We start from the raw sequence: 288,358 nt of genomic DNA on the forward strand, positions 1-288,358 counted from the left end.
CTGCAGGGATGTGAAACTGCAAAGAAGACATTTCCATGTCAGTTTCCAAGCAGTCACTCTTCAAATTAACATAAAACTTTACTGTTGGGTAAATACTGATCTTTGGTTACAATCAGACCAGTGCTACGCCTGCTGTTGCACTGCTCAAATGAACAGACAACCTCTCTCCTGCAGCTGAGATGTGTTCAGTGGGATGTGCCTGTGCTCCTGATGTCTTAAAAAGGAAAAGTGCTCTGTATACACAAATGCATTTTCCTCTGCATTGCAGCAGAAAAAGCCTTAATGCTTCTCTGACTTATGTGGATAACTTTACACTCCTTGCCTGCTTGTGTCTCTCAGTCCATGTGGCCCATGACGCATGCTGGTGAGATGCAAACAGTCTGGGCTTCCTGGTGATCTTGGGCAAGTCACCTCACTGCCATGTGTCACTATGCTATCCCTCTGAGAGAGTGGGTGGGGTGGTGGGTAGTGAACTACCCCAAAAAGCTTCTGCAGCTATCTTGGCAACTGAGGAATGAAGCTCCATGGGCAAAAATTTTGTTTCCATGATTTACTCTAGTTTGTGGATGTTAGTGGATGCTATTTTTAATTATTATTTTGCTGTTAAGGCATATTGGCAAGAGGATGTCAAGTGCTTGTGGGAAGCCAAGACTGCACTCATTGCTGGAACACCTTTTCTTCGTGCTGCCAATTAGGAATTTGGCTTACATATAAACAGTTGGGGTGGTAGTATTCTCATTTATAATAACACACCTCTGACTTGGAGGCAAATCTGAGCCTAACACAGAGTAAGCACATGGTACACTCTTGGTGTTCTCACGGAACTCCAAAGTGACAGCTTATTGAAAAAAGGTTGTGCCAGGTACCACGAGTTCAGTGGCCCCACGGCTCCTGCACGTCAAGAGCGCAGTTTTTGATAGTCCCTCGGCATGCCCTGTGCCCTGAGGGTCCCCTCATCCAGAGCATCCCTGGGCTTAGGAGCATCAGCACTGCTACGGGTCACCCAGATCCCGTCCCTCTGTTGCCTTTCCTCGCTGGGTTCATTCTCCTCTTCCTCTCTCTTTGTCCTAGGGGAGTCTAGTCCAGCTTGTGGTGATGCTGGGTGAAGCCACCGGAGCTGTATGCCCACCACAGCGGGGACCGGGGTAGGAATAGCAGGAGGGGGGCTGCCGGCCTGGCAATTGACGAATTACAGGTAGAATTGTCCCCGGGCTGACGGGTCGTGTTGTTCCGTACCCTCGCGGCTTGTGGGAGCAGGGAAAACCCCGGGGACCGGTGGCTCCGGCACAAAGGAGGGGGGACGGGAGGGGGGAACGGCAGCCGTGCCCGGGGGAGACCCCGATCCCTCCCCTCCGCCCGCCCCTGACCCCTCCCTCCGCACGGCAGCCGGGCTGGGGGCTGAGAGCCGTCTCTGGCGTACGGGGAGGCAGAGGAGAAGAGGCGGGCGATGGGGAAGGATTTGCGCCGGCTGTCCTCCGGGCATCGTTAGGGGGGCGGGAGGCGGGGGGGACAAGGCAGCGGGAAGGGGCGAAAAGGAAGAAGGAGGAAAAGGGAGGGCGTCCCCGGCCCCCGCCCCTCTCCGCTGCGCTGAGGAGGGAGGGCGAACCACGATGCCCGCCCGGCATGGAGACCGCGGCACCGCGGGGTGAGCCGGCTGCGGGGCTGCGGGTAGGGGGCTGAGGGTGCGGGTCTGCCTGCGGGGGGACCACGCTGCCGGAGGTGCTTCCGTGCGGTACCGTGGCTCCGGGAGGAGGGAGGAAAGGAGGCACGGGGTGGCGGCAGGATCCCGGCACAGCTCTAGGGGCTGCGGGGGTCCAGGAGGCGCGGAAGCTATCCCCCTCCACTCCCTCATCCTCCCCCTCCCGTCCTTTATCTGCGGAACGAGACGGGCTGGGTTGCGGGAGCTCATGGGCTTGTCTTCTGCACCCTCAGTATCCCTGGGGAGTGAGGCAGAGCCTCGGGAGCCGGCGCCAAGGAGCCGGGGCTCGCCGGTCGCCACATGGCGAGGGGTGGCCCGCTGGGGCGAGGAGCATGCAGTCAGGCACGTTTGTGAGCGCTCTTCCCGTACGGAGAATCACTTTGTCCACGGGAGAGTGCCGGGATGACCCGCTGCCGTTTCCCCACGGGCTCAACTCCCCCCAAACGCACACAAAGGGGGTGGTTGTCCCGCTCACCGCCGCCCCGGTGGGCTGGGCAGGCCGATTTACGGGTATCTCACCGATTTACGGGTCCGGGTCTCTGGGAGGGGGCAAACACCGTCCCTCGCCCCGCCCCAGGAGCGCGTACGGAGTGGGGATGCCCTCGGCCAGGCAGCTGTCGGTGGGGCGGACACCATCTTCCTCTGCTCCCCTGTTCCCCGATCTCCTCCGCTCTCCCGGCCCCTGGCACGGCTGCGGAGTTGGTTGGTAGTTTGAGAGCAGGGTGCTGCCTGCTGCATCAGGGCGTGATGGAGACATGGCCTGCAGGCAGAAGGTGTTTGGGAGCGAAAATAGTTCTGTAGGAGATGTCCCTGTCGGGTTTGGACGTCTTAGGAGACCTGAGCCTGAGGTTTTTTTGCATCACTGGAAAGCCTAGATGGTACCAAGAGGAGTGAATGCTGGCGCTCTGATCAGCTGTCATTTAAAGCTCGCAGGTAGTGAGATGAGATTTCCTAGCTGACATTGAGGTTGTACAGTAGTTCTCGTGATCCCTCTGAGTGAATACTTAGGAAATAAATGGGTATAAGTAACAGAACTGGTCTTGCATGGGATGTGGCCTTTGTGGGGGCATGAAGATACCTGGGACAGCAGAGGCTTCTTGACATCCTGCCTACTGCAAATGAGATGGGTACAATGAGGAAAAGCAGAGGTCATAGCTCAGTGCTTAGATTTCTGACTGTTTCTGCTCAGGCACAAGGAAGAACATTTTTTAAAAACTGATCAGTTTTGTACAATGGGCTCTTGTGCTTGACTCGGGAAGGACAATTTCTGGAGGAAATTAACCTACTGCAGAGGGGCTACTACAGAGGCAGAGGCTGCTCACATTGCCCACAGCCTCTCAATTTCAAGATTAGTTCAATCTAAGGACATTGCTGTGGATCTCCCTCTTTTTCAAGTTGTCTCACTGCTCTTCGGTGTGATTTTTTTAAGGGGCTAATTTAAAAAGCAATAGCTTGGTAAGGAGAAGTTTGCATGTACTGTACATGAAGAGAACCTGCTTGGCACAAGGGAGGAAAAAAGAACAGCATATGCATCAGCTGAAGATCTGTCAAGTACTGGGAGCTATGACAACAGCTCCTTACTACCTCCTTGTATTTATTTGTATTCCTTCCTCTCCTCCTCAACTTTCATTGCTAGCTCTCACATGGCATATTTCAATGTTGGGTAATGCTCACTCTGGGTAGAAAACCAATGATGGTGAAAAAAATGCTAAACTTGCACATAACAACAGGGATTATATTAATTGGTATTCCTCCTTTGATAGTAGATGTGAATTGTTTTAGAATATGTAGATTTACTGGGTAAGACTCTGCTGGTTGATGGGGAAAGACCTTTGTGTTTTTTGCCCCCCCCCTTTTTTTTTTCTTAAGACCATACTTTTTTTTTTTTCCACTTTTTTTTTTCTTTGATTGATGAAACATCAGAGGGAAGAGCTGATGTGCAACCGTATCTTTTAATTCCTCAGCCATGCAGCACATCTGCTCAGTTACAGAACCTGGGTATGTAATTGGAGATATAGTTTGACTGACTTGAGAGACTTCAGTACCAGAAGAAGAAGATTTTTGAATTTACAATTGCATCGTAGCTGTCTTTTTTTTTTTTTTAATATTGTACCTTCATTTTCTTTGACAGCTTTGATCATCACGAAAAACTTGCCATTTTTTTCCTTAGCTCACTCTTTCCTGCCTCTTTGTTCAGTGATAGGATTTTAGATGCACACAGTTGTTCTGGGGGATTTTTTTTAAATCGGGAAACATCCATAATTGTTACTTCATCAGATAGTATGTTGAGCTGATTAGCCTACTTTCTAGTGCTCTAATTTTTCTTCTTAATAGTTTCTGCAGCCACAAAATATCTTACAGTTCTGCAGATAATACAACAGTGTGGAGGAAACTCTTTTTTCCAGTTGTGTTCAGGAGGACCTACTGTGACTATCACTGGGATTTAAGTGTGAAATTGTCACAGTGGAACTGGTCCACCAAGATATATAAGCCGATAATGCAAAACAGATACCTTTTCATCCACTAATGTTGACCTGCTTATACTGCTTGAGGCTATAGCAAAAGACTAACCTTTTAACTTGTTGAGTAACATCTGTCTTTAAGATGATTTTTCTCTGTCAGTATTTCCAGAAAGAAATTTGAATTTCCCAACTCTGGAGAAATTCCACTCTCTTGAGATAGCCTGGCTTGTTTTGTTTTGTTTTGTTTTATCTGACCACAGACAGAAAAGACTGGGTGCAGGCCCATCATATCTGCAAACCCAGTTCTCTGTACAGCCAGAGCTCTTGGGGATTTTAACAAATAGGTGGTTGGATAGGGCATAAACACAAAACTAACAACCAGCATGTTTATTACTACTAGTGTGCAAAATTGGTGCTGCAGCTTTCTCACGTATTCCCTTTTGCTTGTGTAGGCATTGTTTCTGGGTTTGCACATTCAGGGTGAAACTTGCTTTTCAGTGGTGCTTTTCAGAAATGCTTGCTGAGAGAGCAGTTTTGAGTGGCTTTGTTCTTCACCATCTATGTTCTGATTCAGAAAGTCTCGTGCTTGTGTTAAAATCATGCTATCATCAAAGTCCACCGGATGGCTTGAACAAGGGCTGAAAAAGGGAGGGTACAGAATCAGATGCTCTGAAAAATCATTAGCTGGGCTGTTCTATATGGGGTCAACCTTCACTTGTTACTCCCTTTTTGAAAAATGTGCTTTGTTGGTAGCCTGTACCCTGTGCACTGCCGAAGCTGTGCTGGACAGCTGGTCTGTGTTCTCAGCAGTCAGACCTCATTACTGTTCAGCCTGAGTCACCTGTAATGGTGTGGGGCCACTTCTTTGCATTGGCAGGGAATAGAGAATAGTGTCATTCATGTGGTGGTCTTTGTTGTGCTAGGTGACTTTTTTTTATAATAAGCAAGCAGGTCACAGTCTGTCGATCCTCATGAAATGCAAGGTGATTTCCTATCCCAAGTGGGTTTCAGGTTTTTGTTGTTGTGTTTGTTTGTTTTTATTTTTATTTTTATTTTTGTTGTTTTGTTTTGTTCTCAAAGGGGTTGAACTTTGCTAGTGCCCTGTGCAGGACATCCCACTGCAGTGTTTGTGTCTTGTGCTGCTGCCATCCATGTGGTTATAGTGAACATTATACAGGAGTGATTGAGGACATAATTAGGGGTGTCCACAGGCAGGGAGCAGGGACAGAATAGTCTTATATATCTAAGAGAGTGTTTAGATCAATTTTTCTGAAGGTTCCATTCTCATATCCTAACCAGAATGAGATTTAGTTTCAAGGCAGATCCGTGTGCACAGATACAGTCATCATTGATTTACTGTGTCCTCTAGGGATCTGGGGACCAGTGTAAATGTAAAGGCATGCCATTCTTTGCCAACTGATTTGTATCTGCCAGATAGAGGTGTAAAGTTACCCGTGGGCTTGGATATCCTTTGCATTTGGGTTAAGTTTTCTGCTTTTCTTGTAGTAAAGATGTCACTTTCATTCATGAAAATATGGGGTGGTTATTAGCCACTCATCCTCTATTCCTTTAAGCCATTTGTTTAAGTAGCCTTGACAATGCATCTTTCCTTAGATTTTTATTTTCTTTTTGGTGTGTTCTAGAAGGGGAGGGCTGATTCTTAGCTCAGCAAACTTACCCCATGGAGAAATAACATTCAGAGTCAATAGCTTTTCTTATTGATGACAAAGAGGGTTTGCAGAATTCATGGCGTATGTCTGTGAGGTACTGAATCTGTTAATGCCTTTTAATTCCACTATTAACAATCTCTGAAGCCAGAACTGATTTTAAAATAGAAATTGAACTCTCTAAAATTGCAAAATTGAGCTTCATTCCTAGGCTTCTCTGAGGACAGATGCTCTGTAACTGTGAAAAAACTGAATCTGAATCTCAGGCCTGGTGCCCTAGCACAGCCTCATCTGAGTGGTCCTCAATGCCTGCTCAAAGTTTGTCAAATCTCATGAGTTTCTAGGGAAGCTGAGGGTGGGACCCTCTTAGAAGAGCTGACCTGTTCAGTAACTCAGTGGAGCATGAGACTTCAGCATGAATTTTCATGGATGCTTCTTGTGCTGTTTTTTACTGCTTTGCTGAGGCACCAGTGAATTCAGAATCCTCCTTCGACATCCATCAGTTTAAATCAATCAAAAGGAGAGCAGGAGGAGAAAAAAATTCCAACTTTGATGGAAACACACATAGTGCAGAAGGCAGTTGTATCACATTTATATTCTGCTGCATGCTTGTCACCCACGCTTGTAAAATACTGACAACAAAATGAAGGATGTTTAATTTCCACATATACAATAACTTATTGTATTTGCTGAGTAATTGCTGGTAGCTTTTTTAACTTAGTTTTCTACTTATTCCAGCCCTTATTTCATTCCTTGTGCACAAAAGGATATGTTTAACAATACATGAACTGAAAATTAACTCAGCTTGTATGAGCTATTTGTTTTTAAGTTAAGTGAGGTATTCAGCAATAATCTTGAAAAGCATAATTTAGTAAAATGCAGTTGGGATTTTTGGAGCATTCCATGAGAACCATCTATGGAAGAAAGAAAAAGTATTGGAAGAATGAAGAATCATTGTAAAGGCCCTTTCTTTCCTAAAGAACCTAAAACATTCTTCTTTGTGCTCAAAGTTTGCTTTTACTCCCAATGAAACATGATTAGTAACCTGTCAGAATAACTGAGATCTTATGGCAGTGTTGCCTTTCATAAAATCTTACTATCCTAGAGTGGTTTGGTCTGAAAAGGACCTTAAAGCTCATCCAGTTCCAGTTCCCCTACTATGGGCAGGGACACCTTCCACTCGATCAGGTTGCTCAAGGCCCGATCCAACCTGGCCTTGAAGACCATATGTCCATCTCTTTGGAGAGATGAATCCAGAAGAACTGTTTACACAGTCTCATGCAGGGATCTTTCCATCCTGGAGAGTAAACCTGGTGTACAAACTTGCACTCTACCATACTAGAACTCTTTCCAGCCCCCATCCTGACCTTTGCCTTGCTCGTGCAGTGCTGCATGAGGTTATCCATCAGACCTGGTGACAAGCACAGCAGCACAGCCCGCAGAACACAGGTCTGGGATGATGACAGTGCCCCAAAATGCCATTTGTTTCGTTGTAAGGATGGTGCCTGCTGGCTGCTCCTGGTAGTCACAGCCGTCACCATGCTGGGAACAGCCTCTGCCAAAGAGGATAGAATACACAGGTGTGTTGCACAGGAATGTTTGCACAGCTTTTTGGTATGGCATAAGAGATACGTTGTGTAGCTCAAAACCTTTGCTATGTTGCAGAATCACTGGCTGTAAGCTACCCTGCTGGATGTGGAATAGATTTTAAAGAACTGGGTGTAATTCACAGTGAATCATGTTTGTAATTGGGGTTTTTCAGGATTTTTTCAGGATTTGAGTTCCTGGTAGAAAGTGGTTTACTTTAAGAAACATGTGGTGATAGTTCCTTCAGAGCAGGACCAGGTTGGTCAGAAGACACCAGTCCCTAGTGTTAGGCTCCTAAAACTGGACTGAGTCAAGGGAATTTCAGTTCTCCCTAGTGCAAATGTACACCACACACTAATGAAGGTTTCATATCCTTGCATCAGACAAGTTAGTCTTGGTTATCTTGAGGATACAGAGAACATTGTTTGGAAAGACATGAAAAGGTGGAACACAGTTTGTCAGTCATGAAAGCCATTAGGCTGAGCTAATGTGTTTCAGCAAATAAAATATCAGAAAAATAAAATACTGTTCAAGAAATAGCCAGCTTCTTGAGGTTTCATTGAGACCCTACTACTTGCTGGTTGTGCTCCCATTGCAGAGACAGTATGCAGGCATGAAGTGGTGTCCTGGCAATGCAGTTTCAGGTTGGTTTTCTGTGCCAATGAGCAGCAGACCAAGGGCAGCCCGTTACAGAAGCCAGTGCTGTTGGGAAAATGAGAGGTAGATCATGAGGTAGATGCTGCAACCACATCACTACTGTGAGGCTGCCAAAAACAACAGAAAAATCCCTGGTACATTATAATTTCAGGGCAGGGTTGTCACAAACAGTACAGCTGGTTCTGCTCTTGTGCATGCCCTGTGCATGAAGCCAGTGACCCAGACGTCTGAGAAACAACTTGGAAATCTTCAGGTATCTTAGTTTAGATGAGAAGAGGCTGCTGCAAATAAAGAAAACAAGAGGTTTGATGATGCTCAGCTTGAGCTTTCTGCTGAAGATGTAATAGCAATGAAGAGATAGTGGAAGGTGACATTAGCCTGTCCTGCCACCCATCCTAGAGGAGATGCAATTCACATAAGCAAAACAGCACCTGGCCCACCCACAGGAGGTGTCTGGGTTCAGCTTGCTTAGGAGATATTGGAGATAATGAAGCTGGGCTGTGTACCACTGGCATCATCTGGCAGGTTACACAAGGCAGTTGCAGAATATAACTAATTCACAGGGGTTCAGCAAGAAAAGCAGTGTCTGTGTTACAACGAATATATTTAAAGAGAAGCTGTTGAAGGACATCATTCACATGCATGATCTGTATGAAAGGGGAGGAAATTTTGACTAGAACTGGCTGGTCTATGAATTTGTTTATCTTATGCAGGCAGTTTCCATAGCAAAATAAAATTCTAGAACATTGAGATTTCTGCCATGTTTTGGTCCCAAAAAATGAGCAGAAATACTATGCACACAATTTGAGTTTTTTCTGTAGAGCTGTTTTTTGGAGGAGTTGGTTTATGTTGACTTAAATTTGCAAACATAAAATGACCCACCCTTTTGAGTTGCATTAGGGTTTTTACTTTCACTTTTTATTTCCAGTTGAGAGTGTCAGGGTTCATCTGGTTTTCTAGTTGCATAAATGTCTTGAGTTTAGCAGTGAAGATTTGACTTACGACTTCGGTATCTAAAGTAAAGGAAGGGATCTACTAATTTTGTTTGTGTATATATCTGGGGTTTATTAACTGGATTCTTAGAGAGATTTTGTTGTTTGTGGTTCCATGACAGAAATAAGAGGTGAAGCAGGAGAGCTGCTAACTGGGAAGGAAATGGTTTTGGTTTGACTAAAGCCATAAGCTGATTTTTCTTGCTAAAAGGAAGAAACCTCAGACAGAAATATCTTCTTTTCTTTGTATCACTGTTAAATCTCTTTACGATTAGCTGCTTCTTTCTGTAAAAACTTACTTTTATTTATCCAGAGTTCAATTTTGAAACTACCTGCTGGAGTTGCTGGCCAAAAGCAGGTCCCCAGGCCCTCTGCTGCTCTTCCCTGTGGATTCAGGAAGAATCAGTTCCCTTAAGGAAGTGAAATTCACAGCTGGTGTTCCAACAGAGTAGCAGTGGTGTGAACTGGGTTGACTGCATTTTATTAGTGCCTGTGATTCTCCAGGAGGGGACTGTACTTGTCCGTGCAGAAAAGGGAACACCCAGGGCAGATTTTCCTGCATTCTTGAACAGCTTTTGGAGGAAAAGATTGAGACACTCTTTTAAAAAGCTGTAACAATCTTGTAGTCTAAGCATGATACCAGACCTCATTTCTGATCACCACAAGAGCCATGGATAAGTTATTTGTGTGAAGAAATATTAATGTCAAGCTAAACAAAGAGTAACAGAAAGGGGCCCTAGCTGGAATGGCAAAAAATGAGTAAATGTCATTGCTCTTGTTCTCCTCCTGCTGGCTTTGTTCTCTAAATAGGAATATATAGGTCAGGAAAACGATAAATAAACTTGGTGACATTTTTCAACACTAATAGCTCTGCATTTCCTGGCATCAAAGTCTGTATTTTCCCGTACATAGTGATCTGCAAGTATTCTGGAGTCATTTATCCAGTCAAATTCTCATGTCTTTGGAATCAACACCACTAGGATGCTGAGAGGAAAAACAAATCTGTAATAAGATCAACTAATCCATTTCAAGGAGCTCAGCATTTAATGTGTTTCAGTATACATATAAAGCATAAAACTGTAAATAGTATAAAATATAAATATATAAGTATAAAACTTATTTTAATGCTCAAAACTAATTTTATTATTATCAGATGATGTTATTTGAAAACAATATTGGTAATATTATTAGTATTATAAACTTAATTCTGTCTCAGGTTAGTAATTTATTTTAGGGATGGATGTTAGTACATCTGGTGATCTGGAGTTTGGACAAAATTAGGAATATGTTGTTACTTAAGCACGTGAGTTTGAAATTTGTATTACCCATCTGTGTCCAGGATACCATCAACCAGTAGCTGAAAACTCTAGTCATGATGTCAGTGCCCTTTTGGGAGAACTCTTTCTCTTTGGTCTCTGGCTTATACAACATTACAAAGAGAGACTGACAGCCAAAGGAGGAATGTGCTGCTTTCTGCAGGAGAATGTGAGAGCGATGATACATAGCCAGTTACTGAAGTTTTCCACCATGGATTTCTGTTCAGCATTATCAGGAAGGAAATTTTTGTCCAAATTTGCAAATATTTTTTTAAAACAATATTGAGAAGTTATTTTCTTTAATAAGAATAGATAGCTACTTGACTCTTGCTTTAAGACTGACTGTTTCCTTTAAGTCTTCATTTGCTTAGCAGAACTCACCTTGCCTAGCATACAGCCCTGCTTTCCTTAGTCATTTCTTCTTGGGAAACTAACATCTTCATAACACTGCCTTAAATTATTAATTTTGCCATCCTTTTATAACAGCAAGGCTTCATTATCTCGAGAATTCCACCCCTGGCTTAATTTATTCAGTAGAGACAGTTTCTGCAGCTGTCAGAGACTTGTCTGATGGATGTATCTCACAGTCCTTAAAGATGACTTAATCTGGTTCAAAGTTATTCGTGGGGTTCTTGGCTGAATAACTTGGTGAAATGGCTTCACAGATCTAGAAATGCATGTGCCAGAGAACAGATGTTTTGTTGTATTACCCCTTTGATGGGGCAGGAAAATATGCTTGTGTGAGCAACATGAGTTCCAAAGACAGGAAAACTGAAAAAATGGTAATTGTTGAAAGAACAGAGTGATTTGCTGAGTAGAGGCTACTTTTCATTATTCTTTTGATATATATTTCTCTGGCTCCTGAACTCCTGCTGAGATCATGCTGATTCCTGATTCCAAGATGTTTTCCCTCCTATAGAGGGATAGCAAAACAGCTGTTCAGTTTTAAATCCCATTACAGAGGTCTCATACTGAATTTTACCATGGAGTGCATGGAGAGAGCACTTGCTACTTGCAGTGATGTGATGTGGAATGATTTTTTTAAAATCTTATTGTATTGTGGAACAACATAAAACAGTAACTTTAAAACTGCCATTCTTATTCCTTGTTATTCAAGGTAGGGATAAATAGCCATGGCAAAATACTGAGTATTACTGCTGGTAGAATTTCATTTAGTTCTGTGATCTTGGGCAGGAGCCAGTCAATGATGCAGAAGAAAAAATTAAAAAGGGTATTTATCTCTATTACGAAGCATTCAACAAGGGAAATAGAAAGGCAGGAATGAAATCTATACTGTTCTGTGAGGAGAGGTGAATGAGTCAGACAGTAAATGATATGTTAATCAGAACAGAGGGAGCACAGTGAGCATTTCAAGTAAACCTCATATCAAACCACAGGACAGAAAAGCACATTTTGAGATTTTTGTATTCTGTGCCTCAGTGAAGAGCTGGTCTCAATACCCAAGTGGTTTCGATTGCCATTGAATAGCTCTGTGGGCAGAAAGAGAGATGACAGGAGGTTAGGATACCTGAGTCCTGCTGGACCTCATGTGAGTGAATTTTCTTTATGTGGTGTTTTGTCCTTTGTTGCCTCCTCTATCCTCTTTTAATAGAAAAAGCCTTTTTCTTCTCCTCGGTGCCTTTTGCCCCAAAGCTAGATTTTTCTTGAAGTGTCCATCTAAGGACTCAAACCAATCACGTTCATCTCCTTCATGGTCCTCATCAGCATTTTATGTACCTTAACTGCATGCTTTTTCTACTTTGTATGCCTGCTTTGGCGTGAGTCCGTGAGTCACACAACTTTCCTGAGGTTTGTTTACTTCTATGTATTTGATGGCAAAGCCTTCAACATCCTGGCTGGCAAGAGTCAGGTTTGTTCCCAGCTTGGCTAATGTAACAGTCTGGTGTTCTCTAACCTTGTTTGGTTGGCCAGCTTTGGCTTTCTTTAATATACTGGTCTTGTCAGTCCCTATTTATTTTTGTCTCTTACAGTTTTTATTTTATCTACCTGTGATGATGACAGAAGGACACAGAAACTTCTTCAGTAATTGCATTATCTCAGGAAAGTAAACTCAAATCACTTACAACTATTCTTTAAGACATTATTGGTAGGTTTGAGTTTGTTTTAAGCCTTAACAGCCTTAGCGAGAGACTTAAAAGTTTTGGTGAAATGATCCATGATGCAGGATTGGTACTTTTTAAAATTACTTGCTTTCAAGCCTTCAAACAGTTATTCTGATGAAAGACTTTGGTGGAGGTGTTGTGCAGCTCAGGCAGGAAGGGAAATGGTTCAGGTGAGTGGCAAATGGGTGTTAGAAACTAATTTTCAGAACTCTTCTTCTGATGTAGTGCAGCAGAAACAGTTTGTGCCCTCTTTAGTCAGTTTGCAGTAAACAGTAGCTGATCAGTGGAGCAGTGACAGCTTGCAAACAAATGCTTAGGTGCTGTCATGCTGGAAGTCCTGCAAAGCTCCACATTGAATGGGAAGGGCAGGAGGCAGGTGATGGGATGTAAAGTGGAGGTGGAGAAGGAAGGGGGGGAAAATGGTGTAAATGGTAGTGATGGTAGTGGTTCTGTCATCATGGATTGCTGTTGACAAATGTTGCAAAGATGAGACCTGGTCTCTGTTGCTATCCTGTTTTCTTTACCCCTTCCAGGCATGGGGTCCCCCAACTTGGCTGGGATCTGTACTCCTGTGTATATTAACAGATAATGGCATAGCTCTAAACCAGACCCATACTGCAGAGCTATTTTATTAGGATTAAGGCCAGGTAGCTTCTTAGAGGTATGTCTACGGTACTGTTGGCTTTTGTCTGCTTCTGCACTTGGAACAACCTTAGGTTGACATCCTGAGATTCACAGGTATCCTCCAGAGAACCGTACTTTTCTTTCTCCTCTTTTTCTGTCTGCGGATGGAGGTACAGTTCATGGTACTGATCTGTTGTCAATAGCCTAGTTTGTTGCAGCTAATGGAATAACACAGGTTTTCAGCAGAGGGTGGTCTGTGTCAAGTGAAAGGTGAAATAAAACCCTGTGCATATAGCATGAGTCTTATGTTTGTTTCTTTTTTGGTTTTGGGTTTTTTTGGTTTTGTTTTTTTCTTGGCCGGTTTGGGTTTGGTTTGTTTTGTCTTGTTTTGGTTTTTTTTTTGTTGTGTGGTAGTTTTTTTGTCTGATTGGGGTTTTTTTGGTTGGCTGTGTTTTTTTGGTACCATACAGCATTAGGTGCATTGAGTGAGATGAAATTCAGCCAAATAGAAAATGGTATTTCTCTCATTTCTGGCTTATTCACGTTAAGCAGTGATTAATGCAGGCACTCAAACTCTTTTTAATGGCTGTATTTCTTACAAATTCTTCATTTTTAAGAAACCTTGTTCTGCTAATGAAGTCTCAACACCCATCCTGACTTTGGAAATGAAACAAAAAAACCAAACGTGCAAACATAAATCTGTGGGCATTTACATTTCAAGTTAAATGCTGGACCTTTTGATGTCAATTCATCCACATTTACAGGAGTTATTCTATTTCTCAGAGTACTTTTCCCCTTACTGATGTGGTGTTTTTAATAGAATTTGATAGCTCTTTTATTCTCTTGAACGTAATGGCAAAGCTTCTACTGATTCAGTGGGATCAAGGTTTGACCCAGTACTTTCAAGTGCTGTTACATAAATTTTATGTTCCTTAGTAGAAGAATGTCTAAAGCCTAACATAATTAATTAAATAAATTTACTCTCTTTCCTATGCTTCAGATGTTTACTAGGGAACAGTTTCACAGTACAGTTTTGGGGGTTTTTTTTATCAGCACTTTGACTGTGCATGCTGACATGTGATGAAGACCAATTTGTTATAGCATTTCTCCTCCAGCCAACTGTGTGTGTGGGTGTTCATAGTCAGCCTTCAGTGTATGCTCATCTTTTTCTTTTTTTCTGTCAGTGTCCACTCGTGTTCTCCCAGTCTCAGAACATAGCAAAAAGACAATCAAAAAACAAATCAAATCAAATCAAATCAGCTTCTCTTACACCAGAAAAGACCTGGCGCTTGCTCTGATGTGTATTCTTACACTGTGGATAGCTACCACTGAGAGACTTCTTCAGGAAGTTTCACTTCTTGGTGATTTGGCCAGAAAGTAAATGTTGGGATATAAACCAGCTTGACAGATGTGGGAAGGATGAGAACTCTAATGTATTTAGGGCATGAGTCTTTACTGTCCAGGAATTGGGAAGCAATTGTAGGTAAGTTTATTACCTTACAGTCTACTTACAGACTGCTGAGCACCTGGAGGCTGCTGCTGTCAGGTGGAACATTAAGTGTGAGACATGAGTGCTCTGATGCCTTTGTGCCAGTCCCAGTGTCTGTGGTTGGAAGTGCAGCTTGTCTGATGCTGACTGGATGCAGATTGGGCATCCAAGCAACTCATGTTTCCAGTAACTACCTGCCTAATAAGCATTATCCTAAGTCAGGTACCTGGGAAGCTCAGTAATAATACAGTTTTCCCAGGCCTGAAGAAGCCAGGGCCTTGAGATGGGTTGCTACAAGTTTTGGCAAGACACAGATGAAAAGGGGGAGATTGAGGGAAAATAGCTAAAATGTTATCAGCAAAAGCTGTGGATATGTAACTGACAGAGATTTAGCTGAGGAGTGGTGGTTTTAGCATGCCTTTGACCATAGGACTGGCATCTGTAACCCTCAAAGGTTCAAAAATATAAAGAAAATTAGCCTAGAAATGAAAAGGGCTTAATTAAAATGTTAGTCTGTTAGTCTCACATCACTACCCACTTATTACTGAAATAGCATAGCTAGGTTTGATAATGAGATATGCCAATTATAGATGTTTTCTTTCTCAAAACTGTAGGGAAAAAAGATTTTTAAGGTCAATTGCTTTGTCTTTTTTTTTTTTTTTTTTTTTTTTTTAAGCTCTACTTCTTAGAATAGTTTTGGAAAAAGGATTTTGAGGAAAGGACAATTACCATGGTAAAAAATGAAAAAGAAAACCAACTAATATTATTTTAATGCACATGCTTTAAAACCCCATACATTAAGATGAGATATAGTTCCCTTCTGTGCATGTTGAATAGGCAGAAATGGTAGGAATTTGAAATTCAGAAAAAAACTATGTGAAATTTGATCCTGTGCCATGAAGCTTTTATCTTAAAGATTTTCTCTCACACAAGAGCATGTCCCCAAGTAGTAGATTTCCTTCTTTATTGTTAGGCTGTTGCAATAGTAGACATGGTCATTGTACCACTCTTCCCATGAACATACACTTGGCATCAGTATTAACCAGTGGCAGATCCGTTGCTTCTCCTCTCAAAGGCCAGTGGTCTTTGGCTAAAAGGTGGGAGAACATCTCGACACTCAAGTTTTTTTCATCATCTCAGTTGCTCCTTGTGAGGATGTTTTTCTTTTTGGTCAGAAAGTCTGCTTTTTGACTTTTCTTTGCAGTCCCATAAGGGCTAGCTCCTTGAATGTTGTCTTCTGCCAGTCTACCTTCTATAACTTCATCTGCCTCCAAGCCCAGCCTGACATGCTCTGCAGGTATTTGCAGCTGTATAATGTATATGAAGGCTTGTAAAAAAAGATCAGAGTTTAGCCCTTTGCATTCTCTAATGTATTTTGCCTACCTATGCCATGGGATTTATTTTGTTCTTGGTTCCTGATGCTCACACCTTCTACCCTCTTACTTTGACTCTCTGTAATAACATCAAAGTAAACCTCTTCTATCCCTAGTGCTTCACAATATAAAATTATTTGCATAGGTCTTCTTTTAGAAGGCTAGTAACGCAAATGACTGGAACATATCTCTGTCAAGTGGTGAAACATTTCTCTCCCCCCACAGTCACAGTGGGGTGGTCTACAGGAGGCAGGCAAAGAAATGCCTGGGTGCCTTTGGCTTCCCTAAACCCAAAAGAGGGAAGGTAGCACTAGTGGCAACTGCTCTGGTGATGCACAGCTGTCTCTATGTAAAGAGCAGAAATGCTTCCTTATCCTTTTCATCATCCCTAACATGTCACAGGAAATATTCCTGCATCTGTCCAGACGATTAAAGTTGAGCTTCTTTGGTTAAGAAATACAGTTTTTAAGAGACTTCAGGTTACTCAGTTTCTATTAATTTCTGTGTGGTCGGCTCTAACAGGTCTGTGAAGAAGAAGAAAGTGGATGTGGTAATATTTTGGTGACAGGGAATGAGGGTTTGCAAGGAAGGCTGATGGCATAGAGAAAATTACTTACTATCCACTTTATCATCAGTCTCCAAGTAATAACTGCTTGATTTGAAAAGTTATTCTTTAAATATCTTATTTCTTACATGAGGTTGTTCCTTTGGCTGATTATTTTGGAAGATTCTATGTTGCATGAGCAAGACAGATACACAGCGTGGCACTCAATTCTAATTAAACAGACAAAAAAAAATCTCACATCTGAAAACAGCCTCAACTTAAAGGGTTGATAAGAAGTGTCGTCAGAAATTCAACAGCTGTAGCTTTGAAAAGGAGCCAGGCTGTTATCTAGTGTAGAGCATGTGAATTTTCAAAGTAGTTGCAAGACAGGTGGCAGAAGGTGAGGTTAAAAGTGTCATCGGCCCCGAGTACCACTAGTGTGTGCTTGCACAGACTGGAAGCATCTATTGGAAGCTGCATTTTCTGTTGCCTGATTGTTTTCTTCTGTCCTACCAAGTAGATGTCAAGCCTCCCACAAAACGTGCAGATAAAATGTGACTGCTTCTGCTGGATGATGATTTTGCTTTTGTTGGTGCTTCTGCTCTGTCTTACTCTTCCTCTATGTCCATCTGCTTCTTGCTTCCAAGAAACCACAACACCAAACTCTGCTGTTGAGTGCTGTGTGCAAGGTTTTTGTTTTTTTTTTTTTAAATGAGTACTAATGAGTATCCTAGATGATGCAAAAATGCAAACTTTAGCTGTAACTTTATGATATGCCTTTATGATGTAAAAACTATTTTTGCATAATAGCTTTTTGGAAGAGAAATGTTTTGCTTTCTTTAGGAAGCATTCTGTTGGTTTAAAAACTGACTGTATGAAGAAGAGTCTCCACCTCAATCTGCACTCATATTCTTTGGTGGTCCAGGGTTCTTAGCCAGACAACATCCATGTAACCCAGTAAGGCATCCAGGAAGGGGTACCAGGATGCCTTGGAATGGCACATATACGGTACTTCTTTATAACATTCTTCTAACTCCAGCCATTTCAGTCCAAAGACTTCCCAAGCTGGATGTGATTTTTGTGTACAGAGGAGAAAAACAAGCATATTTTTACTAGGATTTAATCCATTAGAGAGAGCCATGTGAGTGGGGAGAGACAGGGAAATAGCTGAAGCAAATTTATTTTCAAATTGGAGGTGACATCCATGAAAAATGTTTTGTGCTTTTTTTGCTTGCCCACGCTTTGCCTACCAATGTCTTCACAGCATTAATCACAGCTAAAAGGTTCTGCAGGAAACCTTTGCTGTGCTAAGAAATACTAATGAGGATAGGGACTTAATGTTTTGTCCTTCTTCAGAGGGTTTGCTTGTTGCAGACGGAAGGAAGGCTGACAGCAGACGGAATGCTGAAAAGGAAGCAAACACCTCTTGCTCACAAGATGTTTATATTAGCTTGCTGATAAGGAGCAGTAACCATGAGTATGGGAAGCCAGATTTCCAGTGGCACAAGAAGCAAACAGCATGTTAGGTGTTTGCAGGACTTGCAGAAGAGGGATCCATCTGCTCTCAGCTGGGATCTAGGTTAAGGAGAGCAACCTCGTGTGCCAATTCAATGATGAGAGAGAAGTGTGGTTTCCTGTGGTGATGACACAGCAGGACTAGCACTAATGGGACACCTTGGGTCTTGTGTCAGAGTGAGTTCCCTCCCTGGCAGGGTAGGAAGGAGGATGGTGCTGTCCAGGGAGGGAGGGGAGATAATGTCCATTATAGGGTTATGAGGTTGCCTGCCTGAGCTGGCTCCTCTCAGGGGCAGTGAGAAATAAGGTTAATATGTTTACACATATGAAAGTGTTTTCTGGTTTTTGTGTTTATGCCTGAAGCTTGAGCACAATGCAGATCGAATTGACCTTCTCACCTTGCTCTTATCACAAAAGGCCCGTGCTTATAATCCACAACTGGGAGTATGTAATTACCTCTGATGTGACCTCCTCATAAACAAATCTCAAGTGGTTTGGGGCCATCCTGATTTACAGCCAAAGGCCAAACCCCCAGAACAGAGCACTGCCTGTTTTATTTTCATCTACAACCAGTGTCTGGTTTGCATTTGCAACAGTAACAGACTGACAAAAAGGTTTTCTTGTCTCTTATTCAAACATCATTATTTCCAGAAGAACCTGCACATCGGATGTGTTTTAAAAGGCAGGTTTTTCAGAACAAACAAGTAGAGCTGAAATCTATATTGAAATGCTGTTTGTTGCAGACTCACAGCCATTCCAGTGTGCAGAAGCCTTGTCAATGGTCTTATTTCACCTGAACAATGGCAAAGAGTGCTTTGGGGTATGCGTTTCTACTCCTGGGGCTCTCACTTGAGCATGCGTGGGAGCTCTGTGGGGAAGGTTTTTATGAAGCATCCAGCCTTGGCCTGACCTTCCTCGCATAGCAACTGATGGTGCAATTTGTATGGATGCTATTGAAAGGAGAGCTTAAGCCCAGTGCTCTGGAAAATCTTGTATACAGAAGTATTGTCACAATAGGGAAGCATTGTTACTGTCATGTTAAGAGTGTCTGATTCTTAACCAGTTGTAAGGAAACACTAAACAAAGCACTCAGACATAACAGCAATGAGTGGAGAGAGAGATCTGAAAACCCTGCACAGTAAATGCAGCAGCCAGCACTGTGTTGCCAAAAGAAAAACCTCAGACAGAAGGCATTCACTGTCAAGTAATAGCATAAAATACTGTGTGCTTGTAGTATGGCACACGGAGAGTATAATGAGATATTAAGTTTAACAAAGTACTTAAACACAGCCTAACTTTAAACTTTGTGGCATGTCATCAGACTTAAAAGGCTTTGTTTCTTGAATTAATGGCTTTTGTAGATGGCAGAGCTAGCAAAACCAAGGAGAGTGCTATCATCATCTATTAGTTTTAACTGCTTTTTCTTTGAATGTTAATACTGAGAGACATTTTATTAATCATCCCTGGCTAGTCTGAATGAAGAATTCTTCAGGTCAACCCAAACTCATTCATCGTGCAGCCTGGGTCTTACTACTGGGATCAGTTCAGGTGCTCCATGTACTTGTGCTGCAAATCATCTTGCCTGTAATACCACACAAGAGTCTTCTGTGAATAAATGTTCAGTGTTAATCAATTCCTTGACTTTTCAAGTAAGTGCTTGTTAGGGAGGGAAGAAGGCAGACTATTGCAGTGTGAATCCTGAACAGGAAAGCTCATTTCCCTTGAAGTCAATGAATGAGCTCAAAAGCAAGAATTCCAGGCTTCTCTGCAGTCTTTGTGAGGGCAGCCCAGGTATCAGCAACTTCCCTGGGTGCAGGTCAGGTACAGCAGCTGCCTCAGTGTCTTTATTTTGGCCAGTTTACCAAATCTGCAACTCCTGTTTACCTGCCTGTTCACGCTGGCATCATTTTTGTCAAATTCAGCCATGGTGCAGTGACCTGAGGAAATAGTTCTTCTTTAACAAGAGAGGTGCAACTTTTCAGTTGTCTTTTTTTGTTTTTTGTTTTTTTTTGTTTTTTGGGTTTTTTTGTGTGTTTGTTTTTTTCCTTTCTTGTTGAATATAGCTGAAACTCAGCATATTTAGTCTTCAGTGTCAACAAAAAGCAAACAATGATTATCTCTGTGCCTTGCAGATATGTTGTGTGTTTCTCCTTATTAAAGGGTAATGTGATTTCTTCCATCTGACCCAGCTGAAGAAGAGCAAGGAGGCTGTTGCACCTCCAGCTTTGGGAAAGGCTTCCTGGGACTGGGTTAGAAGGGTGAGAGGGCTGGGGTGGCAGTGAGGCAGTCTGCCTGCACTTCCCTCCCCAGGAGCCTCTGCAGGGAGGATGTACATGAATCAGTGCCCTGGAAATTAAGGGCCAGGGAGTGAGTAGGTCAGGAACTGGTAATTCTTCCCTTCCTTATGGGGATCTGACCTGACCTCAAATAGCTATGTGGTTTAGCAGACAATAACACACTAATACCCCATGCAAGCAAGTCTTCCTACAGTCAGCTTGATTTTTTTTCCCCTCTCTCTTTCTGTCACATCCTGTTTAATTCTAAATAAATACCAGGGAAGATCCTTTTCTTTTTTTCTCATTACCTGAGTTTGCTTTACCTACCAAATTAATTTGCTCAAGTGTTCTGCCCACCACAGTAAGCAGTCTCCTTGTCTTTGCTCCCCAGTGTTTCTCACCTGTTTCCTCCCCCTTCTCTGCTGAGGAGGGGGAGTGATGAGAGACTTGGATGGGAATGTGGGCTTTGGCCACCACAAAACTCTGCCCAGAATGCACCTTTCAACTCACTAAATAAATAGCTTTTTCATTCCTAGGGGTTCTGGTAGGACAATACAAAAATTGAATTTCAAATTTTCACAAGTAATAGGAAAAAAATAATATCTCAACCAGACAGAAACCTTCTGAATCCTCTGCAAGACCCAGAGGATATGGTTCTCTCCTCAGTTGTGTGAGGAACATCAGAGGAGCTGATCTCAGTCATCTGCCCTGGCCTTTGAAACCTGAACTTCCGACCAGTGGCTGACCTGGAAAACATGCATGAAGGCTGCCTGGGTCTTCAGGGGAAAAAGTTTGTTACTGATTTATGTGGAACTCTTCTTCAGAAGTGCTTTAGGATTCTGAAAATGCTGGAACTAGAGGGGCAAAATACAGTCCCTTTTCACAGTTTGTGATTATGGGAGTAGGTTCCCAGGTTATTCTGGTTCACGAGGCCACTCTCAGGAATAGGCTGTTCATGTTCACCAGATGTATCTCCCTCTGTGAAATTTCCTAACATCTGGGGAATTACCCTTCTGTAGCTGATTTATGTTATAAATGCTACTGATTTTTTTTAATTATGATTTGCTTTCTTTCATTTTTAAATGCAACTCTAGGTGTTCTTGTAAGAATCTGACTAAAAGGAAAAAAATACCCTGAAATCAGAAGAGACTTTAATACTGAGCTTGGCTTTTTATAACGCAGAGTTAGAGACAAAGCAGTGATTTTTTCAGAGCAATTTATTTTTGCTCCCTTAGTTAGAGGGAGCTCTGTACTTACCTGTGCTGGAGAACACCAGACAGGCACTGTAGGGATGGTGTCACTGTGCCCACAGGAGGTCTGTAAGTAGACTGGGATCCAGGCAGTGATGCATGGCTAAGCCTGGGACCTTGCTGTGTGTCCTTCTGCAGTCTCCATTCCCAAGGGTCATTCAGAGAAGGGAGGGGAGGCGAAGCAGTCCCATCACAGATAGAGGTGTATGTTTTCTGCCAGTCTGCACAGTCACTTACGAGCCTGATCTTATACTCCGTACTCCTATCCTGTAGCCCTTCAAAATATACACGCATCCACTCACAGACTCTCCTGAAGTGTGAAATTTCCAGGAGAGGTACAAAGTTTCTTGATATCTGATGGCAATAATATACTACTTCAATTGAGAAAGTACAAATGGGACTGATAGATGTTTCTCAGCACACCCCCTTTTCACTGAGAGACCAAAAAGGACAGAACTGCTGTAAATTGCAGTGATGTTGAGAAGAATAGCAATAGGACATCACTGTCTTCTTAAGCTGCTAGAAAATAGTAATGTATTCTGGTCTCAATCACAGCTCAGGTCGCTAATCCCTTTCATCTCATTACCCTTGCTGAGCAAAAGATAAAGCAATTGCAAATTTCAAACAGATCCCCTGCCTCTCAGACTGGGGTAATGCCTTCTCAGATCTAAAGTGGAACGTGCTTTAAGTGGGTCACTCTTTATCTTCAGACTGCTTGCCTTCAAATGCCAAGTCAGGCACCTGTCCCTACCCCTCTGTTGCTGAAAGAAAGCTCAGCTGCATGTGGAGGAGCTTTTGCATCTCTCTGAGAAGGTGAAATCAGAGTGGGATTTCAAGATTTCAAAACTTCATTTTATTTTTTTTTCATTTATAGTTCTATTTGGAGACCAGCACAGCACATGAAAAAAGTCTCTTAATGTTCATATTCCAGCCCTTTCAACAACACTGTAATAGAGCTGAGAATTTCTATTAAAGTACCATAAAGATGTCTTTTAAAACTAGTGTGATTGCTGGGTGACAGCAGGACATAGTGTTAGTCAACTGCCATTATGGTTAGAGACTCAGTCTTGTGTTGGGGTTTTTTTTATGTCCGGAAGGAGTAATGCATAGTGCAAGGTTAGAAAGAAGCATTATTGTGTTTTCAAGGTACTAGAAAAATAACTATTTTTATTCTTGTCATTAGTAGTAATTCATCGTGTTCTCAATTAGAGTATTAGCAGAAGAGACATTTTTGTCTTTGCAAACTGGAAGTCCATATACATAGTGTATAAAAGCATAGTGCTCCTGTTGCTTTGCTTTTGTTCAACAGAAAAGAAACCACAGCATACTTTCAAATCCTTCATAAAAGGACTTTTATAGAAAACTGATTTAAGATAAGTCTGCTCTTACCAAAAAGATTTTAAAAGTTCTGTGTTATCTTTAATGATTTTTTTTAATTTTTTTTTTTCAGTGTGCACTAGCACCTATTGGAGATTGTTGTAAACTGAACCCAAAAAGAGTCTCAGCCTTCAGTATGTGCATGAAAAGATACAGGTGTAACTTCAGATTTTTTTTAAGATGTCATCTATTTCAATGTCTGTTTTGTGCAGTAACTGAAAGTTATATTGTGACCTGGAAATAGGGGGTTACAGCCTTGCTAGATGTAGACAGCTGCCTGTAAAAAGCCCAGCACCAGACTTCTTCATCTTGTCTCATGTCAGAACAGTAACTGACTTTATTGGTTTGGCTTCAAATTCAGGTGCCACCAAAAGTAAAGAAAAATACTGCAAGTATGCATTTAATAATTCTGAGGTTCTGTGCTTGTGCCTGCATTGGCTTCCAGAGCCTTTGGTCATAGAATTTTCAGGAATGTTTATGTTCAAAATGAGCAATTGCACTAAAAATGTCCTTGACTATCAGTAAGAAGCAAGGGAAAAGACCACATGCTTCATGGACCCCCTGCAGAAGAAATTGCTTGTGGTCAAGAAAAAGGCAGGCTGGGTTTATGGTATGAGGCTGAAATACATTTTTCCATTTTTCTTTTGGAAATGAAACAGCTGAGCAACAGATTACCTCAGAGGTAACCAGGCCTCAGAGAAGAAATCTCTGCAAGGTCTACTAAGGAGTGAATAATTTCTAGATGTGAGATTTGTCCTCCCATCTCCCATGGGAAATCCCAGTTCATGGCTTTCTCCAGTCCTTGATTCCAGCCCCAGCCACCCGGTGTTGCCCCTGTCAGCTTGGTGGCACTGCTTTGCCTCAAGTACCACATGGGGAAAGTACATCTCAGATACACTCCTCTGTCTTGACCCTGTCCTCCAGTGCAACCCCTTATCCTCCTGCCAGCTCCTTGTTGGCTTTGGGCTCAGGTGGGATAGCCAGCACTTGGGACTCTTTTCCTGGATAGAGTATAGGTTAGAAGTATGAGATGTATTATGAAATACTTCTGTAGTTGCTGAAGATGTGCAGTGGATAGCTAAGGAGGCAGACTTGGGGCACCATCCCTTGGAGTGGGTTGACAAAGGAAGTTACATATGGACAGACTGGTTACATGAGGATGAGGATGATAAGACAATGGATGGACTGAGCATGCATAAAGACTGAGTTCAGTTAGCAGACATAGTGATGAAGACTACCAAAGACCACCAAAAGGCTCCCAACAACCCGAGGGATCAAGAACACATGTGCTAAAGACATTTGCAAATGCTAATGTGTTCCTGGAAAACTAATGAATATTCATAGAATCATAGAATCATAGAATCATAGAATTGGCTGGGTTGGAAGGGACCTCAGAGATCATCGAGTCCAACCCTTGAACCACTGTTGCGGTTGCTAGACCATGGCACTGAGTACCACATCCAGTCTTTTTTTAAATATCTCCAGGGACGGAGAATCCACTACTTCCCTGGGCAGCCCATTCCAATGACGGATCACTCTTTCCGTAAAGAAATTCTTTCTAATATCTAACCTAAACTTCCCCTGGCACAACTTAAGTCCATGCCCTCTTGTCTTGTTGAAAGTTGTTTGGTAAAAGAGCCCAACCCCCACCTGGCTACACCCACCTTTCAGGTAGTTGTAGAGAGCGATGAGGTCTCCCCTGAGCCGCCTCTTCTTTAGGCTGAACAACCCCAGTTCTCTCAGCCTCTCCTCGTAGGGTCTATGCTCGAGTCCCTTCACCAGCCTGGTTGCCCTCCTTTGGACCTGCTCCAGAACCTCGATATCCTTCCTGAACTGGGGGCCCAGAACTGGACACAGTACTCAAGGTGTGGCCTCACGAGGGCTGAGTACAGGGGCAGAATCACTTCCTTGGACCTGCTGGCAATGCTGTTCCGGATACAGGCCAGGATGCCATTGGCTTTCTTGGCCACCTGGGCACACTGCTGGCTCATGTTCAGCTTCTTGTCGATCCAGACTCCCAGGTCCTTTTCTGCCTGGCTGCTCTCCAGCCACTCTGTCCCCAGCCTGTATCTCTGCATGGGGTTGTTGTGACCAAAGTGCAGGACCCGGCACTTGGCCGTGTTAAACCTCATCCCATTGGAATCAGCCCAACTCTCCAGTCTGTCCAGGTCCCTCTGCAGAGCCCTCCTGCCTTCTAGTTGATCAACACTCCCCCCCAGCTTAGTGTCGTCTGCGAATTTGCTGATGATGGACTCAATCCCCTCATCTAAATCATCAATGAAGATGTTGAACAGAACTGGGCCCAACACTGATCCCTGGGGGACACCACTAGTGACCGGCCGCCAACTGGATGCAGCCCCGTTCAGCACCACTCTCTGGGCCCGGCCCTCCAGCCAGTTCCTAACCCAGCACAGGGTGCTCCTGTCCAAGCTGCGGGCTGACAGTTTTTTCAGGAGGATGCTGTGGGAGACGGTGTCAAAGGCTTTGCTGAAGTCTAGGTAGACCACATCCACAGCCCTCCCCTCATCCACCAGTCGGGTCACCTGATCATAAAAGGAGATCAGGTTGGTCAGGCATGACCTGCCCTTCCTAAAACCGTGCTGGCTGGGTCTGATCCCTTGCCCATCCTGCAGGTGCTGTGTGATTGCACTGAGGATGATCTGTTCCATGACCCTGCTAGGCACTGAGGTCAGGCTGACGGGCCTGTAGTTTCCTGGGTCCTCTTTCCGGCCCTTTTTGTGGATTGGCATGACATTCGCCAATTTCCAATCATCTGGGATGTCCCCAGTGAGCCAGGACTGTTGGTAGATGATAGCGAGAGGCTTGGTGAGCTCTTCTGCCAGCTCCTTCATTACCCTTGGGTGGATCCCATCTGGTCCCATAGACTTGTGGGGATCCAAGCATCGCAGTAGGTCACAGACTGTGTCCTTCAGGATTACAGGGGGGCTGTTTAGATCCATGTCACTTTCTATGAGCTCCAGAAGCCATCCGTCTTCAGGGTAACCTGTCTTTCCGCTGAAAACTGAGGTAAAGAAGGTGTTAAATACCTCAGCCTTTTCTTCATCTTTAACAACTGTATTCCCACTCGTGTCCAGTAAAGAATGGATATTTTCCCTGCCCCTTCTTTTGCTGCTAATGTATCTGTAGAAGGACTTTTTGTTATCCTTCACAGAGGTGGCGAGATTCCGTTCGCATTGTGCTTTTGTGTCTCTGATTTTCTTTCGACATGACTTAACAATATTCCTAAATTCTTCCTCAGTAGTTATCCCTTTTTTCCATAATTGGTAGGCCCTCCTCTTAACTCTAATTTCTTTCAGAGTCTCCCAATTCAGCCAGGCCGGTCGTCTTCCCCGCCGGCTCGCTTTTCGGCATACTGGGACAGCCTGCTCCTGTGCTTTCAGAACTTGTTCCTTGAAGTACGACCAACCCTCCTGTACCCCTCTGTTTTCAAGGTCTGTTTCCCAGGGTATACTCCGAACAAGTCTTCTGAAGAGGTCAAAATCTGCCCTTCGGAAGTCCAGCGTAGAGGTCTTATTGACGACCCTCCTTGTATCCCTGAATATTGAAAACTTTATTATTTCATGGTCACTAAGTCCCAGGCGACCACCGACCACCACATCTCCCACCAGCTCCTCTCTGTTTGTGAAAAGAAGGTCAAGCGAGGCTCCATTCCTGGTGGGCTCATTTACTAGCTGGAGCAGGAAATTATCCTCTATACACTCCAGGAATCTTCTAGACTGCTTCGTCTCTGTGCTGTGGAGTTCCCAGCAGATGTCTGGTAGGTTAAAGTCGCCCACGAGAACAAGGGATGACGATTTGGAGACATCCACCAGTTGCCTGTAGAATACTTCATCATCCTCATCATCTTGATTGGGTGGTCTGTAACAGACTCCCATCACAATATCAGCCTTGTTGACCTTCCCCTTGATTCTGATCCACAGGCACTCCACCTTATTATTACAGACTTCAATTTCTACAGTGTCAAGGGACTCCCTAACATATAGGGCTACCCCTCCGCCTCTCCTACCCTGCCTGTCCCTTCTGAAAAGCCTGTAGCCACCTATAGTAGCACTCCAGTCATGGGAGTCATCCCACCACGTTTCCGTTATAGCGATTACATCATAGCTTTCCTGATGCATGATGGCTTCCAGCTCCTCTTGTTTGTTGCCCATGCTGCGTGCATTGGTGTACATGCACTTTAGCTGGGCTGCTGGTTTGTCTCGTACCTTGGGCAGACCACCCTTAGGCTCCTTTCTGGAGAGCCCAGTTTCAACCCCATCCCCCTTCAAACCTAGTTTAAAGCCCTCCTTATGAGCCCTCTCCAACTTATACGCTAGAGTCCTTTTCCCCTTGTTAGTTAGGTGAAGTCCATCTGTTTTGAGTACACTAGGTAGTACGGAAGTTGTCCCGTGGTCAAAAAACCCAAAGTTCCGCCGGTGGCACCAATCCCTCAGCCACCTATTGATCAGATTAGTTTTCCTAGTTCTCTCCTCATTTAAATCTTCTATTGCTGGAACCGAGGCGAACACCACCTGTGCTCCTGACCCATCAACTAAACGGCCCAGTGCCTTGAAGTCTTTTTTAATCACCTTTGTACTTCGTCCAGCAATGTCATCACTGCCAGCCTGGACTACCAACAGTGGATAATAGTCTGATGGCTGAATTAGTTGAGGGAGTCTCCTACTAATATCCCTCACTCGGGCACCGGGAAGGCAGCAGACCTCTCTGTGGGATGGGTCAGGTCGACATATAGGGCCCTCAGTTCCTCTCAGAAGGGAGTCACCCTTCATATCTAACCTTATATATAAACTCTACACAGACAGCTAGGCATGAACCTTAGGTTGTATAAGGATTTAACAGTGACAAAGTGCTGTTGAGGTGATTTTATTTGTTTCAGGTGCAGGTTTGTGCCAGGCAGTGCAATACTTGGTGATTACCTGCACTAATACCATGCATATGTTTCAGTCCCGCTGCCTTGGATGGGGAAGGGATTTTGACTTGGGGTTGCTTTTCATGCTCAGGTCTAAGCGGTGTAATTCTGACCCAGGGCTGTTGAAATGGGAAAGGGGAGAAAATAGATCTTTTTATAGCTATGTCTGGTTAACTTAGTCTTTCAGGTTTCTTTAATGTGAAAAACTTCAATATGAAAAAAAAAATCCATTACATTACCTTCATTTTAAGACATGAAGAATCTTACCTCACTTATTTGGTTAGAAGCATATTCCAGTGCAAAATTATAAATTCTCTAAGTATCATTTGGACATAGTACTCCGTATCTTGTGAACAGTACTTCCATCAGAATAACCTGAAATTTGGGTAATATAACATTGATGGGGTGGATTAATTATATGGCAAGAGGATAACATGCAGCAGAATGATTGTTCTGAGAAAACAAAAAAATACTCATTTTTAAAATTACAAATTTTACTTCATATCCTCTTTGGCAACTTTGCAGGGCAAGGAAATGCAGCCAATAGTGGCATCTGCCACAGGGCTGACAATGCAGCTCACACAACCGGGAGCTGAATTCCTTTCTTCCATGATGAGTGGATTAGGTGCCTGGTGCTTTTTAATTTTTTATTAATCAGGTAGGCTGTAGAATGTTGGAAATGCTTCTTGCAGACCAGAACAAAGCAGTTTAGACAGTGCCAGAAGTATAGCATATTTCTGAAGCAAAACCCCATCAGAACGCAGAGGTAAATTCTTTTTAAGCTGCACAGATGGCCCAAGCCTCACAGCAGCAGCAGCAGCAGGATGGGAACAGGGTTGTGTTTCCTTACAGTGCAAACAATGATGGCAGCCTTCTCCAGTCCCTAAAGCAGGATGAGGAGCCCTGAAGGTGAACCCAGTGCAAGCTGGGACGTGTGTAAGGAATGCAATCAGTGCAGTGTAAACACTTGCACAACACAAGTGTAATTAACAGGCTTTTTTGCTTTTTGTTTGTTTGTTTGTTTATTGACCTTGTTAATGAACTGTTAGTGGTGAATTGCAGTTTCAACAAATTTCCAGGAACCTAAAATGCAGCAGTAGTAAGCAAATCGGCAAGACTTCTGATCTGTCAAGAGTTGTCAAGCCTTTGTCTGAGGAAGGTAGACTTCAGCTGTGTGCTGCACTCTCTTCAGGATGAATATGCTTTGGGCACTGTGCCAGGATGTAATTATTCAATATGATGAAGCAGTATCCTATCTATTTATCCTGTTTCTGCTTCAAAACTCATCCTTTCACTTTATTTTCCCACATGCCAAATGAAATTTAATATGAGTTGTTATTTGACTATAGTACCACAGTTCATTATATTAAATTGTACAAGAACATTTGTAGATGATAAGCTCACTATGGACTATCTTTGAAATGCCTTAATGGAAAAAAAAAAAAGAGGGCTGTTATGACTAATTGATCCCTGTAGAAAGAAAAAAACCCATGTCTTACACCAGTGAATTAAGAGGTAGTTTAATAGGGCTATGATCTGAAACAAGACAGACTAGAATGCATTGATTAAAAATACTTGGTCATTACTGTAGTTAGGGGCAATATGGTTTGTTACTGTTTTTAACTAGCATGGGGCTTTACATTCTTTACCAGTTAAAAGATTGCTTTTTTTTAGAATATGGAAAGTTGCTGACATTTGAAAGCAAGCATAGAGCATGATTTGAGTGCACTTTGTGAGAAGCTGCATTCTTTAGATTCAGTGCAGCAATTACCAGTCACAGTTAATGTGAACTCTTTTGTCTGGTTGCAGAATCACTGTTAATATGAGTGGGCAGTGCCCTTTTCTAGTGCACCCTTTGCAAAGATTTCTTTTCCTTTGTTTGATGCAGAGTACAGCATATATTCATATATCCATATATATATATAAACACGTAACAATATGATTTTCAGAAGGCATGAGGGAAACTTGGTTTTGTTCAAATACATGGGAAGGCATCTGTGAGAAAACTAATCCTAACTGATTTAACAAATGAGTTTATACTATGTTTCCTTGTCACTTTTGGCAAAGCCTTACAAAGTAAGTGCTAAGATTTCCCACTTTCAATCAGGATGCCACTGGCCATTAACTGCTTAGACTGGAGTATTTACAATACTTCAGGAATACAGTGAAATTATCATTTTATACCTGGATGCCAGTGTAACCTGTCCTGCACTGTCACTTGTATTTAGTTCATCAGTTTGGACAAAGGCAAGGTGAGTTCTGATTGTGTAACTGAGGAGAAACATGCAGGAAATGGTGCTGTTCTGTGAGATGGACAAACAAGTTACTGATCAAGTAAAGAGGTGGGTTTAAGAGACCAGAGGGGAGGGTGTAGCTGTGTAGGGTGTAGGTTTTTTGGGGTTTAGTTGTTTTTTTGGGTGTGGGGTGGCTTTTTTTCCCCATAAGTTTTTTTCAGACATTTTGGAAAGAAAGAGGTTTGGGTAGGTAAAAAATAAATTCCATCTGCAATTTAAAGGCTGATGCAGCACACAATTTATGCTCTCTATCTGTGTTTCTTCCCAGCATGGTATGATTTTTTTTTTCAGTTTGAGTGAGAGGTACTTTTAATGCATTCACATCTTACCTTTTTAATTTTGGTGGCCAACTCCACTGTGTCAGACAAGACAGGAGCAGTCACATAATCAAGGCAGCAAAGAACTTGCTTCCTCTGTCATTATTTTTTTCAGCAATGTAACCCCAGTTATGGGTCACAAGAAGCCTTGTGCTGCAATAATGTTTTTGAATACTGTGAATTTTCTTCTAAAATATCTTGGGAGGAAGAAAAAGCATCTTGTTATTCTTTAAGAGGTCTGCAGTGAAGAAAAAGTATTTGATTGTTTTTGGCTTACCAAAATGCACACAACCACTTGGCTGCACTTCAGTAGCCATAGACTGTTGTAATGTGCTTTTCCTTTTCATCTGAGGACACTTCATAAGTAGTGCAGTATGTAGCTCATAGATTTTTTTGGGCAAGTTTCTTTAGAATTACAGATGCTGATGTATGGAAAATAAAAGTGTCATGAAGCTGAGCCATAAGTCTATCACCTTCCTGCCAATGCTGAGGAAGGAACAGGCACCATCTTGAGAGAATCCCAGTCGGGTGTCTGACCTGCCTGGAAGAGCAGCCCTTTTAGGAGAAAAAGTGCAGAGCACCGATGTGGAGAGCACTGGCCTCCAACTGCAAAGGTGAGAGCCTTGTAAAGGAATTTGCTTCCTGATCAACAGGAAGTATCCAGCAGTTGCACAGACAGGAGGGCTCGAGGACAGCAGGAGCCCACAGGACGTAGCTGGTGTTGGGTAAAGAGCATAAACAAGTGTGAGCCTTGAGAGACTTGGTTATGCTCTTTGCTAGTTAAGTTGCTTTTTTTTTTTATTATTTGGATGCATTACAGGATATGTGCCTATGAGCCTGTTAAGCTGTTCCCATGGAATGCCACACAAAAGACAGACCTTGTAGTGAATAAATGTGTTCAAGAGCTTCTTCATCACGTGTCAGATATGCAGAGCTGATGGATGCTTCGTTTTCCTTTGTCAAATGTGGAGATGTTTTTATAAATAAATATCCACTTATTTGTATTGTAACTGAACATGGAAATTTGAACACCATGATACTTAAGAAATTTCACTGGCTTTTTGTCCATGCATGGAGAAGACATCTCTCTCCTCAGGAAAGCTGAGGCAGGCTGTTCTCTCTGCCTGTGGAAACAAAAGTGCTTCCAGAGGAGCTGTTAAGAACCCTGTTCCATTAAAACAAAAATGTTTCATGAGATAACACTGGCATCAGTTAAGCTTTTATCATGATATATTTTACAGTTAGTAACCTCTGGCAAGGGATCAAGGGAGAAAAAAGTCTCTGTGAGTAAAAACATGACCTCAAAATGAGCTATTTTAAGAAAACTGCGTCTAGAAAAGATAGGCAATTTCCAATGGAGAATGAAAACACAAGTTTACTGGTTTGCCAGAGCGCGGGATATTCTTTCTATTCAGTTCTGCTTCTTGATCTAGTATATGGATCTTGAGGGTCCTAGCCATCTTACCTGGTGTGGTGTTGAGAGGGAAGGGGAATCCTGATTTGAGAGAGAATCTTCTAGTATACAAAAGATGACAAATCTCAGTGTGGAGCAAAGCTATTACACAAACATTGTGTTCAAATTCCATAATGTGAAGAAACATCTTTGAGTAATTCAGACATGAATATAAGCAGAACAAAAATACATAGAGATTTCAGGCTGACAGCTCTTTGTAGAATTACTAATATAAAAAGCTCACTGCTGATTTAGGTAATATTATCAATCTTTCTGATTTTCAGCGTAACTTAAAATTCCAGAAATGTCATCCTTCCTAGCATCCCTCATGATGAGAAAATTCCATAGTCAGTCATAAGAATTAACAGCCAAATTTGCTTGGGGTACACATTTTCATGCAGGATTCCATCTTTTTGTTTTGGTCCTGTGTTACCCAAGTGAGGAGTGCAGGGGGCTTTGAGTTAATTCTAAGTCATCCCAACACCAGAGTTTGAGCCTTGCAGTGAAGCTGGAAGGTATGGGTTCTGACTGTAGAGTATCTAAAATTATTAATTTCTTGTGTTCAAAGCTATTAACTACAGCATTTTCCTGTTTATTCCTGATCTTGTTGCCTTGTTAGCAAGTAGTGTTTCTGGGAAGCTTATGCTGGCAGAACCAGCTCTTTGTGGACGCATCATACTTAGGATTTCACTGGATGTGGTTGATACCTTGATTATAGTGTCATCAGCTGGCAGGCATTTTCTACAGAGGAAGCAGCATTGTGGTAGTGAATATAGTCCTGTTGTGATAGCTCTTTTTCCAACTGATTTCAGCAGGCTCAGGAAATGTCTGGGGTGCAATGACCTGTACAATCAATGGCATCCTTTTCAAAATGTCAGCGGTTGTTTCAGACCTGAAAAAAAAAGTATTCTAATCTCAGTTGCATAGCTAACAGAAAATAATAGATTTGTTGTTTAGAAATTCCACTTGGATACACTGATATGACTTTTCAAACAAGTGGCTTATAAAAGCAAAGAGCATGGCATATGTATGAATGTAATTATGCAACTGCCCTGATTTTTATAGAAAACATTAATAAAGATTGATGAATTCACTGCATCTATAATTCTTTATTCAGTGGTTCCTAAGATGGTGAGCTGACTGAAAGCATAGGTGCCAGAAGTAAAAATTTCTTTTTCTCTTTTCCATTCTTAAGTTCTTACTGGCAAGTGAAGGACATTTGTCACAAAATTGTTTACTAAAAATTGCCCAAAACATAAATATTTTTTCCACACCAGAAAAAAAGTGTAAGCCTTCCAAATTTCAGATTAAAAATGAGGAAAATTTCATGAAAGTCTGTTCCAAATACTTTCTTCCCCTTTTTCTGCATTTGGAAAACTTTCTGGAGAATACTCAAGCTATATAAACTGTTAGAAAGTAAAGATTAACTAGAACTTTGTACCATGACAGGCAGAGGCATAGAGGAGCACTGAGTTCATCAACCCAACATATGAGCATGTGATGATCGTGTTTGTTGCAAATAAGAATTACAAAACTCTGGAAGATCTGACAGAAGAGAAAGGCTGTATTTATTTACAAGACCTCTGAGTAAGTTAATTTTTTTTCTCATTGTTTCACTCTTTGTTTTCATTTACTCACATTATCACGCCCTCACATCTGTGGGCTCCAGACCATTGTCTGTCCAGCATTGCTTGTGTGCTGGTGTCTGACACTGTATTATGTCCCTGGGATCCTTCTGGACTGCAGACAGCACAGGAGGTTTGGGACAGGTCTTTCATAACCTTTAGGAGGCTGCACTTACTATGGCAGTGTCCATCAGGATTTTGCTTTCTGTGGTTTTATTCATCTCAAATATGTTTGCTGCTTCTTGTCTGTTCTCCCTTGTTTGTTTGGAATATTTGGTTGTTTCTTTGGCAAGGTGCTGGAAGGAAGTTTTCTGATTATTGGAGAAATGTCATAGGCATAACTGTTCAGTCCTGTTGCTGCCCTCCTGACTTGGGAATGGATTTCATTGGTGCAGTAGTTGTGTCTTCTGGGCTTGTGTTGTTTAATGCTGGGCTGGTAATTTACCACTGGACAGATTCTCTCTATTAATCCCCATCCCCTTCCTGATAAAGAAAGGAGAGAGCATAAGGAGAGAAACCTATGCATTGGAAACTAAGCTTTAATGAAACAGGAATGATAAAAAAGGAAAAATTATTAAATATATGCCAATATACAGAAAAACAATACCACATTCTTCCCCCTTTCCTCCCAGTAACTCTCACGTCACCACCAAGACTGCAGGGCATCCCTGGGAAAGTCCAGGCTGGACTCCTGGAGTCAGCAGTAGTTGGGAGCTGGAGGCAGGAACACACAGGACCACAGGCAGATGAACGGATGGAATCCTCCCACGATGCTGAAGCAAACAGGGACAGGTGAAGAAGGGCTGAAGGGAAGGGTGATGAAGGGTGAAGGCGACTGGGGTTGACCCTTGTGGTCCCTCAAATTTTTACTGAGTATGACGCATACAGGGTGGAATACTCTGGTCAATTTTTGCCATTTGTCTTGTCCACTCCTCCCTAATGGAGGGTTTCAGGTGGGACCCCTTTAGCCCCTTTTTCTTTCCAGAGCATGTGATGCTTTTCAGAACCAAGCAGTCTACTTGGTTCTGCAGACCATTCTCCAGCTGTAACTATAAACGTCCAGTGTTACCGGTCCCAGAAGCAGACACAGACTGAGAAACTTGCTGCTAATGTCAGCAGGTGCAGCTACTTATGAGAGACTTAGCAGAAATCAAAATTACAAGACAGAAAATTAGCTCTATCTTGGTCCAAACCAGGACAGGATACTTTTACGTGCATGTATATGAGCACTGTGATAAAATAATATAGGATTAGAAGACAAGACAGAAAATTTGCCCAAATCAGGAAAGCTTGGCAGAAGCAGTTTGTTCCCATGTGTGCTTTGGAACTCATGTCTGTTCTTACCAGTACACGGTCTCCTGTTTATTTCCTAAACATCTACACATGCATATAGCCCTGGGTTAAGTCACAAAAGAACCACATTTCCTTCTTGTAATTTTACTTTTATCTAAGTCTCTCTAAGTTGGTAGAGAGCGTCTGTCATTTGTTTATTTGCTGGCCCAGCATTAAACTCTGCCATACGTTTAATTTCTTTGTCATTTATACCAACCTTAGTGCTTCTGCTTCACATGCAGATAAGTTCAATCCAGCTGGCCATCCTACAGCTCCATCAGTGCAGCAATTACTGCACTGTTTCTTAAACTTTTCTGATTCAGAGCATTAACTAGGTTGTTCCCTCCCTCCCTCCCTCTCTTTATTTCTCACGGTATAATAGTTTTTCAGGAAGACCTTTGCAGAATGTGGCAATTTAACAGAGTGCTATGCCTCCAGCTCTGAAAGCATTTTACAGCTCTCATTTTTGAAGTATCCACATCTTAATTTACATGAGTGTGTGCTGCACTTTCAGCTATGTCAGCTGATCACAAAAAAAGGTGAATACATTTAGAAATAGGCATTTTTTTTCTTGTTCAATTTTCATGCTGGTACAGTGGTGAGGTGCTGGACTGGGGTGTGGGAGGCATGACTCCAACTCCCCAATTTGCTCATCTCCTACTGGGAACTGTTAAAGAAAAAAAATGTACTTGTTACCTTTGTGATTTGGTGTGTTAATGAAAGGTCTTTGAGTCTGTAAAATCAGGAGAGAAGCACTTCATCTGAAACACTTTAACTACTCTAGCACTTCTTTGTTTGCTATTTAGTTATGAAGTGGCTTCTTAATGATGGCCCTTGAAAGTTTCTAGTCATATGGTGAGGCGGAGTGGTTTTGCATATTGACCCTCTTGGAGGTGTACATTATTTCTTCTTTGGGTCTTAACTTGTTTCAGAGGTTTTTATTTTTCCATTTTAGAAACAAGATTTTTATGGATTGGTTTTCTCATTTCCATAATAAATTGAATGCTTATACAAATCAAATTGAATGCTTATGATCAAATCATAAGGCTGAATTCCAGAATTTTTGGGTTGGATAATTTTTTTAAAGTTTATTGTAGCCTAAGTGCTCAGACCATATGGGTAAGAGCTGACCTTAGTGAACATTTACATTTACTCCCATCAGCATACATAACTCCCATGCTGGATTTTGTTTTGAAATAACAGAGTGATGAAACACCTGTTTTAAATGAGCTTGTATGTCTTGCATGAGGAGGCTAATATTACTTTAGGATGTCTTAAGATGTCTTAAGACTTAAGATGTCTTAAAGGCATCTCCCATATATACAGATCTTTTTCTGTTCAAAGATTGATCTGACACCTGAAATCAGCTTCACCAAATCTTTGAGAGTGTCAGAGATCAGAAATGCATCATGCAGTATTAAGCACTCCCAGCAAAAAAACAGGGGAAAGACTACGAATACTTGCTCAGTGACACTCAGAATTACTTTGTCCCATTAAACTCTTGTAGCCACGCTGTAAAACTTGGGGTAGTAGCTCCTGATTAAAGAAGTCTCATGTTGCTTTCACTTGTATATGTAAAAGTCTACTTTACCCCAGAGAGCATGTAATCTCTGATTATGATTTGTGGCATTACAGGTGAATTTGCTCATGAACAGTCATGTCCTGTTCCTTCAGCACATTGCTGTAAACACTGAATAACTGGAGAAGGCACCTCACACATTCTGCAGTTGTGTAATGCAGTTCAGAGTTACATCCACAGAGGCTGCAATGACACTGCATTGTTGTGCTTTTTGTCTTCAGCAAACAATGTGATGGATAAGTGTTAACATAAATTCAGAGCAAGTTTTGTACTTTGCAGGATTAGACTTTGCCTCAATTTAAAGCAGAAAGGGCTGTGGAGACTGATGGAGCTCAGTCTATGCATTCAATGGTAGCTCCTGGGCTTCTTCCTTCTTCAGGAAGATCCTTTTGTACTGTCTGAATGCATTAGATGCAAAAAATAATTTGTACCAATAGAGCGAAGTTTTTAAAATGATTACATGTTAATAAAAAGAAAGTAGTAGGGAAAAAATGCCATTGCTGATGACAGGTGAGTGAGTAACATTTGGAAATGACACTCCAGCAGAACCCTGTATTACTTCAACTCATCATTGTGATGACAAACATTTAAAAAGAGCATTCTGTGTTTTTATAGTCAGGACTTTCTTGTGTTAGAAGGACTTCTAAATTCAGAAGTATGCACAGAAACTTGGAGAAAAAGAAAGTAAATGCTGTATAAGTTATCCAAAGAACTTACGGGAGTTTGTCTGTATGCAGCAAAACTGAAGCCTTATGAGTCCATTAAGAGTTTCTTTCTTCTCATTTCCACTGATCAGTAGTATCTGATGTTACATATTTCTATAAACAAGTGAGCCTCCATACTGATTTTCTCAGGTCTTCTATAAAACACTAATATTCTAGTTCCTTTGTTTCTAAATGCTTTTTTGCCCTTTCAGTTACTACTGAGGTTGAGCAAATATTATTAACCTCTAGTAACTTTGTCTTAAATTAGAAAGTATTCCATTTATTCCTGCTAAAATGGATCATTGTTAGTATTGTTAGTAATTCATTAAAATGATACTATGCCTCTGAGACCAGGTCAGGTAAGTTTTAAGTCCAGTGAGTGCAAAGAATCCATCCTGCCTGTGTAATTGCTTTTTGGGGCGTGGAACTCTAAAGAGAAGAAAAATCCGAGAAAGACTAGTAGGTTCCAGTTTCATTTTCCTGAAAATTTTGCTGTTTCTCTGTTACAGAGAGTACTCTATTTTTAAAATTATTCTTTGATTACAGGTCTGGCAGTAAAGGTTCATCCTTAGTTTGTAAGAGGCTGTATTTCATATTTAAGGATCAGAGCTGAAGTGATACTGAGCTCCTGCAGGTTCTCCTGGCATTACCTCAGTGTCCGTCTGTTCACACCACATGGCCCAGCATTTGTTTTATGCTGGCTTGGCTAAATTAACTCCTGGGAGTTACAGTGTGGCTTCAGAAAACAATAATCATATGTGAAATATTGGTTCTCAGATTTGTTTTTCAAAATACTAAGCTTGAGGATGTATTTGCTTACTGCCAAGTTCAATTTCATTTCAGTGTTCTGGGAGGGGGAGGTTCAGTGTATGCACAACATCCCTAAATAGTGACTCTTTAAAAAAGGTCTTCAGTTCTCTTTTACTGATAGTATGGATTGTAGTAGGCATTACAGTGGTTTTTATCAGTTGCAGTGAAACTGTGGCAGTGTGGGTTCCATGCAGGGTGGAATAAGTCAGTATCACCACCACAGGAACTGTGCCCTCATGGTGATAGACTCAGGAGTGTGTGCAGTAGAAAAATGCACAATGCAAAATAAGGGATATGTCTAACACAAAGGTCATTTGTTCATATGAGAAATGTATTTAAGTGTGTTTTACCTTGCTGCAAAACCTTAAGCTGGAAAAGAGATGGGAGGCTTGGCTGTTAGCAAATTTGATGGTAATTTGGCTTTGAGTGTAAATATGGTAGAATTAGGACTAATACAGCTTTTAGCCCCAAACAGAACCAGAATTCTAGAATAGCTATGCTCTCAAACATAGAGGTGTGTCTCCTTATAGTTTTTCATCAGAAACAGGCAGCAACCCTTTTTAAGTGGCTACTGGTTTCCAGTGTTGGAGACCATTTTCCAAAACATGAACGTAACAGTTGTACCAGGCTCCTTGATGCAAAAATCTGAAATCAGGATGCTCGTAACTGCAGGACTGGAAAATAAGGAAAACAACCTGATCTCCATCTCCTCGGGACTGATTTGGGTTTTGATTCATCTGAGACCATTTCTGGGGGGCAGGAGGGGTAGGGATGGCAGTCACCTGAGGACATGTCTCTGTCAGAGGGAATGGACAAAGGGCACATTGTTTCCTGCTGTCCATGCAAAATCGAGGGGCTGCCTTGATGTGGGGCAGGCTGGTGCCTTGCTTGTTCAGTCTGAATTAAAAAGGAAAGATAGAAGGGTGTGAGGAAGAGAGACAGGGAGGGAGGAAAAGCCAGAAGATAAGAAGTATGTTTTCAAGTGAGACAGGAATAATGTTAGTAGGAAGAAATATCTGATCTTTGTATCAGTGCAAAGATTATTCAGAAAGACCAGGATATGTGGACGTATGACTTTTTTTTAGGTTTTTTTTTTTTATTATTTCTTTGTTGCTGTTGAAGCATTTCACATTCTAGCAGTTAGAAGTTGAATTCTCCAAGGAGAACTCAAACAGGAGTAGAACAAGCAGAAAATTAAAACCTTTTCCCAGAGGTATACAGCCTCTCTTTCACTCACCAGAGAATAGCATGGGGCAATATCCTATGCTTGGGGAAGAGTGAGTTGTTTTCCTTGTGTGCCATGATGCACAATAGCTAAAAGAATTACCCTTTTCCACTGACTTTAGAGGCAAGGCTCAAAATAGCAGCCAGAAAGAACCTCTCCATTAGTCAAAACTGCCTGTGCAGAACAGCTTATCCTTTAAGAAAGCTATCCTAGAGTTTATTTGTATTTCTTTTAATAGTCCTCCCTCTGCTTCCTAGAACTGAAGTGAAAAGGAATCATAAAATATTCATGCTAAATAGAGACAGAAGGCACATTCACCAGCCCAACTAAAGGTTTACTTATAATTGAGAACCTGTGAACTCCTAAATATTTAAACCAAAGGATATTAAGGGAAATGTGAAAAAATTGCTATTTGACATTCTCACAAAGTGTTGTTGATCCACAAAGAACATGTTTAAAGCCTCACGAGAAAAGTGGGAGAAAAGGGGGAAGAGAGAGAAATGTTTATGTGTTCATATGTTTAATTTTGAAAGTTAGAGCTTGATCAGTCTTTCAGGGGGTTTTGTTGTGTTTCATTGTTGGTGGTGTTTTTGCGGATTAAAAAGGCTTGTACCCATAGTAAATTTACAAAATATTCAAGCTAAAAACTAAAATTACTGATTTGAAAACAAATATTTTCAGGGGCTTGAATTCTTTCTGCCTCTGACTTGTTTCTTTCTTCTCTAACAAGCACACACAAAGCATACTCTCTGACAGCTCAGGATAGTAAACAGGGGTTTAAAAGTCAAAATAATTTTTGTTTAAAAGTTCTGGTTCTGGAAAAGTTGCTTATACAGAGTTAGACTTTTCCTGATTTTAATAGTCCTATTTAATTGCAGTGTTCTCTGCTATTTTAGCTGATCTAATAATTTTAGGTGAGGTTTCCTCTTGCCCCTTGGGAGGGTGTTTAAAAGTCTGCAGTGTGCAAACCTATGCTTACACATGTTCTGTTATTGCATGCAAAGTAAATCAAAATATAAGCAAAGGAAATGTAGAAGCTTTGGGGCTAAGATCGACAACCAGTGGTTTCTGCCACCTTTTGTTTTTTTACTGTCAGTGTGGGAGGCAAGGAATTATTTGAACAACACCATGTAGCTCCTTACCTCAAGGATCAGAGATCCATGTCTTCAGATTGGGAAGTCTCTTTGGTACAGACCAGTGAAGGGTATGATGGTGACATACTCATTTCTGCATGCTTTTTGTTTCCTTTGGCTTAGAAAATAGCGCTTTAAAAAACATATTAACCTACAGACATCTGTTCCCTAAAGTTTGTGCTGATTTATTGAAATACTTCCCCTTCACACCATAGTTTGTTGGTCTGTGTCTAACCAAAGATGATTTTATAAGATCGTTTGGGTAATGGGACTTGTCATCTTTCGTTCTACTTCAGTATTGTACCAGCAAGTGACACCCACTCCCCCGCCTTTCCTCCCTTTGTGATTATCATGATAATCACAAAGGTCAGATACTGACTTGGTATAAATTTGGAAGAAAGAATGAAGGCATTTTGATGTGTATGGAGATAAACAGCATAATGCTCATGTTTCACTCCAGTGGCTTTAAGTCATCGAGTCAGCCTGTTCTTGGCAGCTCATGTCATGTGTTCTCAAAGCCAAATGGTGTTTCTGAAAGTGGTGCTAAACAGCCATTCTTCTCTGCATTCACCAGCACTGGACTTGTAAGAAGGGCTGGTCAAAACATCTGAAATGCAACAAAAACAATTCTGATTGCGCTTCTAAGCCTAAGATACAGAAAGCCTTTTTGCATTGCATCCAAAGACAGGCAAAGATCTATTACCATCTGGAAGAAAACACAAGCATTTCCATTCTTCTTCTAGCCTCCAAGGACCCTATATGTGACATCTTCTGTTGATAAGGTTGTGCAAAATGGGTTTGCAGCATTATACTTGATGCTTGTCTTACAGCCTTTGCTCCCAGAGGCCAGTGGCTACACAGTCTCTTCTCTCTTGCTTTCAGAAAGCTCAGAAACCAGATCAATCAGAGCATGTTATATTAAAAATAATATTTTTCAAGTAACTATTGTAAATTAGGAGCATCTTTCTCATCATTTTAGATAGACTGTATATAGTTTGCCATCTCTTACCTAAAGGTGAATCCAGTTCAAAGTTTTTAAATGTTTTGATTTATGGATAACCATAATGTTGCATGACTTAGGAACAAAATCAGTAACAACAGCAACTAATGCAAAAAATTGGTGTGGAAGATGCATTGGAGAAGATAGGATATTTAAATCAAAGGCAAAAATTACTGAGGTAAGAGCATGTTAAAATATCATGGGAAAGGGATGTAGGGTCCTGGGTCATACCAAACCCTATAACACCACTTAGTGAAATATTCAGTGACTAGTAACTGCAGAAAGAATGAAAAAAAATTAAGAAGGAAGAACCATTTCAGACTGAGAGGATTATTTTTTAATTCATCAGATAGTGGGTTCTTTCATTTTGTTACTCTACAGCTTGTGTAGGGTACAGGAATATACCTTCTTGCATACCCTTCTTTTCTAATTGGTATTGTAACAGTTTAGTCACCGTGCACCAGTTGATATGACTCTGGTTGAAAAATTACACTATCAGTCTAATTGACCTTTTTTTTTCGTAATTCCCTTTCGTAATTCAAATGAAACTGTTACATATACTCTTTCTGCCCCTTCCCGTGTGCTATATCGGCCCTTCTAATGCCTCTGGGTCCTTTGGTCAGTGGCTTCAGTCTTTATCAAGAAGAGACAATGTTGGTAAGCTGTCAGCATTTCAGATATTGTCTGGAAGGATAAAACTGATGAAGATGGTTTTATCTTGGGCTTGCTTGGGATTTTTTTCATACCTCTGCAAACACAAATACTTGTCCTTTCTTTATTGGTCTGCAGTTTCAAATTACACCTGAATTTATTGTGTGTATCATGTTTTTCCTTTGTTCTCTTGTGATGCTGATAAACTGGACTGCCTTGCTTTAAAGGTCCAGGAGTGTTTCTGGGTTGTGTAGAGCCCTGAAACCTGCAGTGTCGCCCTCTGTATGCGATTTCAAAGTCTCTGCTGCCATTCTGCACCTGTTCTCCTCTATGTGCTGTAAATTGATTCTAAATTCAAAAATAGTTTGCTCTGCACGAACAGTTTCATGTTAAGACTTTTATTTGCAGAGATGCATCAAAAGCATCATAGTAACAGGCACTGCACTACACACAGCTCTGAGCTGTGTGTGAAGGGGAACAGTGGATCAGTTATTTGGGTGTCACCTGCTGAGACAGCCATGCAAGATAAATCCAAGCTCCAGGCTGGCCAACAAAGCCAGACATGGCTGGAAGCCTTGCCAAGTCCATACAAATCCTATAGCCTGTCCCTAGTTTTTTGTGGTATCACACTTACTAGCCTACACTCAAATCACTTCAGTTCTGTGATTCTGGCTCTTTGAATTTGTTTTCATCTCCCTGTTATCTTTATCACTCCAGAATTCACTCATGGTTTAGCTACAAGACACTTCTGACTCCAGTAAAAATACACAGCTGGTTCCTGTGCTGCCCTGATTGCCCTTGATTTAATTTAGTGACAGGGAAGAGGGCTGAAAGTCAGCAGTCACAGGAATTGTAGAAAACTTCTAGAACTAAATTTCATTTTGAATTATTTTGATGGATTACCTGAACTGACAACAAATAATCTAGATTATTCCTGGGAAAACAAAGTATGCAGAGAAGCCCAAACTTCTATGATTCTATGGTTCTGTTGGTTGGAATTGTTTCCAGTCTCCCATGTGCATACTTGTCCTTGACAAGCAAATTCAACTGTCCTGGCAGAAGCAAAGCTGTGGTGATATTGTTCAAGATAGAGGATTTTATTCTTATACTCTGTGACCTTCCAGGCATGCTTGTATCAGATCACATAGATGTGTATGTATATTTAGATTTCATAGAGAATGCCACAAAGGCATAAGAGCACCTTTGTTGCCTGGCTGGTTCATGCTGCAAACTTCAAAACCTGAGATTTTGTTCAACATAACACGTCCTGCTGATGTTACTTGTGTTGCTTTTTAGTGATGTTTGCATGTAAGAATTATAAGCTAAAATTGTCCAATGTCTGTGAAGAGCCCTTTTAAAACAATGCTATGTATGTAAATGTTTTATTCTTGTCTCTTGCTCTCTCGACTGCACAGGGGAAGATTTCCTCCAAGAGTCCTGGACAGAGATATAAAAATCAAGTTCCCTTTTCCAGTCTTTTATAAAACCTTGCCAGATGATAGGCACCATGCTAGTTTAACAGTGGTCTTAATTTTATTCTTCTGATAGCGATGACTTGAGAAAAAGTGAAATCTCAACCAACAGAAGTCACTGAAGTCACTGACAGCCACTGGCAGCATTCAGACATTATTTGCTTATTCATTTATATCTCCACTGAGAGCTGAAGAGATGTCACACTCCGTGTTCAATCACCCAAGTTAAGAGAGAGGGAAAAAGCCTCTTGTTTCAGGCATTTTAGCAGACATTGGTTTGGTGCTGTGTGTTTGGTATGATGCATACTGAAATCTTGCCTAAGTTTCCTGTACTACAAATATTTGGTGTATTTAATTCAGTTCCTTTGTTAGAGGAGACACATTTCTGTTTTGCATCTTAGGGCTCAAATTCCTCTTTGCAAACAGGTTCTGAAATGAAAAGATCCATCTGAAAGTAACTCTCAAGAGTACAAAGCTGTAAAGTAATTTATGCTTCCAAAATGCTTGAAAAGCACTATCCTGTGTTCTTCATTGTTTAGGAAGTTAGCTATGTTTAGCTGTCACAGTCATTCTCTTATGAGCAAATACCTCCTGTTGTGATAATTGTTATATTGCTTATCTTGGGACTCTTTTATGCCAATCATTATTATTGTGAGCTTTGCTCCACAGGACCAGACTCATTAAAGTAGATCTCCTCCTCCCCACTGTCATCCATCTTTCTGTCAGTCTCCTGCTGATTTTTTTCCTTTGTGTCAGGATGTGCGGGGAGGGGTGGGGGGTTGGAGACATTCCAGTTTTGTCAGTAGGAGCAGGTAAAAATATTCAGCTACAAAGAGAAGTCCTCTGTGTCCAGTTTATATTTGTCAGCACTGAGAAAGTGCAGACTCGTTAATACCAGATCAGCATACTGTGGATTGCCAAACAGTGGTAAATTCATCTGAGTAAGACACTGGGCCTGTGGATGTGATTTTGCTGAATTTGCTGAATGCACAACCCATCTTTTCTATGGATTTTTGGCAGTTGTAAGAGGACAGGCAATATTTGATTGACAACACAGCCTGTAAATGTAGTTAAGCTGCGATCTTCCTTTTAATAATTGTCAATTACAGGTATGCTTAGTACCTGAGCAATGAATGGAGAAACACAGCTCTGGTACCTTTCATCCAAGTACTGAGAGACTGGAAGCTGATTTTTTTTTTTTTTTAAATGCACACAAAGTCTTAGCTGTTGCTGAATTCTGTTATTTACAGAGTTCTATCCTTGCCTTCAGTGATTGTATATTTAGCTCAGCAATGCTTTGAAAAATTCAGCCCTAGCAATTTTTATGGCAGCTGTGCTCTCTGCAGAGATCCTTAATGTACCCAACTGCCAGGGTAGCAGAAGATTCTTCCTGTGGATGTACCTGTCACTGGCTGTGGGGGGCCACAATTTGGTCTGTGTTAGGCCACTTTTGAATTATGAGAAGCTGAGACCAACTGGGGAAAAAATATCTTGTCTGTCTGACTGCAGAGCTTGGATGACTTTCAGAACATGTCCTGTGGAAAAGTGGAAGCAGGCTAAAGCAGCTTTTTATTTAGGAGAAATGAGGGTCAGTCCCTGTGTCTGTTGGACAGGATGCCAGCCAAGACACAGAAGCTGGTTGTTTCTTTCTTCACATATATGGCAAAGTAGATGCATAATAATGGCCTTTAAGCTCAGCTGTGGTCATGGTGTATGTCTGATGCCTAACTTTATGGATGGGATGTAATAACATCACACGGCTCTACTGGAAGCTCCAAGAAGAAATTTGCAGATGTCGTGATCCCATCTATTGAATAGTCATAATAATGATGGACTTAGAAATGGATAATTGACATAATACATTGACAGCTAAAAATGTTAGCCTGCATTTACGAAACACTGTCTTAAATTTATGAAGAGATAGTGAAGGGGACCTACTAAAGACCTTAATGTGGCCTTTGTCACTCCTGCTGGTAGCGATAACAGAGACATGGTGGGATAGGTCACATGACTGGAATGTGGCCATGGATGGTTATGTGCTTTTTCGGAAAGATAGGGCGGGGAAGCAAGGTGGTGGAGTTGCTCTTTATGTGAGAGAGCAACTAGAATGTGTTGAGTTTTGTGCAGGGGCTGATGAGGGGCAAGTTGAAAGTTTGTAGGTAAGAATTAAGGGGAAGGCTGGTGTGGGTGATACAGTTGTGGGGGTCTACTACAGACCTCCTGATCAAGGCGAGGAGGTTGATGAGGCCTTCTACAGGCAGCTGAAAGCAGCCTCACAACTTCAGTCCCTAGTCCTCATGGGGGATTTTAACTACCCCGATATCTGCTGGTTGACTCACACAGCCAGCCTTTCACAGTCTAGGAGGTTCCTCCAGTGCACTGATGATAACTTCTTAATGCAAATGGTGGACAAGCCGACTAGAAGAGGAGCGCTGCTGGATCTTGTACTAACCAACAAGGAGGGCCTTGTTGAAGCAGTGGTGGTCAATGGCAACCTTGGCTGCAGTGATCATGAGATGGTAGAGTTCAGGATCCTGCGTGGAAGGAACAGAATACCCAGTAGGACCAGAACCCTGGACTTCCACAGGGCAAACTTTGGCCTCCTCAATCAACTGTTAAGAGAAATCCCATGGGACAGGGCGTTAAGAGATAAAGGGGCTCAAGATAGCTGGTCAGTATTCAAGGACCACTATTTGCAAGCACAGGATCAGAGCGTCCCTATGGTTAGGAAATCTAGTAAGGGAGCTAGGAGACCAGCATGGTTAAAAAAGGAACTGCTGGGAAAACTTAAGTGGAAAAGGAAAATCTACAGATCATGCAAGGGGGGGCTGGTCACTTGGGAGGAATATAGGACTGTTGTCAGAGGATGTAGGGAGGCAATTAGGAAAGCTAAGGCCTCCTTGGAACTTAACCTTGCAAGTCAGGTTAAGGATAATAGAAAGGGCTTTTTCAAATACATAGCTAGCAAAACTAACACTAGAGGCAATATTGGCCCACTAAGGAATGAGCTGGGAGCCCTGGTGACAGAGGATATAAAGAAGGCAGAGGTGCTGAACGCCTTCTTTGCCTCTGTCTTTACTCCTGCAGGGTTTCCGCATGAGCCCCAGATTCATTTAGCCCCAGAAGTAGTCAAGATAGATGAGGAGTTTGACATGGTAGATGAGGATTGGGTTAGGGATCAGCTGAGTAATCTGGACATCCATAAGTCGATGGGTCCAGATGGAATGCATCCAAGGGTGCTGAGGGAGCTGGCGGACGTCATTGCTAGGCCACTCTCCATCATCTTCAGTAAGTCATGGGTAACAGGAGAGGTGCCTGAGGACTAGAGGATAGCAAATGTCACTCCAGTCTACAAGAAGGGCAAGAAGGAAGACCCGGGTAACTATAGACCGGTCAGCCTCACCTCCATCCCTGGAAAGGTGATGGAACAACTTGTTCTTGTCACTATCTCCAGGCATATCAAGGACATGGGGGTCATCAAGGGCAGTCAGCATGGTTTTCTCAAGGGTAAATCATGTTTGACTAACCTCATAGCCTTCTATGAGGAAATTACTAGGTGGATAGATGATGGAAGAGCGGTAGATGTGGTTTATCTTGATTTCAGTAAAGCATTTGACACCGTCTCTCACAGCATCCTTGTAGATAAGTTGATCAAGTATGGGTTTGGTGATCAGGTAGTGAGGTGGATCAGGAACTGGTTGAAAGGAAGGAGTCAGAGAGTTGTAGTCAATGGGGCTGAATCTGGTTGGAGGTGTGTGACTAGTGGAGTCCCTCAGGGGTCGGTACTGGGACCGGTGTTGTTCAATATCTTCATCAACGACTTGGATGAGGGTATAGAATGTACCCTCAGCAAGTTTGCTGATGACACTAAGCTGGGAGGAGTGGCTGACACACCAGAAGGCTGTGCTGCCATTCAGAGAGACTTAGACAGGCTGGAGAATTGGGCAGAGAGAAACATGATGAAATTCAACAAGGGGAAGTGTAGAGTTTTGCATTTGGGGAAGAACAACACGATGTCCCAGTATAGGTTGGGGGCTGACCTGCTGGAGAGCAGTGTAGGTGAAAGAGACCTGGGGGTCCTGGTTGACAAGAAGATGACCATGAGCCAGCAATGTGCCCTTGTGGCCAAGAAGGCCAATGGCATCCTGGGGTGCATTAGAAAGGGTGTGGTTAGTAGGTCAAGAGAGGTTCTCCTCCCCCTCTATTCTGCATTGGTGAGGCCGCACCTGGAGTATTGTGTCCAGTTCTGGGCCCCTCAGTACAAGAAGGACAGGGAAGTGCTTGAAAGAGTCCAGCGCAGAGCTACTAAGATGATTAAGGGAGTGGAACATCTCCCTTATGAGGAAAGGCTGAGGGAGCTGGGTCTCTTTAGTTTGGAGAAAAGGAGACTGAGGGGTGACCTCATCAATGTTTTCAAATATGTAAGGGGTGAGTGTCAGGGAGATGGAGTTAGGCTTTTCTCAGTGGTGACCAGTGATAGGACAAGGGGTAATGGGTGTAAATTGAAGCATAGGAGGTTCAAGTTGAATATTCGAAAAAATTTTTTTACTGTAAGGGTGACAGAGCCCTGGAACAGGCTGCCCAGGGGGGTCGTGGAGTCTCCTTCACTGGAGACATTCAAAACCCGCCTGGACACGTTCCTATGCGAAGTGCTCTAGGTGGCCCTGCTCTGGCAGGGGGGGTTGGACTAGATGATCTTTCGAGGTCCCTTCCAACCCCAAGGATTCTATGATTCTATGATTCTATGGTGGCAAGCCCCAGACTGAAGTAATTTTCTTAGATTTAGGATTTCAGTTAGGCCAACAATATATTCCTGATTCTTGTTGTAAGGTGTATTTTCATGGCACACATAGATGGCATGAGTTTATCAAGTTGGTGGAGAAAGCAGGCAAACCTTTCTGGGAACCTTCATGGCATTCTAGGGCACCAGCCCCAGATAATGTATGTCCTTGCAGACCTGACAAGTGCATCAATTAAAATGCAGTAACTCTTTTTTGGACAAGGGGGGGTTGGACTAGATGATCTTTCGAGGTCCCTTCCAACCCCTAGGATTCTATGATTCTATGATTCTATGAACTTAGATGATAAAGGATCACAGGAAGAACACAGAGGGATAAGGTGGTCCCTGTCTTAATCTGGCTGGAACTCAACCTAGGTAAAGTGTCAGACTTGAACAGTGTGACCTGACAGAGTCTGATAAAAACAGGTGGGAGTCTGAGCAAGGTTGAGCCAGGCAGAAGCCTTAGCTGATACTGATTTAAAATGTTCTCATCATATCCCTGGATAAACAGAGGTCTTTGTCTCTGCATTTCTCCTTCAGTGTAGGTGGGTTGCAAATTTAATTTTTATTTTTACTTGAGGCAGGATTTTCTGCAAAAGTAGCTAAAAAAAGTCAGGAATACCTGTCAGAGAAAGGCAAGAACATCTTTACATCTTTTTTACTGTTACGACAGTTGAAGAGTGGGAGTGGAAGCTTGTTCATGCAACCCCCTGAATTTTCACAGGAAAAAATGACCCACAATTGGGATGTAGGTTTTGCAGTATGTACCAGCTCTTGGAATCCAGATTGTTGCAGGACTGTCCTGAATGATGACCCAAAGTTTGCCAAACTGGAAGAAAAATCGCGTGAAGTACCAGGTGTATCAGTGGTGGTGAAGAGATAGCTGAATGTGAAGAATGAAACATGAGATGGAGTGTGTAAATTGGGAGAAAGTAAAGCTTAGGAATTGTTTTGCAGCAAAACAGTAAATTAGAAGTCCTATGCAGTACCACAAATACTGAGGAAGCAAATACTAGAAGAGAATGGGGTGTTAAACGCTGCCTGTGAAAGGGACACTAATTTCTTCTCAGCCTAGTTGTCAGTCAGAGCATCCCATGGACATTTCATTCATCTCTGTCAGTTGGATTGGTTGTGCCCTCGGGAAGAGGCAGAGAGCAGCTGTGTGGCCATGCAGGGCAGCAGCAGAAGGGTGACTGGGTGCCAGGGATGGCTGTGCTCGAGCTGCAGCCTGAGATGCTCATGGCATCAAGGAGATGCCTGGTGAACAACTGAAGCAAGACTGCAACTGCTCAGCTCCTTCTGCAAGTGAAAAAAGAATAACTCAAGAAGTGCAAGGAAATGGGTGCATCAGGGCTTGCTTGTGTGTTGGCTCAACAGGGGTGGCATACAAACAGGCTGTGCAGCATTTATTTTTGAAATATGCTTTTAATATTAGGGATCCCAAAGTTCTTCAGTGCATAGCTTTGAAACTCTTATTATGAATAAGGAATGATTACTTTTATTTCTTGCTGATACACAAGCAAGTAATTGTTTTTTTAGTAGCTCAATATATTTCAGTAGGACTTTTGACTAAGGATGTTTTCAAGAGAGGAAAAAACAAAACACTAAATTTTCTGCAGTAAAGTACAAATTTTCAATCAGAATGAGAAAAATTCATTTGGACAATTTTTATATTTTATATTTTTCTGCAAAAATCTTGAGAAATTCGGTAGGTGAAGAAAGTATTTGTATTGAAGCTATTGTATTGATATCCCTTTATTTTAGATAGAATTTTCAGTCTTTTGGTTTTCCAACAAAGGCAAAACCTGTGGTCCTCCATCCCACAGCAGTTTTTCCTCAGCTCATCCAGTTTTCCTTTCCTCTGCACTTTACCATTGTTACCCTTGTATTCCACCACCTGGTTTTACAAAACTTGAGGTTTCCTCTTGTTTTCTTCCTTCTCTTCAATGTCTTCCTCCTTTTCCACCAGTTAACTGTGATACAAGCCTGGTTAGATGGCTTGTTTTGATTTTTTTCTTGTTGAAATTGTCCAGTTTTTTCAGTGTCTTTTGGTGCTTTATGTGGAGAGAAACAAAACACAATGCAATTGCCTTCGAAGTTGGTCGCAAGCTCTTCATGTTAGCATCACAAATATCAGGGAGGTCATCATACCTTAAAATTTGGTTTCCAGCCTGAGCCTTGCAAAACTTGTCAGCTGCAAATAGAAAGGGGTCTTGGCCATTTTGTTTGTAGGTTGTGCAAATAAGACAGTGAAATTAGTACTCTATGGGGTATTTTAAGACTGGTGATTTAATGTAGAGCTAAATAGAGTACCTGTGTTTCAAGTCTGTGATTAATTAATTCAATCAGAGCACTCTGTTTTCATTAGAGTAATCATATTACTAATCTCTGGAATTCGAAGTCCCTTGTGTTTATGAACTCTTACTTTATCACTGTCCAGTTTATTGCCATAAATATCCTTAGAAATACATGGAGTTTTAGCCACTTAGAAGTAAAAGAAATGACAAATTGCTTTTTGTATTTGTACAGAGAAGCTCACAAGGCAAATTAATTAGTCAAAATCAAGATAGTGTGCCTTCAGGTTGATGAATAAAGGCCAGAAGAAATTTTGCTTTTACAGAACAAAGATAATGCACAATTATTTAGTTTGGATTCACTTTAAGGTTTGAAAGGAGGAAAGAAGATTTAAAAGCTTTCTTAATTTACATGAAATTTAGGAACAGGATCATTCTTGTCAATTACACATACACATTCAGTGGTTTGGTGTTCGGATTTTTTTCAGACCATACTGTTACTTTTTTAAGAATTTCCTAATCAATCTCATTGTCATATTCCTTCTTCGTTTATCGTGTGCTTCTAAACCTTTTGCTAGAAGGAGAAACACTGTCAGGTACAGCAGGTTAAACATCTTACTCATATGGTTTTACTGGTGGAAAGTCAAGGAATTAAGTCTCTTGCCAAATGAAACACATCAGCCATGATGACACATTCAGACTTGCAGGATAAGGTCTGAAAGGTGTTAAATAATTCAAATTAAGGCTTCTTGCCCTTTTATTTGCCTTCCTAGGTGTTAGCGTGCATATACGTGCTATTTACATGGGTTTGCTTTAGATTCTACTGGGACAACATCTGTAGAATTCTGACCAGGTGGCATCACTGTAAACTTTATCACTAGCAGCTGTGCAATTGGGTTTGTGAGAAGCTGTTCTGAGGCCTGTGCTATCCTGGCATAACCCTTGAACTCTCCTGAAGATAATAGTGGTGCAGATCCCGTATCAGTCTGCCTGTCTGTATATAGAGTTTGTACTCTAATACTGCTTATCACTCAGAGCCAGAGGGATTTTCCACATGAAGCTTCTAGCAAGGGAAAAGATCCCTAATAGAATTCGTAAAATCTCTGGCCTTAATTTCTTCTGTGGTTCAAACTCTGTGCTGCCACCAGAGTTTGGTAGTTTAGGAGTCCAGATAGCTATTCATGTAGCTTTTTTCATAAAAAGATGTGTTTTTCACCAAGGAACATAGTTTCAGATATGCTGTGAACTGTATTACTTAGATATCATTGTTTGCCATAAAATGGTTTGCTAGTATGAAAACAGAAATATTAACACATGACCTCTGCTAGCAGAAAAAGGTCATAACTCTCATCAGAGAAAGTGTTTTTCTGGCTTAATACTTAAATGCTGCAAAATCATTTATTGTTATGGTATGTGTGGGTATATTTTGTATAGTGGTGGTGGGTTTTTGTACTTGTTATCATTAGCATTTCTTGTCACTGAGACATGAGTAGCACATGTGAAACAGTTTCACTGGTACGCCAATTTTTTTTGAATGGCTGAGGCTTATGCAGAAACAGGCATGTATGCTGTTAAGAAAGCTTATAATAAATTTTATACAAGGGTGAGATCTAGATCTGGTATCTAAAACTCCTGCTTCATCTGTCAAGCTCCTCTTTAAAGAGTTCTTTCCAAGCAGGATGTCACGCTTCTGATACAAGAGTGCTCTGGGACAGTGTCACCAGCCAAGTCTTGGAACTGAGAACACCCATTTGTTCTTAAACAGCTACTAGGCAATTTCTCAGTTAAATTTCAGCTGTGACCAAAATGTGTTGGGATTTGGGCGTACAATGTTATCAGCCTGATACCATGCTTCTGCTCTGGTGGCCTTAGTGTTGGTGGGTTTTTGCCTCTCAGGTTGTGAGGGATGGGCTAAAAGGTTCTTTGATGATGGAAACCCAGAGCTAAATGAATGTTCTCCGTCTTGTCCAAGCTCCATTGTGTGAATGCATCTTTCCGTAGAGCAAGGGCAGCCTTATCCAAGGAATAGGTCAAACCCAGTGTGTTCCAGTGAGTGCCAGTTGTCTGGTACCTTCTAATTGTTGCAGAAGTGGTGCTATTTTTGTAGTTTTACTATCTTTATACAGTAACAGTGTCATGTTTGGATGCAAGATGCAGTGCCATGTTTATGCTACAATGTGATTTGTACTTTTCCTCGCACAACTTGGGTTTTGGAATGATTCATGCTACTGTTCAACATTTCTGGTGTCTCTGAAGGCACTGAAAATGTGTGTACTTCAGCCAGGAGAATTTTAAATAGCAATGACTGCCTTTTGTAGGAAAATCTTTGATCCCTCAGGTGCTTTGTGTGCATTGGTAAGGTTTCTAAGAGCTTTGGAAAACACATTTTAATCCTCTGTTGTCCTGTCTCAACCGATTCAAAACAGCATGCATGTTCATGCCAGGGCTGCAGTAGTGGTGAGGTGCCTTTGGACATAGCAGGGGTGAAGCTGCAGAGGCAGGATGTGAGGCTGTCACATGTAGAGTGTGTTTGATCAGTGATTGTGCAGTGCTGTGATGTGCATTCTGTTGTGGTTTCAGTAGGAAAACTCAGTTTGGTTTCAGTAACAAGCTAAGGGAAACCTGTATTTAACTATACAATGAAAACTGCAGTAGTTCTTGTGCAAGAATTAGCAAGTGCATTTCAAGTGTAGAGAGTGCATAGTTCAAGTGGATGAAGCACTTGACAGAAGTCTAAGAACAATATGTCTTTCTTCAGCCTAGACATTGACTCATTGTGTGATGCCTGACAAATTGCTTCAGCTCCTTTTGGCTGTTTCCCCCACAGGAAAGTACTACTCGCTTTTGAATGAGACCTGTAAGGGCTGATGTAATGAAGAATGGTTATAATGATACAGTTCTCTGCAAAAGCATGGCTAATCATCCTCAGCAGTGACATTAGTTTGACTTTGTTTTCTTAATTGGATGAAGGCTTGACACATGCAATTTCATTTTTCAGTTGGGGAAATGGATCCTTGATGGACTGATGCAGAAGTTTTATTTTTTTATGTGCTCATGAACCAAATTCCTACTTTAATGGGGATAAAGATTTTTATAACTTAAAGCCAACTGCCAACGGAGAACTGCAAATTGTTATGCTAGGTTAAACTTATTTACAAATAGATAAATGCTTTTATTTTAATAATCTTTTATATTGGTACAGAAATAGCAGATTTGTGTGAAAATATAATATTAAAATTTTATTTCTAAACAGAGTGTTAGCCACTGCTGAAAAAGTCATGAGCCTGCCTAGATGCAGAGAAACAGGAAATCCAGTCCATTTTTTTTGTGTGTTTACATCACATCCTGGTACCAAAAAATCAGTGGTTGCCCTCCCAATCTCTGGTTTGAGGCACTTGAAGACTCAGCAGTGAAGCCACAACCACTTTTGCCCGTGGCCATGCTGCTGTCTCAGTCTGTGTAGCAGATCCTGCATTCCAGACTGACAATCTCTGAGCTACTGGCAAAGGAAACATGCATTGGTATTGATCAGATGAAGCATAGGTTGAAAACTAGGATGAGCAATGCCTTGTTAGCTTGTCTGGTTTGTTGATTTTTAGCATTTTCCTCAGCTGCCCACATACCGTAGCAATTTATAAAGCCATAATGTTCCTTCTCTCACCTGTGCAGGACATATCTTAAAAAACATCAGGGTGACCACTGATTCCTGAGGAACAGATCAGCAGCAATTAATTGGTTTGAGGACTGATTACACAGAACAACCATCAGCTATACTGTGTTTGCTGCAGGAGCTTAAACTATAAAGGCCCAGCAAATGCTAGCTTGTCCTAGATATGTCCTTTTTGCTGTCAGCCACGTGCTCATATAAAAAGCCTTAGAACATAACTGAATGGGGCTTTCAGAAATACTTCTTCTGTTTAGTAACCTTTTTTTAGGACATTTTTTTTCCTTCATTCTTTGACTCTCATTCTTTTTTTTTCCCCTGGATGGATCCCTGCGGCAAGAAATAAAAAATCTCTTCAGCTTGAATGCTTTATTCTTTGCTGTCCTTTTCAGTTAATTTTCAATTCACTTATGTATATTCTATGTCTCCATTTGTTCTCCCAGGGGATATCAGATAATAAACTCCTACACTGTAGAACAGGGGCTCTCTGAAGATGCACATGGGATAAACTGAGCAAGATGAGAACTAACTAATGCTAATTAATTCACAGTTGTTGTATTATACAATTATATATAGTGTTTAAAGAGTAGAAGTACCTTATAATACCAGAGCTCTAGATTATTAATATCCTGTCTACAGTGTTCCCTAATTAGTTGGAATAGGTTTGACCAATTTCACTGTCACACGGGGCTCACATACCAGACCTTAAAGGGTCACAGCTAGTGGGATCTAAAAAGCTTTTCATGGTTTTTGCTAACATTAGTTCCTTAACAGTTGAGTCAAATTGTCAAAACTGAAAATAAAAAGTGGAGAAGACAATACAGGATGTTGATATTATAGCATAGTATTATAGGATAGCGATTTCTCATCGCTTTGGTCAGAGGCATTGTGCTGTGAAAAATTGATCAATGTCATAGATTATAAAACAGGACTATCACTGAGCACTTCTTTTACATCTTCTTATGATTCCCCAGATCTTTGGGCAAAAGTGGGTTATCTCTGACTGATGTGCAGACTGTAGCATCTAGGGATTGCTGTAATCCCTGTTTTGCTGTCTGGGTCCCTAGAGGACTCATTGCCAGCTGGAGAGAGACAAATGATGGTTCTCTCACCAAGATCACTCTGTTCCTCCTCTTTCCTCTTCTGCTGATGGAGCTGATGAAAAGACCTGCTATGACAGGCACAGGCTAGCTGTGAGTTTTCCCACAGTCTGGGAATTAGCTGGTGTGATCAGGCAACTATTTGGTCTGTGCTTATGTCCAACACATAGGAGAGAAGCTGACATGAAAAGATCTTTCCCACAAGAAATGCAGTTTTTTAAACCAGTGGTGCACAATCAGCTCGAAAGAACAGACATAGTGATACATATTTATGACATCAGTGGTCCCCCAGCATCAAATTAGGCAGCTTATATGCCTGCTAAGAACCCTCAGATTCCTTTCTAGTCTGTGTTGTTTCTTTCAGTCATCTCTTGAGGACTCTCCTTAAATTCTTGGTTTGCCTTGCAGCCCTCTGCTTTGGTTAGGGACAAACAGAAGTCATAACAGTTGGAACTGAAGGCACAGCTTGAAATTAGGGGAGAGTGTCATGGAGAATGTTTATGATTTCTAAGCTTCATCTGGTAATGGAAATAATTCAAGAATTTGAAGGTGCTGAGCTATTAACATCTGTCCTGGTTTGGGCCAGGATAAAGGTGATTTTCTGTCTTTTACTTTTAGTTAAGTCTCTTTAAGTAGTTGCACTTGCTGAAATTAACAGCAAGTTTCTCAGACAGTGTGTGCTTCTAGGATTGATAACACTTGATGTTTATAGTTACTGCTAGAGACTGGTATGCAGAGCCAAGGACACTGCTCAGCTCTGAGGAAAACATTTTACTGTCCAGGAGGATAAAGATGTCCCACCTGAGCCCTCCTTTGGGGAGGAACAGACAAGATAGATGCCAGAATTGACCAAACAGAGTATTCTATCCCATATACGTCACACTCAGTATAAATTTGAGGCATCACGAGGGCCGAGCCAGATTTCCAGACTTCTGGATTTCCTGATTTCCCTTCTTCCCTTCCTTCACCTGGCATCCTGGAAGGATCCCGTCCGTTCGTCTGCCTGTGGTCCTGATCCGTGCCAGCCCATATCTGTGTGTTCCTGCCTCCGGTTCCCGACTGCTGCCGACTCCAGGAGTCCAGCCTGGACTTTCCCAGGGCTGCCCTGCAGCCTCGGTGGTGACGTGAGAGTTATTGGGGGAAAGGAGGAGGAATGTGGTTTCCATTTTCCTGTATATTTGTATATATTTAGTAATTTTTCCTATTTATCATTACTGTTCATTAAAGTTGTGTAGTTTAGTTTCCAACCCATAAGTCTCTCTCCCTTATTCTCTCTCCTTTCTTTATCAAGGAGGAGAGAGAGATTAATAGGGAGCGTCTGTTATTCAGTTTAATTGCCGGGCCAGTGTTAAACCGTGACAACATCTTTGCACTAAGCCATTTGAAGAACAAAATTTGCAAAAAAAAGGTGCTGACAGTGTATCTCCAGGATACAAAAAGAGTTTAGTGGATTAATTCTCTGTAAGCTGTTCTAACGCTTTGACCTGCTATGTGTTTGCCAAGCTAAAGGGAGAACAACATGGCACAAGAGCTGGCGGTATGAAAAGTGTTGTTATAAAATAAATTATTAGAAATTTTTTCCACAGTCCAAATGGGGTTAGATTACACTGCACTTTTTTTAAACAGTGACACTAACCCCTGAAATCCATTTTATCTCTCAATTAAAGCTGAAGAATATTTGGGAAAACAAGCATTTTGAAAATCCAGAATATATGTATTTCAGAACTGGGGTACTGTGTAGGGTGGGAGTGCCTGAAGTGTGATATAAGCAACATTTCCTGAGTATTTTGTTTGACCTGGAACTGCATTTTTCAGTGGCTGGTAGTTCAGAAGCCACTCGGACACAGCATGTGGCTTCACTGAAGTCACTGTAACTGTGATATGCCTAAAACAGTATTATCAAAACTATCCTATACATTGTGTATTTTACAGCTCTGGGGTGAATTATGAAGAGCTGCAGTAAGAAATATATTGAGTAGTTCACAGGTGGCAAGACAAGAGCCTGCATCATTGTGCAGGTGGCAAGCCCTGGGAGCTGATCCAGCTCCTCAGTCAGACTTAGTAACCTCTGCTGAACCCAGCACTCTGATAATAGTATTTCTTCCAGGAATCCTGCTGTGAGCTGGTGAGAAAGCACTTTGTGGCTCCATATGCCAGTGCCTAAATTGCCACCCAGGTGCTGGTGAGGTCAAAGAGCTGGGGGTAGATGACAACATCCTCTGGAAAACACTGCTGTTTTCACCTTCTTCCTCCCCTCTCCTTGGACTGACGAAATACTTATGCCTAGGGCAGGGTTTGTGTGTGGATGATGGAGATGAGGTTGGGGCCACCTAAATCTCTGCTCTTGCTTGATGTGCCCACATTCAAATTGATAGCAAAGGGTTCTCATTCTCTTCTGTGTCTGATACTCCATGCAAGTGTGCTCCTGGCAGCTCTGAGCTTCATGCTCCATTTCCAGCCCCCTTCCCTGCTAGCCTGGATCCTCTCTCTAAAGTCATCTAAGTAATGTGTTACCTCAGGCATGCAGAAAAGCACATTCATTCCTAGAAAAAAAAAAAAAAAAAGGCATGTTAATCTTCTCTCCTTCCCCCTTTTTGCACTGTAAAGAGGCAAAGTGTCTTAGCACAGAGTATTCTAAGGTTATGTTAATTAGAACAGTCATTAGCCTGAAGCAATGCTGAGTAGGTAGGGTTTTGTGAGTTAATGCATTAACTTACTGGCAACTAGAAAGGCTCTTCGATAAGGGCTTGGTCCCTTTTTTTGTTGTAGGATGCTTTTTTGTTGTATTTTGTTTGTTAGGAGTTTTTTGGGGTGTGTGACCTGCTGATACAAGTAGTGTACTGTAGGTATGTCCTTTAAAGTACAAATTCACAAGTCAGTTACGAAAACCGGTTGATCTAGAGCAGACCGTAGGCAGGACAGTAGGCTAAAAATGTGACTTTTAAGTCGTCAGGAAGAAGCCTTTACTTGGGAGCCATTGCTTGTTCTTTTATTTGTAGATTATGTATCTGGTAGTCTGTGTCTATCTCTTGCTTTTGTTCTCCAAAGGGAGTGCCTTCTCAGGTTATTTCCTCTGACCTCATGTTAGACCTTAGTTTCTTTTAAATCTGTATACCTGGCCCAGTATGTCAGTACTCCATGTTATGAACCTCATTGTGTTAAATGTGTTTGCAAAAATGTGAAACATACTGAAATACCATCTTTTTTTTCAGGATAATAAAATTCTGAACAGTGCCTGCCCAAGAAGTGTGATGAGAAATGGCTTTAGGAAACAATACCCAGAGAAGTTACTCCATCATCCCCTGCTTCATCTTTGTTGAGGTGAGTGCAGCATTCAGTTGACAAGTTGACATAGAAGGCATCTCTACCCTGCAGATATTGTCACTTGATGGTCATGCTGTTTGTCCATAATGCTTTCTTACTTGATACTTCCTTTTTACTTACTTGATAACTTCAATATACATCTTCATGCTCAGTGTCACCAAGCCACCCTGAAAATAGTCCTGCATGAGTTAGCCAGATCTTAGGTAAGGAAGCAAGAACAAGTAGAAGCTTTGCTCTAAAGCTTTCCCTCTGCCCCATTTGCTGATGGTCCTATGGTATTTGGTAGACAGTGGGCAGTAGCTGCAGGTGTAGGTCTACCATCTTACCATTTTTCCTCAGACCTGTAGCTCTGTTGCTGATGCACTTTGTTTACAGAAATGTCTGATCTCTCTCACAGTGTAGTGTTTAACAGGCTTAGGAAACAAGGCTAAGCTCTGATTTCAGTTCAGATGGAACATAAAATTGGGGTGCTGGTCAGCAGCTCAATATGAGCAAGCAGTGTGTGTGCCCAGATGGCCAAGAATTCCAACAGCATCCTGGTTTATATCAGGATTAGTATGGCCAGCAGGACAAAGGAAGAGATTGTGCCCCTGTACTTGGCATTGGTGAGACCATATCTCAAGTACTGAGATCAGCTCTGTGCCCCTCACTAAAAGAAGTGCATTGAGCTCCTGGAGGGAGTTCAAAGAGGAGCAACCAAGCTGGTAAAGGGTCTGGAGAACAAGCCCTTTGTGGACATGCTGAGGTAATTAGAAATGTTTAGTTTGGAGAAGAGTAGGCTGAGAGGAGACCTTATTGATCTCTCCAGCTACCTGAAAGGAGGTTGTAGGCAGTGAACAATGATAGGACTAGAGAAAATGGACTGGAGGCCAAATCCCCAGGAAGTGCTAAGGCTTGGGGAAGACTGGCTGGAAAGCTCCTCATCAGAAAAGTAGCTGGGGGTGCTGATGGAATGCTGGCTCAACATAAGCCAGCAGTGTGCCCAAGTGACCAGGAATGCCAACAGCATATTGGCTTGTATCAGGAATAGTGTGGCCAGCATGACGAGGGCAGTGATTGTGCCACAATGATTGTGCTCAGTTCTGGGCCCCTCACTACTTCTGGACACCTCACTAGAGGAAAGACACTGAGGTGCTGGAACATTACCCGAAGACATCTACCAAGATGGTGAGCAGCAAAGAGAGGTAGTCATATGAGGAGCAGCTGAGGGATCTGGCAATATTTAGTTTAAAGAAAAGTAACATGAGGAGAGAATTAATTGCCCTATACAACTACCTAAGATGAGGTTGTAGGGGGATGAGTGTCAGATTTGTTCTCGAGTCAATGATGACAGGACATGAGGAAATGGTCTGAAGTTGCAGAAGGGGAGGTTTAAATTAGGTATTAGGAAGAACTTCTTTCCTAAAAGACTGGTCAGGTACTGGAATAGGCTGCTCAGGGAGATGGCTGAGTAAGTATAGCAGGAAGTATTTAAGAATGTTGTAAAGGAGGCACTTCAGGGAATGCTCTATGGCTGATTTTGAAGAGAGGTTTTTTTTGTGGCTTTGTGAAACGTTCTGTTATTTTTCTTTTTTTTTTTTCTTTTTTTTTTTTTTTTTTTTTTTCTGTTTACCTTTAGTTTATTTTGTATTCTATTTTTTTGATTCTTGAGTGTATCCATGATTGGACTCAGTGATCTCAGAGGTCTTTTCCAACCGTGACTATTCTGTGACTCTGTGAAGTTGCACCAGGGGAGGTTTTAGAGCCCTCCTTGTGGCCTCCCTGGCTGGGGTGCTGCCTGGGTTGGGGCCTGTGTGCTTGTCATCACCCCTCCCACCCCCTCGCGCCCCCCCCCATGTGTGTCTCCAAGGCTTCCTGTCTTGCTATCAGAGGGCCACAGCCCTCCAACAGGTAACTCAGAGCATAGTCTTTTGCTCTGAATTGCCCTCGGGAGACGCTGATTTCTCTCTGTTAACAAGTGCAGGGGTCAGCAGACACCGAGATGGGGTGGGGAGGTGTCAACGGCAGGGAAAAGATGGCTGGCTGTTGACTTTGCTGTGCCAGATCAGCTAAGAGCATCATGTCTAACTGATTGACAGGGCAGCGTGGTCTGCACAGGGAGAGGGTGTGTGCACAAACCCTCCTTTTCTTGAAGTCCGGCAGAGACCAGGGGTGATGCCCAGTTGGGTTGCGATTGGACCTCCAGGAGCAAAATCCACTTCCCCTGTGCTCGCTGTGCCCTCGGCGTCTCCTGCACTGCGTGGTTCTCCACGGCAGGCTGGTGCCACGCGTGGTGGGCATGGTGGAGAGGGAAAGGCACAAGGAAAAGGGGCAGAAAGCATGGTGCAGAGACAGTGTGAGGAGAGGAGGAATTTATTTGGCTTTGTTAGAAGAAATCGGTGGTTCCTCCCTGCTGGTGTCAGTGACAGCGCAGCCTCTTGCAGGGCTGTTGACAGCCCAGGGGGGGCTCCGGCCTTGCGCACTGTGGGGTGCCGGGGTCCCCCAGGCAAGAAGTCCCTGCCACGTCCAGGAGAGGGACGGTCGGCACTACCACCCGAGATCTGCAGAGGAGCTGGAGAGGAGCCGGGGTGGTAGTGGCGGTTACCCCTGGGAGGTGCTGGGGCAGGGGCTAGGGCTGGAGCAGGGGCTCGGGCTGGGGCAGGGGCTGGGGCTGGGGCTAGATCTGGGGCAGGGGCTGGGACTTGCTGCAAGGTGTGGATGCTTGCAGGGCCATGGAGTCCCCGGGTGTCTGGAAGCCCTCCTCTTTCTGGTGGGCCTGGGAATCTCCATGGGGCTGGAAGGCGTCCTGTCTGGGGAGGGCTGGGGAGTCCCCAGGCGCCTGGCAGCCCTCCTCTTTCTAGTGGGCCTCGGAGTCCTCAGGAGTCTGGAAGCCATCCTGACTCTGGTGGGCCTGGGAGTGGCCAAGTGTCTTGAAGGTGTCCCCTTTTTGGCGGGCTGGGGACTGCCCACGGGGCTGGAAGCCCTCGTGTCCAGGGTGGCCCTGAGAGTCCGCATGGGGCTGGAAGCTCTGCTCTCCAGGGTGGTCCTGGGAGTCCCCATGGGGCTGGAAGCCCTCCTCTTTCTGGTGGGCCTCGGAGTCCCCAGGAGTCTGGAAGCCATCCTGACTCTGGTGGGCCTGGGAGTGCCCATGGGTCTTGAAGGTGTCCCCTTTTTGGCGGGCTGGGGACTGCCCACGGGGCTGGAAGCCCTCGTGTCCAGGGTGACCCTGGGAGTCTGCAGGGGTCTGGAGGCCCTGCTCTCCGGGGTGGTCCTGGGAGTCCCCATGGGGCTGGAAGCCCTCCTCTTTGAGGTGGGCCAGGGAGTCCCCCTGGGCAAGCAGTCCCTGCCCCATCGAGTAGGGAGAGGTGTCAACACTGCGAGCTGGGAGCGCGCAGAGCTGCTGGAGGAGGCCGGGTGAGGGGCGCTGGGGCCGGTTGCAGCGCTGTCGTCCTGCGCCCCGGCAGTGCGGGCACCCTCCAGGCCCAGGTGCTGGCGGATGTCCGTGCCACACAGGAGCACGGCGGCAGTGATGATCCGCAGGACGAATGGCTGCGCGTGTTCCTGCAGGCTGGGCTGCAGCTTCTGCGTCAGCACCTTCGCATGGAGCCCGTAGGTGCGCAGGTAGATGGCAAGCGCGTGCTCCCACGCCATCACCTTCTGCCACTCTCCCTCAAAGATCTCCATGAGGTCCTGTCGCAGGCACAGCAGCAGGGGCCGGATGTGATTTGGGTGGCTCCTGAAGAAGTCTGCCCAGACCTCAGGGAGGAAGCCGTCCACCAGAGGCCTGGGCCCCTGCCCCGCAGCCCCCTGGTCTCCCCCCTGGTCTTCATCTGCGACGTCAAGCATGATGAAATCGTCATCCGCCCGCGCAGAGAGCAAGAGGGACATTGTCTGTGTGCTGCACAGGGGGCAGGCAGCATCCCGCAGGACGTGGCGCACTGCGCAGCCAAAGCAAGCTTGGTGCAGGCATGGTAACAGGTGGGCAGCGCCGGCGTCTTCGTATGTGTCCTGGCAGATGGGGCAGCTCCTGTTGGTGTCGGCTGCCCCAGTCTCCGCGCCCTGCACTGCGCGTGGGGACACAGAGGAAGAGAAGATGTTCCCCATGGCTGACGCTGCAGTGACGAGTGTTGTGTGCTGCAGAAGGGAGAGGCCACGGTCACGGAATGTCCCAAGGAAGGAAGGAATGAAGGAAGGAATGAAGGAAGGAAGGAAGGAATGAAGGAAGGAAGGAAGGAAGGAAGGAAGGATAGAAGGAAGACAGCATAGAAGGATGGAAGGAAGGAAGGAAGGAAGGAAGGAAGGAAGGAAGGAGGAAGGAAGGAAGGAAAGGAAGGAAGGAAGGAAGGAAGGAAGGAAGGAAGGAAGGAAGGAAGGAAGGAAGGAAGGAAGGAAGGAAGGAAGGAAGGAAGGAAGGAAGGAAGGAAGGAAGGAAGGAAGGAAGCATAGAAGGAAGAAAGCATAGAAGGATGGAAGGAAGAAAGGATAGAAGGAAGGAAGGGTAGCCCAGGCCCCTCACCCCTCAGGACAGACACCCTCCCAGCTCCCCAGGCCCCACGTCTGCCCCAGGAGGACGTTTCCCCACACAGCTCACCTCTGCTGCTGCAAGCACACCCCGCAGTGCCCGGCTGGCTAAACCAGGCAGGGCCAAGAAAACACAGTGATTGGCTCCGGGACAGGCACTCAGAGCTGCCACTGGCAGCCTCCAAAGCACCACCCAGCACCAGGAGAAGCCTCGCTCAAGCCTCCAGACCGCGCGGCGACGCTCGGTGGGAGTCCAGGCACGAGGCAGACTGAGCCAGGTTCTGCTGGTGCCCTAATATAAGCAGGCAGGGTCATGAGGTCACAGACAGTTGCTCAATGATGTCACAGTCCAGCCCTTGGCGATCACACTCCACGGCTACCTGAAAGGAGGTTGTAGCGTGAGGGGCGTGTTCACAGAATCATAGAATGTTAGGGGGTTGTTAAGGATCTCTGGAGATCATCTAGCCCCACCCCCCCGCCAAAGCAGGATCACCTTGGGCAGCCACACAGGCATGCATCCCTGTGTGTTTGGAAGTCTCCAGAGAAAGAGACTCCACAGCCTCCCTCTTCTCCCAAGTAAATAACGACAGGACTAGAGGAAAAGGCCTGATGTTGCCCTAGGGAGGTGTAGACGGGAGATTGGGAAGAATGTGCTGAGCGAGTAACTGGGTGTTGGAACGGGCTACCTAGGGAGGTGGTAGAATCACCATCCCTGGGAGTATTTAAAACCCGTGTAGATGAGACACGGATGAGAGGACATGCTCCAGTGGGTGACACAGATATTGCTATATATTTTTTATTAGAGGGGGGACACTGACTGTTGGATACGATGGTCTTAGCCATCTTCTCCAGCTGTGACAATTCTGTGATTCTGTGAAAACTTGGGAGAGGCAAACCTATCCTGTAAGTGTAAGGAAGGAGCTTGGCCAGCACAAGTGCTGTGAATTAACTAGCAGTGAGGTTACAGGAGTGGCCGTTCACACAAGGGAGTTAGGCGCCACATCTTTGTTAGGGGTAGCATTTTTTTTAAGTCGGCTTACTATTTTGGTCTGTACAAATCACTCTTTTGTTTTATTGGGGTTTTGTTTGGTTGGTTTTGGGGGGGGTTTTTGTCTTTTTTTCTTGGAGTGGTTCCTTTACTTACAGTAACACTGGTAGACTGACCAAAATCATAATCCAAATAAAGGAATGTTCAACTGGTATGTGTAAGGCTGGGGTGGTTTTCATGGCAAGAGGGTCAACTCTGGGTTTCTGACGAGGATGAAAGCATCTCTCAAATTTGAAAGGGGAAAAGGAGATAACTGCTTGTGACCAATCATCTCCAGAGCCACCTGTGTGTGGGGGCTTGGATGCAATAACCAGTCTTTGGCCAAAATAATGAGGCAACTGGTGTTCTTCCACAAGAGAAACACGAAGAACAGTCAAAAGACTAATTGTAATGCTGAGTATTTCCTTTTCCATTGAAATCTTGGGAAGGTGGGGGAGTGCTGCAGCAGCAGGTGTAGTGGACACTGGGAATGGTTGCTTTCCAGAGCTCCTGAGCAGTGAGCTTGGCCCAGGTACATGGGAAAAGCATTCCCTGGCATTGAGGACATCTCTAACTCTTACACACCTGAAGTGATTTTTGGAACAGGCTGCTAAGGGAGGAGGCTAAGTCACCATGCCTGAAGGTATTTAAGAGTGGTGTAGGTGTGGCACTTCAGGGAATGCTGTAGTGGCAGAGATTGTAGGGGGATTGTTGTGTGCCTTTGTGGGGCTTTTTGTTGTTATTGTTTTGGCTTGGTACATATTTTGTTTGTCTGTCTCTCTTGGTTTGTTTGTTTTTTGTTTTCTCTTTCTGATTGTTGAGTGTATGCATGGTTGGACTCAGTGATCTCAGAGGTCTTTTCCAACCGTGACTATTCCGTGACTCTGTGAAGTTGCACCAGGGGAGGTTTTCGAGCCCTCCTTGTGGCCTCCCTGGCTGGGGTGCTGCCTGGGTTGGGGCCTGTGTGCTTGTCATCACCCCTCCCACCCCCTCGCGCCCCCCCCATGTGCTGCTGGTGTTCCTGCATGGGGTTTTCTCACAGAAGAAGAACGTCGTTCATCAGGAGAGGGGGTCTTCTCCTGCCTGCCTTAGTAGGACTGATTTGAGTGCTCCAGAGCTGTTGTGGACTGTCAGGGGGACCCTGGCCTAGAGCTCCCCATCTGCTGTCAAGGAGTTAAATGGAAATTGCCCCAAGGGAAATGAAGGAGTCAGTGCTGCTGTGGGTGCATTGCTGCAGACGCACAGAGGCCAACTTGAGCACGCTAGTGTGTGTCTCCAAGGCTTCCTGTCTTGCTATCAGAGGGCCACAGCCCTCCAACAGGTAACTCAGAGCATAGTCTTTTGCTCTGAATTGCCCTCAGGAGACACTGATTTCTCTCTGTTAACAAGTGCAGGGGTCAGCAGACACCGAGATGGGGTGGGGAGGTGTCAACGGCAGGGAAAAGATGGCTGGCTGTTGACTTTGCTGTGCCAGATCAGCTAAGAGCATCATGTCTAACTGATGACAGGGCAGCGTGGTCTGCACAGGGAGAGGGTGTGTGCACAAACCCCTCCTTTTCTTGAAGTCCAGCAGAGACCAGGGGTGATGCCCAGTTGGGTTGCGATTGGACCTCCAGGAGCAAAATCCACTTCCCCTGTGCTCGCTGTGCCCTCGGCGTCTCCTGCACTGCGTGGTTCTCCACGGCAGGCTGGTGCCACGCGTGGTGGGGCATGGTGGAGAGGGAAAGGCACAAGGAAAAGGGGCAGAAAGCATGGTGCAGAGACAGTGTGAGGAGAGGAGGAATTTATTTGGCTTTGTTAGAAGAAATCGGTGGTTCCTCCCTGCTGGTGTCAGTGACAGCGCAGCCTCTTGCAGGGCTGTTGACAGCCCAGGGGGGGCTCCGGCCTTGCGCACTGTGGGGTGCCGGGGTCCCCCAGGCAAGAAGTCCCTGCCACGTCCAGGAGAGGGACGGTCGGCACTACCACCCGAGATCTGCAGAGGAGCTGGAGAGGAGCCGGGGTGGTGGTGGCGGTTACCCCTGGGAGGTGCTGGGGCAGGGGCTAGGGCTGGAGCAGGGGCTCGGGCTGGGGCAGGGGCTGGGGCTGGGGCTAGATCTGGGGCAGGGGCTGGGGCTTGCTGCAAGGTGTGGATGCTTGCAGGGCCATGGAGTCCCCGGGTGTCTGGAAGCCCTCCTCTTTCTGGTGGGCCTGGGAATCTCCATGGGGCTGGAAGGCGTCCTGTCTGGGGAGGGCTGGGGAGTCCCCAGGCGCCTGGCAGCCCTCCTCTTTCTAGTGGGCCTCGGAGTCCTCAGGAGTCTGGAAGCCATCCTGACTCTGGTGGGCCTGGGAGTGGCCAAGTGTCTTGAAGGTGTCCCCTTTTTGGCGGGCTGGGGACTGCCCACGGGGCTGGAAGCCCTCGTGTCCAGGGTGGCCCTGAGAGTCCGCATGGGGCTGGAAGCTCTGCTCTCCAGGGTGGTCCTGGGAGTCCCCATGGGGCTGGAAGCCCTCCTCTTTCTGGTGGGCCTCGGAGTCCCCAGGAGTCTGGAAGCCATCCTGACTCTGGTGGGCCTGGGAGTGCCCATGGGTCTTGAAGGTGTCCCCTTTTTGGCGGGCTGGGGACTGCCCACGGGGCTGGAAGCCCTCGTGTCCAGGGTGACCCTGGGAGTCTGCAGGGGTCTGGAGGCCCTGCTCTCCGGGGTGGTCCTGGGAGTCCCCATGGGGCTGGAAGCCCTCCTCTTTGAGGTGGGCCAGGGAGTCCCCCTGGGCAAGCAGTCCCTGCCCCATCGAGTAGGGAGAGGTGTCAACACTGCGAGCTGGGAGCGCGCAGAGCTGCTGGAGGAGGCCGGGTGAGGGGCGCTGGGGCCGGTTGCAGCGCTGTCGTCCTGCGCCCCGGCAGTGCGGGCACCCTCCAGGCCCAGGTGCTGGCGGATGTCCGTGCCACACAGGAGCACGGCGGCAGTGATGATCCGCAGGACGAATGGCTGCGCGTGTTCCTGCAGGCTGGGCTGCAGCTTCTGCGTCAGCACCTTCGCATGGAGCCCGTAGGTGCGCAGGTAGATGGCAAGCGCGTGCTCCCACGCCATCACCTTCTGCCACTCTCCCTCAAAGATCTCCATGAGGTCCTGTCGCAGGCACAGCAGCAGGGGCCGGATGTGATTTGGGTGGCTCCTGAAGAAGTCTGCCCAGACCTCAGGGAGGAAGCCGTCCACCAGAGGCCTGGGCCCCTGCCCCGCAGCCCCCTGGTCTCCCCCCTGGTCTTCATCTGCGACGTCAAGCATGATGAAATCGTCATCCGCCCGCGCAGAGAGCAAGAGGGACATTGTCTGTGTGCTGCACAGGGGGCAGGCAGCATCCCGCAGGACGTGGCGCACTGCGCAGCCAAAGCAAGCTTGGTGCAGGCATGGTAACAGGTGGGCAGCGCCGGCGTCTTCGTATGTGTCCTGGCAGATGGGGCAGCTCCTGTTGGTGTCGGCTGCCCCAGTCTCCGCGCCCTGCACTGCGCGTGGGGACACAGAGGAAGAGAAGATGTTCCCCATGGCTGACGCTGCAGTGACGAGTGTTGTGTGCTGCAGAAGGGAGAGGCCACGGTCACGGAATGTCCCAAGGAAGGAAGGAATGAAGGAAGGAAGGAAGGAAGGAAGGAAGCAAGCAAGCAAGCAAGCAAGCATAGAAGGAAGGAAGGAAGCATAGAAGGAAGAAAGCATAGAAGGATGGAAGGAAGAAAGGATAGAAGGAAGGAAGGGTAGCCCAGGCCCCTCACCCCTCAGGACAGACACCCTCCCAGCTCCCCAGGCCCCACGTCTGCCCCAGGAGGACGTTTCCCCACACAGCTCACCTCTGCTGCTGCAAGCACACCCCGCAGTGCCCGGCTGGCTAAACCAGGCAGGGCCAAGAAAACACAGTGATTGGCTCCGGGACAGGCACTCAGAGCTGCCACTGGCAGCCTCCAAAGCACCACCCAGCACCAGGAGAAGCCTCGCTCAAGCCTCCAGACCGCGCGGCGACGCTCGGTGGGAGTCCAGGCACGAGGCAGACTGAGCCAGGTTCTGCTGGTGCCCTAATATAAGCAGGCAGGGTCATGAGGTCACAGACAGTTGCTCAATGATGTCACAGTCCAGCCCTTGGCGATCACACTCCACGGCTACCTGAAAGGAGGTTGTAGCGTGAGGGGCGTGTTCATAGAATCATAGAATGTTAGGGGGTTGTTAAGGATCTCTGGAGATCATCTAGCCCCACCCCCCCGCCAAAGCAGGATCACCTTGGGCAGCCACACAGGCGTGCATCCCTGTGTGTTTGAAAGTCTCCAGAGAAAGAGACTCCACAGCCTCCCTCTTCTCCCAAGTAAATAACGACAGGACTAGAGGAAAAGGCCTGATGTTGCCCTAGGGAGGTGTAGACGGGAGATTGGGAAGAATGTGCTGAGCGAGTAGCTGGGTGTTGGAACGGGCTACCTAGGGAGGTGGTAGAATCACCATCCCTGGGAGTATTTAAAACCCGTGTAGATGAGACACGGATGAGAGGACATGCTCCAGTGGGTGACACAGATATTGCTATATATTTTTTATTAGAGGGGGGACACTGACTGCTGGATACGATGATCTTAGCCATCTTCTCCAGCTGTGACAATTCTGTGATTCTGTGAAAACTTGGGAGAGGCAAACCTATCCTGTAAGTGTAAGGAAGGAGCTTGGCCAGCACAAGTGCTGTGAATTAACTAGCAGTGAGGTTACAGGAGTGGCCGTTCACACAAGGGAGTTAGGCGCCACATCTTTGTTAGGGGTAGCATTTTTTTTAAGTCGGCTTACTATTTTGGTCTGTACAAATCACTCTTTTGTTTTATTGGGGTTTTGTTTGGTTGGTTTTGGGGGGGTTTTTTGTCTTTTTTTCTTGGAGTGGTTCTTTTACTTACAGTAACACTGGTAGACTGACCAAAATCATAATCCAAATAAAGGAATGTTCAACTGGTATGTGTAAGGCTGGGGTGGTTTTCATGGCAAGAGGGTCAACTCTGGGTTTCTGACGAGGATGAAAGCATCTCTCAAATTTGAAAGGGGAAAAGGAGATAACTGCTTGTGACCAATCATCTCCAGAGCCACCTGTGTGTGGGGGCTTGGATGCAATAACCAGTCTTTGGCCAAAATAATGAGGCAACTGGTGTTCTTCCACAAGAGAAACACGAAGAACAGTCAAAAGACTAATTGTAATGCTGAGTATTTCCTTTTCCATTGAAATCTTGGGAAGGTGGGGGAGTGCTGCAGCAGCAGGTGTAGTGGACACTGGGAATGGTTGCTTTCCAGAGCTCCTGAGCAGTGAGCTTGGCCCAGGTACATGGGAAAAGCATTCCCTGGCATTGAGGACATCTCTAACTCTTACACACCTGAAGTGATTTTTGGAACAGGCTGCTAAGGGAGGAGGCTAAGTCACCATGCCTGAAGGTATTTAAGAGTGGTGTAGGTGTGGCACTTCAGGGAATGCTGTAGTGGCAGAGATTGTAGGGGGATTGTTGTGTGCCTTTGTGGGGCTTTTTGTTGTTATTGTTTTGGCTTGGTACATATTTTGTTTGTCTGTCTCTCTTGGTTTGTTTGTTTTTTGTTTTCTCTTTCTGATTGTTGAGTGTATGCATGGTTGGACTCAGTGATCTCAGAGGTCTTTTCCAACCGTGACTATTCCGTGACTCTGTGAAGTTGCACCAGGGGAGGTTTTCGAGCCCTCCTTGTGGCCTCCCTGGCTGGGGTGCTGCCTGGGTTGGGGCCTGTGTGCTTGTCATCACCCCTCCCACCCCCTCGCGCCCCCCCCATGTGCTGCTGGTGTTCCTGCATGGGGTTTTCTCACAGAAGAAGAACGTCGTTCATCAGGAGAGGGGGTCTTCTCCTGCCTGCCTTAGTAGGACTGATTTGAGTGCTCCAGAGCTGTTGTGGACTGTCAGGGGGACCCTGGCCTAGAGCTCCCCATCTGCTGTCAAGGAGTTAAATGGAAATTGCCCCAAGGGAAATGAAGGAGTCAGTGCTGCTGTGGGTGCATTGCTGCAGACGCACAGAGGCCAACTTGAGCACGCTAGTGTGTGTCTCCAAGGCTTCCTGTCTTGCTATCAGAGGGCCACAGCCCTCCAACAGGTAACTCAGAGCATAGCCTCTTGCTCTGAATTGCCCTCAGGAGACACTGATTTCTCTCTGTTAACAAGTGCAGGGGTCAGCAGACACCGAGATGGGGTGGGGAGGTGTCAACGGCAGGGAAAAGATGGCTGCCTGTTGACTTTGCTGTGCCAGATCAGCTAAGAGCATCATGTCTAACTGATGACAGGGCAGCGTGGTCTGCACAGGGAGAGGGTGTGTGCACAAACCCCTCCTTTTCTTGAAGTCCAGCAGAGACCAGGGGTGATGCCCAGTTGGGTTGCGATTGGACCTCCAGGAGCAAAATCCACTTCCCCTGTGCTCGCTGTGCCCTCGGCGTCTCCTGCACTGCGTGGTTCTCCACGGCAGGCTGGTGCCACGCGTGGTGGGGCATGGTGGAGAGGGAAAGGCACAAGGAAAAGGGGCAGAAAGCATGGTGCAGAGACAGTGTGAGGAGAGGAGGAATTTATTTGGCTTTGTTAGAAGAAATCGGTGGTTCCTCCCTGCTGGTGTCAGTGACAGCGCAGCCTCTTGCAGGGCTGTTGACAGCCCAGGGGGGGCTCCGGCCTTGCGCACTGTGGGGTGCCGGGGTCCCCCAGGCAAGAAGTCCCTGCCACGTCCAGGAGAGGGACGGTCGACACTACCACCTGAGATCTGCAGAGGAGCTGGAGAGGAGCCGGGGTGGTGGTGGCGGTTACCCCTGGGAGGTGCTGGGGCAGGGGCTAGGGCTGGAGCAGGGGCTCGGGCTGGGGCAGGGGCTGGGGCTGGGGCTAGATCTGGGGCAGGGGCTGGGGCTTGCTGCAAGGTGTGGATGCTTGCAGGGCCATGGAGTCCCCGGGTGTCTGGAAGCCCTCCTCTTTCTGGTGGGCCTGGGAATCTCCATGGGGCTGGAAGGCGTCCTGTCTGGGGAGGGCTGGGGAGTCCCCAGGTGCCTGGCAGCCCTCCTCTTTCTAGTGGGCCTCGGAGTCCTCAGGAGTCTGGAAGCCATCCTGACTCTGGTGGGCCTGGGAGTGGCCAAGTGTCTTGAAGGTGTCCCCTTTTTGGCGGGCTGGGGACTGCCCACGGGGCTGGAAGCCCTCGTGTCCAGGGTGGCCCTGAGAGTCCGCATGGGGCTGGAAGCTCTGCTCTCCAGGGTGGTCCTGGGAGTCCCCATGGGGCTGGAAGCCCTCCTCTTTCTGGTGGGCCTCGGAGTCCCCAGGAGTCTGGAAGCCATCCTGACTCTGGTGGGCCTGGGAGTGCCCATGGGTCTTGAAGGTGTCCCCTTTTTGGCGGGCTGGGGACTGCCCACGGGGCTGGAAGCCCTCGTGTCCAGGGTGACCCTGGGAGTCTGCAGGGGTCTGGAGGCCCTGCTCTCCGGGGTGGTCCTGGGAGTCCCCATGGGGCTGGAAGCCCTCCTCTTTGAGGTGGGCCAGGGAGTCCCCCTGGGCAAGCAGTCCCTGCCCCATCGAGTAGGGAGAGGTGTCAACACTGCGAGCTGGGAGCGCGCAGAGCTGCTGGAGGAGGCCGGGTGAGGGGCGCTGGGGCCGGTTGCAGCGCTGTCGTCCTGCGCCCCGGCAGTGCGGGCACCCTCCAGGCCCAGGTGCTGGCGGATGTCCGTGCCACACAGGAGCACGGCGGCAGTGATGATCCGCAGGACGAATGGCTGCGCGTGTTCCTGCAGGCTGGGCTGCAGCTTCTGCGTCAGCACCTTCGCATGGAGCCCGTAGGTGCGCAGGTAGATGGCAAGCGCGTGCTCCCACGCCATCACCTTCTGCCACTCTCCCTCAAAGATCTCCATGAGGTCCTGTCGCAGGCACAGCAGCAGGGGCCGGATGTGATTTGGGTGGCTCCTGAAGAAGTCTGCCCAGACCTCAGGGAGGAAGCCGTCCACCAGAGGCCTGGGCCCCTGCCCCGCAGCCCCCTGGTCTCCCCCCTGGTCTTCATCTGCGACGTCAAGCATGATGAAATCGTCATCCGCCCGCGCAGAGAGCAAGAGGGACATTGTCTGTGTGCTGCACAGGGGGCAGGCAGCATCCCGCAGGACGTGGCGCACTGCGCAGCCAAAGCAAGCTTGGTGCAGGCATGGTAACAGGTGGGCAGCGCCGGCGTCTTCGTATGTGTCCTGGCAGATGGGGCAGCTCCTGTTGGTGTCGGCTGCCCCAGTCTCCGCGCCCTGCACTGCGCGTGGGGACACAGAGGAAGAGAAGATGTTCCCCATGGCTGACGCTGCAGTGACGAGTGTTGTGTGCTGCAGAAGGGAGAGGCCACGGTCACGGAATGTCCCAAGGAAGGAAGGAATGAAGGAAGGAAGGAAGGAAGGAATGAAGGAAGGAAGGAAGGAAGGAAGGAAGGAAGGAAGGAAGGAAGGAAGGAAGGAAGGAAGCATAGAAGGATGGAAGGAAGGAAGGATAGAAGGAAGGAAGGGTAGCCCAGGCCCCTCACCCCTCAGGACAGACACCCTCCCAGCTCCCCAGGCCCCACGTCTGCCCCAGGAGGACGTTTCCCCACACAGCTCACCTCTGCTGCTGCAAGCACACCCCGCAGTGCCCGGCTGGCTAAACCAGGCAGGGCCAAGAAAACACAGTGATTGGCTCCGGGACAGGCACTCAGAGCTGCCACTGGCAGCCTCCAAAGCACCACCCAGCACCAGGAGAAGCCTCGCTCAAGCCTCCAGACCGCGCGGCGACGCTCGGTGGGAGTCCAGGCACGAGGCAGACTGAGCCAGGTTCTGCTGGTGCCCTAATATAAGCAGGCAGGGTCATGAGGTCACAGACAGTTGCTCAATGATGTCACAGTCCAGCCCTTGGCGATCACAATCCACGACTACCTGAAAGGAGGTTGTAGCGTGAGGGGCGTGTTCATAGAATCATAGAATGTTAGGGGGTTGTTAAGGATCTCTGGAGATCATCTAGCCCCACCCCCCCGCCAAAGCAGGATCACCTTGGGCAGCCACACAGGCGTGCATCCCTGTGTGTTTGAAAGTCTCCAGAGAAAGAGACTCCACAGCCTCCCTCTTCTCCCAAGTAAATAACGACAGGACTAGAGGAAAAGGCCTGATGTTGCCCTAGGGAGGTGTAGACGGGAGATTGGGAAGAATGTGCTGAGCGAGTAGCTGGGTGTTGGAACAGGCTACCTAGGGAGGTGGTAGAATCACCATCCCTGGGAGTATTTAAAACCCATGTAGATGAGACACGGATGAGAGGACATGCTCCAGTGGGTGACACAGATATTGCTATATATTTTTTATTAGAGGGGGGACACTGACTGTTGGATACGATGGTCTTAGCCATCTTCTCCAGCTGTGACAATTCTGTGATTCTGTGAAAACTTGGGTGAGGCAAACACAGGACAGGCATTTCTTAAACGTAGTAATGGAATCCATGATAATGGATTCCAAGGAATGGAATCTAATGAGACAATCAACTGTGGTTTGACTCAGTGACATCAGAGGTCCTTTGCAGCCATGACCATTTTTTAATTTTTTGATTTCTGTGTGTTTAATCTGATTGTAACTGGACTTTTTTACTAGCCTGGTCATTCCTTGCTGGAGTAATCTAGCTTGATGGGGGTAGAAGACATTCGCAATAAAACCAGAAGTAAAGCTTCGCACAGGGCATAGTATGAGGCTTTCGGTGCTCCGCTGGATTATGTCTAGCTTCCCCAAGGAATCTGGCTGTGCTCTCTTGGCAACTGTTGAGCTATTCTGCCTTAGAAAACGGGTCACAACTATATCCCATTAGCTAGAGAAAGAAAGGTAAATAGTGGATGAAAACTGTCAGTAATCCCTGAAGAAACCAAATTATCACCATTTAGATTGAGATGTCTCATTTTTAAAAAGCAGTTCTGAAGATTTTTAGTCCTCTAATTGTATGAATGAGTAGCCTGGTTGGCAGCCTGTGACAGAGGTATAAATTTTCCTACCTGGAGACTAGAGTGACATGCATATAAGAATGTATCTTTTAACAGGAGGAAGAGGAAAGAACTTTTTGCCCCATACTTTCTTTGTGTTTTCATGTCAGCCTTTCTGACTAAAATGCAATTTAAAATTAACAATTAGTCAAAAGCAGGTAGAATCAGAAAAGATGTTCTCTCTGCTACATTTGATGAAAACATGTATTTCTTCCCCCTTTTTCCACAGTATAGGTTTTGAATATAGCACCACTGGAACTGGAAATTCATGGACTTATGTTAATCATTGTAGCATTAAGCAATAGGAAATCTGATTTCCTGCTGGGAACACAAAGATCATTGATATCAGTCATTTAGTTTGAAAAGTCCGTGAATCTCAAGGCACAGTAAACGTGTTTTTCTTTTAGTACTGCTATGCTTCTGAGGCTAAAGGAGATGCTTTTTAGCTCCCCAGACACCAAGCACTTTTCTGGATTGCCTGGATTAGGATGGGCCCTATTTTTGAAGCAACCCTGAGAAGTGATTAGCTGTGTTATGCTATGCTGCAGTTGCTAAATGTGCAGACAGGGCAGTCAGAAGTAATGTTTCCTGCTTTTCTGGTAACATTTTTGTATGTGAAAGCAATTTAGCAGCAGACATGTTAGGTGATAATGTGTGGAAAGAGATGGTCAGCAAATATTATCATAGGCATGTTTCCATAATGTGGCTCCTCCCCATTGTCTTCCATAGAATGCGGTCCTGTGAGTAAAAGTGTTGAGATATATGCTCTAAAAAAAAAAAATTTCTGAGCTTTGACTGTGTGTCAGATGCCCTGCCAGGGTATGTTTTCTCACTGCACAGTGTGCAGTGTGCCTTCAGAGAAGTTGTGATGGCAGTGGTGGAAAAAGGGTGTCACAAACAGTTGTGACTTTTAAAATACTATTATGTTTTGTTCTGCAGAAGTGTGACACTTATAATTTCAGCAGTTATTCACATTTCCCTGTTTTTTCATTTCTTTTTCCTCACACTTGGCTAACTGGTAGTAGACTAGATTATGAAACCTGACCTGGAGATGAATGGCTCATTATAAAAACTTCGACTCTGTGCCTGACTTTACAGATTCCTTTTTATGTTCAGAATATAAACTTTTAATAATAGTGAGATAGCTGCAATGTCTAATCTGAAATGACAGAAATGTTCAATCAACATTTTGAGCCCCTAATTAGAAACACAGTGTCACATTATGAGTAGATTTAAAGGCTAACAATGGAATCATTATACTAATTTTTAGCCCTGGCTCTATCCCAGCAAATGCAAGTGGTGTGGCAGTCTGTGTGAGAATTTGTTGGTGGCCATGACTGATCACTAACATGGTCTTATGGATTGTAGGTAAGCGTGAAAGTAGGAGAAGCAGCATCTGGGATGGCAGGAAAAAATTTTCACGTACTCTTCCTTTTTCACATACTTTTGACTTACGGTGGCATTTGTTGCCAAAAGTCTTTGTGGAGCATCTCCTTCCTGCTTCACCTGCTGAGACATGTGACAGAGTTCAGTCCAAAACATTTGTAATGATGCCTCAGCACAGCGTGTTCATTATTTTGCACCCCTGCTTTCAGGGGTTTGTCCCAAGGAGTGCTGTGTTACATTTTTCCACTTGACATCCATGTGAGTAGTGGCTGAAGGTGAGGAAAGGTAAAATCACAGCTGGTAGGTGTTATGTATGCAGTGGCCCTGTTTTCTGCAGGCAGGGAATAAATTGTCAGAACAGTTATGTTCCCTCAGATCTAGGCAACATCAGGTGTAGAAGTGGGAGCAGTGTAATGCCTGGTGAATCCCAGCTCTCTCCACATGGACTGGTGAGCTATCTTTAGGTCTCAATCTAGCAGTGCTTTCCATGCACTGTGGTCTTTTTGCATCTCATTTCCCTATTAACTTTCTAGACAAAACTCATATTAGGGGGCTGCATGGGAATACAGTTTGGCTTTGAATTTAGTAGGTCAAAGTGATTTTATGTGCTTTTGCAGCGTATTTGATGCTTATTATTAGTGATAGGAAGTGTAATATGGTGTGATGAATGCACTTAATAGATCTTGTAAGGATAGTTCAGTGTTATGACAGCCGCATCCCACTGCTAAATGTGAGTTCAGGAGGATAGAATGGCAATGACTTCTGAGCCATTGTGTTTGAGTGGTAGTTTTTGAAGAAGCAAACAGCAAGAAACACTTCTTTTTGTTCCAGAGAAAATCCTCTAGTCTCATCTGAGTCAACAGCAGTTATGGCATCAAGCAGTGCTTTAGTGTGAGGGAAGTAAGACACTGGTCCATGTTACCAACAGAAGCTGTGGCTGCCCCCTCCCTGGCAGTGTCCAAGGCCAGGTTGGATGGGGCCTTGAGCAACCTGGTCTGGTGGGAGGTGTCCCTGCCCATTCAGGGGGGTTGGAACAAGGTGATCTTTAAAGTCCCTTCCAACCTAAACCATTCTGTGATGTTATGACTATAGCAGTTGTATAGAAAATAACAAGAGACAGTTACTCTGGCATTTCTGTTGATGGGGTGCTTTTTAATTAACTTTTTCTTCTCATGCTACAAGTCCTGGTTTGAGGCCTTGAATTGTTTCAGTGTGTGCATTATCAGAGGATTTATTTTCAAGTACAGTTACTTCTACAGGAGCCAGACACATCTTAGGCATGTCTTTGCACATGGAAACACTGAAATTTTCTGGCAGATTTAATTAAATTGTCTTAAACTGATCAAAGACATACTGAATACCAGGTGACTTTGTTATGTCTGCTGTATGAGCCACATTGTACTTTATTGTAGATTATCACAGTCCTGACATTCACAAGGAAGTAGGGGCAGATTCAAATAAACTACATCATTAAAACTTAAAACATCAGACATCTTTCATTCTGTAATCTGAAGATCCTAGTTTTTCATGCTAAATCCATTATTCTGCCCTCAGGAAAGCTTTTCTAGGCAGAGTGGAAACTGTTTCTTCTTGACAGATTGATGCATTTTGTGTTGCAAAAAACCTGAAGATTTTGTAAGAAAAATTTATTTCCTCCCATGAATAAAATGAAAAATTATAGAAAATATGAAGCTGCAGTCTTAACATCTATTCTGGTTTGAAGTATTGGTATGTGACAATGCCATTGGATTTCTGTTTCTAAAATTAGTGGGGTGAATTTTTGTTTACTTTTTGCTATTCAGTTTTGGACAGGTTGAGTGATCTTCCAGTATCAGTTAAAACATAATTTTTAAAAGTTTCAACTTACTGAAGCATGGAAGGGAAGCTTTCTTCCATTTTCTGCCTGTGTACATTTTCCTACCACTATTTCATATAGACAAGCAAACAGTTGAACTACGCTTTAGCAGGAGAATTACTGCAGTACTGAAATCAATTGTGTGATTGAGCCTTTTGAACTTCTGTTTGTCATCAGCATCACAGCAGGATTTAGAGGCCATGAAAAATAACTGAACTGATAACAGTCATGACATGTGACTTTTTAATTCTAATTTTTTGTTCAGATGTGCTGAAAACTCAAAATATTTGCACATTTGGGTGTACTGACTGGTGGTCTCTAATTTTGAGCAGTGTTTAGGGAGAAAAATGTCTTTTTCTGTGTGCTGTGTTCCTCAAGGAAACATTTTTAAGAGACAGAGAATATATTTGGAGTGACTTTATATTTGTTTTTTAAAAAGTAACTTCTCTCAGAAGAAAAATTGGCTGATTTTATTAGGTCTGTAATGATATGATTAAAATTGTATAGAGTACATACGATCATAGGATCACAGGTTTTGATATTCAAAATACAGGTTTTAATTTGGGAAGGTAATGTTGAGTTCTCCTAGGAAATGACGTTACGTTTTGGGCAGATTTTAATAGAAGTGCTTAAAAAGACATCTCAAGCTGAACTAACTTTCAAATATTTGCAATGATCAGTGACTCTTTTTCTGCAGCAGTATCCAGCATCCACCATGTGGAGCTTTTTGATTTTGTTTCCTGATGAGGCAGAAAAGAAGGATTTTCCAGCAGGTCATTTGTGCCAGCTCAGTCCTTTCCCTTGCTATGAGTGTCTTGCACATAGATATTTAGAGCCCTGTGCCTTGTTTTCCCCCATCTGTGTCATCAGAGCAGCAGTGCTCTCTGCTCCCCTAGGATGCTGTGAGGACAAAATGCCCTGAGGGACATGTCATGTGCTGGTGTTGTATACACTGCTTGTCGCTAGATCCTCTAGTTAGACCCACTATGTGAATTGGTGGTGACAGATGCTGTGCACATTGAAGGAGCTCCCCTTGTTGCAGGGTGATGTTTCTGCATAATTCCCATGCTCCAGTCATTTCTGTGGTTTGGGATTCATTGTTTTTTATTTTATTCACTAAGCATATGTATCTGTTTCTCTTCGCTGCTCTTTCCAAATGTCTCCATGTTCCCCATTCACCAGTCATTCCCTATTGTCTGGTTTCTTTGTCTCTCAGCCACAGACCTCCTTTATTCTAGATGACTAACTCCATATTGTAAAATTGCCTTAATCTCAGTGAATCAGTGTGTCCTGAATGTTGGATTAGGTTTGTGCATTGTTAGGCAGCTCTCATATTTCCTGACTGGAAGCTAAAACTTAGCTTTATAACACAATAATCCTAGTTCTTCACAATTAGGCAAAAAGCAGAGAAAACTCATGACAAAAATGGCATTTTTGGCATTCTGGAAAATACAGGTTATTATTCGATTCTCCTTATCTTATTGAGGAAATTTCAAAATTAACATGAAGAAACTGCCCAAGAGAGATTAGCTGTTTTAATGTATTTTTATTTAAAACATAAACGAAGAATTGTATTGTTGCTTGCAGAGACGGAAAGCCTATTTTGTATCCTCCCTCTTTATCCTGAAAATTTCCCATTTTAAATAATCCCTTTGATAGCCTGAAAAACATCTTAGTGTCTGCACCAATGAATTCTGTGCAGTTTTCAAGGAACAGATTAAAGGTGTGAAAATTCTTTCTCTTTGGGAATAACAAAAAAATGCATTTGGTATCTGAGAAAAATGTTGTGAACATCCTGCTTTATCTGTTTAACCTTGCCCTGAGAGAGCCAACGCTTCTGAGAACTGCTTCAATTTATAATAGCTCGGTCTCTGTGACCAGGTTTTTAAACAAAGGTATTGCATTTTTAAAATTATGCAGCACTCAGGGAGATTTCATTTGCTTTGTTTCTTATGTAGAAATGCATTTTGCTGATTTGTAAATTAAAAAAACCCACAGCGTAGCTTTAGTAGATTACTGCTAGAAAAACTCATAATCACAATTGATTGTGTAGAGGTTTTAAGAAAATTGGATATGCAACTGGGCACCATTCACTTGAGCTTTCTGTATTATATGTTTGAAACCTAGGGTGGAAGGTATTTGCAGCAATGACTAGGCAATTTCAGGTAGGCTTAAAATGGATAGCAATGTGAAAATTCATGTGACACAATATGTAACATGGGTCACCATGTCCCTATGGTGCTATTACCTTTGAAAAACACTGCTGAAATTTTCTCCTTTCTTTTCAGAAGTATACTTAGATTTTTATGTTTCTTGCAGATTGTATTGGAGCAGTTGATGTATTACTTGGTGTTTTTTGTTTGCTTGTCTTCTTCAGAGACTTGATGTTTTTTCATATTTTTTCACCCAATTACACAATGTTGAGCTATTTATTTGCTCAGATACATTAAAACTTGGAAATCATTGCAGGTGCAGTGCATTATCATATTGTTGACTTCTCTGTGACCCAGCTGCTTCATTTTCTCTGATCTGCATCTGTGAGCATACACTTTTTCCTGTGGTCTGTAGGAATATACTTGTGTGTATTTAGCATGATACCTAATTTGCATATGTTAAATGAAGTTTTTAAAAGGGTGGAAAGGAATTAATAGTGACTCACAGATCAGTACTGAGTAGTCTTAAATCAAGCCTTATCAGAACAGCAGGATGCTTAAAACATATTTTGCAATATCATACCCATTCAAACTTTTTGACAAGGGTTTTCAAATTAGGACAATTTCCAGAAGTAAAATAGATCTCTGTAAGCATCATGTCCAATTTCATCAGGCTGCCAGAGGACTAAATTTCTTGCTCCTCACCAGATATCCCAGACATTGAAAAAAAAGGGCTTTGTTTTGGCTGTGTTACAAGGGTGAAGTCATCAAACATTCATATAAGCAATTTAGTTTTTAAGAATATTGGCATTCTCTGCTCTCTAAGAATTCCAAAAGAGTTTAAAGACCAGCTTTAGGAATCTGCCAAGTCTTGAGCTTCCTTTGTTGCACCAAACTGGAACTTCCCCAAGCTTCTGATGGAACATTCTAGTGCCTTTTTGTGGGAAGGAAGTAGCTTCTAAAGTGTGATATTTTCTCCCTCCAAGGCACAAATAGGTAACCCAGTTACTAGAACCTGAGTATCACACACACACACTTGCACACATATATACATGCACACACACACAAGCTATTATGAGTGCATCACAACTAGCTCCCTACTGTACTTCAGGTTTCTTAATTTATTTTGTGACTTGTGGGTCAGCCTGAAGGGAAGCCTGCTACTTCCCCCAAGTCCATCCCCCATCCCAGCCTTTTGGTTGTGAATATTTTTTTTTCCCCTGATATATTTTCTTATACTGCCATTAAGTGGTGGATTTCACCAAGAATTGATGTGAAGTGTTGGATGTATTATAAGTAATTCACAGCTCAGATTCCCAAAGTCTGAATGTGCACTCTTTCCTACAGGTAATTTTGTATGTGTCATATTTGTTCATAGCTGTGAGTCCAGTGGGGCTGTGGAAGAAACTTATGGAAACTGACCATATCTAATATGTTTGCAGGAAGTAATGAGAGTATTGCTGGCAGAAGATATTTTGATAGTTGTCAGGTCTTGAGCAAATTATGCTAAATGAGCTCTCAAGTCTTAACACCGATGAAATCATTACTGGTGATGATGATTGCATGCAATAATGAGTAGAGATTGCCCCTCAGTTTGAGAGTTCATGAGTTGTCACAGATTATCTTTCATCTCAAAGCTCTGCCTAAAAAAAGTCCTTCTAATACAAAAGTTCAGACTTGGTATCTGTGACTTCGTTATAAATATACAATGATAAATTGTATTAGCTCTTCCTGGAACACTCCAGTTTTAAGTTAAAGAGTCAGGAATAAAGATGCATCTTCATCTTGAAACAGAGTGATTTAATTATAAAGATTTCTATTGCAGATAGATTTTTAGAAGTGGTTGTTAGATGGATGATTAATCAATATTTTACTAAGTACAGAGTCGATTTTTAAACAATTGTTACACAGTTCAAGAAACCAAATGGCTGTTAGTAAAGGTCTGTAACTCTTACTTTTGAGTGATGTGTTTATAGTGCTTAGTGGGACTAAGGTCTGCATCAGACAAGACATACCTAGAGTCCAGTGGCCTTTCAGTTAATTGCAGTGTTTGCAGAGACACTGCAAAAAGCCAGGCTTGTTTTGCTCAAAAGCTCTAAGCATACCCCAAAACCCTGCTATGTGCTTCTTTCTCATGTCACTTCCTTTGCAACCTTATCACCTGAGAAGACAAATGAGAGAATCCATGTAATAGGACATGTGAGGGAGAAGATGTTACTAATTTAAAAAAAGTTTGAATAATTTATTAACTTTTCATAATTCTACAGCATTGTTAACTTTTTATTATTCTACAGTAATAATTAATGGGATCTACCAAAAATACGCTGCAGTAAGATTAAAGTATCTTGGAAGTAATGATGCAATTATTACTGGACCAATTTAAGGACAATTATTTTGTACCAACTTAAGTAGAGTGAATTCTATAATTTCAATGATGGCTTCATTTGGATATGTAACAGGTGAATTTCCTTCCTCCAGCTATTAAATGTTGCATGTCTGTCCTCAAAATCAATAAATTAGTGTTCCCCATGACTTAATGGCTTATTTCTGAGGTGTAGACTTTCCATACCTGGAAGAAGCTCTAATAATAATACATTGATACTTGTTATGCACTTTATTAAAACACAGACTTTCAGTTTGTGGTTATTTTGTGCAGATGTAGAGCATTATTGAATTAATACCACTTTTATTTAGATTAAACCACATATAACAGTCTGCTTGATTTTTCAAGAGTCATTGTGAGTTTTGCATGCTTTATGGAGAGGATGAGGTTTGGCCTTTAAATTTCATCAAAAATAGTTTGTGATATTATGTTTTAAAAGTGGATCTCTTGATCAAATTGCTCTATTTATTGTAATATATAATCAATAGTGCATTTTTAATAAAATTATAGCAAAAATGTGTAAAGGTACCTCATAATATAATCGAGTTTCTTATTAGTGCCTGACCAATATTATATTCCATTTACAAGGGAGTGAATTAACCTTTCAAATGGATGGAATAGCAGATTTCTTTTTTATTAATTTTATAGTCATCACTGTGCAGCTCTGTTATAATAGTAGGAAACATACTGAAACTCTCAAAGTGATGAAATGGTATGAACAGAGTTCTTTATATGGTGTTGGTTTCATATGAGTACTTACCACCTTTTGTTTATCAATGCTGAGTTTCAGGCTTATCACTCTTATTGCAAGGGTCTTTTTGTGGAGAGAAAGGAGAAAGACAGGTTGAGACTTGGAAAAAACACAGTGGTGTGATTTGAACAAGAAAGGCAGTTAGGTACCTACGTCAGTACTTACTTGAGTTAGAAGAAGGATTATAGACTCAGAGAATAATTTAAGTGGGAAAGGATCTTGGGAGATCTCCAGGCACAGCACGAGTCAGAACAGCAGCAGCTGGATTAAGTGTTCCGTTCTGTTTCCAGTTCAGTTTTATTACTACCTTACTAGACAACCTGCTTAGTTTTTGTGTATTCTTATCAGAAAAACACCTGACATTATATTCTTTCTGTTAAAGTGATGTAACCTGATGTGAAGAAGAAAATACTTAGGCCTGATGTCTATGAGAAGAGAATGTAGGATGCTACAAAACAAAACAACAAAACTAACAAACAAACAAGCAAAAAGAAAGAAAAAAAAAAGGGGGGGTGTGTAAAGGAAAGGTTAAAAGGATGAAAGAATGAATAATGTGAAAATATCCTGAATATAGGAGCTATGTGCAGTTGGAATCTTAAGACCGGTTTTGTTTTCCCAACCCTTTCAGTTAGGTATCCTTTCCTTTTCACCTAGGTACTTGCATGCCCAGTATGAAACTGTGTGTTGGTTAACAATAGTCAGTGTGCTGATTTCATTGCCCACATGCCCTGTGGTAGATCTCAACATTGTTAGGTACATTCCTATTCCAAGCCTTGACAGCTCAGTCTGCTATCTAAATCAATAATCTGCATTGCTGTGATGCTTTTTCTTAACATCTACATACTGAATTACTTTCCATTACACTCTTCTCAAAACTGTCCACTGTTAAGCTTCTTACAAAAAGCACGTGTGCATCTTAATACCTCCTACTTCTGCACTTTGGAGTAGTAGTAAGAGCCTGGAGCAGATAAAACTGTCCTCTGTGCATGTGGAGACTGTATGTGGAGAAGGAGAATCTTGAGGAATATAAGTCATGTTAAATCTGAGTTCAGGTTCAGGCAGACTATTTCTAATATTTTGAAAAGGGAAGATGTATCCTTAAGTGAAAGGGACAAAAGTGAGCACAAAGCCATAGAGTCTTTATGGAAGTTTTCAAACCCCAAGTTCTCACCTCATCCCTATCCTGCATTCACAATGATGCAGTAAGATTACTACATATTCTGGAAAATGAAGTGGTCATTATCAATTTTTTATTATAACTGCCTATCCATGATAAAGAGGTGTATGAATTAATTGGCTCAGGCACAACATGACTTGCAAGCAGCAGATTAAATTCAAATTGATAAGGTAATTGTTTTAAAAGCTTCCTGTTGAGTTGGAAAAGTGTTGGAGGCAAATAAAATGGATTTTACAATACATTATACATATTAATAAGACTGTAACCACTTAGGTGACGTAAGATGTCTTGGATATTTTTGTATCTAAAATATTGTCTCTGTTTCATTCTTATGATTGGTCTAAGACTCCTCTAATCTTGGTATCAGCAGAGAGTTTCTGTTGGGTGTAACTGCTGCATTAACCAATGTCTAGTGACTGTAAACCTGCACTACTCTGTTAAATAACATCAGCCTGGAAGCACAGGCAAGTTTTATGAATTTTAATAAATGCCATTCTATGAATGACAAAGATTAAGAGGTCCAGTTGCCTCCGAGGTTGTCAGCTTGGAGGGAAAGCCTTTGTACCTGGAAGGAATAGTCAAGGAACAAGCATCTAAGAAGGTCAGTGTTGTTAGAATAAAACCAGATTTTATTTTTCATCCTCTACAGATGGTTTTGGAATGGTGAATTCTGGACTGCCTTGATACTGAGGAACTTGGTCCCATTCACTGCACACAGCAGTACAGCACAAGAGTATTGGAACACAAAAAATCTAAACATAGACCATGACAATAAATTTCCATGAGAAAATACTGTTTGGAATTAATTATTTTTAATGTAGTTTCTAATTTGCTGTATTACTGAAACTCTGGTAGTAGATGCCATGTTGTCCAACAAGTTCACTTAGGAGGCAACTAGAGATCCTGGATTTTCAAGATTCACTGTTGTGGTGCAGATTGATATAAATTCTATAGCCTGTGCCTGACAAGGCATTGTCATCTTTGAGACTTTTCTAAGATGCTGAAATGCTGAAGACTAAGAGGAAGATTAGAGAACTGCAGATTGTGTTTGTGTGGTGTGGCTCCTACTTTTGGAAGAGCGCCACTCCACAGGTCTGGAGGATTGGTTCCTTGGTGTTAGCAAGGAAAGCAAACTGGGTAGGTCAGCTTGCAGGGTCTGTGGCTCTGGGAGATTTTATGTTCAGAGGCCACACCTGGGATCCTGGTTAGGATGTAGTGTAGCAACAGCACACAGATGTGTCCAAAGCTGTCAGACACCAGCTGTGCAAGATCAGGTTCTGTGTTTCTGCACTCAGGCACTGTAAGGCAGGGGCAGGACAGAGTGCCTCTGCTTGTGTGCTGTGAGATGGGGACCCTGCAGGGTCTGTAGTGCATGTGGCCTGCACTCCTTTCTCTGACACATTTCAGTTCTCTGCTGCCCTGATCTGAGAACCAAATGGACAGCAAGGCCCATCACATGCCTCTGTTGGCCGCTGTCCTGTAGCCCTCTCTGTACTGCTTTGTTGGTGCTAATTACAACAGGATTCATCTGGAGATGTGGTGTGTCTGGACATCTCTCCGTCTAAAGACACCAAAGTGCTTCACAGCCATTAAGAGGATATTGATCTGATTTAGGAGAGAGAGGAAAAGATCTCTGTTGTTCCCAACCTAAGGAAATCCTTGGGCCTAGGAGGATGACACCTTTTACCAGTAGAACATAAGGGAAGACCAAGAACAGCCTATCTTGACAGCAGGGCTCTGAACAGCTGTGGTAAGCAGGAGATTGCTAGGAAAGGGCATGAAAGAGGCCAGTTGAATGGTGACTGTTTCTGACATGGTGTTGGTACCTCCCTGGTCAGAGAGGCTAGCACTGTATTTAATAGTCTGTGATTGATTCTTCCTCCATGTATTTTTACAGCTGGTTTTTGAATCCTTGTAAATTGCTAGCACCCGTAATTCCTATGCCAGGGAGCTGTACAGCTTACCTGTGCCATCTGGGTTTTTTTGTTCATGTCACCTGGTAGCTTCATTTAAAGTCTTATGTGTCTAGTGCTTGAAAGACTTCAATGTTTTCCCATTTACCTGTCCCTCTGTGCTATACACAGCTGTTTGCACAGCAGTTTCTGGGCAAAAAAGCCACCTTTCCAAAAGCCTGAACCTGCAGCTGCAGCAGGAGGACAGTTCAAATCCCAGTCTTCCAGGTTGGAAGGCAGAAGCTCCCAAATTTGGGTTCATTTCAGCAGTTGCCAGTTGAATACTCACCTTGTCCTTTCTTTCTATGTCTTTTCTTCCTTTAATGGCCTTGAACTATAAAGACAATCTTTCATAGGTAAAGAAAGTAGTTTTCTTGTAGAACCAAACATCTATCAGATTGTAGCACCATTGCTCTGGCACAATATGTTAAAATGTATTTTAGTAATAAATAAATGCAGTCATATGTAAAGCTGCTGTCTCCGAAACACAATTAGTCAGCCTTTCCCTTTCTTCTTTTCCTCAGCAGATAGAAGAATAGGAATATTGAAGCATTAGTCATTTATAAATGCAATAAAGTGTTTTCATGCATATGGGAAAAGGAGGGGTATTAAACAGATGCTTCAAATATTTCACAGTGCCATGCCACTGTAGGAAAGAGAGGGAGAATATTGGAGAGGCTGCTGCAAGAAGTTAATAATAATAAATTAAGAACTTGGCAGCTAGGCAAAGAATTTCAAATTGTCATTTGTTGTAATTGATGAAACCATTGGCGCATCATTTATGAAGGAAGAGTCCAGGCATTCATGAGGAAGCACTCTCTGACTGCAAGAAGAGTAGGGATCTGAATGCTTATCAAAATTTACCTAATAGACTTTGAACAGAGCAAAAGAGCAATAAGGTGTATACCTTTTTGGTGGCTTGTGGAGGAGCCACCAGCCTGGTGAAGGCAGGACCCCTGCTGTGTAAAGGGACAGGGTCTGACAGCAGCTACTTGATTCTGCCTATGCAGTTACTGCTGGAAAATTATTTGCCCATTTCTAACCCTAAACGCCTACCCAGAGCACTTTCTTAATTAATGAAGCTTTCAGAGGAAGGGGCAGCTGTTAACATGTTTCAGAATCAATGGCAACATCAGCATTTGTTTCAAATGCAGCAGAAAAGGGCAACATCTAGGTTTTTGCATTCTCTGAGCCACTGGATTTTCCGAACTGAGAAATATGTGGAACAATAGCTCTGTTCTGTCTAAGAACAAAACAGAAGTTATTGCTGTTCTTCAAACCTTACAGCTTTTCAACATGCCAGTCTGCCTGCAAAGGTCACTAAAATATAATGGGGATATATACACTGATTTGCTTTGGAGAAAGATACACAGGGGACAAGAATAAACAATCCACTGGGAAGAAAGTATATACTATGTAAAAGTCTATTCTGATGCAGTGCACCTTGGCATTTGTCTAGAAGTCAGAGTGGGCAAAATTCTCCTCAACTATGTTTTCTTTTGAACTTTCCTGAAGTGGACTACTATAAGTGTCACTCAATCCGTTAATAAAAATGAAGTTTCTTGTCTGAACACAAGTACAAGGAAAGAAAGGATTGTGTTTTGCTGTAGTTTGGTTTTTACTTTCTTCAGATCTTTGCTCCTTTTGTAATTTGCATTACCCTGGTTCTCATCTGATTCTCTCATTGTCAGTTCCTTCAGTCTTCAGAAAGATGCTTGCTTTTCTACCTACAAGGACACTCCAGAAATCAAAATACACCTCTGCATCTCTCAGGTTCTTTGCTTAAAGATACCACATGAAGATACCACAGAGTAATCATGAACATTTTTCCAGCATAATGAAAAGATGTACTAGTCTGCTGTGCCAGACTCTCGTGTCTTGTCAGGATTTGTTTCTTCTTGTAATTTGAGGAACAGATTTTCCTGAAAACTTCTTTATAATTGAAAATACAAATTTTCAATTATATTGAAAAGGTATTAGATTAAAATACCCTTAGAATGCACAATGGATTTAGCAGCTTTTATGAGCCATTTGTACAGTGAAATGCTCTCAGCCAGTGAACCATTTTCAAGGTTATATGGCAGCTTGGAAGTTGCTTTAGCCAAGGGCAGAGTTACAGAATTCCAGGGCAGTCTTGGTATTGGACACTTTTTGAGCACACAGCCTTATGTTAATAAAATGGATGAGTGTGCCAATCAAAACCATATTTTGCATGGAATGGCTGTCGTACTTCAGAAGTAAATAGGCTGTGATTTTGTGTTTGCATTACTGAAATTAGACTGTTAATGAATTATGACAAGATTTAGCAGTATTTCTAATGTGCTGAATGACTCATGTCAATATAGTCCAGGCTGGGAACTGCTGTCAAAAAGATTCAATCACAAAATAGCCCTTTCGCAGAAGGGCACATCTTGTGTTCATTTAGAGGGGCAAAACTGAATACGGAATTCTTATTACAATAATTTTTTTATATATACTGCAATATTTAAGAACTCCCAACAAGTTTGACAAATTCAGATACATCTGAGGCTGGAATGTACCATTAGGTATTGCAGAATGATCTTGAGTAAAATCAAGCTGAATAATTTTATCCTGACAAAATTTTCCTGAACACAACATCTTGTTCATGACTAAAGCACCTCTGCTATGGCGTGAAGATGCCATGAGAGGAAAAGTGTCTCCTGTTCTGTCACACCTGCCCCCCAGTGTGTACCTCATGTTGGGGACTAGTGCATCACCTAGGTCCCTGTGCTGCTGTAGCTGAACTGTGCACTGGTGGAAGGGTTGTTAGGCTTTGTTGCACTGCAGAATGCTCTTTTCATTAGGGTCACTGTTAAACCTGTCCTAAGCCCAGGAGAGACTGCTATATGTTACAAGTCAGATAGCTGGGGGGAGATCTGTTCTTCAGATACGTAGCCAGAGCCCAGACAAATTCCCTGGGGAGCAGTTCTGTGTAGAGACTGCTGAGATACTGGATCTGCTGAAGCCTGGTAAAACATGCCCACTGCTGGAAGGCTGGGATAGAACATCTTCAGTTTGGAGGGAAAAGCCTTGATTGGCTTAGTGCTGTATGTTATCTATTGTGTTTTAGCACAGAATATCATCATATTCTAGGCAGGCTAACTCTGAAGCTTTTGAATGACAATTTGGAGAACAGTGCTTTGAGGACACCCTGGCAAACTTTCTTCTATTTCCTGACTCTCCTTGGGGCTGTTTCATAAGGTGAGAACTCAGCCTGCACTTAAAAGAATCAGCAACGAATTCTACAAGTCTTGCAGCCACACAAACTCTTCCAATGCACATGTTCCTAGCAGTGGCTGGTTGTATGGTGCTAGAAACATAGAAGTTTTTACTTATGTGTCAGATGCTAGATTTCATGGAATTAGTAAGAGCTCCCTTTAGTAAGTCTTGAGGATGATTTAGTCCTGATTGGTTTAGACCAGCACTAGATACACAGTGTTCCCAGTCTTGGAGTTTAATTCATTTTCACTCTGCCACATGTGGTGCTTTGTATCTGCCATCCCAGTGTCTCTTCTTTTCCTCTCGCTCTCTTCTAGTTGTAACTGCAAATTTTTACTTGGGGAAACCTGTAGTTGTCATTGGAGGGGCTGTGTAGGTATAATTGGTTGCTATTACATGCTTGAACACCAGAAAGTCCAGTGATGTTCTCTTCATTTGAAAATGCTGATTCTGCAGATGCCTTGATGGGGAAATCAAAAGAACAAGAAAGAAAACATACCCTTGGCTTCTTTTAATTTAACGTCAGAGTAGTTAAATATCTGTGCTCTGCTTCTTTTGCTAAAAAAAAAAAAATTAATCTTTCCAAACACATGCCATTTTATCACACCCTTTTTCTCCTCAGAATATTACTTACTCTCTGCTATTGTTTGTTGATCATTTTAAGGTTTTATGTTCTAGAAGCAGCAGTTTCCTGGCCATGTGCCATTTGGCACCAGACAGAGAATTAATACCACCTGCTTAAAAGCTCATGGGACATACTCGGAAGAAGATATATACTATGCTTGGGGCTTGGAGGCTTCAGTAACACTTGGTAACAGTGATAACAGTCTTTGTGTACAAAATAAATATATTTTTAAAAATCTGATACATGATCCCTCTTGACAGCTTGGGAATTTAATTCTCTACTACTTTTGTTTCTATAAATCTCATCCTGGCGTTTATCAGGACAGCTATGAGACCTAACATAAAGGAAAATTATAGTGATTGCATCAAGCTTTACTAAGAGTGGAGTCTTAATTTTCACACACAGAAGACAGCTGCAAATTTCACAGAGAGCCAAAGTTAGAGGATCTCAACCTGAAAAATCTATTTAATTCAGAGTGTAGTTGTAATTATTGTAACAGACAAAGAGCTTAATAATCCACTTCCTTAATGTGGCGATCCTCAGAATATTGCTTAAAGTTCCAATGTCACTGTATTTAAAACTGCTCTTCAATTTTCTTAAAATTCCACTCAGGTCAGGTAGTGGATGTCAGGTAATGGATGTGACAAACTCAGTTTCAGTTTAAAAATATTAACAACCTTTATAGCTTTTTATTGTGGAGGGGAAAAAATTACAGTGCTAGCCCAAGGAATGTAACTACTGTAGAAATTTCTAATGACTGGCTCTTTATGCTACACATATGGACATACTGTAGATGACATGCAAAATTTAACACTGGAAGATCAGACTGGATTCTGCAACTTTTATGCTAATGGTGAACAAAGTAAGAATGATATTATTGTGCAGCAAGAGTAAGGATCAAGCCAGTAAAGAACTAAGCAGCAAAGACAGTGCATCAGATATCTCTTTCTTGATCTTTAATTTAAAGCCCTCAGTCACCAGCTCACTGCCAAGTCAACTTTCTGACAGAAAAGCTTTTGTGAATTGCCTTCAAGAAGACTTAGGGGAAAAAGTGTATTCTTTCCCTTGTTTGGTAGAGTATGAAAATTAACACCAGATAAAATCCTGCTGACATGAACATCTAGATTAATTGTTTGTAAGTGATAATATAAATTATCAGCTTGGTTACATTTCCTTCAGAGTCAGTAGAGAGTGAAATGGGCACTCTGAGAGGGAAATGGTGCTCTTTAAAAATTGCTTTCTGGAAATACCTCTCTTCTCCAGCTCAGTAGCTACTGTCAGAGCACAAGCATAGGGAATCAAGGCATTGCCAGTCATTTCATTAAATGTGCCCAGTCTGATATCAGCTTGATGCTTGTCACCAAATAACCTTCACAAGCTATTCACCTATTCTCTCTGCTGGATATATCCCCCTTTGAAATTTCTGGCTGCACATTTACTGTTCATAAAATCAGCCGTTCCTGTTTTAAGCCACACAAAACAGTGACAAAGACTTCTTGTTACAATCAGAACAAAACCTGAAATAGGCTATTAAACAAATTGCTACTGTCAGCAAATGGCCTGGAATTCCAGCTCTACCTTAAAAAATTAGATGGTCTTGTGAAAAATACAGGGGAGAAACATAGTATATTAAAACCATAAAACACTACAGTCTCTGCATGTCTGTTGTGTTGTTTGGCAATGGGAATTTAATGTTGCATTAATGCCCCCTGCTGATAAGCCTTCATAGATCTACTTTGGATCAAGCTCAGTGTTTAACAGTATTGCACATCAATACTTCCCTTAAGTAAACAATAATAATAAAAAATCTAGCATGTATCTCATTATAATTGGAGTAATCTTAAGTAAATCACATTTCATTTTAGCCTGCTCCATAAAATGTCCAGTAATGTCAAAAAATTAGAAACAGAAAGGTAATATAATTGCTACTAATGAACCCTTTCTACTGTCTGTTTAGTAAGAGGGACAAAGGGATATAGCATGATTGTGTAGGAACTGAATCTTAATGAAGAGAAGGAATATTTAAAGATTGTACAGAAAATGGATAATTAGAATGACACAGAGCTTGCCAAAATAGAGAAATTGCAAGTGGATGAACAGATGTATTGATATAAAAAGTTATACTAGGGGGAGCTAAATGTTAGGCCTTGTCACAGTGTTTATTTTCTAGATAAGGAAAATATATCATTAGTATCGATTTTTATAGAGACTGTCTTGCATATGGCAACATAGGTGTTTTATGATTCTGTAAGTGAGCTGGGGATTCATTCCTTCCCTTTGCAAGCCATGGGGGAAATTATTTTCCTGTGCTGTTAGTGATTTTAAAAAACAATACTGTGTTTTTTTCAAGTTCCCAACACCTGTGCTGCTGAAGCCCCCCTCTTTGTCCATTTATTTCCCTTCCTGTCTGAGGCACATAAAATTCTGTGCAATTGTGTCTGTAGCATTGGCTGACCACCCATAGGTTGCAGGGGCATCCACCCCTTTGTGTCATTCCCTCTGAAGAGGGTGAGAAAACCCTCACCTTCAAAGCATCAAGGAGTGAGTTCAGCCTCTCTGGCAGAGCTCAAGTCCTGAGGCATCCCATCTCATCAGGACTGTGATGGACACAGTGAGAGCAGGGTAGGGCTGCTACAAGATGGAGTGCACCAGGATGGTGCCCTCCCGTTGTCCCTGTGCCCAGGGTCCTAAACAAGGACCAGGCATTCTGCAGGGAAATTAATACTTGCCCAGACCAGCTTTGCTTCCAGACACACAATCATAGAATCACAGAATGTGTTGGGTTAGAAGGGACTTAACTAGGGTCTTCTAGTCCAGCACTCCTGCATTGACCAGGGATATCTTTCACTAGATCAGATTGCTCAGAATCACAGAATAGTGATGGTTGGAAAGGACCTCTGAGATCACTGAGTCCAATCATACACACACTCAACAATCAAAAAAGCAACCTCCCTACAATCTTGTCCACTAGAGCATTCCCCTGAAGTGCCACATCTGCACAGTTCTTAAATACCACCAGGAGTGGTGACTTGTTCCAGTGCCCAATCACTCTTTCAGTAAAGAAATTCTTCCTAATATACAATCTAAATCTCCCATGCTGCAACTTCACACCATTTCCTCTGGTCCTGTCATTGTTTGCCTTTGTAAAAAGTCCCTCCCAAGATTTTCTGTAGCCCCTTCAGATACTGGAAGGCTGCTATAAATTCTCCCCAGAATCTTCTCCTCTCCATGCTGAACAACCCCAACTCTTTCATCCTATCTTCATAGGAGAGGTGCTCTAGCCCTCTGATCATTTTTGTGACCCTCCTCTAGACTTGCTCCAACAGGACCATGTCCTTCTTGGACATCAATAGCTAATGCAGATATTGCCTTATGAATACATGGAGTTGTGCATTTTTCCCTTTCATTAGGAATTCAGAGGGCTATGTGGGCATTTCATGCAGCAGTGTCATGCAAATGGTCACTTCTGCACGTGTCTTTGTATTGGAATGGTAGTAGAATGTGTGGGAGAAGGCCAGTAAATTATGTAGCATCAAAGCACTGATTTTTATCAATGAGGGGAGAGTGTGGGGCATTATTCAATGGTGCCACAGCCTCACCACGAAAAAAAGAATAACTTAGAATATTCTCTGATCCCTGACTTCTGTGATGTGGTACAGCTTCCAATGCACACCACAAATCCGCCAGTGGTTTAAAACAAAATAGCTGAAAATGCAGATTATATGTTACACAGGTGTGAACAGCTTCAAGCCACTAACAGGAAGAATTAATAGGAAGGTAGGACTCACTGGGATTATCCACTTTCCTCTTAGCTTGACATTTGAGCCAAGTGGGCAGTTGATAAAGCCTCTAACATACGTGCTTTCCTTTGGTGCCTCTTGAGCGGGCAAGTTAGCATCACCATCACCACAGCATAGTAGATCTATAAAGGATTTGACATTGTTGTTTGTAAGAGAGTTTTTAACAGTCTCCAAATTAACAGACTCATTCTTTACTAAAGCAGTGGTCACAGATCAAAAGGGAAAAAAAGAAAAGAACCAAGAGGACAGAATCATTCATGCCCTATTTGGCCAGAAGTGAGTGTGTTGTTCTCGGACAGACACAGCATTAGATGGCAAATGCTTGCACAAACATTTCTGCTGTAGTAGACATCCAGCAGCCCAGGGGCTGAAACAGGTACATCCATCTCTTGAGTTTTCTCCACCACAAAGGAGAGATGTGTTGAGCAAGCAGAGTATATAGGACAGAGAAGGAACTGCAAACTGCTGTTACTGTAATCTTTCTTAGTGGATAAAATCAGTTTCAGACTGACTGGTCCTAGTGAATCTGGGAAAACTAGTCAACTATGCTGTTCTGCTGTTTTTTGGACAGGGACATACCATGTGGTACATTCACCTGATACAGCACCTCAGTTACTCTTTACTCAGCTACCAGTGCTGATGTTAGAGGAATCATCCCAAAGGCTGACATGTGCACTAGCATCCTTGTCAGCAGTCTGAGAGGAAAGGTAGACAAGGAGTTACCAAGTTTGTGGCATATCATTACTGTTCCCTCAGAAAGATGGGAGATGTTTTCCAAGCTCTTCTCACTCCTTCTGGAACAGAGCAAAATTCCATTTACTGTTGCAACACTTGTAGGAGTTGTCTTTGCTTGGGAGGACTAATATGGATATGAAGGTGTTCTTTTTCACATCTGCGTACAGATTGAAAGAGAATGGAGGTGGCAGAAATAAAAGCCATTACAAGCAGATCCACATGTAATGGAAACCCAAAATAACGGCAGAGGCCATATGCAGCTTAGATTTTTGTGTCAACATGGAAAATTACTAATGTAAAAATAAATTACTGTCTTCAAAAAGACAGATGCCAACAAAAAAATTTTTAAAAATTTTTAATTGATGGAAGCACTAGAGGATTGTAACTTGCAATGGACCTTGCAAAGGGAGTTCAGAAATCTGCCAACTCTGCATCAGTTTTCTAGCACTACTTCAAAAAAAAGAGGCCCAGTATGTCTGATAGTTCCCACATGAGCAAACACAAAGATATTTGTCACTGGTGCTTTGGGCTTTTTTCATTTTTATACTTGGTCCTTGGCTACATAAAAGCTATTACAGCATTGTAATTCCCAGCACAGTGTGTGGGTAGGCATCCCTCCTCCCCTCCAGCTGACAGTTGCTGTGAGCAATCCATGGGTCGTAATTTTATCAAGGAATTCAGGCTTAAAGTTATTACACAGTTATCGCTGGTAAAATGTAAGCATCCACTAATTAAAAGGTTGAAAATCATTGCTGTAAGATGAGAGAGATGGAGCAGTGCAGTGCATAGAGTAGATTGAGTTACACCTGATAATCAAGGTGCCTCATTCTGTTACTTATTTGATTTCCTACACAGGAAAAAGTTGCACTGCTTATAACATTGATGTCTCTGATGCCAGTAGGAGAACTGCACTGCTCCAACTACACATTGAGAGCTGGAGAAATCTGGCTTCTTTATATGCATGAGCTCTTTGACAATGTGGTAGAGAATACAGAAGCTGTTCAAGGACCATTACATATGGAGGAAGCTAAAACAGTTTTAACCATGTGTCAGTACATTTAGAGGTCATGCTGCTCTGACCAAACTTCTTTTCCTGGAACAGGTACCCTAGGAAGATGAAAAGTCCTCTTTTGTGTGACAGTGCCTTTTTCAAATTTACAAACCTATTCCTAGTCCCAATTTAATTACTCAGATGGTAATATAATGCAGTTACTTTGTGAAATGGACTTGTGAGAAGCTCTGTAGGGGCTGCTCTGATTTCTACACAGCCCAAGATTCAAATGCCTGTTTGTGGTAGTAACCCCTCACTGCCCCTATGCTGTTCTGCAGCCTGTTGCACCATGCTGACTGGACTGACAATTCCTGAGACAAAGCCATGTTCTTTGCCTGACTGCCCTCCAAACAGACCATGGCTTTTGTGCGCTGCAGGTGCTCAGGAAAAATTATTTCAGATGCAGATTGCGAAATCAGGTATGAGAGGAGGGGGAGAAAACTGTTTGAAGAGGCACAGCTTAGAAAGATCATTAGCTTTCATATTTATCCTGACAATTTACAATATCTGGTTATTTGGCATACTGAAAATATTCACTTGGAATTATTTTACTCTTAAGTGGAAGTCCAGTATAGGTTATTTTTCTCACTGTCTCCAAGTGAAGTAGTTGTTTATTGCAGATCCCTCTATTCCTATGCTTTGCTTTGTTTTTTAATATTTTCATTGAAAGTAGATTATTTGCTTCATCCAGTCACTGGGCAACTAAAAGGTTACACAGTCAGCCAGACCCACACCATCTATTAAAAGCATTAATGTAATTAAGAGGCTGTAAGAGCCTTTACTGTCTGATACACTATTCCTCTTTCTACAGACCTGGGTATGCTACATAAGTAAGAAGGTGAAACTTAAGCCATGTAATTTGGGTAAAATAGTGCAGTACAGATGCTTAACAGCTTCTAGAGACTGAGGCTTTTGCTGATTCCTGAAGAAGTGGCACCGCTAACTCATATCAGTGCTGATAGGAGATACCTACTGTACTGCAAAACAGAACTTTTAGCTGCCATCACATTTGGATCAGATGGGCTCTGATTAATTGATGTCTCCATCTTCTTAGTTAGTTGTAAGGACAGGCTTTTCTAAGGGGGTGTTTAACACTTCCCTTACAACTTGAAGACTACAGTGTGACAATGTAAATCCTTCTTAAGATATTACTGTTGTGGTTTCAGGACACGAAATTTCAGGAGCTTGGAAAAGATTCCCAGAGACATACTGCGAGAGGCTTGTCAAAGTAACTGTTTTAAGTAAAATTATCAGGTAATAGTACAAATCCAGTATTTTCCAGAAACCTGTAGTTCTTCTGCCAGTATTTGAAGCTGGGTTACTTTAAGAAAACAAAATGTAAGTAATGAGATACTTGCTTGCTTTCTTTATGTCAGGTAAAAAGACTAGAGGTAAGTAATCTAAACTGTGTAAAGGGTGGTTTAGTAAGTGAATGATGGATTAGTAAGATGTGTGTATTTGGCCACAAATAAGGGAAACACAAAGAAATTATTGGCCACTGTACCTGCACTGTACCCCACCCTAATCAGGATACTTTAGGAAACAGAACCAGTAATAGAGGGCTTGATCTGCTCCTAGAAAGGTAGAAGTGGCTCATGAAATTTGATAAATCATGTAATTTCTTCCAATTTGTCATAATTATAATATTCCTCTTCTGCTGCAGCAGGACTAAAGGTCCCATCTCCAAGGGAAAGCAGCCTGGCTTCTGTCACAAGGAAAGACATGCACCCATCCATGGGAAAACCAGACCGGAATACAGTTAAATATTTCTGATATTACCATTTACCCAGTAGAGAGCAAGGACACAATTTTAATAAATTCTTCCAGCAGTAACTTAGGAGTCCCTACACATTGCTAATGTGTCTGTTGCCATGGCACTCATGTGCTATGACTGATGGATGCTCTAGTGTGTCTATTACAACACTTACTATCTCATTACCTTAGCTCAAAAAACCACACCGGATTTTTTTTTGCATAACAGTTGGTCACTAGAGAGGGGGGGACATTGAAATCTGATTTAAATGGGTGAAACTGTGAGCCACAGCTCGTGTTTAGAGTTGGAGATGCTCAGGAAGGTTTGTGGTGCTCTGCTTGTGAAATTGTGACAGTTTCCGTGCATGAACTGAGACCTACTGAGGCTTTCTGGAAACAAGTAAGCTGAGCAAGGCTATCAGTGGGTATCCCATTGACTATCAGATGGGGAACACCTTGTGCAAAATACTGACTTGATTTCTTTCAGAGGAAGTAAAAATGTAGCCTTTTATGTTATCATTTGTATGCAAGAATAATTTTCCAATTATCAGTCATGCATATTAGCAGCACTGTAGGATTACACACAGCACATTATCAGTGCTGTGTGGGAAAGCTGATAAGCTGAAAGAATTCACCTATTTATGTATAAATACCAGCAGTACTTGGGAGTTTCTAAATTCATTCATGTGGATTTGCATAATGCTTTATATGAGTAAAAAAATACACAGTAAAAGGGGACTTCTGTAGTACTTGTCTTATAGGACATGGAGATTGTATGCCTACAGAGTACATGAGAATTTTTTATAGCCTCTTCTTTTTCTTCCTCAATTTCTTGTTCTTCAATTAAAAACTCTGGAGAGTCTTCAGCAAAAGCTGATCAAAAAGCTTTGCCTCCCGCTGTGCCTTTATACATTAATCTGTTTTTTACAGCTTTATGTTTCATTTTCCCAAATGAAGCTGACCTCTTGCTTTCTCACTTGAAAAGACAGGGACCTCTTTTCTGTGACTAACAGTAAATAATTAACTTTTTAAAAAAATAAAAATACATATCTTCTGATTGTTGTTAAGGGAACTGGGGAGTGCTGTGCAATGAGTGATGAGAGTGTATGCAGTCTGGGACTTCAGTCCCCATGTCTGGTATTGTAATAATTTTGGCTTGGATGTGCAGTGGTCTCTGAGTTGTGCTGTCAGTGAAGGGGAGGATTTCTCTATACATCCCAGGAGCCCTGGGATCAGTGTGACAGAATTGTACTGCTTACTTAGAAGATTTCCTGTCTTTATGCTCAGGACACAATGTTACACTAATGCCTCATTAACATCTCCATCAAACAATTACTATTTGCCCAAAGAGGATTGCGAGACTTGCTTCATAGTCTTGGGCACATAGGAAAGCAACTTTCTGACTGAGAACTGCTACAATTTAAGAGGAGCAAGGGTGTGCAGTGATGGGAAAGGCTGCAAGGACAGCATTGGTGTGGGCTTGTAGGGCCATGCAAGGTGTACGGGTGTGGCAAGGGACAGGTTAAATGGTACAGAATTAATCCATTTCAAAATCTGGCTTTGTTGTCAAGCTTGATTTAAAATCAAGCAAAAGTTTTCAAATGGTGCTGAATCAGACACGTGTTGCCTGAACACTACCGTGAATGAGCTTCTGCAGAAGAAGGATTTAAGTACATATCATTGAGATTTTTCATGTGCAGATTATTGACTAATCCAGAAAAATCTGGTCCATAAAAAGGGCTAATCTTGGCAGTGCCAAAAGCTTCATTGTAAGGGCAGTAACTTTATCTCCTCATCTTTTGTCCTCTCTCTGTAAAACAGTGATAAGAGCATTTTCTTATTTTACAGTGGAGTAGTGATGATAAATATTAAGGATTATGACATCATCAAATCGAGGCCATTAAGCAACCAGTCCTGTTACTGGTTGCTTTTCTAAAGTGAATTATGGAACATTTTTCATTTTTCCCAAGTATACTCAAGGAAAGAAGTTGATAAGGATTAAGAATGTCCCTTTTAAACTGCATCTGTTTTCTGAAATATCTGGTTGCTTTGTGTCTTTATCTTAAGTGATCCAGCCTGCTCCTTTTACTTCTTCCTTCAGTGATGGCAAACTGGAAAAACAAGATGACCACACCTACAAAAATCAGGGATTTGTGCATTTGTTATTTTAGGTCCTAGAATTAGAAACTGAAAAAATTTAGGAGATTGAAGTTGGTTAGGGCATCTGTGTCCAGTATATCAAAACAAATGCTGGGGATTTTATAGGTACCCACTCACGTTTGTGCTTGAATATAAAGAAATATTCAGTGAATAATTAATGCATCAGGCAGAGTCCTGCTCCATAAGTGTTTCTACAAGAAGTCTGCGAAAATGCATCAGGAACCAATTCCTTATGGATGTTTGCACCAGCACTGATCCTCAGAGGGGCTGCATGGATCACCCTCACCCACCCCAGATGTTGTTCCCTCCACTGGCCCAGTCTGATCCCCGGAGGCGTGGCCCCTGAACTTCTGACCCTGAGCACTCGCATTCTAGGGTGGCCACAAGATTATGCTGATGTTGTTTCTTAATCTCATCACCGAGAGAAACTTCACTCCCTTGCAAGGAGTCCTTCTGCCTTTGGCATCCCTGCTTCCAGATAGTTTTGTCCTTTCCTTCTCGTAGCTGAACCTTCTTGCCCTCTGCGTTAGGACATTTCTCTATCACAAGTTACCACTGCTGGGCAGTTACAATTAGAATTTTTTCTGTAGAAGCAAAAGAAAAAGCTCACTTATGATGCAATAAATACCTTCAAAATAGTCATCAAGTGGAATGGTAACAATAAAGGAAAAAAAAAAGATAAAACTTCTCCACAATCCTGTTTGCCATCTGCTGAGAAGGTGCTTAGATCAGTGAGTACAGAACACAGAATCATAGAAAGGTTTGCATTGGAAGGGGCCTTAAATATCATCTAGTTCCAAGCATGAGGCACAGGAACACACCACACAGATGTGGCCATGTCTCCACTGACTGCATCTGCAGCAAAAATTTTGTTCATACTGATCTTAACAGCTGGACTGTCCTTTCTCTACTTGGCATAATCTTTTGTAATGATGCTCATGGTAGCATCTGTTGAGCTGGAGGTATGTTGTCTGTTTTTGCTGTTTCCTGAGTTAGTGGGCATCACCTACAGTGTTTTCATTATTCAGATCTCTTTTTGAAAATAAGTTTTTTCTTTCTTAAAAGAAGAAAACACAGAAACTGAGGTGTTACTGGGGTTGGGTTTATTACCTCTGTGCCGCAGCAATGAATGACTGACACCCAGGAGCCCTTTTGATCATCAGCACTTTATTCATGAAACATCTCTATTTTATACTTGTCATTATCTTGTCCACAAGTACAGGCATAGTTCTAGTCTTCATAATTGATTATTATGAGCTGATCATACATACTTGTTGCAGGCTGATAGGCTACGACTGCTTTGTTTACTCAAAGCAGAGCCTCCTCTAACTAGCTAATGCAATCTTCCTAACAAGCAAAATATGTGCTACATTTTTTTGCCAAGGTCTTGTTATGGCTGTTATCTACATTCCTCTTACCCAAATTCCCCAACTGCTTTTGCCTCAAAGGTAAAGCACTAGTGCATCTAGGCCAAAGTCTTCAAAACTTAAAAGACTATCTGCTACACTGCAGTATCTGTGCTGCTATAGGATAGTACTGACATAAGTCAAATTAGAGCTGTATTTTGTGTCTATGAGGACTTCCATGCAGCACTTGGCACCCACATGGAATGTCAAAGTTACTTGTGTAACCAGTAGCTAGAGAACATATTTAGAATAAATGAATTTTTCCTCCTGTTTAAAAAAACCACATTTTTTGAAAAGTTTTTTTTTTTCCATTTGACAACCAAATAAGATACAAGTTCAATACAGACTTTCTTCCTTACCCAATAACAAGGGGAAAAAAAAAAAAAAGTTTGAATTGTGCCATCTTCTGCCCTCCCTTGTGTATGCCATAAATACTTCCATACCTAGGCATCCTGTAATCTTTAACATGTTCAGTGACAGTGTCATTGTCTTCCTCTGGTGTTACTTTATAAAATTGTCCAGGAGCTGTCCAGGAAATCTACAGCTGCTCAAGGAGTTACATTCAGGTCTTCTAAGTCTTTAATTATAGGACTGTGCTTGTTTATTGGGATCCCACATACTCATCCAGGGTGCTGTAAAGGTTTCTGGAGAATATACAAATAACAGCATCCTGGTTTATGCTTGTGAAAAAAAACTTCTTTTGGTGCAGAAATGGGGTCTTGAAAATGTCATACACAGTCTAAATCTTTGGAGTTTCCAGCCAGGTCCAGTTGTCTCCAATGGACAGCCCAGGACACAGGAGAAGTTGAGTGAGAAGGAATGGAAGGGAGCAACTGCCCTGTACTGACCATACAGGATTATCTTATCTGCAATTCATTGTGGGCATTCAGGGTTCTGAGTCTTAAAGTTACTGAATCGTCAGAAGGAAGCCCAAACACTTTATGTTATATACATTTTATGCTTATGTATTACATTCATTCTATAAATCAGGACAAGAGAAGAAGGAGATACATTTTGGGGAATAATTATATGGGTTCCTACTAGATGTAGCTTCTAAAAAGGGGCTATGAGCTTTGTATATATAAATTTCATTTGCTACCATAATTTTTTATATTTGAATCTGTAGAGCTAACTGGTTGAGCTAATACTGTTAAACAATTCAGGCTATATTTTCCAGGGGTGGAATTAATCTGTGGTCTCCAAAATCTGGATGCAAAACAAGGTTGCCATTATTGAAGGCATAGGCAGTGTGCAGAAGCTCTCAACTTTGGCTTCACTTCACCCTGCTTAAATCTATCTTACAGGTTGCTCAGGGAGGCTGTGGATCCTCCATCCTGGGCGATACTCAGATTCTTTCTGGTCATGGTCCTGGGCAAAGAAATTACAGTGTCCAGATTTAGCAGGAGGGTTGGGCCAGGTGACCTCCAGAGGTCCCTTCCAGCCTCAACCACTCTGACATTCTGTGTTCCCTGTTCAGCAGTGATTTCTCTTATTTCATTTTTTTTGTTTGTTTGTTTGTTTTTTAATTTAGTCCAACACCCACTCAAACATTTTGAGATTATTGTCTGCCTTGTGTGCCACGATATCTGTGCAAAGTTAGACCAGAAGACTGGTCACATAGCTTGTAAATGCATCTTTGAGATGGAGGTGCCACAATTATTTTAAAGGTCTGTTCATATATTATTCTCACAGCAACACAGTTTTGGATGCAGCAATCTTGGAGGGGAAAAAAAAAAGCCACTTTAGAGTTTATTAGTTTATTTATTATTGTTGTTGTTGTTATAGTTATTATTATTATTCATGGTGTGGCAAGATAACTTGTCTATGTTGCAGCTCTGATGATAGTAGCAGGAGGCACTGGTCTCTATAGAGAAGATTCTGACTTATATCCTGTAACTGTTGTGATGTCCAAATCAGTATTGCTGGGTTTGTAAATTATGAGGATCATGATGTGAGATTTCCTTTGGGGTCTGGCAGAGAGGGAGCAAGAATTAGTATATCCACTTAATTTCATGAGGTGAGATGAGTCACTACATTCGTGGGGCTGATCTGAGACGTGTTGTTGCAGCAGTGTGGAAAGTTGACAGAGACACTGGCAATAGCTCATGTGCAGTGGCTATAAATTTAAAAAGTTGATAGCTGAGATTTTCCAGCAAGCCCATTGAACGGGCAGTTAACTTCCAGAAAAGAGACAAGTTTGGATTGAGTCTGGATCTTTGTCCTTACACATACAGAGTCTTTTTTTGAGGCAATCGTGATGAGGTGGGGAGGCAGGGATTTTTAAGTGGACTTTTAAAGCTGTACCCGCACGCAAAGGTGAGTAGCAGGAGGCAGATTTCCCTCTGCATGAGTCTTTGCCTGGCTCCCAGCAGGATCCTCTTGATGAGCACCGGGTGCTTGTTCCCCAGCTGCAGTGGGGAGGCATTTTAGCTTGAGCTGCCTTTATCCTCTGTAATAACCCGTTCCACATCGCTCCTGCCGTGTGCAGGTTTCGTCTCCTCACTGCCGCAGCGTTGCCCCTGGTCCTGACCACTGATGGGTGCTGCGCTCGACTCTCACAGGCCCTTTGGTAAAGCGGCTGTCAGAGCTCCCGTCCCTCTACAAGCCACGTTGCAAACCCACTCCTATCCGAGGCGTTCATTAGCATCCTTTGCCAGGAGGTTTATATAACAGATGTTGAGAAGCGGAGGCGCAGCCACACACAGGCGCGCCCGGCAGCACCGTGCGGTTGTAGGGGCAGCGGTGGAGGAGGGAATGTTCGGCGGGACGAGGGTAGCTTGGAGGCACATCTGCATCTGTTGAAAAAAAAACAAAAAACAAAAAAGGCAATCACCTAACGGCTCTGTGTGACCATGCTGTATTTTCAGCTTGTTATTATGGCTGGGACTGTTCTGCTCGCCTACTACTTTGAGTACACTGACACTTTCGAGGTCCACATCCAAGGTTTCTTCTGTCAAGATGGCAATTTGATGAAACCCTACCCGGGAACAGAGGATGAGAGCTTTATTTCACCCCTTGTGCTCTACTGTGTGCTGGCTTCTACTCCGACAGCTATTGTAAGTATAAGAAATTATTTGACTGCTCCAGGACTGCTCCCTAAGCAATAGTAATAGTTCCATAATATCTTTGTCCTCTCTTTCTCTCTTTACAGATGTAATTGATTTACTCTTAGATTTGTCTCTGTTTTGCCTTAGTGTAATATGATCTTCATCAGTTATCACCAGAAGTAATTATTCTGAGGTAATCACAGTGCACAACAGGGGTAGAGCTTGTTAAGCTTTTCACAATAGCTTGCTCACGTCAGTGATTAGCTGTAAATTGCCCGGGCTCCAGAGAAACGCTAATGAAAAGGTGATGTATTGCTGGAAATAAGCAAACAGGTTAAAGCTGAAGTAAAACTTCAGACATGCAGCATCAGGTTTATTTGCTGCCATGCTTAAAAGGACTGTTGAGGAGCTTTAAAAGGCTTAGATGAGCAGAGATGCTCAGTACAAAGAAAACTATGAATTCTATTCCCCTTGTATTTATACTCGCTATTTTGGCAGTCACACCCACTTAACTGTTGGGTTTTTTACCTGATTTTCTTTACTATCAAACTCGTAAGCTGCAGTATAGATTTTGAGCAGATGAAAATATTCAATTAGCTGAGTACATGCAATTCCAAACAGATTCTTGCAGTCACTGATTAGCAAACCTTCGGTCTTCTTCCTTTTTTTTCTGCAGAAAGTTGCAAACTTCACAAATAGCCAGCTTTGCTGCACTTGTAATTATACTGATAAATGCTAATCAGACTGGGTCTTTATGTACTCTGTTATTTTACTTCTTTCTCTTTCTTTCTTTCTCTTTATTTGTATTTCCTTCTCATATTAACTTTGTTTTGCATCCCTTTTTGAAAGTTTAGTAAAGGTATTCATTATGTCTTTACTTGTGAAAGGTGAATGCCACACCACAGCCTATTTTGATTTTTGGTCTGCAGCAATTGTAATGCATGAAACATTGTGGCAGAGAAAGATTGTGAGAAATGTGAAAGGGATCAGCAGAAGAGGCTCTTGCTTTTCATACAGGACACTTTCTGAAAATGAGTAGGCATTTTCAATTGGATTACATAGGGAAATTATGAAAATCCTGTACGGGATCAGTATTATTTTCTGTACTGAAACTCAGTTGAATGTTAAGACTTTGATTTTACTTTGTATTGCATTGGTAGATGATTTACAAAGGAAAACATAAGCTTCCTCCAGATAAACAAAATTACATTGTTTAAGGAAGTATCTTCCACAGGCAGTGTTTGTAGGAGGATTCTGGAGTGCCACTGCTGTAGCTGGATGCTGTAACAATGAAGTTAGTAGGTTTGTCCTTCAGTTCAGTGATACAGCATTGGGTGGGCAAGTAGTGGTTAGAATGTTGATCATTATTTGGATATTAGAATGTTTAAATCTGTTTAAATCCTTGCTCTGGCAAAATTTGCTGCAAACCTTTCAGATTTTGGCTCTAGTAGATCAGCATTTTCTTTCTTTTCAGTGGCCCAAGAGGTTTTTCCTACTTAGTATTATTTTTGAACACCTAAATTGGGAGTCTTCTTCAGGAGGTGAATGGTGGTGATTTTGTAGTTTCCATAGCCCATGGGAGTGAAGGACTGTTAGGAATGTCAAATAAAGTTTCTGGGTACAGAAACCTTCAGCTTAGTGCTGTATGGAGCTCACATTGCCTCATGCAATGTAAGCTGTGCAGAGGTGATAGCCTGGGTCCAGAAGTACAGTAATTGCCCTGGATGATTTGGTCCACTGTTTTTATCCATATAAACTACCAAAATCATGCTTCTTGGGCCATGCTATGCCATTACAGTGCCTATACTGCTGCAACTAGAGAAGATGAGGCCAGGGACAGCACATGGCTTGTTGCACCATGCTGCATTGTGGTTTCTGCATACAGCCTCAAGGAGACAACAGGCCAAACCTGGGAAATAGTTTTCCTCCCTTTTTAATGTAGTATGTGTCGATACATTATTTAATGCTTTATTTGCATTATTTGCATTACTGTATTGTATTATTAAGATATTCATTAATTATTTAGTGTAGTATTAATATATTGTTTAATTATTTAATCTATTATTAATGCATTATTTAATTATTTAATTTATTATTTGGGCTAATCCTTAACTAGGCCAAATGTCAGATGAGTCTGTTTCTGTCCCCCTGACAGATTCTCAGCAATATGTTATATATGTAATTCCAGTTAATTTCTCATTCCCATCTTTTTCTGAAGGACTTTCCTCTCCTTGAAGGCTAATTTCAGACTGCAGCTTCAGCTGGTAGCTGACTGCTGGCTCGATTTTGGCAGCAGTCACTAATGGCAGGGTAGTAAATAAAACAGAAAGTGGTCTCCAGAGTCTCCCTAGCCTCTGGATTCTCTTGTACTGCTGGTTAGACCACTAGGAATGTGAGCATCCTCAGCATCATCTGGTACCCTAGTGGGTGCTGCCTGTCCCTTGGACTGTCACAGTCTGGGAAGAGGTGCTTGGGACTTGAATGTCCCAGTGATTTTAGTGAAAGGAGCAAGTGAAACAGTGGCTAATTTGTACTGTGGTGATCGTATACAAACAAACAAAAAATGAAACAAAACCAAAAACCCCCCAAAAATTAAACACCCCTTCCACCAAACAAACAAAAAAAACCCCTCAATCCAAGATAACTCCCACAAACAAAAGAACCCAGAAAGCACAGCTGTGGGAGGGAACTTTGTGTGCAGTGACCATGAGTTGAGTTGTAGCTTCACTCTCTACACTTTGCTCTCCGGAACAATTCCTGATATCCTGCAGCATCACTCTGAAGAAATTACAGAAGTCAAGAGGTGATGCCAGTGTCTGCTTACAGTTACTTGTTACTTCACTTTCTGGCAGCAAATGGGTTGACTTGGCTAAGAGAGCTTACAGCAGCAGATCTGATCCCTGCTTCCTGCATATGACACCTCATGGCATGAGAGGAGTGATTACCTTTAGAAGGGCTGGAAACTAGTGGCAACTAGTGCTCATGGTGCCAGCTAGCAGTGTTTCTGGAGCTATGGAAAGTAGGCTGGGTGTCAACACAAGCTTTCTCATTGAGAGTCAAGAACTTTTTAAGTGCAGTCCTGTTGCAAAGGTCTGGGGAGATCTCAAAGCCCTGATTTCAGCATAGCTGTGAGGTGTCCTAATGCTTGCAAGCCAAATGGGAGCATCTTTGTAAATTTAATGGAATATCTTTATGTCTCAGTCATTTGGCCGTAGGGAAAACAAATGCATTTATTTTATTTCTTCCCTGACAACACTTCTCAGAAGTGCTGTTGTGGGTTGGAACCACGGTATGTGCATTTCCCTCCACTTTTAGTGGCAAAATAATGAAACCAGCCTGGTTTTCTGAAGTTTTATTTGTTGTTCTTCAAACATGTGATGTGACTGGCCCCATTTAACCATTGCTTTCTGCTGCACTGAGTAGTTAAGCATCATAAATCAGAATTACAAAAGTCTCTTAATGCTCCTACGGATAACCTCTTAGTCTCTGGTAATGAGTGTTCCTTGCAAGGGGAATCTCATGGCAACACTGTTAAATAAATGAAAATCATGTATGCCTTACTCTGTTCTTTGAAATGCTTTTTTCCTGCAAATGTTCCACTGAGGATAGGTCAAAGGCTTTCATCTGCCTTATTAATTTTTAATTTTCCAAGTGTGGTGGTATTAGCATCTTTACAGCAAAGCAATAGGATATGATTAATTTAATGAAAAACTGCACCTACATAAGGAAAAAAAAATATTTTCTTTGTAAAGACACAACTGGCCATTTTATTATTTTATTTCAGATTCAGTGGTTTATCCCCCATGATATATCCTTCCAGACTCAGGTGGTACATTTTGCTGACAGTACTGGTAGGAGAGGGGGATTCCTGGCATCCTATCTTTTCTTGTATTGAACTTGTATTTATCTGTAGGTGCCACAAAGATTTTCAAAGGATTTTTATGGTTTCATCTTCATCTTGTGCCAGGTATTTCTGGTACCTTTTTTTCTCCAGAGAATTTCACCTTCTTGAGGGCTAATTTCAGTTGTACTAACATTAGTGGTAGTAGGATATTGAATAGCTGCTAAATTTCGAGTGTTCCTGTTGTCATGCTGAGATGGGTATAGGAATGCTTTCAGCATGTGTCATGATAAAGGAGAAGCTATGGTTAAATAATTTTATTTTTTGCAGACAGGAATCCACCATCCCTGACAATCATGGCAAGCATTTGGGAAGGATATTTTTCTCTGTGGCCTTGCAAGGATATCACAGAATTTATGTCTTTGCCTTTCAAAGGATCAGAAGTTTCTAATTTTCCAAGAACTGCTTCTGTCTTGGGCTTCACGTGGCCTACAGCAACATGATCTGCACATTTGGAAAACTGACAGCTGCACTACAGAGCTTTAAGACAGACAGCTCCTCATTTTGAAAGTTATAGGTACTTCAGAAAAGGTGGAATTAGCCAAAGAATAATTGTGAAATTTCTTTTCAGAGTTGGAGGTCTTGGGATGCAAAACTTTTTCTAGAGGTAAATGTAGCATAGGTATTTTAATCAGCTAGTTTTTCAGTCACAGGGAGTATAAAAATTGAGAGCAGCTTGGAAATATAAGAACAAGAGCTTGAGTTCCATGATCACAGGTCTAGGGCATTAAAAAGTAACTTTTAGACAGCAGCATGTTATGCAGAATCTGGGAGAAAGCCTGACATTTCAATGCACTGTGTGTAGTACTTTACATTTTTGCCATTATGACAACCTTGTGTAATCAAGGTTTAAAGTAGAACAAATTGCTTTGCACAAACATACAATTTTCATCCATTTCCTTGACCATTCAGTCACTATTCAGGGGTGACTCCACCACTCCACGAATATTAGTGTTCCTCAAGCCTAGCTTTCCATGTGAGGTTATTGTAAATCAGTCCAGTCCCCAGCTGGTACCAAACCATCCTTCTGCAGTCCAGAGGTGCTGCCTGCATTGCTCATCAGTGCAGTTTGTCTATCCACCCAAGAGAAGCAAAGTATCAGAGCCACCTTGCTGAAATGAATGCTGAACCGTAGCAGAAGGTTTCAAGAGCAGTGTTCCTTGTTTCCTTAAAGTAGAATAGAAATGCCATCAGAGTTTCCATGCAATCTTCCGTTTTGTTCCTTACATTTCCAAGGATGCCCATTACTCTGTGTAAATGTTCATACCCTGGTATTTACACACCATTCTGGAAAACGAATACACCTTGATTTCTGGTGTAACACTTCCAAGCATTTCTACTGCCAGTGTCTCCAGGACTTTGTAATCATCTTGGTTACACACCAGTTTCTGAGGAGCAATGGAGAGCTGTGGGAAAATTCTTCTCTTGATTAAAACTTGATTAGTATAATTATTATGGATAGTTTTGTCACAATAAATCGGGAGTTTTTTTAAGCACAATGATAAGACATGTCTTTCCTAGAAAGAAAAAAAAAACACAACAAAACAGAATCTGATAGTAAGTAATTGAATGCAGATAAAGGTTTTGACTTCTTTTTATTATGGGTGAATGATCTTTGCAATATTCAGCTGAAGGCATTGCTTCATTTCATCTTATAGTTATGCAGAATGCAGCATTGATTCCTGTGGGCTGGAGGCCTGTCCAGATGGTGGTGGCAAAGATGAGAGAGCACCTGAGAAAACCCTCAGCACTGCCAAGTCCACCACTAAACCATGTCCCTCAGTACCACATCTACACATCATTTAAATATCTCCCGGGATATCTCTCTCTTCTTTGAGCAGCCTGTTCCAATGCCTGATGACTTTTGGGTGAAGAAGTTTTATTGTAAACCTCCCCTTGCACTAACTTGTTGTCATTTCCTCTTGTCCTCCCACTTGTTACTTGGGAGAAAAGACTGACCCACAACATCCTCTCAGGTAGCTGTAAAGAGCAATAAGGTCGTCTTCCCTCAGCCTCCTTTTCTCCAGGCTAAACAACCCCAGTTTCTTCAGATACTCCTTATAAATCCTCATGATTAGCAATGCTGCTGTTTTTACCATGAAAAAACTCTGCTTGCAAGGCAGGCGTGGGTTAGGGTCATGGGTGCAGATGACAGCAGAAATACTGTGTCCTGGAGAGGGTCAAAGGCAGACCACTTGCCTCCTAAGGTGTCTTATCAGTATGAATGTTGCTTTGTTCTTGCTGCCCAGGTTGAATTGTGGAGTGTCAGCTGTGCAGACTCAATATTTGTCCCTGTGGGTAACAGGTAGGATGGCAGATCAATAACCCCCAGTGCTGCAGGGCCTCAGGCTAACTGGGAGGGACAACTAAGGAATTAAAGAGCTAACAATGCCAAGTTAATCAATATGGGCTGTATTCTTAGAGACTGCAGAGAAGATGGAGACAAAATATTCAAAGTACAAGAGGCAGCCCTGCAATAGGCTGCAAGAAGACAAACTGACTGGATTTTAGAAAATGTGGCAGTAGTCACCTGTGTTACTGCTTTACTACATTACACAGTATTACACCTATGTAATGGCAGTAGTCAAATGCTGAAGCAGTGCCCTCCACGAGGCTGTGGGATCTCTGATCTTGGAGACATGGGCCACACAACTGTGCAGGGTCTGTGCTGAGCCTCTGGGGCCCCATGCCAGCTAAATACAGCCTGATTCAGTGCATCCACACTCTGTAATGCTCATGAAAATTTTCTGCTATTTAATTAATGACAGATTGTTGAAGCCTCTGTGTAGAGCCTGAAGAGCATCTCTCCTGACAGGCAGCTGCCTAGTGCAGCCCTGAGGTACTGCACTGTGATGCAAAAGGGAAGAAATGCTTTTGGCTCAATGCAAGCTAGTGCTGATGAAACTCCTTCTGGAGCACTTTGCAAAGGTCACCCTTTGGTGGACAGGCCTGCGAGTTTTGTGGAGTCATTTTGAAGCTGGCTGATTAGGGCTGAGAGGCTCATAAGCTTCCTCTGCTTGTATTCTCTGTTTTGAAGTACTCAGCACATAGCTTGTCTCACAAGAAGTGCCTTCCTTCTATCTCCTCCTCCCCTTGGCTGCTGTTTGAATGCTGCACACTTGGTTAATTTAGTTCTTGCTATTTGTGAAATTGAAAATACAGCCACACAAATCTTTACAGGGGATTCAGGAAATGTCACAATGACCCTGGGCTGAAACTTGCGCAGAACCAAGAGTAATGATGTCCCAATACCCAGATTCAATTTAGTTTGCTGCCAAAACAAAAGTGTTCACCAAGGTCTGCCTTTGATCCTCTCCAGGACACAGTATTTCTACTGTCATCTACACCCATGACCCTAACCCATGCTTGCCTTGGAAGCAGAGTTTTTTGATGGCAAAAACAGCAGTATTGCTAATCATGATGAGGATTTACAAGGAGTGTAATATAAAGATTCCATATCCCTTTAAAAGCATCAGTTACAATGTTCTGTTGATTTAATTGATAATTAAATTAACAAACTGTTGGTCACCTGTATAGCAGGAGTGGAAGTAGTATTGAGTGCTCACGTTGTGCTGGGAACTTGATAGGGGAACATGTGATATTTTACTGTCTAAAAACGTCAGCTCACAAGTTGAAGGGCTATTTATTATTTCCAGATCTGTTGTGGACCAAAAGCTGTTGATGAGGAAAATGGGAGAAATAATTTAATGCCTCAGGAGGAGCATGTGCAGTAGACATTTTTGAGAACTGAATGTTGAAAAGCAAGTATGTGGTGGCACTGTCAGTAGTAGGAATGCAGGGCTAATTAAAGAAGTTTTCTCAACAGACAGGTTGAGATCCACAGAGGTTGATATTGCTAATTCATCCTCAGGCTTTGGATCATCATCATAGTGTATTTATCTAATAGTGACATGAAAACAAAAGCGAGCAAGTATGTCCAAGCAACATAAATTCACTGTAGCTGAGCTGCTTTTGCATTCAGGAAAGTAAGAAAAAAATCACAGCTAAGGGCACTACCTTTGCTTCCCTATTGCTTACATCAGCTCAGACTGCGGATCACCCATGTTTCCAGCCCCCAATATCCAGCACAATTTTCATGCCATTTCTACTGTCTTATTAAGCCAATATGATACAGCAGGTCATTAACTTTGCATTGTTTTCCCAAACAGCAATAAGTAGTTTGCTTGCTGTTATTCTTTTTCCAGCCATATATATGTATCTATAATTAGATTTCAGATTTAGGACTGTACCAGTTCCTAGGGTGCTGATTCTGTTCTGGCAGACTTCAGAGATGCCTGAAGGAAAAATATGTGCTTCCATTCAATTTTGCATACCTAGATTAGTCATGAGAACTGGGTGGTCAGGCCCCCATCAAATGTTTGAAGAAAAATAAGGCTCACTTTCTAGAACCCAAATTAAATAAACAAGGAAAGAAAATCCTCAAATTCAGGCAACTAAATTCAGTGCTAGAGATAACACTCTGAGAACAGTCTAGTTATGTTGAATTGTCTTACATCACCTCACAAATACAGCCCTGTAATTATACACCTAAACTCTATTAAACCAAAGGCACTATTAATTTAAAAATTAGCCTTTTGGTCTGCTATGCTACAGGAAATCTGGGATAACTCTGCTGAAATAAGGGCAATAGAATTAAACAGATTTGTAGCTTGACAAAATTTACTCCTAAATGTAGGTGGAACTAATCTATCCACATGGGAATTGTTAGAAGTATGCCAGACAGCTAAATTCATAGAAATAAAAATGAGAATTGAAGCAGGAAAATATTCAGTTAACTTCTGATGCAAAGGAACTTTTAACAGATGTACTGTTAAAGGAGGACTGTTAATATGTTTCATATTGAAGTCTCTCTTACTTGAAACTCTTGGATTTTTTTAAGTACCCCAACCTATGTGTTCACAGAGTAGAATTTTCTCAGAGTATGCATTGTCTCTCTATGTGTACGTACAGCCCTAGGCACAGACAGCCAAATCCATTATTTCAAACTTCTGAGCATTATCATAATTCAAACAATAACCGGTTTGAAACAGTGTCACTTTTAAACTGCTTTAGTGCAGATCGTCTTTTTCTTAATTCCCAGCTCTGTAGTTAGTGAGCTGAGCTTATTGAACTGGTTGCCAATTCTGTTAAGAGCAGATGGAGCAAAATAGGATAAAGGCAATATTTCAGCACAGCTCCTGTGCTTTGGCTCCTACCCCCAGATGCCATTATCGACGTTCATTTTACTGTTCCACATCTCTCGCCATCAGCCCTTGGAATTATAAAGAGGTTGAGCACACTTGGCTTGAATGTCAATAATCAGTAAGGATGCTCCTCTGCTTAATAAGGATAAATTGTTGCCCTCGGAATGACATACCATGCCAGCAGTCAGAGTGGACCAAGTCTAGTTCATTGTTATTTATACAACCTCTGGGTGTCTCTGTGCAGGTGTGTGCATGCACACACTTCTCTTACATGTTTCTCTGACCATTCCCCAGAGATATTGGTTCCTTGCCTGTGTCTTATAATAAAATATCTTGAGTGTGTTTCATCTCAAGTGGTTATGTGCAGCCTTTCTGTGGGAGTGTGTGCCCTGAAGACACTCTGCTGTGTAGTGGTTTCTGTGAGCCGGAGCCAATCACCCATGTTTTAGTGTTTGCTCATCTGATTTTTAACCTTTTGTTTCTTTCCCTTTCCTGGCAGATTTTTATTGGTGAGATATCCATGTATTTCATAAAGTCAACACGAGAAACTCTAATTATTCAAGAGAAAACCATTTTGACTGGAGAGTGCTGTTACCTGAACCCACTGCTTCGAAGAATTGTACGTTTTATAGGTAAGCACCCTGAGCACTGCAAGTTTACTCCCTGTGTGCTCCAAAACAGAATGAAACATCATAATAATCTACACCACACAATTAATTAAGCTGTGAAATCTTTGCAGGCATCTCCCACCTTGAATAGTCCCCCTCGGGATTTGCAAAGTAAGGTTCAATATGTGCCATTTCATGCTGTCTGCAGCTGGTTTATATCCTATTCTGCTGAGCTTAATGCTTCTTCTGGACCCTTGAAGAAAGGTTATGCCAATCAAATCCTTAATAATTCCATCATTGCTACTCTGTGTAAGCTACCCATTTTAATTACAAATTGGTCCTCACCAGCCCATCTCTCTGGCATTTTTCTTTTCAGCTCTAATTTTAACATCCATGGCTCTACACATGACGTTCAGCTGAGCACAGTGTAAAGATCCTAGAGTCCACTTTAAAATAATGTTCTTATTTTTAATGTATTTGCTTTTTGTTGGTGCTTTCGTTGAGTTAATTGCTGAGAAAAGAATTAAGAAGTTCTGACACTAAACTATTTGGTGGTGGCTTTATATGATGCTCGCAAACTGCTGTGCCTTTTTCACACTGCTGATTACTGGATGAGACCTTTCTGAGGGGACCACCCATGGTTCTTTAGGAGCATGAGGAGGAACAGAAGTGCAGTTTGCTGAGGCACTGGCCAAGGAGCTGGTTGTCTTTTCAGGGCTTCCCAGGTCACAGCCATTTAAGGCTGCTGAAACATCACCCTGAGTGCCAGGAGATAAGGGAAAGCTGGTTGCTCACTTAGCATTTCCCTGTAGCAGCAGTAAGAAGAGGGGAGCTCTGAACTGCAAATGCAGAGGGCTCTAGCTTCCCACCTTAGTTGGTCATAGGACATCCCAAGTTCATTCATGGGATGGGGTGACTTGTCTTGCTGCTGGCATGGGCCAGGGGTAAATATGGCTCCCCTTGACCAAAGGGCCCCTGCCCGCAGGGCATCACAGCACCTCCCTCCCTGTATGCTCTTGGAGGGGAAGCATCCTTACACACTGCATAGAGTTCTCTAGGGGAACTGCAAGGTTGCTCATACATGTATTTCCTTGCCTGTGTCTTGTCTTCTGAACTTGAAGGCCACAAGTTACAGAGCTGATTAAATAGCTTGGCTTCCAAGATACCCTAGCAAGCACTTAGGCTTGTTGCAAAGAGCTTTGCTGCCTATTTAATGTTGGTAAAAGTTCATTGGAATATCCACATCTGATTGTTTCTTTTGGCCTAGATCTGTTAGCAAGTCTGAGACTTAAGTGAGTATCTGCAAAAAAGGAGTAGTCGAATTCACTGGAATATCACCTTATGAGTCATTATGGTGAGGATTACCCAAAAGGATGAGAAAGGATGAGAAAAATCCTTTGATGTGTCTGGGTGCTCATCTGTCAGGAAGAAAAGAACTCTGCTGCTTGACCCTGCAAGGAATGTCATGAAGAGCTTTGGAGAGTTGCTATTCACAAATTTTAGAGAGGCAAATAGGCTCTTTCTCCCTCCTTGCCTGTATCTGGAGCTGTTGGCAAGAGATGGGTGTTTAAGAATAGTGGCCTAAATGTGCTTTCCACAAAGCAAGCAGAAAGTTACAGTCAGTATTCAGATTTTGTAAGGGAAGAGAAACAAGAAGGGAACTCCAGACTATCTTTTGGTCACATGAAAGATAACCACCCTTGTACTGTCTCTATGGGATCATTTGGATTTTGTCCCTCCTCCTGTTTCTTCTTCATGTTTACATAATGAAAGGACTTTTTTGCACTTGGATTGGAGAACAAAGAATTAAGTATAAGCAACAACCTGCAGTGCTCCTGGGATGTTGGCAAAGCCCCATCTGTATTTTCTCTGATTTTTCTTACCTTGCTTACTACTGTCTTAGCTTATTTTCTCTTTGTTTACCTCAAGCCCTCAGCAGCACTCTGTTTCTAAGATTGTCCCCTCCTGAGTTTCGTGGGGACCTTGAATCATCAAATGGTTTGTGTTGGAAGGCACCATTAAGATAATCTAATTCTAATCCCATACCATGGGCAGAGACACCTCCCTCTAGACCAGGTTGCTCAAGGCTTCATCCACCCTGGCCTTGAAGACTTCCAGGGTGGGGGTACCCACAGTTTCTCTCTTTGTCTTAAGTCTCTTCCTGTTTCTTTGTCCACAGGAAGCAGAACCAAAATTTCTTCTTGCTTTCTGGTCCAGGAACAAATTCTGCACATTGGCAATAAGTTGCTTTTTTGGTGAAGGGCTGCTTCAGGGTACATCAGGTCCTTTACTGCAGCTTAAATTGGCAAAAGCTGTTCTATTCGCTGTATTTAGAAAATAATTTCCTTTATCAGTGAAAAAAGCTGGCTTAGATTGAAAACATCAGAATTTGGTATACGTTGCAATTTGTTTCATCTTTATCTTTTATAGCTGCTTCCACAGACATTTATTTGAAGATTTTCAGGTCAAACAAGCATTCAATTGCTTAGGAACAGTTTTTTTCTGTATAAAATAGTGGTGCGTCAGTGGTATTCTTCAGTCTCAGAAACTACCCTCCCTCCTCTCCCCAGCTCTTGCAGCGCTTTAATTTCAGAATTCTGCTGCTAAAATTCACCATTTATGTGCTGGATCCTCAAGAAAGCAGGGGATAAGAGTGGCTGTTTCCTGGGCCTCTGCCTTGTCTCCCTGTCCCCCAGCTTGAGTCTACAGACCTTTTATATTTTTATTCACCCTGTCTTGTGGTAATTTCCAGCTCACTATTTTTTGTTAGCAACTTGTAATCTTGAATTTGCTTTCATGTTCTACTTCATCGTTTGTATTGCAAATAGAGACTACAATTTTTTTTACATTATTTAGTGAATGATTTGAGCTAAAGATTTAGTCTGTTTATGTACAGCTGCCCTGATACACACAGGATCAAGGATTCAGACCTCACTGACTCGGTTTGGCCGGATGACTGAAGCATGCACTGTGTTTCAGTTCATTTTATTCAGTTTCTAATATGTGTGATTAGATTGGATACCTGCAAAGCCCTGATTACAGGCAAGTATCCCCTCTCTAGTTCAGATATTTAGAAATGCAAAGTGCTTCCTGACTTAGTTAACAGCTTTACTTCAGACCTGCATAATTTGCAGTTAACAAATGGCACAGATTGGCTTCTGCTGACAGCTTAATCTAAAGCAGGGTGACACCTCACAGTGGGCAGCTAAATAATGAAATTAGGGCTTTATTTCAGCAAATTAAGGTTTTAGTGCAGCAAACAAAGGTTTACAAGATTTATACACAGATTGAGTTTGTTTTAATAGGATAGCCATAGCCCAGAGCTCTGATGCCAGCTCCCTAGGCAGATGCAGGACACAGTTTGCCTCACCTTATCCTCCTGTCTGCCTGGGATCTGAACCTCACTGTGAAACAGCACACATTCTGTCAACTGGCTGCCTTGCAGCAGGAGTCAAGCTGTATTTGGGTGTGAAGCCTCCAACTTACACTGCTGCTGTGTCTTAGATTATTGCAGGGTGTCCCTTCTTACCTCTGAAGAGCCTCTAGGAGAAGAAGCAGGTCCCGGTGTTGGGGAACCTTACTGTTCTCTCCATGGCTGGCTCTGAGCTGGCTGTTGTCTGCATGGAAGCTGACAGTTCTGAAGCAGTAAGGGAGAAAAAAATACTTTGTGTCTGAGGAGAGGAGTCTGGAGGCTCCAGGGTACCTTTGTACTGGGAACTGAATTTCTTCTTTCCTGCCCAGACCACATGCCTTCATTTATCTGAGGGAAGAGCATCCAGGCTGAACACTGGAAGGTGAAGTGGACAGACACTAGGCACAGTAGACACCTGGAGCAGTGAGGTTTGCAAGATCCTCACTGGGACATCAAAGCTAGCCCTGGGATCATATTCTGAGTGATGGGAAGAAGCTTGGTATTGAGCTTATTCCTGGTGCTATGGCAACAGGCAATAAATTTCGCCCATCTCTCCAGCTGTAAAATGGATTAATGATCAAGATCTCCGTTAACAGCATCCTTTAAGATATGATGAAAGGTGGTTTAGCAAAGCCTGCATTACAGAGCTATAAACTTATGGTTTTATTGGATGCACAGGACTATCAGAGCAAAACCTTCAGAGATGGGCTGAGGATCAGAATGTCCAAAGAGCCATGAGTCTTTCCAGACACTCCCTCCATTGAAACTGTAATCTTATTTAAAAGAAGATAGTAGTGGAAAAGGGATTGGGAGAGTATGACAGTGTGTATAATATGGGCATTTTCTAAGCAAATTAAATGGTGTGTAACAAATACAGATAATTTGCTGAGCACTGGGAAAGACAGGAGTGCCTAAATAAAAGCACTTGGTAGAGGGCATAACAGTGTTACCAAAGACCAAAGCTTCTGATGTCTCATGAGCCCCATTATTTCTCTTGTCACTTTACTTAAGGGTTTCATTTTTTTTCTCTAATAAGGCCTTCCAACACCTTGTTCTCATTTCCACTCACTGGCCTCTCACTTCCCTCTTCCTAATGTCTTTTCACCTGCTCTTCTACAGCTCCCTGGGTTTTTTTGTTGCTGGGTTGTTTTTAGTTTCTAGTTTGTTTTTTGCTTTTTCTCCCCCGCTGTTTTGTTTCAAATCAGTGGCATTTTAAATATCTGTAAAAGTGAGAGTTTCCATGGAGTTAACAAGCAGCTGCAGTCTCTGATATTAGAGAGATTCAGGGTGGGAGAGACCTCAAGCACAGGCTGCAGGAAGAAGAGAGGGCTCTACTGAGGTTTCAGTGAGTGAGGAGAGCTGAATTCTTCTTCAGGGCAGACATATCCATTAGCAAAAGTAGTAAACAGAGCAGGAGGTGGCAACACTGATAGGTAGCCACACAGGAAGCTCAATGGGAGAAAGAGAGAGTAGCACATGAGTGAGAGCCCAGACATTATGGATTTTTTTCTTGGAGAAGTTCCTGGTGGCAATACAGAGGGAGGTGTAAGTGGAAAGATTAAAACTGAAACTTTAAAAATTGGAGCTGCTGAAGATTTAGATTCTTTACCAAGGCAAGTGCTGGTTCAGGTGAGATGGAGCTGGGAAGATTTAAGGTCATGTTTGTCTTCAGCATTTATGAGCAGGACTTCCCTTTTTTGCTCTTTTTTTTTGTTTGGACATTTGGTTTGTCTAAGGTCTTTTTCACTGGAGGTACAATTATGTTCATATCTGATCCTCAGTTCCTTCTTCTTGGACTCTAAAGAGGGCAGCAGGGAGTACAACCCACCCTCAATCTCTGGCCTAATTTAATCTCTCACAGTTACAACCTGCTTACTTGTTAGTCTTCTCCTCTTTCTGACTGTTCCTCCTCACACAAACACAACTGAGAGCTAGGACAGTGACAAAAAAATCTGACAGCCTTCCCAGAAGTAGCTTCTGCTCCATCTTGAAGGCCTGGATGAGTAGTGTCTTTATGTAAATGAAATTAACCTCTGTCCATCTCCTCTGCTTGCACCCAACTGAAGAAGCTGGGTTTTCTTCCCATATGGCTTGCACTGTTGACATCTTTTCTCAGCATGTGCCAAGTTCTGGACTACAGTTCACTCCTAGGTTTTCTAGGCCAGAGCAGGCACAGAAGATGAAGTACTTGCTCATTAGTAGGATGGCATCACTTCCCATTGCCCCTGAGCATCCAAATCTAGAAGAGTTATATGTCCTTCCATTCTCACTCCGTAGCATCATGTCACAGATTGCAGCCATACGACCCTACAGACCTTGGCCCAACTTCCCTTCCCACAAAGCCTGTCAGCAGCAATCTGCTTGACTCTAAAAACCTGGCAATCATGTCCCTGCATTCCCTCACTCTGATCAGCAAGCTTAGCTGCTGCAGGTCACTGAACAAATCCATTGCACGGATGGGTTCCCGAGGTACAAAAGCCATCAGGGGACTCTCCACCACTAGGCGGGCTCACTGGCATTGCAGCCTTTAAAATCAATTAGAGCCAACCCTGTCCCAGAGTCTCCAGAGAGACAACATGGTGTGTAATCAGACTGCACAGGCTGAGTTCCTGCTCAGCAAATGCATTCTGCTGTGATTTTCAGTCTGTCAGGACTGCATGAGGGTATTGCAGTGATCAATACTCATCTCCCTTGGAGCATCAAAAAGGTTTTTAGCTGTGGCTTGTTCTCTTCTGCAGGGGACTGCAGCCCCTGGGACCTGGGTCTGGGACAGCACTTCCAGTGCTACCAAATATTGAGAATCTTAAGAGTTTTTGAGAAAAACACTGGGCCACCTTTGTACCTGAAATAACTTTGTAGAGCCCATGAGCTGTTTCTGAAATATCTCAGTTCTTGGTTTATACTTGTGAGGTGAAGACCATGGGTCAGACATCAGTGTTTGCCTGGCTCTTGCATTTCCTCTTAAGTATTGCAAAGGGCTGGGGAAAAAATATTCTCTGCATTCCCTATGATTTGTACAGCATATAAAAAAAGATGCAATTTAACCAAGCTGGGGGAAAAAAGAAAAAAAATTTTGGCCAAAGAGCAGTATATAAATAACATTTATATGGGTCTCTGGGTTAACTTGCTTTATTCACGAGGCTGGAGAGACCCTTAGTGCCTTTTTTGTTTGCTTATGCACTGCTGAATGTAGATGAAGAGTTCTGCTGGCCGTGGAAAGCCATGGGTTTAAAGTACTAGCAGAAGGACAGAAGAAATATGGGAGCAATGTCAATACTCTCTCCATTTCCCTTTTAAACACAGATGTTTGGCACAATAAATGGGGGAAGATTGTCGTGCCAGGGGAAGGACAGGGGCCAGCCCTGCAGTTTAGAACCAGAGAAAGGCTGCATTATTTTATTTTTCTATTGGATTTCAGTTTAATTTTTGGTGTTTTTCTTTTACCCAGTACAGATAAGTTGTTATAACCTTACAGGTGTCAATTGTTATGATTTTTCCCTGCTAAGATGTTTTCCCTGGATAGCTGTCTCTTTGTCATATTTATATACATGGCAATCTCAGCTAATTTATATTTTAAATTACCTTTGCTTATGGAATTAAAGGAGAGAGAAAGCAAAAACACTTGACCTTAACGTTCTCACACCAGAAGTACTTATTTGTTCTAATATTTTCTGATACTATAATCCCCCTTAGTGATGGGAAGGAGGAAAGGGCAGACAGTTTAGTCTTTTGAAACATTTGAATTTGACATTTCTGAGAACCTGCTGTTCTGTTCCTTTTGTTCATAACTGGTACATTCAAGGAAGAGGTACCCATTTATGTTCATAGCAGCTTCAGCAGGTGTTAATAACAATCATGGTTAGTCAGTGGAGGATGTGACAACTGTAGTATCATGGGATAGAACTGATTTGGTTGGAAGACCTTTAAGATCACCAAGTCCAACAGTCATGTCCGGTACTGCCAAGTTCACCACTAAACCATGTCCTTCAGCACTGTATCTACATGGCTTCTAAATCCCTCCAGGGATGGTGAATTAGCATAACAATCCTGGAAATATTCCTAGGTTCAGGTGAATGCTTCCTGCTGAAGAATTTGTGGGTATGTGCTCCCAGTGACATGAGCTGAACCACAGTTGCGTGAGTGTTGACAAAGGACTTAACAAATATTGCTAGATTGGGATCTTAGTTTTTCAGCAGCAGGATAATGAACAGTCGAAATGCAAAAGGTCCTTAACACTAGATAGTCATATTAAGGTAAGTACAGTATTATGTCTCATCTCTAGACTGCTCTGTCAGGTTCAGAACTGTTATATACTCTGCTGAAGTCAGTGGTGTTTTTTTCTGGGTAGTGACTGCTGGGTTTGATTCCCCACCTCTTCTCATGTTTCTTCCTTTCAGGTACCAAGATGTTTATGAAACCTGTTTGAATAATCATTATGTTTAACCTTTTTTCACAGGAGTGTTTGCATTTGGACTTTTTGCCACTGACATATTTGTAAACGCTGGCCAGGTTGTGACTGGGAACTTGACTCCCTACTTCCTGACTGTGTGCAAGCCCAACTACACTGGAAATGACTGTCGGGCCCCCCAACAGTTCATCAACAATGGCAACATCTGTACAGGGGATGTGGAGGTGATTGACCAGGCAAGGAGATCCTTCCCATCCAAACATGCTGCTCTGAGCATCTACTCAGCTTTGTATGCCACGGTGAGTGCCAGTGGTGGCAGCTGACTCATGAGATGTTCTTGTATGTGCACATGGATGGGGCCATTTCTCCTACAGTTTTGTTTTTAATTTGTTTTTTTTTAATGAGGGTTGTTTCGGGGAGGGGTTTCTTCTGTATCTGTAGGGGAGAACACCCCTCCCTCTCTGTTTTACCAAACACAGTATAAGCAAATCAAATGCTTGCTGGTTTTGAGGCACTTCAGGACGTGCTGGCATGAGGCCTAATCTTGCCTTTGCTGTTGATTTTTTTTAATATTCATTAAACGTCCTCTTCTCCCTACACTTGCCTCAAAAACATTAAAATGAAGTTGATGCTGAAACAGCTTCTGGATCACTAATATTTCTTTTGTTCACATGCCATGAGTTGTTGAACATCTAAAATATAAATTGTGCCATTTCAGTGGGAGGCTGGATTTTACTCCCCTTTTTCAGAATCTGAATTCTGTACTTAAAGAAGGTTGTCAGGGGTGGAATTTTGCTGTTTTGCTGTTTTGTTGAGAAGTGGACCCTAGCTGACATCCTGAGAAGGTGACACAGCTGTACTGTCAGGAAGGAATTTGTCTGCCTTTAAAAGTCTAATGAAACCGATCCTAGTGGGACACGCTAACAAAGGCTGCTCCCCTGTGTCCTCTGGCTAAAGTTTCTGTAATGTTTAAAAAACAGACCTGAGGACCTTCTTCACAAAGTGGGAAACCTTAGTGATTTTGCCATCAAGACCCAAGGACTTACCACGGTTCTGATCTAAAAATGGCTTAAGTAGGTCCAATAGCTTGAGTCAAATGACTGCAGAGACTGTCTCTAGGTCATCAGGATTTGTGAAAAAACTTAAACCTAACAAAGACAATGTATTTACTGAATATTTTACCCTATCTTTGTAGAGGGTGAATAAACCAGTACATTTTTACTATAAAATGAAGAAGCCACCCTTATTCAAGAACCTCTTTCAATATCCATCTGTTTGCATAGAATGTTGCATGAATAATGACAGATGTTTAAATTAGTAACTCATTTGATCATGATTTGTTGGGAAGTGTTTGGAAAGCCCATTTTGCATGCATTACTTCTAATCAATAAACAACTGTGTATGAAATACTATTACAAATAAACTCAATGTTGTTGTAGTATCTGTTTTCATCATGGTAAACTCTTGACTGGAAGTTCTAGGATCAGTACAGTCCTGGTCCTGCCCTAAGCTGGTTACATCCTTTCATGAACTTTCTCTGCCCAACCTCTCTTGTTTCCTAGGAAGAAAGGTCTTCTATGAGCAGGCTGATTCCTGCAATTTAAGGGGAATAATGCTTTTCTTCCCTGAGCTTCCATCCCCCATAGTTCAGCATTTCCAAGACCTGATTGAGAGTACCTTCTGATGGGCCTGTGCTTCTGATAGGAGATGTGCAGCCAGTTCATGGAGTTATTTCTGAACTGCAAAGTCATTGAAGTTTGCCCTTAAGGGGTTTCATCCTAGAGTACAGTTTCAGCCCAGTTCTCTGCTGGGAGACAACTGAATGTGTTGTCACTTGTCTTTTCCCTGCCTGTCAGCTAGGATTAACATGAACATTGTACAAGAAAGGCAGTGTTCAGATCTAGTTTTGCTGAAAAATTCTGCTGTGCACATTTTTTTCTTTTTGAGAAGTGTCTTGAAGATTCTAATGAGTGTGGGCTGATGAACATAAAAGACAGGGCGTTTGGTTAGAAATAGTTGTATTTTGCATAAAGCTGAAGATCTCAGCACAGAGCAAGAAAAATAGAACAGGTGGAGCATGAGGAGACAGGAGACAGGAGACTGGAATCAGAACATAAACTGTTTTTCATTGTTGAAATGTCAGTTGAGTTCTGGGAGTCTCCTCCATGACTGAACCTCAAGTACCCTCTGTAGGTGTCTGTACTGGCCTGCTTGTGGCAGCATTCCCACTGTGATTGGTTTGACTTTCTGTTTTGTTCTTTTTTATATAATCTGGGTTTTGTATTTAATCAGACTTTTTCTCATCACCTGTCAAAGAAGTTGAGGAGCACCCAAATCATCAATCTCTCTGCAGGCAGAGAGAAAATTCAGAGAAAACAGCTGAGAGCCCTGGCTTCCACACTTACACAAAAATTAGTGTGAGATTTGATGAAGTTTTTCAGTCTCCCAGAAGTACGCTGCTATACAGTTAAAAAGATATGCATCTGAATATCTTTCCCAAGGGAAAAAATAGGCTTGAAATACTCTTTAATTTCTTAACATTTCTGATGGAAAAAAGAAAAAAAAAAAGAAAATAAAAAAAAAGAAAATTAAAAGAAAAAAAAAGAAAAGAAAAAAATTAAAAGAAAAAAAAAAAAAACTAAAAAAACCCAAGATGATAAAATCACGACTGCATACTGGTATCCCAGTTACATTATCTCTAAACAACTGTTACCCTGTAAGAAAAGCCACAGAAGACCCGATGACTTAAGACATTTAACAGATGGTAGTGTTCAGCCAGACTGTGGAAAATTAAAGTATTTCATGAGCACCACTGGAGGACCTTTTATAGTAGAGTTAAGAGAGATATCTTTGATGATCCTACTATTTGCCTTGGAAGTGTTAGCAAGGAGAATTGTTTTACAATCGCAACAAGGTCGCTATGGTTGAAGTATGCAACTCATCACCCTTATTGAATATTTACTAATATTTTTAGGATTCGTCAGCTAAGTTCTTGCCTAGCATCATCCACAAGTAATGCTTTCTGCCGTCTCCATCTCTCTTGAAGACTCGACCTCATCACGCTGTATCACAGACTGGCATTATTTATGCCTGGGTGTATTGCTTCTTACTAGATTAGAGTCATAGCATATAGCTGGACATGAAACTTCCAATTTCCCAGCTTGCAAAATTCTGAATAGCAGAGAACACTACAGGAAAGCCCATCTGCAATCCAGGTCATTGTGACTCTGCCAGCAATTTCTTCATAGCCGCATTAAATAAAATTCAAGGCCAGAGGCTGTACTGAACGTTCAGAAGACTGCATCAGGTTCTGCAGTAAACACCATTGTCAAAGGCTCTGCTTCTCTCTTACTGCAGAAATCTCTGGCAAAGGTCTGTAGAGCTTATAAGACACAGCATTTTCTGATATTGGTATGAAATTGCAAACTTTCCAATGAAAATAAACTATAACAAATCTCCTTGCTTCCTGCTGAAAGGATAAGAGAAACTTCTTATACTTCGCTTTCTCGTTGTAGGTCCAGCATACATTCTAACTATATTTAAGCATAAACTTGCATATTTGCAAACAAAAATGCCTTCTTGACTGTCTATGCTTTTGTCTGTCTGAAGAAGATGGAGAAGAATCCCACACAGGATGAATGCTTCTATCACACATTGCACATTGCTAAATGCACTGCTTGAGTGCACTGATAAGAGGAGAGCAAAGAAACTGGATAGATAACTTATATAGTTAAAGCATATGTATTTTAACTTTTTAAAATATGATTTATTCTATTTTTAAACATGTTCTTCTACTCACTTCTTCCCTCTCCTGGATTTGATGTGTAGTTTTTTTTATAAGTTTACCCTTAGGACCTCCTATGTATAGGAAATCAAAGAGTAAACACATTATAAGTATCTTTAAAAATATCTTGGCTTAGGGACTAGGACAGTAAAGATCAAACTGTAATGATGAGGAAGTCTGAGCAGAATGGAGAAGTTCCCCCAGTTATTTCTGAGCTCAGTATGTGATTTATGGTTGAACTGGAGCATAGTTTCTGGAAAAACAGTTTGTCTTGTTTTAAACCCTGCTCATGAGGGTTTAACAGATTCCCTTTGGCAAACTGTTCACATGGTTGATTCCCCTCATTGCTAAAACTGTTCTCTTCACTACAAATTTATGTTTTCCTGCTGATGCATGGAACTTCAGATACATTAGATCCTTTCCATATGTAATAAGGAGCACTTTCCCACACACATAAGCCAGAGATCCAGCTTCATCTCAGACCTGTAAGAACACAATCACCTGTGGGTTGTTCTCTGTAGCTGGGGTTTGCATCTGTGTCAGCAGGACTGCATTCTTACTTCAAGGAGGTGATGCTTCTCCTTTTGATGCTGTAAACCACACTAGTGCTTTGATGGGGAACAGGAAAGCAACCCAGCTCCCTATTGCTCCTTTGAATTGACTTCTGCTAAAAAAAAATGTGTGGGGTGGGAAGGTGGGTGTCAATTAATCACACAGTGTTTTCAAAGAAGAATGTTAACATCATTCTTGGTGATGGTCTAGAGGGGCTCAGCCTACCAGCAGGACCTGACCAGGATTGGTGCCTGGGACTCAGCTGGGAGCTGCCAAGTTCAGACATATGCTGCAGTCAGGTGTTAGGCTGGAAAAACATAACAGGCAGGAATGTCTCAAGTAGCTTTGACCCATTCCCAGTGCTGTTACACAGCACGATGTCCCAGTCCATGAACTGGGACACCTTTAAATTATTTGCTCAGCAGCACATGTAAGGGCAGAAGAGTTCACCTCTCTGGGCAGAGATCTGGAAAATTTATCTGCTAGAAATCTAGTACTGCAGATTCTTCACAAGGTGAAAGTATAATTTTGCCTCAGTGCTGACAATCAGATCTGACTTCCCAGGTCCATTTCCCTGGCATGTCCAATTCCTTGCCAGATGTGGTTGCAGCATCTCTTCCCTTCTAGAGTTCAGTATCATAATGGTATTTAGGGCAAAAATCTGTAACACCATCCAGTGGGGAGAACCAGCTATAGGGACATGTGATGGCCTAGTCATGGAAAAAATATATGGACAGGAAGAAAGTTGAAGTTAAAAATACAATACAGCAGAATAAGGGAATGTATGAAAGGCAATGAGCAGAGTGACTTTGAGAATGTATTTAATTTCTGTTTCTTGATCCCCAAACTGTGTGCAAGACCACAGTGACCTCTGTATACCTGGCTCATGAAGAAAGTGACAGGCATTAAAATAAAGTAAAATTGCCCATAATTGTTAAATAGATCAAGCTGTGCACAAGCAAGCTGTGCTGGCAGCTGTGATTGGAAGCACCAAGTCACAAACCTCCTTCCTTCACCACAGGCACAGGAAAATCTTGAGGCAGCTCCACTCAAGTCAGGTCATTCTGGCCTCTGCCACAGGCAGTAGTGTGAGCCAGCACAGTGGCTGTTTGTGCTTTTCTTTTAGCAGAAGCCAACGTGAGCTCCTTTGCTGCTGCAGCAGCACTAAAGGAAAACAACTCCTGGGTTCCCACCATCCTCCAGAGTCCCCACTCTGATTTCAGTGCTGCCCAGAAATTACACCATCCCAGAGAAGGATGAGGTTTGACCTGAAGATGGCATAATCACATATCCCAATTGTGGCCTTATTGCAGTAGTGATTAAAACAGTAAGGATCTTCCCTAGAGACCTTTGTCCAGAAGACTTAACAGAACCATATTTACATTTCTGATAGCTGAAAAAGGGTCAAGAATGGAAATATGTTCAGCTCTGGTGATTTTACTTACTTCTACAACACCAGAATATGTTTTTCTTTACAGATAAACCAGCATATTTTGATATTAAACACTGGAAGACACACTTCCATAGTTTGTAATGTTTCCATTCCCCATCAGAACAGGTATTTGTACTTTCACTGCATTGGTTGTAAGCTACATGAATCAGGTTCGTTGACCAGATGATTGCTAATAAGAAACCAATAAATTTTTTCAAATTAATTTTCCTCATTCTGTTGACGTATGAGAGGCCATGTGTCATCTTGAGACATTTCAGGCAAATATATTTGCTTTGCTTCTCAAAACTTTAGAGATCATGCAGGCATCCATACTTCCTTGCTGGAAAGGATTCTATTGACTTGTTTTGTTATCAGACTTCATTTGCCTGATCTCTGTAATTTTGTGGCTCTGTAATTATCACTGGCTGTTAATTTAGACCCACACAGTTTTACTCTCTCTGTCAAAGTACTTTTAAAATAATATATAAACTACCAAAAACATTGGGGGCTCATTAAAAGTATTCAGAGCACTGTGAAACTTCATGCTCTGGAATTAATTCAGGATCAACTTTGTTTTGAAAAAGTATCTCTCATAGTCTGTGTTTCGTGTCATCTTGCAGAGAGGATGTCTGGAATGGTTTCTCATAATGTTCTGTTTCTTAGAGTTAACACCACTTAGGATAGTGGAGCACCTGGCTCATATTGATGCTAGACACTCCATCATGTGCACATTACAGTTTCTGCAGGAGGATGAACATAAATTCTTGACTCCCTCTGCAAACACTGAGTCACATACACTCAGTGCACATTTGCCAGCATATGAGCAAGTGCTCTCACCAGTCAGTAAAGCTGTGCCTGTACAGTCCAGTATGTAAATTCAGCTGATAGGATAGATATTTGACATCCTGAAAAAGTATTTAACAGTATCTGGTTTATTGTCTTACAAGTGTTCTCTGAGTTACCTTAAACCTCTTCCTTCCACAGTGTGTTGTGTTTTTTTTTTAATGAGCTGGATTTTGTCACTTTCTTGCTGATTCAGGATTTGTCTGTGTGGAGAAAGATGAATTTCCGGCAGAGCACCATTTCATATTTGTCCTTCCCTTTGTTTCAGATGTACATCACAAGCACAATTAAGACAAAGAGTAGCAGGCTGGCCAAACCTGTGCTGTGTCTGGGCACCCTGTGTGCTGCCTTCCTGACTGGGCTAAACCGAGTGTCTGAGTACCGAAACCACTGTTCGGATGTGATTGCAGGCTTCGTCTTGGGGAGTGCTGTAGCTTTGTTTCTGGTAAGCCTATCAGTCCTTCTGATAGTCGTTCTTTTTCTTTTAAAAATATGACTGTTAAAAAAACAATAAATTACTAGTCTCTTGTGGCCTGTTGCAGCTGATGATTCCTGTTGCTAAGAACTAATTCTAGCGCATCTAATTAAAGGAATCATCAGAGAGAATCTCAGCATGAAATCAGTTTGATACTAATTAATAAGACTAATAATTCTTTGTATTGTATATGTTTCAAGATTATTTTAATTACTGTACATGTTCTTTCTTGACCTGTGCCTTAAAACGCTTTAAAGATGTTGCAGATTTCAACTACTATCAAAAGGGTTTGAGACTTCTCTGAGACCCTGTGTTGCAAAGCCCCACTGTCTGTCTGCTTGATATCCTGCATAAGTTCACTAGATGGTTGTCTGGGGCTCTGAGCAGTTGTCCGGGTTTCCATTTTGTTCCAGACCATAGAACAACTGCAGCAGGAAGTAAGGTCAGGACAAACTCCCTGGGAGACAAAACTGCCTCCCTTGGCAGCATCTGAGGTTAAGCTGAAATTGTTTACCAGCTTATAGGATAACCAGAGGTATTAATAGATATCAAAGGCCTTTCCATAGAATCCAGGAACAGCAACTTTAGGGCTCTTGGCCAGGTGGTTGAAGTATTTTGTCTGTTGAGTTGACCCATACAGCAGTCAGGCTGATTTTCAATATTACCAAGAAATGTGCCTGATTCCGTTTAATCATAATAGGCTTCAAAACTACCCACTGCAGAGCAACAGGCACTTTTTCTCTGTGATCAGATGGGATTAGGTTTCAAAGATCCTTTAAATCTAGATTGCCCTGCCACTGACTTTTTTCCCTATTCTGTACTTCAAAAAAAAAAACCTCCAAACCAAACTTTTACATATGCTTTATTCCTGTGTTCTCTTTAAATAAAACAATGTCCGCAATGTCTGACCTTGGCTTTTATGTGAGTGGTTTGCCTGATTCCCACTGGAAAAGGCAGTTTAAACTTTCAGCACAAGAGAAAGCCAAGTTACATATCTGGACAGGACAATCTGTGTGCTTCCAGTGCCCATTTCCACCAGTGGCAGCCCTCTCCTAGCCACATTTTTGCCCTGCAGACTGTCTGCCACTCTACTCATGTCACAAGCCCAGTGGCTGAGTGGTGAAAGGCTCTCCTGGACCTTGAAGGGGTGAGGTGGGACATCCTAGTAATCCCCCTGACAGAAGGAGTGTCAGCTCCACTAGGTCTTTCCCACCATGTTCTCCAGCCCCATCCTGCCCTGGTGTGTTTACTCTTGTCAGCAGCAGCGTGTGGATGCAGCAAGTCAGGTCTTGCACAAGGGAAAGACTTGCAGGACAGACATCAGAGCAGCTGTGCTGGAAGTGTGCAGGAAAAATGCTAAAGGAGCTTGATGTCATACAGGTGTGAGGTAGATTCAGCCATCCAGTGAGCTGATTTTACTCATTGGCAATGACAGCCAGGGTCTGAGGGGAATATTTTGCTAACAGAATGCAACATCATGGTAGTCCACAGTTCTATGATGATAAAGCAGGGATGGGCATCTCTGCTGTATAAAATGCAAAGAGGCTGAGAACAGCTGATCCCCTCAGACCAGAGGATAGATGAACCTATTTACCAAGGCATTTAACTGCTCTCAGCTATACCCATAAACATACCATAGCCACAAGCTGAAATAGATGATGCCTTGAACCCAAAGTAAGGCAAAATTCTTTGTAAAAAGCGGCAGTTTTGAGACCTTGGTGGTAATTCTTGTGAGTGTTCCCTCTGGACAGAACATGCTGCCCTCAATTTTTTTCTTTCTCTGCATTACACAGGGGATATGTGTTGTCCATAACTTCAAGGGCATTCACGGAGCTCCTTCTAAACCGAAGCCTGAAGACCCACGAGGAATGCCGCTAATGGCTTTTCCAAGAGTTGAAAGTCCTCTGGAGACACTGAGTGCACAGGTACTTCAAATCCTCTCACCCAGACTATCACCAGCCACATTTTCTACTACAGCAGAGGAAAAATTAGTTGTATATGTAACTGCATGGGGAGCTGGTTTTATTCCTAACATTAAACCCACTGAACAGAAAGGCTTCATCAGGGGAGAGTTTGTTTTAAGGTATTTATCCCTTAAACTACCAAAGACTGTAGATCTGGCCCTGATCACATCCAAAGCTGAAGCAGTAGGATCTCACATGCCTCTGCATATCATTTTTGGTAATAAACTTTTGCTTAGAACAGCAGAAAACTGAGAGAAAAGTAAAGATAGTTCTAGTTGTGTCTGATGACACTTCAGAATATTTTGGGGACGTCTGAAGGATTAACTCTTAACACCCATAATCCTGAGGATAAACTATGCCAGAAAAATGTTACAGAGATTAGGTTTTTATCCTTATTACTATTCAGTATCTCTTATAAGAAGAAATCATATACTGTTTTTTATCTCTAAATCAGAAGAGAAGCTAATAGCATTATTTCAAGCTTCAAAAAAATAGGCTAGTGTGAGCATCATCATTGATGGTTTTTCTGTTAAACTACTGACTTCAAAAGTCTTGTGTCGGCATAACTAAATTATACCCAATCCTTTCAACACAGACAAGCAAATGCCACCAGTTTGAATAGGCAGAGATTAGCTGGAAGACTTGCCACAAGATCTGCAGAACATTGTGTATTAACTGTTATCTTGGTGAACTTGCAGTCCAGAAAATATATGCTACTTGTATGTAGTGGAACAAAGCAATCAGACGCCTCTGATTACCGAGAAGTGGGTGTGAGCCGGTATCAAATCCACCTGTGCCCAATTAGGGCAGGCCCCCTATTGAGCATGTGCAAGACCAGGGGGCCAATAAAAGGTGAAACTCACAGCCACAGACTAGCTCACTCTCAAGCACTGTATTACCTTTATTGCACCACTAGTGCTTATCGCCTCCAAGGTGAGGCTCTTGTGGCGCAGCTGGTTAAGACCCAGTACTGCAATGCTGAAAGCCCCGAGTTCGAGACTCTACAGAGAGCCTCACCTTGGAGGTGATGAGCGCTAGTGGTGCAATAAAGGTAATACAGTGCTTGAGAGTGAGCTAGTCTGTGGCTGTGAGTTTCACCTTTTATTGGCCCCCTGGTCTTGCACATGCTCAATAGGGGGCCTGCCCTAATTGGGCACAGGTGGATTTGATACCGGCTCACACCCACTTCTCGGTAATCAGAGGCGTCTGATTGCTTTGTTCCACTACACTTGTATATCCACATTGCATCACCTGTGACAAAAGGGCTGACAGGTGACAATAATCATAGACTGTGAGAACAATTTTGTCTAGTGAGCTGTTTATAATTCTGGACTGTGAAGTGCTGGAAGGCACAAGGCTTTAACTGGTGATGACAAGTCTAATCAACAAGATCACATTCTCTGATTTAGGTAGTCCGTCTCGAAATTACCATACATCTACCTCTCAGGCATAGATGGGGGACACTTGTCCTATTCTGAAGCTGTTAAAACCAAGTCTTGGGGAATGGATGTTTATTACTTTTGCTTTGGATACAGGAAGTGTTTCTTATCCTTCTCCCTCCAGATCACTACATCCAATCCCACTCTGCATCCACACAAACCCTACAGGTGCAGGGTGGTCCAAGGATGATTCAGTGCTACCACTGAATTCCTGGACACTGGCTTTCTAGAAGGCTGAATCAACACTGTTTACACCTAAGAGGACCTCTGTGGTGTGCCATGTCTGAGACTGTCCTTGTTTCAGCATAAGGGCACCACTTCTGTATGGTTTTAAGTTCTGTATGTTCCCTAATGTCAAACCATGTAGGATCAACATGCATACATCACATGAGGCCAAACCATGGTCTGCTGGGCTCTTCATGCTTGAGGACAAACAACTGTATTAGTTCTGTGCCTCAGCTGCTATTGGCACATCCTCTGGGCAGGATCCAGTCCAGGTTAAAGTATGGAATACGTGTCAGTGTGTTGTCCAAGCAGGGCAGGAGTTCAGCTGTTCCCACAACCAGCTCAGAAAGGTGGCAGTCACACTTTCAGGGTTCTTGCCATTTTAAAGCCCTGAATTATCTGGGAAGCAGATTTTATTAATGAAGGATTTTCTCATTCATTTCATATACCAGGCTATGTAAATGTCAGAATGTGTTAACATGTTCATGTGTCTGCCTCTTCATCTTTGCAGAATCACTCTGCCTCCATGACTGAAGTAACCTGAGATGGAAGATTGGACACAGAAACTATTTTTATTACCCTCCAGTACAATGCTCCAAGACACACAGTTACTAAATGTCTAACTGTGATGACCAGTATTATGTTATGTCTAGTTAGAGGCTAATGTTTTGTACTTTTTTTGTATGAGGAAGTGATGTAGCTTGCCCTGATTTTTTTGTCAGCTTTGATATTATTATGCCAGAATTTAAAAGCAAAATGAAAAAAAAAAAACAAAAACAAAACTAAAAAAAACTTTAAAAAACTAAAAAAGAAAAAAAAAAATCAACCCACAAAACCTTTTCTTGTTTGAAGTGTGCACTGAAGAACCTATGGAATTGTTGATGTTGTTATGTGATATTTGTACACAATTTTTTTTTTCATTTTTGAATTTATATATCTTGGGGAATAAAAATCACTTTTACCTTTTCTTACCATAAGAAGTGCTTCTACCAGTGGGTCAGGTTCTGATCTGAGCAAGCGCAGCATAGGTCTGAAGTAGCTGCATATATTTAACTCAGATTAAGATAATGGTGATCAGGAATCTAACCCAATGATAATATTGACAATTTAAAAATATCCAATATCCTTGTCTCAGTGAGCTGTTTAAGCATTCTTTGTCATATGGATGTCAATTGGCTGTCTGCATCCTTAAGCACCTCACTGAGTCAAAGCCTATTTGTTCTGGTGTGGGTGATTGTGCTAGTTATCACAGAATAACTAAAACAGCGTACTTGGTTTGCAATATAGACAGGCTGGACATGAAAATTTATAGTAGTAGCTGATAGCATGTGAGCTGACTATACTATCTCCCTAGAGAGACCACCAAAACCCTCCTGCACCACCTCCCAGGGCCCAGCTGATGCTCCCAGTGAAACCTGGCTTCAGGAATCGACTATGGGGATATACAGCCACCACTGCGGAGCTGGGGCTGCGCCTTAAGTGTGTCATGACTTCATCACAGATTTGTGGAGTAACACATCACGCTGTGAAAGGAGGAGTGACAGGACTTCTCCAGCACAGCAGCATCACGTGGCATTTGGATTGGCACCACTGAGAAGCCAGTTTTGCCCCAACAGTGTCACTTCAGCTGGAGGGCTTTGGCAGCTCAAAAAGAAAAACCAAAACAATGACACGATCTGAAGTAGCAGTCTGTGTTTTTGTAAATTCTGCCATAGAGAATTTCTATCAAAACTGCTATTTTACAATTTAACAATTTTGTTTAAGGAAAAAAAAAAAAAGGCAACTGGGGATGGGGATAAGAACAAAAAAGAGCCCATTTTCAATAGCTAGACTGGGGCTAAGGCATCGTTAAGTGACTTTTCACTGTTTCTAGGATTTTCCTGCATTTCATTCTTCTAGCATGGTGATAACTGCTGTATGTCTCCTTTAAAGAATGGAGCCTCTGTCTGTACTTTTACTGGAATGTTTACCTCACATTTCCATTTTCCTGCTTTTTTTGTATATTTTTTTCCAAAACAGATTAAAAAACAAAAACTCTCAAAAAACCCAGAATGTGTAGCCTGGTCTCCGTCTGTAACAAACAGAAAATATGGGATCTCTCTGTCTCTGCGTCTTGTCATGCAGTGTCTCTTGCTGGTTGGTATTTTTTTCTGACTCTGCTGGTCTGCTTCAGCTTTAGGAATGCAAGGTTCAGATTTGTTCCATGCAAGATTTCTGTGACCATGAGGAACCGTCCATGGTGTTCTGGTTCTCTCATTACAACTTTGACCTAAATTCCACAGGGAAAAATTCTGCTGAATAGGTTTGGCTGTGGAATCACTCCTTGCTCTGCTGTGTCGGGAGGATAAGGCCATGTCAGATACTACATTCTCTGTGCCCAGCAGGCAGCTCCTAACTCCCCTCATGTTGCAAAGGGTTAGCACGGTGAATTCTAAGACAAAAACTTTATGTTCCATAGCCCAGTTTTGCATCTGTGGGCCTTGGGGATGGGTTCCTTCCAAGTGTGCTTTTACCACAGAGTGGATCATGTGTTCTCTTGGCCAATAGCTCCCACAGAACTGGTAATGGTGGTGTCCTCCTCTCTTCTCCTCCAGCACAATGGCATAGGCAGGCTTTCTGAAGGTGGAAGTGTGGTTCTGACTTTCTTCCCCATCCTACAGGTTGTAGAAGGATTTGAATCTCAGTTTTCCTCTTCCTCCATCCCATTACAGTGCTGCATGGCGAGGGACACATCTCTCCACGCTGAAATATGCAAGTGAGCTATATACTGACATAGTATGTGGAGATGCTGGCACATGAAGATCTGCATGGGGCTGATGCTTTCTTTGCAGGTGCCCATGTTCTGGATGATGGGTTAGATGAAGGTGGAGCCACCATACAGGATCACTGCATTTTCCCTTGGGTAGCTCTGTGTGTTTGCTGCCATTTTAAATTTAGAGCACCCTTAGCCTTTTTCATCTGGCTGATAAAGCCCTGCACAAGATGGCTAAACCTAAAAGCACATTTGCTTTTCCCAGGTGCCTTTTCCTTCAGAATCAGTGTGGGTCCACCTTCTGGAACCTGTGACTCAGTGAAATATCAGTCCCTTGGATCATAGAATTACAGAATGATTGGAAGGGTCCTCAGAGATCCAGTTCCACACCTCAGCCGTGGGCAGAAACACCTCTCGGTAGACCAGGTAGCTCCAAGCCCCATCCAATCTGGCCTGGAACACTTCCAGGAGTGGAGCATCCACAACTTCCCTGGCCAACCTTTTACAGTGTCTCATCACCCTCAAATGAATGAGCTTCTTCTTAATATCCAATCTAAATTTCTCTTTCATCTTAAACCCTTTCCCCTCATCCTATCCCTACAAGCACCAGCAAAGAGTCCCTCCCCAGCTTTCCTTTAGCCCCTCCAGGTACAAAATAGCTACAAAGAAAAATCACAAGAAATACATGATTGGTTAGTGATGATTTATTCACCACTCCTAACTATGTCTATGCATCTAAGATTTTAGTTGCAACATTTAGGAGGATTAGTAGATTAGCACATTCATTAATCACAAAGAGGGATGATTTTTAGCGTTAACTAGCCAGGGCAACCAGAGATTATACCTTCATCCCATCAGCCATCACTAAATTTTTTACAATCTTGGTCAATTTTTCACAATGTTATGGGTCCTCCTTCTAGACAATGGTTACCCACAGATACAGTCTGGGGCATCCAACCATGCTGACACAGGTGAAGCATTTTGGCATGGTTATGATTTGGAAACAATTCAAGATTTCATAATTTAAAGATTTAATTTTATCAACACTTGATCATTAACCAATTAAAAGATTATCAAGTGATCCAGAAGACACAAATTACTTGTGCAATTCAAACACAGAGACAAGTAAAGAAGTGGGTTGTACAGTGGGCCTGTAGTTACAATTTCTGTCTGGAGTAAAGAGTCCCAATGCATTCCTCAGTGGGTGATAGCCAAGTCAAGGAGAATGAGTCTCCCTGGCCCTCTATAAGCTTGGTTGGCAGATGGTCCCCAAGGAGATAGTACTGAAGAGGTGTCCCAAATCTGGGGAGATGGTGGCCACAGCCTGCTGCAATTGAGGAGAGCTTAGAGGGTCTCTCTGGGAATCCTACTTAAGGATTGGGCCTGAGATAATTGACTTTTGTCAGGTATTTTTCCATTTTGGCTCAACTCAGGCAGGGAGATAGGCCAGTACTTTCCCACCAGTTGTGCATGCCCAGAACTTGATAAATTCTGGAGTTCTGGAATCACTTCCTTTTGGGCCATGACCCCAGTATGGATGTATTAGGCTGTCAGGAGGTGATCAATCATCCCCACCTCTCTGATTGATCAAAGGGAGAGCAGCAACTGGGTGAGAGCATCAAGAGAGTGCCTCAACTCTCCATCCATTGTCTACAGCCTGGACACCATTGTTATCCTCCAGAATACCAGGGGGACCAGGGACCAAGTGCCTTGAAGAGGTGTCACATTAAAGTGCTCTGCTTTTCCCAGTCCACACCTGACTTGCCTGAGGTTGATTTGTGGCCTTAGAGAAGGGATCACACTAAATACCAAGTAGCCCGAAACTGGCAATGGGAGGTTGCACCACCACACATGGGGACCTTCTGTTCTCATGGCTGTGGTTTCCAAACAGATCAGTGTGGCTATTTTTTCAGCTCTTTCGACAGCTCTTTCAACACCTCTACAGCTTCCTCTGACCCTGGAGACAGTGTGACTCTCAACCCAGCCTGGCATCCAGACCCTCCACAGGGAATACCTCCCTTGCCCAGCTTTCTCACACTTTGTGTTCACCTCCACTCGTTCTGCCTGAAGCAGATGAAGGTCAGGCCTCCTGCAAACACGCCAGAGGTGTGTTTACTGATTCATTTATAATTTATTCAAATTCCATAGAAATCAGGCACTTCTGAAAATCCAAGGATTAAAAAAGAAAAGCATTGAAGCGCCCCAAAGCCTCAGCCCACCCATGGCGCAGGTGTCCTGAGCAAGGCTCCTACCTCAACCTGGGACTTCTACATGTTGAGCTTCCTACAAGTGGGTGAAGGTTTTGCACCCATGTCTAGTGATGGAAGCTATAAGGGAACTGTGAAGTTTCACCTCAGAGGGACACAAGCCTCCAGGATCAGGGAAATGGCATCTGGGCACGACTTGGATGTGGTGTGATACCAAACCAGGCTGTTGTCATGATCCCATCACACCTCTCCTCCAGTTCTTCAATCCTTCTGCTTCACAGACTCATCAGGGAGCTCCCTATGGGGCTGGGTGTCAACATGGGGCTGGGGAGAGGTACATGGGGCTGGTACCATGGGGCTGTGGGGAGGGCATGGGGTGGAGGTGATGCTGTGGGACCATGGTGCTGCCTGGAGGTCTATGGGGACAGTGGTGGGCTGGGGGGCCTGACCATGTAATAGCACTGTAATGAATGATAATTGATGGTAATTGCTGCTAATTAAGGAAAATTAATGCCAGTTAGTGTTAATAAAGGCTAAAAGTAAGGGTGTGGCTGAACCCTGATTAGGTTAATTAGAGGTGATTAATAAGGGGGGGCTAAGTAGGGGCAAGAGGTTAATTGAAAGGTTAGTTAGGGTTAGGTTAATTAGGTTAGTTAGTGGTAGGTTAATTAGCTGGGTTTATTGCAGTGGGGTTTATTACAGGGTGAACGAGGACTAAGTAGAGGTGGGAATTACATATTAGGGGTGGGATAATAATGAGCAGTTAATTACAGGTAGAGTTGGTTAATTACAGGGTAATTAAGGGTAGAGAGGCATTTAGGGGCAGGTATAATTAGTTAGGGGGGTAATTAAAGAAGGTGGCGATTAGGAGGTTATTGGGGCTTGGGGTAATTGAAAGTGGGGATAATTAACAAGTGGATCCAATTAATAGTTGGGGTTAATGTGTAATTAGCATAGTGGGCAATTAATTAGGGGAGGAGAAATCAAATTGGATCAAGGATGGGTTTAATTAGTGGTAATTAAGGGTTAGGGTAGTTAATTATACTTAATTAACTGGGGATTGACCAGTTAGGGGTAAGGGAGAGAGTTGGTCAGTTAGGGCTAAAGAAAGCTATGGAATAATTAATTAAGGGGTAGGTAAGGTCAGGGTGACTACATAGGCTTAATTAAGGATTGCTAATTGATTAACTAGGGCTAATTAATAACTAATTAGCTTAATTAAGACCACCCCTGACATCCAGCCCCTGCTGCGGAGGTCCCAACCCTGCCCCTCCCCTCCTGGTGTGGGGCCCGTATCTGGGGGGTGGGGCCCAGAGATAAGGGCAGGACCCACATCTATGGGGCAGGACCCACACACACAGGGTGGGACCCAGATGTAGAGGTTTGGGAGAATCCAAGGGATGCAGTGGTAGAACCCAGAGACAGGGTGTGAGACCCACATATAGATGGTGGGGGCAATATTTATGGGGCATTTATCGGGAAGGACCCACATCTAGGGGGCAGAATCCATATCTATGGGTCAGGACCCTTATCTATGGGTGGGAGACCCAAACGTCAGGAGACGGGACCCAGATTTAGAGGTTGGGACCTATATCTATGGGGCAGAACCCACCCTTACGGGGCGGGACTCAGATACAGGGGTTGTAGCAGGTGCTGTCAGGAGAGGGATGGTGAGTGCAGGATGCCTGGGTCCCCAGGCTGCCTCTCCCTACTTGCTGGTCCCTGGTGATGGTTTGGGGTGAAAACAGGGGAACTGGGGTGATCTGGGGAATTTGGGTGAAAATCTCAGGCTATTGGGAGGATTTGGTGGATTTTAAGGTGATTAGGAATATCTGCAAAATTTTAGGCTGAACTTCTTCACAAATCTGGGGGGAATTTTTCAGATTTTTAAAGAAATTTGAGTGGCCTAGGAGCAAAATTGGGGTGTTTGGGGGCAATTTGAACAAATTAAAGCAAATTTTAAGGCTATTGAAAAGATTTGGGATGATTTGGGAAGTTCCAGGGTTTTGGACTGAACTGGGGAGGGGCTGAAGGATTTGGGGTGAATTTGGGAGATTTAGAGGGAAAATGAGGAACTCAGGAAAATCTGGAGCAATTGCAGCAAAACTAGAGGAGTTTGGGGGATTTGCATGATTTTGATGCAAATTTGAGTGTTGGTGAAAAAAATCTGGGATTTGGAGTAAATTTTGGGAGTTTGGCATTTAGGAGGAAAATTTGAGGGACTCTCAGGTGAATTTCATAGATTTCAGTGAAATTTGGAGGTTTGGGGAGAATTTAGTGAACTTTAGGGTGATCTAGGGAAAACTTGTGGGATTTGGAGAAAACTAGTGATAAGGAAAAAAAATAGTGACTTGGGGGGATTTTGGAATGATCTTAGAAATTTATGGGAATGTGAAGGGATCTGGGGAATATTTAAAGAGTTTTGGGGCATCTTTGCAGATCTAGGAAAAACAGGGATTTTGGAAAAATGATGGTTTTTTGGGAAAATTCGGAAGATTTTGAGGAAAACTTGAAATTTGGGGAATTTGGAAGAATTTTGAGGATTTTGAGGGATCTGGGGGAAAATTGTGGGATTTTGGGGGCGATTTCAAGGAATATGCAAGTCTTCGGCATATTGGAATAAGTTCTGCTAATTTGAGAAGAAAATTAAATTGGGGGACTCAGGGGGGTTGACATGAATTTTTTGGGAAAACTGGTGATTTGTGGGGAGATGTGGTGGATCTTTGGAGTGATTTGGAGAACAGGGGGATTTGGTGGCCAGTGTCAGTGGTTTAGGGATATCTGGACCTTTTGGACAGAGTTGGTGGATTTGGGGGCAATTTGGGAAATTTGGTGGATTGTGGAATGAGTTTGGACAATTCGGGTAAATACTGGGGAAAGGAGGGGGAATCTGAAGGAAATTTGGGGGGGTTGTTGAGAATTCATGGGATTTTTTAATAAATATGGTGTATTCAAATTAATTTGAGTGCAACTTGGAAGATTTTTTTTAAAACTTTGGGGACTGGGGAAGATTTGGGGTATTTTTTGACAAATTTGGGGGGATTTGTGTTTTTTATGGGTTGCCTTGATTTACTGTAGGTTAAGGCTAATTTTTAGTTTTGGTATTTTGGCATAATATGTGGTATTTGGGGGGTGATTTGGGAGAACATGTTATTTTCAGTTGGTTTTGTTTATTTGACTTTATTTTGAGGTGGTTTTGAGGGTTGTGGATCTGGGAGTGTTGGGGTATTTGAAGTTATTTTTAAGGTTATTTTGGGATGCTTTGAGTTACTTATTTTTACCTGTTATGGGTTGGGGGAGTTTTTCATGGGTTTTGGTGTATTTTGGGATATTTGGTATTCCTGTGGAGTATCATTTGGGGATTGTTTGGGATACATTGTCATGATTTGGGGTTATTTTAGGTGATAATGCAGTGGTTTGGGGTTTTGTTTTGTTTTTCTTTTTGGCTATTAATTTTACAAGGGATTGCGGGGTGTGAGTAGTTTTGGATTCTTTGGGTGCGTTTTTGGTGGTTTGAGTGCGTTTTGGTGGCTCTCCCTCCGGGGGCAGTACAACATCGACATTCTGGGTCAGATACAAAAGCTGGGGACGAACAGTAAGTGCAGCTTCCACTGGTGGTGGTTTTTAGATAACGTACCAGCCCATCGCTCCCGGACAGCCCCTGAAGCAGGCTGGGTGACACAGATTTATCCATTTATGAGTTTTTTCTCCCGGACGCAGGAGTCCATAAGATGCTGCCTCCCACCCCGAAGAGCCACAGCCCCGCCACAGCCCCTGGGCTCACTTTCAGGGGGAGGTGCAGCCGCCTGCGCATCTCCGGAACTCCCCGGTAGTCGGGAAAATAGGTTTCCTAAATTTCTCCGGAGCCACGAGGAGAGGCAGCGCTTGGAGCGTTTGTCAGCTCTGTCACACTCAAAGGCAGCAGCTCCAGGTGTCCGGGCACCAGAGGAAAAACCGGGGAGCAGGAGCTCAGGGGTGCCTCTGCATCATTTCCAGGAATACTGCACGTGAGGAATCCAGCTTCTCCACACACAAACTCTTTTCCAAAAATATCAGCCAAGTCTCAGGCATTCTGCAGGCTGCTGTGTTTATTTTCTCATCCTCCCAACTGAACTGCTTCCTTCCTCTGCAAAACAAAAGCTACATCCTAAATTACCCAGGAAGGAGAACTGACACAGCATGATTATAGACCCCTCAATGGCCACAAGAAAATAAACACACAGTAAAAACTGACAGACAGGAGGAGAAACAGAACTTAAAAATAAAACCGGGGCACCCTAGCAGACACAGAAGAATACCATGAGCTGCTTGGAGGTGGCTGCTTTTGCAGTATTTAGAGGTCACAGTATTCCACTCAGCATTATCTTCACAGGCAGTTTTTAGTAGAACTAATGGTTCTATTTAAGAGGACATTTCTAATGGCTTTTACAAACACTACTGCTGACAGTAGTGTACTGCTGACAGTAGCTTTTCAAAAGCTCAAGGGAAAACAAAGCAAAAACAAAACAAAAACAAAACAAACAAACAAAAAAACCCCAAAAAGTTGCTCGCTTGGCCACCTGTTCCCTGCTGGCCAAGCTGCACAGAGTACCAGACATGGCCACACCACGTGGGTGAAAGCTGCCACACTGCTCAGAACTACAGTGAGACATTCATGAGGTGAAGGGTTGTAGAGCTGGTCCCTGTGGTTTGTCCCAGCCAGACCCTGAAACTACCAGCAGCATGGTCACAGCCACAAGTCATGATCAGTACTGTCACCAACTGCAGTGCACCACTGTTCCACAGGGAGAAAGCCTGATCTTTAATCCTACCAATAATTAACAGAAACAAAGAAACCTGAGGACAATTACACGAACTTTTAATTAGTGACATTCGTATATCTGGTTGCTACCACCTGGTGGCCGTGCCTCAGGAAAGGCAAAACCAACACACTGCTTGGTGGTGCCTCACTGCTTCCTCATGATCTTCAGGTTGTGGGGCAGCTTTGCTGCACACAGTTCATCCAACTTGGAGGCGTCCTTCACAGGAGTGCTGTAGAAATCCAGGACATCCCCAGCAGTGCGCATCAGGTGGAGCTGTGAGTTGGGGACAGCGTGGCCCAGCTCTGCTGCCAGCTGGGACAGGAGGTGGTACTTCCGCTTTAAGTCATCAAGGGGTGCCTGCTGCCACTGCTCAGGGAGCGATGCGCCAAACACCTCCCTGACGTGGGACTGGAGGCGGCTCTGCAAGTCTGCGGGGGGAAGATAGCTCCTGCTGGGTGGTGGGGGACACACCAGCCTGGGTGGCTCCTTTTTCTCTTCAGCAACTATTTTTTCTGGTTCTTCTTTTTCCTTTTTCCTGTTGGACACAAACAGAAGTGTTTCCAGCCTGGGGTCAGAGCACATTCCTATTCAGTCTTTTAATATTTGACTCAACCTGGCCTGCAGAACATGAGGTGCTGCTACCCCAAGTGCTGCTCAGCACAGAGCAATCATCTTCCCAGATTATTCCATTGGTCTGATTGTAAACTTAATTTTAACTACATTTTAATAAACAACCTCGCTTTCCCATTTACAGCTCCATTTGCTAACCTGCTTTGGGGAAAAAAAAACCCAACAGGTAACAGACAATAACCACTGCTAGAGATAAAAATCAGTGCTCACAAACACAGAGGAAAATTTCACTACTTTTGACTAGAAAATTAAAGCCTACTTCAAGTTATCTGACTTGCTCATGTGACACAATCCAGGCAGCTGCACAAGTATGGTTTTGATGTCAGCAGGCAGAGCTAAGATTCACTAAGTGAGTGAGTAGCCACTGTGATGTCTGTTTTGAAAAAACTACAGCAGGAACCACGGGTCACTAGGGCTGCATGTACAAGGCTGTATCTATAGGACACTGTGTAGAAGCACGACTAGTAACAGGATAAAACACTGGGCAGCACTGGGTAAGAATTCAGTGGCAGCTGACAAGATGAAGGTACAGCCTTCAATTACCTTAGCTAATTTTAACGCTAAGAATCATCCCCTTTGTGAATAATCACAAAATCATAATCACAGAATTGTCACGGTTGGAAAGGACCTCAAAGATCACTGCATACAACCATCAACATCTTCCTCCAATAAAATAAATAGATTTATCAATGTCTGTATCACCATGCCCACTGAAGTCCCTCACCTAGACAATATTTAAATACTTTACAGGGACTGTCCCTGGCAGTTTCTCAGTAAAGAAATTCTTCCTGTTATCTAGTCTAACCCATCCCTGGTGCCACTTCACAGCATTTCCTTTATGAGTGTGCTAATCTGGTGTTACTAGGAGGCTAGATTCATATGTATAATGCAGAGTGGTGAATCATCGTTAACCAATCACATATTTTGTTATAATTTGTTCTTTGGTTTTTTATTTGTACCTAAAACTTTGCCTGTCTCCCGGCTGCCTGCTGTTGTGCTCCCGGTAGCTGCTCTGCAGACAACAAAAAACGACCCAGTATCAAAAAACACCAACATGCTGAAACTACTCTGTGCTGAATGGCTCTATGCACACCGAGTGAAAAAACTACACCTGGGGCAACAATTTCCCCTCTAAAGTTACACAGAAACGACGACTCTTCATTCCCGATGCCATACTTCCCTGTGAAACCACTCTTTCCCGGCACTCAGCAGATAACGCCTGCAGGGCACCCAAACCGGGCAGTCGGGGCAGGACCCGAGCCGCGACCCATCGGGCTCTGGTGCACGAAAACCAAGCCTTGGAAGTCTGACTGGGCCGCCGCTCTCCCGACCCCTGCGAGACAGAACGCAGGGCAGGCCCAGGGCAGGAGGCGGCGGGGAAAGCGGCCGAGAGCCGCCAACGCCTGTCCGCCCGTCGCAGCCACCCCCTCCCCCACCGTTACCTCAGGCCGTCCCAGAGAGCCCTGCGCGGCGGAGAACCCGGACCCGGACCCAGACCCATACCCAGCCGCTGGGCCGCCAGCCGCAGGGCAGGCACCACCGCCATCTTGAGGGAGGGAGGGAGGGGACCGTCCTTCCAGGACGCACATAAGATGACGAACTGCCGCTTCTCTCCTCCCCTCGCATTGCCTCACGGGAGTTGTAGTCCCGCGGGGCCGCGGGTGCGTGGGGTGTTGACGGACGCCCGCGCAACAGCCCCGCTCGCCACCACCTCAGTCCCTTCATACTCCCTCATCCTCCTCACTCCCTCATCCCTCTCACCCCCTCATTCTTCTCACCTCCTCATTCTTCTCACCTCCTCACTCCCTTACCCCCCTCATCCCCTTCATCTCCCTCAACCCCTTCAAGCCCCCTTATCCCCCTCAGTCCTCTTCATCCCCCTCAACCCCTCATCTCCCTCATCCCCCTTCATCTCCCTCAGACCTCTCAGTCCCTTCACCTCCCTCGCCGCCCCTCATCCCCCTCACCCCTCGTCTCCTTTATCCCCTTCAGTCCCCTTCATTCCCACCAGCCCCCTCAGCCCCCTCTGTCCCTCAGCCCCATTTCTCCTTTCAGCCCCCTCAGACTCCTTTGTCCCTCAGTCCCTGAGGAGCAGCCACGACCTCAGCAATCTCATGCACCCACAGAGGCTGTGCCAGCAGGCTGGGGGGTGTGCGAGATTTGGCAACAGAGAATGTGTGAATAAAACAACATAAGGTAGACACATACGTTGCTACAGTTTCTGTGATTGCTGTGTAGTTTTGCCAGTCAAAGATTCTTGGCAGCTGTCTCTGGACATTCTTGGGGGTGTGAGCACTTCCAGGTGTAGCAGGACCTCTGATCCAGGTCTGCAATTGTATGAGAATATCACTATTCCTGTTTTTTAAAAGGATGTTCGTCTTTCAGAGCAAGAAATAACAGTTAATCTGTACACTTTGATGTGCATAGATTCATGGTGGTTTGTTCAGTAGGTGTCTGCCCTCCCCAACCACAAACACCTCTGTCAAAGAGCAGTGCAAGGGGCTGGGGGCAGCAGCATCAGGCACAGCACCAATGACAGGTGGCCACCAAAATACCAGGAGTTATCCAGCAAAGCTACAGCTTTAGTTTTGTACTGTGTGGGGTTTCTTTTCCCAGCTGTGGGGAACACTTCTTCCACTCTTTTTTTTAAGAGAAGCAGTCTGTGTGGGTCAGTCAGTAGGACACTTCTCAGGAGCAGACATTTGTTTGAACATGGACACCTATAGGACCACAACTGAACCCAAAGAGAAGTGTTGTTCCTGACTATGGTAAGCCTCTGGAATGCTTTTTCTGGCTTCCTCTTCATTCACAGCAAGGTTGGGACAAACTAAATACATGCACTAATTGTGCAAATACTGGACCGGTGAGAAGGAGTTTGGCTGTTTAATGCCTGTGTGTAAAAATGGTCCCTAATGTTGAGAACAGGAGGAGGTGCAGGGTGATGGTGGTCTCCATTTGCCCCTCCTTGCTGTTTATTGCCTGTGTGAAAAAATGGTTCCTAATGCTAAGAGCAGGAGGAGGTGCAGGGTGATGATGGTCTCCATTTGCCCCTCCTTGCTGGCAGGAAAGGTGACAGCCTTTGGCTGGGAAGAGCAGCCCCCAGGGATAGGTGCTCCAGCTGCTCAGGCCCGGCCCCAGGCAGCCCTGAATGTAGAGCGGGGTTTCTCTTGGGCTGTGTGGTCTTTGCTGCTCTAAGGTGTTGCAAGGTGATTGGTGAAACGTGTTGCTGGGCAGATGTTATTGTGTAACTTCAGGTCTGCTGTTTTTCCCATTTATGCCTTCCATTTCCCAGAACAACTGCCTAATTGTGCTTTAGCTAACAAAGCTTACATCTCTTAACTGGGACACAGCAATGTACCAAAGGTCAAACTGTGGTCCAGGTTGGCTTCCTGTGTGTTTTATGTTAATTATTGTGGAAAATGCCATTGTAAGAGTGCTTTGGAAAAAGTCTTTACACAGCTCTAACTCAGCTTGTGCAACCTTAACTTGGGGTATACCAACCTTGCCCTATCAACTGTGATTCTTCAGAGACAAAGAAGCTTCTGGACATAGTGTTATTTATCTGTGGCCTGAGTCCCTTGCAGTGCTCACCATATATATCTCTCAAATTTTCTGTGCCTGTCAGGCATGGGTCAGCAGGATAAACCTCTTCAGCTGCTATTGGATTATTTCCTTTTTATCTCCTCAGGGTTCCCCAAGTTCATCAGGAGTGATGCTTTGTGACTTAACCTTTGCACAGGGTACTGAAGACCTCAGATCCATGAAAGGAACTACAAAGTTTATACAGAATTAAGAACTGTGAGATAGAAATTAACTTTCAATTATTGTTTTATTCTTATGATTGAAGACATAATCAGGTTTTGTATCAGAATTTTGGCTGAGAAATGTGGTAACAGGCAAAGGTATGTATTTTAATAGCTGGGGAACTACTTAATCTGTCTGGGGACCAATCTTAAACCAGAGGGAGAGTAGGTTCATGAGCTATTAACAGCTACTGTTTATAGTATGGAAAGAATATCCCCGTCCTTGGACTGTGCAAATGAAACAAGAATATCCCCTTGGTAAATTGTGGGAGTGAAGGGTGGAGAGGAAGCTGATCCATTTTAACCCAGTTTTATTTAGGGTAAGGAAAATTAGATTTTCTTTCATTTCTGAACATATTCGACCTTGTGAAGAGAGTCAGGACACAGGAAGGTCCCTGCTCTTTTAGTAGGTGTAGCAGGCAGTGAAAAGCGACTGGGTAGCAGCTGCATCAGTCTTCCCAGAGGTGACATATTGTCCTCTGCAAGCCAAACTGTTAATCTGAAAACAAAACAAAGGAAGGGAAAGCAGTTAGCTCAGAGTAAGAAAGAGAGGTAGAAAGACAGAAGGAATAACCAAGCAAGGCAAAAATAGCGGAGTAACATGAAGAATGTGAGGCACCAGGAGGGATGGTAACAAGAGGAGCCTCAGGAAGGTGACAACCCTTCTCCCTGCCTGCTGAGCAGCTATGCTCTGCTCTGCTCTGCCCCGGGGCAGTCCCCGTACCTGTGCCCGCTTGCGGAAAGCCTCCTGTGCAGCCTTCTTGTTTTCACTCTTGCCCAACCATGCTGCCAGGGCAGAGGCTTGCAGGGCTCTGCCATATGAGAAGGTCAGTTTCCAAGGCTTAGCCACAGGTAACTGATTCATGGCATTCAGGTTGACAGAAGCCTCCTCTTCACTCTGACCTCCAGACAAGAAGCAAATTCCTGCAAAAAAGAGGCTATGAGCCATAGAAATGAAGAGCTCCAGCCACCTCTGCCCCTGACCTTTACATGCCAGAGGGGTGAGCGTGTCAGACGTAGGAGCAGGAGTGACAGTGTGGGTGGGTACATAGGAATGAACCAGGAATCACCAGGAACAGCAGCAGGAACAGTGCGGAGAAGAGTAGTGACAGTTGCTACAGCTACATCCTGAGGGGTGTACTTCTTGGGGCAGGAGTGCCCAGCCATCACCATGTTGGGTTTCAGTAGTGTCCCTTCCAGGTACACATGATGATCACTCAAGGCCTTGTAGACAGCAGCCAGAACCTGGAAAACAGGACCGAATGCAGAACTCTGCTAAAATTTTCACCTCAGACTGCTGTACAAAGACAGCTTAGTCCTTGGGAGTGTGAGAAGATAAAAATGAACTTTCTTGTGAAAATTATCACAGGGGTTGCAGCTCCAGGGATACCACTGCTTTTGCCATGACCAGAATACCACTCTTCATACATACTGAGGTACTGAAACAGTACAATGGTTTTACTCCCAATTCATCTTTTTGACATGAAGAATGTTTATGTTGGTGGTTTGAGAATAAATCTAAAAGGATGGGTTCTACTCTCACACTCACTATTAACTCATTGTGTGATCATGAACAACTCAGTAATTTTACTTATGAAGTACTTGGTCACAGATCTTTGTGATTTGGGAAGGCACTCTGTATAAAATCAGCTACTGATTTGTGAAGTGAAGGAGAGGGACAGGAATGTCTTACCTTTTCTGAGACATACTGACAGCGCTGGAGATCATGGTCTCCATCAGGCAAGACTTCTGGCTCCACAATGGGCACCAAGCCATTCTGAGAAAAGGAAACAAGGATGTCTTTGGGGGTGTGGAAGACAAACTGTCCTTTTCTACTCTGGCTTTGGTAGTATTCTGTGTTGTTTCACTGCCCTTCATCTTTCCCAAAAGCCTCCAGAGATCTGCCTTTGAAGTTCACTAGCATGTTATGACAGGCAACAGTGAGAAGGGGCTACAGAATCTCAGAAAAGGTTTCTGGAGGGTAAATACCTGCTGGCAGATGCTGGCATAGCGAGCCAATGCATTGGCATTCTCTTGGATGGCGAGTTCAGAGGGTGTTGTGCTGGTGATCTTCAGCACTGCACGCCACTTGCCAAAGTCTACACCATCTTTCTTGTACTGGGCACAGCGCTCAGCCAGTCCATCAAGCCCTGCAGAAGGAAAAACAGGGCTTCACTGTGAGCAGTTCTTCAGGACATAGCTCTGAAAAAGTGCTGTGACACCCGCCAAGGATGTGACTCTGGTGAGTCACCACATGGCTGTTGCTGCACCAGTCACAGCTGAGGCTCCTTAGATCCCTCCTTACCTTGGATGGTGGTTTCTCCATTTGTTCCAGCAAGGGGTGCTGCACCTTTATCCAGCTGTGGAGACCAGAAAAATGGGAAGGGTTACAGAAGGGTGGAGATCAGTCTCATCCTCATCTTCTTAGCTGTCTTTGCCAACTGACTGAGTCAAGTATAGAGCTGAATGCACTAAGACTGCCAAGAAGGGAAATGTTGGAGCAGAGGGGAAGAGAAGTGAACTGGATAAGAAGGAGGGGCAGTTTGTAGATGGCTTCAGGGAATGGCTGAAGAGCTCAGTGAAGTGCAGAAAGGACTGGAGTTAGATTACTGCATGGAATGATTTGATTGCAGTGAATGATGAATAGATGATGAAAAGTTCTGCATCAAATGCCAATGTGCTCCTGGTTAGCTGTATAAAAGCAAGGCAAAGAACGGTGGCAAAGATCATCTAGTGATTTTAAAACCAAGCACAAAACGGATTAAAAAATAGTGTTTGCCAAGTGAGCATGCAGCTCCATATATGTTAGTCCCTGGAAATAGTGTTTGGAGCATGCTGCCAGCCAGGCATGTAGAGAGGCTCACCTTTATTCCTATCACAATGCCTTTTTCTTTGATGAGAGCTGTAAATGGCTTTCCAGTGCTGTCCTTCTGATAGAGAGTCTCATGGAACAGGATCACTCCCCCAATGCTCTGGCTGATGGAAGCATCTGAAGTGAAGAGGATCTCTCGAAAAGCCCGGCGATTCTCCTCAGTGTTCTCCACATTGATCCTCTGCAGCCTGTTGGCCATGGTACCTAGCAAAGTGGACAGAGGTCAGATAGATATGAGGCTTGGCTGACCTCCTGGTCCCAGTATCTAGTAACAAACCAGGGCTTCAGAGCTTCAATTCTCAACCTACAGTTTGTCAGCTTTTGTTGCAACAGGTACAGCCCATCCTGGTCAGGTTGTTCCTGCTCAGTCAAGTTTTAAAGTGCTTTTTATTTACTCCACTGATTTCAAAGATGAAACAAATTGAAAAAGAACCTTGGGTACTGCTCATTGATTGATATCCAGAACTCACCAACTGATTCATCTGCAGCTAGGATCCCCTTCCCTGAAGCCACAATCCTCTGAGCAATGTCTGCCAGAGCTTTCTTCTGCTCTGCAGACAGTGCTGGGAACTGGTGGGTCATCTTGACTGATCTGTGGAAAAGAATTACTGTTACAAGCTGGGGGAGACTGTAAACACAAACTGTGAACCAGAGGTACCATGTGGATGTTTCTATTTGAGGGCTGTCAATCCTTGCCTGGTCTGTGTTACCATAAGCACATGTGCAGAAATACACTCTGGCTTGATGTGTCTGTCAAAACCAGAAGAGAGAAATGCAAGAGCCATATCCTAACACACCCTTCCAGAACTGAAATGAGAAAGACTCTGCATTTTATATGGCTCTACTCAGAACCTAAAGGAAGGTCAGCCTGCCATAAAAACATGCACCAAGCTAACAAATATGCAAATTACAGACAGCAAATTTCTTCTACTTAGAAGAATGGGAGTTACCAGACTGCTTACCTTCAGACATTTTCTAGAGTGACTCTTCCATGCCCTGTCCTGTGTTGGCACTATTTGCTGCTTTGTCTAGTAACCTTTCCATCTCCTGTCTTGCTTTGTAATTCTCTCCTCTCTATGCTGCTTTTAGAACTCCACTGCATAGCTTACTCTAAGACCTGGGGTTTTGAAGGACTGACTATTCATGTCTGTCTTTTCAGCTATGGCAAAAGCTGCAGTCCCCCACCACCTGAAATCCAGTTCTGTCTTGTTATGACAAAGTGTTTGATCTTATTGAAGTTTTGATTATATTGCATTAAATTATTCAGTTTCTCAGGTCATTTGAATTGTCCAAATTACTTCCCTGTGCATACAAGCCTATGAGCTTGAGACATAAAGACTCTCTTCCCTCAATTTATCACATATTTCAAGCAAAACATGTTTTTATTGGCAGGTGGTAAATCCATGACATTAATCATTAAAAACAACACAGAATATCTCTGGTAACAAGCTTTCTTCCAGAGCAGCAGTCCTTTGGACAGCATCTGTGTTTTCTGTCCTCAAACTAAGCCTTAGAGGAAAATGAGAAGGTGCCATTTCCCATTTCACCGTGTGCCAGAGATGGCCAGCAAATACATCTCCCTACATAGGCATGTATGCATCCAGGTCCTCCATCCTCTTCTGCTTCACACAGATATTATGCTGTCAGGAAATCCTTGTCATGACCTCCCTGCTGAAGGGTGTATTGGGGAGAAAAGTTCACAGGTCTGGCTGTTACTCATGATAAGGTAGATGCCAACAAAGTTCTGTGCACCATGCCAAGCGGTGCCAATTTTTTCTGACAACTATTATCTCAGTACTATGACAACTATAAATCTGTGTCTCTGATTTATAGAGGAAGATTTTTTGGTACTGGTAATGGTTTTATGCAAGACTCAAATGGGGCTGTCTACTGGTACAGACCAATCAGATGCAGTGTCCATGTGTCTGCTTTACCTTTTTGTGAGCTGCAACAAGAATTAGTCCTATACAACTTATCAAGGGTAACTCATTCTACATTTAGAGGGAATCTGAAGGAACACATGAGGAATTATTTTTTATAAATACTGACCTGCCTTGCTGTGATCCTGGTGACTACAACTGCATCCCTCCCAGCTTTTACCCTGTTTGGTCCACCTAAAAGAACTTGAAAGGCTATAGCATAACTGAGGCATAACTAACATATTCCCCTCTGTAACCCTCTTTATGTCTTACCCTGTTTCTGTGTCTGATGTGTCTCTTAGAAATAGGAAACAGGATTGTTATCTTGCTCACTGCAATAGCAGCTTGTGTTGTAAGTGCTTCAGTCAAAACCATAGCACTGTTAAATAAATTGCTGTGCTTAAGTGATGTGGAATCAGTCCAGTAGTTCACAGTCTCTGTGGGAAAGACTGGAAAACTGTGATCTGGCAAGACTGTGATCTTGTCCAAGGTCAGAGCTAATGAATTGCTAAATCAGTAACGGGATTTCAGGGTTGCAGCTCAAGTAGCTGTATCCAGATAATCTTTAATCCAGCTAGCTGAGTTACAAGATCATAAATCATTCTATTTATGCTATTATTATGGGTATACTCTCTCTCCAGCAATGCAATAAGCAGTGAGCCTAATGTCTGTTGTATCTTGCTTGTTTCCACTGTCTGCATAAAGATAACAAAAGGACAGTTATCACTCAAAACCAGACTGAAAAGCAAATTGCCAAAACATGTAAATACGAGTTTTCAGTGGATAATGCTGACACTCTGCTGACCCAACTGTTTTCTCTGAGTGACTGAACTATACAGTGCAGTTCAGCAATGACCAACTGGAAGACAGCACATGATTTCCAGTTTCTATCCATGTATCTCTTTGACTGTGTGTATCTGTGAAAAGGCTGCCCAAAATGATCTGTAAGACTAGTAAGTGGTCCCCAGCTATCTTGCTTACCTACAAAAACAAATAATTACTAGCTGAAATGGTAAAGAAATGAGCACAAAAGAACACTTAGAAAGTTAATGGTAGCTCTAAGATCCAGAGTGTTCAAAGACCCTTGATTTAGACCCTTATTTTTCTGTGATTCAGAGGATGAGCATAATCAGAGGATGTTCCCTGCTCAATTCAGAAAAAGTATCTGTGCTGTGAGGTACTTCTGAGTATTTAAAGGAGAGTGGAGACACTTCAGTAACAGTTCATGGAAATGGCTTGTAAAGAGTAAGTCCACTGCACATCCACAAAACCATAAATGTCCCCCCTAAGAGCGACAGACATGTCACTTTACAGGTCCTGAGGAAAAATTGTTGGAACCAGTCTGGCAAAGCTGCACAGCTCATTTCATTCATCATTCCAGAAATAAGCCTACTTGCCCTATTACTCTGTTTTGTTTGTTTGACAACTTGTCCAGGCAGGAAAAATCTGAAATCTCTACTGTCTCAAATCTCTACTGTGTTTGCAACAACAGTATCTACCAGTTGTCCCACAACTAACGTTTTTCTTGTTTAATTTTATTTACCAACTTAAAGCTGTGGTGTAGTATTGTAGTGTCACAAGCTCAAGTGATCTCACACTCATTTGACATTGTACAGATACAATTGTATTCTTTTTGTGGTAACTGCTTACGTAACATTTTTTAAAAGTGGAAGAAAAACCAAAAGACAAAAGCCTCACAAAATGAACAAAATGAACCCAGCTTGATGGCTACCTTGAGAATTTTATCAGGCTTCAGCAGCTCCTTAAACAAGCAAAGTTCTTTGCTCAACCCCCAGCCTGTGACCACCTCGGGGGGGGGGGGGACACGACAGGAATGGGGAGAGTACCATTGTAAAAGCAACCATTGTACTGCTGAAGTCTCAAATTTTTCTCAGTTACCATAATGGAGAACTGCAGGGGAACTATCATTATGAACATCAGCACAAGCACTGCATCCTGTGAATATTAATAGTGAGGACCAAAGGGCAGGGGCAAGACAATACCAGAAGAAACAAACTGTTATGTTCCGCTTCAGGTCATCTTAGAACCATTAAAACTTCACTGGTGTCTTTTTTTTCCAGCCACCTCGAGTGACTGGCATTTTGCAATCTTACAGAAAATCTCACATCAGTCCTCATTTGCAGGCAGGAAAAGATTGGATTAGAATATCTAAGTTTTTCTCTTGAATCTCTTCATTACCTTCTTCTATACTTCTATTGGTTCCAAACTTGTAGGACTAAACTCAAAATGCAGTTTGTATGCCACGCATGCAGCTTTTCCTATTTGGTTATTAGAAAACATAGCCCTTCAGCATCATCTGACAGTACTACAAACCACATGTGCATGTTGTTACACAGTTCACAGAAGAGATTCTGCTTCCAAATAGCAGGTTTGAAGAGGCAAAAGTTGCATGTATAAATAGATAAATACTGTCAATAGGGAAAGTGAAAAGCATTCAGAAATTTAGCCCATCATATGTAGGCACAGAGTTGATCTTAATAGATTTACTCCTCATTTACACTTGTGTGCTTAAGAAAGACAGACACATAATGAGCTATGCACCTTATATTCTCCTTGTTGTGAACAGGCCTCACTTCCCTCTTGAGCTCCATTAAAAGCTATTTCTATGGAACAGCGATTACTTGGACACTGAACATCTGGGCAAGCCTGGCTCTGTCCTGCTGACAGAGCACATTCTTATCTATCCTGCAGATCACAGAATCACAGAATCATCTGTTTTGGAAGGGACCTCTGAGAACATCAAGTCCTCAATCCATTGCCACTGTGGTTACCAGACCATGGCACTGAGTGCCACCATCAGTCTCTTTTTGAAAATCTTAAGGGACAGAGAATCCACCACCTCCCTGGGCAGCCCATTCCAGTGCCTGATCACCCTCTCTGTAAAGAATTTTTTCCTAATATCTAACCTAAACCTCCCCTGGCAGGGCTTAAGTCCATGCCCTCTTGTCTTACTAGCAGCTACTTGGTAGAAGAGACCGACCTCCCCCCTGGCTCCAACCTCCTTTCAGGGAGTTGTAGAGAGATGATGTAGAGATGATACCCAGCTGGCTCATACACTTAAAGGCTGAGCAGTCATCCAGAGGGCCCTGCAATGGGGAGTAGGAGAGAGCAAGAGCAGCACCATGAAGTTCAGCCAGGATAAATGCTCAGCCACTGTGCAGAGCCCTGGCTGTGATCCCACCTGGGGACAGGGAAGCAACTCTTTGCAAAAGGCCTAATGCCCAGTCAGGCAGCTGGCTGAGCTGAGGCCAGCAAAAGGGTCAGCAGCATCTTGTGTGAGCAGGTGTCCAGCTCAGCGAGCCAGTGGTGGACAGGGAAGATCCCCCTCTGCTTAGCACTCTTCGGATCACATCTGGGAACTGCATCCAGTGTTGGGGCTCTTATAGTAGAGGAAAGACATTACTGGAGTGAGTTCAGCAGCTGCCACCAGGAAGGTCAGGGGCTGAAGCACTTGCTCTGTGAGGAGAAGACTGCCAGGCTGGGTCAAGTTCAGCCCTGAGCCCCCTGAGCAGGGGCACCTCTTGACCGCCCTCATACCTACAGAATGATGATCCAGGCAGAGCCAGGCTTTTCCAGCAGCAAGTGACAGGAGGGTGAGAGACACAATCTGAAACTAAGAGAGATTCAGACTGGACACGAAGAACTGTTTTTTGACTGTTAAGACAACCAAGCAGTATAACAGAGAGGCTGTGGTGTCCCACTCACCTGAATAAAGCTGTAAGTAGGCTTGTGTCTAACCCTGCTTTTGAACAGGAGATTGTACTAGAGAGCTCCTTAACTACTCTGTGGCTCTGTGTGAGTACTTGTTTTAGAGAGATGAAGTGGAAGCAGTGCTTTCTGTATGTCTGAAAGAACTCTGAGGGAAAAACAGAATGTTTCTCCCTTTATCTTTGCAGTGCAGTAAAGGTTTCAGTGCAGGAAAGTGTTTAATTTCTGGGTTCTAAAAGTGTCAAAGGTATAGGACAAGAAGAGATACTCTGTCACTTAGAAAAAGCAGCAGATATTTTTGACTGACATGCTAATTTTACTATTTTTATAGGTCATTTGGGTCATATAAGAAGGTAAATTGACTGGTTGGGTCTTGCTTTCTCTTATAAGGGTGTGAGCACATTTTTTTTCCATCTTCATGCTCTGTCTAGGAACCTTGCTTCAGCATCCTCTCTCAAGTGGATGACAGGAGAGAACTGCAGTTCTCTGTCCTGATTCCCACATTAGCATCAGAGCCATAGTGAAGCCCTGGGCAAAGGTACCCCCCTTTCATCCCTCATTGGAGCACTCCTTGACCACTCATGATGGTTAGAGATGACTGAGATGGCAAGAAACTGGTTTCTTCGAAGTGCAAAGTTTGGGTGAAGCTGCTTCTCTGCCAGGGCTTGACTCTTCATAGAAGGTAAAAAAGAGCTGCCAGACTTAGGGGAAAATTCAACTTCTGTACAACCATCTGGGGAGTCTGGGGAAGCTGTGAGGATTTTGAGTGGGCTAAATAGCTCTGGGAACTAGGCACATGGAGCAGTTGAGAAAGTGATGTAGGACCACAGACTCAGTGAATTTGTTGAGCAGTTTCCTGAATCTGACTGGTCACAACTGGAAAGGTTACCTCCTAAGCCAGGTGTTCAGTTTCCTGCACTGCAAACTACCTTACATTCCCCCTGCCAAAGAATCTTATCCACACACTGTAATACAGCACTAATACTTCAGAAGAAGCTGCACAGGGAACACACATAATTACACTCTGTCAGCACTGGTGTTGGCAAGAACCAGCTACATGCTCCAGTCACTCTCTCTTCTTGCAGTAGATAAATTTATCTATTCCACAATCATAAAGCAGCACAATCAAAACAAAGCAGCAGAAAGTGATGCAGGTATGGTATTGCTCTAGTCCCCTTAGCCTAAGGTTTCACTTACTTCAGGAGTTTTTAGTGACCAAGTTAGGAAGCCAGTGTTAGCAGCAAATGGCAAACACTGGAAGATCACTGCAGAATGGTTGTTTATTTCTTGCAATCTGTTGCTGGAACAAAAAATAAACCCCAACCCATCGAGCCCACTTTAAACAGCTACTGAAATACATGTTACCCTTACCATTTAGAAATAATATTATTATACTTACTTGTTTGTGGACAGTGCCTCTTCTTCTACAAGCTTCCAGTGAGGTGGTTGTAGGTGAAGAGACCGAGTCCTTTGAATCAATGGCTTTTATAACATTCTTGCCAGTGGTGGGTGTTGGTTTTCTTTTTTTTTTTTTTTTTTTTTTTTTTTCTCCACTCCTTCCTTCCCTCCCCCTGAAGCTGGCTGGGGAGGTGATATTGCTCAAACTCGATATTGGCTGTCAGCCCACAATGACACACAGCCAATGAGTCCTAGCTCCACTCCTTTGTTTCCTCCCCTTTCTCCTCCCTGAATATATAATGCTATTTGTGAGGCAGTGGAACTGAGATGTTTTTCCATCTTCTTCATGTTATTCCTTCAGTTTCTAAAACAGACTGAAAAGAACTATAAGAGGAACCACAGAGGTTGTTTGAAGAGGTCTTGGGCATAACTTGGAGTTTAGGGTTTGACCTTCTGGAAGATTAGTTTAGGAAACTACACAGTGCACAAAGAAAGGGTGGAGAACAATGTAGAACGAAATGTAGAAACATTGCAACAGGTCCTAGTGACATGAGTTGCTACCATTTTTGTGGCTTCATAAGTGTTACACGGATTTTCCTTGCTTGAAAATTTAGCACAGAAACACATTTTCCTTTTCCAGTTAGTAAATAGAAAGGCAATATGTTAAAGTATTAGCTTTATTGAAGTTGCAAGTTCTGATTTCCCTTAATGCAGTGTCAGTATGAGACTGATAGTTATCAGAAGAAATAGCTGTACACTGAGATGCACAAGTGCAAGCCAAATTTTCCATACAAATCCCATTGGAACACCTATCCATATTACAATGGCATACAAACTTCTTGGTTGCTTAAGCAAAATTTTTCTGTTAAAAACACTAATGCTCTAATGAGCTCTATATTGAATATCAGCATTCTGGTTTATATGAAATCACACTATAGCTATTCATAAATCCAGGTAGATTTGATTTTTTTAAAAAATATTCTCCACCCCCCTCCCACTGCAGGTCTCTACTTGTGGAGGGAAGTACAACACAGGCAAACATCGCACCCTCAGAAACAAGCAGCTCTGCAACCTTGAACATTAGTATGTGTTTGCCACAAAGCCCCAGTGTTTGCCTGAAGAATGACGTAGTTTCACCATTTTTTTTGGCTCATGTAGTGACACCTTTAGCCTTTATATGGACACAGTGAGATATCTGATTTGCCCTCTCTCAGAACAACACTGTCTTCATGAGGGCACTTCCTAAGAGAGCCTGTCTCCTCTATATCTACATGCCAGGATCAATGCCTGTAGGAAATCTTTTAACACCTTCCATGCTGCCAGGGGCAGAACTCTGACTGTCAGCAGAGAAAGATGTGACAAAGCTGAGGATACAGTCTAAATTAAAGCCTTGTGCTTGCATTATTCTGTCCTCTTTAATATTCCCCTGCCTGAGACCTATCTTTTTACTGAAGAATGCTGTGGAACAATGCTTACTTTGCCTTCCATTTCTCGTGTCCTAGCAGGAAAATGAACCCTATGGTGTACTAAAGTTTCTGCACCATAAACAGCTCTTTTGTAATTAAATATATTTTCTAATACTCTCTTGAGACCAGGAAGGTGACATGCTAAAAGTCTTCTTCAGGGCCACAAAGAAAATCAGAGTTTAAACCCTGTCAGTCCTGGTCTCAATAGAAGCTGTCACAGGTAGGAAAGTACATGGAAGGGTTTTTTCCCACTGTCATCTCTGATACAGTCTGACAGACTATGAGAGAAAACCTGAAGGAAGTCTTCTTGAGAAAAATACTGCCTGACACTTAGAAACCACTTCAGATAATCCCCTTCAGACTACCTTGCACTCCTAAGTCTTTCAAAAAATATTTATGTATTTCCAGGTGGCTAATAACTAGTATGTGCCCTTCTAGTGCTTCTGAGCCAATATCAAGCACAAAGATTACAAGCCCTAGTAGACATTGTGTAGACTGATGAGAAAAAAAGAGAATGGATATGCTGGTTAACTTTTCCATTTAATTGAGGAATGGGAGCTTTTTCAAACAAGAATATGGAACAAGCGATCAAGCCAGATAATGTCACTGTAAGGTTCAGTACACGCAGAACCATGACACTGACTGTGCAATGCAGTAATGCAGCAATGTTAAAAAGATGCTAAAGACTACATACTTTCGTCATCAGCGCTATGTAATCAGAATTTGGTGATAATTACACTGCTAAAGATTATATATATATAGTGGTATCATGTGTCCTTAAAGAGTAACAGAAATAAGTCTGTATTCTGAGAAGAATGCAGTGTACTTGCATTCACACAAGCAGCACATCTGCCCTATTAAAAAATCAAGTCTTTGCCTGTACTAATTATTCTATGGCAAACTTGTTTATTATCCAGGTTACACACCTGTTTCACTGTGTCAATGTTTGAACAGACAGTATTGCCAACTCAGCTTTCCAGCAACCCAGCTACTTTTGGAATTATTTCTTTTCTTTAAGCTCTTTTCAGAGTAATGTAATGCAGCCATAGGCCTGTAGCTGGCAAGAGGCTGTCTGCAGGGGTGAGCACCCTGGTAGAGGTGGCTACGTCTAAACATTACTTTCACAGTGATTTACTTTCACAGTTACTTTGACATTACTCCCCTGTGAAAGTTTCGCATAGCCTGTGAAATTTTTGGCTATGGACAGCATGATTTTGATATGGGTGTTGAAATCAGGAAGACTGGGACATCTTTGGTGTGCATGGAATGAGAGGAACACCAAAGACTTGGTTCAGGGGAAAAGATGCCAGTAAGGAGGCAGGTGTGGGGGCTTCAGGAAAACAGGAGACAAGAGGCAAGAAGAGACAGAAATCATGCAGGGTACAGAAAACTTTGTGACGAAGTCACTCAGCAACAGCATGAAACAGCAAGTAATTTTCTGGCATCCACTGTCCTTCGTGTTGCCACTCATACTAATGGTACGTGGGGTTTATCTTCCCTTGTACTTTGTAGGACTGGCCACACAGGCAGGGTTTCCCATGGGAGTTCTGTGCCTGAGGATGCACCATCTCTTCTCCCCTCCTTGTTGTTCCTTGCCCTCCTCTGCCTCTGGCATGGGAAGAACTGCAAAGATCCCAGGCTGAGGATAAGGACAGGGAAGTGGGAAGGGGTAAGGGGCAGCTGAGCTAAAGAACAAGTACTCTCAGTTATTGGTACAGACTACAGTAGTGATTGCTGATCCACTTTTTTAGTGAAGAGATAAATAATTTAATACAGGAAGGATTCCTAACTATTTTTTTAAAGTTTTGAGGCTGTGAGAATTGTTTATTTAAATACATACCTTACTAAACACAGGGAATGAAGTTTTTTCTGTATGAACTCTGGCTTTTTTCCTTCTTAATGAGGAAAATAATATACAGACTCTTGAAAGATAAAAATCTTTATAGCTTACACAAATCTCTGCAACATCGCTGCGAACTAGATATTTAAGTTGTAAGAGAGCCTAAATGTTCACTGTTGTGCCTTTTATAGCATGGAAACAGAAAATGGTGGTCAGCTATAGAAGAGATGGGTAACACTAAAACAAAAACATAAAGCATTTTCTCTCACAAGCTTATGACAGAGAAAGTGAATTTTGTGCTTGAATGGCTTCTGATGTTGGCTTTTACATTTGCAATTACCATACAAAAGTTGATAAAAATATAAATTTAAAAAAATTAAAGACAACCACAAGCTGTCTTTTCAGATGGCTTGGCTGTAACTTAAGACTTCATTTGTGGTTTTGTTTTCTTGAATTTGACAATGCAAGTATTGGATTTTTATAGCAGAAATTATTTTATTTGCTGTCCTTGTTATATTCAACCTTTCTGTCAAAGGATCTGTCAGTCCTGCATTGAAATTCTGAGTGAAGACTGTGGATGGATGACTTTAAAATCAATTGAAAGCCTGGCTTAAATTTTGGGTAAATTTTTTAAATGGCTAAATTTTTTAGAGTTGCTTATGTTTCTTCAGGTTGATGAGTGGTTTTTTTCCTGCGGGTTTTTAGCCTTATCATTTTGATACTGATTTTGCCTTTACTTTCATACTAATAAAGTGAATGGGAAGAGAGATAAACTGTAGTACATCTGAGAAAGAAAGATGAAAGAAATGGATGAAAGAATTTTAGACATTACATGGGCACAAATAGAAATATGAAAAAGTTAAAGCTTCCCTCTGCACTTCAGTGAAGTACCACTAATCTAATCAACACTTTTGTGTTTGGAATGGAAAAAAACATTTGAAGTTGGAAGAATGTCCAAGTATAATATGCATCCACATGAAAAACATGTGGCTTTTTGTGCCCCAGGACACTGCTGCCTGCGTGATGGGGTTAAAGTCTAACCAGAGCAGATCATCAGAGTGGATCCTGCCTCCTCCTCCCCTCTCCACACCGTGCTGCATGTTTCCTGTTTTCTGTACTCTGCAGTCTTGCATAAGTGTCTCAAAGTCCAGCTTGTTCATCCCTATCTAATCAGAGGTATTGTTTATTAAGTGGTTTGTTTTCCCTATTCACCCACAGCCCTCACCCCACTGCAGAGAGCCTGGCCTTTAACCCTGCTGAAAGAAATCACCTGTGTATGTGGCTCCACAGCATGGTCAGCAGACATGCAGGTCAGGGAGGGCATGGAGGGTGCTGAGCAGAGCTTAGTAGGGACCCCATGAGAACTGAGGGGGGTTGCATAGGGAGGGTTTGTTTGCTCTTCATGCTTTGTGTCTTAAAGCTGGGCTGCAACAAACACCATGACTAAGAATGAAAAAAACAGTGAGCATTAACATTATTTTTATCAAAACCTTAATAATACTTTTAGCCTTTAAGTCAGGCTGCCAGTGGCAACCTTTCTGGACTGGGCAAAACAGCTGTGACAGGACATGAAGCTAAATGCAGTAATGACACTTGTCTTCGTGCCTTTCTGTTGACATTGTGTTTTTTAAAAAGTGAGTAGGCAAACAAATGGCTGCTTTGATGAGAGAAACTTAACTGTTCATTACCTGCTTATCTAGGCAGCACATAATCCCCCCAGAAAGCACACTTAGGTGCTGCATAGAATCACAGAATGGTTTGGGTTGGAAGGGACCTTAAAGATCATCGAGTTCCAACCCCCTTGTATGGGTAGGGACACCTCCTACCAGACAAGGTAGCTCAAGTCTCCATCCAACCTGGCCTTGAACACTTCCAGGGAGGGGGCAGCCACAAGTTCCCTGAGCAGCTTGTTCAGTGTCACCACCCTCAAAGAATGTCTTCCTAATGTCTAACCTAAATCTCCCCTCCTCAGGTTTTATATCATTTCCCCTTTTCCTCTCACTACACACCCATGTCAAAAGCCCTTCCCCAGCTTTCTTGTAGGCCACCTTCAGATACTAGAAGGTTGCTATAAGGTCACCTCAAAGCTTCCTGTTCTCCAACAGCCACCTCTGGGCTCAACAACCCCAACTTCCTCAGCCTGTGTTCATAGGGGAGTTGCTCCATCCCTCTGATCATTTTAGTGGCTCTCATCCGGTCATGTTCCAGAGTTCTATGTCCTTCTTATGTTGGGGAGAAGTGGACACAGTACTCCAGGTGGGGTCTCACAAGAGCAAAGCAGAGGGGGAGAATCCCCTCCCTCAACCACTGTCTGTGCTTCTTTTGATGCAGCCCACGACCCAGTTGGCTTTCTGAGCTGAAGGCACACATTGGTGGCTCATGTAAGCTTCTGAATCACCCTCATTCCTAAGTCCTTCTCCTCAGGACTTTCCTCCATCCTTTCTCCTCCCAACCTGTATTGGTGCATGGGATTGTCTTGACCGAGGTGCAGAACCTTGCACTTGGCCTTGCTGAACTTCATGCAGTTTGCATGAGCCCACTCCTCAAGCCTGTCAAGGGTACACGTTAGCATTGGCATACAACTTGCAAAATACTAACTACAGCAGATGTCTAAGGTGGACTAGTTGGCTGAAAAGACCAGAGTAGGTGCAGTTTCTCCACTGCTGGAGGAATACTGGGCACCATGGCAAGAATTCAAAGAGAAAGTAGGTACTGAGATACAGTAGGCCAGAGGCTTACTAACAGGACAAGAAAACATAATGGTGCTTTTCTTCTGCAGCATTTAAAAATCTTGGGAATGTGGCACTGGTAATGGACATAGATACTGCTGAGCCTACAGATGGATAAATAAAGTGGCTGATGGAGCAGATTCTCTCAAAACGTGAGCTGTCAGGACAAATTGTTTGTGGAAATGAAAGTTAGTCTAGCAACAGAGACACATGCAGTGAAGCACAGACCATGGAGTATCTAATTCTATATGCATTTTTGACAGATGTTATACTGAAGATCATTCAGAACCATATGTTGGATCTTGCCATCTGCTGAAATTGAATATGACATCTCTAAAGCTGGTGTAGAAATAAAAAAAAACAAACCTTAGCTTTGGGAAAAAACTGCCAGTGTCTTTGTAACTACTAGTGTCTCCCACATAAAATTACCTTTTCTGTTTTGTGAGATATATAGCCTTTCTATAGGAAAGTACATTAAGGTTAAATTCCAGCACATAAGGGTTTAATTAATCTCAGTGTCCCACTAAATTGCCTCACTACTGGATTGGAGAAGGGCCTGAGCAATCTGGTCTAGTAAGACCTGCTTTGAATGGGCAATTGGACCAGGGACCTTCAGAAATACTTTTCAACCTGAATTGTTGTAGGTTCCAAATTTTTACATCCATGCAGATGCAGGCAAATGCACAAACACAGAATTATCCTCCTTAGTCAAATATAGCAAGGAAAGAGATGGACTTGCCAGTCAGGAAAGCAAACAGGGACATACAGAAAGACATAGCAACAATTTTAATAGAAATGTTATTTTTTTATTATTTGGTAGAAAATCTGCTTGTAAATATCTTGAGAAAAAAAGTAATTCATCCAGTCAAACTGCTGTTGAGATATTCAGTCGGGCAATTCACAGCTCCTCACAATGGAGAGGAAGGCTTTTTCCTTCTCTCTTCAAATGCAGTGCCCTCTCACTATGACACCACTGTAGCCAGAAAATCCTCTGGAGCTTCTAATCTGAGACATCAGTTTATGCTGATTTCAGCATGAAAGCAGTTTCCTCTTTATTTCAAAAATGGTCACTACATTTGTATTAATGTGAACAAAGCCAAACTCACAAGGCTGCATTTCAAGGAGTTAATGCTAGGCATGGAACCTAATGTAGCCTGAGATTGGGCAGCTCAGCTCCACTCCCCCTGACAAGAGAGGGAAAGTTCTTGTGTGCTTGAATCTGCACTTTTAGCCTGAACTGTGGAACAAAATCCAATGGGGGTTAAGAACTCACAGTAACTTCCCATTTTCTGTCCCAAGGGGAAAGTACACTTCTCTGACTTGTCATTTCTCATGAAAACATGAGAAACAAAAATCAATGTATTTGGGAAAGTCCAGAGGCAGGAGAAGAAATAACGTTTGCCTGAGATGCCACTGATGGCATGATGGACACTGAACAAGTACCTGAGTCACCTGGAAATGGCCTGCAGCAGGCTCAGTACAAGAAGCATATATGGTCTAAAGGTGAATTGGGAACTTGAGATCCAGAAGGACCTTAAGAATTTATTAACTTTCTCCTTGAATTCCTTCAAGGTTTACCTGAAACTATCTCACAGGCAGGTTCAAGTTCTAGGCTCTCTGCATCTTGATTGGTTCACCAGTCAAATTCTCTCATCACTTATGCCTGAAAATTGTCTTACAGGTTAGAAGGGATGCCTCAAATTCATTTTCTTAACTTTCAGCTGTGAAGTTCAAAGTAATTATTTACCTCCTCATGACTTCTGAGATGACAAAAAAAAGAACTACTGGGCAAAAAAGGAAAATAACTTCAAGACAAACAGATAAATAATTTCCCAAATGAAAATATTTATTAACTTCATATAGTTAGTTTCTTTTCTTCTCTTTTTCTCTTCTTTTCTTTTTCTCTTTTTTCTTTTTCTCTTTCTCTTTTTCTTTTTCTCTTTTTCTTTCTCTTTTTCTTCTTCTCCTTTTTTCATTTCCCTGTCCCATTTATTGTATGGTGCTCTGAGATATTTTTTTTTGCAAGACTGAGTATGAATAGGCACTCATAAATAGAACAGGGCATTATCCTGGATTTTTACTGTACAAAGATAAAGAGTGAAGAGAAAGGACACCACAATAAACAACACTGAAGTTGTATTTCCCCACACGCATAGGCACTTAGTGGAATACATATACAATGACACTCAAATCCTTCCATCTCTAATCACATGCCTCAGAAACACTGGCCCAGGTTGCGCAGGGAAGTTGTGGCTGCCCCCTCCCTGGATGGCCAAGGCCAGGCTGGATGGAGACTTGAGCAGCCTGGTCTGGTGGGAGGTATCCCTGCCCATGCAGAGGGGTTGGAACAAGGTGATCTTTAAGCTCCCTTCCAACCCAAACCATTCTGTGATTCTACATTATGAAAAAACCTGAGAATAGGTTTGCCCACCTACCACTCTGGTATCTCTGGGGTTTGTAGCAGATAGTGTTTGGAAGACTTTGGCTCAGGTGTACTAGCACTTTACCCTTGAGGCAAAGCAACTGTCGACTTTGGGAAAGAAGAAAGTAGATAACAGACATAAGAAGACCTTGGTAAAAGAATAGAGTAGCACATGTTTTGCTTTTTAGGAAGACTGGATTAACTAGTTAGAGGAGGCTCTGCTTTGCGTGAACAATTAGTCACAGCCTCTCAGCTTGCAACATGTATGATCAGGTCATAATAACCAACTATTAAATAGCACAAATATGCCTGTACTTGTGAACAATATAATGACAAGGATAAAAATAGAGGTGTTTCATCAATAAACTACTGATGCTCAAAAAGGACCCCTGGGTGTCAGTCATTCATTGCCGTGGCTGGGGCTTTCAGCAGCTGGGAACAAATCATGGTTCTGGCTGTGCAAATCTTCCTGTGTCCTCTGACAGGAGCGATGCTTTGCCTCTGGAGTGACATGGAGCCCCCAAGAGGTTTTCACTCACATCTGATTTCCAAAGGTGTTATAGAAGCATCCTAACTGATTAGTAAAAGCAGAGCACTTCTTTGTGTTGTGAAGCCATTTTTAATTGGCTAACTTGCATTATGCATTTGTGTTGTGTAATGATATCCATCACATGCTTACAGCTGGAGGTTTGCAACATTCTTTGCTTTAATCTCTCAGGAGTTTTATGTCCTTCATATCCACAGCCAAACTTGTTAAGAGCTTAAGGCATGAATCACCTGGGAGAGACTAGGGGAAAGAAAATTCACAGAATCACAGAATGTTCAGCTTGGAAGAGATCTCCAAGATCATCCAGTCCAACCTTTGACCAACACCACGGTCAACTACAAAACCATGTCCTTAAGGACCAGGTCCAAATGCCCTTTAAATGCCTCCAGGGATGGTGACTCCACCACTGTCCTGTGCAGGACATTCCAATGCCTGACAACCCTCTCAGTGAAAAAATGTTTCCTAACATCTACCCTAAACCCTCCCTGGCACAGCTTCCATCCATCCCATCATTCAAAGCAGATCTCTTCTTTAACCAAAAAAATCCCCAAAAAAGAACTCACTGACCAAAACTTGACAAAAATACTATACATGGTTCATTCTAAAAACAGGAATATGTTTTTAAAAACAGGACAGCCAAACTCCATATGTAAGTGAATTTGATACAAAGCCCCCTGAAGGTGGGCTTTTCACTAAACATAAACATTTTGGTGCCAATTTTGATTCTGTGTGAGATCTCTGACATCTGTGTGGTTTTATATTAACTGTGCCCACAACTGTGGTACAAAGTACTTACCCTAAATGCCTAACAAACAGAGCACATGAAGTCAATGGCTCAGTACTAAAGTGTCCCCTTTATGCATTGTGCTATTGTTACTTGGTTTTATGAACAACTAACTTTGCTTTTTGGGGGCATTTCACCTACTGCAGTGAATGAGGCTGAGCTGTGAATTGCAGCTCCAAAATGAAACAAGGATCCTGCACAATAGCAGCACATAATGTAATCTTTTCCTTGCCTCTGTGCTGATAGAAAGTCAAGGTAAATTCATGTTGAATGCCTAAGTCAAATCAGCAGCTGGTAAGGCCTCTTTTAATGACTTGGATCCCCTACAATCAATAGTGGTGACCAACAAACACAGTAGTCTTTCTTGTTTATAATGTCTAATATAGAGATGAAAATGTGCATTTGCAACCTGGCTGTTACATTAAAGACTGCTATTCTGTTGCTCCTTCCTACTTTCAGAATCTTTGAAAGCCTCTGCCCCAAACATAGTGGGAAGAGTGGAGGTGCAGAAAAGATCTTTGAGGGGAGAGAGAGGCTTTATAAAATTTTATAAAATCTAGGTGAAATTTGTGGGAAAATTCATGTAAACCACTGCTGCTTTTGAAAGATCTGCTCAAAACCACAGTTTTGAAACACAGAGGTCAAAGATCAGACCTTAGTAAGGATGGGAAAACATAGGCTTTTCCTCCTCATTACACTGAATGTGAAACATTCACTTTGGCCAACATTTGTTGCCCTGAAGGGGTGATTTCTGCAACACATGTAAAGGCAAGTAGGCAGTATAGCTGTTTACTTTGGTCTGAGAGCTCTTCCCTAGGAATGACTGAGTAGAGGAGAATCCACAACCCTCAACTGGAACCCTCCACTCCCCTCCCATGTGGCGCATGGTAGTCATATATGAAATATATATCAAATAGGGTCTGCATGTATGTAAGTTTACTTTGTAAGAAACCTTTTGGTTTTTAAGAGTTATTCTTTGTCCACCTGGAAGCACAGAACGCCCAATGAGAGTCATACTGCATCTTGCACTCTGTCTCTCTGCCTAGTGCCAACACCTCCGGGCTTCATGTCTAGTAAAGGTATAAACAGATCACAGCAGCTTTGGGTTGTCATTTAGCCGAAGGCTGGAATACATCCCCACGTGCCGGACCAGGTTGGGTTCCACCACGTAGGCGTTCTCCCCCTTGGCACGGAGCAGTGAGTAGAGGGCAGTGTCTTTAGCAAAGCCTTGGCGGCAGCGCAGCCCCTTCAGGTAACCCGAGGCACGGAGGGCAGAAGGAGCAGGGAAGAGCATGGCAGGCGTGCAGCATTCGGTGACAGGCACGATGTTGTACAGAGTGGGGGACAGCCGGCGCAGCTCCAGCAGGTAGTGCCGTCCCACCAGCTCTGACAAGGCCATGCTGTACACAGCAAAGAAGATGACCACGAGCCAACTGAGGCTGGAGTGCCCCATTACCCAGGAGTACATGCAGGCCAGCACAGGACCCAGAAACATGCCCAGCCCTAGCCACTCCAGGATTCTCATGGGTTCAGGGTTGAAGTAGTGCTGAAGCCTCTCAGGATGGTAAAGCTTGAAGTAGAGTGCATCTCTGAGGTATGGTTTGGAGAACCGGTTCAATAAGAGGTGCTGCAAGACAGCAAATATCTCCTCCTCTGGCACAGCATCATCTTCTACTATGAGGACATATTCTGGGTTGTACACCAACAGTGACTGCTCAAGGCAATAGACATAGTCCTGCTTCTCCTTCTCAAACTGGGTCACTCTGGGGTCAAGGGTCCCCCCAGTTTTGTCACGACTGACCACAGGGAAGAAGCTACTCAGCAGCATGGCATCCTGATGGCTGCTGGGGTCTGACTCCACATTACAGAGGAGGATGCGGTGGCTCCTGCAGTGTGCACCACACTTCTGGAGGAGGTGGTGGAAATGGGAGGCCACCTGCAAGACATAGTGGAAATCATTTTGCCTCTGCACAGTGATAATGGTGATCAGCAACAAGGGCTGGAAGGCGTCACTGTCAGAGGCCTTGGAGGAGTTTGGTGCCTGTAGGTTCTCAAAGTAATGGAGGGCAGCCTGACCCTCCTGCTGGTTCTGCTCCAGGAAATCCTGGCTCATGGAATTCAGGTGCCAATGCCGCAAATAGAAGTAAGAGTGGAGGAGCCGGTGGCACAACAAAGGTGCAAGCACGCTGAATGTCACCACAGTCAGTGTGAGGAGATGGATAAAAGGACTGGACCAACGGCACCACCTCCCACAGAGCTGCCAGGCTTGGTGTAACATGGCTGCTGCAGGAGGACAGCACCCCTGCTCTGTTCATGTCCTCATTCCTTCACTTCCAATGCGTCCTCCCTGGATTGCAAGGTGGATCACTGGGGCAGTGTCTGCCAAGCCTGCACAGCTTGTCCAAACCTAGAGAGGAAGAAAAAAGATTGTTAATGAAACAGGAACTGTCAGAATGTAAGACCACAATTTGAGCTAAGGGCTAGTCACCAAATAAGCCAAAATAAAACTCTTCACCTGAGAAGTCCCTTGGAATGGGGGTATCACAGAATTGTCACAGGAGGTTAAGGAAAGATGACCCAAATTTAGTTTCAAAAAAGTGTCCCTAAGGCCTTTTCAGCATGTAGGAGCTCTGATCAGGCCTAGCTAGACAGGATTCTGTTGTATTTGTTACTGTGCTTGGAACACATACAAACCAGACAGTACAGATGCAGGATGTGTGGAAATCCCTTTCTGTTACAGGCGGACAACTTAGATACCACTATCTGGTCAGAGTCACACAGCAAGACTTGGGTCACAGCCAAGAACCAAAGCCAGACTTCTTGTATCTTAGCCTAGCACATATCTGAGAGATAAACTTTTACCTCTGTGGAATGAACCATGCTTCCCTTCTGTTGCTCACACACTTCCAAACACATGCTTTTTCACTTTACCCCCTAGAGTGTGAAGCAAGATAACAAAGACACTGGTTTGCTTCACTAAAGACACATGCACACCACGCGTGATGTGTGTCTCTCTCTCAGATGTCTCCTGTTTAGGCCCTCTGAAATACTCAGTGACATCAAGATTAAATTGCAAAAGAGCCACCGACTCATATTAGTTATTTAGAAGTTTATAATTTACAAGTCTTTTAATTTAAAACTGAAGCATTTATATAAACACACATACACATTGTGTACTCACACTTTAAGCAAACATCCACCTTCACAAAAATTAGACTTGGCTGTATTTGGTTCTCTTGTTCTGCTTCTCTGGGCTGCCATGAACACTTAACAGCCTGGCTGTCAGGAGCTTACACAAAATCAGGGCAACTAGGCTGTTCAGGTGAACTCCCTTGTGCCAGAAATTCCCCTTTTCAGTCTGCTGTTTGACTCTCCCTCATCTTTTGCATTGCCTCTGCTTTTGAAGTGACTTATCTGTGCCCCCACTCCTCAAGCTGACTGATAGTTCCCCACTCAGTGTAGTTTCTCCTACTTTTTACTTTCTGCCTTCACCAAGTTCTGATCAACAACGTGTGCCCCCAGACCAAAATGTTATCCTTATTCCTTCTCTGCACTTTCATCTGAAGCAGCCTAAGCAACGATGCATGGAGAAATGGAGAGAAATCAGAACTGTGGCTTTTCTTCGCTGCCTCAAGAAAACGGACCATGTAGAAGCAATGAGTCAGAGGGACAACGAGCAGGGACTAATTCTGGGACTTCAAAACTGCCTTTATTACTGTAGTTACAGATTTCCCATATTTGCCATGAAGAGAATGGCCACATGGGAATCTGACAGTATTATATGAAAGGCCTTTTACTAAGATTAATGGAAAATATGCAAGAGTTATTCCAAATATTTGTGAGAAACCATGCACTATATGGCTGTGAGATCTCAATCCATCCTTGAATAGACTGTGGTATCAGTGTTGTGCTGTCTTGTGATTCATGAAAACACAAGAATTCAAAGATTTAGTATAATTAATTACAGGTAACAAATTTACACATTCATGCACAAAATCTGCCATATTTTCTGATCTAGATCTTTATTTCTTTCTCATTACACAATTCTACTTAACTGACATTGCTTTGCATCAGTGGACCTTGTAAAGACCCTAAAGGTGATGCCTGCGTTTCAGCTGCCAGATCCAACCCATGATGATTCAGGATATGAATGACCTGAAAACCATCAGATGTAATGACCTGGCATTTAAATGCACTTATGCATCCAAAATCTAGGGCTTTCCTTTTTCTTCTTTTCTGCTAACCAGTCACAGTCATTAAAGGAACACACAAATACAGAATCCTATCCTGCAACTCATGCTGACATATTTTTGAGCCTCTTCCTGATGTGAGGAGCATTTTGGGGCCTATTGCTGAGCTGGTAACTTGAAACTGAGGACTAAAGTGGGAAAATGAAGAAAAGCTTGAAGACAGTTTAGTTCTCAGAGAGTAAAGAAACTTATTTTCCATCTGCCAGCTATGCTGGACATCTGAGCTATAAAAACCATGAGCAATACAAGGGAAGCTTAACTGAGATCTTGCTCTTCTGCAGCAGTTCTTGTCCAAGGGCCAGGCTTACCTGCACCAGGAGAAGATGCTCCCCAGGTCCCTACAAAGGACTCCCCTTGGGTACTGCAGCTCAGTTCTCCACCCCACTGCTGCTGGGAAAGCTGTGCTGGGACTCCACCTGCTGGTACCTCTGCTTTGGAGCTGTGGTGCAGCCCTACAGCCCCAAGCCACCCACGCAGCCCACAGTGACATCTCCACAACTGCTTCTCACTTACCCAGGCTTCACCTCATCAGTGACACAACTCGAGATCTTAGACCTCTTACTCTGGTTTTGCAACTCAAAAACACCTCAAGGGAAGCAACCATCAGAGGGCCACTTCTTCGCTTCAGATCTTCCACTTCCTGGGCTGCTTGTGCTCACAGTGACTGCCAGGCTCTTTTACCAGACCATTTGCAGAGGAAAAGGCTACTGTCACTATACAATGGAATAACCACAGAGGCTAAAAATGGTCAGGAAGCTTATTAAATGGGTCAAATACTCTAGTTCATACCAAAAACAAGCTGAAGGAGACAGAAAAGAAGGGAGATAGTGACCTTCACCCCACTTCTTGGCTGTAACATTGGGAACCCGAGTTCCAAATCTAGAGAGAAATTTCTTATTTCTACAAAGGTGAAGTTTGATCTTATCTGTAGGACTCTATAGAGTTTCTGTTTATCCTGTTTTCTAGTCATTAGGAGGGTTCTGACTTTATAGAAACTGTTCTGTTTTCAGAAGCTGTTGGTACTGTCACTTCCATTTTTCCCATTCTAGGGGAAAAAAATCTAATTTGTACTTATGTATTAAAGTGACATTTCTGAGCTAAAATGAAATTTGCAGAGAAAACAAGAAGCAGAATTGGATTTTATACTGCTTTAGAAAAACATGTATGAATCCTGAGTAGTAACTATTCTGCAACCATATAAATACTTGCAGCAGAGGTCCCTTTCAAATATGCCCTGTGTACAACAGAGCAACTGCTTAAATAGATTTGGAAGCTATGACAATAAAGCTATGTATTTGGCTGGGCATTTTGCTTAGATCCTCATGATGAAGATTCCTTCCTGAAACACCTGGTTCACCTGATTCAAATCTACATTCCCATTTTCATTAGTGCCCTAAATACATGGCTGAATTAAAACTGTTCAGGAAAAAAATTATCTCTGCATTCTCTGAGAACAGTAGAAAAATGAGTAATGGGTTTGTTGGAGTGCACAATACTGTCTGCTGTGCTGGTGACAGGAAAGAAAGCAGATTTTCTGTCTGCTCTGAACTTCTCTCCACAAAGGTATTACTAGAGGCAGACATTTCTGGAACAAAGCTTCCAATATGCTTCAAAGCTGTGAAATTTTAGTAGTCTCCTGGATAGCTAATGAAAGAGAGGGCATCTCTGTCTTTTGCTCTGCAGAGTATTCTTCTGTCCAACAAGATGGATTCTCTCTGGGAGAAACACACCTCCACACCAAACCCAACATCCTGCAGACAAGCTGCAACCTCAGGACTAAGCTCCTCTACTAATTACTCCTCTCTGGCAAAGACAAGAGCCTTGTCTCAGACATGGTATTGCTAGTGCACCAGAAAACCATCCTACTTGAATGTGAGGGAACTGATGCAAGCATCCCAAAGTGCCATACAGATCTCTTTCTGTTTCATACATGCATGCTGACAGCTGACTAGTATGGACAGAAATCCTCAGCTTCTGAAACCTGAGGTCCTTACCACTAACTGATCCCTTATTACTCGACCAGATGGCCAGCAAATCTGCAATTCCTCTTGTTTTCCCACAGCTTTTAGTAGGTCAGGTGCCAGATAATATTTCTGCCGTGTCCTGATGATTGTGTTGAAAGCAGCAGTGTCTTGCAGAAGGCCAAGCAATCAAAGATGTGATCATCATAACTTAGCTGCCAATCTGGGAGTCCGGCTCCCTATAGACTACAAACCATCCTGGCAGGAGCTGTACTTCTAAAAACATTCATGAGAGTCTTCACGGTAAGAGGTCAGCAGTTGTTCTTTTGACTTTACTTTAGTAGCAGACACTTAAAGCAGTTGGCATTATGTTGTTTCTAGACAAGAAATGTCAAGCCAGGCTGTCCCATTTAACTTTCATCTAAAATACTTCCTAATATGGCAAGGGCTAGCGCTGCTTGAGTTCTCTTAGAACTTATACTGTTTATTTCTTAAGGTCTATGTACTTAAGGGTATAACACTGCTATGATCTAACAGGTTAATGACAGCTTAAAGCATAAATGACCTAGGGAGGTGGAGATGGTTTGAACTTGGTCCTCTGCAGGACCTGGGTGTGTCTTGGTGACATCAAAATCAATGGCACAGCCAACTGCTTTAATGTGCCATTCCTCAGAGAGGGTGGATAAACACATGAACTTCTGCTGTCCAAGAAGATGGAATTTAAACACTGTTAGGAAAGTGAAAATGCACTGATAAACATGGTGGAGCCTTGTCTAGCTAGGAAACCTCAGAAACTGCAGAACTGCATCCTAAATGTAAATTTACTGATAGGCTGGCTGCTTTTCTCATTTAAATCTAGTTAACTTTTAAAGGTTGTTCATAAGTTCCTAGAAATCCAGGGATCACAGTTTGAAAGCTACTGAATTAAGAGGCAAGGTACACGGATGTGGCAGCTGTAAGACACTTTTGCCATTTCCCTTGAACTAAGACAGTAAAACTACACCAGTGGGGTAACAGGCTGTGAACTGTATATATATAATAACTGCAGTTATTTCCCCAGCTTCTGTCTTGCTTCTTATGCATATCAATTTTCCTTTGCCACATAAATCTGAAGGGAGACGGTTCTCAACACCTGCTGCCTTTCACCTGGCTGCCTCACTGCTGTGCAATGTCATGGGAATGACAATGTTCTTCCCCATTGCTATCAAGCAGTGGGGTCAGTATTCAGATCAAGTGGGAGTGGAAAGCAGTCTGGTGAAGAGTTCTGCAAGGTAATAGCTTAACACAGAGACTTAAGGCAAGGCTTTTGTGAGGAGTCCTCTAGAAGATTACACCAGAGGTTTACAGAGCCTTAACGGGCAATCTCTATCTGAATCCTTTTTTTGTGCCACAGGTGAAAAAAGGAATATGCTCTTAAAGAATTTGGTAATGATACGTATAAAAACTGCTGCATATTTTCACAGAGACTGGCTGTGGAGTCCTCCAAAATCTTGATGGTTTTGGTTTGAGTCCACTTCTGCTTTAGTATAAAATTTACACCCCCATTTGTTAAAAAAAAAAAAAAAAAAAAAAAAGGGTTAGACAAAGCTGTTACTAACTGTGGCACCAGCTATTATCTTTTCCTGTGTGCTTTTAGCATCTCAGAGCTAAATGTGCATTAACTCATAAGAGGTGCTATAGATAATTTGTATTCTAACTCTTTGTGACAGTCTTTTGCTAAAGTACGACCAGGCCCCCTGCATGCAAGACACTGTACACAAATATAGTAAACGCAACTTCTACCTCAGTGGACCTTCAGCTAAAAAACGTAAAAGACAGGAAGGAACCTGATTTTCCCAGATATATAGCAAATCATCCTGATTTTGTTGTCATGAATTCAGGACTGGCATTTTATGGTTTAATCATACTGGTGCTCTACACAGGTGTATTATTTCTGGAATAGCTACTGAAAAAACAGCTACTAAATGTGGTATGCTGAAGTAATAGCAACTCCTTGCGAGCTAAAGCATTCTGAATAGACAAAGAAAAAGAATTCTTGGTCTTGGAGAAGTCTATCCAGAAGGTGTTCCGGAGCAGCAGGGATGAGGTATCTCAGCCCATCTTTTGTGGAATACTCTTGCCTCTTTCTATAGGTTTTCTATCCACCTTCTCTATGCTATTGTGGCCTCGGGACTTGCTAGGGAACCTGCTGTGTCACAGTTTCCAAAAGGGCAATATTTAGATTAAATTAATTTTCTGAGTATGACTTGGGTGGGAGTGATGTGTGGGTAAGGATGCTTCAGGCATCACCAACCATGATAGCTGCCTCTCTGGCAGCTGTCCCTTCACTGGGACACATCTCATAAATAAGAAGTCTAAACCAGATGGAGCTGGATCACTAGCCTGAGCTTGGACTAGGCAACAGCTGTGGCCCCTACACTTCAGCATACACACCAAGAGGAATTTGGCCTGAGTGTCCATCACTTTATGCCACAGATCCCTGTAGCCCTCCTGAATCCACAGAGATTCCCAGTACAGCAGTGGGCTGCATGCCACAATCTCCCCTGAGCACTGACTGTTCTCAAGGGTGCTCCTCAAGGCTGAGAGACCCCTTACCTGACATCTGGCATCTATAACAAGGTAAGCAAATTTTACATCAGGCCTAATAATATGTAGTATTCTTGGGACATGTATATATCCACCTATAGCTTAAATATTATAAGTATAGTAAGTAGCAGAGCATTTGACAGCCCTCTCATCCTCATTTAAATGGTGAAATCACTCACTAGATCATCAATTATAATTTCATTCCAGCTTCATAATTATTGTTAAATAGCTGTCATTATAATTCAATTATTTTCTTATAATAATTTAATTGCTATTAAATTATTAATTATCCTTTGGTCATTCTGTAATCATTAATAAAATCTTTTAGTTAACCCCACAATGATTACTTCAGGCATGAATTACTTCAGTAATTCAGAAGAGGGAGGGAAATAAAAGGTAATAGTGTTAGCTGCCTAAGCAGAAAATACTGCAACTGCACTGTTTTGCATTTATGACTGTAAAGAATAAAACATAGTAATAAGGAAGTAGGGTATTACTTTTGTGAGCAAAGGACTTTGTTGTCCAGGCTGTGAGTTTACAGTAGGGATAGGTCTGTGTAACATTAAAAATGCAAAAACGTACCAGGTGACAGTGAGACTACTAACCTGTTAGAAAGAAAAAAATGTTTAGTCATACTGATATGATTCTTCAAAGAGACAGCCAACAGATGTTAAACAGTACTACTGACTTTTCCTCTGCATTCACTTCTGTCTTCCCTCCCTCCACCCCCTGTATGAGACAGACCATTCATCCTGCACAGAAAGTCATGGTAAATGGGATGCCCTGGTTCCTGGGGGATGGATATTGGTAATCTGTTTGAGCACAAAGGGAAGCACATGGGATAAATACAGCAGCTAAAAAATAGTCTGCTATATATAGTTAGCATTGCTCTTGTTGGACAGACAAGGAAAGCAGCAGATCTCACATGTGCAGTAGGGCATTTCTCCTGGGTTTTGTGCTTGCAAATGCTTGCTGAACCTGGTGTGCCTTTACACAGCCCACTGGCTCCACATGAACCGATTTTCACAGCAACTGCATGGGAGCAAGTCAGGATGTTCAGCCTATGAACGTGTAGCAAACATCAGTCTAGTCTTGCTGCACTATTGGGACAGCTGCTTCCTCCACAGCCCACGACTTCAAATGTCAGTAAGTTCAGTCCTGAGGTGCTCCTCCTTGCCTTTGGGAGAGATGCCAGGTAGCACAAGGTGACCCCTAAAGCACTGGGATTAATGGCAGTTACCTTAGCGATGATACCCCAAGAGGAGCAGTGTTAGGTAAGAAGTGCTGATCCCCCTCCATCTCTGCCCTCCTTGCAAAGCAGCAGAGACAGATGTCGTTTGAACTGTCCTCAACCCCCCTGTCCCAGAACAGAAGAAATTCTTGCCAAGCTGTTACCCCTACTGAGGATCCTTTGGGTAGCACCAAGCACAGGGTGGAACCTGGCTGTTATTCCTTGTTTCCTTGGAAGAGTTTAATTCACCTCGCTTGTCTCTCTAGGCCCAAACAGGCTCTGGACACCCTCTTCTTCTTGTTACCAGGTACAGCCACTTCCACACAGCAAGCACCCAACACGCCTTCGTTGGAGGGCGGCTCTCCCCTTCCCCTCTACCTCGGTGACTCAGCTACAGTAGCCAAGCCCGCCGGGCAGCCGGAATGCACGCCCTTCCGCACTGCTAATGGTCCGAAAGTTCGACCCTCTCCTCGCCCAGCCCCCGGGGTCGTTGCAGCGGCAGGACCGAACCGCCCCCAACCCCGCTCCACTCCGCCAGCCCCGCGCCTTGCCGGGACGGACCCTCGCTCCGCAGTGCTGCAGGAACGGACAAAGCCAGACCCCGGGGCAGTCCCCCGCCGCGCCCACAGGTTTACCCTTTCCTGATGGGCAGCCCGGCACCGCATCGGGAGGCTCCCGCAGTCCTGTCTCCCGCAGCCCGTCTCGCCGCCGACCTCGCCCCGCCGCCGGCTCCGCGGGCTCTCCGCCCCGCCGCTGGAGGGGAGGGGAGTGGAAGGGAGGAGAGAGCCATGCACCGCTGCTTCCTGCGTCTTCTCGCTGCTCTGCTTGTTGCTCACTTCTCTCCCGCAAAATTTTTCCCCTCCCTCTCGGATGGCGAGGGTGGGATTAATGCCCACACATGTGACTACGCCAATACAGGGATGCTCGGAAGTAGGGGAGATAGCGAGATTGGGAAACCCAAAACCAGGGAGCGGGCAGGTGTGTGAAAGCAGCCTGCAGAGCGAACTACCCCAGCCCCTGAAGGGTTCCCGCAGCGCAGACGGAATCCTTTGTTCCTGCTTTGTGTCCCGGAACGCTCCCTCGGGACCAGGGAAACCGGAGCCCGGCGGCGGCACAGAGCACTCGTTCCGAGTATGTGTGTCAGGTGTTCTTACCGGCTCTTACGGCACGGTCCGGCCCGTCCTGCTCCCCCGGTACGACTCCTTCGCTTGGTACCTGATGGCTCAGGCTCCAGCCCTGCACCCCTGTGGCAGCCGCCGGGTATCTGAAGTGGCTCCAGGGGAAAGTCAGTGCTTCAGAATGCGCTGCCGATTGTTTTATGTATGTGTCAACCATGATAAGTAAAAATGCTAAGCTTCTCCGTATTAATAAGCAATTAATTCATTATTGGTGAAGTGGGCAGGCTCATCAGCTACACCGAAATTTTGTATCATGTTTTTCAGGATCAGAACACCCTATCAAAGTGACCAAAGAGTGCCTCTGACCTGTTCACTTCTCCTCCCATTTTTCTCTCTGTTCTATTTCCTTGTTCTTCTACAGACGTACCTTTCAGATATGTGAATATTATACTTAATATGTGAATATTATACTTAATTACACAATTGTTGATAACTACTGTTATCTGAAATATCCCTCAGGAAAACTCTTCCGTCTTTCATTGTAAGGAATTATAAGAACTCCATAGTTCTGTGCCTGCTACTCCAGAAAAAAAAGTAAATGCATATATTTTGGGCTCTACCCTTCCGAAAAATCATGGGGAAAAAAAAAAAACAAACCAACAAAAAATCTACGAAACCAAACTAAACAAAAAGACCCCAAACAATCAAACAAAACAAATCCTTTATGCTGTTTCAGAAAACACTATGTTGTTAAGCACAGGTTGAATTTTGCTACCATACAATTCTGTGATAAGCTTCTAGCATGATGCATGCTTTTAATTTTTAATGATATCATTTATATTGTTCCCTCTAATACACATTTTGAACCAGAAGATTGGTTATGCCTGCCTGTGACCCTTGCTTCTTACAACCTCAGCCAAGTCTGCCTGCTGCAGATACAGTGTGGATGAAGAGAGAAAAAGCTAGAGAAATAGAAACGCTCATATTAATAATAATAATAATGCAATCAAGCATTGTATTGGGGTTCCTTGCGTTCTATAGTGACTTGCTTTCCTAGGAATAGGTGAGCCACATTGGAAGGTCAACCAAGATGGATGTTACTCTCTAAAAACAATAATAAATGACAGCAAAAGAAAGCAGTTTCTCAGGTCATCTGCCCTCCAAAATCGTTCTTTGCTGACCCCTCTGCCTCTTTTTCTACCTGCTTTTAATTACAATGATTAGTACTTTACCTTCCACTTAAATGCTCTCACACCTGCCACTGCTGATACACTGGAAACACAACAGATCCTGGAATAAAACACAGACAAAGAGTACTGAAGCTTGGGAAGAGGTAAGACATTCTCAGGAGTTCCTTTGGCATGTTCTTCACAGAATTATTTGTAGAACTTGTGAGAAACAAATATGTTTTTTCTGTTTCTGTGTCATTATATGTGTGGGAGAGTGACTATTGAGTAACATCAGCAGAAACACATCACATTTGACCCAGCATTTCAGATGGGGTTTCAGCCAGCAGAATAATTTGGCAGTAATAGATTCAAAGGAATGAGCCTGAAGGCCATTTCTACAGCAGTAAGTATTTAGGCAATTGTAAATTTGTGAGGAGCCCTTCTTTGTAGTCTTCTCTGCTTCCACTTCCCTGATGTGCCCGCTTTTCAAGGAATGCTTGACTTTCATCCTCAAATACTTCTTCAAAACATCATGTTAGCCTGAAACATGGACAGGACTAAAACCACAAGTCATTTTAGGGCAGTGGCAAAGTTTAAAAAAACAACAGCCTGTCAACCCTGACAGCTGTCTCCTGCTGTGAGCTAGTATAAGGGAAACCGATCTGGCTGCAAAATAAGCCATTTCTTATAATGTATTATTTCCTATCCAGATAACTTCACCTTATCAGTTCATCACTTCAAATTACTATGTCAGGACAGCAGAGAGGGGTCTGGAGAGCAGATATGAACATTTGGGGACATGACCGCTCATGCAGTAACATTAACTGTAACCTGAAATGCTCAGAAAAAAGAATTACTTCTGTAATTATTCAGCCTGTACAGTAACAGGACAATACTTCAAAATTATAATGAGAAAAATACCCCATGCGTGGTGAGAATTTTATCCAATTAGGAGATGTTCAGCCTAGCTATTCAGATCTGAGTGCTCTTTGTGGCCAAAGCAGCCTCCCCTCTGCCATCACTGTAACAGTTCTCATGGCTCTGAGCTTTTGTGTAAGGGAACGGAGGTAATATTTTCTTTTGCTTTGTTTGAGATCAGGTATAGCTCCTTCTTTTAATAAACATGAGTGTTAGAAGCAGGATGAGTTAGGCAGGTGATGTTTGTGCACATTGCACAAGGCAGCAGAGAAGAAATTCATGGTCATAAGGGCTGCTGAATCGAGAAACCCAATTTCTTATGAAGTTGTGTTATTTGTGCCCTATGCATCATTGTAAAAATATCCTTAACTCCTGATTCACGTTCCTTGCCCTCCCCTCCCATTCCTTAGCTTTCCTCCCACACAGCAGTCTACTGCTTCACATTTTCACCAGCAGGCAAGGGTGTGAAGGTGTGCATGCTCTAGCCAATTTTGAGCCACCTATGCTGATTATCCAGCCAGCAAATAAAATTTACAGTTTTCTGTAAGCTGTCACTTAGAGGGGTGGAGGTGGGGGTCCTACTGCTCTTGTGAGAGATTGCATGAAGTATGTATCAGCATACATATTAGAGTCTTGCCTCCTTCAGCCAGTTGCAATTAAGTTTGCCAAGTATGTGAAAAATCTGTTAGGGACAGGGAGGAAGCTGTGAGAAGCCAGAAAAAACCAAACCAAACCAAACCAAACCAAACCAAACCAAACCAAAAAACATATTACAAAGAAAAATTAAAATTAAAAAAAAAAGTGTAAGACTTGTTCTCAGCCAAAAATCTGATTACATTTTACCAGGAGAAATCAATAGCATTTTTAGCATGACATGTTTTACCAGTACATGTATAACCTGATGTCACAGTTTAACACTGCCTGGCAATTAAACTGAATGACAGATGCTCTCTATTAATGCCCCTCCCCTCCCTGATAAAGAAAGGAGAGAGAGTAAGGGAGATAGACTTATGGGTTGGAAACTAAACTACACAGCTTTGATGAAACAGTAATGACAAAAAGGAAAAAATTGCTAAATATATACAAATATACAGGAAAATTGATACCACGTTCCTCCCCCTTCCTCCCCCAGTAAGTCTCACGTCACCACCAAGGCTGCAGGACAGCTCTGGGACAGTCCAGGCTGGACTCCTGGGGTCAGCAGCAATTGGGAGCTGGAGGCTGGAACACACAGAATCAGGCTGGCACAGATCAGAACCACAGGCAGATGAATGGATGGAATCCTCCCAGGATGCCGAAGCAAACAGGGACAGGTGAAGAAGGAAGGGAAGGAAGGGGTTCGACCCTCGTGATCCCTCAAATTTATACTGAGTATGACATGTATGGGATGGAATACTCTGTTTGGTCGATTTTTATCATTTATCTTGTCTGTTCCTCCCTAAAGGAGGGTTTGCAGGTGTGACCTTTTTACTCTTTTTCTCCTTCTGGAGGGCAAAATCAGATTCTATCCCTTTATCCCAAGGTGATAAAAATCTAACAGCCCCCCTGTAATATTGAAGGACACAGTCAGGGACCTCTTGAGCTGCTTGGACCCCCACAAGTCTATGGGACCGGATGGGATCCACCCAAGAGTGATGAGGGAGCTGGCAGAAGAGCTCGCCAAGCCTCTCTCTATCATCTACCAACAGTCCTGGCTCACGGGGGACATCCCAGACGATTGGAAGTTGGCGAATGTCACGCCAATCCACAAAAAGGGCCGGAAGGAGGACCCGGGAAACTACAGGCCCGTCAGTCTGACCTCAGTGCCTGGCAGGGTTATGGAGCAGATCATCCTCAGTGCAATCACACAGCACCTGCAGGATGGGCAAGGGATCAGACCCAGCCAGCACGGGTTTAGGAAGGGCAGGTCCTGCCTGACCAACCTGATCTCCTTTTATGATCAGGTGACCCGTCTGGTGGATGAGGGGAAGGCGGTGGATGTGGTTTACCTGGATTTCAGCAAAGCCTTTGACACCGTCCCCCATAGCATTCTCCTGAAAAAGCTGTCAGCCCACAGCTTGGACAGGAGCACCCTGTGCTGGGTTAGGAACTGGCTGGAGGGCTGGGCCCAGAGAGTGGTGCTGAACGGGGCTGCATCCAGTTGGCGGCCAGTCACTAGTGGTGTCCCCCAGGGATCAGTATTGGGCCCAGTTCTGTTTAATATCTTTATCGACGACTTAGACGAAGGGATTGAGTCCATCATCAGCAAATTCGCAGATGACACCAAGCTGGGAGGAAGTGTGGACCAACTCGAAGGCAGGAGGGCTCTGCAGAGGGACCTGGACAGACTGGAGAGCTGGGCCGATTCCAACGGGATGAGGTTCAACAAGGCCAAGTGCCGGGTCCTGCACTTTCGCCACAACAACCCCATGCAGCGCTACAGGCTGGGGACAGAGTGGCTGAAGAGCAGCCAGGCAGAAAGAGACCTGGGAGTCTGCATCGACAAGAAACTGAACATGAGCCAGCAGTGTGCCCAGGTGGCCAAGAAGGCCAATGGCATCCTGGCCTGTATCAAAAACAGCATCACCAGCAGGTCCAGGGAGGTGATTCTTCCCCTGTACTCAGCCCTGGTTAGGCCACACCTCGAGTACTGTGTCCAGTTCTGGGCCCCTCAGTTTAAGAAGGATGTAGAGGTCCTGGAACAGGTCCAAAGGAGGGCAACCAGGCTGGTGAAGGGACTCGAGCACAGGCCCTATGAGGAGAGGCTGAGAGAGCTGGGGCTGTTCAGCCTGAAGAAGAGGAGGCTCAGGGGAGACCTCATCGCTGTCTACAACTACCTGAAAGGAGGTTGTAACCGGGTGGACGTTGGTCTCTTTTGCCAGACGACTTTCAACAAGACAAGAGGGCATGGTCTTAAGTTGTGCCAGGGGAGGTTTAGGTTAGATATTAGAAAGAATTTCTTCACGGAGAGGGTGATTAGGCTATGGAATGGACTGCCCGGTGAGGTGGTAGATTCTCCGTCCCTGGAGCTATTTAAAAAAAGACTGGATGTGGCACTCAGTGCCATGGTCTAGCAACTGCTCCGGTGGGTCAAGGGTTGGACTAGATGATCTCTGAGGTCCCTTCCAACCCGGCTAATTCTATGATTCTATGATTCGATGGCATTAGGGTGTCCTACCTCCAGCCAGGTGGAGGAGAGGGACAACCAAACTTACGGAACTGTGTGGATTTGATGGCCTGACACATCAGAGCTACAGAAGTATAAAGCCTTGGTGGATACTGGTGCACAGTAAAAAATTACCTTTATTCTGGCCAACCTCATCTGCTCGCTGGTTGTTTCAATGTTCCTCAATAGCTCAATACGAAGATGCTGTCACGGTGCCTCGTTGGGCCTGGGTCAAACCAGGACACCTGATCAGTTGTAAGGGGTGTGCATCTTCTACAAACACTCTGGGAAGCTCTCCATTACAGTGACAGTGTATATACAGTGACAACGTAAAGTTAATCCTTTACATTCAGCTACTGGATAACAATAATTACCTGGTTATCCCTATGCTGCCATCTGCACAATAGGTATTTTCTCCTTGTAGGTGTCTGCTGTTCACTTCAAAAGCTAACTTACTTTTTTTTTCTTTCCTTGCTACATGTTTATGTAAAAAAAAATCCAGATTTAATTAGTATGTATTTCCTGCTTACATTCTTCTTAAAAAAGAAGCAGCAGACATCTCTGATGGCTGCTTTGAACATGAAGACAATATTGGTGATAAGCAAACTACATACAGTGACTTTCTCTGGTTTTTTCTTCCGTTTTTTTGGTATTGATACTGGGGACAAAAAGTTTCAAAGTCCTTTGTTGATTAACGGAGACACAGTGAGTTCATATGTCATGGCTACTGTGTTTGATTTTAGACAACAGAAAGGAGATGAAATACAACTCCAAAGGGGAGGAACTCATGCTGGCTCAGCTCTCTAGGGTACATTAATGTTCTCTGAAAAGGCTGAAATATTTTGATCTCCTTTTCATCCTGGTCTGCGCATTTGATTTTCTATTTGAGACTAAGCACTCTTTGTGTATTTCCCAGTCCTCCCCTGTATTCAGCCTCCTCTGTACAACTGCATTCCAGATTTTTCAGGCATATACCAATAAATAATTCATCTTGTAGATACTTCATTACTATTCCTATAATCTCTTCTACCTAAAATGCACACATCTAAAGATGACTGCAACACACTGCTAATTGTAGTCCAGTTCTTTTTAGACAATATTGCACACAGACGCACACACGCATAGTAAGCTTTTCTGTGCTTCCTTAGCTTTTCTGATCAAAACATTAGGAATGTTCATAACAAGAAAAAAAAAAAAAGCCTGTGTGAGTTACATTGCAATATGTTAAATGATGGCAGAATTTCAGATGGACCACAAGTGTGATGGCATTCAGAGAAATGTATGTTACTCTGCTTATATGTGTGTGCTCTGGTGATCCAACATCCTCCCTGTCTTGCTCCAATAGTCTTACTATTGCAGACCACAAAATAAGTATTTCAGAGACAGGGACAAACATTTTAATTTAGAAACAGAGTCAAATGGCTCTCCAAACTATCTCTTAAAATATGTTGTCTCTCAGTTATTTGCTCTGTGTTGCAATGCAGTCAGGAACAGTATTCTTTTTGCAGATGCTAAAAAAGAAAATGCTAAAAAAGAAGCAAAACACAAGACTTCCAAACTGAGTGTCAGACAGGAATTAACCCCCAGGGACTGCTGCAAAGCTTTTTATTTTCCCTTGCAGAATTAAGTTACTTTGTGTGCTCTCTGGGCACATTTCACTAACAAATTCTGTGCCTGTGTGAGAAGCACGGAGCGTTAGTAATTTTTCTGCTCTCTTTCACTGCAAATTTTAGGGATGCGTTTCTGGAACTAAAGGTCTGCTCATAAAATGAAATAAATTGCCTGTTGAGCTGAAAAGTTCAGGTGCCATTCATTCACAGGCTTAACCACAAAAAGACTCTCAGGAAAATTGTACCAAATTATGACTATTTTAAAACTGCTTCAAATCTCTAAGGGACAGTGCTATTTGAAATTCAAGGTTTTAATTCAGTTCAGCTGAATGGTCTTTGGAAGTGAAAGATGCAAAATGAATATTAACCTTCTCTTGCTCTACACAATAGTGTCTGTACAGGATGTAACAAAGAGTCTAAGGCAGTCACTTCTAGTTCATATTTTTATATAAATCTGTTTTTTTTTTCTTTAAAGTTTACATTTAGAAAAGTCCTTGGAGGAAAACTAGGGGCACTGGCCTTACTTGAAGAGGGACGTGAAACTCTGTGACCAGCCTATGATCTAGAAGAATAACCTGCTATAGTTACCATAGCTACACTGGCTAGTATAAAGATGCAAGTGATTTTGTCAGGTTATTTTGTAAATTCTGTAATTTTCACTGCTGACAAGCACTGAATATTTTCAGATAAATCTCATGTTCCTTTTTCAGCTGCATAGAGAGCTTACCAAGGTGCAAAGGAATTTCTGAATAGCAGGTCTTTAAAATGCAAGCGCCTCTACTAGTATGGAGAGTGGGCATCAGGTCATTTTGAGGAAACTTCTCATAGCATTGTTCCCAGAATAATTTGCAGACAGGAACCCTCCACGTACAGACAGCAAATTAAGGGGCTATGCTGCCCAGCAGCAAAACCCCATATAAAACATTTTAACTCCTGCTTGATTTGCTGGGCTTTTTATTTCTGTGCTCATTACCACAACTGGGCAGAGAGGCAGCAAGGCAATGCAGTCAGCTCTGGGTCCTTCTCAGCCTGGGTTACTCACTGACTAGAATCTTTCATTCCTCCTTTCTTTGGATTGCCTGCCAGGATGTCCTGCATATCATGAGGGTGAGCAAGAGAGTGAGAAAGCAGTTCTCTGTGGCCTTGACTTTTAATTGCGCTGCTCCCAATATTTACCTTTTTATAACTCCAGGGCTGTCTGGTTCTTCTGGCACTTCCCGTGTGAGTGCTGAGGAGAAACAGCTTTTGGCTCATTACAGAAGATCACACTCGTCCTTTACCCAGCTTGCAAAAGCTGCTGTTCTAACTATATAGTTTGATCACATGCTAAGCTTGTGTATGTAAAAGTATGGCTGGCCATACTTGTGAATAACCAAACAGGAAAGGGAAGTAGTTAAGGCATGTTTTACAGACCTCATTATTTCCATATGATTAAAACACTTAAACTCTTTTGCATTCACACCTGTATTTTCCACTTAGCTTACGGCATAAAGTGTTTCTCTCAAAAAGGACGAAAATTAGGGAAGTAACAAGACAAAACAAGCGTGACAATTTCTATACAGAATACAAAAGCCACTTAGGCATTCCTGTCCAAGTAATTCTGGTCAGATGATGGAATTTAAATCCTACACCCAAGCAAATATGATTTGTATCTCCTTTCCCAGATGCGTGTCCTAAGCACTCTAGTATGCTGTATAGTGAACTTGAATGAGTACTAATTCCATTTTAAAAAATAGTACAATTACTTTTTGCAGTAAAGCAAGACCCTACTTAGTCCAAGCACATTTGCTACAGTTTTATATGCTCATTTTCTCTTGTCAGCTTGTCTGCTGAGATAATTATACCATCTAAAATAATATGAACAATTATTGTTGGACAGACAAAAGATGTTGTAGGGTGATATGTTTTTGTGTGATCTTAGGTACATTGCATTGGGTGGATATATAAGGTACAATACCATGGTGTTATTAAATACAGCTCCACTGATTTCCCTAAAAAATCTGTACCTAACAGCACCCTGCAGCATCACCTTTTCCATTTCATACCCACAGTGACATTAGCTGCTTCACAACATTTGTGAGAGAAAACAAAAAATTATGCTATTTTTTATTATGCATTTTAGCCACAATGAGGTAAAGACAAAGCCATGCCAAGAGAATGGGCTACTTGAACAAACTTTAAAGAACCAAATTTTGAGCAAGAACTGATGGGTTTTTGTTCAAAGGTCAGATACAAAATTAGTTTTCCAATTGCTTATCATGCCTTGGTAACATTGAAATGCCTCAGACACAAATCAGACAATAAGAAGCGGGTATCTTTGAAGATAATGGTGTTTGTGCATTTGAGTGAAAACATTAATGATCAAAATAGCACAATAAGACAGAAAAATCTTGGAGTCTGTAGACAGCATATAAGGAAACAAGCAAGTTAGGAAGCTAAGTCTGGTCCTTCACCCTATTTATTTATTTATTTATTTGTTTCACCCCCAAAGAAAGAGCTACATTTGCTTTGAAGCTAGACACCTATATACACATACAACAGGATATGACACTTTAATTTGGAAGTATGGCCAACTAACATACATTTTCCTTATTTCCTTTTTGAGACTTTTTTGTCAACTTTGTGATCTAATCCACCACGCTTTGAACATGGGCCTGACCTCAGTACCTGGCAGGGTCATGGAACAGATCATCCTCAGTGCAATCACACAGCACCTGCAGGATGGGCAAGGGATCAGACCCAGCCAGCACGGGTTTAGGAAGGGCAGGTCATGCCTGACCAACCTGATCAGGTGACCCGACTGGTGGATGAGGAGAAGGCTGTGGATGTGGTCTACCTGGACTTCAGCAAGGCCTTTGACACCGTCTCCCACAGCATCCTCCTGGAAAAACTATCAGCCCGTGGCTTGGACAGGAGCACCCTGTGCTGGGTTAAGAACTGGCTGGAGGGCCGGGCCCAGAGAGTGGTGCTGAATGGGGCTGCATCCAGTTGGCAGCCGGTCACTAGTGGTGTCCCCCAGGGATCAGTGTTGGGCCCAGTTCTGTTCAATATCTTCATTGATGATCTAGATGAGGGAATTGAGTCCGTCATCAGCAAATTTGCAGACGACACTAAGCTGGGGGGAAGTGTTGATCAGCTGGAAGGCAGGAGGGCTCTGCAGAGGGACCTGGACAGACTGGAGAGTTGGGCTGATTCCAATGGGATGAGGTCCTGCACTTTCGCCACAACAACCCCATGCAGCGCTACAAGCTGGGGACAGAATGGCTGGAGAGCAGCCAGGCAGAAAGGGACCTGGGAGTCTGGATTGACAGGAAGCTGAACATGAGCCAGCAGTGTGCCCAGGTGGCCAAGAAAGCCAATGGCATCCTGGCCTGTATCCGGAACAGCGTCGCCAGCAGGTCCAAGGAAGTGATTCTGCCCCTGTACTCAGCACTGGTGAGGCCACACCTCGAGTACTGTGTCCAGTTCTGGACCCCCCAGTTCAGGAAGGATGTAGAGGTCCTGGAACAGGTCCAAAGGAGGGCAACCAGGCTGGTGAAGGGACTCGAGCACAGACCCTATGAGGAGAGGCTGAGAGAGCTGGGGCTGTTCATCCTGGAGAAGAGGAGGCTCAGGGGAGACCTCATCGCTGTCTACAACTACCTGAAAGGAGGTTGTAACCGGGTGGACGTTGGTCTCTTTTGCCAGACGACTTTCAACAAGACAAGAGGGCATGGTCTTAAGTTGTGCCAGGGGAGGTTTAGGTTAGATATTAGAAAGAATTTCTTTACGGAGAGAGTGATCCGGCGTTGGAATGGGCTGCCCAGGGAAGTAGTGGATTCTCCGTCCCTGGAGCTATTTAAAAAGAGACTGGATGTGGCACTCAGTGCCATAGTCTAGCAACCGCAACGGTGGTAAAAGGGTTGGACTCGATGATCTCTGAGGTCCCTTCAAACCCAGCCAATTCTATGATTCTGTGATATGTGGAAGCCACTAGAGGACAGACTCAGAGTTGTGTTTCATACCTGCTTTTCTATGGTAACTGGCACAAGGCTATGAAGTAACTGCTGTGGCTCCACTTTACACTCCAGCAGATGAGAGGCTGATTTGTGTGCCAACACAAAAAGACACTTTTTCCACATAATTATTTATGGCAAAGGCTATATTTCATTTAGCTGTGGGGTCTGGTTTGCTCTTCTAGGGCAGTTGGTCTGCTGTGAGTGTTGTGGATGCTATTCACAGTTGTTGCCTGAAGGTGGAATTTTTCTAGCTTATTATCTTAGGCTGATGCTTCTCATAAGGCTGAGGTCCTTGGGAACATTTTTCTGACCTCTTTCCCTGCGAGTGTATGCAACTTGCAGTCCTCCATTTCCCACTGACACCATCACCAGCTGATTGGCTGAAGCTCTTCTTTGGAATCTATCTGTGCTGAGGGATTTATTTACTCAGCAGATTCCATGGCACATAAACTTTCTGGCCAAACAGCAGATTTTGTTCTGCCATCCAGAGCAGAGCCTTCTGTTAGCCATTGTCTCACAGTGAGTTTCACTAGCAGGTTTTAGCAAGGTCAGCTATCGCACCATCTCCCATGTGGTCTTTCCTCTTGGGAACAGCAGTTTTGATGGATGAAAGATCATTTTAGGTACCATCCTGGCTGTGCTAAACTTCCAGATTTAGCCACATATCTGCATGCTGCCTGTCCAGACAATTCCAGGTAAAGTGTGAACAGTTCCCAATTCTGTTTCTCTATGTCCTGCTTTACTGAAGAGGATGCATGTCAAGCCAATGTGCTGGGCTTTCATAACAAACTTTGATATATGCTATTACTCTTACAACTTAAGGGAGAGACAATATTTGAGTTTTTGCAAGTCCTTTCGATTTGGAGTAGAGATTAACTGTTAATGGGTGATGATGCTCAGTCTTGTTTACACAATCATATGACTGTCATATGCCTGTCCTGCAGTCACAGCCTTAGCATCCTAACACTGGGAGCTCAAAATTGTCTCTCAAGGCTGTTGCTTCATTTACTCTGTTGTCCTCTGTGCCTTTAGTGTGCTTCTTCACAGGAGTCTCTCCTCTTCTCATGCTAATACAAGTGCACATCCACTCCCAGAAACTCTCTGCCATTCAAAGGCAGCTGTAGGTTTGAAGTATGTGCCTCACTCTTACAGCAATTGCAAGTGAAGAACTGTGGTTGAACCTGCCAGTTTCAAGAAAAAGCAACCCTACCTGTCATTCCTAGTAGACTTGTTCTAACTGCAAATTGCTGCAGGATATCTTCTGCAGTTCCTCTTCTAAGACAGTTAATTGCTTGGCTCTCCTGGTTTCTTTATAAAAACATCTTGAGTATTAATACAAGATTAAGAATCCCTCTCTTTGTCTTCTAAGTGCTTATATTTATGCATGTATTTTTTCCTACATGTGCTGTATTGTCTTTGCAGAACAATTCCCAAGATCTTTAATCTGTAAACACCAGAGGGGAGTTCCTCCTCCTTCTCGAGGGGAGGAAGCATCTCAGTGCTCAGAGGACATGACTGCCAGGAGTAAAATCAGAGAAGTAATGGACAGAAGGGAGAGGAGGAGGGCAATCTTTGTGTCTTGACTTTGCAGGCAGTGTGGAAAGCTACACAGGTATCCTAAAGCACTGCTAGTGCTCTTTTTTTAGCACTAGCTCATGGCAAGAATTTTCCCTTCTAAATCCTGTTTTAGGGCAGGCCCAAACACTGTGCAGTATGTGGTGTTTGAATGCTAATTTAAAGCATGGTTATGTACACAGATATAGAAGTGACTGTATGGAGTAGGAGGGTGGTTTGCAGCAATCTTTCCCTGTGTAGGAAATGCTAGTTGCACAGAGTTAAAGAGAGAGACAATTAAATAAAAGCCTGTGACTCTGCCCATTTCAGTTACAGGTTTGCTGTGATGATGTAAAGCTCATCTGCATGGGATCAACACCTGAGGAAAAATACGCAGAGGGAGAAAAAACTAGTGTAAAGCAAAGGCAGTGGAGATGCAAGAACTGAAGCTATACTGAAGACCTGACCTGATTAATTTGTCCATTTAGTTAAACAAAAAAGCTCCTTTTGCTTTTAAACATTTTGTTCAAGGACTGGCTGAACTGAAAATCAATGGCTTACCAACCATTTATAACTCAGCTAAGGGGTCTCCAGCTATAAGGAAATGCTTTGAACAGAAAATGGTTTAGAAATTTTTTTTTGTTTGCTTATTGTTTGTTTTGGTTTTAACCAGAAGAGGTTTGAAGGCACCGTTTTAAAAAAATCCCGAAGTACTCACCTTTCCACTTCCATTAGGTGAACTTTATTTTGTGCTGCAGTACTGTGTACATACACACCTCAGGGGAGCCAAGATTATCAACTTCCCCACCGCAGTTGCTCACAATGCCACGGCAGCTCTCTGCCTTGCTAAGCTCGTTCTGGCAGCTGCAAGGAAAAAAAAAAAAACAACAAAAAACAAACCACAACAATCTTTGCTTTTCCTTCAGGAAGTCATGTTAGTCAGATCTACCTCCGCTTTGAGGACTTGTAGAGTACTACCAGGACAGCGTATTTATTGCTCTTGAGCACAGGATCCTTGTGAGACTGTGACTTGCAGCAGGGGAACTGCACCTTGTCCCAGTGGAGACAGCTGCAGCAAGGAAAACAAAAAACCAACCAAACAAAAAAACCCAGAAACGTGCACAGGGTTGGTGGGCATTGTAGATGAGCGTCTAAGTAGTCAGCTTGAGAAGTTTGCACTCTAGCAGCTGGTTAAGTGACACAAATCTATCTTTAAACTGCTAAGTAAGTCTGATGTTTGTCTTCCTACAAAGACAGGCAGAGACAGTAAGCCTACAATACCGATTATTATATTTTATCAGTGGTGGAGTCACTCCAAAAGGCGTTTGGACCTGGTACTTAAGGACATGGTTTTGTAGTCGACTGTGGTGTTAATCAAAGGCTGGGCTGAATGATCTTGGAGGTCTCTCCCAACCTAAACATTCTGTGATTCTGTATGATTATACTTCAAGCTCGCATTATATACAATATTCCTTCGGTTTCAGTCCGCGCTGGGCAGCGCGGTACCTTTGTGCATTCTACACATCCAAAAGCCAGCCGCGTCACACAGGTTTACACACATTTTACTGAAACCCAAGGCGCACCCCAGGGTCAGGCGAGTGCCGAGGGGGCGTCCGGGGCCAGCAGCCTAGGGAGGTGGAGCCCGTAGCGAGGCGACAGTAGCCATTATGTTCCGAGCGGGGGCGGGCACTGCCCACAGGTGCCTCAGCGGCGCCATGGCGACGGCGGCCATGTCAGGCGAGGGCAGGCGGCAGGGACGGGAGCGTCCACCATGGGTGAGGGCAAAATGGCGGCCGGAAGGGGAGGTGTGACGTTCGGGAGTCCACGCAGGCGATTGGGCTGCCGGCAGGGACATCCGGTGGGTGGGAAGAAGGCGGTGGCCGTGGCTGTCGCCGTCGCTGAGGTGAATACGGGGGCCGCGGCGGCGGCTGTGGTCAGGCCGAGCACGGAGGGACGGACAGAGGGAGGGACGGACAGAGGGAGGGACGGACAGGCAGACAGACAGAGTAAGTGAGCGAGCGAGCGAGCGACGGCCTGGTGCACTTCCAGGGGCCTCAGGCACGGTGGGTGAGGGGCTGCCTTGGGGGCACGGGTCTGGGAGAGAGGATCAGGTGTCAGGGCGAGGCCCCTGAGCGCTTGTGGCAGCAGTGAAGGGGAACTCTGTGTGTGTGTTTCTGGGGAGGCAGTGTCGGTGTGGAGTGGGTTTCTCGCTCTGGGTGGAGAGCAGTCGCTGCTGGGTGTTGTGGGACTGTGCGCCGTGTCTTTGACATTTCAGTGGGAGGCCATGACAGGTTTGTGGGGTGCTCCAAGGGGCTGTGAATTGTATGAAAAAAAAAATTTAAGTGTATAGAGCATCGTGTTTGTACGGGAAGTGTCTAAGTTTTCTTAACTAGAGGTGACATGAGGGTGTGAAAAGGCTCACACAGGGTTGGTGGGCATTGTCGATGAGCGTCTAAATAATCAGCTTGAGGAAGTTTGCACTCTGCAGGTGATTAATGGTGGTCAGGGTAGAGAGGATTTGACCTGTGCAATAAATACTTTGCAAACATAAGAAAAAAACTTTTAACCTTGAGAGTTACCAAGCACTGGGGTAGGTGGTCCAGAGACATTGCAGAGTTTCTGTGTCTAGAGATACTCAAAAGGTGACTGCACAAGGCCTTTGCTGTGCTGGCTGGCCCTGCTGTATTCATGGGGCACTCACTGAGCTTCAGCTACTCAGTTACTCTGTGCTTCCATAACTAGTGGTCCAGAGCTTTTGAGACTGCATTAACTAGGGGACAGATAGGCCTCAAACATACCTGTGTCTCTCCTTTGTAAAAGTTGCTCAGAATGCCTGTTCAGATCTGTAGGATTTGCAGGAGCTTTCTGCAAGCTGTTACAGTGCACATCTAGAAGGGTTTAGCTGACTTTGAAAGCTGATACAATAGTTTGGTTGGTGAAGTGAAGTGAACTGGTGCTACATATGCAGAGTCTCATTTGCTCGTTGAAGTCTAATCTGAATAATTGTTGTTACTACAGAGGGACGGAGCAAAACAGCAGAGACTGAACCTGCATGAAGATTTTTTCCAAAGAGAGCGATAAGGTACAGTGCTTCTGTGTTAACATAATGGAGCAGTGGAATTTTTACCATCAACTTACACTTTGCAGTGCTAATTCTAGTGGTGTATTCTAAGGCTTAATGTTTGCCCACTGTTTTCCAAAACCTTTTGAGTTATATGGTGTGTAATGTGTTTGGCGTCTTATTCCTATGATGGAGTAGGTGCTCTGGCAGGGGGGTTGGACTCGATGATCTTTTGAGGTCCCTTCCAACCGCTAACTTCCCTTGATTTTGTGAATAATTTGTTAAAAGCCTGAACTGAATTGATCGCGCGTGTGTGTGTGTTTGATGGTTTGTTGGGTTTTTTTTCTTTGTTTTTTAATAGTGTTCTTATTGTTGAGGAAGAACTTGGGGAAGGCTAGAGCCTGTATGGTGTGGCAACCATGTCTGGAATTGGCAATAAGCGGGCAGCTGGAGAGCCTGGCCCCTCTGCACCTCCAGAGAAGAAGGCAGGGGTTGAAGACTCGGGGACCACAGTGGAGACCATTAAGCTTGGTGGCGTTTCCTCAACGGTTTGTTTTCCTTTCCTAATCCCGCTCAACCTCTTGCTTTTTTTTTTTTTTTTTTAAATCTGGAAACATAGATGTCTCTCTGTGCTTTCCCATATGAGCCCTGTGGTCTGGCTTGTGTAGGGTGTGCCCTGACTTGTGGTTCTGTACAGGAGGAGTTGGACATCCGGACCCTACAGGCCAAGAACCGGAAGCTGGCAGAGATGCTGGACCAGCGTCAAGCAATTGAGGACGAGCTGCGGGAGCACATTGAGAAGCTGGAGCGTCGGCAGGCCACTGATGATGCCTCTCTGCTGATTATCAATCGATACTGGAATCAGGTTAGTAACTTGTTCTGCCATTTTAGATACGCTGTTTTCTCATTGTGCTCCTTTTAGTCACATCCATTTTTTGTCTTGCCTTGCTTGTCCTGTCATTCAGTTTGATGAAAACATCCGCATCATCCTTAAGCGCTTTGACCTGGACCAAAGTCTTGGAGACCTTCTGTCTGAAAGAAAAGCACTGGTGGTACCAGAACCTGAACCAGACTCGGACAGTAATCAGGAGCGCAAAGATGAGAGGGAAAGAGGTGAGGCATCTGTCTGGAGAGGGTGGAAAGGATAGATTTCAGCTGAGGGCAATGTTCATGTCCCTTTTTAGGGACATGGGTGGGAGATGTGCTCTGATTGTGAAGACCAGTAGCATGTTGCCTGCCAGAGCACATTTACATCTTTGCTTCTCTCTGTTCCCAGGTGAGGGACTGGAGCCAGCATTCTCCTTCCTGGCCACTTTAGCCAGCAGCACTAGTGAGGAGATAGAATCTCAGCTGCAGGAGCGTGTGGAGTCCTCCCGCCGGGCTGTTGCCCAGATTGTGACCATGTATGACAAGCTGCAGGAGAAAGTGGATGTGCTGTCCCACAAGCTGAATAGTGGAGGTATGATCAAGGTGGCTCATCCCTGGCTGATACTCAAAAATCCTTATCTGCCCCCCTTTAGACGTGGTTCTACAGCGTAAGCAGTAAGGCCTCATCTGTCTCACTCTTGTTTATTTTCCAATAAATGGAATTGGCTTAGTTTCTAAGCTCTCAGTAACAAAAACCTCTAGTAAAAATAGCACTGTATTCTAGAAGTGTTTTTGCCCCATGCAGATACACACTTGCCCTCACAAAAGACCAGAGGGACACAGGACTGCTGTGCCCTCACTTTTTGCACCCTTACAGTGCTGAGTGCTGGCTGGCACGTATGTACCTTGGGTGGGGGGATGGTGGAAGCTTGTGGGCCCTCAGCCAGACAGGAATGACCATGAGGCCTGATCCAGCCCTGCTGGAGGCCCTTTTGTGTCCTCCTTGGAACAGTGGGTTTGTAGCACCAGTACCTCCCTGTGGTAGGAATTCCAGTTATGGAAACTCCTCAAGGCTGAGGGCCTTAACGTTAATGGTTGAATGAACATGCACTGTAGGGTCCTTTTACCTCCTCCTCAAACCCTAAGGTTTTAAGTAACTGTTGCAGTAGTTGTTATTCTATGTGTGGGAGTTTTTTTGTGTGGTTTGTTATTTTTTTTGTCTCTTCTGTAACTAATTGTAGGCCAACTCTATAAGCTGTACAGACTCCTGTCTGTGGAATAAATTGGTTTTAATTATGGTTCCATCTCCAGCAGTTACTGGTTTTGTTCTGCGACAGCTTAGAGCTCTCTGCAGTGTGTTGGGCTAAAGAGAGGCGCTTTTTTTTTTTTTTTTTTCCCGTAGTGTGTTTGTGTACCTGGGAAGTTACAGATTACTGTTGAAACTTATAACCCAGCTTCCCTCCTGGAAGTACTGTACTGTAAACTGTTGGGCTCCCGTCTCACTTGCAGTTGAGTAAAAGGTGTAGGGATAACCAGCTTCTCAGTTTCCACAGTTTTAAGCAAAATGTTAGGCATGTAGTGTCTTGGTATGCTTACTGTAGCTGTCAATTTTGAGCACAAAGCAGAGCTTTGCAGACTAAAGCTAAACACAAGCTTCAGTGGTAGGAATGATTAGCAAACATTTCTTCACTGAAAGAATGGTGAAGCATTGGAACAGGTTGCTAGAGAAGTGGTGGTGTTGCCTCTGGCAATGTTCAAAAAATGAGAGACTTAGTGGTTATGGTAGTGTAGGACTGATGGTTGAACTTGATGATCTTGAGGAAGTGATGATCTTGATTTTTCAGACTTTGATACCAGATTTATGATTCTATAATTCTGAAAATTCATGTACCAGATTAATTTTATACTCATGTAACTTGCTGAAAAACTTCATTAGTTTTTGTTAGAAGTTTCAACTTTTAAATGAAAATATGGGTTGAATGTCAACTCATCTATGGTTTGTCAGTGTGTTCAGTATACTCTGTTCAAGGAGCTCTGGCAGGTGTAGCAAAACGTTACTGTCCTTAGTTGGTAATCTGTAACTGTAGCATGATTGGCACCAGTGCAGTGTGAGCCTGTTGTCAATTGCTGTAGTTGTTAAGTGGTGCTTCAGACCACCTCTTGTAGCAGGTTTCTGCCTGAATTTCATCTGCATTAGATCTGGCGTCAAGGGCATGTTTTGTGTTGCTGGCACTGACACAAGTGGAATGATCTCTGATTTGAGGGGATGTTACCTGGCCATCAGAAATATGTAGTATGTTAAACTGCAGAGCCATTTGTTTAGTGATGCAAGTCACTGAGACACAATATGTGTGTCTGGAGATCAGACCCTCGGGAACCACCTTCTGGAGAGTTGTAGTAAGGAGAATTTAAATCAGGAAATTCCTTTTCTGCTTTTGTTTGTTTGTTTGTGGTTTTTTTGTTTGTTGTGTTTTTGTGTTTTTGTTTGCTTTTTTGTTTGTTTGTTTTATCTTAGCTGTTCAAGAATTAGAAACAATCTTTCATTTTTTTAATGCTTCTTGCAGATATTTCACTGATGGAAGAAGCAGTCCTGGAACTTAATACCTACCTCTCACATGAGAATGGACGGTTGCAGGAGCTGGCTGATCTTCTTCAGGAGAAGCACCGAATCATGTCTCAGGAGGTATAAAAAGAAGAGTGAATGAAACTTGCTTTGGGGTCCTGCTTAGAATAATTTGTGGTTACCATAGTTTGGAAGGCAGATTGTCTTGGAAAGAACATGGTCTGAAGGTTGCCTTCTGAACAAAGGTTATGGAAAGGGTTGTTGTGGAGAATTGTATGTAGATTTTCTGTGTAATTCAGATTGATTACATCACTGGATGAAAGTATAATGAACCAGTGAGTTGAAAGAATTTAAGGGAAATCAGCACAGGAAGTGGTAAAGTGATGCTGAGTTGATTATGTAAACATCTGAGGCACATAAGATGGCATTCCTTGTTCTTCAAATTTCTCGGTGTCACAGTGTAGCAACCACAAACCTAATGACAGAATTCTTCTCTCCCTTCCACAACAAAGGGAAGATAAAAGGGGAATAAAGATGAGACTCCCAAGTTGAAAACTGAAAACAAATGGATACAGGTTGTTACTAACACAAGGGAAAGGCAATAGCATAAAGGGCAAAGTAGCAAAGAATACAAATACATACAAATATGTGTATATATATATATATATGTATATACACACACACACAACCTGATAGATAGCACATGGTGAGCTGGTGACAGGGAACAGCAGCACAGCCAGCAGGAAGTGGGAAGAAAAAGAGGGAGGAGCTGCTGACTTCCCGATCTTCTATAGAGTAAGGCAGGAAATAGGAGGGAATAGATCCCTCCCTTTGCATTCTGTCCCTCTCAGAGTCTGAAAGCTCTCCTTTAGTTCCTCCTGTTCAAACGATGACACTCGCTTTCAATGCATCATGTATGGAAGTGCCGTAAATTACAAAGTGGTCCCAGTCATCGAGAGATTCACATTATTGGCATTTTTGGGGGGGGTTTCTTTTTTAATAACTGTGTGAACACTTGCCTTGTTCAGTGTTAGACCAACAAGCACTTCATTGGTCTGTAGAGTAGATGAACACATAGGCTGAAAATTAAAAGAAAGAAAAAATTTAGTAGGCTGAGGTGACTGCCTCTGTACTCTGCTAGATATTAGCAGCTTCTTTTTAGTTTTGTCTTACTTCCATTGCCATGGGGAGACTCAACTAGTGTAACATTTAGGACAGTTCATTGAGTAGTCTGTCATCCCAGCAAAAGATGGGTGTAAAGCATATGAATCCAGGGTACGGTAAGAGCAAAATTAATACTGAGCAGTCTCAGTAAATGTTGATTCTATTCAATATGCTGGCTGAAACACTCTTTTGATTGCAGTTCTCCAAGCTGCAAGAGAGAGTGGAGACAGCAGAATCTCGGGTCTCTGTTCTGGAGACTATGATTGATGACCTTCAGTGGGATATTGACAAGATACGAAAGAGGGAGCAGAGGCTCAACCGGCACCTGGCAGATGTTCTGGAACGAGTAAGTACTAACCTGTATCACAGGAAAACAGAAAAGCAGGTATAATTATGAGATCTGTGACATCATCTGATGGTACTTTGCTGTGAGAATTGAGATTCTTCTGTAGGGTACCATCTTTGGTTTTGACTATGTTGCCAGTTATCAGCAGTCTTGGCATTTTATTGGGTATTGATGAAATCTATTGCCTTTTTTTTAGGTAAATTCCAAAGGCTACAAGGTCTATGGAGCTGGGAGCAGCCTTTATGGAGGCACCATCACCATTAATGCCCGCAAGGTAACGTCAGAGGCTTGGGCATGGGCAGAGGGAAGAATAAAGTAACAGAGTTTGTGCATAGGGCTACAGAGAGGAGGAGACCCTGGGTAGGCCATTTTTTCTGTGTATAAGTTTCCTTCTTATGAAACAGACCTAGTGGAGATAGACTGTCTTACTTTTTAATGTTACCCCATTGTTAAGTGTCTAATTTGTTACTGTATAAATAGTTCCTTAATTAGTACCCTCAGTAGATACATTAACAGGAGATACATTAACAGTATCTACCCTTAGCAGATATATTGACACCTCCCTTGAAATTTTCAAAGCCAGGTTGGATGGGGCGTTTTAGCAACCTGGTCCAACTGGAGATGTCCCTGCCCATGTTATGGGGGTTGGAACTAGATGATCTTTAAGGTCCCTTCCAAACCAGACCTCTTTATGGTTGTGTGATTTACAAGAAGTTTGTTGCCAACAGTTTGAAGAGATGAATGCAGAGCTAGAAGAGAATAAAGAGCTTGCTGGAAATCGCCTCAATGAGTTGGAGGAACTACGCCAGGATCTTGCAGAAGTAACAACACAGAATGAAAAACTCAAGGTGAGACACTTGTACCTATTTGAGAACTAAGGTGTTTATGGCTTCTTGCCTTCTGTCTTACTGCACTGTGTCTCCAGAAGACCTCATTAGTTTTCTAATCTGTGCTTGCTCATTACTTGGGTTGTAGAAGGTACAATTTAGCAGATTTATGCCTTATATTTGCATTTCAGTGCATTGGTGACACCATGTGGTCATCAATGGAATTTTTTTTGTTTAGTTTTATATTTAGTTTCTTATGTCTTGTTTTCCATTCTGATTGGTTTAGTACATTATAATGATGTGTAGTTAAAACTAATTTCACGTCTTTGGAAGTATCGGCCCCTCCTACACCCTTTTCCTTTCCATACAAGTGGAACTGGAGAACTGAAAAAAATTGGGGAGCTTGTGTAAGAGAGCACTTGAAAGAGTCAGTAAGCATAATTTTTTCCCAGTGTGGTAGAATGGATAGAGAAGAAACAGCATATGAGTTTCCTGTGCTTAAAGGTTGTCATACAAAAAGATGTGGCTCTGTAGTAGATTATTATCTGTAACATACAGTTGATTTTTTTCTTAGTAACCAATAGATCTGTTAGCCTGTTATAAAAAATGGCTGAGCTGATAATCTAAGTGTCAGAGATGAGATTCCAGAATCTGTCTTGAGGCATTCCTAAATTCTGTTTTTCCCCATGAGTTTATTTTGAGCACCATTTGGCTTACAACTTAAGCTGTGTGTATGTATGTGTTTCACTGCTGGTAGACACAGTAATTTTCTAACTTCTTTTTGTAAAGAAAATTCAGATTTTGTACTACTGTTTTTTTCCATTTCTCTTCCTTTCAGTCATTACTTCTTTTACTGGTAGAAAGCTAATGTAATGCCTACCTGCATATGTATTTTCTCTTAATTTTTCTGTCACACTTTTCCATTTGTCCATCGTTATTGATCTAGGTGATTATGGTTTTAAGGTATATATATGATATACCACTTAAGAGGTGTATATTTCCCAAACTCATATCTTTGATAGAAACTGTTGTAGAATCTAAGAAACAAAAAATCTTGTCATGTGCAAGAGAAACAGCCTCGTGCATAGAGAGAAAGCACAGACTTTTAAATTGAATACTGAAGGATATCACTTCACAGCAGTGTTATTGAAGTTCTACTTCTGTCTTTGCTTGTAGCTGCTTTATTCGCCGTTCTCCTGCCTTCAAAAATAGATATCAAAGACAAAGAGAATTTTCCTTTCTGTAGCATTGTCTTGTGTCTTGACTAGGTTGAGTTGCGACGAGCAGTGGAAGAAGCTGTGAAGGAGACCCCAGAATATCGCTGCATGCAGTCCCAGTTTTCTGTTTTGTACAACGAGAGTCTCCAGCTGAAGGCACACCTGGATGAGGCCCGCACTCTGCTTCACGGCACCCGTACCACACACCAGCGCCAAGTGGAGCTGATTGAGGTAGTGGCATTCAGCATCACTGCTGGGTCTGGGTGGCTCAGGAAATATGTCTTCCTGGCCATAATTCATCTGTTCTGGTACCTCATGCTGATGAGGTGAGAGAAACTGCAGTCACCAAGTTCTGTCCCCTTCTTACTCCTCAGAGGGATGAGGTCAGCCTGCACAAGAAACTGCGCACAGAAGTGATTCAGTTAGAGGACACCCTGGCACAAGTCCGCAAAGAATATGAGATGCTGAGGATAGAGTTTGAACAGACACTGGCTGCCAATGAACAAGCAGGTATGGGTTTTTTCTGCTATGCTTAAAAACAAATAGTCATTAGAGGCTGCATTTCAGTAAAATCATCTTGTTTGACTCTTATTCTGTTACTGTTAAATACTTTTTCTGGTAAGTTTACAAAGCTCTTTGTGTGTTTTATGGGAGACCAGTTCCATGTCATTTGGCTTCCTTTTAGGTGCTGCAAAATGCATACATTTTTGTATGTGGTTCGTCACAGAGTATTTTGCATTATTAGAAGTTCATTTGCAAGTTTTGAATGACAGCCTGGAATAGGATACCAGTGGTTTTCAAATTTCATCAGAGGAAATAAAGAACAGATTTCTGAAGTAATGTTTAGGTCATAAAGATTTTCTTGTAGCATGACACATTTAGTTTAGGAATGTGGAAAAAACATAATGTTAAGGGGAAGCTAGGACTACGCATTTGCAAGGACTTACTGTTGCATGTAAAATTAGTATAACTTTTTTTCTGCAAATGTGTTACGTGGCTCTCCTGTGTGGCAGAATAATATTCTTACTTTTATTCTTTAACATTGGTAGTCACTTAGCTTGTTCACCATCTCCATTAAAGTCCTTGCAGAAAATAGGCAAAATGTGGTTTGTAACAGTTGTGTTTCTTTTTGTAGGCCCAATTAATCGGGAGATGCGTCATCTTATCAGCAGCCTCCAAAATCACAACCACCAGCTGAAGGGAGAGGTGTTAAGATACAAACGCAAACTAAGAGAGGCCCAATCTGACTTGAGCAAGGTATTGAAGCAGGAAATTCCACAAAAGAACAGAAAGTGCTTAGAAGAATGGGGAATGCTATCACCCACACCTGCAATATCAGCCTTTCTGTTACAGCATGCAGGATGCAGTGCAATTTTTGATGGAGCTCTACACTCTGCTGCTTCCACTTAACAAATTAATGGTCTTTGTAGCTGTATAGTGCTTAGTGAAAAATAGTAGCAATTACGGAGGAGGTGTGCAAGCATGAACTGGGTTGGACAGGGGAAGGGGATAAGGTAGATTTCTGGGTTAGAACATAATGGTTTGTTTTCTTCTGTGTCATCTTCCATGCTATTCCACAACAGATCCGCTCTCGCAGTGGTAGTGCTATCTTACAGTCCCAGTCCAGCACTGAAGACACCAAGGAGGAACCTCCAGAGATAAAACAAGAACCTGATGATCCTTCTGCCCAAGCACCTGCCCCCAAGGCTGCTGCTGAAGATGTTAATGAAATGAAGGCCAGAAGAGATGAAGAGGAACGTGAGCGTGAGAGACGGGAGAGGGAGAGGGAACGAGAGAAGGAAAAAGAGAGAGAGAGAGAGCGAGAGAAAGAGAAAGAAAAGGAAAAGGAAAGAGAGCGGGAAAAGCAGAAGCAAAAAGAATCTGAGAAGGAGAGAGAGCCCAAAGAGAAGGAGAAAGGGAAACATGAGGATGGAAGGAAGAAGGAAGCTGAAGTGATCAAGCAGCTGAAGGCTGAGCTCAAGTAAGAGTTGTCCCTCCCTTTCCTGCTTGAGTAGTGCTCAAACTGAGGTGTTCATGTGAGATGACTTGTAGCTTGCTCTTACAGGATTAGCTAGATCTGATTGTGATTTTGACAACGTAATAACATTTTTCCAACAGCCTAAAACATAAATCAGCAAACCAGATACTCCATGGTGTGTGTCAAGTAATCTTCATTTGTTGCTGTTGTAACAATTGTGCAAAACTTTATGGCAGCAGGCTATTAATAAAGGGCCCATAGTCCACAATGTCTTGGATCAGTACCAAAGCAGAGATGGATAATGTGTTGCTTCCTGCCAGGGTATGTTTGCACCCCACCCCACCCCACTTCTTTTTGCTTTTCCAGCTCATGTGCCCAAACATTTGTGTTGACCCTTTAGCCCATTTTCCTTGGCTTTTTTATGTTACCAGGGTAAGATGAGCCAAGGATGACTCCATATGAATACTGTGTTGGAGACTGTGGGAATATTGCTCTGATTTCTCTTGGATATGTAGAAATGTTGCTTTGCTGCAATGTTCTCACAGTTGTCCCTCTCCGTATCTCCAGGAAAGCCCAGGAGAGCCAGAAGGAGATGAAGCTGTTGCTAGATATGTACCGCTCTGCCCCCAAAGAACAGAGGGACAAGGTACAGCTGATGGCAGCTGAGAAGAAGGCAAAAGCTGAGGTAAATTTCATTTAGTATTTTCTATTAAGTATGATACTTAAAACTTCATTTTGGGATAGATACCTTAACTCTGTTTTTGTCTTCAAAACTGCAGATCTTTCCTCTTCTCACCTTTGTCACTTAGAAGAGGTGTAGAGGTGAACAGGGAGATTTTGGCATGCCCTCCTCTGTTCAAGGACGGTTTCTTTGCTCAGGCTGAGGGATATGGCTCTTGTTTTCCCAGTTGCAGATTGAGTCAGCATAGACATACACAAGGGACGCTGACAAAGCTATTCACAAACAAGCTGCCACAAACAAGCTGCTGCTTTCAGCAGGACTTAAAGGACTTGTGAAACAAGTATAGACAGACAGGTCCTTTTCCTTCTCTTTGGGTGGTAGAGGTACAGAATGTTACTACTGCAGACACGTGCACAACACCTTCTAGGTTCACAAACACACAGGCATTCACAGATCCCTGAGGTCCCAGCATGGCCCCTTGTGTCTGCTGCTGTTGTGATCCCAGTCTACACATACAAGTCTCATCTGTAGCTAGCCCTTACTCCATATATCAGACATGCACATGAGGTAGAGTGTTGCTTTACAAAGAGGTAGTTAGACAAATGATGGATAAGATGTGAGAAGATAGCACAGGCTGTGGTGGTTATCATGTGCAGGGCTGCCCTCATTTTACATGTGACTGGCTCCTTCTGTACCATTCCCTAAATCCACTTTTTTTTTATCCTTGCTCTCCTTTCTCTTGCACATCCCTTCTGGGTTTGTACAGCTGTATGGTTTCCCACAGCCTTCACAGTCCAGGACCCACTCCTGCTCTACAGTCTTTGCAGTTGCAAAGTCTATATTGTTCTTCCTAGTGGTGCCTGTAGTTTCTCCATAGCCTTTCTGCTATTGTGACTGGGGAGGTTTGTTTCTTGTCTTTGTCTCCATTTGTTTTGTCAGCTGTTTCTGTATTTAGTTTCTGGCATTTTCACATGCTTTTAATGAGTATGAGTAACTAGGTTTGGTTCTCATCACTTCCTCCCTTATCATTTGTCTGTCAGGTTTGGGTCTCTTTATCCTTTATGGCTTCCTCTTTTTCTTATTACTCCTTTTTGTATTGAAAAAAGTAATTGACCAGACACTCTCAAAGGAGCAGATACACTCTGTTCACATACTCTTAAGTATACAATGGCATGAAACTGATGTTCGTATTCTGATAAAAGATGCTATCGAATTTTCAGAGGTTTTGAAATCAAAATGTTGGGCTTACAACTCATCTTAAAATTCCATCTGCCAGTAATATGATCTTCTGTCAAATGAGATGAGTTTGCCCATGCTTTGACAGCAGTTTCTGCAGTGTTTCAGAAAATGATGGTGAAATGGGCTCTTAAGAATGTTTAGGCCACATTTTTGTGTTTAGTGTAATTTCTTCTTTGTTCTTGCTTTAGCTGGAAGAACTGAGGCAGAGGGTGAAAGAACTGGAGGACAAAGAGAAAAAGGAGAGTAAAAAGATGGCTGATGAGGATGCCCTCCGCAAGATCCGAGCAGTGGAGGAACAAATTGAGTATTTACAGAAGAAACTAGCCATGGCTAAACAGGTGAGAATTACAGAATGTTAGGGGTCAGAAGTGACCTCTGGGGATCATAAAGTCCAACCCCTCTGCCAAAGCTGGATCACCTAGTGCAGGTCACACAGATATGCATCCAGATGGGTCTTGAAATTCTCTAGAGAAGGAGTCTCCACAGCCTCTCTGGGCAGCCTGTTCCAGTGCTCCATCACCCTTACAGTAAAAAAAACTTTTCCTCATATTGAGGTGGAAGAGTTTCTGATGAGTTCTGACTTGGCTAGAGCACCTGGGAAAGTGTTGTCTTCTGGTTACAGCCAAGAGGGCTACCCGAGAGAAGGAATTTCTGTCTCTTTAAGTGGCAGAGTTGTGAGTTTTGTCTGTCTTTATTGAAAGGGAAAAACCTCAACTAGCCAAAAAAATCCACTAACAATTAAAATAGCCCCATTATACCACAGTGTCACAAAGCTCATGGTAGGGGTGATGTGGAATGTTTTAATTGTTGGTGGCCTAGGTGAAGAGCTCAGAGGAGAGATGGTTGTATCAGGCTCTAGGGGAGGAGGTTACAATTCCTTTTAAAAAGTATTCTGTGCACAGTTAATTATTAATCACAGTAATGATTATTGCACGTGCATAGTACTGACATACCTTCTTCCAAAAAAAAAAAGGGATTAATGCAATAAGAAAGCAGGACCACCTCAGTAGGAGAGAAGCAAGCCAGTGACTTGACATGTACTTTTTTAGAATTAGGACTTATTTCCTTGTAGTGCAGAACCATTATGTCCTGTCACTTAACTCCTTTAATGTTGAAGTGGCCTAAGTGAGTCTGAGGGGCTCAGCAGCCTCTTAGTTGAAGCTTTTGAGTTGTTCACATGTAGAATTCTTGGCATAGTGTATATGACAGCTGCCCTCCTATCTGTCTGAAGTTAGGGGCTGGTTTCTGCCCAGCTCTGGCAGCAAATCTTGCAGCTGTTTTTGAAAGCACATGAGCCACCGTCTATGAATGCATCTCTTTTTTTTTTGTAATTTAGGGTATCTCCACTTTGTTGTGGATTTCAGGGGGCACTTTTGTCTTGTTGCTGGGAAGGTACTGTTCTCTGATACTGAGTCATCATCTGTGCTAGATTTGGTGTCTCTAAGTAAAAACTTCAGGGTCATTGTAGGGGGTACGGGAGACCATTTTGCCAGAACCTGTGATTCCTTTGCAGGAAGAGGAGGCCCTGCTGTCAGAAATGGATGTCACAGGCCAAGCCTTTGAAGACATGCAGGAGCAGAATATCCGCCTCATGCAGCAGTTGCGGGAGAAGGATGATGCCAACTTCAAGCTGATGTCAGAACGCATCAAGTCCAATCAGATCCATAAGCTGCTGAAAGAGGAGAAGGAGGAGCTGGCAGACCAAGTTTTGACACTGAAGACACAGGTAGCCTGGGTGAAGGACAGAAAACAACAGAACTGATGAGGGGAAATAAAGGTGCTGTGGATTAACTCTGGAAGGCAGCTCTGTGCTCACTTCCCCACAGTGGGATGGGAGAGAGTATCAGACAGGCAAAAGTGAGAAATTTGCTGGGTTTAGATAAAGCAAAGCTGTGCTCACCAGAGAAACAGTATGAGGAATTCTGCTTCCTGTGGCAGGCAGGTGTTCAGCTATCTCCAGGAAAGCATGGCTCCATCATGTGTGATTGTTACTTGGGAAGACAAATGCCATAACTCTGAACATCACCCCCTCCTTCCTCCTTTCCACGAGCTCTCATTGCTGAGCTCAGCATCATATGGTGTGGAACATCCTTTTGGTCAGTTTGGTTCAGCTATTGCAGCTGTGTCCCATCGCAGCTTCTTGTGCACCCTCAGCCTACTTTGTAGTAGGCAGCATGAGACAGGATCTTGACTATGCAAGTACTGTTCAGCAGCAGCTGAAACAGTAGTGTGTTGTTAACATCTTTTTTGGTCTTAAATTAGTCCCAAATCCAAAATGCACCACCACGAGCTACTGTGAAGATAATGGACTATTATCCCTGCCAAAATCAGTAGAGGAGGGAATGTTCTCATGATCAGCCTTAGGTATGCTGCATCAGATTTCAAAGGGACCTGTCTTAGTAAGAAATAGAGACTGTTATATGAAATATCATGCAGGTTCATTGATACAGAGAGCAGGAGGGAGAAGTCAGAATTCATTTTCCTGTCATAATGGTACTTCTGCATATATGTTCTGCCATCCTTGGAACCAAAGTGGAACTGTTGACTGACTTGCAGCAATTCTGTAAGCTGCCTTCCAAAAAATAATCTTTGTTGCTAGTATTTGACTGACATGTTTTAAAGTGTTCAGTTCATATACAGCTCTTAGACTGCTATTTTATCTGTTCAGGGAGAAAAAGGCAAGCTGAAGAGGTACTTGTTGATGGGGAGACAGGGATAGTTTTAGTGTGCAGCTTTAATAACAGCTTTGAAGACCTGCAGAACATGCAGCTCAGTTCTTCCCTACCTGCTCTCTCCCTTTCCAAGGTGGATGCCCAGCTGCAGGTTGTACGTAAGCTGGAGGAGAAGGAGCACTTACTGCAAAGCAGTATTGGAACAGGAGAGAAAGAACTTGGTCTCAGAACACAGGCCCTGGAAATGAACAAACGCAAGGTGAGTGACATACTGATTTCCTCTTGGACTGTAACATGGCATTGTCTTGTGGGGAGCATAGAAGGCCCTAGGTCTCATTAATATTATGTAATCCTGATTTGAGACTTGTACAACAGAAGGCTGAGGTGTCCTGAAAAAAGTTCTGATTAAGTATTGTAGACTGATGCTTCATTTGGTAAGGGGGAGAGAGTCATAAGTGTTTCTGTGAAAGTCTGACAACAGAGCTGAAGTAAGGTGTCTGAAAAAGGCAAACTTGTAGAAGAAGAGGCAGCAGCCAGATGTAGTTAACCAAGATCGAAGTTCTATGGGAAAGAATGGCATAAGTAAAAGGCAAATATGGCTGGGAAGTGTTAAGATATTTAACAAATGTCTAAGATCAATGAAGTAGGTCTCTTACGAATAAGGTAAGACACGCCTCATGGTTGATGCTGCTTTGTTGATTAATCTTGACTAGAAGTTCAGGAATGACATGAAAACAGGAAGAAAGGAATGCAAAAATACCAATGTGAAGAAGCAGATGATGAGGAATTCAGCACTATTAACTGTGCTTAATATCACAGTCTGTGGTATTGAGCGATCTTGGATATTAGAGTCATTGGTGTATGGACAGTCAGTGATAAGAAACATGATGAAGAGAAAAAATGCTTAAAAAGAAGCACTTATCTTGCGGTTCTGTGTAGCTCAGCTATAGAACTGCCTCTAAACATTTTAGCAGAGAAAATGCAAAAGGTGAAAGGCTGAAAATATTTGAAGAAGAGAATTGTGTGATTATTAGGATTTGTCTAAGTGACATGCATTGCAGTGTGACAGGGTTTGGCTCTACTGAAGAGGAATGTTTGAAGCTGAATTATTAAAACTTGTTAAAAAATAAAATATTTTGCTTTTGAAGTAATGTTTAAGGAGTAATTCTTGTTATTCCCTTTACTCCATTTGGAATTACCTAAATTAGATTTTTAAAAAGAGATCTCCAGCAGCCCGAGGAGTATTCTGTGGGCAGTCTTGGGTTGCCAGGCAGAGAAACTAGGAATCAGTGGAGCCCTTTTTCCATCTTTGTTACTTCTGTGGCTTTGTTTTTCAGGCCATGGATGCAGCCCAGCTTGCAGATGATCTGAAAGCCCAGCTAGAGCTGGCTCAAAAGAAGTTACATGACTTCCAGGATGAGATTGTGGAAAACAGAGTAACTAGAGAGAAAGAAATGTTCAACTTCAAAAGGGCTGAGGTATGTATCTCATGCACAGCTCTTCACAGCTTTGATGTCTCCTTGTACATTGAGCTTGGAGTGAGTTGCAACTATGCTATTTTTTTGGCGGTCCAGTTTTACTTGGATTTCACCTTCATTAGGTCTTGGCTCTTTCAGGTTTTTTCCACTGATAACTAACAATACATAGGACACCAGATGGTAATGTAATGTTGTAAGTCTGCTGACTGTCAGGGATGATAGTATGTGTGGAGTGTCTTACTCAGGTGTATTGTTGGCCTGGTGCTAGTTCTTTTTGTCTCTTCAAGAAGCTGTGAGAGAGAATATGCTCCTTATAATTTTTTGTCTCCTGGTTTTATGCAGGAAGATATTTCTAGGTTACGCAGGAAGCTGGAGACCACTAAGAAGCCTGACATGGTTCCCAACTGTGATGAGATACTGATGGAGGAAATTAAGGATTACAAGGTGAGTGGCTTTCTCTATCAGCTTCCCTCTTTAACTCCATTTTAGTAAAAAAGCTTTGTAGTTGTGTTTCAGTATTGGACATCTCTTGTCTGTACTCAGGCAAAGAGTACAGATCTATCTTGCACTGAAGAAACCACCTTCTCCTTCTGAGAAATGGAAGGGCCTTCTTCTTTACTTAACTTTTTACATACCTATTGCAATGCAGGGGGCCCTCACTATAACTTTTCTGTCTTGCAGGCCCGCCTGACCTGCCCGTGCTGTAACATGCGCAAAAAGGATGCTGTGCTCACCAAGTGCTTTCATGTCTTCTGTTTTGAGTGTGTGAAAACACGCTACGACACCCGGCAGCGCAAGTGCCCCAAGTGCAATGCTGCCTTTGGTGCCAACGACTTCCATCGGATATACATTGGTTGATTCTTTTCACTGGAGTGACAGAAAGTAGTTGCTTATGTTGGCCACCCAGCTTCCCTCACCTCCTGTGGTTGTCACCCTTGGGGCAAGTTAGTGCTTCTGTCAGCTGATCTGCTGTTCTCTTCTGGGAAGTGTAGTTAGGGAATGGAAAGAGAAAGGTTCTATTTCTCAGTTCCTTTTGTGTCTCTTTTCTTTTATTCTTACTCTCGTTTTTTGCGGGTTCTTTGTTCCTGAGAGGACATTTTCCATCCATCACTTTAAGACTGCTGAGTTGGGAACATCGAACTGAAGTTCTGTCTTGATGGGATGGAAGCCATCTTCAGTGCAGCGGAGAAAAATGAGGCCTTTATTTGAGGAATTTGCTTTGGATGTTAATTTTTAAATGACATCAGGGTATGGTAGTGTTTCGTAGGGTGAATAGCTTAGCAAATAAAGGTTCAAAAACCAAATTAACAGATATATCTGTAGCCTTCAGTGGAGTGACTCCTTCGGCGTGTATATTCTTGAGTCAGGAAAAGAATCTGTGAAGGCTGGTGCAGGGACATCATCAAACATCCTCTGTACTCCCAAAAGCAGACATGTGTCTTAGTATCCAGATGAGGAGAAAGGAGAATGGTGAAGAATCTTTGAAAATAGCATTCCACTGATGGACCCTGTTTGATATAGATAACTTCCCGTGTGTTGTATTAAGGCATGGGCCCAGATTCACTGAGACAATCTGAATCAAAGTTTATTAACTTGAAAGCTTCATTTTATAGCCAAACCTCCCCCCAAACCCTCTCCTGAATTTTCTCTTATTGGAAAGTTCCAAGAAATCTGTGGAAGAATACTACTTCTGTATAGACAAAATTACTGTTCTTATCAGCACAAAGCATGTCTGCTCTCTTTATCAAGTGTAGCCCAGCTTCTCTCCCATGATTCTTTTTAGGGAGCAAAGGATCATTACTTCTGCTCCAAGGTCTTTGCGGAGTTGTCATTCTTATAACATCTTCACCAATTCCCACATCTCCCCCTTTGTTTTTGCAAGTTTGTCAGCATCACCTGCTTGAGGGCCCGGGTGTTGCATTTGCATAAGTTTAACTATACATGGGATACAAACTAAAAGACAAATAAAAATCAATAACATAGAACCTCCTAACCCTAATCTTTTTTGACCAAGTTCTTAAATTAGGAAACAACCTCCAAAAGGGTTCCAGTCATCTTCAACCTTAAATTTTTATGTCAGGTCTTTAATGTTTGAATACTTATATGCACCAATTCAGAATGATCAGAGGGGTTCATACAGCATAAGCCATCGAAATCCTCACAGCCATGCCTGTGGGCAAGGAGTAAAAAAATCAATGGCTGTACGATTTTATAAAGCAGCATGTCTCACTGAATCTACATGAAGCAACAAAGCAGAGAGTTAGATGTTGTATTTAGTTTTCTTGGCAAGCCAACAGCCCAAGTTGATTTAGAGTTGTTAGAGCTTGTGCAGCAAGCAACTCCAGGAGCAAAAAGAGAAGCAATGATAACGTCAGCAGGGTTCCAAAATGTATCCTTACAAGTCAGCCTGAAAAGTGTGGAAAGATAGCCTTGCCCTGTGGAAATGGTGAATTTGTGTATAGTTTAAACGCATAAAAATTTCTGGTTTTAATAGAGTCAAATGACCCAAGCTGCAAGGTCCTCCTTTCAGATGAGAAGAAATATAAGGCCACACACAGTCACTGGAGAAAGATCCTTCTGGGTAAAGCAATAGGGGTGTTTAGAAGAGTGAGAAATTTTTTTGAAGTATAGTTCCACCATGCAGTTGCATTCTGTGTGCAAGCAACAGTGAGTTAACATTCTGAACTAAGAATTGATCTTTGCCTGTATAATTAAAAAAATAATTAATTTTAACTGAACCTAACAAATAAATTTCCTGGGGCTCCATTGTGGTAAAAGGCAGATGGGGTGCCCAAATATCCCAGGTATCAGTGGGTTTACCATCCTTAAAAGGGAAGGGGGACTGGGGTTGGAGCACAGTCCAGTTGTCTATTGGAAGGCCCACCAAACATGTACTGAAAGGGTTTGCGGGTGTTGCCACCGATAGGCACAAAAAATCATGGCCAACTACATTGGACAAGGTTACCCAGACATTCTCCTTGGGCTGCATGGAGCACCAGAAGAATGTTAGTCCTCCTGTGAGGGTGATGATGATGAGACAGGAGGCGATGCTGGTCTCACCCACCTTGCTGGAATCCACTGAGGTTCAGCATCTGTGGAAAGACAAACATATCCTTGCCCCCAGGCTATTAAAGGGAATAGCCCTTGCATAAATGAGTATTAAGGCCTCAAATTTTAGCATAAGCTTTCCCTTGCTGTATACCTTGCATCTTTCCAAAGTGTTTTTCTGTTGGGGTCACATAATTTTCTGCTTGGTTTAAAAAGTTTAAAACATAGAGTGCTTTTTGTAAGCGTTCCTAGGGTGTGTATCCCAGGCTTCCCCTCTTGTTTAGCTAAGACGGCTTTTAAATTACCATGTGCTTGTTCAATAATGGCTTGTCCAGTCAGGGAGTGAGGGATTCCAATGATAGCTGTGATACCCCATTGCTGAAAAAATTCAAGAACAAGTTGCGATTTATATGCTGGCCCATTACCTGTTTTGATTTGTGCTGGAACACCAAGCTCTGCAAATGCAGCTAACAGATGTTTCTTACAGTATGAGCAGATGCAAAGATATAGGCTGAAAAAGTATCAGTGATCACATGAATATATTTTAGTCCATGATATGCCTGATGTCTGTGTGCCAGATCTGTAGGGGACTTAAACCTCGTGGTTTAGTGCCAAAATGTGGCAAAGGCTGCATAAGTTGTCTGTCAGGACAAGCAGCAACAATTTGACGAGCCTGCTTCTGAGTGAGGTGAAAAGAGCACCTGAGTGCATGGGCACTCTGATGATAAAACTCATGAGACAGGCGTGCTTGTTGAAATAAATCAAGAAATCTGGCACCTGAATCGTAGCTGCTACAAGGTCAGCAGGGATGGGAAGGTTGGTATGAGAATGGCTGTGAATCACAAAATAAGGAGTAGTTCAATGGTTTACCAAATAAAAAGATGGGGATTAACAACTTCCTTAAGATAAGCACCTTCCAGCCCAGTGACATCAGAATCAGTAACAGTATTAATAGCTTGTGAAAAATGTCTTAAAGACCTCACAACTTCTTGCTAGCTCTGCTGCCTGTGGAGAGCCAGGCATTGTTTGAATATCATTTTGCCAATGCTGTGGTTTGGCTCTCCAGACATTGATTGATTTTCTGGTTCAGCCTGACCCATCTGTATGTAAGTTAAAGCCTGTAGTAGTGGAACAGAGCTGATACTGAGATCTAAGGCAGGCCCTAAGTGTCTGAGGGATTAAAATAAGTGACGAAGGAAATGAATACTAAGGCAGCCCTTAAAATCTGCCAGTGCCACTTGGAAAGAAAGGGATGACTGTAAAAGCAAATCAATTTATTGCTGAGTCAACGGGAGAAAAAGTGGCAGGGTCACAACCCGTCAAAATTAGTAAATAGGAGCGACCTCACTCTATTACATTGGCTGTGAGTTCATGTCTGCTAACAACGGTTTTTACAAATTGATGTAATAAAAAGGGCCGATCCAGGATAATTAAGGGGTCTTTATTCTGCGAGACCCATTGTCCTAATAACCTGACCCAGGTCCTAATAACCTGAAAGGCTCGAACGATGATAAAAAAAACCAAAGAGCAAAACGGGTGTTCTCTCAATACCTCAATGAGCTTGTTAAGCAGCGATCGCTGCAGAATTTTGCTGAGATCTTGTCGCTCCTGCTGTCCCCGTCCCGGCTGGCCCCGCCGCCCCTGTCATTCACCTGGGTGCTGCCGACCCCCCGGCGGGTCCGATGCTGCGCGGTTCCGGCTACCAATGCACCTCGGGCAGCGGCGGCTGCCAAGGCCCCGGGTGAGGGGCAGACATGTAGGGGACGGAAATTCGCGGTTATCATCGCCACCCGACCCCTCCGCGGCTCCTCGGGGCGGGCGGGCGTGGTGCTGCCGCGGGGCGCAGCGAGGCTGCGCTGCGCTCTAACGGGCAGCGGGTATCACTGGTGTCACAGGGACTGAACACGCACAGCATTTGCGTGGTGGACACCTTCCTCGGCAGCAGCTCCAGGCTGAGGGCTGGCGGCTCCAGGTGGAAGAGCTGACCCCATCTTGTGGGCAGTCCCACTGCTCCCGCTTCTTGCGCCGGTCTATTGTCAACCTCCGGGGCGGGGAGAAGAGGTTCGGTTCCCGCTCTGGATCTGTCCATCCCGAATTAAGTAGACCATCACAAAGCTCCGAGGGTGCCTCGTGTGGAGCTGGTGCCACCTCCCCGACGATAGCGACTGATTGATGGCGTGCCTGCGCAGTGGGGTTGGTATCAGCGCATTTCAAAGCTGGGGCAAGTTTACTGTTTCCGACACCAGATGGGGGTCGTTAGAAGGCTTAGAGCCCACGTAGCGTTTTAAAGCATCGAAAACGGTATGCTAGGGTCCCAATAATGACGATCTTCTCCCAGGAGGCTTCTAGTTGGTGCAATCCCTATGTAGCCCCTAAGGCACCCACCAGAAACACAGATTTTGCTTAACATTAATTATTAGGTGGCTGGCATTTTTTTAATTTAAAGTTTTGTTTTTAAATGAAAACTGATTTGTTGCAAGATTGAGATTAGATGTCTGGACTGAAACTTTGAACTAAACCATGTCTTTGTTGAAGATACCATTAGCATTACCAGTAAGTTTTACTTTTTTGTTTTTAAAACTTCTTCTGGCCTCATACATGTATGTAGAGGTAAGGACATAACACACTGTTGATAAACATACTGATAGAATTGTGTTGAAGTACTTCTTTCCTAGTGTTTGTCTCATACTAATGTTCATCTGTTAAATGATTTTGAAGTTGTTAAGTTACTGGATGCTACACGAATAAAAAGCTCTTCCTGAAAAGTTAACTATCTAAATGACAGAGGGGTCGGTGAGGGAAGGCATCCAAAGCAACCACAGTGACTTACCCCTGGTCATCTACTTGTCAGGAGCAAAAAAAGAAAGGACATTTGTGGTCTTTCACACCTATCCGATGTACAGGGCTTTAGATCCCACTTACCCTTTCTACATCCTAATCCCTCTTTCCAGTGTTACTGACAGAATTGAAAGTAGCAGTCACACTTGCTGCCCAAAAGCAGAGGCTGAAGTCTGAGCAGGGAATAGAATATGAACTCCTTTTGATAAGACTCATCTGTCTGGGTATTGCTGCCATTAGTTTTTAGTGGTTTGTGCAGATCTTTCTGTTTGCAAGCATTTTTCAAAGGTTAAAGGTGCAAAAAGGTAGAAAAAGGGCTTTTAACCCCCCACCCCAAAATAGTTTTAGACCTGCCTGTAGCCTTTAAGCCATCCCTGCTGTGAACACCACCCCTGGGAACATTCACACAGCTGTCTGGAGATACAGGGAGGGTGAAAATTTGATGATGTTCTCTGGGAGAACAGAGTTAATTTTGACAGCGTTACATGTGTTCTTTTTCTCTGTAATGCAGGATGTGTTGGGATGTGGTGTTTAAATTTCATATAAATCCTGTTTAAATAACACAGTCAGTTGAGTTGATGCAGTATTTATTCAGATGCCAAACAGCTTACCCTTCCCCTCTACTCATCATCCAGGTGGGGGAGGGCTCCACTTAGTACATTGCCTTTGATACCACACCTTTCATTCACCTTCACAGTGAGCCCAGGCCCACAGGGAGGCTTTGGTGACTCCCTTTCACTTTGGTGGGAGCTTTATGTCAGAATGAAAAATGGACCAGAGACCCATTATTGTCACTTTGGCTGTGAGAAGAAACCTTACTGTCAACTGAAGACTGAATATTAAGGGAGCAGTTTCACACTAATAATATTTAACCTTTGGTTGTAAGTATTGATTTACAGTACTGACACCCCCACTTCTCCTCATACTTGCTCTTTGCCACCATGAACTCACATTTGCTGATGCAGCTGTTTGCATGGCTTCTTTCTGGGTGGGAGTGGAAGCCAAACCTGGGCTCAGAAGCAGACAGAGGAGGTGGTTTGATTTTTGCCAAGTTAGTTTCAAGCTGGTTGAGTTCCTTTATCACAGTCACAGAGCAGCCACATCTGCATTTGTGCTGACAGAGAGGAGGGAGGGGTGTGTACTGGGATTATCACCAAAAATTTGTCTTGTGAAACCACAGCCTGTGCCAGGAGGGAAGGGACTGCCAACAGAGAACTAGCACCTGGTATTATGAGGCAACCATAAGGAGCCTTAGTATGAATGGAGACTAGACCCACAGATACCACAACAAAAACATACCAACAAGGGACATGCTTCCAATGACCAGTTTAAATTTCCTTTTTCTTTTCTTTTTTTCTCTTTTTCTTTTTTTTTTTCTTTTTTTTTTTTCTTTTTTTCTTTTTTTTTTCTTTTTTTTTTCTCTTTTTCTCTTTTTCTTTTTTTTTTTTTTTTTTTTTTAATTAATGCACAGAAAGGGCTAAAAGAGTGGAAACCTCACTGTACTGTGGAGGAACCTGGAACTTTCACTGTTTGGATGCTCCTTGTTTCTCCAGTCCCTTAGGAGTGGCTGATGTTTGCCAGGAGAATGAGAAAATTGTTATGAAAAGAGGAGGACTCAGGAGGGTGGCAATGGCTGTGGGCTCCTGCAATTCTGCTCCCATGAGCAGCATAATGCCTGCTTTATTTTTGCACCTCTTTCTGGCATTACAAAAGTGTTACAAAGTTTACAGAGGAAGGGGATATAGGAAGAAAAGGGGAAAGGGCCCAGGTATACTAGCCTAGGGCTCTGCAGTCCTGTTTGTTCTCTGATACTCTTCCAGCTCTGCTTTCCTGTCCATGGCGAGTTGCAGCTCCTGCTTTATGATTTCGATCTGCTTCTCCAGCTCTGTAAGCTCTTGCATCACTGAGGTCCTAGCAATGCTGAGGGACTCTGCTTTCCCATTGGTGGTTAAGGAAGCTGGAGTCTCTCTCCTCACCTGTGGCAGGAGGATATCTTGGTGCTTTCGGATCGTCACCTCATTTTGCTCTTCATCGGTGCAGACATATTTTTTCCGGTGACAGTTTCCCATACTGGCTGTATTCCACACAGCATGCTGGCTGTTCCCTACATTGGACCTGGACAGAGATGTCAGAGTTAATACAACATAAGAACTTGCTTTTACGTATGTGCAATCTTCCCCTCTGAGCCATCCTACTGGAAAAACATGATGCTGTTTATCCTTGGGCTTATTTTTCTTCAGAAGTACAAAATCATGAATACAAATAGCAAAGACTAGAACAGAAGCCTAAAATTCATCTTCCCCCACCAAACTTTTTTAGTTAGTTACGAAACTGCAGTCCTCTCAACTCCAGCTCAGGAAAATGTGAGTCCTCCTCCAAAGCTTTCTGAAACCTTTTGTGGTTGCAGTGCCCTAAGTTCTTTCCAGCACTTGTCCTTTGTGTGTTAATGCTCTGTGCGAGCTTGGGCATTTGCTGCCATGGAGGAGGAAAGAGGGTCCCTAGAGTTACGTGGAGAAATGAAGGGGAAGGTGTGCCCTTTGGACTTGAATTCTTGCAGAGTAGCTGTTTGCACTTCGGGGGTGGACACGATGCTGTGGAGTGTCCAAACCTGGCAATACACAGACATGAGCTTCCTGACAAAATAAGCAGAATTTGGAGTTCTTGAGCTGTGGGAGAAATTCCCATTTGAGGACTTTTTCAAATGCTTTGATTTATTCCTGCAGAAAAGTAATTCCAAATTATTTTTATTACAGAGAATCTTTTCTCTGTTTACTGGGAACTTGACTGTGAAGTGCATGCAAATCAAGGTTTCTCAGGGTTTCTTTCCAATGAGAAGCACCCTGTGACCTCTGCTCTCCAACTGGAACAAAAGAGCACAGTTTGCTGCTGTGGGAGAGGAGCTTGGCTTTCCTACCTGCATTACCTTTCAGATAGATCTGTGTGTATTCATATTATAAATAGGTTGAAACTGATGTAGCTGATCTTTAAATTGCTCCATTGTGAGGGACTTCCTGGACATCCTTGGTCAGAACACCTATTAATGTGAGCTACCTATCAGCAGGTTAGGGAAGAGGATTAACATTTCAGGATTGAGTTTGCTGAGAACAATTGGTTTCAGTAGGATTTTGGAGCTGGCAGCAGGTGTTTTTCTCAGCTGCCTGCAGAGAAGGAAGTTGGAAAGTGGAAATTTCTTTAGAGGAGGTGGTGATGAGGATTGTTTTTGAAAAGAAGGGATGGTAGAGGGAGGGAGATGGAGAGGCTTTAGGAATGGAAGCCGCAGCCTGGGTCATGGTCTAGAGGCTTAGGGAACCCCGCTAGGAACTTGAAAGTGGGGTTGTTTATTGTGAAGATCAGCAATTTCATCATTTAAAATAAAAGGCAGGAAGATTCTCAAGTCTTGTGCTAAACTGGATGTGTGTTTTGTTATGCCATTATGTTAATCCCCTGAAGAGATGAAAACAAACAAATATCTCTCAAGCATGTTTCAGGCAGGGAATAGGATTAACCTGGGCTAGTAGAAATTGTCACAGCATTTCCAGGTCCAAGAGCAGAAGGCCACCACACTGCATCTCCACACAGTTTAGACAGGTCACCAAGGTGACCAAACAAGGCCACCAAGAATGAGCAAACTACTGCCAAGGAGTTGTGGTGCCTGCTGCGTAGCTCTGTAGAGGCCACAGTCCCGGGGCCGCTGGCAGCCAGAGTGACCAACTTGTCTTAGAACAGAAGTTTGGAGCAGAAGTACACATCTTAGAGAAACTGCAGCCCTTTGTTTTGTAAATATTTATGAAGAGGCATATCATTCATCTATAGTTTCTGATACATTTTTCTTCTACAAATCAAACCACAGCTTTTTGGTAAGTATTAACAGCTGACATAGCTCCTGCTGCTGGTAGTGATGCTTTTTCTGTGGGTCTGGGCAGGTGATTTTAGCAAAGGCCATGGTTCACAGTTAACACTCAGATTTCATCTCAGAAGTAAGTGAAACCCTTCACAATTTGGCCACTGATGCTGAGCAGCTCTCCTAGTTATTTGAAAGTTATGAACTGAAAAAAACCTGTAGATTTTCTTACCTTTGTTCCTGTATCTTGGTGCTTTTAATAATTTCACGGTCCCCAGCAAGAGTAAAAAAAAGTCTAATAGCCTAATTGATTTGAAGGCCCTGGGTCATACCCTGCCACCTCAGTATCCATGAATCATAGAATCATAGAATCATAGAATCATAGAATCATAGAATCATAGTATTAGCCGGGTTGGAAGGGACCTCAGAGATCATCTAGTCCAACCCTTGACCCACCGGAGCAGTTGCTAGACCATGGCACTGAGTGCCACATCCAGTCTTTTTTTAAATGTCTCCAGGGACGGAGAATCTACCACCTCACCGGGCAGTCCATTCCATAGCCTAATCACCCTCTCCGTAGAAGAAATTCTTTCTAATATCTAACCTAAACCTCCCCTGGCACAACTTAAGACTGTGTCCTCTTGTCTTGTTGAAGGTCGTCTGTGAAAAGAGTCCAGTTCCCACCTCGCTACAGCCTCCTTTCAGGTAGTTGTAGACAGCAATGAGGTCTCCCCTGAGCCTCCTCTTCTTCAGGCTGAACAGCCCCAGCTCTCTCAGCCTCTCCTCATAGGGCCTGTGCTCGAGTCCCTTCACCAGCCTGGTTGCCCTCCTTTGGACCTGTTCCAGGACCTCTACATCCTTCTTAAACTGAGGGGCCCAGAACTGGACACAGTACGCGAGGTGTGGCCTAACCAGTGCTGAGTACAGGGGAAGAATCACCTCCCTGGACCTGCTGGTGACGCTGTTTTTGATACAGGCCAGGATGCCATTGGCCTTCTTGGCCACCTGGGCACACTGCTGGCTCATGTTCATTTTCTTGTCGATGCAGACTCCCAGGTCCCTTTCTGCCTGGCTGCTCTCCAGCCACTCTGTGCCCAGCCTGTAGCGCTGCATGGGGTTGTTGTGGCGAAAGTGCAGGACCCGGCACTTGGCCTTGTTGAACCTCATCCCGTTGGAATCAGCCCAACTCTCCAGTCTGTCCAGGTCCCTCTGCAGAGCCCTCCTGCCTTCAAGTTGGTCCACACTTCCTCCCAGCTTGGTGTCATCTGCGAATTTGCTGATGATGGACTCAATCCCTTCGTCTAAGTCGTCGATAAAGATATTGAACAGAACTGGGCCCAATACTGATCCCTGGGGGACACCACTAGTGACCGGCCGCCAACTGGATGCAGCCCCGTTCACCACCACTCTCTGGGCCCCGCCCTCCAGCCAGTTCCTAACCCAGCACAGGGTGCTCCTGTCCAAGCTGTGGGCTGACAGCTTTTTCAGGAGAATGCTATGGGGGACGGTGTCAAAGGCTTTGCTGAAATCCAGGTAGACCACATCCACCGCCTTCCCCTCATCCACCAGATGGGTCACCTGATCATAAAAGGAGATCAGGTTGGTCAGGCAGGACCTGCCCTTCCTAAACCCGTGCTGGCTGGGTCTGATCCCTTGCCCATCCTGCAGGTGCTGTGTGATTGCACTGAGGATGATCTGCTCCATAACCCTGCCAGGCACTGAGGTCAGGCTGACGGGCCTGTAGTTTCCCGGGTCCTCCTTCCGGCCCTTTTTGTGGATTGGCGTGACATTCGCCAACTTCCAATCGTCTGGGATGTCCCCGTGAGCCAGGACTGTTGGTAGATGATAGAGAGAGGCTTGGCGAGCTCTTCTGCCAGCTCCCTCATCACTCTTGGGTGGATCCCATCCGGTCCCATAGACTTGTGGGGGTCCAAGCAGCTCAAGAGGTCACTGACTGTGTCCTTCAATATTACAGGGGGGCTGTTTAGATTTTATCACCTTCTATAGGCTCCAGAAGCCTGCTGTCAACAGGATAACCTGTCTTTCTGTTGAAAACTGAGGTAAAGAAGGTGTTAAATACCTCAGCCTTTTCCTCATCTTTGATAACTATATTCCCACCCATGTCCAGTACAGAATGAATGTTTTCCTTGCCTCTTCTTTTGCTATTGATATATCTGTAGAAGCATTTCTTATTGTCCTTCACAGAAGTAGCAAGATTCAGTTCATGTTGTGCTTTTGTCTCTCTGATTTTCTTTCTACATGATCTGACTATATTCCTAAATTCCTCTTGAGAAGTTAGCCCTTTTTTCCATAATTGATAGGCCCTCTTCTTAATCCTAATTTCTTTCAGAGTCTCCCTGTTCAGCCAGACTGGTTGCCTTCCCCGCCGGCTCGCCTTCCGGGACTCTGGGACAGCCTGTTCCTGTGCTATCAGAATATGCTCTTTGAAGTATGTCCATCCCTCCTGGACCCCTCTGTTTTCAAGGGCTGTTTCCCAGGGTATACTCTGAACTAGTCTTTTGAATAGTCCAAAATTTGCTCTCCGGAAGTCCAACACAGAGGTTTTACTGACAACCCTCCTTGTATCCCTGAGTATTGAAAACTCTATTATTTCATGGTCACTAAGTCCCAGTCGTCCATCAACCACCACATCTCCCACCAGCCCCTCTCTGTTTGTGAAAAGAAGGTCAAGTGGGGCTCCGTCCCTGGTGGGCTCATTTACTAGTTGGAGCAGGAAATTGTCTTCAATACAAGCTGGGCACCATCTTACTGGGTGTTTAGAGTTAAATTCACCATAATTCTCTGCAAGCAGCAGCTCAGACCATGAGAAGAGTAAGGATGGTGGGTGGGTGTGGATGCAAACACATGTGGGCTGGATGCTGTGGAAGCAGCAGTTTTTGGGCAGCAGAACATTGTCAGTTTCAATGTCAAAAAAGTGTTTTTGTAGTTCTTTTTCTAAGCCATTCTCTAACTCATTATCCCTAAGCTTATGGCTGTCTCCTTGTGTTATGAAAGTTTGCTCTGTCTAGTATCTGGTAAATAATTAAGCTGGTGCCTAAGCTGATACTTTTTGTACCAGCAAAGACATGCAGAGCTCCTCCTCTGGAAAAGTCTCTCTCCAGCTATGTCAGTGTCTCAGGTTGTGGGTCTCTGAATGTTACCACCCAGGGAGGAAGGTGTAGAAGGAGGAAATGTTTTGCTGTTCAACTATCAAAAGCAAGGAGTTGCTGTGTACAAGAAGGTGCCCCCCAATGGGGTTCTGTGGGACAGTAAAATGAAGGAATGAACAGATGAAGTTAATTGCATGTGCTCTAATACAATTGTTTGTGCATAGGCAGTCTGGAAGCTTATAGATGCTTATGTCTTATATTTACTGCCCCTAGTGCTAGAATGGCAAACTAAACACAACATATATTTACATACATTTACAAACATATATTTGCCTGGGTTTCATTTATGCCAAATATCTAGCAACAGCCTGGGAGACATCTTTCTATGGTGTGTGGCTGAACTTGTCTGTAGAAATGCAATACTGATGCCTGTGTCTTTAAAAAGTGCACTATCAGTTTTGAGTTACTAAGCAAAAGTATAGTTTTAATAAAACACCTTGTGTTCCTTGTAGCTATAAATGAGATTGCCTCCTCTTCAGAAAACATAGGCTATGAAAACAGGGCAAAGTTATTACCTATTTTTTTTTTCCAACAAGAATTGTTTGATAAAAGGTTTCTGAAAGGTCTGCATTTTCCTCCTCTCAGCTTTGTTATTTCTCATTCTAAAAAATAAGAAAGCTAAAAAAGTTTTTAACATATACACTGCCTGATCTGTTTATTTATTGTGAAGCAATCTCACAGGGCCCTAGTTATCTGCTAGTGCTTTAGTATGTGAGCAATTAATTACCTAAAAAACTAGGACAGTGGACTTGAAAAACTGTAAAGCCTGTCTTTAGAATGGGATTGTGTTTATTAACTGTAGGCAAGATAATGAAAGAACAAAATTTCTAAATCTAATATTTTCAATTGAAACAATTAACTAATTTCTGCTTTTTTCCCTTGTCACTTCTTTCTTGTTTCCTTTCCTTTTGATTTTATTATCTTTGAGGTGTATTGGATCCATAAGTATCAAAACATAACATATTAATTTCAAAGTAATTTTTGTAATTTGTGTTTTAAAGCATAAAAAACTTCCTACCTCTTTTCCATTCGTTTTGTCTTAGGCTGGCATTTGTCCTCAATAAATGAACTGTTCAAAGCACGATGTAATCTCTAGGGGCAAAAGAAGAAAATAAATTAGTAAAAGCAAGATTAAGAATAGCTCCATAAATAAGTAAACAATTTGGGCTTTGTGTGATGGGCTAGAGCATAAACTGTTTTGCATGTTCAAGGATACAAGCAGTGTCTGTGCTTTGTCATTACAACAGATTTATTTTCCCTTAGTTTCCCATGGAAGGGCAACTTGAAAGGTTGATAAATAGTTTGCAAACAATCCTTGGTGCTAGAATGCCTCGGGAAAAAAAGTGAATCTTGGCAAACTTAATTATTTTCTAAAAGGTCTCTTTCACTGTGCTGCTTTAAAGCAATACAATCTCCTTTTTGTGTCTTGTGCGGCAAGGTAATCTCTTCCTTTATACCAAAGACCTAGAGCAATTTTCTTCGATTATTTTTCTTAGAATAATGAAGGAGGCTGCCCAGCACCTCCTGCATGAATCCGAAGTTTGGGAACCCATAACAATGAAATGCAGTGCTCTGACTAGCCAGATCAGGATAACAATACTGTTGCTTCTGCTGAAAACTTTCACGTGCAAATAGAAAGGTCTCTCCTATAGACCTTGCAGTTGTGAATATTTGAACTGTTTACTCCATGCTTCTCATTCTATTACTACACAAACTGCCTTAAATTCCAGAAGCTGCTGTCACACCTCAAATGCTTCAAAGCTTGTACAACCTTTTACACCTTCTTCTTGTCCAGGCTTTCTTCATCAGTCCCATGACTTTCACAGGGTTATTTCTGAATACCTACCTGACTTGTATGGAGCCAGTACTTCATCTTGGACTTCTTCCTGATTCGTGGTAGGACCAGTCTGTACACGATGTGTTCCCCAATCGTAGTGAGAATGGACAAACCAAACCCAACACACAACATCACAAAGAGCCCAGAAAAATGCTTGATGCCCATCTGCAGTGTCTGTGAATAAAATCAAAAAGGGAAGATAATAAAGTGGGCTGCTAGCATATTTTAACAGGTTCTCCTGTTTTGTCATTTGGAAAATCAGTCTGACTGAACACACAGTGGTGAAATGCTGCAAAATGGCCTGGATACTGTTTTCAATAAAGCCTTCCTGTGCTGCAGAAAGCTTGGTGTTCAGCCAGGGGAAAGAACCTATCATGGCAATGAGAATCAGCCAAAGACCAGGGAATTTTTTTTCCTCATGCTGCTTCTCTAATGAAATTAAGTTTTGAAGACATAGGAGAATACAGTATTTGTGGTGGCTTTGAGTTTGTAAAAGCAAATACTGCTTGACAGAATACAGTCAATGATCTGTAGAGCAAGTCCTTCATAAGCAGTGAGCTAAGACTCATTGTTCGTATTTTCTGGGAACTGATCACTAACTTCCCCATTTTGTGCTTTACCCTTGATGAAAGGTCACTGAAAAAATGTTTTGAAGCTGTAGCACAAACATGGCACCTCTCCACTCCCTATATTAACAGGACTGAAATTTTGTTAGGAGCTCTGACTGCACTTTTGAAAAACAGAACATTCTCACCTTGTTCCACAAACCCACCCTCTCCATGTAGGGTAGGAAGCCTTTAATTATCTGAGGTTCTTATTGGCATTAATAATTTCTGAAGACCAACAAGTCATGTACGGCAGCAGTGTGTGGGTCAGGTTTGCATGTTATGTGTAAACTTGGTGCCTTGATTCTCATGCCTCTGAACTCAGTTATAAGTTTACCAATAACTAAAACCTTGTACTAGCAGTTACAGCCCACAGACTACTTCAGAAATATTTCCAAGAATGCAAATTCTGCTTGTGCTTTTCTATTAAAGAATGTCATTTGCATATCAGGAAAAAAAAAAAAAAAAGAAGAAAATTGCTTGGGTAGGTTTCATGTTGGGAGATGATAGCTGGGACCCATTGACCTGTGTGTTAGCCTGCTGTTAGCTGGGTGGGTGGGGATTGTGCTGTTATGACTATAGCTGTTTAATACAGAAAAGAAACAGGATTTAGTTGAAAGATCACAAAATGTTTGCAAAATGTTGTTATGAAGTCATTTTAAGCCAGAGTTGATCAGTGATGAGTCCATTGAAGCTGGAGGTTGTAAGTCCATGTACTTTCGTTGGGTGACTATGAACAATCTATCTTCTGTGGTTTTTGTTTGTTTGTTTTTTGTTTGTTTGTTGCTTTTTAAAAAATATTTGAGTTCTTTAAAACAAAATTATATGAGATAGCATATCACAGACTTTTAACAGAGATTCTTCAATTTAGGAAAGTGAGGATTTTTGAGTGGGGCACTGGCAATGAGCTCATTTCAGAATTTCTTTGCCAAAATCAACCTGCTTGCTGATTGTCCCATATTTTGTCCTTGCATCTAGGAGAACATGAGGGCAACATAAAAATAACAAGTGTTCAGGTGCTTCTGAAATAATGCATAAGTCCCCAAAGGCAGGGGAGGCCAGATATACTTGTGTTTGTCTGCTGTGTGGTAGGAAGGATTTCTATTGCTTTGAGAATAGATATGATAAAGGTCTAGCTATGTAAAATAACAGCGAGACAGAGTGGGGATTTCTGCAGAAATGAGATGTCTCCTCCAGCATGAAGTTGGTGTTTTATGCCACTCCAGTTCTGCTGCAAAGAGAACAGTTGGGCAGCTCCTTTCATGAGAAATAGACCCCTTGTCTTCAGTAAAGCTGGTCTGATTTATGCTGATGAGGGTCTGGCCCTGTCCTCTGCAGAATAGTTTTATACCTTCCCTGGAAACAGGTGAAAGAAATTCCATCATTGGCATCTCAGATGCATTTTTCACTTGTCATGGATAGCTTTCGAAATTGTCCCAGACAAGACATCTTTTCCTAGTAAAGAAAATGCCAAAACAAAGCATCAATAGTAGTTCATCTAGCAATAGAGAAGATGATGCATTGAGAGAGCTGCCCAACAAAGGCTGCTAACTGGAGGGAAATTCTTGAGACTAAATTGAGTGGGAAAATGAAGTAGGGGAGAAATAATTAGCAGTGTGTCTTGCAGCGTATGGAGTGATTACTTATAGCAGTACCAGCATTTACAAAGCATTGTAAAAAGGCAATTTATCAGCTATTCATAATTGCTGTAGACACACATGTTAAATAATATGGCCATCTAATGGAGACACCTCTCATTTTCATAGCTTCATCCTGATCCTATCAGAGCAGCAAGCTCTACTGCTTATTTGTAGTTTGTGTATGTATTTGTAAGTGCATATACAGAATATATTTGGAAAGAGCAGCAATAAAGTGTATTCTCTGCATTACTGCTTTGCTCTTTGCTGAAGTGGTAGGGGTCAGGTGTGTGTGTTTGATCTTTGCTATAGATAACCAACTAATGACTTTCTCCACTGCAGTATTTTTTAACATATTTTTAAGGAATAAAAGCTCACAGTGTTGTGCATTTTCTATTAACCCAGGATAAAAATACAGTCCTTGCTCCAACTTTGTAATCTTAAAGTGAGAAAGCAGAACCCTGCATTTTAGCAGGAACTCAGTTATGCCATTTAGTGTTTCTGAAGCAATATGCAACAATTATCAGTCCTGTGATAATAACAGATAAACTGTCAACAGCCTTTAATTTATTTGCCACTTGAAAATCGGGAATTTGGCAGTTTCTGAAAACCATTAGAAGTGGAGGTATCTACTTTTTTATATATATCCTTGGTGAAACTCTTCTGATTTATCAGCCCATATATGCAATTCCTACCTATACATATCCTGCCATCTCCTCTGTAGTAATCTGCTTTTTCTTTGGGCCTTGAAGAAAAGGGGATGCAAAGAAGAGAGTTTGATATGTGTGTTCTGTTTGAATGGGGGAGTAGAGACAAAAAAGAGTACTCAGTGGTTTCATCTCTACTATAAGAGACTGAACACTTTTCTCTCTGGTTGTAATGGCAGCAGTGAATAATCCATCAAATATGCTCATGCTCCAGTTTTGACTAATTAGAAGCCTGTAAAGATTTTGGTGGGTACTTTGCAGGCTGTCAGCACAGCACAGGTACTGGTGCTGAACCCAGACACTGCATAGAGGTATCACATGTGTGTATTAGCTATAATGTGTTTTTTCCCCTAGGGCAAGTCCAAGTGCCACCACCTCTACCCACACTGAGATGACACCTTCACATCTCAAATCTTTGTCATGCTGTGACACCTTTGTTCATCACATTTCCAGCCCTCCAGTGGGTAAGAATCAGGTCTCCTCCCCAGACAGCATACATGCAGCTTAAGCAAATTGTCTTGGCAGCAGAGTCTCTGTTCCTGTTTGTTGTGTTGTATTTCCACATGTTTGTAGCAGGGTTTCATGAAAGGTGACTGATGGGGAACTTTTACCTATGAGCAAAGGGCAGTTTGTTCCCTTTGTGGAGGGTTCTGCGTGGCCTTCCCTTGACCCTTGCAGCACATGAGGGACAAGCAAACCACAGCTTCAAGGTGATGCCTCGAAAACTGACTGGTGAGTTGTGAGGGGAATGGTATAACAAAACAGGCAACTGAATTTTCACCTAAAGTACTAGATAAAACTGTATTTTTTAACTAGAAGATTTTTAGAATTGATTCTGTGTCTCAGCAATTTCTCTAGGCAAAAAGAGAATACAGCCCTGGATACAGCTACTGAAGTAAGATTCTCATGATCAAAGGAAGCTCCTTATGTCTCATCTCTGAGGAATTAGCAGGAAGGCAAGTCTGCTGTGCTACAGGAGCTTTCACTTTTAAGACAGCTGTGATAATTAATAGCATTTTTGTCTGGTACATTTTTTGAAGTTTAATCAAAAGGTTGTTCAAGTGTAGAGTAGCAAGAGGTCATTGAATGAAGCGCTTGTCAGGAACAGATACATCAGCTACATTAAAAAGAAAATTCCCCAGATACCTGTCCTGTTAGATGATAATACAGTCTTCAAATAAGTGAGCTCAGAAATAGCAGTGAATACACACTTTTGTTTAAATGGGATTTCTTGTGTTGAATTAATCACACACCAAAAAAAGACAAAAATTGAAATGAACAAATTGAATAAAAAGAAATTGAATTTTCTTCTATGAATATGTGATGTTAAAATATAATTTATTTCACACTGAAACAATCCTTATGAAAAAATTAAAACTATAACAAAAGATGCAGAAATACACCAGTGGTGTAGGTATTAAAGCAGTCACTCCTTTTCAAAAAGCCTAATCTCTAACAAGTGTTGTCTAGTCACCTAGTCAGAAGTAAGATGTTTGCAGACAAGATGCTCAGATGACCACTGAAAGCCAGGAAACAGAATCATAGAAATTAGAAAACTAATTGTTTAAAGGGAGAATGGCCATGCACTCACTTCCTCAGGGAACATGTAGGGTTGGTTGGTTTAATATTTGGTTGAACACTCAAATATGAAGAGAGCACATCCTTCCAGCTATGTGTTTTGTACCAGTGAGAACATGTAACCTACACCATTTGGAAATCTTGAGCTAAAAGTGCATCTCTAAGCTTCAGACATGCTCAATCTTTTGATTCTTCAGTACTTCATTTTTTTTTTGGCCACCTGGGGAACCTGATGTAAAGTTGCTATTCTGATTAGAGAAGTCTGTTTCGCATAAAGAATGGCCTCAAGTGGTGCAACAAGCTGGTGTAACTACTCTGATTCAATACCATGATATAGTATTATTAAATCAGGAAGATCTACTTCCATGTCCTGTAGTTCTGCTTAGACTTTAAGATCTGCTGCTCTTCTTTTCTTAGTGTGGTATCTCAGTGCACCATTTCTAGGATGAAGTCCTATCTTTGGTACAAGGAGCTGACACACATGCTAAAAAGTGGTCAAGGTTATATTGGAAATTTGGGATGCACTGAATTTCCACTGTTCCTTTTGCTCTTGTTGGTCTCTGTGTTAGCTGTTTTAGCTTCCCTGTGAGATGGCCCAGAATCACTGACAGATCCTGCAGATAGTGATTCACATAACTGAGTGGAATCACACCTGTTGTGCAGTGTGCCAGATCACTTTTTCTAATGTCACATCACATGCCCTATTTGTCTCCAGAAGTGGTCTCTCTAATGCATGCACTGAATGCCTAACTTAGCAGCACAGTTTTGATGATGTCTTTCTTGTGCTCTGAACATTGCTGGGCTTCACATCTCTAATGCTTCCTTTCACCTACTGCCCATCTCTGGCATGTGTGTTTATCTGCTGTACGTGGGAAATGAGGAGAATTAATCATCAACTTGAGCAAATCCTCATCTATGTGACCCAAGTTCATTGCTTACCTCTGTGACAGCAAAGCTTCTTTTCCCACATGGCACAACCTTGTACCATTTGTCGTGCAGAACATCCATGAAACCATTGGACTTGTACTGGCTTATCAGTTCAGAGATATTTGAGGTGAGAGGAGAGTTGGGGGGAAGACCAATACCATATCCTAGGAGAAAAAACAGTACAATCACCTCTCTCTTACTTGTTTGCTTTTTGCTCAAGTATAATCATTTCAGCTGTCAACTACCAGTGTAGCAGAGCAAGCGTCATTTTGCTTCAGCAAGCCAGTTCAGCTCTGGATACTGGCTTCCCGCAGATGGAGAATGCTGAGATGAGACTTCTTGCTATGCAAAATAAAGTAGTCTAATATGAACAGGATATGCAAATTCAAAATTACTAAGGTCATGAGAGTAATACATAAAACTGGAGGTTCAAAAACTTGAGATGCAAGTATACACAGATTAATAAATCTGTATTATCTCTAGAAGCAGCCTTTTGCAGGGTCTTGCCATGGGTTCTTGTTTTTTACCTTATAATGGCAATGCAAAAGGGCCTTAATGTCAAGTTAAGCACCTTGTGATCCTTGTAGTTTTAGGTCAGTAGATGTGACTGTTGTGCCAGATGTGACATTTTCTTCCTGTGTATTTTCTGGTGATAAGGTGTCTGCATGTAGATGTATATGGGAGCAGTCTGTATTGTCCCACAGCAACTTAAAACCCAGGGGCTAGGCTTTCTGTTCTGCAATGGCAGTGGCATGGGACTTCAGATAATAATAAATACAGCTCTTAGCCACAGTGTCATCTTTTAACACGTTAAGGTGCAAGTACAGAACAGAGTAAGTGAAAATAGATTCAGTAACACTAAATATGGTTTTTAAATTTGTAGAATCCAGGTTTTGACTTATACAAACACATAATTCATGCCTGGAAGACATGCAGTTGAATTCAGAGATGTCCTGCCAATTGCCTGTAGAAATTCCTTTTTAGTCCACTGTAGACTTTTGGTTTTCAGTTCAGAATTCAGAGTTTCAGACTGTATCTTAAAAAAAAGAGCAATAACACAGGGGGAGAAAAAATACTCCATAAATGAACATGAGTGGTAAATTTGCCATCACAATGAATGGCTTGCTTTCCAGTGATTCAGATTGATGTGGTGATATGTGTACCTACAATACAATAGTATCCCTTCCTATTGATTTTTGTACATTGTGACTATATAACCACCCAAATACAGAATCACAGAATCAGAGAATGTCTAGGTTTGGAAAGGACCTTAAAGATCGTCCAGCTCCAACCCCCCTGGGCAGGGACACCTCCCACCAGACCAGGTTGCTCAAGGCCCCATCTGACCTGGTCTTGAACACTGCCAGGGAGAGGGCATCCACAGCCTCCCTGAGCAACCTATTCCAGTGTCCACCATCCTCAAATTAAGGAATTTTTCCCTAATATCTAACCTAAATCTCTTCTTCATTTTTTAAACAATTACCCCTTGTCCTCTCACTACACACCTGTGTAAAAACCCCTACCCCAGCTTGCTTGTAGGCCACCTTCAGATATTGGAAAGTTCCTATAAAGTCACATCAGAGTCTCCTCTTCTCCAGGCTGATATTTGCTAATACTGAAAGAACGTTTTCAGAGAAGGCATTGCAAGTGCTCATGAGTACCATGTTTTTATCATATTTAAGTATTTTGTAATTAGGGGATACAAAGTCAACTTCTGTAAAAACATACGGTTTGGGTCTTATTAGTTTTTCTATATTGAAATTTGCTTTACTTGATTCAAAAGTGTGGAAGCTGATGGTTTACTTCAGTAGAGCTGACCTTGCTGAAATGAAAGATGCATCAGGTTGCACATCCGTGGCGAAACATACAGCTGCACATGCACAAATCCTGCTACAGCCTGAACAGCTCTCTGTGAACCTATCCTCCCCCATAGCAAAGAGGAAAGAAGGTGGATTGCTTTCAGGTCTCTGGTGTGAGTTCAAATGGGAGAGACTGAAGAGGCACAGCAAGAAGCAGCATTCTGCAAAATGTCTTGTGGTGGTGACTTGCAGCTGAAATGATTAAAATGCTCAACTCCCTCTGGCCTTCATTTAGCACATTACCTTCATCAATCAGGTTTGTACATTTCTGAAAGAGGCTGATTTTATGTGTGATGGGAGCAGAGAGAGTGATTGCCCTTAGAGGGGAGGAAAGACGGAACTTCAATCACTCTTGTTGTCCATCTGTCACAAAAGTGACTCCTGAAGTTAAAGAGCTGCTAAAGTGCTCACCCATGCTGAAAGCAGCTTCAGACCAGCCTTTCAGACCAGGAGGCTGCCTATCAGGGCAGGCTCCCTTCTCTAGTCTCAGCTAGCAACAGTTTCAGTGAGAATCTTAAACTGGCCTTCAAAATGGGAACATACATTTGCCTCAGATGAGAGCAAAACTCTAGAACAGCATTTTGAACATATTTCACTAAGTTTTGAACATGTGTCATGAAAATGAGCCTGCAAGCCTCTTCTCAGCCTCTTTTCAGGTACTACTTTATTCTATTGTCAGCAGTGAAATGGATGGTGCCTCTAATTTGTTTGGAGACAGATCAGCATTGTCAATAATTCCTATGTAAAGCGTGGCAACAGATGGTGCAGGTGATCTAAAAGTTGAAAAAAAAATACCCAGCAAACCAACAAACCAAACCACAAAAAAAAGGATGAAGCCCTGGCTCTATTTAAACACAGAATTTTACCATCATCTTCAAGGGATCCACATTTTCACCTGTGTACTGTCATCGAGAATACCAAATCACAATAAAGAAAATGCAACACAGAAGAAATAAAGCAGTATGTTATAAAACTAGTTATTACCTTCAATGGCAAAGGGTTTCCCCACAGTTAAAAGCTTGCAGTCAGCATCTATGGATACTTCATAATCTAGGAGTGCTTTATCCATGATGAAGGCATCGAGTTTCTCTGGATCATGCCTGTATTCAACATCAAAGTCAAACAGAATCACTTCACAGTCTAAAACTCTGTGGTGCTAACTGAACATTAATCTATGTAGTTCTCTGGAAGATTAGTGAATCAAAATAGATAAGGGACTGCTATTTTAAATGGAAAAACAATTTCTATTTTGAAGAAAGGAAATGTGCATGCAATACAGACTTTGTGAGTCTAGAAGTTGACAGCAGGGGCAGGACTTATTTTGCTCCTGTGAAGTACTACTGATTTGAAAGACAGAAAATACTAAAATATGTTAGACATCAACTCAATTGAAAAGTAACATAAAAGTAGATCAAAGCTATATTACAGAAAGAACAAATGCTAAAATACTAGTGCTGTGTTGGTCTCTCACTAGGGCAAAAATGCAGAAGGGTAACTCATACAAAGATGCTTTTCCTCCTTTCTCCTGGAATATGAGGTAAATCAATTTTCTTCACCTAACTGAGCTTTTCTCTAAATTAAGTCTTCATGAACACAAAAGACTGAAATCTAGCATAATTTATGAATAGCATGCTTTCATAAAATGATGACATATAAGAATATTTGCAGTGCCTGTTCTCATCTGATCCAGGGACTACACCCTCCCCTTTTGCCACTTGAAAAGTCTGCATGTTCTCCTGATGTGAAGTTACATTATTTCATTGATTTTGATGGATTGATTCCAATTTAACCCAAAGAAACTGCCATGTATCTTAATTATAATTAGGATAGGTCTGGGAAAAAATATGTAAACAGGAAACAACTTCTTGTGAAAATTCTCAGGCCATCTGTTACGAAGCTTCTATATGTACAATGAATTAATTATTTCAGGCTTATTATCATCACTCCTGTTTCCTGGCACTGTGAGTTGATTATATGACCCCAGATTGTTTGGCACAAACGTCTCTGAAGCAGCAATGCTGTAATTCCCTAAAGCAAGAAGATTTGGTGTTTATTACTTTTTACCAGTCTAATGCTTCTTTTATTCATTTTAATGATAAATGCTTCAAGATTTCTCTCTGAGAACCTTATCTCCTTGCAGCATGCTGAAGGTGCTGAGGAACCTCATTCACAACTTTTGTTTGTACTGTGATATTTTTTCTGAATGTTTCTCACTGCCTGCTGAAGGGTTCCCAAAACTCAAGAATCTACCACAATTTGTACACTCCCTGTGCTTGATGGCAGTCTGTGCAAAGCACTATTTCCCCTGGAAATGCTCCAGATGGTGCTCCCCACTCCCCAATGCTTTCTTTTCTATCTCACACTCCGTTCCATGTCTGTTTTGTGGGATGCCTGACACTGGAAGTGGGAAACCCATCACCATCTCACTGGCCAAGGAACCAGATCTGTTGTTGCATGCAGAGGCTCACTTCAGATATGCAACTCCATCGGTGGTGGCAGGCACGTTGTACCGGCGCATGTACTCGTGCATCTCTGGGAAGCTTTGTCTCACGTAATCCTCTGCGCTGCTTTCTCGCACAGTTCCGAACCGAAACCCTTGGGATGGGTGGTGGAGCTGAGGAGATGAAATTACAGATTAGCAGAGCTGTTTGCCTCCTTCATATCTGGTACCTCAGCCTCATGTGTGAACGCTCTGCCAGGAATCCCTTCCTCTGCCCTTCACAGGCATTCACAGCCCTTCCTCTGATGTTTTCCTGCACTCAGCTTTCCACATCAAAGAAATACTTTATAAAGACTTACCAGAGGACTAATTAGCCTGTTTGTTCACCCTTGAGACAAGCTGAACTCCCTGACCTATGTCTTTGTTTTATTTGTCTTTAAAACAATCAAGGTTTCAAGCAGTGTCATGAAGTCTTCAGGCTTGCTAGGATCCACTTTCTGGGGCTCTGGGTAGCCAGTCTAGCTTTGTTTTGGCAGAATGTATTTTTCTGACTCCCTTAGGACAGATGACATAAAGTCTTCTGCAGAAGAGTACATACACCACCATTTCATGTCTAGATGCCTAGACATTTTAAGACGGACCACTGCTCTCTTTGTGGGCACTGACCACAGCCAAACTAAGGACTGAAGTGTTAAGGACACCAAAAAGTCTCCCCTGGCAGCAAGGAGAAGGAATGCCCTTCAGAACAGCTCAAACTGTTAAGCTTGATTACCAGTCTATACAAATACAATTTTTGCAGCTGTGTGTTCTTTTCTTAACACAAAGTTAGCTTCACCTTCTGTGTTAACCCCCTGAATAGTCTGGATGTTCACAAGTTCCACAGACCTCTGTTTCTAAAGTACATGGTTTTTCTTTGGAGCCTTTAGTGACTCCTGGGGAAATTCTTTGTTTGCAACAGAGGTGTCAGGCAGGTGCTCTAGCATGCCAAGCAACTTCCTTGAGATGGCTGAGTGTTGCCAAGACTATGATAATTAGAGGGACTTCATCAGTGTACCAGCCTCTAAAAGACCAAGCTTTCAGAGCAGAGGAAGCCAAATAAAGCTAAGGCTGAAGTAGTCTTTCTCTGTTTGCTTCCCAGGAAGCTCATGGTCTTCACAGCAGCTTGCCAAGATGATCTCACTATGGCCATGCTCTAGTTTGTGAAAACCATGTAAAGAGGGCATTCTGATTGTCCATCTGTCTCTCTGCATTATTATCTACATAACACAGAGTGTAGGACAATGCAAAGCCATACAAAAGACCTCTTCTCTTCAATGATCCCATAGATTAAAGAACACTCTTAGATTTTTTATGAATAACAGGAGTAAGTAGTAAACACACACTCATCTAGTTCAGTATGAAAAGGCACAGAAAAAAGGTATTTTTAATGTGGGTTTTTTTTTTTTTTATGTCCTGGAAATGATGAATAAACTGTATTCCTGGTAATTTTTATCTGAAAGGTGGGCAAGTGCTTTCCACATTGTGCTCTGCTGATGTGGTCTCTATTGAAACCCAGGAATGAGACCTTGTCCTGGGTTGGGCCAGGATAAAGGTGATTTTCTGTCTTGTACTTTTGCTTTTAGCTCAGTCTCTTTAAGTAGTTGCACTTGCTGAAATTAACGGCAAGTTTCTCAGACAGTGTGTGCTTCTAGAACTGATAACACTTGATGCTTATAGTTACTGCTAGAGACTGGTGTGCAGAGCCAAGGACACTGCTCAGCTCTGAGGAAAACTTTTACCCTCCAGAAGGAATAAAGAGGTCCCACCTGCAGCCCTCCTTTGGGGAGGAACAGACAAGATAGATGCCAGAATTGACCAAACAAAGTATTCCATCCCATACACCTCATACTCAGTATAAATTTGAGGGATCACGAGGGCCGGACCATGATTTCCTGATTTCCTGCTTCCCTTCCTTCACCCAGCATCCTGGAAGGATCCTGTCCGTTCATCTGCCTGTGGTCCTGATCCGTGCCAGCCCAAATCTGTGTGTTCCTGCCTCCGGCTCCTGACTGCTGCCGACTCCAGGAGTCCAGCCTGGACTTTTCCAGGGCTGCCCTGCAGCCTCGGTGGTGACGTGAGAGTTACTGGGGAAAAGGGGGGAGGAATGTGGTTTCCATTTTCCTGTATATTTGTATATATTTAGTAACTTTTCCTATTTATCATTACTGTTTCATTAAAGTTGTGTAGTTTAGTTTCCAACCCATAAGTCTCTCTCCCTTATTCTCTCTCCTTTCTTTATCAAGGAGGAGAGGGAGATTAATAGAGAGCGTCTGTCACTCGGTTTAATTGCCGGGCCAGTGTTAAACTGTGACAGAACTATGGGTAAATGCAAGATTGTGGGCATGGAAGGTGTCTTAACATGTTTTTTGAGGCATTCTGGTCTGGATGATCATGGACAAATAATCCCTGGACATAATCCATGGACAAATTCATCCAGAGCTGGCCACAGTACATGCTGTGCCAGAAGGACTGTGGGTGCAAAGCAAAATGTTCTTGACTGGATGTGTGGAAGCAGCATTGAAGTGCCAGAACTCATCAGTAACAGAGAGTGCTGCTGTGACAATATGTCATGATGACTTCCATCACAATGCTCTCAACCCAAATCTAAGTCTAGTCTTGAGACATCGAAGATGACTTTATTAAATAATGAGTTGGAGTGGGCTCCAGGCACTCCATATCCTAAGGAACTAGTTGCCACAGTCAGTGCTATATTTTGGGGTTTTATTTCCTGGCAGTTTCAGTGAAGAGACCAAAAACCCACTGAGTCTCAGCATTTGACAACAGTGCCACCTTCCAAGACAGCTTAGGTGTTTTTTATATTTGTGTCCCACCTAGTGATGCCAATTGCATGACAACAACTGAGCTGCAGGTAAAGACTTCTTGATGCCTGACTTCACTGGAAGGGGTGCTGCACTCAGGCTGTCACCAATGCCTACACCTAGATAAATAGTTTATCCTCTGTGAGGAGCATGGTACAAAAAAAGAGAATTAACTGCACCTCCATGCAATTTTCTGTCCCCCAGGCTTTACTGAGGGCTTCTGATGTTTTGTTTTGTGTTGGCACACTGTCAAATTTCACCACCAATGATGACATCACTGGAATATATATCAGATAAAAAGTCCATCTGGCTTAATATCCTGTCTTTAGCAACACCATATGTCTGGTGGGAAGTTTTGGAAAGACTCTGTAGGGAAGTTACATAGTGATTCCTTGCATCCTACACTCTTCCTGTCTCTGGTAACCTATGCTTCTATGCTTTTTCTTACCTGTAATTATGTGTCTGCAACTTTGCATTTGCTGACTCTTGGCTCCTTTTAAGAAGGCTAAATCTTAACAGTGTTCTCATCCTCTATATATTCAGGACTTCTGTTTTCTTCTTTATACTTTCTACTGCTTATCCACATGAGGAAAAACGTTTGCTTGAAGCTGTATGAATAGTGGATGAACAATGCAAAATGCTGCCAGAAGTGGATAATGGACTACTTGCACTACTGTTACTGCTAATCTACTAAGAGTAACAATTAGAAGAATCAGGAATGGCTTATGTTATTTTTCACTGGTGATTTATTTGGAGAAGACAGTTACTTGTGGGTTTTTTTCAGTAAGGACAAACACAAACACTGTCTTACTGAGAATCACAGAAAGTTAGGGGTTGGAAGGGACCTCAAAAAATCATTGATTCCAGTGCCCCAGCCAGAACAGGGTCACCTACAGGAGGTCATGTATCATAGAAAGTTAGGGGCTTGAATGGACCCCAAAAGATCATGTAGTCCAAAGAGGGAAGAAATAGATGTGGAAATTATAGGCATTTCTAGAATCTAGAGACTACACTTTGTTTTTTTCCATTCAAAGCTCAGTCAGTGTGAAAGGAGGATAACTATAACAAAGCAGGTAGGGTTACTAGGAAGTGCTGACACTTGTACTCATGGAGTACCTGGAGAGTTCCTGGTGATTTAAGTATGATTAAAAATAAATAAATGCAACAGCTTCAGATCCAACTCCAGACATGAGCTTAGATAACTTTACAAGGTCCCTCCAAAATCAGACATCTGCAGCTGTAAGAAATCAAAAGAATAATGTTTATTCTGACCTAGTGAGGGGCTTTCGGGGGACAATGAAGTCCTAGCTTGACAATTTATTGAACAAGATATAAAGATATTTATGGAACAGATGTTATATCCTTCTTCATTCATCTTCTTCGCTTCATGGCCTCCCTCTTCAAGCCATGGTAGTCGTGGAATTAATTCATTTTTAAAAGAGGGTCACTGCTAATGAATCTAAGTGCTCCTCAGCCATCAGGCTCACTCTGTCCTCCCAGGCAGCCTCTCCCATGCAGTGCATGGGGGCTGCACACTGATGCCTGTTTGGGACTCAGTGTTCAGCTAGGAACCAGCCCTTTGAAAGTTATCTGGCACAGTCACCACAGCTCCACAGAGAGCTGCATACAGCACTGGCTGAGCTGCCAAGCAGGAGAAGGAGTGGAGTGCCAACAGCCTAGAAACCTAACACTGTGCATGAACATATATGTTCTGAGGAGGGAGTTTTTATAAGGACATATAGCAACAGGACAAGGGGTAATGTCTTTAAACTGGAAGAAGGCAGACTGAGATTACACAGTATGAGGAAATTCTTTAGTGTGAGAGTGGTGAGACACCAGCACAGGTTGTCCAGAGAAGCTGTGGATTCCCCATACCTGAAAGTGTTCAGGGCCAGACTGGATGGGGCTTGGAGCAATCTGGCCTAGTTGGAGGTATTCCTGCCCATGGAGGTGGGCTGGAACTGCATGATTTTAAGGTCCCTTCCAACCCAAGCTGTTCTGAGATTCCGTGGAGTACAATTGAGTAGTAAGAAGCCAATGTTTTTCAGTGGTTAAAAAACTATTCAGTTTTGTAGGTTGCCCAAAAAGGGGAAACCTTTTCTCAGCTAATGACATAATTTTTGCAGCTCAAATACTGGAGATTAGCGATTTTGAGTTTCATATCTGAAGCACTGGTGTATATCATGAATGGCCATACCACTTACATACATCCTGGATTTTTGGAACTTCCTCGTCAGTCTGCTGTGAGGAAGCTGTGGCACATGAAGTTCTGAGACACATGGTGACCTCCCATTTGGATCTGTGCTGCTTCATGGGGCAAACATCCTCACAGAGAGGGGTGTAGTTTCAGAGGGGCTGAGCACTTTCCTCCTGGATCAGTATTCTGACTTCTCAGGTTCAAGATTGTGAAATGCCAAGAGCAAAGGATCTTGAAGCCCAGGTCAGGAACAGGTGGTTCAAGCCATCTTCTGTGAAGACAGAGCTCTTGGAAGAGGGGGCAACTAAATGCTGCTGCAAAGTGCAGAATGAAGGTGTAGGAGAAAGGATAAGGAATATTGGAAGGGAGTACAGATTCTGGAATTGGGGTACCAATGCTGTCCCTGTGACCTCCAAAGACAGTAACTACTGTAGGATGCATGCGCTGTGTTGATGTGTCCAAGAACAAGTCTCACTGTTAAAGAAGACAAACCATGAGTAACAAAACAAACAAGGAGTGATTTTTTTTTTACTACTGTGTAAGAAAAAAAGGGGTAACGTGAATGCCTCCATGTGCTGAGAGAGTGGAATGGTTATTGGGTCACTTGAGCACTGAGACATCCATGGACATGCAGTCTTCCAGGAAAGTGAAGAGCTGTACAGTACATCCACATTTTCTGACAGTGCTAGGGAAAACTTTGGGACTTCTCAGAGTTTTCTGTTCCTTGTATACTGTTATGCTACTAGACGAATGATGTTGTGTTGCTTACTGCCAAAAGAAAATACTGCAGCTACCAGTTCCCTTTGCTTAGCACCTTAATTCTATATCATCTTGGTTTCTGTCCCCTGCTGATAAAATATCTGCAGAGTGGGAAGTGGAGAACTTGTTTTATTTGGGAAGATGTTGAGAAGAACTGTATATATGCATACATCTATGGTCAATTATGCATGAAAATACCAATGTTATAAAACTACAAGAGCAAAACCAGGAAAATACAAATATTGAATGTCAGGGATTTTGCATTACTTGACACATTCCAGTTTATGTAATCAAATGTGACTGCATTCAGTGCCATCAGCTAGGCTAAGAACACCTTGACTCAGACTTGAAAAGACTCAAGCATGGAAATTTCCTCTGCAGGTTGGGATTTAAAACTGAAAGTGCATGAGATGGCTGCCAGCAGTTATCCTTGACATACTCCAAAGCTGGGATGTTGAGTTTTGAGGTCTTTCTAGAAGGTTCTGGCTTCTGTGACCTTTCAGTGCTACAAGGGTACAAGATTTGTCACAATGACTTTTTTTCCTCTTGGTATCCTGGTATTTTGGTCTACTATCCTTCTGAGGTTTGCATCACACTTGGTTGTCACGTAACTTTGCAGTATGTAGGAAATGCAGGTGTTCAGCATGTAAATACAGAGAAAGGATGGTCTCAGCTCCAAAAAAATACAGTCCATACTATATTGCTTTCTGATCCTGTAGGGATAGCGCTTGCTGGGAGCTGTGAATAGGCAAGGAAGGTCTAAACAGAGCGACTTTTGAGAAGGGAAATTATGGCAATTTGCTATAAGCAGTGAACTCATAAGTGACTGAAATCTAGGAAATGCTTTGCCAGTACTTAATCAATGGGGTGTACTAACTGACTTAATGAAGCTGATTCAAGACAATACTGTGCATCTGGACAGCTGGCTGAAGGCAAAATGCTTCAGGAACTCAGTTTCTAATCAGCATCTAAAATCACTGAAATGATTTAATCATCCATTCAGTTAGCCTCTCTTTTCAAAAATTCAACTCCATGAATTATTGTTTGAGGGAAATAAAAAAAGGGCAACCCAGTGTAAAGTGGACTGCCAAGAACTGCATCCTGCAGTGACAGATGGAGAGTTAACATGGATCCAGCTTTTGACAGCACATACAATGATGCTTTTTAATTTTAATAGCATACAGAAAGGGGCAACATGGCTTAAAACCCTGTCCTAACTTTTCCAACAACTGTTGAGGAGAAATTATTATGAAAAGGTTTCTATATGTAGCTTTGCCCCATGGTACTGCTTTTTATCTGGTATAACAACTGTCATGTTCGATGGGCATCTGGTGTATCAGCAGAATTGCTGTTAGTACCAGCAAAACCTCTGCTGGAGAACTGCTGGAGAGTCTTAAAGAATATGTTCAGTTTTGGCTCCTAATAACTGGAGAGGGGTAGCATTAAGTGGCCTCCTCTGGCGTGAGGAACTGACATGCTTTTAGAGATTTGCTGTTTTGCAGTAAGTCTTCTGTCTTCTGTGTATGAAGCTATAGCATTTTAACTTACTTTATGCAACCAGTACATTTATGTGGTTGTCTAGTTACTACTTGATTTCTCACAACCCACTGATAAAAGAAATGTAATTGCTTATGCTAAGCAAAATTTCAGGAGAAAAAGAACAAAACAAATAAAATTTAAAACCCCCAAACACTCAACCCAAGTAACGCAGAACACTGTTAATGGGATTTTTCCTACTTTACTGCAAGATTTTGAAAACTAAGCAGTGATTATTTCTGTGGTGCAGAGGAAGATGAAAGAAAAAAAATTCATATTGAAGCACATGAATTTCAAATTTTTGCAGATGAAAATTCACAGCTGAACTTCTGGAAGTGAAGACTTTGTTCAGACCACTGTTCCATGTGTTCAGGCTTGGGAAGTGGAGATATCCCTGCTGCCTCCAGGAGATGGTGTATGCAGAATACATTTTAAAACCCACTTTCCCTTCTCAGCTGCAGAAAGTGTCAGTGGAGCTGGTTGTTGGCATGCCAAGATAATGTCAGATTTTGTTAAAATCCTGTCACTTTGAATCCAGCACAGCTAGGCCATTATTTGGCACAAATCTTAACAGCTGCATTGAAGTCAGTAAGCAGTTTCAATCTAGAAACAAATGCATAATCCAATACTGGCAGTTTATTTTCCTGCATTGCAGCAACAGCAGATACAAAAATAAATTATGACTTAGGTCTCAATTTAAAACTATTAAGATCACCTTTTGATGCTTCTCATGTGAGTGCTAATAATTAATTATAAGATCTGCTCTGCTCCTCTGTGTGCTGCAGAAGCTGCATGGCTAAGGGATGACACTGGGGACTGTAGTCTACGGTAGGAAAGTTAATTGCTGAAAATTGCCTTACTGATTGAGTTACTGGGCAGTGCCTTAGTACCAGAAGCACCATGAGAACAGAACTATGGGGAATATGAATGTAATGCTGTCTTTATAAGAGTTTCTTAATAGCACTTAAATAGTTTTCTGGACAGAGGGATCTTTGAGCTGGAATTTATTCCAGGAGAGCTGAGATCTGTAAAGTATTAAGTGTAAATTTCTGTAGAAAAACTGGATACTGTAGAAAAAAAAAAGAGGATGTAGTTGTCATCAGGCAACAGAACACCTTTTCCAGCTGCAAAAGCACAAAGCAACCATAAAAGCGCTCCAGACTGAATAATTTCCTCTACTATGTTTTCTGTTTCCTACATGTAAAATAGGCCTAATGCTTCTCCAAAGCAGGTGAAATAAAATTAGAAGCAAGGGAAGGACAGCTGTTTGGTTGATGATATGCTCAAACTACCAAAGAGACATGGACAGTTTCTATTTAAATAACTCCTCTTGTCCTTTCATCCCAAACCTCAGGGCTTCAGATGAAAAGCTACCTCAGTTCTTTACAATCAATGGAGCACTGGAGGGGGAAACCTCATGTGACAGTAGCTTAAAACTGTCAGGACCCTTCTCATCTTCAAAACAATCATCCATCAAAGAATTTCTTATAAATTTCTCCTGCTGTTTCTGGTTGATTAGGCCAACTCTGTCCATTTATACAGCAACTGTCCCTCTGGTACCAAAGATGAACACAGTTCTCTGTGGTGACCCTGTCTAAACTTGTAGGGCCAGGCTAGTTTCTACTTTCCAAGAAAGGAAGAGACAGTGGTTTTGTGTTGCAAATGGCTCACCAGTTACTAGATGAACAGGCTCCCAACTGTAGATCATGGAACTACCAACCATTACAGCCCTGATTTCTTAAATATGTTACTGGCTACTAACTTTTGGTTCAACAACATCAAATGAAGGTAAATCAGGAGTCCTTTCTTACTGAAAGGTCCAACATGAGAACTAAATGTTATTATTTTATTACGTGTTGAGCACGAAGCATAAAATAAAAATGATGGGCTCATTTGGATGCCTTGACCTTGTGCACAGTGAAATAGAGACAGTTCTTGAAATTACCTGGTGTTCAGTCAATTCTTATTGTACTCAATGAAAACTACTTTTTTTCTAGAGGGCTTAACACTTTGGCATCCCTGAAACTCAGGGAATCATTGTGGGAGCTGTCTGAGGACTTCTGTCACTAGGAAGGTAAGCCAGGCTATTATCCAGATCTCAGTTTATAGGTCACAATGGCTGTGACTTTTGTGAACAATAATAAATATCCTCAATGCTACTAAGTCAGCTGTATAATGAAGACAGGCTGAGGAAGTTGGGGCTGCTCAACCTAGAGAAGAGGAGGCTCTGAGATGATCTTATAGCAGCCTTCCAATACCTGAAAGGAACCTGCATGAAAGTTGGGGTAGGGCTTTTTACATGTGTGTGTAGTGAAAGGACAAAGGGAAATGTTTAAAACTCGATCAGGGGAGATTCAGGTTTAGACATCAGGAAGAAATTCTTTCCTGTGAAGGTGGTGAGACACTGGCAGAAGTTGCCCAAGGTCTTTCTCAACCTTATCCATTCTATGATTCTATGATTCTGTGATCTTCCATTTCCCAGACAAGAAGATCAACCTTATATATCTTCTCTGTTCTCTGCTCATTTTGCTAGTTACTTCAGTAACATTTTCTCCTGATATTTCTCTTCTTACATCATCTATTGCAAAGGTGTTAGCCCCATCTACGATGCAGCTGCTATTTCTGGTGGTGGGGCTCATTTTTTTTTAATGACATGAATATAGGTATACTGCATCTTAAGGTTAAGAAACTGGCAGGAATACAGATGGAAAAATGCTAAAACCTACAGATTCATTCTGGTGCTGAAAGAACCCTCATGACCTATATCACATGAAATGAAGACAGCAGGACTTTTTTTTCCTTCTACCTTTACCCATACATTCTTTGAATCACACCATTAGCATGATGAGGTGAAGATAGCAGGTTGTGTCTGAGACAGTAGGTGACAGTACAAGGCATTCTACGTAGGTTAATACCTGTGGCAGTAAGGGTTAGTATGTAAAGATGACAAAAAGATAATTTTTAGCATGAAGGCATAATATTGCAGGTCTTGTTGGGGAAGGAAACTTGAAGAACACTGCAGTGCATTGTGTAATAAACTGGGTGTCAGAATGATAAAAATCCAAACTGGACAGAGTCAAGCATTCACCACCATAAAACTGCATGGAGAAGCTAAAGAAGACAAGATTTCACCTCTATAAATTGCAGGTGTCTTCCATTCCTGTATGAGGTTGCTCTGCTATGCCTGTTCTTTGTTCTGACTAGTTTCATACTTTATTTCTCCTTTGAGATTTTTTTCACTATAGTCTATGTGACACCTAAAGACCTCTTGAGCTCAAATCCTTCACTGACTCATTAGTACTCAGAAGAGCACCATGTATTAATTAGCAGGCTGTGATGCTGTGACTCATGACCTTCCTGTGTCCAATGACCTACTGAACAGAAGTGAATGCTCTATAGACCTTGCAGCCAACTTTTAATTGTAAAAAGAAAAGAATTCTGCAGTCCAGATTCTAAATGACATGGGAGCAACATGATTTCTGTTAACTCCACTGAGTTTGTTGCTTGCTTTTTAGCTACTCAATTTAATGCACTGAATGCATGTTTAAATTCATGGTATTTCATTATATATTTAATACACAGCAGTGCAAGTGGTACTTCGTACACTGATACATCTTAGTTTGCTGCAGTGAAAGGCCATGGGTGTCTTTAACAACATTTTTTTCAGTGTAGTTCTTTTTTTTTGGTGGGGAAGAAAATCTATCAATAAACACACAACAGTTACAGCCTCACTTTAAAGCTTGCTGGACTTGGGGTAAGGTATCATTAAATGTAGGGATATTTGAATCATGCCTCCAATGAGGAAAAAAGGCCTATAAAGTGACTGGAGCTTTCCTTTTCTCTGGTTTGGTATTGCTAAAGTTCATCTGCAGTTACTTGCCAATTGGTATTTCTGGACTGTTTTAATACATGAAACAGGGAACTTTTAACTGCTATAATAACTGCCAGAGGCCTCTAAATTAACTGAGATTTTCATAAATCAGAAATGAAAACTTGCACCCTCGCATTTTATATTTTAAATCTAGAAACAAAAATCTGGGTGATAGCGCATATTGAATTCCTCTAACAAAATCTCAGAAGTGTCTTGTCTGGCTTGTGCAAACTACTCAGTTTTGTAATAAGAAAGATGGACAGTTCATAAGAACAAGTGTTCAGACAATGGACAGAAAGAGAAGCAGAAATTCCTGAGGACTAAGCCCAAAGCACACCAAAGCTGTTTAAAGAACTTTCTGGATGGGGCTTGTCAGAGTGATTTCAGGTGCCTACAGTGTGTTCCTTGGGGCATCTCAGTGTTTGTGAGACATTAGTGCTGGCCATCACATATGATGGGGAGAAGTGGGCACTTCTGGAGAATGGTTTTGGTGACCTCATTCTAAAGTGTCTTCAAGAGCAGCCCAGTGTGTCTATCTCTCCCTGCTAACTTTTAAAGCATATTAGACTGAGTAAATCATACCTGATGTCTCCACTGCAGATATGTAAAGTTAGGTGAGATAACACAACACAATTGCTAGCAATGGGACTCAAAGTTGTAGCCATTTCTGTTAAATGAATCTCAACAGGTTCGATATTGCCTGTCAAAATACAACGTGGAAAAGAACTTTGTCATTGTCAAAGTTTTTAAGTGCTCAAAAAAACCCCAAATGTAGATTTAGTAAATTACTAGGCAGAGCTACTCAAGTGCATTCTAAAGATGGCAAAGCTGACAGTTGTCACAGAAGTGACAGTGGTCTGCTTGCACATGAAAGGTTCATTATTGTTTCAAGAACAACACTATAAGCAGAAAGAAAAGCCAGGCATTGGACCACCTTATGGAAAATCTGTCAAGCTCCTCAGCTTTTGCTGTTGTATGCTTTCTTGTTGGCATGTCAGAAATATTTCTTATGTCCTCTGGGCTTCCACAGTTATTTTGCCTCAGATATTCTGAACTACTTGATGTGCTCCTGAGTTTATGGTGCATCTCTTATGGTACATCTGCTCTTGCACTAGAGCCTGAGAGCAAAGTCCTGCTTCAAGTGCCCTTGCCACAAAAAGAAAACTACTCCCTGGGGCAATCTTGTAATACAAGACCTTATTTTTGAATTTGTTAACGAAGAGTGATACTGGAACCTTATCTGCAGGCTTGCTGGCCAAAGGAAGACACTGACATTGCCACGTACTTAAAGGTAACTTCTTTTCCCTGTCTGTGTCACTGAAACCTAGATTACTCACACATAGGTAGTAATGCTTTATGGCAACCATACTGGAAATGGAAACATGAAATATCTGGATTTGTCACATGACTGGCTAAATGAGACAACAGCCATCAAGACACATGTTTCTGATGCAGAATCATAGTGAATTCTACCTTTTTGTACCCAGAGCCCTTTGCTTGCCCCTCTCTGCTCAGCCTGTGCCCACAAGGCTGTGTGCTGAGCTTGCTGCTGTAGATCTGTAATACAATCACAACCTCTCAATCAGGGAAGCTGACAGTGGCCAGCTGTCCTAGACTTACCTGCCAACACCTACCTACCTGTGTGCTCCTCTAGCACCGGCTCTGCTTTATGGAATTTTTTTCCCCAAAAGCTGTGTTTGCTAGTTTCCCATGGCAAGAGATGATGATTAAAAATGTGTAAGATTAGAAAATGAGGGGGAGAGGGAAGCTGTGGCCCCAAATTTCTCACTGACTTAGAAGAGTTATAATTTAAGGTGGCAGGACACTGATGTAGCACTTCTGCAACTGATTGTGTTGCAGCTCCTACAGTAAATAAGTCATCTGAATGTGATTCAGTAAAGGGAGCAGCCAACTTTGATGGATACTTCCTATGTTTGGCTTTAGTGATCCACCTTTGTTAAGATTCTTACACTGAAAACAAAAAAAAAGTTTCCAAAATTCAAGGATTATTCCAGGAACTTAATTCTCCTGCCTCCTGTTGCTTGCCTTCTGCTCTGGTTTGTCTTGCCTTACTCACGTATTACTGGCCACTACTTTCAGCAGTATGATGGTTATTTCTGTATTTCCTTAGTTTTACAACCTTAGTGCATTCAAAGTTCCAACTAAGATATCTCTAATTCTGTATTTGACTTTACCTTGTGTTTAGTGGTTTTACTGCAGCTTGTTTTCTTTTGATTTCAGCAACATAGGACTGTTCTTCCTTTGCTGGCCTGCTAAAACACTGTACTGCTTGGTAAATTAAACATCACTGTTGTAACGTTTTTTTTCTAGAAAGGCAGATGCTATTTATTAATCCTATATCTAAACTTGTATTTTTTTTTAAAACCAGAAGGGAGAGGACCGATACTACTGACAATACTGATTTTTGATAGCAGGTTTCTAATCCTGAAAAAAACCTGCTCCACATTATTATTTTTCCCAACTTGCCTTCCTTCCTGACTGTATGCTGTCTCAGACAGGATTTGCTGTTTGTGGCTGTCAGCCTGAAAAAACTGTCTGTCTTACATTACCCCAAGAAGGTTGCTCCTCTATTTTGGGCTTTGTTTTTTTAAAGACATTTCAAAAGCACAGTACAAGGGCATATGTATCCTGAGAGAAGTAGCAGAATGTTTACATGTCTATTAAATGAAAAAGAATATTTCTGTATCCTGCTTCCTTCTTTTGCAGTTTTCACCACTGAAAAGGAGGACATAAGCAGATCTGGGACAAAAAACCAAACAACCATAAGATCTTTAAATCACATTAAAAAATGCTTTATGTAACTAAATTAAAAGTGATGCACACACCTCTGCAGCTGCTGTGCCCCAAATTTTCCTGAGCCTAAGCTTTACGTTTTAGAGAGAATTTTGAATGGGCACATCTCAGGTTAAGGAAAGGTTAAACCAGTACATTTCCTATTATAACTAGTCTTACAGATTAAGATTTTGAAGACAAAGGCATGAATGAAATGTTCTAAATAATCTGGTAGTCTGGTAACAGCAGGCAATCCTGCTTTTCCATAAAATCTACCACATTGGGAATAAGCTAACTACTCAGGTGCTTAGATCTAGTCCATGAAGCAGCAAAGTGCTCGCAGTAAAGGCCAGTAATGCCACCAGTATAATGGGATCACTGAGGTTATTCACCATGAGTCATTGGTGTCTCTAAGGGACAGGACTAAGACCCGTGTTTGCAACACAGCTTACGCTTCAGTACTCTGCACGCAGGTTCATAACCCCACAGCCAAGCTTTGCAGTGCAGCTTTGAAAGAATGTAATTTTCTTGTAACTGCAGAAATTCCCCAATACCTGTCTTAAGGACTCTACGGGCAGTCACAATAATGAGGCATAAAAATAGGATGTAATCTGATGCTATTTGATTTTTTAGATCAGGTGGTGACCATGCAAAGAGTTGAGTAGTAACATGATTTCAAGCCAATACTACAGCTCATACAAAAATAATTGTAAAAGAGACATGCCCGGAGCTGGGAAAAATAAGACAAAAGCTGTCATTTGCTTATTCAGAATGCTCTGAATAAAATATTACATGATTCCTGAACAGTTGCAGCTCAAATTGATGAAGTTATTGTTGCAGTAGTTATGACATTTTTTTCTGGGAGGGGAAGAGCAGGCTATTAGTAGCAATTTAGCGATTTGTTTTAACTCATAAATCAATTTTAGAATACCTCAGGCCAATCATATAACTATTAGCCGTTGTTTAAATTAGTTTTGGTAGAAACAATATAGACAACATTGGAGGAAGTGAGTCAGAGATCTACTCACGAAGTCGAAACTGTATGGTCATTATCCTGAATGCAAGGTTTTATGAACATAACAGATGGTGCATGGCCTTGATGTCTTGAGGGACATATGTAGCCTTTATTTACTTCATTTACTAAAGTAAAGTAAGTGGTCAGTCCTTAAGTTCTTAAAATTACTTATTCCAGTTGTGCAATGTTGTATCAATTGACTTATTTGAGACAAATTAATAGTGTATGGTTTAAAAGCTATGTACCATCAGTTTGGGTAGAGTATAAAACCGTGGACAATACAACCATGTCCTTACTGGGGAAAGTGCCAAACAAAACGTGGAAATTTGCTCTTGCTACCTTTGCTCCCCTACACTGGCTGTCAGGCAAAGAGGATGAGGGTGCCTGGCACCTGCAGCAACGTATTCTCTCTACAAATCATTCTGCATGACAATTTTCACGATTGTTACTGAGTGGCAAATAAAATCAGAATAGTCTTCTGAAGATGACAAGACTTACACTCCAAAGATACCTTCATCTCCTGGGAGTGGGAGAGAGAGTGGGTGGAGGCAGCCCTGCTGCTACATTTTTTTCTTGCCTTACCAAAAACTACTGGGAAGTCTGAGCTATTTGCAAACAGGTTGTCTGCAACATAATTCACCTCCTCCCCTGTAAAGTGAGTTCCACCGTTTTCATGCAAAAGGTAGGATTTTTCAAAAGATTTCAGTTCTGCTCCACCAGATTTAGCATTTGTGAGGAATTCTGCCAATAGTGCCTTTTTAAACACTGTTCTGGCCTGCAAAATATTTGCAAAGTCCTACCCAGAACATCAGTGGTTTTGTCTGCATGCTGTGTGGTTGTTTTGTCTGATGAGATCTCAGGATGACCCAAATCATCCAATTAAAAAAACAACTACAACCAGAGGGGCTTCAACACTGAAATCTAGCCCTTAATCTGCATGTGAAAGCCATTTTATTTCTCTGCAGTGGGCAACACCAAAATCTTTCGCCTTCCTCTTCACCCACAATCTTTGAATTCCTTCCTTCACTTCTGTGGATGTTTAAAGATCCTCTCACTGAACTCTCCTCCTGAAGTGCTGTCAGATGGTGACTAATTGTAGTGCAACTGCTGTTCGGCACACAGATGGCTTTCTGATTTTAGCAGAAACCACAAATTATGCAGCAGTGAATTTTGACTCGGAAGCAGGAAAGGCTGAGTTAATAACAGACACGCTTTACCTTTGGGTCGTGTATTCCAGAAAGCTCTTCATAGATCTTCTCTCCTACCATGACAGCAGCGAGATTGGCTGTGTATGTGGACAAACAAAACAGACAGAAAATGGCCCAGAGATTCATTAAAAACCTTCCAGTCCAGCACTTGGGGGGTTTGATGGCAGCTGTTCTTCCAAACAAGATTGAATAACAGACGTTCAGGGCAGAAGAGAAAGAGAAGACTTTGTTCCTATTCCTTCCCTTGGGGGTCAATCCAAAAGGACTTTTCCACTCATATAAAGTGAGGAATATAGCTGTGATGTGCAGAGACACGAATATCCCCAGCCACATAGTCCAGTGAAGTGGCCACATAAAGGCTCCAATAGGAGCCGCTGTGTCTCTGGTCCTCACCAGGATGCCCAAGCTGGTTGAAAAGAAAGGGCTTGTGAAATCAATTACTTGGCTTCGGGCAGTGTTAATGCTAAATGATGTCACTGCCATGTGAGCTGTGCCAGCCAGAAGGTCTCCCACCAGCCCTGTCCAGTGGCCATTCTTCCAGGCTCCATATTTCCCATCACCAACAATGTACAAGTCAAAATCAAAATTCATATCCTCAGCTAGCTTCTCCAGCAGATCAATGCAGTAGCCATAGCAGCACTTCTTCAGCTCAATGGGAATGGTGTCATTCCCTCCTTGAAGGGTTTCAAACAGATTATCCAGCATGGCTGAATCGTTGGTCAAAGGATCTAGGCACAGCTGCCCTGCTGGGCAAAGACCTTCATCATCTACATCTCTTGTAAAGACAAATGGGTGCTCAATGAGAGTAACCACTCTGAGGTGCAGCCGGGTAGGGTGTTGCATGTGATTTTTATGTCTCTGGGCCTGTTCTGGCCATATCCCATAGTCCATGACTATCTTTCCTTCTTGCCAGCTCCCCAGACGAGTCCACATTGGGTTCCCAAGAGGGTCGTGCTGCAGATTCCAGATGAAGAAGTTGTTCTCTGAGCTGACAATGGAGGAGCCTTTGACCTTAATATGGCCACTGAGACCATCAAAAGTTGTGTTGGCTATAAACCTGGTGGAGGGAGAGAGCAGAGTAACAGAAGCAGACAACTGAAGTCATCATGCTAAAGCACCATACATGTAGACACCATACATTTATATTTAAGAGAATAGACTGGGGATGTTGTTGAACACTTGGATCATTAATAGGTTTCCTTTGGCATGATGAACAAGCCACTGGATATATGACTGAAGTACTTGGGAATCCTCTGCTACATATCTTAGCCAATGCAGATAACAACTTTTCAACAAAGATATTATTTTTACTTACTAGAAAAAATGAGAGAACAACATTTTCTCAGTTACCTTTGCCTCATAAACTAATAAAACATAGGTTAATTCTAAGCTGAACCTGCCTTATCTGTAGTTAGTTGCCTGAATAAAAACATGTATGAAAATGAAGAGTGGAAATTATGTATGGAATGTCCTTCCAAGAAAAATTCTTTCATCTCAGTAAGATCTAACATATATGAGAGGCTACTGAAGTTCTGTCAACATCTTTCAAATACTCTGAATTCAAGCAGTCTGGATTCTAAAATTCAAATTTGGCATTGTTAAATCACTGTTAGCCATTCCAGGATGATGACAAGGACTCAGTGAAAGATGGCTGCCCTAGGTTAGTCACTTTCAATTCTTACAAAAAACCCAACCAAACAAAAAACCAAAACAAACTCAATACAAGTTTCTCAAAATATCTGCAAAAGCAATGTTCTTAACAGTGCCATTTTGATATTGTAGCATATCTCATGAAGTATGCCAGTTTTGCACTGAACATTCTGCATTGATATTTCTGTACTTTTACTATTCCAGATACTCACAATAAAGACAACTATTTCCTTTGTATTAGGTGGCAATGTTTGCAACTAGCTCTTCTCCCTGTACGTTGCATTCAGCTTCTGCTACGTCCTTTTCAAAGAGGCTAAAATGACATGGATAAAGGAGCAGGCAATTGAAAAGGAAATAATTTTAGAAGAATTTTTTTTTTCCTCTTCCTTTTCTTGTAAGCATTATGACTGCATTAATTGCTCTCCGTTAACAGTAGAGCTTTTAGACATTTTTCATGGACCCCACTAAGACTGTACTGTCTTAGTATCATGATTCCATTCAAATACTGAGTTAAATTTGTATTATCATGATGTAAGGTAAAATCAGGCACATGTTTTTCAATAAGAGGCATTCAGAAGACAGACTTTTTAGCTGTCATAGTAGAATGTAACACTTTCACATTAGTTCTGGGAATTTCATGAAAGCAAGTATTGGAGGAAGTATAAAGTCTATAGATGTCATTCCAGCCTCAACAGGCAAAACATAAACATTAAGTAGTGTTAACTGTTTATCAATATTGAGAGCAGACAAAAATTAAACTTAAATTTATTTGAAAAGGATACATGCTCAGCAAGTATGCATGCATGCATACTTCTGCCCTATCTCTACCCTTTGTTTTGATGACTTGTGATGGTATTTTACACAATTTCATCAGTTAAAACTCTGGACTGTGTAAACATCCTATCAGTTTTTGTTCTCATCAAAGGGTAAATTTATGAAACCATAGTTTTAAGTGTGGCTGTTTATGTGACAGCGTTCTCTGAGGTGGCTTCAAAATTCTTCCCATGGAGTGTACTTTGAGCAGGTTGAGCTTGGAGAAAGATGATGCAGCCAGTACTGTCAAAAGCTATTGATGTTAACCTGGGCCTGAAAACTGTGTCTACAAATCCAGATAGGTGTTTATAAATAGGACAGACACATAACGTGGTTCTTATTTTTTAAAATCCTTTACCATTTAGCCAAGTGTTAGCAAAATGATACCACATCTTTATGAATCAATCAGTGGTGTCTGCCACTACACTAGTCCTTTCTGTCTACTCTGTGTCATATTTGATGGTGTACTTGCATGTTTGTGTATGTAAACACTATCAAGACAAAGTTTATAGGAGAAGGCAATCTTAAGTACTAAAGAAAGATTTATGTGCCCAGAAACTTTTCCGGTTTTTATCTGTTCTCCTGAACCTTTGTAAAAAATTGTACAGTTTACTTCTTAAAAGCCTTGCTGAGTTTATCTGTTGAAACCATCGCTATGACAGTAACAGTAAAATCATCACTGCATGTGTACATGGGTCTGTATGTAAAATTTTGAAAGAATTGTCTGTGTGGAAAATAGTGTTAAGTTCACAAAAAAAAGTGTTAAGTTAAAAAAAAAAAAAGTTCACAAAATGGCAAAATTCAGGGAGATAAGCTCTCAGATGGAGCAGCTAACAAAGTTCCAGTGAATGGGCTCCCCATTGCTACTACAGCACCACTTGGATACCACAGTGCTGCAGACTAGGTGCTCAGGGAGTAGATAAAGCTATGGAATAATGCATTAGGTTTATTTTTCTGTAGGTAGAATGAGAACAGTAGAATTTACGCATGGTGTTCTCTGACTTTTGCTGCAGAAGTAAGTGTGCCCATGAGGGTGAACTGAGCCCTCTGTACCTGTCGTGTAGTTGATTTGCATTAGGAGAGGTTACCAGAGAGATTTAGTAACACTTAAATGTATGACTTCACTGCCTTATTGCATTAGTGGCTTACTTTTGCAGCTGATTTGCATGTTCTATATTTCTGGTAGTGACAGGGCATTAATCAAAATAAATGAGGGAAGCCATGTGGGAGATACATTTTAATAACATTTGGGGTTGTATGAGTGGCTGTGGTGGCTAATCATTTGTGTATGCTGCTTGCAGCATTAGTGCTGGAATTCACATAAAAAAATCCTTTTATTCAGTATGTTTAGGAAATAGGTAAGAGAACGTAACTACATTAGTCAGGCCAGCAATCTTTAGTGTAAATCTCTGGGAATTACAAGTACTGGGTATAGCACAGATAGACTAGTAATTTCTAAACAATGTATTTTTAGTGGGGCTACTTCTGGATTTGTATCAAAAGATGATATGTACAAATTTCAGAGTGTGAAGATCCTCAAGCCTGAGAGCTGAATGAATCTCCTTTATGCTATCTCAATGAATGTGAACTGATGATCACACTGATAAGCTGTGATAGTGCTATAAAAATCTCACTAGAAATAATTTCACTTGACCAATGACTCCAAAGTGTGTCATTTTAGGGACGGCTTTTTACCCAGGTACGTAGTGAGAGGACAAAGGAAAATGGTTTAAAACTTGACGAGGGGAGATTCAGGTTTAGACATCAGGAAGAAATTCTTTCCTGTGAGTGCAGTGAGACACTGGCAGAGGTTGCCCAAGGAAGCTGTGGCTGCCCCCTCCCTGTCAGTGTTCAAGGCCTGGTTGGATGGGGCTTTGAGCAACCTGGTCTGGTGGGAGGTGGCCTCTGCAGTGGTCAGGGTCCATCTTCTTTGTTTCTTTTCCATGGAAGCATACTAGAAGGGCTACACATCTGCCTTTTACTCTCTGATTGCTTTGGTAGCACAAATATTCTTACTGTGTTTCATATTCTCTCAGGTATCTCAGAGAATTTAACACTAGCCCTGACTTTTTCCTCTTACATGCATAAACATAAGTACAAAATACTTTCAGAGCACAGTCTTTAACCCAGGGTACATGACCTCTACTTATGTGGAACAATTTCTTCTTCTACTGCTGGCTTAATATCCCTCTGTGGTTTAATGTGTCATTATTTGTTCAGAAGAAATGAAGCAGAAGGAAATACTGAAGCAGATGTGTGTACAAGGGAGGGTTAAACTGCATGATAGCTAAGCCACTGGGAACAGTGGGGAGGGAAATGGTTTTTATTTTATATCACAACTATTAGCTACAAAAAATGAAAAAAACAAAAAACCCAAAAAACTTACTTTGACAAATACTGCCCCGAAGTGATATCCCTTTCATCCGTGTCCATGCAATTCATTGTACTTGGAATAAGAGCTAGTTCAGGTTGAATCATGGTGGCTGCTGCTACAGCTCTTGCTACCAGCTCCATTGCATCCTGTACATAATGCTCAAAGACTGACTCTGTTGTCTTGCCGTGAGCAATGAGACCAAGTGGCAAACCTTCTGTCATCAGTTCTTCCACATTCCGTGAATCCCCAATAATCCAGTGAAGTTCTGGAGGCATCACAGCAAACTGGGTGGTTATTTCAAAAATCCTCCGTGTTTTTTCCATATCACATCCAAACATCACCATAGTAGATGCTGTGTCTTTGATGCTCTCCAGGTAAAACTGTAAGTAGTTCAGAAGATCGCTGGTTGCAGTGAGGTTTGCTGTGATGTTTATAATGGAGCCCAGGTGGAACTTGGAGCTCTGTTGTGTGAGGAAGAGAAAATCTGTGATGTTCCACTCCTCCTGGCATAGCATCAGGCTGAAATTATACCAGTTGTTCATTGCAAGGATCGAGAAAGTAATGTCAGCATCAGAACTCAGTGAGTTTTCTAAACTCATCTGCAGGTGAAGTGGATTCTGTAGTTAAAAAGATTAAATACAACTGGTCAGAAATATGCTGGACACAATATTAATGAATTTGATTAATTTTTATTCATTCATTTAGTTCAAAGTATTCACCTGAAAGCCACGAGAACTGTGTGAGAAACTGGGGAACTTAAAACTACCAAGCTTAAAGGGATTCATGGACTTCCTCAGCTAGAGGTTGAGTCCACTTCCATGGTCACTAATAAGTCTGTTCACAAAAATCTTTCAATGCATTTGTACTTTTGTATTTTTTGCCATTTTCAGGCAAAGACTTCTCTGCTCTCCTAAGAGGAGTATGAGAAGGTATGGCCTTAACTGTTCAGGTTCAACCCTAGTGCTAATGTTCAAGTTCAACAGATGCTGAAAAGTTCATTTTGTAGTTGATACATGAGGATCCCAATTAAACAGATCCCAATCTATAATCAATGCATGTCATAAACTGCCAACAAAACACGAGAAGATTGATTCTTTGGTAAAGGACAAGTTATTGAACACACCAGAGGCTAAGATGTGAAGACTGAGATTTCTGAGCTGGAAAATAATCGATAAGTAAGCATTCCATACTAATTTTCCCCACGTTATTGATGATCTAACAGAACTTAACTTGTTACATTTCCCAACATTATTATCCTTGGGTTTATCTTTTCCATAAAAGGAAAAAGGATGGTAGGCTAACCCATTCCTCCTCTTAAGAGAGGTTCCTTCCTTATTATTTGATCCATAAATACTCTTCCCATACTCTTAATCCTCCACCTTCCTATGTCCCAAAAATAAAATGAAATAAAATGAAATTTTATCTACCAATCTAAAAAGGAAGGAAAAAATGTTAAAGAATCCAAGCAATTCCTGGTATTTTGCTGCAAAGTAATTCCCTGCTCTACCAAAATGTGTCTGTGAGGCCTACAGGTAGCACACTATGTACTGTTCCATCTTTTGGTTTGAGCTCAGAACTTGACAGACTTAAGCATAGCTTCCAGCCATGAGATGTTCAAAACCTGTGAGTTATGAGGCCTGTCTCTGCATCATGTGTGGTCTTTGTAGTGATGTTTTGTCGATGTTCATTTGTACTCAAGCCCCCTCAAAATATGTCTTGTCCTACACAGGTACCTGAGTCCTACACAGGTACCTGAGTTTTATCTGTCTATTTACTGTTAAGTTAATGAACACTTAAGGTCTGTTCTTCATTCTCTTATGTTTAAATAGTTAACATGGATTATATATGAGGGATAAGACCTTCACTGTGTGTAAAGCTAGTATAAAATTCAACTAATTTTAATAGTATTTTACTTCTCATTACAGGATCTGGTTTGTATAAATACTCAAAACACTGAATTTGGAATTATAAGCTCTCTGCACTAGCTCTGCACTGTCCATTACAAATATGAGGTGGAATGAGAAAAAAAAACCCAAGCAAAAAAACCAGACAAAGAACCCTCAAACAACAAAAAACCTTAAGAGCTAAACACTGTTTATAAGCAGCAAACTTTCATTGTGTTAATTTGTCATTACATAAACTCATCATCTGTTTTCCACAGCAGATTATTTAAATTCCACCCTTGATAAGGATGCTGTCAACCCTTTTTGTCATCTCTTGGTTTTAGTATCTGTGGCCTGTTTTTTTACACAGGCACATGGATAAGCTAATTAAACAGATCACTGTCCATAATCAGTGCACATCATGTACTGCCAATAAGACATAAAAGGATTGACTCTTTAAAAAGGACAAGTTACTGAATGCAGAAGCTAAGTTGTTCAGACTCTGTGAGTTCTAGGCTGGAAAACATTGCCTACTAATTAAAACATGATTAGTTCAGAGGAAAGAAAAGCATTTGTGCATAATACTAGGGTTTGGAAAGCTGATTTGAATAAATTAAGTCTCTGCAAAGTGAATCACAATAAACTTTTTTCTGAGGTTATGGGATGATCATTTGTCTTAGCTAAATCTAGTTTACTCTAGTTCGTCTCTCAGTACAAACACAAGGGAGTAGAAAAGATTTTCCTTCCATCCTTTCTGTTCAGGATCCAGTAAAGGTGTGACTACTTGATGGTCTGTCTCCAACCAGCAAAACTTGTCAAGCATATTGACTCAGTATAGTTGATCGTTAGAGAAGAAGTAAGTTATTCCCTATAGACAGAACATTTATCATAACATATGATAGCAAACAACCTGGCCATATCTGCATAGGGAAGATACATGACATCATAAGCATAACACTATAAATATTACAGTATAGGCACAGGCATAAAAATAATGTATTGGATTCTGAAAAACAACCACACTTTGATGCAGGATAGAAGTTACCAGTAACAGCTATGTCCATACTGTTGAATAGAACAGCCCTGGGAAATAAACTTGTGCATTTGCACTGCTTAGTTTGTCCCTGGTCTGGTTTTGGTGCCTGACAATTAGCTTTCTCATAACCATGGCCTGGCAGTTTGGGTCCCAGCACTTTTTGGGACTCACTCCCTTGCAGAAGCATGGCTAAGACTGCATGAGAATTGGCTCATCATCTTACCCAGCAGCTTTATATATTTTAAGACCTCTATGTCCTCATGCCAAACCCAGTACACATGCACATTTTTACATATGAAAGACTGCTTCTGCTTGGCTACCGCACAGTTCTGTCAGTATTAAAATGCTTTGAACTGCGAAGGATACAGAAAAGGTGCAAGCTGCACCTTAGGGTCACTGGGCACTACACCAGGCCCCCAGCAAACACAGCACCAAGCACTCATAGTCCAGAGAAAGCAAAACTCTGCCTAAGCGACAGAAACCTTGACAGAAGTTTATTTGGCAGTGCAGGTGAAGGCCATTTCCATTGGACCTGGAACCTATGGGTGCAGGACTGGACTCTCCTACAGCAGTGCTGCTACTGGCTCAGTACTCATGAGCTCTGGAGTTTGTCCCTGCCTCGCATGCAATACACTTGGAAGTTTCAGTGTGGTCCAATACACACTGAAGTTCCACAAGTGGTTCTTGTATTGAGATGCTGCTCCTCTCCTGAATGGAAAGAGATTTGGGATAACCTGGCTTAGACTAAGCCTGCATTTTAAAATGTTTCTTGGCATGAAAACATCTGTATTAGCTGGCACTTTCAAAAGCCCACAGTTGCACTGACATGAGTACTTCACCACCACTATGATTTATTAGTTGCTAAATCCCCTGTTAATGTGCTTGAAAAGTAAATGTACAGACCTGAAAAAGTAGGCAGCACAGACTCCTTTATTATTTGTACTGGGGCTGCAAACCTGACTTCAGAATTTTTCATGTACACTAGTACACATAAAATTCATTCACTACATGTTTCTCTTTTGCAAACACCCATGTAGACACTAGGGAGGAATAGCAACTAATGTTCTCCTGTTCTACTGGTCCTCAGGGAAGAGCCTTGGTATTTCACAGAGCAGCCAAGAATTCTCTCTGGCCTCGTATGGTGAGTGGATAGTTGGCTTTACTGGCTTAGAAAAAGCATGTGGAAATCTTTGGAGATGTTTGGATTTAATGCCTTATAAATTTTACTTCAAAAGGTTTGTTATTTGTAGGATGTAGCTGAATATACAGGCCCTGAAAAAAAATTACAACTAAGCCATACATCAGTATACATCCTTTGATATCATAATGTTCTTAATACTTTAATGTCTTTTTATGAATTCTTTAAAATAAAGAATTACTACTTTTAAATGAGGAACTTCTGAAAATTTTTAATTCAGTCATTCAGTAGCTATCACAGAGACTACATAAAATCACAGCGAGGCTTTTGACAACTTAAACGATAGTTTAGATATATGTAACTTTGTCCTTGTCATGGAACAGAAGATTTATGAAATAGTACAGGGTATAAAACTGCAGCCATCCATACTTATTAAAGTTCATCCCTTCATTATTTCACTTTGGAAATTAGTAAATTTTGACTATTTCAGTTAAACTGCCAATTAAAGCTCATATGGAAACTCAGTTGCTTTGCTTAAATTTGTATTTAAGCTGTCATTAAAGATGTTATGACATTATTTTATGTTGTGATTTATTTTAATAATGTTTGCATTTACATCATGTCACCAGCAAAAAACATTTTCTGTGTCTATGAGAAACTAGCTCCTTATTGCATGTCATCAGCTACTGTTTTATAAACCAGCCATGATCAACTGACCTTAGGTTTGACTTGGGTAAAGAACAGACCTAGAATCCTTAATTTCTGACTAACTGCTTTCAGATCAGAGACCAACAGCCTTTGCACCAATTTTCAGTGGGCTTCGGACCAAGCCATTCATGGAATATTAAGCTTTACATGGTCTGATGTGTTTCACTCTTCCGTGCAGCAGAGACTGTAACTACTTATTTGCTTTTTGTATCCCTACCGCAGCAGTTTTACAGTTTCATTGCCCAAGACACCTGAGACAGCAGGTTAATTTAACTGAAACATGATTTGCATTTCATTAATGCAATATTTTTCCAGACTGTTTCAGTAGCCTGCAGACCCATCCTTAGCTTTTCTAAGTCCTTGAGCAAATGCCTGGAGCTGGACTGACTTGCACTCTGAAGGATCTAGCTATTCATCTCTTCAACCAAATTTGTAATGCTAATTAGGCATGGTCTCTGTGACATTTTACTTGACATTATGATACCTTCATCAGCAGTTAAAAGTGTATATATAAGTATTCTTTTACTGTATAAAAGTTAATAATACATAAAAAATATTAGTCCCCTTTGACTGCTAGGGGCAAAGGCAGTGCTCTAAGATACACTTATGACAAGAAACTCAAAAACCCAGGATATATTATTGCATCAGAGAAAGCTCCACTGAAGGAAAAAAGTAAAAAAAAAGCATTCTGTCTTACCGTGCAACTGTGGGGACTTAAGCTTTACAAACAGAGCTAAATGGCAGCTGTCAGCAAGCTGATGCTGCAGCTTAAAAAACTGGGAAGCTCTTTCTTCCATGGTTGAAATCACAAAATTTAAGCTTAAAACCTGGTTCCCTAAAGGCTATGGGCACATCAATCGCTTCTTCCTTTTCATGCCACAAAAAAAAAAAGAAGCTTTGAAATATTATTCTATTTTTTCACTATCTGCCTTACTGCTGAAACTGCAAGGCTTCAGAAGGGATGATGTGTGGGCAGCAGATGGAGCAGGGGCAAGAGCTGGGATGGTGTGATGCCACTGCCCTGCATTCCCCTCAGAAGGATGGGAGGTCTGCTCCAGAACCTCCACCTCCAGACTACTGTGAGAAACCTGCTCTGCCTGCTGGGCAGACAGGGGCTAAGAGGCCACACACCTGCTGGTTCCCACAGCAGAAAACAAGGTTTTTCTTCCCAAAGTCTGTTCTGCTGCTTGCAGAGAGGCACAAGAGCACAAGGCAGGGATGTGTTCCTCTGCTCCCCAGCAAAGAGCAGCAGGAGCTGGGCCCAGGCACTGTGCTACTCCTGGGCTCTGTCCTGGTCCCAGTTAATCTCCAGAGCCTTTTTATGGATCTCTGGAAGAGTTAGATTTGGCTTTTAGGCCTTCTTCCAGTAAAAGATTTACGTGTCTGTTCAAGCAGCAGTATCAGTATGATTAAAAATACCAATTGCATGTCTCTTCTGCTATTTAGACAGGAGAAGAATCCTGTTTTTTTTGTTTTTGTTTTTGTTTTTTGGTTTTTTTTTGTTTTGTTTTGTTTTTTTGTTTTTTGGTTTTTTTAGGGAAGAAAAGCACAGACCTATTTTAGCCTAAAAAGAAGAGGATAACTTCACAAATTCCTCTTTTCTTGTCTTGCACATCTCTTTCCACAGGCACACCTGATTGACCAAGACCATATTGTGAAACGGTAGATCTCCACTCTAAAGGCTGTTTTTTTGCAGACAGCTTAAAAGCTTCTGAGCAAGAAAAGCTAACAGACTAGCCAGAGCTGTTCTGATTCTTGCAGCAAAAGTAGTCTGGCACATACCCAGACAACACCTATAAGCAGATCCTAAAAAGGCACAGACTGTTAATTTTAAAACCCACAAAACTATAAGAGTTAGATTAACTCAAGTAATTAAAGTTAGATTACTCTAACTTAACTTTGTCCTGAAAATTATTTTTCTTATGAGACCAGACAGCAAAGACTTAAGGTTTCTTAGCATCCCCTATGCTATTACAAGTACTACATAATAATCTGCATATTTACAGCTCTCTGCAAGGTTGAAGGGGAAATATAAAATAAAAACTTTCATCTGTTCTTGGAGAGTAAGACCTATGATTCATCTTCCTACCACTTATAAATTATCAGAAGTAGTATTACTTCAAAGACTTCAAAGGCGTTCTCAGCTTCAGGAGGAAAAAAATAAAACCCTAATATTTAAAGTTTGACGAAGAATATTTCACAAAGATGGCAAGAGCCAAAATAGTTTTTCCTTCCCTAAACTTTGCCATTTGAGTTAAAAAGAGACAGATGGTTGGTAATGCAAATAGGTCAGGGGAAGCTGCATTAATTTGCCATGATAGGCTTTCTTCCATCATCAAAACAGTAATGCAAAGCTGCAGAGAACCACTTCTGCTCCGTGGTACACCTCACATGGGAGAACGAGGTGGTCAGGTCCATTCCTGCCTGTGACTCTTAATCCTAGGTGCTACAGTATTGCACCCAGGTGCTACAGTATTGCAATCAATGTCTGTAAAGCTCTGGCAAATGTTTGGTTAAAAGATGTGTTAGCCACAAGGGACAACTTCTTACTGTGTGGTATTATTTTCTAGAAGCTCAACACTGTTATGGAATCAGGTTGTCACAAGTACATGAGCACTTGCCATCAGGAGCAAGAAACTCTTGGCTAGCTCTATCCTAGGCTTTCTCTCTCATGCCATTTCCCAGTAACACATTTTCTGTGGCTGTCCTCATCTAGGCTGTCACGTTTGTGAGCAGGATTTCTGATTTGCCGTTTGTGCTGCAGCTACCCCATTACAAGTCTTCCCACACTTGTAAAGGATGCAAAATACATCAGCTGTTCCACAGAGGAATATCTTTTTTGGGGTTCTTCCGAAAGCCACCACAAGCCTGAGTGGTTGGAAAATAGCATTTAGCAGGATTTAAATATTCCCTTGAGGAGATAAGGCATCCAACTAACTTGAAGCTCTTCAGCATGCTGTCTAGGGAAATTTGGGTGCTTCACTCTTGAGAAGCACCTGATGAACACTGGTGCTTTTCCCATCCCATTTTAAAGCAGTTCCCAAGCAGGCAGTCTTCTGATGCATGTTATTCAGGCAATGCAAAGGGAAGGGTTTTTTTTTCCCCCCAGATTTTGGTTCATAAGGACAGGTAGTAACTCAGCTTTTGATATCAGCAAAGTTCAAATCGTGGCAGCACCTTGGGCTTGTCAAGATCTGGCTTCTTGCTCCTGGTACTCTTAGTGTCTGAGGTGAAAAACAGCAAGACTCTTTTGTAAAGAAAAATTCCAATAACACATTAGTGGTGCTGTTTTAACTTGGAGAAAATTATTTAAGTGGTTACCAGAGCACTCGGTGTGTGTCTGCTAATGGAAGAACTCTTACTGGTCTTTTAGAGTGAACAACTTTAGGTAAAGAACATACATATGATCAGGCTACAGTAATGTTTTTCAAGAAATTAAAATTCAAAAACTGCTGAAAAAAAACACAAATGGAGAGTATTAAGCGTGCCAAAAAATGCCATCACAGGACAAAAGAACTTTTCCCACGGCAAGCACAGGAGGGGCCAGGGCTAAAAAGTACAGCTCATCAATGGGAGCTGGATAAAACCAACTTCAGGGACAGCAAAGAACAAATTTCCAGTATGTGATACAGACTGCATACTGCAAATGTAGATGCAAAGTGGAACTGCAAAAGTATGAGGACTGCATGAGTAAACACAGCAGAGATGCACACAGCACTAACAAACACATAGAAGTGACCAGAAGCAAACCCAGAGGATGGTGAAATGCCTGTATTCAACATAACAATCCTCATTTTGGAGATGTTGGGACACAGATGATCTGCCACTAGCAGTATCCACCCCTCAAAAACACCGATGCACTTGCTCTGTCTTCCTAAAGAAGGTTTGTGATGCTCACCTTGGGACCCAGAGATGCACGGAAATGTGAGCACCATACCAGATATAGAAGTGCACACAAGAGAGTTCGAACATTATCATGACTGAGAATGAGCTGTATTACTTGGGTAATTTTCCTGTAAGCATTAGCATCACTGCGACAAATAATACGACTTTGATTAGACTGCTAGGACTTTAATTAGACCAACAATAAATTCTTGGGTTTGCATATGGAATGGGTTTTTAAGGCTCATGTTAATTGCATGTGGTGTTTGCTCTGATGCCTTGCTCTTGAGGACTTCTGTTAACACAGTGCAAGAGCTGACAGAGAATTTGGCAGCTAAGGCTGTGATTACAGTGCACATTGTCAAACATTGCTCTGCACTGGGCTCCTGGGCATCTCATCCCTGCCAGGCTCTTTAGTATCAAGGGCTCTTGTAACAGCATTCCCATTCTTGCCCTGTTGCAGCAACTTCCACCTTCCCATCAGCAAGATGCAGTTCATCACTAGAAAATGTTAGGGTTTTGCTAGCTATGAGTACACTTTCTAGGTTACCTGGATTTTTAGGCACAAACAAAAATCTGGTTGAACAAAGAAGAGATTAGTTTTGGAAGAAAATGTAGAATGTAAGGGAAAGGGATATGGAGAAGACAGATTCATGTAATGTAGGTAAAAGAAGTCTGACCCCATTTTACAAAAGCTGTTCCTGTCCTTTCTGCTATGCATCTGGTGTAACCAAGCAGCATTTTATCCCATTAGATTTTATTCATCACTAACACCTGCAGCAAGAAATGTAATTTGGAGCACTGTTTTCACTCACCAGTCTAATTCCAGCATGGCTTGAAAATGTTTTCAGCTCCCCCTGAGCATCTGCAGTCCCCATGACCTCCCTCAGTAGTTGTGCCCTGTGTCTTGTTACTTTTACAGATGACTATGTGCCTACCAACAGGCTGTGCAACCCTGCATGGTGTTCTCAGCTCAGCAGAGTGAAACTAGGTTATTCAATCATGGAAAAAAATGGGAAAGGAAGTGGCAATTCAATTAAGAAACCACCCCTGCTCATCCTGAGCCAGTGGTGCAGAAGGATGTTCTGGATGGGGTGTGCAGGCACTGCTACTGTGGGACTCCCCCATGCCAGGCAGGGTTCTGGGCACTGCTCCTCTGGGACCATGACCAGCCACCAACTAATCTTCTTCACCTCTATGGACCAGAGAAATGCTCACGGGTTGTGCTGCATGCAGTTAGGCATAGAGCAGTCACTGGAATGAAAGCTGTGAATAGCAATAGTCAGTGGGAGAAATTAATGCTGACCCATGCCCTGTTCCTCAGAAAACCAGCACCAGCTCATCATCGCATCCTCTTCTGCTGGGCCTTGTTCTGGGCATGTTCCAGAGGATTAATTTTACCTATAGGTGCATTTTGCTCTATATTGATTTTTTGTATGAAAGAAACTTGAGAATTAAGCTCGCCAAGACTCATCTCTTTATTAAATGAGGCCAGGGTAGATTAAGTTAGTAGTTGATCTTTCTGAGGCTAGGCATTTAAATCATGACTGTAAGGTGAATTCTTGTGCATACTTGCTTGGCTTAAAACCAAGAACAGCATTCAAACATCTTTACTTGAGCTTTCTTCAGTTTAATACGTAGAGTTTAATTAGAAAGATGGGAAAATAGAGAGTTATTATAATTGGCTTTCAGGGCAGGGGGTAAGGAAAGAAAAAATAATTTAAAAATCACACATCTCTAAAAACAAATGCACTTCGAATATGGAAGGATAGAGAGGTAACAGACGAGGTAAGCCACTGGGACATGCCATCCTGAGTAGCTGTGAAATGTCACTTGATGCCCATGCAAGGTCAGCAAGTCTGCTATGCTAGCAGGGTAGGAGGTTCTCACCCTGCACAGGCATCCTTGCCTTGCTGGGTACCTCTCAATAATTGCACTTTCCTCAGCAGAAGGCAGTTTGTTTGCATAAGGAATAGTTCAAGGATAAGTGCCACTCAATGCCAGCAGCTGCTGCAGGAGGAAAACATAAATAAACCAGGAGGTGTGGTGTTTGTTGGTTTCCTGGCTGAGGATTTACAATCTTTTGATAGAAGAACCTGACTTTTGAAAATGTAGGAAATCCTAATGACTTAAAAAACTTAATGGCTGTAAATCTTTAAATCACTGATTCCCATTTTATTTCCTCATCATGAGTTGTCTTTAAAAATCCAAACTAAACAAACCCCAAAAGACAAGTGCATTATTTGGAAGTTTTGTGGCAGCACCTGCAAGTTGTGAAACATAATGAGGATGCAAAACACAAAATGGTCCTTTAATCAGAACGCACCTACCTCCCACCCCCGAAAGGTAGAAGTATTTAAGTTTTCTTTGAAGCATATAGCAGCTACCCACAGAAGTGTGTGACTGTGCAGAGCCTGTTACCAAGGCACACAGGGAGAGGAGGAGGAGGAGGAAGTGGAGGAGGAGGAGGAGGAAGGTGCCCTGGCTGGCTGTCGAATATAGAAACCAAATGATCTGATTTGAAATCCCTGCCTCTTCTTGTGCTCCCTTGGCAAGCAAACCCCTCTCTGTGAAGCAGGGATAACCCCCTCCACAGTCAGCACTGCAGCAGGGACAGACTTCTCACTCAGCTGTGAAACTGCTTTCTGCCCATCTTAAGCCTTGCAGTAAGATAAATATTTCATAAAGAGTCATGAGTTTTGGAGAACATACCAAGATTTTGCCAGAAGCAGAATCTAGGGTTCAAATCTCCCATTGCTTCCTGTGCTAGACACATCTTCCTCAATAAAGACAATTTAAACCCATTTATTTTGTGCGTTAGTGGTAAATAATTTTAGCATTTGAACCGCTACACTACTTGCAGTGCACTGGTCTGCCCTTCCAGGCTATTGTTGCTATTCCACCCATACCTACCTCATCAAGACCTCATGTCTGCTAGCATTTGGATACTGTGATTTTCTCATTAGTTTTAAGTGGATGAGCAACTTACTAATTGATTGTATTCCAAAAGACCCTGGATACAGGGTCATGAGACAAGACCTTACTGTAGTAGGTATTCCACAGAGCAGAAAGTGGCATACAGCAAGTAGTGGTGAGGCTTGGCTGAATGTATCAAAAAATCACCACTCATGCCTCTTTCATCCTTTGATTTATAATGTGCAAGATTATCAGGTGAGCATTTACAGCTCCTACTTGTGACTCAATCATCTGCTCTCATCTAAATGCTTCAGAGAAAGTACATAAAAGCATCATGTCTCTACTATGGACTGTCTCTACAATTCATGTAGATTACTGCTACAAGATTTTCTGTCACTCTAGTTTGTCACATCTAGTTTGGACACTTAGATCACCAATAAAGTCTGTGCACAGAGTTTTTAAATCACTATAACATATGAATGGTATTTATTAACCCCTCCTTTGTTCAGAGTTTGGACTTGGTAGATTAGTGGTAACTCATACTTCACAGGCTTTAAACAATATGTCCATCTACATGCACCTAGTATGTGATAGTGGGCACAGACTAAAGATGTAAATATGTGGCCATGTACATGCAGAAAGACAGTGGGACATGTTTGATGGGACCACCTGACTGTAACGAAGATGCGTATTGCTGTCTGACACCATTACTAGACAGAAGATGGCACAAATCAAAGAACCCAGGAGGTACTGGCAGATGAAAAGCTGGACATGAGCCAGCAACGTGTGGTTGCAGCCCAGAAAGCCATCTGTATCATAGCCTCCATCAAAAGGCATGTGGCCAGTAGGTCAAGGAAGCTGGTTCTCCTCCTCTACTCTTCTCTAGTGAGACTCCACCTGGACTACTGTGTCCAGTTGCTGGTGTGAGTTGAGAGGACTGTCATGAAGAGGGCTTCAGTACTGGCAGGCTAAAAGGGATTGTTCAGCCTGGAGAAGAGAAGGCTCCAGAGAGACTTTACAGTGGCTTTCCAGCACCTGAAGGGAAGGTGGGGAGAAACTTTTTACAAAGGCATGTAGAGACAGAAGAAAGAGTAATGGTATTAAACTGAAAGAGTATAGATTTATATTAGAATGTAGATTTATATTAGATATAAGGAAGAAATTTTTACAGTGAGACACTGGCACAAATTGCCCAGAGGGGTGGTAGATACGCCATCTCTGGAAATATTTGACAACAGTTTGGATGGGGCTCTGAGCAACCTAGTCCAGTTGAAGATGTCCCAGCCCACTACAGGGGGGTTGGATTAGATGACCTTTAAAGATGCCCTTCAAACTACTATGATTGTAGCTCTAATTCTTCTTTCCTTCAGCTCTGCCCATGGCAGGTGGGGTTGGTCCCAGCATCAGCACCTAGAAGAAGCTCAACAGCTGCCTTCGGTAGATCCCATTCCTGCTGCAACTGAATAAAAGCACCAAATGGATTGCTGGTGGCAATATACCATGCCAATTGCCTGGGTGCTCTGCTGACAAGACAGCCTTTTGCCTTGAAGCCATCCCTCCTGTCCTGTTATGCTGCTGGTGCCCAATGCTCAGCCCAGGGAAAGCTCTGTGGCAGAAGGCACATGTCTGGTGAGGATGGAGAGCTGCACAAACTGCACCCAGTTGGAAAAAAAATTTGGAAATCTATACTACATTGAATTCATATGGACAAAAATAACTCAGCGTACTGCTCTTACTAGCAAAAAGTTTAGTGGTGGGGAAGTATAATATACTTTTTACCCTTGCAGGAAAAAACTAGTAAGGAGCAGCTGGATAAACTGTTTTGATGGAATTAAATACTAAATTTGCTTCATGTAAATAAAGTTCTTCATCCTACCTATGCAAAAACTTACTTGTACTGCTACCTAACATTTCTTACGGGAGGAGGGGAGAATGCTGGGGCAGGTTAATAGGAGTTAGCTTCATTTATGAAAAAGCAATGCAAGTAATAGGAACCATTTAACAGGCTGAATTTTATTGATGGGAAAAATGCTTTGCAGCATGGAAATGAGAGGAAACGTCTTTACAAGTTTGGTTTTCTTTTCAACACTGGCTCTACCTTCTCTGCTGCAATCCCTTTGAATTTCCACTGCCTTTCTATATCTCCTCTTATACCTCCTCCTTAGAGTTATGTAGGGTTTGTGCAACTCTGACACATGAAAACTACTAGATCCATTGCAAAGCACCAATTACCCACATATGCTGGGCACTTAAATTATTTTTTAAAGAGCTCTGTACTTTAAGATCTGCTAGGGCTGCACATTTTTGTAAGAAAAAGGCTCTCAAACACTCTGAAAAAAATGAATCAAGAAACTCTTGTCTGTATTTGAGCTTCCTAGACATATAAGACATCTTCCTCACAGCTCAGCTCTTCCTGCCCTGGTCCATGGGATGATGTGATGGATGTTCTCTCTAGGTCAGCTCTTTATCCCTGGTGTCAGCAAACTGCTGATGAGGACTGCAGCTTATGAACATGCCTCTCAGCTCCTGACAGTGAAATCTATGAGTGGCTTGATGCAGTTGGGCAGTCAAATCAAGCTCTCTGTGGGTAGGCTGGGTGCACCTGGGCCAAACAGAATCATAGGCTCACAGAATGGCTTGGGTTAGAAGGCGCCTTTAGATGTCATCTAGTCCAACACCCCTGCAGTGAGCATTTTTATTTCCATCACTGCAAACCTCAAAAGCATCAGATGTACTAATGGATCTGCCTGCATATGACTGCCTCCTGTTCACTTTGTGAAGGCTTATAAACCCTTCAAACAGAGCATCTTAAACTGCACCTTGTTCATTGGAGCTGCCATCCTTTGCCAGTCCAATGTTGCAGACTAACACCACAGTTCAGCCTAGTACTACCAGTTCTACAGACCAGAAGAAATAATGACATTTATGAATTTAACAAACAAGAGAGAAGTCATGAATGCAACGATCTGGGATACAGCCTTGAGTTATGCAAAACACACTGAGTTAGGTATTCACAAAACTGCTTCAGTGTAATTGTTGGCACGTGGACTGTTTGCAAACAGCTAGCGCAAACTACTTAGTGTTAATCATTTGTTCCGTGACATCGTTACTCATATGCACTATTTCTGCTTCTTGAGTGGGTGACTGCATCCTCCTAAAGGGACGGTGAGAACCAGTAAAAATGAAGCGTGCCCTGGGAGTTTAACGTGGATAAGTGCTTGTGATAAAATATGGAAGCATCACGTCTCACTAATCTCAGCAAGATGTTTGTGCCTATCCATCTCCACGCAAATAATCCATGATGACTCTGAAGAGTCTGGTGAACCAAGCCTGGGCATGAGGAATTTACATTGGCTATTTTTGCTGCTGTGACTGTTTTTAACTTTCTAAACAAGGGGAAGACTTGCAGAGGAGTATCTAATTCCCCCATACAAACTGAAAGGAAGAGATGACAGACCACAAGTCCTGTGAGTTTGGCAAGAACTATAGAACAATTAAAGCTGCTGTCTCCTTCTGTAGGAAATGGTACTGCTTCAAGAACTTATAATTAAAAATTATGAAAATGTATATTCCCTGATGAAATAGGAATGTATTCTTTTTCTTTATCTGCTTCAGTTTTCCCAGTTCACATGATCCTAGCACTTGAATGCAAGTTATGGTCAGTTTTGCAAAACGTAAATTATGCTTCGACACATTTCAGTGACATGGGATGGAACTAAGCAATGCAAAAAAAACATAAGCTCTGAATTTTTGATATTTTGCATCGACACAGATGCTGCACTGCCCTGTCTGAGGACAGGAACCAAAATATTCTACAAAATTCCCTGCTTAAAACTCTTTACCAGGTACCACACAGAACACCAGGATGTATTATTAATAAATTTGAGTGAAACAGCCAGCCAGCTGTGTGAATAAAAAGGAGAGGGAAACATTCACAGACAGCAGCATCTTCTGTGAATGGTTTGCTTTGCTTTTCTGAAAGGTAAGCAACATTTGTTTGGACACCACCCCTAAAATGACTGAAGATTTCCCACATGCTTGAGCATACTGCCTGGCACACATGCAGACTGTTCTGAAGGCTGCTGGAGCAACACCCTCCACATGGAGAGCAAAGGCAAAGGTTATTACCCCTCCAGAGGGGCAGTGTCTGTCTCCTGGCCCACCCTGTGTGACTACCCCTGGTCAAATGAAGTCCTCTGCAAGAAAGGAAGATTTTGTGAAGAGCTGGGAACCTGCTCTGTGGGTTGGCTACTTCTTCCTGTCACTATCACTCTTTAAAGGGGTGGCACCAGACAAGAGCCCCAACAAAGTCCACCTCACCCTCACAATGGTTGTTAAGACTCAGCACATCATTTACAAGCAGGTGGCAGATTGCTGCTGGATTTTACAGTCCTGGACAACTTTTAACCTTTCAGAGAAATCTTCTAGCAAAGCAAGGAAATTCAGCTGGACTTCTCCATGTCTGGACCAGTAGACCAGTAACTATTATAGTACCCAGCCCATATGCATTTTCCCATAAATTTTTAACTCCTTGAAAAGACTGTACTTCCCATTTGAGTCCCCTTTTGAATGGCCAGACTGCATACTCATTTCTCCAATTCTCACTGACAGTAAGCCATTTTGCTGCTTATTATTCTCTAATAAGATTGTAATAATTTTGCATGACTCCTAGAAGACATGGATTTGCTCTCATAGAGCTAGCATAATATGGATCCACCAAAGATAATTTGTTTGAACTAGCCTTGATCTTAGTCAGTGAATAGCTTTCTATAGATTTTTAAGTCATGGTAAATATCTGGTGAAAGTAAGGCAAGAAGTCAGGTAAAATTAAAGGTTAATTTTGATAGAAGTGTTAAGCTTGCTTATGACTACAGTTTTAATATCACAGCAACAAGATACAGAGCCTGTTGGGAGTTGTTCTTCATCCTAAGCAAAGCCACAATGTAATTGAATTAGCAGGAAGTCTGAATATAAATATATTTTTTTCTGATGATGGCAACAGCATCAGAGACAACGCAAAGATACTCACATGAATGAAATACTTGCTTCACTTCTTCTTTGCTCCAACATTTGCTTTTCACAAATATTACAACTCAACTTACACTAAGACAAATACAGAAAATACACGCTTGCACTTTTAACAAGTTCCAGCTTTCACGTACAACTCCAATTCCTGTATTAATCCGATTGGAAGTGGAAAAAAAATAGTCCCAAGCAAGCAAAACCACATCTCAAGCTGTCCCTATTCAAAACCAGTGAAGTAAAAGGCACTTTTTTAAAGGCTCTGGGATGCAGTTTCTCCTAATGCTTGTACTGTTCGTGCTTGTTCCAGAAACTTCAGGTGGCTTTTGGGCAGAAAAAAAAATGTCTGTGATTGTCAAATGTATTATTCACTGCGAATTTTTACTTTTTCTTCTTAACTACACTTCTGAGGAGGAATACAAGAGCAGTATGATGTGAACAACAAGCTCCCATTCTCTGCCAAGAAAACCATCTTTCTTATGCTAATCATATGGCATCCTGCATCCCACCACAGGTCTCAATTTGAGATTTATTCTCTTAGTGTAAACCTGTAAGGGCTGTGAATGCCCAGGGAGGACACTGCAGCACAGCTCTCACATAACTATATGGTACATATTTTTATGCACTGCCAAATTGGTAGGAAGATAAGAAATACAGTTTCACTGGAATCTAGAAGGCTGAGTCTATTTATAAACAAGTGTATTATTTTTGGTGCTCTTCAGAGAATGTGATGAACAGTGAGTGATGAGCAATTTATGTTGCTGATCATTTGTATCACAATAGAACCCTGTGGTCTTTTTCTGGAGTCAAGACTGTTAATTTAGGATCCGTATTATCCTACAGTGGAAGTCAGGGCCTCAGAACAAGGTCTACTGGGCAAGATTAAGAAACGGTGGAAAGAGTGTGCTATACTGATATTGGAAGAGTAGGTAAAAATGGTGGAGCTGAAAAAAACCTGGGTATTCCTGAGGACTCTGGGCATCGATACTCAAAACAGACCAATCACTCCTCTCTCTCTCAACAGAAATTCTGAGTGTAAAGGAATCCTTTCCCACAAGTATTCTGCACTGAGGCATCTTCTATTTATACAATGAAAGAGAAAATTAAACAAAATATGGCATAATGATGTGCAATAAATGCCGCCAGAAGAATTACATGCTCTAAAGAGATCTTAGGGCTACAACTGAATGAAAAAGGCAGGTTTTAATTAACAAGTGTTTAAGTACCCTGTACGATGTAAATAATTCATGTATAAAAAAGATGATCCCAGGAGTGGCTGAATAATCCTTATTTGGTTTCCCTCTATTGACTCCTGATCCAAGATTCCAAACCAGAGGACACACGAGTACTGTTAACTGTACCAGCCTACTTCTACACTGATACTTTGTGAAAGGAACTTTTAAAGAGATGATTAATAAGAGTTTTCTTTCTCCTCGCAATCTCTGAGGAGCAGACACTGATAGCACGTGTTATCATTCCCCACCCCCAATCTCCATTTATCTCTGGAGTAGGCAATTTCATAGATACCAGTGGGAACGTGGCATCAGCTGCCTTCTGTGTGGTGGCAAGGCAGCTGCAGACAGCAGCAGATCATTTTGCCTGCCACACCAGGCTGTACAATTGGTTTGCAGAACTGGCAACAAAGGGGATGTGGGGGTGGGGAGGGCTTGTACAGCACCACACCATCTCCTTCTGCAGTGCTGGAGCAAGGAACAGTCACTAAATGCTACTGGTGCAGGCTGTGTGCTTGCTGGATAACTGGGGAAAGAGATGGAAGAAGGGCAGAGCCTTCCTTCAGAGCATGGCTTGATTTTCTACTCTAGAAACAAGCTCCTGGAAACCCCTGTTGCAAAGGCAACACAATGCAATGACATCTGAAGTTTCCATGTCTCAAAGCTTCACCCAAAACCAATCAGTGCAGTTACATTTCACTATATCTATCTGTTCCTCCAGGCTGTTATTTGTTATGTATTTGTTCCCTCACAGTTCTATAGTTTATCATCTATCATATGCAATTTAAACAGAGAAAACCCACGCACATAACTAATTCATCTTGTTGTCCTTCTAGAACGTAGGAGTAAAATCAACTGCATGGTATTAGCATACTAAAAAAAAAAATGTAAATCACAGCTGAAACAGTTCTACTACACTCTCAAAAGAGGGCAACTATCAGATCCAAGTAAAGGTTAGATCTATTTTTCCCATGTTCTGATGCTTATGTTCAGTACAGTAAATATCTCAAAACAAATCTGCTCCTACAGAGAGCAATTTAACTGATGTATATGAGTGAGCCTTACATGCTGAGAAAGTGACAAATAACCATGCCTTCATGTAAAATAGCACTTGAAAATTACTAAACTGTGAACACATAATACTGACTTTTCATCCAATTTGTAAAGAAAAGTTCTTTTTAAGTCGGTTTGAGTGAGTACACTATTAAGATGAGTGTAATGTAACTGCTTTATCAGTAGCATCATTGAAAGAGCCTGGTGCATAATACTACTGCTCTTTCTCATTATTAATCACTATGCCTAGTAGTTCTTCCCTTGCACTAAAGGAAAAATTTCATTTTTAAAATCTCAACTTTATGCTTGAAGATCTACCTTGTCTTTTAACTCTGTCTTAAGTTAGAAAGCCTTGTAAAATGTCTTATGAACAGCATGGGCAATCACTTCCTTCACAGTCTTAAAAAGCTGGAAGTAGAATAGTATGCCCTTAGGGAAATACTAAGAGTTTAAAATATGCCTGTGCAGCTTATTCATAGATTTTCAGAAGGCATTTCAAATGCTTTCCACATTGTAAAATGTGCTTTGGAAACTACCCTCACAGATGAAATCTGGTGAAGAAAAAAGTAGAAACATCATAGCAAGGAAAGAGGAAAAAAAATGGTGCCTGCTTCTGAATTCCCTAACATTTGGTTTCTCCTAGATAGCAGTAACAATGGAACAATCACTGTCATTTCCCTGTTTACTGTGCTTTACTGGCAGCTGAGGGTGCACCTGTGTTCATGTTCACTCTTCCCCTCTCCTTCTCCACCTCCCCATCTGCTGTCTGCAGCCACGCAGATTCAGGCAACTGAAACATTTCAGATAAAAGTTAATTATCCAGCATGCTGCACAGCAGATCTTTTCAAACCCATGCCAAGTGGAAACCTTCCAGTCAGCTATGGAGGGTTCTCCCAGCTACCCACACCTGCCAGGGTGCAGCCCATTGCAAGGGAGACTCAGTGCAGCAGGGTACATCCAGCAGGCTCAGAATCACCTCACAGATTGCTGATAAGGCCCTGACACACCTGGCAGAGACAGGGATGGCTGCTTAGCACAGTACTGGATCTCACATGCTCTCTGCTTATACCAACAGGGCTGCACAAAGCTTGTGAATGACCATGTTGTATTATGCTGCTTGGAAAGGATAGAATGAGCTGAGGGTTGAGTGGTGAACATCAAGCCTGAACACTGATACTTTTTGAAACCCTGTCCACAGCCAAAACCAAGTCCCAAGGCCAACCTCATATGAAGATTTCATTGGGATCCCCTGCAAACGTAGCAGGTAAACATTTACTGTGGTTTCTTGTGGTCTGTGGGATGCTGTGCTGCCAAGTTCCTTCTCAGCTCTTCATGCAGTTGTCCGTAATTATCAAGAGTAATGTTGGTAGCTTGAAGTGACAGCTGTGAAGCACTTGGGGCCAGATTGTGAACTTCATAGTCATGCTGACAAGGAGTCCCTTGCACAAATGGCTTTGCTCAAGTGTGACTGTGTTAATAAGTGAGTCATCTATCACTGCTGCCTACTCAAGCTTAAATCTCTCTCCTAGTTCAGCTGTTACTTCCACCATAAGTATATCCACTCCCCATGGTGGTGAGAACCAATTTGGGTGATTGATGGGGTGTTTGGGAATATGGGGAGACCTTCTGGGCCAGAACAGAAATAAGGAATAGTTGCTGATGTGCAAAGCTGCAATCCCAAAGCTGCTGTGCCTGAAGCTGCTCTTATCTCCTAGGAAACCTCTTCTGGGTACTATTGGTATATACTGATGCTTCATGTATCCAAGTGACCTTGTTTTGTCTGCTGGTGCTCTGAAATGGTGACCAGAAGATCACAGAATCACAGAAAAGCTTATGTTGGAAGTGACACTAGAGATCATCACCTACTTCAACCTCCTTTCCATGGACAGAGATGCCTCTCATCCAGACAAGGTTGCTCCAGGCCTCATTCCACTTGTCTTGAACACTTCCAGAGACAAGCTGAACACAAATTGTCTGGTCATTGCGTTCTAGAGTCTCACCACCATCAAAGAACTTCTTCCTAAAATCCAGTCAAAAGCTACTCTCCTTCAGTTTAAAAACATTTTCCTCTTGTCGTCTTGATGGATACTCTGTTTGTGAAGTCCCTCTCCAGCCTATAGGTTTCCTTCAAGTACTGAAAGGCAGCTATAAGGTCACCTTGGAGTCTTTTCTTCAGGCTGAACAATACCAGCTCCTTCAGCCTCTCCTCATAGCAGAGGTGCTCCAGCCTCTGAATCATTTCAGTGGCTCTCCTCTGGATTTGTTCTAAGAGATTTGTTCTAAGAGATCTATGTCCTTCTTATGGTAGAGACACCAGAACTGGAGGCAGCATTTGAGGTGGGGTACAGAGTAAAGGGGAAGAATCACCCCGCTTGATTTGCTGACCCTGCTCCTCTTGATGCATCCATATACAGTTGGCTTTCTGAGCTGCATGAGCACACTGCCAGCTCATGTTGAAGTTCTTGTCAATCAACACACACAAGTCCTTCTCTTCTGGGCTACTCTCAACCCAGTTTTTAATTGTGCCTAGGGCTGGTTTGACTCGGATGCAGGACCTTGCACTTGGACTTGAACCTCATGTAGATGACACTGGGCCATTTCTTAAGCCTTTTAAGTCCTCTCTGTATGGCATCCCTTCCCTCAAGTGAATCCATTGCACCAAACAGCTTTGTGTCATCATCATAATTAATGAAGGTACACTCTGTGCCATTGTCCACGTCGCTGACAAAGATGTTAAACAGTACTGGACCCAGAATAGACCTCTGTCTCCACTTGTCATTGGTCTCCAGGTGGACATTGAGCCATTGATCACAACTCTTTGAGTGCAACCTTCTAGCCACTCCTTATCTATCAAGTAGTCCACCCATCAAATCCATGTCTCTCCATCTTGGAGCCAAGGATCTTACATGGGACAAGTGTAAAATGCCTTGGTGAAGTCCAGATAGATGATGTCAGTTGCTCTTCCCATATCTACCAGAGCTGTAACTGTCACAGAAGGCCACCATATTCATTAGGCATGGTATGCCCTGGGTGATGCAATGTTGGCTGTCACTGATTACCTTGTTGTTTTTCATGTGCCTTCGCAGAGATGCCTAGAGAATCTGATCCATGATTTTACCTGGCACAGGGTAAGACTGACTGGCATGTAGTTGCCTTGGTTTTCCTTGCTTCATTTTTTTAAAATGGGGGTAATGTTTCTTCTTTTTTCAACCTGTGGGAACTTCAGACTGCCACAGCTTCTCAGTTCAGGAGCCATGGAAGTATCTCATCAGGTCCTGTGCACTTCCAGGTTTTTTTTGTTGTTGTTGTTTTTCTGCTTTGACGTATCTGTAGATACCTTTTTCGTTAACTTTAACATCCCTGGCCAGATATGACTCCATCAGGGTTTTAGCTTTTCTAACCTGGTTTCTGGTTTCATGAACAATTTCCCTGTAATCCTCCCAGCTTCCCTGTCCTTGTTTCCACCCTTTGTGGATTTCCCTTTTGTGTCTGATTTTGGCCAGGAGTTCTTTGTTCATAAAAGTCTCCTGGCCTGTTTGCCCAATTTCTTCTTTTTAAGGATGCTTACCTGGGTTCCCAAACCTTCCAGAGTCTTGTCCCATGGTACCCTACCAAGGAGGTTCCTGAAGAGGCCAAAATCATCCCTTCTGAAGTCAAGGGTTTCAAGCTTGCTGAGCACCGCCGTTGTTTTCTGCCCTGATCTTAAATGCCACTATATTATGGTCATTGCAGCCAAGGCTGCCCATGAGATTAACATTCCCTACCAGCCCTTCTCTGTTGGCAAGTATGAGGTCTAGCATGGCACCTCTCCTTGTTGCTTCCTGCATGGCTTAGAGGAGGAAGTTATCATTGATGCATTCCAGGAATCTTCTGGATTGCTTGTGCCTTGCTCTGTTATCTCTCCAACTGATGTTAGGGTGGTTAAAGTTCCACATGAGGACCAGGGCTTGTGAACAAGCACCAGCTCCCATCCACCTATGAAGAGCCTCATCCACTTGGTCCTCCTAGGCATGTGCTCTGTAGGAAACCCCCACTGTAATGTACCGTTCCCTTCCCTTAACTCTCACCCACAGGCACTTAGTCTTTTCTTCATCACTCATCAGATAAAGCTCCATCCATTCTAGTTGTTCATTCACAAAGAAGGCAACACCCCCTCCTTATCTCCTTTGCCTGTCCTTGCTGAAGAGCTTAAACCTTTCTAGTCCAACACCCCAGTCATGGGAGTAATTTCACAATGTCTCCATGATGCCAGTCAGGTCACAGTGCTACAGGCACACGAGCATCTCCTCCTGTTTACTGTCCACGGTGTGGTCATTTCCAAAAAGCCATTTGAGCTGTGCCTCCAGTGAAGTGCCTGGAGCCCCTGATGAAGTACAGCTGCATGATACAAACACCTTTTGGTGGGCATGGGTTCTAGTTTCCTACCTGTCCCTTGTCAGGTTTTCCTATGTTTTCTAAACTATTAATAACCCTGACCTCTTTGTTTCCCGTTGCTTCTCTATCAACCATCACAGCTGACATGGCAAAGCAAGGGGCTTTGCTACCACATCATCCTACAAACCCTGGCATACCAGCCCCAGACTTCTTCCAAGCAGGCCTAGTTTTATCCCCTCCACCTTTGAGCACTAACTCCTGCCCCAGGATCCTTTTCCCTCTCTGGGACAGGTGCATCCCATTTGATACCAGCAGGCCTGGTGACTTATAGAGTGACCCATGATCAAAAAACCCAGAGCCACAAATTGATCAGTTGGCTCGTCCTGTTGATTTCCTCATTTTTTTGCTGCTCTTGGAGGGATGGAGGGGAATGTAATTTGGCTCCTGATCCCTTAACCAATTGCTCCAAGGCCCTGAAATCTCTTTTGGTTTTGAGCTTCTTGTTGTCACCTCAACCCTGCCAGCTGGGAGATCAATAATGGTAAGATATCTGACCCCAGGTGTCAGAGCATCAGAGGTGTCAGAGGTGGGATTGTGTCCTAGGATGCCCAGTGCATCTCTTTTCCTATGATTCTCATCACTAAGGAGGAAAAAAGGCTTCCACCAATTACCTTCACTCACACTGATGCCTTACACCCTTTGCAACAATAGGCAGCAGCAATAAGCCAGTATCTTTTATCTAATACCTATTCCTTTCACTGCTTGCTAGATGTTAGAGTAGCAAACAACTGGGAGGTCTGCACCCTTTTCTGGAGAAGTATTACACACACTGGAAGCAGTTGTCCTTAGCTAGAGATCAAGATAGCCCTGCTAATTCAACCCTGACCTAAGCAAGTGTTTTCACTCTTCTTGGTGACCCCGGCTCTCTGTACAATGCCTTCACATAAAATCCAGTTCCCTTGGTTTTATGCTTCTGGAATTGCAAAAAGCAAAGAGACAGAGAATAGCTCCTCTTCCTTTTTTTTCTCAATTTCATTTTCTTCTTTTCCCTCCCTGTGTCACTGAAATTTATGTCTAGTTTTTCTCTTCCTTTTTTTTTTTTTTTTTTTTCCTCCTAGTTTCTCTCTTTCTTTTCTTGTTTTCTTCCTCTCTCTTCTGTGTCTCCTTCCAGCTATTCAGAATAAACTTGCAGTGCATGGCTATTGGTTTTGCAGTGACATTCCATGTACCCTCTTGTTCAATCGAACTTGAAAAGATGATCCTTCCCTCTTTAAAAGCTCTTCAGTAAGATTTGCAGAAGCATGGGTTTATAGACCGATTCTTCTTTGAAAGACAAAACTAGAAACTGCTTTTTCCAGTTTTCTAATTACAATAAATAGATAAATTCTAGCATTCTAGCCTGGATTTCTTTCACAGTAAAAAATTACATAGAAATCCACAGAGGAAAAGAACATAATACATGAAATAAACATTTTATATGATGACTTAGAACTGTAACTAAATCCAACACAGTCTAGGATTCTAGTGGTGTGAATTTTCAGTATTTCATGGGTTTAAATAACAACTCATAAATACAGACTAGATGAGAACATTTCCAAGTAGTCATTGAACTTAATTGTAAGCACTAAATTGAAAAACATATAGCATGACAAAATCCTTATATGTTTTCTAATTTCTGTAGTTCTGCTTGCCTAGGTCTGCCATACATTTTAGTGGAAAGACTGTGTCCTTTCTCTGACTTTTGGGGAAAAATTCTTGGGCGGAGTTATACTGAAGACCCCATTCTACACTTCTAGAGAATGTTTTCTATATTAATCTATTTGGTACTGCAACTTTTGTATTCATATAACATCTGCTAGCAAGTTGTCTTTGGATTTGTCTTCTGGGGCAAAGTTTGAATGTTTACTTAGTGAGTACAGCTAAGTATTCTTTGGTGTTTCTTCTAATAATGCAAGTCATTCAGCAAGGCAGTAATTGCCTTTTTAGCTCTCTCACAGTTTAATCACTCATTATTAACATGAGTCTGAGCAGTGTATTATGAAAGATCTCTTCTAAGCTATGCAGTGAGGAAGACATTGCTTTGCGAATACCCAGAACAGCAAAAAACACAGAAGAAAACATCATGTATGGTATGGAATTTAATGTTAGCTCAGCTTTTTCTGAAGTGGAGAAGCAGCACAAGATGAGAAATAAGAAAACTTTATTACTAGCCAGCTGAGATATTTTCGCCAGAAGCTAGTATATCATGAGTACAGCAAGGAAGGAGACTAGCAATTAAAGAACTGCACATCATACTGCAAAGCAGATACCTTTGCTTTTAATTTTTCATATATAATCAATATAGACATTTGTTTTTAATTTATGTAGGCAATGTCTACCAGCAAAGTATTTAACTGCAAGAATCACCTTCCCTTCACCCTTCTACCAAATCTTAACTCTTCACCACCCTTTTCAAATGGAATTGATATACATGTATGTATAACACAATTTATAAAGTTGACTCAGTGACTGAATAAAACTTGACAGAAATGGATGTACTTCAAGAACAAAGCGATCATTGGCATAATTTTATCTAACAATTCCCAGAGTCAGATACCTTAAATAATTACAGACTCACTGCACATTGTAAATCTGGGTAATAACCTCTTGCTGCAGTCAAGACAAATTGATCTGTTGTATGTATATTAAGTAATGCTGCACTACCCAGTTCTCAAAGTCTTTAATCATTATGTAGTATTTATATCCCCCTAATCTGGGAAGAAGTTCACACTGCACTATGTCCAACACTTCCTCAAACTTAAAGAAAAAGAAGACTACAAAATTATGGTGAATAACGTTGTGAATGGAAGTTGTTAAAACCAAACCTTGCAACTTACATTGCAAGTTATGAATACTACAAAATAAGAACACCTTTATGCTATCCAAGCTAAGTGTTTAAGAAATTTACGGGATCTTGAGAAAGATGTCTGCTGTAAGAATTCACTGAGACTTGGGTGGCAAGGTACAAAAAATAACCTTCTAGTACTACAAAGAACTTCAAGTCCCGGACTAATATGCTTGAAAACACTTTTTCACCTCAAAAATTTGTTCACTCAAAAGCAACAAAACAACTGGAAAATTATACATTCTCACACATCTAAATGTCATATACACTTACCATTATACCATCCTCAACTATTTTAAGCTTCAAGATCCATTGATTTCAAAAGCCCAGTGGCAGGACAATTACTTTAATGGATTTCTGAGGAGGTTTATTCCAAAGGAGAGTGGCTGCAGACTGTACTGAAAGATGCTACTTGGAAAAGTTCACCCCAGCACAGTTCTGGCGCCCTCTGTCTCAACGGGATGTTAAAACTAGGGATCCAGAGGACAGAACTGAATGTAAAAATACTCTCACCACTTCCACACATTCTGAAAATGGAACTCTTTCAGCCACGATGAACTGAATACTCTTTAAACACTGTAATGGAATAAAAAGACCAGTTCTTTATTTTCATTGTCCTATGCCTGTGAGCATGCAAACCCTACTGATAGAGGAACAACCCTTAAAGAAGTCCTCATGGGTATACAGGCTACAATGTTCTGTTTTACACGACTGGATACCCTTACCAGCATTTTAAATAGTGCTTATTATGATTTTGACAAGTTTATGGGACAAGGATACTTCTTGTATTGTCAAGGGTGCAACACAGAGAGAAAACAGACCTTGAGTATTAAACAAGGTGAAAAATCACAAAATACAGAAGGTCCCAGTACAACTCCCAAGTGCTATACCAACATTCCCTGGGGGCTTTTTGACAATGAACAAGTATATAAACAAGGACTCTTCGACACACAATATTTATCAACTCAGAGGTAAAGATCAGCTTCAGCTGACAGCACAGTGAACAATGGAAACGGTGCTGCCCTCCCAGATGAAAGTGTTCGACACTGCACAGAGGCAGGAGTAGAACCATTTTCAAAGTAACATCATGAGGACTATGTATGGTGTTGGGGAAAAGCATGTGAGGGGCAAATCGGATCAGTTAGGAAAAGCTACAGAACTGCTGTTTTAACAGAGGACTGTTAAAATGAGGAGACCTCTCACAGGATGCCAAAACCACAGCACTGTCAGCAAAACATCAGTTATGGCCCTGGAATCTGTTTGAAAGAATTAATGACTCTACAGGAAACACAGATACAGAGCAAGACTGTTAGTTAAACAAAGCTCTTCTAGAGTAATTGGAAATGCAAAAGGGTTTTCACTTTACATTAGATTGGTGGCCCATATTGTGCAAGCTTCAAAAGTTCACTATGAGCAAAACCTCAGAGACCTTTGGGTAAAAGAGAAGCATCTGAACTTTCATTTGCACGTCCTTTCAACTCCCATTCTTCGTTCCCCTCAAGGCACTTCTCATAAACTTTCTCAAAGGGCACAAAAGGTATGTGCCATGCTATTTATGCAGCGTGAGGTGAGGAAGGCTGGTGATCACAAGAAAAGCCTGAATACATATCACTCATATACACAGTGACTAGTACAAATGCCATTGTCTGGTGTAAATGAGATTTGCAATGATAGTCTGAATTACCAGAGCCTGAAACTGAGCACACATTCTCTAGTCTCTCCTAAAGAGAGACTCATTTCCTAAAGAAATGAGATTTTTTTTTAATTTTTACTTTTTTTCAAGTCAAAAATACTTTTCTGAAAAAATGGAATTCTAGCTTCAAGGAGGAGAAAAAAGTGTCTGGGCATTCAACTATACAGAAGCTTATCCACATCTCCATTCCCTTGTTGTGGTTTCTGCTTGCCCTTCTTGATGATCTGCATAGACACTATGATTTCTGGGATACTGTACACACAAATGGGAAGATAAGCAATTTCCTAGGGAGGGTGGTTTAAAATACATATATCAAAAGAAAACTTAATTCCTTTAGTAATACCCCAAAGATTACGTATTAATGGTCAATTTCTTTTTACAGCATCTGTTCTGAGGCTGAGCTTGCTACTACACCAGGAAATTCACTGTTTAACCTAAAACTGTGATGTGATTTATTTATTCTTTTTACTCTCTCTGGAGACATAGTGGTAATCAGCAATGCTGCAATTCCTTTTTTTTTCAGAAAGCAAAGCATAGACTGCCTATGCAGGCACAGATGATTCACATTTACTTTATTCTGTGTCATTATTCTGAGAAGATTCCTTTTCATGTTGAAAAACATCAGAGCTACTGATTTATCCGAGGCTCACTGAAAATACTCCCTAAATTCTGAAGTTCGGAGAATGATGCTGCAAACATGATCTTCCTTGTTCTTCTGACAATATCATGCATACAATAGGTATTAGGGGCTATTCTTTCCAAACCCTTAGGAGTTCTGCTCTCTAGAGAAGCACTACTAGAACTGGTATCACTGTATTTTTTTATGATTTCTGTTCCCTGGATCTATTCCTGGTAAAATTGTTAATGACCTTCTCAGTTTTGGAATGAAAAAATAATGTTCATGCAAACACATACAACGTGACAAGCCTTGCCTCAATGGCATCAGTGCTTGTGAGCTGCTCCCTCTGAAATAATGACCTGCTAAAGCTTCCATGCAATTTGCATTTGTGTGAGAAATAAAGAAATCCAGTGTTGTTTTTTTTTCCCTTTGATGAATGATAGTGATAAATTTTTACTTTTGCTTACCGAGGGTATGGAAGTTTACTGGAGTGATAGTGAACTCAGAAAAGTAAACAGCTTTTTTGAGGTCACAATGGCATCTGGATTTACTGTCAGTAAATATTAGTCATTAAACTACATATATAGCTGAAAATTAAAAATGTCACATTTTACTCTATGTAGCATCCCCTTGAAGCCATGTGTGCATTTTGCCACACACAAGCTGAACCTCCAGCACAAGCTGTTGCTTGTGAGTGAATGCTGTACCACATTTTGTGATGGCTGTTGTGATTGTTAACTGTCCTGGAGGAATAGTGACTGCTCTTTTTGTTTTATTTTTAACTTTAGGAGAGTAGAACCTAATGAGAAACTGATTTTCAAGCCACAAAACTACAGAAACTTCTCCAAACACTCTAGATATCCATCCAGATGACTGCACTTCCTGACCTGTGACACTGTAGCTCTCCTCCTGACGTTACGTGTTGGGCGTGCACCATCCAATGTTATGGAGTGAACAGTAATTTTGAAATGTATTCAGTTCAGGATCCTTGTTTTCAAGGTTTTCAATTTTAAGTATTGCTTCTTGCCATGTTAGGGAAGATCTGGTCAAAGATTGACTTGCTTTTCAATTGCAATGTGTATTGCAATTAACATTCAGCAGCAGTACAAACGTTGCATGTGTACATCCCTTCCATGTCATAATGTGGACAGTGAGACTTTGTTAGACATTACTACCTTAAAACCATTCTAATAAAAATTCTGAATGCTGAGGAGAAGCAGCTTGAGGCACCATCTCACAAACATCATGTTTGTTAGCATGTTTGCCGTGCTCCTCCTATGGCAGACAGTAGGAAATGCTCCTCAAGAGCAAACAAGTTTTGGGGCTGTTTCTGCTTCTAGCCACAGAAGGTACCTGACTGCAGGAAGCCCCAGACGGTGTGCTGCCACTGTATTCTGGAGGGAAGGAGAATTGCTCTGAGAAACCATCAGTGGGCAGGGTGACTCAAGACAGGCTGATGCCTCATGTTTTAGAAGCAGGATCAGATTTGTCTTTTCTTTCCAACTTTTTGTATTTGAAAAACTGCATGCTGGGTCTATTAGTAAAATCTGTCTCACTTACAAAGACGCCATTTACACCTAAATCCCTCTCTAAAATTGCCAGTCAGTAGAAACCAGCAGTTTGTAGCTTCAGAGCTGTTAAGACGATGAGGTTGGAGGTCCATGATACCTCTATTTCATGCCAGCTCTGGTATGGGACTGTGAACACCACAAAATCCCTGCTTGCAGCAGGTAATAATATACCAAAGGCTGCTAAGGCAAACATCTCTGGGGCTTCCCATGTTCAAGATGCTGTTGTAAATCCTGCAGCCCTGGGAAGTGTAAAGGGTAAAGCTGCTGCAAGGTAAGGCTGAGGTTTTTTCTAAACCCACAGAGCCTTGAAGAGTGATTTTTTTTCTTTTAGCTTAGGTGAAAAGAACCAGACTCTAATCAGTATAGGTTCAATGTCAGGCATTGGTTTCACTGTCACTGAAGAAAATGACACTTAAATGTGTGCTTAAGAACAGGTTTGAATGGATTGATCCAGCTGGCTCCTCACTTAGAACAATGTGAACATTAGGCAGAAAATGTGAGGTCTCTGGGAAGGAGCAATAACTCTAATAGAGGCATTCAGTGTCACCAACTACCTTCTGCAGAAACCTGCATTAGGTGTGTTTTGCTGAGGTAAAAAAGACTATCACACCAGCACAGAGCAGTCACACCTTCAGTTACAGACCTGGAGCTGCCCAGCACAGGCTTCCTTACCCTACCTTTGCTGCCACAATTCAACACAACACATATAGAAATCTAACAGTGTTACAGGGTGGTTTTTATATTTGCTTTTGCAATGCAAATGCAGTTGGTAATCTTTTTTTCCCAATTGTATTTTCACAGCAAAGTTGAGATCTTTTTATATAGAACTATTTCTTCTTACTATTTAAGTGGCAGCTTCTGCCATTTTATTCACAACTTCCCTTGCATGGGCCATACAGAATAGAGCACTCTCTGCTACTTCTTTTGCCTGAAGATGCTAACTGGCATCAAATAAACATTTGCAAAATACTGAAATACCACATTTTTCCAGAGTATGTAATACCAAGTTGCTGTCTCTGTATGATCCAAAGTTTAGCTCTTCTTAGATACCACTATTTGTGCCTAAGACAAACACAATTCATTTAGTTTCTATTATTTTAGCTACACAATCAGACACAGACTGCCATCCCTAATACTTTAGAAAGGCAGTAAAAATCTGATCTAGCAGTAATACATGAACTACAAGAAAATCGTAGTACTTTGAACAGCTCAATGCAAAGTAAAGTTACAGTGAACAACTCCCCTGAGAAGCATCATTTGGTGAACAACCGACTGTTCACGCACAAAAAGACCACACAGGATACAGATCACTAGTAAACAAACACCCTGAATGCTGATTTTAACCTTTTTTGTGCTGATGACCTTCTTTTTGTGTGTCAAGCTTGCCCTTCTCCAAAAGCCATGCTAAGAACCTCTGGAAGTGTAGCTTTTCCCTAGTGTATGTCCAGGACTGGGGCTAGGCTCTTTACAGTGGAGCCCAGTGACAGGATGAGGGGCAACAGTCATAAACTGGAACACAGAAAGTTCCACGTGAACATGAGAAAAACTTCACTTTGTGAAACAGGCTGCCCAAAGAGGTTATGGAGTCTCCTCGTCTAGATATATTTAAAACCCATGTGGACACAATCCTGTGCCACCTGCTCCTGGTGAACCTGCTTTAGTGGTGAAGTTGGGCTAGGTGATCTCCAAAGGTCCCTTCCAACCCCTAACATTCTTTGGGCCCCCTTTCTCCTCACAACTCTACAACTTTAATGCGGCATGAGACTCCAGGCTCACGACATAGTTTTTGCCACCGAGCTCTGCCTTCCCTCGGAGATTATCATCCCACTCCATCCTTAGTCTGAGCGCAAGGGCCAACACGGGAGAAGATGCAGGAGGAGGGAAAAGAGCACAAACGGCGCTTCCGGCGCCCCAGAGTCAGAGCACTTCTCCCCGGGTAGAGACTCTGGCCCCCGCGACCGCTGCCCAGCCCCCATGCCCAGTCGGAAGCCGTACCCCGACCCGTCCCTTCGGGGTGCGCAGAGGGCACCGCGCTGCCTTGCCCTAGGAGTGGGTCGGGGTTGGGGGGGAGCCCTGCCCGCCGCCCCCCGCGCCTTACCGGGCTCCGCCGGGGAAACTCGCCCAGCACGATGCTGACCACGGGGATGCGCAGCGCCGCCGAGATGAAGTCCAGCTCCAGCATCTCCCCGCGGCTCTGCGGGAAGGCGAGGATGGCGGAGACCCCCTGCACCACCACGGTGTGGCAGAGGCTCTGCAGGAAGGAGACGGGGTCGTTGCTCCATGAAGCGCTGGGGGAAGAGAAGGGGAAGAGGGGCAGGTCGCCCAGCCCCGCCTCGATCGCCATCACCACCTCCAGGGACAGGTTGTAGGGCAGCAACCCTTCCACCCCGTTGAGGTTCGCCACGGCCAGCAGCAGCGCGTCCCGCGGCGAGGGGGGCGGCCGCCGGACCCTTTGCCCCCCGGCGCTGTCCGCCTCGGGGCTGCCGCCCGCCCGCCGCCCGCCCGCCGTCCCCCCGGGCCAAGCGGCACCGCGGGGCTGCAGGTGGGTGGCCCCCAGCCTGACCGTGTGCCCGATGCGCCGCAGGATCTGGCAGGGCTGCGGGTGGGACGCGGAGCCGGGCACCGCCGCCAGCAGCAGGGTACAGAGCGGCGGCAGCAGCAGGCACGCCCGGCCCAGCAGCCCGCGTACCCCTGGCCGCCGCATGGCCGGCAGCCGCCCGCCGACTTCCCGGCCCCGCCGTCCGCCTCAGCCGCCCCGCGGGCGGCCGGCAGCGGCACCAGCCGCGGCAGGCGGCCCCCACGCAGAGCCGCCCCCGCTGCCGCCCATGGGGCCGCCGCCGCGGCGCCCACGCCCCGGGGCTGGAGGGGGGAGCTCGGCCCCCGGCCCGCCCCCTACGGACCCGCTGGGCTGAAGCGGCCCGGCCCCGGGGCGGCGCCCCGCCCGCCCCCGCCGGCAGCCGCCTGCACCCGCTGCTCCGACCGAGCGTCGGTTCCGCGAGTGTCCCCTGCGAGACTGCTCGTCGTTCCTCTCCTCGGCAGCCCGGGTCCCTAGCGGGGCTGCTCGGTCCGGCTCCCCTTTCCGACCCCACCGTGCGCTCTCCTGCCCGACTCCCCTCCGTCACTCTCGGCCCCCGGCAAGGCTGCCCTGCTCGGCTCCTCTCCGCAGTCCCGCCGGCAGTCTCCTCTGCCCGCTGTTCCGACCGAGCGCCGGCTCCGCCCGCCTGCCCTGCGGGGCTGCCCGATCCCGGTTCCTCTCAGGAGCCCGGCTTCCTGGCTAGGCTGCCCAGCCCGGCTCCCCTTTCCGAGACCACCGTGTGCTCCCCTGATAGGCTCCTTGCAGGACTTCCCTGCCCGGCTCCCCAACGCAGCCCTCTGCTCGGTTGTCCCCCCGCCTCCCGGCTTCCTTCCTCAGCTCTCGATTCGCTCCCCTGCCCGGCTCCGGAGACGCCAGAAGTTGCCGGGCGGCCGCGGCGGGCGGCGGTGAGGTTCCCACCAGGAGGGCGGGAGAGCGGCCGCCCCGAGCCAGCTCCTCCCTGGGCAGCCGGGACTTGTAGTCGCCACCGCCCCCGTGGGCCGCCCCGGGGGGTGAAGGAGGCTTTCAGGGGTTATCGTCAGCTTCCTCCGCACCCCCTGTTTGTTCCCCCCTCAGGACAGCCCCGACGGAGACCTCTGCCCGGGTGTTGTCGCACGGGGCTGTCCCTCTTCGCAGCGCCGGAAAGCTAGCAGCTTTCACTGCTTGGGCTGCTCCCTGGCCGGGTTGGGAGAGAGAGGGGGGAGGAAGGGACAGAGTCTGCGGGGTGGCGTGGGGGTCTCCTGTCGCCCCCAAGGCCGGGACGTGCTTGTCGGGAAAGCCAGAGCTGGCTGTCATTGACGTCTATCTCATGTGCTGCTTCTTCAAACCGAATCATTTGTCCATATGCGGGACCACAGATTCCAGCTCAACAAGCCACGGACGCTTTCTGAAATTGCGTTATGAAAGAACATCCCTTTCCGCAGAGAAAGTAGGGTAGAGCAGAGGTGGGCGTCAGTGTGTGTGTGTCTGCAAGGGGCTTGCGGGAAAGTCGTTGGCGTAATCCTGAGCAGTCGGGAGCAGGGCTAACTCCAGCTGGGACACTCACACACTCAGTGTCATGTTTCAGCTCTGTGATCGATCACTAGGATCCTAGAGGAAGCCTCCTCTCACAGCCACGTTGTCCGTCAGAGATGTAAATGCCATCCCCAGCAGCGAGGTGCAGGCTGCCACTGACGTGGGGGATGCCCGGCGACTCAAAGACATTTTCTTCCTATGTGACTCCTGTCGTCTCTCCCTGGCTGATTCAGCTAAGCTTGACTGTGGTGTCCTGTCCTGCCTGCTGTCCCTCATAGAAGAATAGTTTGAGACTTTCACTCCTGGAGTGGTGAGGAAAGTTTTGGTAACTTCTTCAAAAGAAGTTTACCCTGACCTGGTGCCAGCCTTATTCTTTAATTTAAAGAGTTCTTCTCTGAATGTTAACCTTCTTTCCCCTTTCCTTCAGATTTATTCTCACAGATATTTGTGAAAAATGGCATCCCCTTTTTCTTCATTTGGTAAGCACAAAATCTGTGTAGAAGTGAATGTTTTGTCACTGCCTTCTATCAGGATATGTTTTCTGCATGTTTTCTCATTTAAATTTATCTTTCTTGCAGGTTAGGTACCAGGGGCGTACGTAGTTTTTACTAAGGTTTTGTGCATCTGTGCTGATATTTCTCTGTCTCATGTCCTTAGCTCCATCTTTTCATTCCTGCTTGCCATTGCCATCTTCCAACTGACCTGCAAAGACACTCTATAAATTAATATTTGATTGCAAAATCAGGTCATAGGTGGAAAACTACAACAGGCAGAGTGGTGATCTGTGGCCAAGACTCTCTATAGCAGTGGTAATGCTGTGTTAAAGACTTAATAGCAATTTCCTGTTTTCCCTTTCTCCTTCTCCTTTTTCTCTTACAATCATATATTTATTTCATGGTGTCTTCTCTGATCAAGCCAGATTTCTTCTGTCCCTTTTCCGCACTGTTTTTGAAGGAATGGATCATACTAATACAGGCATTCAAAGTCTCCTCCGTTAGAAATAAGGAATTACTGGCTGGGAGAACTGGCTTTGAATATGATAGACTTCACATAGTGCAGAGAAAAATGATTATTTTTTTTTCTCCCCAAGCACCAGGAGTTAGCTCACAGGTTGTGAGAATGAACTCACTTGAAATCTGTAGATTCTAGACGTGTTGTTTGTATTTGCATCCTTTTTTGTCGGGTTTGGAAAAACCTGGTAAGCACATAACTTCTCTGCTGTGTAGTTAAGTAATTACTACTTTTTATGTGGGAATTATTTGTATAAGAGACAGTTGCTCTTCCATATCTTAACAGACAGCTC

General features: G+C 42.9%; 6 protein-coding genes across 11 annotated transcripts; 2 read left to right on the forward strand and 4 right to left on the reverse strand.

Annotated features, from left to right (window-relative positions):
- Positions 1-1,413: 1,413 nt before the first annotated feature.
- On the forward strand, positions 1,414-133,865 carry PLPPR1 (phospholipid phosphatase related 1). Of its 4 annotated transcripts, XM_030467883.1 has the most exons (9): positions 1,565-1,645; positions 33,395-33,532; positions 58,527-58,635; positions 103,436-103,624; positions 113,220-113,352; positions 121,197-121,447; positions 128,028-128,204; positions 130,028-130,159; positions 133,219-133,865. In XM_030467883.1, exons 3-9 carry the CDS (start codon positions 58,573-58,575, stop codon positions 133,339-133,341), a joined length of 1,068 nt encoding a protein of 355 aa, XP_030323743.1. In that variant the 5' UTR covers positions 1,565-1,645; positions 33,395-33,532; positions 58,527-58,572; the 3' UTR covers positions 133,342-133,865. The 4 variants fall into 4 exon arrangements, with proteins under 4 accessions (XP_030323745.1, XP_030323743.1, XP_030323742.1 ...); XM_030467885.1 differs by lacking the exons at positions 33,395-33,532; positions 133,219-133,865 and adding an exon at positions 132,374-132,619 and having other exon boundaries at positions 1,414-1,645; XM_030467882.1 differs by lacking the exon at positions 33,395-33,532.
- Positions 133,866-141,662: 7,797 nt separating this feature from the next.
- On the reverse strand, positions 141,663-143,842 carry MRPL50 (mitochondrial ribosomal protein L50). Its single transcript, XM_030467136.1, has 2 exons — positions 143,696-143,842; positions 141,663-142,158 (listed from the first exon to the last, which is right to left on the reverse strand). Exons 1-2 carry the CDS (start codon positions 143,797-143,799, stop codon positions 141,768-141,770), a joined length of 495 nt encoding a protein of 164 aa, XP_030322996.1. The 5' UTR covers positions 143,800-143,842; the 3' UTR covers positions 141,663-141,767.
- Positions 143,843-146,341: 2,499 nt separating this feature from the next.
- ALDOB (aldolase, fructose-bisphosphate B) lies at positions 146,342-156,082 on the reverse strand. Its single transcript, XM_008496441.2, has 9 exons — positions 155,976-156,082; positions 149,399-149,520; positions 148,921-149,132; positions 148,362-148,416; positions 148,046-148,206; positions 147,750-147,833; positions 147,127-147,301; positions 146,781-146,980; positions 146,342-146,555 (listed from the first exon to the last, which is right to left on the reverse strand). Exons 2-9 carry the CDS (start codon positions 149,508-149,510, stop codon positions 146,460-146,462), a joined length of 1,095 nt encoding a protein of 364 aa, XP_008494663.1. The 5' UTR covers positions 149,511-149,520; positions 155,976-156,082; the 3' UTR covers positions 146,342-146,459.
- Positions 156,083-165,490: 9,408 nt separating this feature from the next.
- TMEM246 (transmembrane protein 246) lies at positions 165,491-176,504 on the reverse strand. The gene is made up of 2 exons (XM_030466693.1): positions 176,426-176,504; positions 165,491-168,169 (listed from the first exon to the last, which is right to left on the reverse strand). Exon 2 carries the CDS (start codon positions 168,038-168,040, stop codon positions 166,853-166,855), a length of 1,188 nt encoding a protein of 395 aa, XP_030322553.1. The 5' UTR covers positions 168,041-168,169; positions 176,426-176,504; the 3' UTR covers positions 165,491-166,852.
- Positions 176,505-191,167: 14,663 nt separating this feature from the next.
- RNF20 (ring finger protein 20) lies at positions 191,168-210,116 on the forward strand. Of its 3 annotated transcripts, none has more exons than XM_030466695.1 (21): positions 191,168-191,205; positions 192,321-192,384; positions 192,725-192,911; positions 193,061-193,228; positions 193,329-193,476; positions 193,640-193,822; positions 195,795-195,913; positions 197,157-197,303; positions 197,500-197,577; positions 198,032-198,151; positions 199,399-199,578; positions 199,722-199,857; positions 200,483-200,604; positions 200,931-201,328; positions 201,893-202,010; positions 203,435-203,584; positions 204,760-204,972; positions 206,052-206,177; positions 207,256-207,396; positions 207,739-207,840; positions 208,078-210,116. In XM_030466695.1, exons 3-21 carry the CDS (start codon positions 192,783-192,785, stop codon positions 208,252-208,254), a joined length of 2,955 nt encoding a protein of 984 aa, XP_030322555.1. In that variant the 5' UTR covers positions 191,168-191,205; positions 192,321-192,384; positions 192,725-192,782; the 3' UTR covers positions 208,255-210,116. The 3 variants fall into 3 exon arrangements, with proteins under 3 accessions (XP_030322555.1, XP_030322556.1, XP_030322554.1); XM_030466696.1 differs by lacking the exon at positions 191,168-191,205 and adding an exon at positions 191,271-191,308; XM_030466694.1 differs by lacking the exon at positions 191,168-191,205 and adding an exon at positions 191,289-191,365.
- A 4,612-nt stretch (positions 210,117-214,728) lies between these two features.
- Positions 214,729-285,687, reverse strand: GRIN3A (glutamate ionotropic receptor NMDA type subunit 3A). Its single transcript, XM_030467352.1, has 9 exons — positions 285,067-285,687; positions 252,970-253,574; positions 248,130-249,177; positions 231,912-232,057; positions 230,428-230,543; positions 227,597-227,748; positions 222,140-222,304; positions 221,312-221,385; positions 214,729-215,397 (listed from the first exon to the last, which is right to left on the reverse strand). Exons 1-9 carry the CDS (start codon positions 285,670-285,672, stop codon positions 215,061-215,063), a joined length of 3,249 nt encoding a protein of 1,082 aa, XP_030323212.1. The 5' UTR covers positions 285,673-285,687; the 3' UTR covers positions 214,729-215,060.
- Positions 285,688-288,358: the final 2,671 nt, after the last annotated feature.

The sequence above is a fragment of the Calypte anna genome, chromosome Z (assembly GCF_003957555.1).
Source record: "Calypte anna isolate BGI_N300 chromosome Z, bCalAnn1_v1.p, whole genome shotgun sequence".
NCBI classification, from domain to species: domain Eukaryota; kingdom Metazoa; phylum Chordata; class Aves; order Apodiformes; family Trochilidae; genus Calypte; species Calypte anna.

Excerpts from the sequence above, each read along its gene's own strand:
- GRIN3A (XM_030467352.1), bottom strand. The coding sequence starts at position 285,672 with ATGCGGCGGCCAGGGGTACGCGGGCTGCTGGGCCGGGCGTGCCTGCTG. Across the intron at positions 230,544-231,911 it reads GATGGAGTTGCATATCTGAA|GCATGATCCAGAGAAACTCG; the intron begins GTGAGCCTCTGC and ends TGTTGAATACAG. Across the intron at positions 221,386-222,139 it reads ACTGGCTCCATACAAGTCAG|AGATTACATCGTGCTTTGAA; the intron begins GTAGGTATTCAG and ends TTTTGCCCCTAG.
- TMEM246 (XM_030466693.1), bottom strand. The coding sequence starts at position 168,040 with ATGTTACACCAAGCCTGGCAGCTCTGTGGGAGGTGGTGCCGTTGGTCC.
- ALDOB (XM_008496441.2), bottom strand. The coding sequence starts at position 149,510 with ATGACCCACCAGTTCCCAGCACTGTCTGCAGAGCAGAAGAAAGCTCTG. Across the intron at positions 148,207-148,361 it reads TGGAGAAACCACCATCCAAG|GGCTTGATGGACTGGCTGAG; the intron begins GTAAGGAGGGAT and ends TTCCTTCTGCAG. Across the intron at positions 147,302-147,749 it reads GTCAGTATGTCTCAGAAAAG|GTTCTGGCTGCTGTCTACAA; the intron begins GTAAGACATTCC and ends CCTGTTTTCCAG.
- PLPPR1 (XM_030467883.1), top strand. The coding sequence starts at position 58,573 with ATGGCTTTAGGAAACAATACCCAGAGAAGTTACTCCATCATCCCCTGC. Across the intron at positions 113,353-121,196 it reads AAGAATTGTACGTTTTATAG|GAGTGTTTGCATTTGGACTT; the intron begins GTAAGCACCCTG and ends CTTTTTTCACAG. Across the intron at positions 130,160-133,218 it reads TGGAGACACTGAGTGCACAG|AGACCACCAAAACCCTCCTG; the intron begins GTACTTCAAATC and ends ATCTCCCTAGAG.
- MRPL50 (XM_030467136.1), bottom strand. The coding sequence starts at position 143,799 with ATGGCGGTGGTGCCTGCCCTGCGGCTGGCGGCCCAGCGGCTGGGTATG. Across the intron at positions 142,159-143,695 it reads GCTCTCTGGGACGGCCTGAG|GAAAAAGGAAAAAGAAGAAC; the intron begins GTAACGGTGGGG and ends TGTGTCCAACAG.
- RNF20 (XM_030466695.1), top strand. The coding sequence starts at position 192,783 with ATGTCTGGAATTGGCAATAAGCGGGCAGCTGGAGAGCCTGGCCCCTCT. Across the intron at positions 193,823-195,794 it reads CCACAAGCTGAATAGTGGAG|ATATTTCACTGATGGAAGAA; the intron begins GTATGATCAAGG and ends TGCTTCTTGCAG. Across the intron at positions 199,579-199,721 it reads GCCAAGTGGAGCTGATTGAG|AGGGATGAGGTCAGCCTGCA; the intron begins GTAGTGGCATTC and ends CTTACTCCTCAG.